At 41.4% G+C, this 288358-nt stretch overlaps 1 protein-coding gene and 2 long non-coding RNA genes across 4 annotated transcripts; 1 reads left to right on the top strand and 2 right to left on the bottom strand.

The window, feature by feature from the left end:
- Nucleotides 1–58020: 58020 nt before the first annotated feature.
- LOC133767049 (uncharacterized) lies at nt 58021–74845 on the bottom strand. Its single transcript, XR_009866798.1, has 3 exons — nt 74733–74845; nt 61320–61436; nt 58021–58239 (listed from the first exon to the last, which is right to left on the bottom strand). It is a non-coding gene; the product is annotated as an uncharacterized LOC133767049 (long non-coding RNA).
- Nucleotides 74846–87431: 12586 nt separating this feature from the next.
- On the bottom strand, nt 87432–96634 carry NABP1 (nucleic acid binding protein 1). The gene is made up of 6 exons (XM_062189383.1): nt 96086–96634; nt 95689–95827; nt 93069–93140; nt 90974–91049; nt 90537–90603; nt 87432–89151 (listed from the first exon to the last, which is right to left on the bottom strand). Exons 1-6 carry the CDS (start codon nt 96174–96176, stop codon nt 88982–88984), a joined length of 615 nt encoding a protein of 204 aa, XP_062045367.1. The 5' UTR covers nt 96177–96634; the 3' UTR covers nt 87432–88981.
- A 393-nt stretch (nt 96635–97027) lies between these two features.
- On the top strand, nt 97028–252467 carry LOC133767043 (uncharacterized). 2 transcript variants are annotated; one of them, XR_009866797.1, is made up of 3 exons: nt 97028–97140; nt 97787–97874; nt 252400–252467. It is a non-coding gene; the product is annotated as an uncharacterized LOC133767043 (long non-coding RNA). The 2 variants fall into 2 exon arrangements; XR_009866796.1 differs by lacking the exon at nt 252400–252467 and adding an exon at nt 98630–98895.
- The last annotated feature ends 35891 nt before the right edge of the window (nt 252468–288358 follow it).

Here is a 288358-nt window from a genome sequence, read left to right as displayed (position 1 = left end):
GTAGGAGGGTGGCTGTGAAGGCTGCGGGCCTTCAGAGGTGCTTCTGCACAAAAGAATCCCAGAGGCCCGGTTCAGGGGGCACCTGCGGGCCCTCCCCAGGTCCCACCCCTTTCTGCCTTGTGTGCTCTTCACTTCCAGCTCTGCAGCCCCACACATTTTGATCTTCACCCTGGTCTCCTGCTGGGTAACCTTCTTTCTAGGCACCGTCTTCCTCTTTGTACCTTCAATCCTTCTCATTTCCGGCCCCTTCTTCTTCGGCATAAGCAATGGGCAAGATGTTAAAAACCACACCTTGACGTCTCCATTTTTATTCTTCTTTTTCTCTGATCAAAAACAAAAATAGCTGTCTACCTTGTTTTTTTTTTTTTTTAATTTATTTGACAGGCAGAGTTAGACAGTGAGAGAGAGAGAGAGAGAGAGAGAGAAAGAAAGGTCTTCCTTCCATTGGTTCTCTCCCCAAATGGCCACCACGGCTGGTGCTGCGCCGATCTGAAGCCAGGAGGCAGGTGCTTCCTCCTGGTCTCCCATGTGGGTGCAGGGGCCCAAGCACCTGGGCCATCCTCCACTGCCTTCCCGGGGAACAGCAGAGAGCTGGACTGGAAGAGGAGCAGTCGGGACTAGAACCGGCGCCCATATGGGATGCCGGCACCACAGGTGGAGGATTAGCCAAGTGAGCCACAGCGCTGCCCCTGTCTACTTTGTTTCTCTCAGGACTTCCCAACTCCCTCCCCTCTACAAAAAAGTCTATAGAACTATAAAGTTTTCATCTGTGTATAAATCACCACACCAAAAAATACTACCTTAAACTAGAAGGTTTAATAAAATATAAATAACTGCTTTGAATTTGAGATTAAATTGTATTACTCTGAGAGAAGTATGCAAATTCCAAGGCACAACTCAAGAGAAAAGAAAAAAAAAATGAAAAAGGCCACTATTTTTTCAATTATCCCAAAGAAACTTATATCAAAGTCACTTTGATTTTAAAACTTCAAAGCCACACAGATTCCATTTCTAGAAGGGCCAAACAGCAGTATTGATAAAGCTATCCAGTTATTCTTTACAATAGATTAACCCTGGATTTTAGCCACCCCACCCCTTCTTAGCATGATGTCGGTTCACACTTGTCTTTTTTTTTTTTTTTTTTTAACTTTTATTTAATGAATATAAATTTCCAGTGTACAGCTTATGGATTACAATGGCTTCCCCCCCCCCCAATAACTTCCCTCCCACCCGCAACCTTCCCCCTCCCGCTCCCTCTCCCCTTCCATTTGCATCAAGATTCATTTTCAATTCTCTTTATATACAGAAGATCAATTTAGTATAAAGATATCAACAGTTTGCACCCACATAGAAACACAAAGTGAAACATACTGTTTGAGTACTAGTTATAGCATTAAATCACAATGTACAGCACATTAAGGACAGAGATCCCACATGAGGAGCAAGTGCACAGTGGCTCCTGTTGTTGACCCAACAAATTGACACTCTAGTTTATGGCGCCAGTAACCATCCTAGGCTGTCGTCATGAGTTGCCAAGGCTATGGAAGCCTTCCAAGTTCACCGACTCTGATCATATTTAGACAAGGTCATAAAAGACAGAGTGAGGATAGTAACCAATGATCCTAAGAGTGGCATTTACCAGGTTTGAACAATTATACAGCATTAAGTGGGGAAGAGGACCATCAGTACACACAGGTTGGGAGTAGAGCCATTGGTGGTAGAGTAGAGGTTATGATTACAAAGGAATGAGGCCCAAGTGCACTAGACAGGGCCTAGAACAAAGGACAGAGTCATTATTAGAGGAGCTAAGAAAGGTGCTGTCTAAGCTACAATTAAGTTTTCTGATTGAGAGGCAAATAGAACCTGATAGAAGGGGCTTGATAATAATCTGGTGGGCTTTAGGCCTTGTAAATTCAGAGGCCCAGACCTATCTATCTCTTCACATGGGGTATATCCTAAGGGAGGTGTGAACCTCCTAGGGGAAGGCACTCTGTTGACTTTCATTGCTTGGCTGGCCTGGGAGGAGAGCTGGCCAGGTAAAGGCAGGGGGCATCTCTAACAAGAAATTTACAGTTCTGCCTGCAATGTTGCTGACCCTACTTGACCATCCCCTCAGCTGCAGTGGTCACTTTGGAAGTTGGGCTGAGTGAAGGGCTTTTCAGCTTAGAGCCAATAAGATCTGTGGCTCTGACCTGGGCATCCTTCGACTCCAGGGCAGGTCCATTTCCAGTGATCCAACTCTTGGCAGAGCTGCCAGGGCTCTTCACAAGCTGACTTCTGCTGAAGCCCAGGCTTACCTCATGGAAAGCCACTGCAGTGGACTGGCCTGTTGGGTCTCCTTGAGGGCAGATCACTGTACAGATCAGCCATTAATAGGCCTGCCACCCATTGCTTCTGATGCCGAGCTTTCTTTTCCTCCTGGTTTGTGTTAAAGCAGACCAGAGGATGCAAGTCAAGGGAGTGCCCGTTTCCCATCTCTAATCTTCGGTGGCCTGAACTACAAGTCTATAGTCACAGGCATGTTCTGTAGTAGTTTTTCTAAGGTAGACAATGCCCATGAGGAAAATTATATTCTCACTTTAAAACTTTCTTTCCCTTTGGTCTGAACGGGAGGTTTTTTCTACTTACTGTATACTTCGCTGATGGCGAAGTGAATCTAGCTATGAGATTATTATTTGAGTTCTTATTTTGGCTATGCTATTGCAGAAAAATGTTAGCCATCTCTCTTATAAGGTCTAAAGATTAAATTGTGCATCCTACAGATTCCTTCATAATAGAATTAGTTTCCTACCTTGAAGAGAATAGAGAAATGAAAGAACAAGTTGGGCTTAGAATAGAGAAATGAGGGAGCAAGTCCTAGATCACTTGCTGACAATAGCAATATCACATGAATACTTAGCAAACCGTTTCAACCATTAGATAACAACTTAAGAAAACATTTACCAGAAGGTCCAATGCCTTCTATAAATTTTAAGAATCATGTATTTGAAAACACCTCTTAAATATCTAACATGGTGTAGTTTGTTTAGCCAGTAAACTTAAGCACAACCATCTAAAATGTTTTTAGTTTCTTTCTACCAACAAGTCTAAAACATATGATACACAGATTCAGGTCCCACAAATTAAAATGTATCTTTGATTGATTTTAGCAGCTTAAATTTATGGACAATCTTATCTATAAGCCATTTAAAATAAAACTCTTAATAAAATTTCCCCATGTGGACATACAATATGTACACACATATAATATAGCATAATAGACCAATACATCAATTTTAATAATAGCTTTTAAAATCTTTAACTCTTTTTGTAGATTGCCAATTGATTTGAATTGCTTTTTCTTTTTAGTAACCTCAGTTAACCATACTTTCTCTCAGTTGGTACTGTTAATACATTATTGGCTTCATCTGTTTACAGAGCCATCCCAAAGTACTGAATACAATAAAAGTGGCTGGAAAAAGTCCATAGGAACCTATAGGAGGACAGCTAAACACAGAACCAACAACGCTTTAGTTTTATGAGCAGCAGATATTCAAATTTTTGAAAAAAGCACATATTTAAATAGCCCATAGCTCTTAATAAAAATTCAGCTGTTTTTGAACAATTAGAATTTAACAGACATCAAGAGAACATAATAGATTACTTTAACACATTGCTTTAACAGAGCATCAGAGTTTAATTCTATGTCAAAGAGAAATTGAGCTTCCTGTGATCTTTTGCTGTGAGGTTTCCTTCCTTTACCTTCTTTCATATTGGTGACCATGTTTCTGTGTTTCTGTGTGTAACACATCTTTAAGCATCTTTTGCAGGGCAGGATGAGTGGCAACAAATTCTTTCAGTTTCTGTTTGCTATGAAAAGTCTTAATTTCACCTTCATTCACAAATGAGAGCTTTGCAGGATATAATATTCTGGGCTGGCAGTTTTTCTCTCTTAGTACCTGGGCTATGTCTCGCCATTCCCTTCTAGCTTGTAGGGTTTCTGATGAGAAGTCTGCTGTGAGTCTAATTGGAGATCCTCTAAGAGTGATCCGACGTTTCTCTCTTGCACCTTTTAGGATCTTTTCTTTATGTTTCACTGTGGTGAGTTTGATTACAACATGTCGTGGTGAGGATCTCTTTTGGTCATGTTTATTAGGGGTTCTATAAGCTTCCTGTACTAAGATGCCTCTGTCCTTCTCCAAACCTGGGAAATTTTCTGCTAGTATCTCACTGAAAATGCCTTCTAATCCTTTCTCCCTCTCCATGCCTTCAGGAACTCCTAGAACCCGAATGTTGGGTTTTTTAATAGTATCCTGTAAATTCCTGACAATATTTTTTAGATTTCTAATTTCTTCTTCTTTTCTTTGGTTTGCCTGTTTCCTTTCCTGTTCTCTGTCTTCTAAGTCTGATATTCTCTCTTCTGCTTCGCCCATTCTGTTTTTAAGGCTCTCTAATGTGTTTGTCATTTGATCTATTGAACTCTTCATTTCATTATGATTTCTAGTCACTATCAGAGTTTCTTGTTCCACTAGTTGTTTCATTTCATTTTGATTCCTCCTTAATATTTCACTTTCACGAGAGAGATTTTCTATCTTGTCCATGAAGGATTTCTGTAGTTCAAGAATTTGTTTTTGAGAACTTCTTAATGTTCTTATCAATTCTTTGAGATCCGCTTCTTGCATTTCTTCGATCTCATCATCTTCATAATCTTGAATTGGGGTGTCTTTTTCATTTGGGGGCGTCATAGTTTCTTCCTTGTTCTTGTTAGCTTGGTTTTTGCGTTTGTTGTTTGGCATGTTGGAGATATTTGGTTTCTTCACTGTGGTGTTTTTTCTTGTTACACTATGGCTCTATATTAAGTGGGCTGTCTGCTTTCAATGGAGCCTTAGAGGCTTGAGATGGGTGTGGACTGAGAGCTGTGTTTGGTTCCTCAGGGTTGAGGGTGTGTCAAAGATGACACTCCCAGGTTAGGTGTGGTAAATCTCTCTTTCTTTTTTTGATTTAAAATGGAAGTAATTCCGCACAGCTGAACGTAATTGGAGGTAGTTAGCAGGCAAATGATATACCCACAGGAGCCAGAGATCGGAAGCTCTTTCCCAAGGTCCACACAGGGAATCTCTGCTGCCCTCAGTGTGGGCTCCAATTCTCCTGCAGTCTCCCACTGGGTTGCCAAGTTAGATGCTAATCTCCTGTTATTTCACCCCTCCCCACAGAGTCAGGTTTTTCTGCTAGGCTCAGGGCTGGTGCAGACCTGAGGTCGCCCTGCTTATGACGTATGTCCAAAATGGCGCCTGCTCTGTCTTGCTCGCCTGTGAGAGGTGAGCGGAGAGAGAGAAACTTGTGTCCGTATCAGTCACTTTTTTTATTTTTTTTTTCTCTCTCTTCTAGTTAGCCTGGTGAACTTTTCCCCACGGAGTTTCAAGCCTCGTTCCCTCTAGCCTCCTCTTTCCGCTTGCCTGCTGGTATCTCGGGCTATGGAGGTTCGGCTCACCTCGCGTTCCAGCGCTGGTGCGTTGAGTCTGCCGCTGGTGTCCCGAACTTGGGTTCCCACGCTCTCCACGCAGGTCCACTGTGAATCACTAGTTCCGGAAGAGTTTCCTCTGCTGTTTCATCCCCTACTCTTCCTTGACACTACAGTATCTCCACTTATATTAAACTTTCTCTCCCCCCGGACTAAGTGTGCTTCCTGCCTATTCCGCCATCTTGCTCCACTTTCCGGTTCACACTTGTCATCACTAGTCAATTCCTTTGCTCTTGGACTTTATATGCTAATAAAAATTGAAAAGGACCGCACCACCCTGAATATAACACTCTGGAAGCAGACTTGATCTAGTTGTTTTTTTGTATGTGTTTCGGGGTGTTTTTCTGTTGTTGTTGTTCTAACTTAGATCAAGGTAACTATGTTTTGCACTTCGATTATTGCATTTGGTTCAACATGGAGAACATATTTCAGAGATAGAATGGAAAGAATTCCTGTACTTAAACTTTTATTTATAACTTCCTGTGCCTTTCTCCTTCTACCGTGACACATAAACTGAGGTTTATCCCACAGAGAAACTGTTCTAGCATGTGACTGCTGTTGTTTGTGATGTTGTTCACTTCACCCCGTTTGCCATCATTCGGGTAGCATATATCTTTTCTCTGTGGCACAATAAACAATTGGTTCCTATGGCCGCTACAGCCAGCGCGCTGCGATGATCCAAAGCCAGGAGCCAGGCACTTCTTCCTGGTCTCCCATGCGGGTGCAAGGGCCCAAGCACTTGGGCCATCCTCCACTGCACTCCCAGGCCACAGCAGAGAGCTGGACTGGAAGAGGAGCAACTGGGACTAGAACCTGGCGCCCATATGGCATGCCGGCACCGCAGGTAGAGGATTAACCAAGTGAGCCATGGCGCCGGCCAGCAATTGGCATAACATCCCACACTCACTCTTGTTTACATACATTGAATTTAATCTCCAACAATCTCCAAGCTGTGTGTCAGCTCTTCTTCCTTTGCATGTATCCTTCAGAGCGACTCACCCACATCCGTGGGTTCTGGTCTCACCTACTCTGTAGTGCCTGCTCTTCTGCACATCTCCAGCCAGCTCCAGGACTCTCGCACACAAGTCCCACCACAACCTCCAACTCAAGATATCCAAAATCCAATACACTGTATCCCTTCTCAGATGGGACTCCTTTACAACCGAACAATGTTAAATAGTTAAGCATCAAACCTGAGAGAAGTCTTTAATCTCTCCCTGTCTCTCTGACTTCCCATCTCACCTCTCAGAAGAAGCCTTTCATTTGTATTCCAGGAGCCACTAAGGTCACACCCTTTCCACTTCACACATGAATGGAATTTCAGGGCCAGGTGTTTCCACTCCACTCCAGCCGAAACGTGTGAAGATGTGGAAAGGATGCTTTCGTTGAATCACTCAAGAACCTCCCATGGCTCCCTATTGTTGACAGCGTCAGGGCATCAGTTCTGCTGCTTTTAGAGATTCTCCATAAGCCTGATATGCTGTGGCTGTGCTCCAACCACTCCCAACTCAGCACAATGTAAACAGCATGACAAGGCTCTCGCCACACTGCCCCTCCTCCCATCAACCTATCAGATTTGCTGCTAAGCCCTGTACATCTTCTTTCTTTCAGACTCAGAAAATGTCTTCTCGATTTATCCCAGATCCTGACTACGACCTTTCTCTGAATGACTACTAACCAATTTGTCGGCTTTTGCAAACAAATGCTCAAAGCATATCAAATCCTCTTGAGTGTTGGATTACACCAGAGACGGTACTCCACTCGTAGCATTCATGGCAACCCTGCCACCAGTCTTCTCTACCTGAAGAATGGGTTAATTTTCCCAGATTGTCTTTACAAGAGGATGCACACTGAGCACCCTCTGGCATTAAATTGTCCACAGAGAGGCCGGCGCTGTGGGTACTAGGCTAAGCCTCCACCTGCAGCACCAGTATCCCTTGTGGGCACCAGTTCGTGTCCCAGCTGCTCCTCTTCCGATCCAGCTCTCTGATAATGTTCCTGGGAAAGCAGTAGAAGATGGCCCAAGTCCTTGGGTCCCTGCACCTGCATGGGAGACCCAGATGAAGCTCCTGAATCCTGGCTTTGGATCAGCCCAGCTATGGCTATTGCAGCCATTTGGGGAGTGAACCAGTAGATGGAAGACCTTTCTCTCTGTCTCTCCCTCTCTCTGTCTATAACTCTACCTCTCAAATATATAAATAAAATCTTAACAAAAAAAAAAAGATTTTAAAAATTGTCCACAGACTATAGTATATATTCTAGCTCTTCGAACTCTACAACCATTGACACACCAATTCCTATTCAAGATAAAATCTCTGTTTTTGCATTCATGGCCCTCCCTAATCCTATTATATTGGCTTTCCAAGCTGATTTTTTATCCATCCTCAGTGTCCTCTATCTTTATTTTTATCATTCCACTCTACTCAGGGTTCGTATGATTTCCTTTTAGATGAGTTAAATACAAAATTCAAATCATTAGAGTTTAACAAAATAAGCCAAATGAAATCTGAAGGAAGGAAATAATAAAAATAAAAGCAAATATAATCAGATTAGTAAACAGAATCATATTAAAATTATAAATTAAATCCAAGAGCTGGCTCTTCAGGTAAAAAAATAAAATAAATCCAATGAAAAAATTGAAGCCACATATAAGTGAATATAAGGAGGAGAATATGAAAACAGGTAAGGAAGTTTTGCAACCATTTCTAAAGAATTTTTTAACTTTTTACCAGTTCTTTTCAACCAATTCCAGAATTAACCCCTAAAGTGCCCATTGTATGTAATAAATAAACTTCTGTGCCTCTGAAGTGGTAGTAGTTAGGTAACATCTTGGGAGAACTGAAATGGAGTCACTCAAATCTTTTTTGGGAGCCTAATTCATTGAGATTTAATGAAATTCTATTTTGTAAAAAATATAAATTACTGGAAATCACTGCAGAGGAAATATATTTAGAAGTAATCATAAAAGAAATTTGAGTAACTTCCAAAAGAACAGCCTCCAAAAATGATCCAAAGCAGCTAGCTTTATGGATGAATTCTTTCAAATCTTCATGTCATAAAAGCTTTAGGAAATAGGAAATACTCTAACATAGCGAACATATTTTAAGAAGTTAAACACTGCCCCATGCCAAAATCTTATAAAGAGAGACAAATGTTAAAACTATAGCCTTATCTCATTTGTAAATACAAGTGTAAATACAGTAATCCTAAAAAAAAAAAATCTAGCTAACTAAATTCTATAATATATTGCAAAGAAAGTCCAACAAGCCAAGTAGAGCTTTTCCTAGAAATGCAAATTGGAGTTATTATTCAGAAAACAAACCATATATTATTTCAATAGATACTACTGGAAAGAATGAAAACTCAAATAATTTTTTGATCTTTATTTATTTTGTTTTTCTTGAAAGGCAGAGTGATGGAGAGAGAGAGAGAGAGAGAGAGAGAGAGAAAATCTTCCATTCACTGCCTCACTTTCTAAATGCCAGCAACTGCCAAGACTGGGTCAGGCTGAAGCCAGGAGTCTGGAATTCCATCCGGGTTTCTCACATGGGTGGCAAGGGCCCAAACACTTGAGTTCTCATCCACTACTTCCCAAGATGCTCTAACAGGAAGTTGGATCAGAAGCAGAGCAGCTGGGACTCAAGCTGACACTCCCATATGGAATGCAGACTTAGAAACAATGGTCTAACCTACTGTGCCACAATGCCCTCCCAGAAATAATTTGAATCTATGCTTTAAACTAGGAAGAGAATATTTCTACAGTATGATAAATAAGACCTAGCTGAAGCCAATAGCCAGTGCCATAGTGAGTGTGAAATACGTGAGACAATAATGTCTGAAATATGAATAAGAGGGAGACACAATATGTTACTGTTAACATTCAGCATAGTTCTGGAAGGTCTTGCCATTAATTTAAAATTTTTAAATCAAAAGAACAAGTAAACTTTTAGGGTATAGGAAACAAAATCCTCACCACTTGCATGTGATAATATTATATATCTTTAAAAAACAGACTCTTGAAAATCTCATAATTAGTAAAGCAAAACATATGGGGTCAGACAGAAAGGGGCACGTTTCAAAATGGCAGCAGAAATTAGTAAACACCACCGGAAAACATTCTGCTCCCGAAGTCACAACATTTCTAAAATGCCTAAACTTAATTTTATTGAATGACATCTGAACTTACATCAATAAAATGGCAGAAATTTATATTTTTTTAAGTTTTGAAAATAAAAAGCATATCATGCCCTTCTCTGATAAGAGCTGATATTAAAGAGATGCCATTTTTCCCATTAATGCATAGATTAATTTCAAATTCAAATACTAATGAAAATTTTTCAACTTCATCTGCATGAAATAAAATATTGAAACTGGCTTTAAAAATAGTAAAGAAAAGAGTAATGAATGAGCATTTGGCCTACTAGACATAAAAACTTTTATGAAACTATAATAATTTGTCTGATGTGGTAATAGCACAGGACTTGACAGATTAATGGGACAGGCTAGATAACCCTGAAATGGAACTAAAAATATATAAAAACTTAATGAAGAATGATAAATGACAACTCACAGACCATAAAAATGCTGGAAGCAACATTGGTGAATATAAAACTGATTTAAAAGCAGAGAATATATCACTAAGATAAAGATACAGAGATTTGCCTGTGTGATTTTTTTAAATTGTACGTCACTGAAGTAAAGCTTACCTAATGTAACATCAATAATATTTTAAAAGTAAACACAATTCTTTATCAGAAAACACCATTAAAATATTCAGAAGCAAACTGCAGCCTTGGAAAAATATTTGCAACATATATAACAAGTTAATAACCCTACTGGTGTTTACATATCAATAGGAATAAGAACACACCATGTATTCATTTTCTATTGCTGCTGTAACAAATTATCTCAAATTTAGAGGCTTAAAACTGTATACATTTGTTTTCTTACATCTTTGAAGGTCAGGAGTCCAAAATCAGTCTCGCTGAGCTCAAGTCAAGGGGCTGGCAGAGCAAGCTCATTCTGGAACCTCGGAGAAGAGCCCTCACTCTGCCTCTCCCCGTTCTAGAGGGCGCTGCCCTTCCTGGCCTGTGGTCCTTCCTCCAGCTCCACAGCCAGCAGTGCAGTCTCTTCAGATCTCTGCCTCTGGCCTCTGGCTTTGAAATCACATCTCCCACTCTGACTCCAACCCTCCTGGCTCCCCCCTCTATTGTAATCCAGATTTGGCTCGTACCTCAATGTCTTCAATGTACTCATGGCTGCGATGTCTCTTTCCCCATATAAGGTGAAATCTTCACATATTTGGGGATCACGGTATGAATATCTTTCAGACACCATTATTCAGTCTGCTACACATCAATGAAAAATAAAACGCAAAATAAAAAACAAATCAATAGCCCCTAAACCTATGAAATACATATTAAATATCACTAGGATCTTAACAACTGGAAAATAAAATAGATACTTCTTTTACCTAACAAGTTAACAAAGATGTTTCTACATTGTAAGTTTCCAGACCACTCTAGAGAATAATTAGGTAATATGGGTCAGAAACATTAGGAAGCTTTTGTTATTTAATCCTTTTATTTTCTTGAGATTTTTTTTTTCTAACAAAATTATCTAGAAAGATTTGAGACATGTAACATGGCTATGCTTCACGGTTTCTTTAAAGAGTAATAAATTAGGCACTACAGCCAACAATGAGGCATTGGTTAAATAAAATTTGATAAAGCTATATGATCAAATTGTATGCAACTTTTAAGACTGAGCTTCAAATATTCAAATATTTTTAATAACATTGGCTTTATTTTCACAATATATTGTTGAGGATTAACGATAAACATGATACAAACCTGCATGCATTATAAAATATTATAATTAAAATGGATGATATATCCATGCAAATAGGAAGTTAATAATGGTTAACACAGTCATGGGATTATAATTACATTTATTTTCTGCATTATACATTTTATATTTTCTAAAGTTTTAGTAACAGATTTTATTTCTATTATAATCATTTTTAAAAGGTAATTGAACAATTTCAAAGTGAGAGATGACAGATGTTGGCCACTGAGCTTTAGAATTCTAAAGAGGATGGAAAATAGAGTACTACATGCCCCCAAATGGCAGCTCCCACATCAGTCGGAGAGCAACCACACACATTATTCCTTTTAGAAGCAAAGCCAGCCAGCACCACGTGCAAATCAGCGTCTCTCAGTTACGCACCGTTGCTAGGAGAGGAGCAACTCAGAGCAAGTTCGAGCACAGAACCCAATACCCCAAGGAGAAACAGACTTTCCTCCCTGCATTTGGACCTAGAAAAGATTATGGGCATATTACAGAGCCCTCCAGAGTCAGAGCGAAGAATTAAACAATATGAGCTGTAATTAAATTCTAACAGAGGAAGAGAAACTAATTGGAACATTGAAAACTACACAAAACTCATCAGACACAGTGCTGTTCACGGTGCAACTTTTTCCCACTGTCAGACAAACTGAAAATTTTGACACAGGCACCTAGGATGATTATACTGGGTCAGCGTTGTGGTGTAGGCTCTAAAGCTGCCACCTGCAGAGCTAGCATCCCATAGGAGCGCTGATTCGAGTCCCAGCTGCTCCACTTCCAATCCAGCCTCTACTAATGCTCCTGGGAAAGCAGCAGAGGATGGCCCAAGTCCTTGGGCCCCTGCACCGATGTGAGAGACCTGAATGAAGCTCTTGCTCCTGGCTTTGGTCTCTTTTTTTTTCTCTCTCTCACTCTATAATTCTGCCTTTCAAATAAATTAAATAAAGAAGTCTTTAGACAAAAAAGAATATACCCATTTTGAATGTCAATTAGGGCTGCCTGTTGCTACTTAGCTAACAGAAATTTCACTTCAGGATTGAATTTGGTGCAGCACTTAAGTCACTGCTTGGAATGCCCATATTCCACATCACAGTGTCTAGTTCAAGTCCCAGCCACTGTGCTGCAGATTCAGCTTTCTGGGAATCAGCAAATGATGGTCCAAGTACTTTCTCTCTCCCACCCACGTAGGAGACCTGGATATAGTTCCAGGCTCCAGGTTTCAGCCTAGCCCAGCCCTGGCTGCTGCAAGCATTTGGAAAGTGAACCAGCAGATTAGCTTCCTGCTAACGCACTTGGAACCCACTTAGGCCCATGCTATCCATGTAGGAGACCCAGATGGAATTTCTGGCTCCTGTCTTTGGCCTGGCTCAGACCCAACTGTTGCAGCCATTTGAGGAGTGAACCAATAGATAGAAGATCTCTCTCACTCTCTTTCTCTCTCTCTCCTCTCTTTTTTCTGCTTTTCCTTTTCTCTATTAAAAAAAATTTTTTTAATTTTAAGAAAAAAGAGTTTTATGGTAACAGGAATTTTGTGTGTGTGTGCGTGTGTGTGTGCCCTGTTTTGTTCATTGCATCTGTCTGTTGCCTAAAACAATGTCTGGTGTCTACCTGATACCCAATAGATAACTGTCAGGTTATAGTTGGGTTTATAGAATTATAATCAACCTTCCATATCAGCAGATCTGTATCCATGGATTAAACCAAACATGGATCAAAAATATTCAAAAACTCCATCTGCACCAAACATATACAGATTATTTTCTTCTCATTATTTCCTACACAATGCAGCACAAGTATTTACATGGCTTTAAATTGTGTTGGGTAATGAAAGTATTTTAGAGATGATTTAAAGTATATGGGTACATTACATAGGTTATATGAAAACATTTCACTGCTTTTTAAAAAGATTTATTTATTTATTTGAAAGTCAGAGTTACAGAGAGAGAGAGAGAGACATATTCTATCCACTGGTTCATTCACCAAGTGACCAAGCCAGGAGCTTCATCCAGGTCTCCCACATGGGTGGAGGGACCCAAGCACTTGGGCCATCTTCTTCTGTTTTTCCCAGGCCATTATCAGGGAGCTAGATCAGAAATGCAGCAGCTGGGACATGAACTGGTGACCATATGTGATGCCAGTTTTGCGGGTGGGCTTTACCCACTATATCACAATGCCAGCCCCTGCTTCATCATTTTACATAGGGGATTTGATCATCTACAGATTTTGGTATCCAATGGCAGGTTCTGGAACCAATTCCTCTCTAACACCAAAAGATTTCTGTAATACAAATCTTTTTAGTGTATCTTTGGCTTATTGCTTCTATAGGATTTGAACTCATCACCAATGGGATCTAGCCTTGGAGGAACAATGAGCACATCTTGTGCACTGGAGGTGATACTGCATTAAGGAAAATATCTCAGAACCTGGAAAGGAACTTGAACCTCTTCATAGTCAGGCCTCTTCTCGTGAGAAAACCAATATCTGAGTCTAAAGTGAGTCATCCAAGAACACACCTCTGTAGTAGGGTGGAAGCCACTACCTCCCACTGAAGGCTCTGCTCTTGCCTTTTCCCACACCTACTGCAAGCATCAGATGCCAGATGGGAGACTTGACAGGTGACAGCACATTCTGTTGGGCCTTTTCTATGGTTCCTTCCTCTTTCGTCTCATGTAGCATGGCCACTCACCACATTACCCCACACTCTCAACACCCAGCACCGGACATTTTCATACTGCTAACTCTAAAACCTGACTGGTGACGTTATTTCTCTCAAGACTAATGGCAAGGATCATTTTTCAAACCAGTTCCCAAGTGATTTTGAAGTCAGCCCTAGAAATGTCCTTTTTGAAGACTCTGAATATCGAAAACCCAGTAGACTTCTTGCTCCTTGTAATTGTGTTGTTCATCCTTGAAGTCTCTGCATTTGACATTTTGCCATTGTCGGCTCATTAAATAAATTACTTATTAAAATAAAAGAGCATCCTGCAGTAAGTGCCTGGCCTGCTGACATGGAGCTGAGGAATGATGCCAATAGGTTTTCAGCGTTGTCTGATTATACCAAGTCAGCGTGGCTGGAGCAGCCAGCCCCAAAGCAGCCCCACTGTGGGGTGGGGGCACAAGAAATTGAGGGCACAGGGTCCATGGCAAGGCCATCCCTGCTTACAGCGAAGGGAGACACTCTTACAAGTTCAGGGCTAAATTCATTCCATTATGTCATTCCAGGCCACTTACGGTTCTTGGTGAAAATCTGTAATTTGCAAATTACCTTTGTTATAGTTAAGGAAAAGACCTAAGCAGATAAATCTCTGGGGTCTCTCACAGATGGGAGTTGGCAGCAATCCACCAGAGACAGGGACATGAAAAAAACTCAAGGCAAAAGAAGGACCTGGCTCACCTCTCCTTTCACTGCAGAAATGTTTCTGTTCAGAAACTAAAATTCAAGCAGCAAACCTGGGATGTCCACCCTCCCTATTTTCACCTGTTCCTCTGGAATGTGAAACAGCAAATGTAGATTTCTATGAAAATTGGAGCAGATAAGGTCTTTGCTGAGCTGGGAATGTGATCAATATTTTTGTGGACTGCTGAGCCTCACTAATTGGATACTTAAATGAAACTTGAGATTTCTCCTTGGAACTTCTAATACCTTTAACCCTTACCACATGTACGGCCAATTTTTGTGGTTTGGTTTGTTTGTTTGTTTGTTTTTTAACAGAAGAATGTGTGATCCTAGAGCATCTATTCTTTTTATCTTCGAACAGGAGATCTCATAGCAAATTGATGATGGCTCCAAATAGAGATTGGACTGTTGCTTTTCCCTGCTGCCTTCAGAACAGCTAATAAAGAGAATTTCTTTCCAATGTTCGCTCAAATGGAAATTGACATTAATTGAACATTAAGTACTAAGGAAACGCCCACCTGATCTTTCTCACGTCTCTGCCACGTCCTTGTGCTACTGTTCCCTCTGTTAACAGACTAGGCGGAAAGATGTCCCCTCCTATTGTACCTAAACAAATCAGTGTACAGGGAAGTGATTTATCATTCATGAAAAGCAATCAGATTGCTTGGAGCTGACAGCTGTTCCCAAAATGCAGCTGAGAAACAGACCTTTGGCAAAGTGTAAAATTTGGAATGAAATCATATTACTCTAGTTCAACTGGCAATAAAAGAGGCTGACAGTGAGCTTAATAAACAAAATACCATGCATCCCAAAATGTATTTGCCAGCCTACATTTATGAACAAAAATGCTCATTTTCCTCATTTTTTTTCTTTAAGTTAGTTTCAGTCAAACTAGATACCTAGCAAAAGTAAAATACTCTTTTTAGGATTTTGTTTTTAAGATTTAGGAAAATTTTTGGTTAAGACTTTTTTTCCATACAATTCATTATAGGAAATGGACCGGGGTGGGAAATGATGAAGTACGTACAAAGGTTAAGGAGGGACACACCTTTTACTAGAAAAGGAAGAATTCCATTATATTCTGGCCTCCAAGCCACAATTCATTTCATTTGCCATATCAAGAACGTTTTCCCATATCTCTCTGCTTGTCTATATTCCAATAGATCCTCATCTCACTTCCAAAATGCTCCATTCTGAAATGATTTTCACGCTCGGGTCCTCTGTGCCCTCACCTGCCCTTGAGCTCCTCTAACCCCTTCTCAGCAACCCCCTCTGCTCTCTCCCTCCTCACGTCCCCTCTGCCACTCTGCCACTTTCCTTCCCTATCCTGCTCACCATTCAATCACATGGAACTGCTTGCCCTAGATCCAAAGCAAAACATGGTTTCCTAAGCCTCCTCGTCTCTTTAAACACTGATTCCTGGAATCGGCACTGAGGCGCCCTGGCCTGAAGCGCCAACATCCCATACACCAGTTCTAGTCCCGGCTGCTCCTCTTCCAGTCCAGCTCTCTGCTATGGCCTGGGAAAGCAGTAGAAGATGGCCCATAGTCCTTGGGCCCCTGCGCTCGCGTGGGAGACCTGGAAGAAGCTCCCGGCTCCTGGCTTCAGATCCGCGCAGTTCCACCCGTTGCGGCCATCTGGGGAGTGAACCATCGGACGGAGGACCTCTCTCTCTCTCTCTGCCTCTCCTCTCTCTGTGTAACTCCGACTTTCAAATAAATAAATAAATCTTTTTTTAAAAAATACACTGATTCCTTGGCAATGAAATTTCCTTCACCACTTCATCACAGCCAGTCATACTCTGTCTTTAAGCCCCAGTCCAAGTGTGTGTCTCTTCATGTCCCTAACATTTAGTGAGCTTCCATGGGGATTCCTGTCCTGAACTAGTGGCTTGGGTAGAGATAGGAAGAGGACATGACATACATCACAAAGACGTCCATCTTGGTCCTACAGACCTAAACACCTCATGTGGAGTTACTGTGTTCCACGACTATCTCACTAGCCTCATCTCCCTTATCTCCTTCAGCTTCAGCTACACCAGCTTTCTCGCCTCCTTCAACCCACCATGACCCTTCCAGCTTCAGGACGTCTAAGATTCCATTGCCTCTTATCATGCACTCATCCCTGATCAGCTAACTCCTGCTCGGCTTCACTTCCCAGCCTCACATCCAGCTCTCCGGGGCACCTTCTTCAAGTCCTTTGACAAGTTGCAATTCTCTTAGTAAGCATCTGTTCAGCTTTATATAAGCCCTACTCAAAACACTAATGAAAGTTCAACTTTGTCGCTGGTTATTGGCTTCTTCGTTTAATGTCTGCTTCTTCTACAGCATTTTTTTTTTTTTTTTGACAGGCAGAGTGGACAGTGAGAGAGAGAGACAGAGAGAAAGGTTTTCCTTTTGCCGTTGGTTCACCCTCCAATGGCCGCCGCGGTAGGCGCACCGCGCTGATCCGATGGCAGGAGCCAGGTGCTTCTCCTGGTCTCCCATGGGGTGCAGGGCCCAAGCACTTGGGCCATCCTCCACTGCACTCCCTGGCCACAGCAGAGAGCTGGCCTGGAAGAGGGGCAACCGGGACAGGATCGGTGCCCCGACCGGGACTAGAACCCGGTGTGCCGGCGCCGCAAGGCAGAGGATTAGCCTAGTGAGCCGTGGCGCCGGCCCTCTTCTACAGGATTCTAAGTTGCACGGCCTTCCTATCAGTTTACCAGCAACTCTTCAGGACCTCTAGTGGACGCTGTCCATGCTAACATTCAGTAAATACTTACGGAATAAATAACAATGAAAAAGTGATTAAGTGATTTAAAAAAACTAGTCCAACTGACAACAAGGCCCTTGATTACAACAGAACGCATGATGGAAGCAGCTGTATATTTCAGGACCCCTGAGGAGGACCTGACTTAACAGAAGGCTACTGATGACTTTTGTGGGAACAATTTCTTCTGACCATCAGACAGTAAAGTCAGATTAAAGTTGGCCAAGGCACGCGATGGGAGGCAAACAGTGGACGCACGTGAGAATGCTCCAGAAGTTTAGCTGTTGGGTGGCTAGAGGGAAGGTCTAGACCACAGAAGATCGCTTTTTGTATGAAAGACTAAGCAATATGTAAGTGCTTTTGGAGAACAGTTACAGAGATGAAGAGATTAGAACATTGTGTGGGCCTACACTGTGGAACAACAACAACAACAACAAAAAAACAGAAATTATACAGGAAGACTTTTATTACAAAGGAGAAAGCGATGTTAAAATGTGTTGAGATGCAACATTCATTCAACAAATATTTGTTAAACACATACAATAAAACTGACACTTCCCAAGTTCTTAGGTTACACTGGTAAATAAAGACTTCTATCTACTGGCATCTATATTCCAGAAAATAAAAACATATGTAAGATATAAGCAAATTATAGAGTATATTGGAAAATTATGTTTGCTATGGGATTCAGAGGAAAGACTGTGTGTGTTGAAGGATTAGTTTAGATTTTGATTAGGGTAGGTCGTATTGAAGAGATGACAATTAAGCAAAGACAAGAATAGGAGGAGTGAATTAACCATGTAGATATCCAGGAAAAGGATGATCCAGGTAAACACAACGGCTGGTTCAGAGACTGAGATAGGATGGTGCCTGCACTTATAATAAAGATTAGAAATGGATGGTGCTGCAGGCTAATGGTTCCTAATTTTTTTTTGTGAAGCAAAAGTAGAAATTATCTGCTTGCAGAAGAGCTGAGGCTGGGTTGGAAAAAATACTGAAAGTTTGTCATTAGCTGCCATTGAGAATAGAAGAGGAAATCAATATGAGATGTGTTAAAGGACTTCTGGGAAGAAGAGAGTTTTGGAATCCAAGTATTTGTACCAGCAATATTCCCTTTCCATGATAAAAGAGTAAAGAAGGCACTGAAGAGAACCTATACAGAGAGAGGACAAAGCCCCAAGAAGTTGATTCCTGTGATGGACCAGGAATAAAGGAAATGGTGAGAAATAGAACAGATGCACCCAGTAAAAGGTAGAAAAATTTCTCATTTCCAATACCTCTCCCAAAGAGCTAGCTACTCCCTCTGGTACTTCATAATGGGTTCTACTACATAAATTACCATATTAATTACATAACACTCAATTATGCTCATGTGTAATATATTATTTTTCTTTTAAGCTCCTCCACAGCTTTGTCCAATGCCTGATCAAGAGTAGGCAGTGGGAGTGCATTTGTTCACTTAAATAATAAATTAAATAGCATGCCATTCATGTTTTGATACTTTTTATAATTTTTCATCTTTCCACATGTATGCTGTATCTCCTCTACCATATGCTGGTGAAGAGCAGGAATCACTCCCAATTTTAGGTTTCCCTAGGAGCATTCCCTGGAAACAGAAGAAACTCAACAGTTTTTGTTATTATTGTTGAAGGAAAAAAATGATTAAGACAGCAAAGCAAGGTCAATTTCTAGAGTTCTCTCTCCCAGAAGCAATCATAAACTTGGGGTTGAGTAGTTGTAAAATTTTGAATCTAGAGAAGAAAAAAAATGGTGTAATCAGAAAACCTTCAGTGACAAGTGTTGAAAAAGACGGTCCTGAAGATAAATGGCTCCTTGTGTCTCCAACATCAGAAAGCACTTCTAGAAAATTATTTCTCAGCACCATCTCCGGGGTTAAGAAGGGCACTTTAAAAACCATCACAGCTTCATGGAGATGTCCTTCAGGTTAATGCATCTCCAACTGTGGTGTGCGCATCCTGGAGAGGGTAGGGGGTTGTTGTTCACTTTGTTAGCTAGTCTTGGACTTCACAAGGTGAACTTCAGACATATTGCATTATAGTTACCAACTTCTTGTTGAAATGATTAAAAAATATAGAACAAGTTCTCAGGGCAATTGAGTTTTTTCGCTCATCTTACCACCAGCCAGAAAGTGCTCTGTGAAGACAATGCTTTGTACTCCCAGGGCCAAGTATATCCTGTTCAGTAAATACATAAATTGTTCTCTAGATACCACACAATTTTATGTGAGCATAGGCTGCACAAAACAAATACAAAGCAATTCATTTGCCCTTTAAATAAATGTTACTTCTATTTATGTGTGTCCTCCCAAAAGCTTTATTTAAAATATTCTCTTTGTTGACCCAATATAGATACAAGTCTAGATTCACAAATTCAGCTCATTGGAAAATAATAGCTAGATTTCATGCTTCAGCATTAAGACGGCCAAGTTACTAGTAGGCCTTACTCTCTGTCACCCATCGATTTTCTAATTCTGAGTTCATGGTCTTATAGTCTATGTGTCTTCTATGTAAATTTAAATTGCAACCCATTGTAGGCGTGGTATAAATTATAAAGCAAAATATAATTAGAGAAGTTGAGTCTCCAAGGAGGGGAGGAAAGAGAAGAGGCACAGTTCTCTTCCTTCTTCACACATGTGTGCTGTGTGCTCCTAGACCCATCCTAGCTACCCTTCAAAACACTCCACGCCAAGCCCCAGGAGAAAAGCATTCAGCTCCTTCTAAAGTGATTTTATCTGCTCAGAAAAAAAAATCGGCTTTAAAAAGGAGAAAGAAGGAGAGGTTGATTTGCAATGCTTCTTCTATGCAATTCTCCACCAAAAGCCAAGGGTGAAGCGAAAAAGATACCCAGGGACAACATCTTAGAAACCTATAATTAATTTAACATGTTTATTCTCAAACTCCTGCTTTCCCTCTAAAACATTTACATCATTAAAATTCAATATTCAGGAATATATGTGGATTTTATCTAAACTAAATTAAATTTAGATGAGTTTGCATTTATGTTTCTTTAATCCACTTAGGTATTTATTATTTGATCATCAGAACATTAGCTAATGATTCCCAAGGATTGGTCTGTACAAGCAGGCTGTTTATGAAACTCATGAAGTTTTTTTTTTTTTTTTTACTATCTTGATTATTTGAATGTTAGTCATTTTAATCAAATTATCTTACTCAATTGCCAAATGAGCCATTTTTATGGAAAGAGCTGAAATGTACTTAAAGGAAACCACAATAAACTTAAAAATAATTCTCATTGGTCTTAATATGGAAACAATTTAAAGTCGATTTGGTACTGGTTTATATATTTTTCAATCAGCAGGTTAAACTAAATTATTTAACAACAAATACCCAGAAAGTTTTCCCTCTGTGCGGTTGCCCGGGTTAAGCAATGGAGGCGCACAGTCCCAGAAATCTCCCATCCAATTTCTGAAAGGCCACTTCCTTCATGCTTTGTTTCTCTCAAAAGCCCACAGCATATATTTCAAGGATTTTCATTGCCAACTACCTGCCCTTATTCTTAAAATACACTTCTTTGTGACATCCTCTTTTCCTCAACTATCTTTCAGGTCTACCTGGAGGGGTTTACTTCCAGGAATCCACCTTCTTGGACAAGCACAGCATAACCCTAACAACTCCCCCAAGAGTTGAGCAAAAGCCTGAGTTGTTTGACAAGTGCCTGTGTGTGTTCAATGTAATTTGAGTTGCAATCGTTGGCTCCAGTTCTCTGCTCTCCACACAGCACAAAATACAGAAAGACAGGAAGAAAGTACACCCATTTAACTTGGCCTTCTCTAAGCAATTCCACCTGAATTATTTCAAATTGGATTGCTACTTTAGCATAGATTTGCACATTTTTATTGGGCCCAGAAGTGCACAGTTTTAACTGCTTCTGAACTTCCTTTATTCATCATCAAGGAAAAGGTAAAATGAAATTAGGTTTTGACACAGATGAACTTATTTGGCTTTTTATTACATCATAATCTTAAACAGTTGCAAATGAAACTCCAAATTAGGAATTAAATCTCAGATATGAAGCCTAACCCCGATTTACACACACCATGTGCGATGTGCCACAGTTTAAATCTCACGCAGCCTGTTCTGCCCTCGGCCTGCCCTGGCAGGCTCTGCTCAGTCATGTCAAAGCCCCACAAAAGTCCAGGGAAGGAGCCCCACCCTCTATTCCTCAGCATATTCATGACAAAGGCCAGCAGACCTTCCATGGGGTGTGGTCAAAGAGATGTGCAGAGTCTCCAAGGATACCAGTGGAGAAACCATATGAGACTGGAAGGGGAAAAAATTTTTTTTCCTCTTTCTCTGATCCAACACATAGGTTCCACTAAGGCTTGCACTTAGTGAATGCTTAATAAATGTTGAATTAGAAAAATAAGCCGGGCCAGCGCTCATATGGGCCAAGGACCCAGCTGCTCCACTTCTGATCCAGCTCTCTGCTGTGGCCTGGGAAAGTAGTAGAGGATGGCCCAAGTCCCTGGGCCCCTGTACTCTCCTGGGAGACCAGGAAGGAGCTCCTGACTCCTGGCTTCAGATTGGCATGGCTCTGGCCATTGCAGCCTTTTGGGGAGTGAACCAAAGGATGGAAGATGGATCTCTCTCTCCGCCTTTACCTCTCTCTCTCTCTTCCTCTGCCTTTGAAATAAATAAATCAATCATTTAAAAAAAAAAAAAAGAAAAGAAAAATAAGCAAACAAGTAAAAATAGAACCACCCTTAGAGCCAGGTAAGAGCGATCCCAACTGTAGAAGATGTCCCTCTAAGATGGAACCCACTCTGACCTCATTCTTCCCCTTGGGCTAAGGAGACATGGAACCCACACCTATCCCCCACCCTGACCATGCTCTGGAGTACAGGGCCTTAGAATTCCCTGCCCAGTGATCCTGAGCCACTTCCAGCATCTGTGCCATCCTCCTCCCAGGTATCCCATCCCAAGGGCCAACTAAAGTGGTGCACAGACTTGTAGGATTTGCCAAGGGCAGCTCTTAGGGAGGAGTAGGGGGATGGTCATGGACACAGCTTGGACCTGAGAATCCTTCTGCCTGTATGTGAGGCCACAGAACCAGAAGTAAGGAAATGATAGGAAGGAGCTGAGCCTAGGTGTGGACTCGCCCAGAACAACCATATTCTCAAAATTCTGAGGACTTTGAGAATTCTAAATTTGAGAATAGCTTCTGGCTCATTTTAGGGGTGTGTTTGTCAAGAGAGAAATATAGAACAGCCTTTATTAACAGTTTGTAAGCCTGTTTTTTAAATTTTTAAATGCTTTGACAATATAGTAGGTAGGCCTTCATTTGTATTCTTGCCCCAAACTCCACAAATGTTAGAGGCAGGTTTGTACACAAATAGGTGGGAAGAAGAGTGGAGAAGAGAGAGAGAAAGTAACAATTGGCTACTTGCCAACAAGGATCAGGTACAATGATATATTGTAATCAGTGTCAAGCAAAATGCTGGAATATATCATATGTTTAATAGAAATTTGTTAAGTACTCAAATAATGTCAACTAACTAAGAAAGAGAAAATCAGGCCAACTTTGCTGCAGACATAGCTATGATCAAACTAGGGTTCAAAAAACTTCCCAGTGTGACCCGCCCACTTCTTTAGGTACCTGCACCCCAATTCAAGGTTGAAAATGAAAATTGGTGACTAATGCATTGCATGTCTGCGCTGACCCTGCTGACAGGTCAACCAACGGTGATCTGATCCCCAGAAAACACCTGCCCCTTAGGCTCCAGGCAGAACAAGTGATCAATATAGAAGTAGGAAAGCCGGTGTCAGGACTTCTGAAATTGTGTCCACTTGAGATGAAAATCTTGAATTTAGCAAGTTCAAGGATGCTGAGGAGAAATGGTTCAGAGGTGCTTGAAAGTTCTTCAAACTGAAAATCAGCTGGGGCCATCTGAACATATTTAGTAACATTGCTAATTTGGGCTTATTTTCTTAAATTTACATAAAAATGCTATATATGTACACCAGCATAACTGAACAGAAGCCTTGTAATCCCCTTCCTTCCCCAACTCCTGCAGTCCATCTCTATTTATCTACATGGTGCTGCTCAACCCTGGAGTTTAAAAATACCAAAGCCTGGACCTCACTTGGTAGAAATTCTGATTACACAGGTTTGGATAAGCCTAGGAATCAGTATTTCTTAAAATTGTTCCAGGAGCTTCTAATGTGCCATGTCGGGTTGGAATTACTGAGCCCAATGGAGGAGACCTATCTGGTTATTAACCTGACAACAGCATTCCCTACAAGCAGGCAAAAGCCAAAGCAGGGAAAGAGTGAAGTTTCTCTGAGGAGGTGACCTAAAAAGTCACGCCCACAGGGATGGCTGCTGTGACACCACAGAGTTTTGGTTTTTATGTTTACCTCTTGCTCTCACCTTTGAAATTTATTCTGTTTTTGAGCAATTTGAAAAAATTTCTGATTTCTATGTTCTAAAATAGTAACTATCCCTCATATTTAGACTCATCTGATTGTTTCCTGATTCTCAATTCTTTGAGCCATATTTACAACAAGACTATTACATATTAAATAATACCATTATTCTAGGCAGGTTTCAAATTTCAATGAGCATTAGCATCTCCAAGGTTTATGATAAAATTCATATTCTGAGCTCTCTCTCAGAGCTCCCATTCAGTAAGTCTGCAAAGGGGTTAGGGTTTTGCTTAATTTTTTAATATGTATTTGTTTAAAACACAGAGTAACTGAGGCAGGTGAGGGGAAACAGAGAGAGAGAGAGAGAGGTATTCCATCCATTAGTTCACTCCCCAAATGGTTGCACCAGCCAGGCATAGGCTTGGCCAAAACCAGGAGCCAAGAACTCCATCCTGGCCTCCCACATGGGTAGCAGGGTGGAAGTACTTGGGCCATCTTCTGCTGCTTTCCCAGGTGCACTAGCAAGAAGCTGGGTGAGAAGTGCAGCCAGAACTCAGACTGACACTCAGATATGGGATGCCAGCATCACAAGTGATGGCTTAACCCACTGCATTCCAATGCCAGTAGTAGGGTTTTGTACTTCTAACAAGTTTTTCCAAACAATTCTGCTATTAGTAATTAGCAGACAGTCCTTTGGGGAAATACTCTTCTCAAGGCATCCAGATCTCTGGAAAATCATCAGACATGGAGGATTTCTTATACTGCATTTTGGCGTGCTGTAAAACAATGACATAGCCATTCCCATTCTATCAGTCATAGGAAATTGCTTAAAAATAATTTGATTTGATTTGCTCTTGACAATGTTATTGAGGCTCAGGAAGTAAATATAGTAAAGTAGTACTGTTTCAGAGCCTTTGGTGTATTCAAATACACTCATGAAATGCTAGCAAACTGATCAACATTTTATGAAGTCTTTGAGCTGATTACTTATCCCATTACCATTTGTAATACCGGGTACACAATACAGCATGTTGCCCATTAATGAATGGTAATCACTCATATCATCCCAAAAATAAATACAGGATACTGAGTGTTTTGAGTAACTCAGCTTTCATAGGAATCTTGGCAATCATACAGAATTTTACCTATCGTTTCCTTATCTTTTGAGGCTGTTCCTCAATTATGGGAGGTAATAAAATCAGTAAAGCACCATTTGATCTTACAAGCCATGTGGTTTGCTACCCAACTTCTTGATTATTTTAAATTATAGCTAATTAATTGTCTTATATTTTCTTTCTTCTTATATTTCTTCCTGGGTATCCGAGTAAGCAGCTACACTTCATGCTTGATTTTATTTACTCTATATAACAATCCTACAGAGTAGGTAATATTTTCCCAACTTTTGTCCATATTGTAGGTATAGAGAGTAAGATTTAAGAGGCTTCTTTTCTCAAGGTCACCCAAATAGTAGACGCTGAGTTGAATGAGGATAGCGCTTGAGTGTTCTGAATATCCATCCAATTCTCTTTCCATTGCATTACACGGCCAGTCTTCTGGCGCTGCTAGTTCAGCTGTACCTAGACATCCAGGTACTCTCTAATTATCTCTTTCTCTGTCCCAGTTGACCGCTCAATCTCCTCTCACAGCTGAAATTTGTTCTAGCCAAGTGTTCACACCTGACCATTTCTATAAACCGCAGAAATGAACGCTGCCATTTCCCTGTTCTCTAGACTACATTTTCCTTTCTGATCTGCCAAGGAGTGGTATTTTCCTGGTCATCTTCTTTGTCTGTTATATTCACTCTCTCCAAGTATTAGTTGGCCACAGCTGTGTGCTTGGCCCCATATTAGCTGCTATTATGGTCACACAACAAAATGAGTGAAGGCCAAGCTCACATTGGCTACAGCAAATAACCAGGAGAGGAAGCAGATGTGGGCAGGAAGAGTCAAGCCAAGGGTAACTCAAATAAACGTGTGTTTTAACAAGGGCCGGGTGCAGAATGGATGCGTGGGATGCGGGAGTAGGGGATTCTGCTGTCCTGATCTTCAAAGCCTGCTGTTCCCCTGCTCCATTCCTGGGTGGAATCATGCACATTCTAGGTGGTTACTGAGTGTGCTGCTGAGCTGGACACCGGCTCTGGCTTCTTGAGGCTCGCCCTCTCTGGCTCACACTTAGAATCAGTCTTCTGCTGGCTTCACCAGTGATTTCTCATCTCCTCCATCACATGTGTTCATTCACCATCATTAGACTTCATTACATATTCAATTGTCAAAGTGCATCTGTAGCAAGAACTTGACATTTGCGGGTAATTAAAATTTCAGCCAATAGAAACTACTCAATGAATAGTTATTATGCATTCATAATACATATAGAAATCACTACGGCCGGGGATAAGGGAACCCCGATGACAAGACACATACGGCACCTGTGCTTTTGGAGCTAGCATTCTACTCTCTCGGAATTCCGGCTATAATTTACAGAGACTCTTTCACGTTAATCACTTAATCCATTTCTCATCAGGGCATAATATGAAGTAATACAGTCTAGTGAAGTGGAAATTTACTTTCTAATTTCCAGATTCCAAACAGCCTATATTAAATGGTCTTTGGGGAGACCTGAGGACTGATATTTCTAAACTCCCTGAAACAACAAATCGAATATGCCCCTGGGGTTGAGAGCCAGCTCTGTTCTAGAGTTTCCTAGTGCTCCCAGATCCCAAGAATCCTACAAGTGTATTATTAACCTGGGATCCAGATCCACTGTATTAGACTGGAAGGTCTAAGAATATGTATTTTTAATAAACATTCCAGTAATAAATCTGGAAAATACTTATCTTTGTCAAAAATTAAGTGAAAGTTATCAATTGAAACGTCAGTCTATCATAAATTCTGATTTTAAGTTATATTAGTCTTCCAGTATTAATTTTCCAGAATTTACCTTTATAATAAATCTCATGCTGTTGTTTTATGAAATGTAAGGATGGAGTAGAATTAAAATAAAATATGGCCCTATATGTTGTTGGCCTTTAAAGAGCCAAATAAACACTGGAGTTTATCCTAGGAACATTCACACAATTACAAATTAGTTTCTTAAACTATGAAACAAATTAAGCATTGTTGAATGTAATTCCATGTTTGGATTCAGGATGTCTGATTTTTTGTTCAAAAACTAACCTAAAAATTTCTTGTTAGATGAAATTTAGTCATGACTTAAAATATTTGAAGAAAAACTGTCATCCAGAAAATTAAGGTCAACCAAAAACAGATGGCATACAAAAAATAGAGTGTTGAGTCCATGGTATGCCAAGTGAAAAAACAAGACAGCCCTCCTGAAATGTAGATGTCTCATCTGGAAATGTATATATATTTTTTGCTAATAACCCAGATCTTTTAAATAGTACCTAGCCCTTCATGTGTCTTTCTAAAACTTCTGTTTTTAAAAAATAAAGTTCCAGGAAGACTGGCTGGAGAAGGAAATATATTTTCATGTAGAGCATCTGCTAAGTCTGCTCAAGGCCTATTAAATAGACTGCATTTCCATTTGCATGCATTAGAAAGAAAACACTCTTTTGCTCTCTCACAATTGTGTTTTGGAGAACACAATTGTGTTTTCAGCCTAGTGCTACTTTTGAAGAAAAACCTCCCGATTATGATCCATAAGGGGAAAAATATGTTCTTGAGACTCAGATGACTAACACACCTGGACGACCAGCAAGGGTTGGGAGGGTAAATGACACTGGCAAGAAAACCAAATGGTCTCGGTGAAGACAAAAGTAACAGATGCTTTCCTAGGAAGCAAATGGTTGCTGTCATAGAGCTTTTACATCACTCACTTCCACCACATCCGTCTATCAGATATAATGAGCGTCCCAGAATTTTTTCATTTAAAAATGGAGACAGCCTCTTTCTAAGGCACTGAAATGGGAGAGGCATGAATAAAGATGAAGAAATGGGCATTTTCATTTTGATTGGAGCTAAGTAGTTTTAAAAATGATAATGCAATCGAAAATGTATTTAATAAAAAATTAGGCTGTGAATAATAATCAGGTATTGTAATTCTGACATGAAATCATTTTCTGGAATATCTTGGTTTTTCAGTAGCATATGAGTTCTAAACAGAACTAGAAAACGTGTTGATCTTTTTCTAATCTGAAGGACATTTTTTCTTCTTTAACAAAAATAAAGGCGAAACCATGTCTGAAAGTAAAATCTACAGAAAACATAGCAGATAACTTTAAAGCTGAATGTTTTGCGAAGCACTTCATAAATTTAAATTCATTAATCATTACTAAATTCCTTAGTCAAATACAGCAAAAATGCTAGTAAAGGAAGTCATATCTTTGTCCTGCTTTCTCAGTAGCTTTTCCTGTACTGGGATCTTTAACAAAGAACGGTCTATTTCCCAATTTTTCAAGTTCCAAGGGAGAATTTGGTCTTTTCCTGACTAATGACACCATTTGTTCCAAACATCTGATTTTCAAGTTACAGAATAAATGATTCACAGTATGGATTTATTCCAACAGAACTTTTTCTCAAACCATATTTGCTGACATCTCACTGAAACCTAATGATGTGGAAGGTTAATCATGTCACATTATTAAATAAAGTAACAACTTATCAGAAACCTACCTCATATCAAAATATGTAAATATATACCTATAGGTGTGCTGTCAATATACCTAAAAGGAATTACAGTTGATTCACATAGTTTTCCTTTTCACTCATCTGTATTTCCAAATTTTTCCACAATGCCAAATGGCTCCCTATTTTAACTTTTATACCTTCCTACCAATGCACACCCAGGGAAGCAGCAGTGGTAGATCAAGAACTTGAGTCTCTACCATCCATGTGGAAGAGCCAGACTGAGTTTGTAGGTCCTGGCTTTGGCTTGGCCCTGCCCTGGCCATAGTGGGCATTTGGGGAGTGGGAGTAGATATATCTCTGTGTGTTCCCATCTCTCTGCCTTTCAAATAACATAAATAAATAATTTTTTTAAAAGCAAAAAAAAATGATAGCCAAAACTATCACACCTCATTACATTTGAATAAATCTTTAATGAACCGAAAATGGCAAGACCATTTGTTGGAGTTGGAGTTAGACTTCTCATTGAAATTTGCAAGACCTGATTAAGTCTTTCACCCTCTCCTCACTTAACCCAGGCTCCCTTGTCTCACACACGTTCAGAACTGCCCAGTGTCCTTCCAGATGTGCACTGCCACCAGGGGGCAGTGGTGAGCACCTGAGGCTCATCATCTTTCCCACAGGGGCAAACCCAAACCACATCCCACCCTACAGTCACTGAGAAGCAAAGGGGGCCCACATTCACAAATAACAGCCATCAAACTACCTCGGGAGAGGTTTCTCAAGGGGAATAAAACCATAATGCCATAAAATGTTAAGATTTTGTTCTTCCTTTATGGTTGAGCCACTGCCCACCCTTTCTTATCCCCTTGGATGTCTTCATTGTCTCTTGTGCCTTCCGGAACTGCTGGTTCCTTACCTCAACTGTGATGCTGTCTCTGGTTTTTTCTATTCTCTCCCCTCTTTCACAATGACAATTTCTTTTTCCTCTCTCAAAATAAATATGCATGCTCACTCCCCCTTTGTCTTCTTCTTTGCAAACATACAAGGAACTGCCCTCCCAAAGTTAGGCAGCTAAAGTTTGGAGCTAAATGTTTTCCTCTGTTCCCTAGCATCACTTCACAGTCAAGCTAAGCTCGGTCCCTCTGAAACTGGCCAGAATCCCACTACCGAAAGTAACCTTCAGCACTTCCTATGACTTTCCCCAAAGGAAATGCATGCAGCAAAGCACACAGACTGAACAGTGTTGAGGGAGGAATGCCAAGAATAGAGCAGAGGTTGGTGTCAACCAATTCTCACGCAGGGTCTGAGTTCTAAAGCCACCTTCGATTGTGTCTGAGTCTATTTGACAGAGCTAAAAATATTAATATATTCACCATCTTTCTTGTCTGCCAATTTCAGGAGATGGCTCAGTTGCTACGCACTTCCGGGCCTTTCCTGATGTTGATGTAGGGTTCTTGGTGAAGAGGAAAGAGACAAGAGGGCATGGAGGAGAAGAGCCGGGAATGGGATAGATCTGGAAAGCTGGAGGAGGGAGCCCAGGGAGGGCAGAGGAGCTTGTAAAGTTGGGGAAGGGTGGAGTTTTGATTGACAGTCTGTGAAAGAGAGTAGAGTGTTATGGGGCAGAGCAGGCAGCACTGTGGCCACATAGATAAGGAGAGCACTTCAAGCCAGGCAGCCTGTTTCCCTCTGCCATCTCTTCAAAAGACTGCTGTAAAGCACATGGAAATTTTAAAGGCATTTTATAATCTGTTTGGGTTGTTTGCAAATGGGAAAGAAGCAGGAAGACCTGAATCTATTCAGGCTTGGGTACGTGTGACATTGTCAAGGTTAGTGAGGAGTGTGACAAGTGAGAGTGAGCACCAGATGAAAGATACACAATAAACTAGCCGTGTCAGTATAGTCAGATGGAAGATCAGGGGTCTTCAAACATCGCACGGGAAGTGGTATTACAAAAATTATGCATGGATTTTAAACTTCTTTGCACCAAAATAAATTTATCTCTTAATTCAAATTCTACACAAATATTTTAAAGTACCCTAATTTAGTCCTTTAGTGCCCAAATCTTCAAAAGTATTCCTTTTGGGGGCGACATACCCCTCTTCTTGCTAGACACTTGCTGCTGCCAATTTTTCCCCACTAACAAGAAATGTTGTATGGAGTCACACTTATCTATTTAAAAACCAGAAAACCATAGAACCGTGAAAAATCTGCACAAAAATCCCACACCCATGACGAAACAAACAGAAATGTGTGCGCTGCTATATCTAGGTCCTTCCAGAAGCTGTCAGTGTTCATTATAAAATATTAAGTGACTGAATAAATATTAGCACAGGCTCTTTTTTTTAAATTCCAGAAGAGTCAGAGATGGAAGGGGCAGCAGGGACTCTGTTTCACTGATGAGAATGATTCATTCTGTCCCAAGTGAACGCCTACGGAATCAAGTTTATTATACTACTCTGTATCATATGGTTTGGAGAAAAAAAAAATCTGTGAATAGACCACAAATCTGAATTCAAAAAATTGTTGTTGAGTGTTAAAATTTAATTATAAAAATTTAAAATAAGTTTTAAATAAAATAAAATTTAAAATAAATTCATTATGAAATTAAGGAATTAGGGGAGTGCATAAACCTAAAAGGAATAGTACAATTTCAAAGGTAATTACTATGAATCTTCTGGTTTATTTTTTTTGAAGGTTTATTTATTTATTGAAAGGTCTTGTTACAGAGAGATGAGAGACAGAGGGGGAGAGAGAGAGAGAGAGATCTGCCATCCACTGGTTTACTCCCCAAATGGCTGCAATGGCTGGCGCTGGGCCAGGCCAAAGCCAGGAGCCAGGAAATTCATTCAGGTTCCCCATTTGGGTGGCAGGGGCCCAAGCACCTGGGCCATCTTTGCTAGCTTCAAAGATGCATTAGCAAGGAGTCAGATCGAAAATAGAGCAGCCAGGATATGAACAGGTGCCTATATGCATCACCAGTAGTGACTTAACCCCCTGCACCACAAAGTTGGCCCCTACTTAATTTTTTTAAAGATTTATTTGTTTATTTATTTGAAAGACAGAGTGGCAGAGAGAGAAAGAGATCTTCCATCCACTGGTTCATAACAGCCAGGGCTGGATCAGGCCAAAGCCAGAAGTCAGGACTCCATCCAGGTTTCCCACATAGGTGGAGGAGCCCAAGTCCTTGGGCCATCTTCCACTACATTCCCAGGTGCATTCGCTGGGAGCTGGATTAGAAGTGAAGCACCTAGGACTTGAACCTGCACTTCAATATAGGATGATGACTGTGCAGGCAGCAGCTTACCCTCCTGGACTACAACAGCAGCCTCTTGGCTTATCTTACCATGATCATCACCATTATCAGAAGCACTAGAGGCGTGGTCTGACTCAGCTCCCTTTTTGCAGTGTCATAAATCAGTAGTAACCCTCAGCGTGAACAGGACAGGTCTCACACACATGTGGCTGAAGTTTGCCTTCTTCTCACTCATTAAGCTCATCCGCTACCAATTTTTAACTTCACAAATCCAGAACTTTCAGTACCACTTGCCAAGGGAACTCATATGGACACCAATCTGCCCAGCAGTTCTGCTGTGGGATGTGTCTGCATAACACGCTCTGTGCACAGGAAAGCTTGAGTCCTCCAAGCTGAAGGTCTTCTGAATCATTAGGAAGATGGCTACAGGCTGACTTCTTCTTGAAGAACTTCTTGGAAAGCTTCACGGGGCCGCTCACGTCCAGCAGGCGAGCCAAGAGAAAGCCAACACGCGCAGAGTTCAACACGGTCATCGTCACCACAGCTCCCCAGATTCCTGCCGTTACGTCAGCCTTAACGCGTCCAACAGTCATCTCCTTCCATCGTTCCCTATAATTTAGAGTGCTCAACTAATCCTACCAAATAAAGAAATATGGGCAGGCCATGTCTTCGTTCCCTGGAAAAAGAAGAACATTTTTTATGAAGTAGGTCTGTCTACTTTCATTCCACTTAGCAAAGGTGGAATAAGTCATGGTTGTATTTTTCTCTCTTTTTTTTTTCTTTCTTTGGATTTTTTTCTTTTTTGGATTTTTTTCTCTTTTTTTCCTTTCTTTTCATGTGCCCTTTGAAAAACAAAGATAAAATTGAGCTTCCTGAAAGCTTTATTTACTCAGCCACACACTTTCCAGATCCTTCACCATGAAAACAAATGTACTGGGTAAGAGACAGGGGTTGGAATAGAACAACAGAAAAGATAAAACTGGGCCAAAGTGAAACTAGAACCTAGCTGATGAACAGTCAAATGAGCAGTCCTAGATGAAGTATATCAGGGACCCAAAGGAGGTGCTTAGAAAGGAAAAGAAGTTCAAGGTCTCTGACAATGCACCTAGGAAAGCAGAGAAAGATGGCACATGTGCCTGGGTCCCTGCCACCCATGTGGGTGACCCAGATGGGGCCTGGCTTCAGCCTGGCCCAGACCTGGGTATTGCAACCACTTAGGGGGTGAAACAGCAGATGGAAGATCTCTTTCTCTCTGTCTCTCCCTACCACTCAACCTTTCAAATAAGTGAAATAAATCTTTACAAAAGAGAGAGGGAAAGGGACCAGTATTGCAGCAGCAGATGCTGCCTGCATCCCATATGGGTACCAGTTCATGTCCCAGCTGCTCCACTTCCCATCCAGCTCTCTGCTAATGCACCTGGGAGACCTGGAAAAACCTCCTGCCTCCTAGCTTTAGTCTGGCCCTGTCCTGGCATTTGCAGCTATCTAGGGAGTGAACCAACAGATGGAAGACCATTCTCTGTCTCTTCCTCTCCCTATAACTCTTTCAAAATAAAATATCTTAGGGGGCCGGCGCTGTGGCATAGGGGGTAAAGCCGCCGCCTGCAGTGTCAGCATCCCATATGCCTGCCAGTTCAAGTCCCAATTGCTATAATTATGATCCAGCTCTCTGCTATGGCCTAGGATGGTAGCAGTAGATGGCCCAAGTTCTTGGGCCCCTGCACCCATGTGGGAGACCCGGAAGAAGCTCCTGGCTCCTGGCTTTGGACCGGTACAGCTCTGGCCATGCAGCCAATTGGGAAGTGAACCAGCAGATGGAAGACCTCTCTCTCTCTTTCTCTCTCTCTCTCTTTCTCTGCCTATCCTTTTTCCTCTGTGGAACTCTTTCTAATAAATAAATCTTTAAAAAAAAAATGAAAAGGAGTTCAAAGCCACACAAATTTCAAATACACAGAGATACGCAAGGTCCAGGCAAGAATGAGCTAGCCTATTCAGTTGTCTTCTTGTCTTACCAGGAAGCCGAGAATTATACACTGGCATATACAAATAAATATCTCAGTATGGTCTCCTTTCCTGGGTGTGCAGGATGTGTGGTGGTAGTAGCTGGGGGAAACTGCTGTAGGCCCGGGGGGTGGGTGACCTGAACTGAGAACTGGAGCAAGAAACTTCACCCTCATGATTATAATTCATGAAGTCAAAGCACTGCAAAGGAAGCAGTGTGCGGAGTGGCGATCTGAGTACGGGAAAGCAAAACAAAAATGCTAACGATTATGGAACCGAAAAGATCTCCTGTATGCAACAGTACCAAGGGGGTACAAGAATTATTTATTGTGTCTGCAATTTCCTGAAAGCAAGCAATCCTGCTAGGGTGGAAAGGCCTCAGTTCTGAGACACTTAACCATTTTCTGCTGCCTTTCATTGATTTTTGGCCATCTATGTCCTGCTCTCCCAGCAAGCAAGGGGAACTTTCTTCCACACAGTGGACGACGTGCAGGGGTTGCTTCACACTGTGCCCCTGCTGCTCCTTATTCAGGAACTCTTAAACCAGTTCTTCCCTCCCAGGCACAAGCTTCCCGGGGTTTTAATATCTTCACTTTTTCCATAACTTTTGAAAACCCATTATTACCAAATGTATCAAAAAGTCTATATTTCCACTGGAATGATAGGCAGGACGCTTCCCCAGAAACATTTTTGACTGTTTGTCCTCCCAACTATCTGTGTGTATGACCATCTACAGAGCTGCATCCAATCACCTTGAACCTAAACTCACACGATCACTATCAGGCCCTGCAGTAACTATTTACTGCTGATGGGCATTCTAGTAAGGGGTTGTGAAGCCATGATCTGGCTTGTAATGTTTTAACTAAATAAAGTCATCAATGGTTAATGCACTGGCAATAACATCTGTGTGACGTTTCTATATTTCATGACTTACTTTTATAATACTTACGTCATTTTGCCCATACAACTTGCTAAGGGAGTAGAGCACAAATTCATGTGACCTATTTACAGGTGAGGAAGCTGAGACACTGAAAGGTTAGGAGACTTACTCAGGATCAACAAGTTTTAAATGTCAGAGCAGGGACTCAGCCCAGCCCGGTCGCATGACTTCCATTCAAATATTCATCCCCCCACTACATCATCATGGTGGCCTTTGCCTGTCTTGAGCCCGTATTCGAATTAAAGAGTCTTACTAAAGGGCACTCAGCATTTTGCTGGCATAACTGAGCAGCTGAATGTCACAGTTGGTGCTTTCAGTCTGGAGTCTTTTTAATTGTTTCACGACTGCCTGGTCTTCACATCTCCTAAGTGCGTTACACATACAATAAATGTCGGAGACAGTGACTGGTCATTGTCATTTCACTTCTTAGTGAGGAGATGGAGAATCCACAAGTGGCCTGTGCATACTCAATTCAGAGGTCAGCTTAAAAAAAGGAGTGGCAGGGAAGATAAGCAGTTAGCTGTTAGAGTCATTCGTTTTAGGCAAGGATGCTCCTTGAGCAATTACCCTTTCTTCTTTGGAACTGATAAAGAAATGGATGACTCTGATGACGTAACTATCAGGACAGAAGAAGGTCTCTCTTTACGGGAACCAGAGATGCTGTTATATTGGAGAGTCTACAAATAAACAACCTACCCTAGGAGTCCAAAACAGGCCCCTAGGATGAAGCTCTTGTGCATTTACTTAAAAAAAATGATTTGGAGGGAAGAAGGGGTGGCAGTGGGTTAAGCCACCACCTGAAATGTCCACATCCCATATGGGCACCAGCTCGAGTCTCAATAGCTCCACTTCTGATCCAGCTCCCTGCTAATGCACTTGGGAAAACAGCCAAAAATGGCCCAAGCTCTTAGGCCTCAGAATCCCCATGGAAGACCTCAATGGAGTCCCAGGCTCCTGGCCCAGCCCCAGCTGTTGCAGCCATCTGGGTAGTGAACCAGCAGATAAAAGATCTGTGTGTCTGTTTCTCCTTCTCTCTATAATTCGGCCTTTCAAATAAATAAATCTTACTGAAAAAAATACTTTGGTCCACCTTCTGAGAAAGACAGATAAGATGCTTTATTTATAATAAATGTGGGCACTCAGGGGCCAACATTGTGGCACAGCAGGATAAGCTACTGCTTGCAACACTGGCATCCCATATCAGAGAGCCCATTTGAGTCCTGGCTACTCCATTCCTGATGCAGCTTCGTAATAATGTACCAGGGAAGTCAACAGACAATGGCCCAAGTACCTGGGCCCCTGCCACCCATGTGGGAGGCCAGGATATAGCTCCTGGCTCCTGGCTTTGGCCTGGCCCATCCAGGGCTGTTGCAGCCATTTTAGGAATGAACCCCTGAATAGAAGATCTTGTTCTCACTGTCTGTGTGAGTCTCTCTCTGCCTTTCAAATAAATAAATTATTTTTTTTAAAAAAATGGGCAGTCAAGGGTCATGTTCACTCCACCTTCTTCCAGTGCAAAATAAAATGGACTATTTTGTCCACACACAGAACAGTCGCCCACTACCTCCTCCCACTGTCATGGATGTCCTCACTCCTCCAGAACTTCGTTCCTCCAGTCCAGATGAGTTTCAGTTTTGTAAAGGAAATGAAAGCTTTTTTTCAATGTTAAAAGAAGCCATGACTCCTACCTATCAATAATTGTAGTTTTTGTTTTTATTAAACAAGAAAATACAAAATAACAGGCTGCTGTGAATTCAATACTATGTTTTAAAGGAAAATGTGTGTTTAGTTCACAGTGATGATACCAATATACTTTTGGGGGGAAATAAATGTGTATGCATGCACATATTTAGGTTTCATCTACATTTGGATTCACCCCACCCTCCCAGCCAGACCGCCTCCCTCCCTTTTCTCACAATTGGAAACAACCAATGCGACATTTGTGCATCAGATTATGGCAGTGTCTCAGGGGTCCCCACAGGCCACCTCCCCTTGGTACTGAGGCTGCCTTTAGGACATGCAGAGGCAGACCACAGGGCATCTGCCTGGTACAGATTCATTCATGTCCTGCTCGAGCACCTCCTCTCTCCACCTCCTCTCCCAGCACTGTGCTAGACCTCCGTTAGCGTAATTCCTGGGGACTTCCCTGCCCACCCACTCCTCATGTCTGCAATCGCACTTGTCAGAACTCCATTCCTTCCCTATAAAGCTGAAGTCTCTCAGCTTCAAATTTCGCCAAGATAATACTGTAAGGTGTTAGTTGTTTCTCAACTCTAGCTACATAATAAAATCATCTAGGGAATTTTTTTTTTAAAACTATGGTGTCTGAGTCCCACCTTAAGTCAACTCAATTAGATTCTGTAGGGAAAAGGAAATTTCCACACACGATTATTGTTTTAAAAGTTTCAGGAGCTTCCTCTAGGTCTCCCATGTGGGTGCAGGGGCCCAAGGACTTGAGCCATCTTCTACTGCTTTCCCAGGCCATAGCAGAGAGCTGGATCGAAGTGGAGCAGCCGGGACTAGAACCGGCGACCATATGGGATGCCGGTGCTTCAGGCCAAAGCGTTAACCCGCTGCGCCACAGAGCTGGCCCCAAAGGATTCACTTTCAATGCAATTCATTCACTTAGTGGCAATCGGTGCTGGTTGTTGCAGGGGGTCCTCTCTTTCCACAGGGCTCCTTGAGTATCCTCATGGTTGGTGGATGGATTCACCAGGGCTGTTAATCATTGGAAGATCCAGTGACCTAAGAGAACAGGCAGAAGCTACAGGGCTTTGTATGACCTGGTTTCAGAAAGTCTGTGCCATCACCAGGCAGTACTCCACTGACCACATAGATCAGTCCTGATTCAAAAACTGAAGGAACTAAAACAGTTCTTAAATAGAACATGTAGGGGGCCAGCGCTGTGGCTCCCTTGGCTAATCCTCCACCTGCGGCGCTGGCATCCCATATGGGCATCGGGTTCTAGTCCCGGTTGCTCCTCTTCCAGTCCAGCTCTCTGCTGTGGCCCAGGAAGGCAGTGGACGATGGCCCAAGTGCTTGGGCCCTGCACCCACATGGGAGACCAGGAGGAAGCACCTGGCTCTGGGCTTCAGATCGGCATAGCTCCAGCCGTAGCGGCCATTTGGGGGGTGACCCAACAGAAGGAAGACCTTTCTCTCTGTCTCTCTCTCTCTCACTGTCTAACTCTATCTGTCAAATAAAATTATATATATATATATATATATATATATATATATATGACATGTAGGTCCTTGACAATATCTTAGTGGCTAGCTGCCCCCCTCCTATTTTCACAAACCATCCTCTGAACACTCCCATCACCATTCCTCTCATCAAAACTTGACTTTCCAGGGCCAGTGCTGTGGCATGGTAGGTTAAGCATCCACCTGTGATGCCGGCATCCCATATGGGTGCCAGTTCGAGTCTCGGCTGCTTCACTTCCAAACCAGCTCTCTGCTGTGGCCTGGGAAAGCAGCAGAGGATGGCCCAAGTGCTTGGGCCCCTGTATCCATGTGGGAGACTGGGAAGAAGCTCCTGGCTCCTGGCTTTGGATCGGCACAGCTCCTACAGTTACGAGATTTGGGGGAGTGAAAGAGTGGATGGAAGACTTCTCTCTCAGTCTCCCCTCCCTCTCCCTTTTTTCTAAAACTGCCAGTTTTGAGCCTCACACCATCCAATGACATCACACATTAGCAGCCCCCAAATTTCTGTGGATGACAGTTCCTGACTCTCAGGCATGTTCTCCAATACTGCTCCTACCCTAATTGCCAGAGCTCTGGGCACTTGAGTAGAACATTATTTCCACACCCTGACTTCTCAACTCCTTGAACTTCTCATCTCCATTGATCAGGCCAACCATTCCCCACACCCTCTAATCCCAGGCTCATTGCCCTGGACCACATCATCAACAATTAATGCAACCCATCTTGTTACTTTCATGCTTCTTCACTCTGACCTTCACCTTCAATCTCTTCTGCCCACTCTCCCCACTATCCAATTCCCAGTAATATTTCAGACTCACTAGGACCACCAATCCATTGATTTACTACCATCCCATCATGCCTCCCACCATATGTTATCATTCCCTTACTTATGAAGATTAAATTCCATTGCTGACCTTAACAGTTACACATACACACACACACACACGATTATTTTGCCTCTCTTCAGTTAAAATCCAAGCTGGAGAAAGAAAATTCACAATCATACTAAATGGTCTCGTTTTCAGTTTATGAATTGATCTTCATGCAGGCTATAAATGCTACCACACTTATTTCCCAAGGCTATTCACTTTCCCATTGTCATGGAGATTTTCACACTTTCACTCTTAGAGAACTTCCCAAACTCCCTCCCTGTCTTTTTTTCTTTTTTTTAGAAAAGATTTCATTTGGCCGGTGCCGTGGCTCACTAGGCTAATCCTCTGCCTATGGTGCCGGCACCCTAGGTTCTAGTCCCGGTTGGGGCACTGGATTCTGTCCCAGTTGCCCCTCTTCCAGGCCAGCTCTCTGCTGTGGCCCGGGAGTGCAGTGGAGGATGGCCCAAGTCCTTGGGCCCTGCACTGGCATGAGAGACCAGGAGGAAGCAACTGGCTCCTGGCTTTGGATCGGCGCAGCATGTCAGCCATAGCAACCACTTGGGGGGTGAACCAGTGGAAAAAGGAAGACCTTTCTCTTTGTCTCTCTCTCTCACTGTCTAACCCAGTCTGTCAAAAAAAAATTTTATTTGTTTATTTGAGAGGTAGAGTACAGACAGAGAGAGGGAAAGACAGAGAGAGGCCTTCCATCCGGTGGTTCACTCCCCAAATGGCCACAGCATCCAGAGCTGGGCTGATCGGAAGTCAGGAGCTTCTTCTGGGTCTCCCATGTAGGTGCAGGGGCTCAGACACTTGGGCCATCTTCTGCTGCTTTCCCAGGCTATAGCAGAGAGCTGGATCAGAAGAGGAGCAGCCAGGACATGAACTGACGCCCATAGGGGATGCCAGCGCCGCAGGCGGAGGTTAACTTACTATGCCACAATGCTGGGCTCCCTGCCTTCATACTTCTACTTCACTGGGAAAATTAAAGCAATTTGAAGAGAACTTCCACAGACTTCCCCCCACACCGTGTTTTCCCACCTCTCAGCATCTACATCCACGTACTCTGCCTTCACACGTTTTACTATCCACGATCCTACCCAAAGCCAATCCTTCCTTTCTGAACACAAATTCAGTGACCTGCTATATTGCCCTAACTTCAGACAGCAGCAACCCTTACACTACCAATAACACTTTTAAATTTTCCAGCTTAATAAAATAAATATGTATTTGCACTAAGTAACGTATTAGCACATATAACATGTTCTTATGCTTCTTTGCTGAATTAGCTCTGAACTGAAGGTGTATTCTCTGCCTCCAAACCTTCTGCATTGTGGTTTAGGCTCTCTGCTTTCTTAGGGCTCTTAACTTTCTCTTCGCTACCATTAGCAACACTAGCAGACGATTTTCTCTAATAGCCCCTTTTACTCAAAGAAACAAAGTTTTGATCACTTCAGGAGAGCTGGTTGCATGATAATCAGCAGGGAACAACACAGCCAAGCTTAAATTCAGAGGCTGCTACTGGCCCCTCCATACTTCTGACTCATCCTCACTCAGCAGTATTGCAAAACTTGCCATCAAAATTCACTCCTCAGCAAAACTGCAAATCGCTCTATATGTTGCTGGAAAATAGTAAAAACTACATGAGTACAAGCCTCAAATTTCAGTAATCTGCTGTAATTGCACTCAGTCACTACAACAGACATCACAAAATGAGGGAAAGGAATCAGATGAAGATGAAAAAATGTATGGAAATCCAACCAGCAAGGCGTTCAGTACTTAGAGTGAGAATTTTTTTCTGCTTTGGGCAACCCTCTACTCTTCCAGGTGGTGGCACTAGGAAAGTAGCAAAAACAGTGATGAAACCTGCCAAAGTAAAATGTTTAGACGTTTCAACTCTGATGCTTACAGAGTGCGTCAGAATTCACACAAATTCACTTATGAGGGAGCCAGCAGGATGATAAGCTCACCCTCCAAGGAGCATTTGGAGAACTGAGTATTTATAGAAATTGAGACAAGAAGGGTGGAGTAAGATTGCTAGGTTAGAAACAAACTTGTTGAGAATCTATAGTGCAATAGAACCATAGCCTTTGAGTTTGAATTTCCACTAGAAAGAACTCATTGGCACCTCTGTCTTAACATGTAACTCACAGAATCTAGGCTAGAATCAACAGCAAATAATATGTAAACAAAAGAATATTACCCACCCCACCAACACCGAATTAAGTAATCTTTGAGTGGACCTGTTAGACAATGTTGCAGTAGTACACAGGACACATTGCCATCTCTTTGCATTATTTCCATTTTTATCTGTTCTTTTTTTGTTTGTTTGTTTACGTATTTATTCATTTGTGGTTTTTTTACTTTTTGGTTTTTGGTTTTTTTTACAAAACTAAAGTAGAAGAGTGTCCTCTTTGAGAACTACCTTTGGAGAAATAGACTATTGTGGTTTTTAAAGACTTCTTTATTTATTTTGAAAGTCAAAGTTGGAGAGAGAGGGGGAGAGACAGACAGAGAGAGAGAGAAAGGGAGGGAGAGAGAGAGGGAGATCTTGCAACTGTTGGTTCTCTCTCCAGATAGCCACAACAAGCAGGAGTCAGTCAGGAGCAGCAGCTTCATCCAGGTCTCCCACGTGGTGGCAGGGGCCCACACACTTGGGCCATCTTCCACAGCTCATTTTATTTAGTAATAGGGTATTTTGCTCAAATACTATATCCCTTCTGTAAAACAAGTACATAACTAATGACTGGATGAATCCTCTATTTCAATCTGATTTGTAAATTCTCTGTACTCAAAGAATACCTCATCTGTCTTTTAGAAATGGAAAGCATCTTATTGGGGAGCCTTGGAATAAAATGGTGTTCAGAAAGGCAAAGCAATTTTCCCTAGGTCACATTGTAAGTCTGAAATGGAGATCAAGTGAAACCTGAAAAAGAAGAAAAGTATATGGACCTATAACAGCTGTAGTAATTCCAAATTCCTGTGGTTGACTTATCAGTTACCATAACCCTCAAATAAGGGTGATAAGCCACACTATCTGCTTTATAGCCATGAGCTAAAGATGAAGGCTGTGCGGGACTTTTTGACCCTTTGTAGGGTAGGAAGAAAGAACAGTATGTCTTCTTTATCCATCACAAGGATCCTGGCAGACCTTCCTATAACAAAAGCAAGATGAACAAGAGAAAAAGCCTAACAAATTAATTTAATGTAAGTTTTAGGTGACACCAGATCCTTCAGAAATGAAGACCTAAACACCCAGGGGAAACTGTTTTTCTGTTCTGGTTTAATGAGGACTGGACTGTTGGATGCCAGTGTGATTAGACAAAAGGAGGCATGATCTAACAGTGAAACAACGGGGCCAATTTAGCGAGGCCGGCTTGGTCACATTCTTCTTGGCCTCTTCATTCTTTCCTCTGGGTATAGAGCGAGATACCTGTCATGTGAGCGTTTGTCAGGGGAAGAGGGAGGCAGGAGGTCAGAAGCCACTGCCTTCTGCTTCTGCAGTTTTCTGAATTTCCTTCAACTTAACACTCAGTATGCCAAGGTGCCATACTTGTAGAGTGCTATGATTTGGGCCCCAACAGGAAGGAAGGAAGAGGAAAAAGCTGTTTAAATAGGCTTTTCTGAAATCATTTCATCCTTTATCATTTCATTTTCTGCTTTTCTGATTTTTATGCCAAGTTTATTTTTCCCAAAGAGAAATCTATCTCCTTGAGAAAGAGAAGCACTGTGGTTTAGAAAGTAAGGCTGTATTGTTAAAATAATACAGTTTTAGAAAAGATAGTGTATATCATGAAACTAAAAAAGTGAAAAGGGAATTTGACTACTGAATTATGTCCAAAAGCAGATTACAATGCAAGCTTTTTCTCTGCTTTTTAATTCTCCTTATCTACAAATTGAATTTCAAATACAGGATGGGCTGGTCCTGTTGAGAGAGTTTTGTTGCTTAAAATCTTATGTCAGTCACAGTAATTATGTTTGGGCAATAGTATTCTTTCATTATGAATTTGTGGCATACTGATTTTCCTCTTATCACAGTACCTAGAATTATTCACTTAAAACCCAGGATTTGGCATCAGAAGATGAGGCTCAATGACTTTTCAAAAGTGGCTTGGTTTTGCAATCCCTCAAGTTTCTCAGAACAATAGGCTTCACACATTTTTAAATTAATTCAAATTTACATTAATTTGAGATGTATGTGTAAGCCACGTGGCACTTTTATATTTATGGAGATAGAGAAAAGCTGTCAGAAAAAAATAGAATAAGCCAAACTAGAATGTCAAAACTCTGAAAATTTTAGGAGTAGTTGTAATATCAAGAAAACACCATTTCAGTTCTATTTCAAGTTTTAACCCCACAGTATCCTATAATTACATTAAATCGTATGGGTAGACTTCATGCTTACTACCCAACCTGGACTATTCAAAATAATTATTTCTGAAAATACTCTGAATAAGAATTCAAAGTACTGAATAAAAAATCTTGTTAAATGGAAGCTTGATGACTCCTATTCAGTTATTTCTTCCTCAAGGTTAATAAATATTCACCTCCTAAAATAAATGAGTAAAAATACTGAGCAGATATTTCAATAAAATATAGATAGCTTAATCTAACTAAAACAGTATTTCCTGATACTTTTCTGAGCACATTCAAATGGTCTTATATTCTCCTTTACTTTGACTAAATGTAAACTGAACAAGAGAAATATCACTGATTTGACACAGCTGAGTGACTGGTTAGAGTTCTTGGTGGCACTGACCCTACGCTATCATGTGAAAAATTGTAACCCTCAAAGGACAAGGATCCTTAGGATTGAGAAGCCAACCCAGAAGTGGTCCAAGTGGTTCCTAGAGTCCTTGGTCTCTGAGTAGATAGACAACAAGTAGGTTGGAATTACTTCCTGCCATTCTGCAGGCAGAATACCTGATCTCTGGAAAAACTCCTTTGTTACTAACCAACTTTTAATTGTATTTTCCTCTAATGTGGGAAAACTTCAGCAGCTCCATTCCCCTAGAATGAGCAAAGTTTCTAAATGTTCTCAAAAATATGACAAGTGGACAACGATCCTGTTCTTCTCGGCCTCTGAATGAAATCTGTGTGTATGGCTATGACTGGCAGAAAGAGGGAGATGAAATTCCCTACGGTCCTGAAATTAAGAAATGTGTTTTGTTAAGTGAAAGTCATAGGTTCAAAAATGTCCTTTGGCCATTGAATCATGTCTATGTTTCAGCTGACCTTTATTTCCCCCTTAGACCTCCTAAAAGTCACTAGAAATTTATATCTTCAGCAATGTGTATCATTTTAAAAATAAAATCCCTTGCCAGAAGTGAGATACAAAGTCACTGAGGCCACATTTGACCTACTCTAGTGAATTAATAGACTGAAATGACTGTAAGGTGCCACTGTCCTCGGCGTTCTTGAATTTCCTACATCAGGTGGGTGGATACACTGATTTATACGTGAAAGTTGGTGGAAATTAGCAGTGATTTTGGTTCAGGACATGAAAGATGTTAGCTAAATGCTGCCTTTGAAGGTTTTGTTTGTCTACCAGCTTCACAAAGAAATGATAGGATAGAAAGGGCAACGAAAAATGGGCTCTGTTAGATAAAGTAAAAAAAAGCCCTAAACTAGAAATGTCAAAGATAATCTTAGCCAAGGAGACATTCAAAAGCCAGGTGCCACTTCATCACCTTTCACCTTACTGTCAGCAGATACAGGTGCTTTCAAATGGAATTACACAAAAATTTATTTATGTGATTCTAAAAGGATGAAATATCACTATCTTGAGAGTTAATGCAATTTCCCAAAGTATGTATACATAACCTTAGGGATTTTAGATTAGAATATGATATGTGCATTTTATTTCTAAGCAAAGCTAAAGAAATGTTGTGCTTCATGATGAAACCGAGCAAATATGCTAGAACATGATATGCCCTAAAGACGTCATTTATAATGAAAACAGAAATATTTTGAGAATATATACAAGATATATTTTGGAGAAATAGAAGAAATAAATTCACAATCATGTCAATTGTGAAGTTAGAAATTGAATGTACTAACTTATAAATGGCCTGTTCATTGTAAGTTCCAGAAGTCCTGGGTTTCCTTAGTATGCTCAGTCTCTTTGTCACTACTTTTTATTGTTATTTTAGTGAATAGAAACATCTGATATGTAAAAGAATTGATATAGTAATGAGTATACTCTGTTAGAACAGTATTAGAAGCACATGTTCAAGATATAAAATAATAAATAAAATAAAATAATAATAAATAATAAAATAAATCACTTAGAACGTGTTTAAATTACTCAAGTTCTAGCTTTGAAAAAATGTAATCACATCAAGGAATACATACTTTATGAGGAAAGGGGGGCAAAGTTGTAAGTAGCCATTTTTCCAGCCTCATCCTCCCAGGCTTACTAGAACTATGCTCCGTTATTCCCTGAGAAGGGCTGCTGTTCTCCTTTTCATAGCTTATATGTAGCAAGGTCAAGCTCAAACCCACCAGACTTTTTTCTTTGTAAGTAGCAAATCCCCTGTAACCAAGGCAACTGATCTTGACTCAAGTTACCTATTATACATTGGCATATTATCCAAGATTATATTTGCAGCCATACTGGATGTCTTTGATAACTTGAGAGCTCCAGACAATATTGAGAATCTTGGGAAAAGCTTTTCTAAATAGGAGGGGATACTTGTATTCTATTTCAGAACAATTTAAATTTATCATACAGTTGGAAAGATAATACAAAGAGTTTCAGTATACCCTTAACCCATCACTACTAACTTACATTATCATAGTGCATTTGCCAAAGTTAAAATGCAAATTAGTACATTATTACCCAACCTCAAGATTTGTTTGAATTTTACTATTTTTACATTAATATCCTCCTTGTGTTCCAGGATCCAGTCCAGGGTACATTTCATTTGCTTATCATGTCTCTATTATCTCCTCTGGTCTATAACAATACCCCATAACTTCCTTATTTCTCATGACCTTGGCAGTTTCAAAGAGTACCAGTGAGGTATCCTGTATAATATCACCTGACCTTGGCCAGTATTATTTTTCTCAAAATTAGATCGGGGCTATAAGATTTTGGAAAAAAACAGCAGAAAGATAAAGTGTCCTTCTACTTCACCTTATCAGATGATATCCGATATCCAATATCCACAAACCATTTCTATCCATATAATCATTTTGCTAACATTAAATGCCAGATTTCTCCACTATAAAGTCATTACTTCCTACTTCCCATAGTCTGCTATACTAAATCACTAAGCCAAGCCTACTCTCAAGACAGAGAGAGTTCTAGCTCCTTGAGTACATATATGAGTATACACTAAGTGGAATTCATTTGTTTTTTTTTCCCTCAAAGAAACCTTTTATTTAAGGAATACAAACTTCATGCACTTCCATAGTACAATTTTAGGAATATAGTGATTTTTTTCTCACCATACCCGCTCTCCTCCTCCTCCCTCTCCTATTCCCAGCTCCATTCTCCACTAAGACCTATTTTTGATTAATTTTATACACAGAACATCATCTATACCAAGTAAAAGTTGAACAAGCTACACAAAAAAAATACCAAAAAACAAAAATAAACAAGCAACTGTTCCTCAACAGTCAAGACAAGGGCTGTTCAAAATCATTGCATCTTGAAGTTAATTTCACTTCTTTTTTTTTTTTTAACTTAATTAATTTTAAAGAAGCACCCAAGAATGATACATTTTTTGGGAGCACTTAGACATAGTTATAATACAACTCTCTGAGGACAGAGGTCCTACATGGGAAGTTAGTGTACAGTGACTCCTGTTGTTAATTTAACAATTAACACTCTTATGTATGATGTCAGTGATCACCCAAGGCTCTTGACATGAGCTGCCTAGGCTATAGAAGCCTTTTGAATCCACAAACTCTGTCAGTATTTAGACAAGGCCATAAACAAAGTGGAAGTTCTCTCCTCCCTTCAGTGTACCTCCTTTGATGACCACTTCTTCCCACTGGGGTCTTATCCACTGAGGTCCTTCATGTAGGACGTTTTTTGCCATGGTGTCTTGGCTTCTCATGCCTGAAATGCTCTTATGGGCTTTTTAGCCAGACCAGAATGCCTTAAAGGCTGATTCTGAGGTCAAAGAGCTATTTAAAGTGATTGTCATTCTGTGAGTCTGCAGTGTGGACTGCTTCCCATGTTGGAGCATTCACTCCTTTTTAATTCTATCTATTCTTATTACCAGATCCATAATCATATCCTTCTTATCACTTTAACACTTAAGGTGGTATTTTTATCACACAGCTTTATCACACAAGTTTTTAAACTGTACTCTTAGGGCTGGTGCTGCAGCACAGGGGGTTAACGCCCTGGCCTGAAGCACCGGCATCCCATATGGGTGCTGGTTCGAGACCTGGCTGTTCTACTTCCAGTCCAGCTCTCTGCTATGGCCTGGGAAAGCAGTAGAAGATGGTCCATATCCTTGGGCCCCTGCACCCACATGGGAGACCCAGAAGAAGCTACTGGCTCCTGGCTTTGGATAGGAGCAGCTCCAGCCATTGTGGCCAATTGGGGAGTGAACCAGCAGATAGAAGATCTCTCTCTCTCTCTCTCTCTCTCTCTGTAACTCTGACTTTCAAATAAAATAAATAAATATTTTTTTAAAAAACTGTACCCTTAGAAGTAAGTCCATAAGAATATCTGCAGAACTATACAGCTTTACAGTTACAAACTTCATACACTTCATAATTACAACTTTAGGAACATGGTGATTCTTCCCACCATGCCCACCCTCCCACCCATACTCTCAACCTCTCTTCCTCACTCTCTTATTCCCACTCTTATTTTTTATTGAGATCTATTTCAATTGACTTTATACAAATATGTTTAACTCTATGCTAAGTAGAGTTCAACAAATATATATATATATATATATATATATATATATATATACACACATACACAAAATCTGTTCCTCAACAGTCAAGACAAGGGCTATTCAAGTCATTGCTTCTTAAAGTATAAATTCACTACTACAGATTGCCTTTTAGGTGTTCTATTAGTTATCACAGGTCAAGGGGAACATGGTATTTGTCCCTTTGAGACTGGCTTATTTCACTAAGTATGATGTTTTCTGTATCATCCATATTTTTGTAAATGACTGGATTTCATTTTTTTAAATGGAATTCATCTATAAGAAAGATTTTGGCCCTGCCTGTTTACTTACTGTTTATTCAATAATTTATGTCCATCTGTATATATCCATGTATATTTATTTTATACTTTGGGTTCTATTACCATACTATTTATTTTGTTATTCAAATTCTTCCAGCTCTTTTGGGCTGGATATGACCCCTTTATTCCTTTCCTCTTAAGTTTTGGGTCTCTTTAAACTATACAATTTATTCCATTATGAATATCATCTAGTCTCTTGGCTTTAAAATAGTATCTTCATGCTAGTGACTCCCAAATTTATAGCCCAGATTTCTCCCTGGAACTCTTTCTAGTTAAGAAATGGACAAATGACTTAAACAGGCATTTTTCAAGAGAGGAAATCCAAATGCCCAACTGATACATTAAAAAAAAAAGTGCTCAGGATCACCACCCATCAGGTAAATCCAAATCAAAACCACATGAGGATTCACCTCACCCCCATTAGAATGGCTCTCATACAGAAGTCAACAAACAACAAATGATAGTGAGGATGTGAGGGAAAAGTACCCTAATCCACTATTGTGGGAATATATACTTCCACAACCACTGTGGAAGACAGCTTGGGAGATCTCTCAGAAATCTGTGTATAGACCTTCCATACAACCCAGCCATCCCACTCCTGGGAATTTACCCAAGAAAAAATGAAATAGGCACATGAAAGAGTTATTTGTACCCCCATGTTTATTGCGGCTTATTCAAAATAGCTAAGATATGAAATAAACCCAAATGTCCATCAACTAAAGACTGGATAAAGAAATTATGGGATATGTGCACCATGGAATATTACACAGCAACAAACAAAATGAAATCCTGTCATTTACAACAAAATGGATGCAACTGGAAAACATTATACTTAGTGAAATAAACCAGTCCCAAAAGGACAAATACCATATGTTCTCCTTCATCTCTGGTAAGTAATAGAGCACCTAAAATCTATAGACGTGAAATTGATACTTTGAGATATGATAACTTTGAACAGCCCTTGTCTTAACTTCGAGGAACAGGTTTTTTTAATTCATACTTTGAACTCTTAGTATAATTATTCTTATGTGTAAAAAATTAATTGAAAATAGATCTTAGTAAAAAATAAGAATGGGAAGAGGAAGAAGCATGGAAGAGCATGTGGGAGGGCGGGTAGGTGGGAAAAATCACTCTGTCCCTAAAGTTGTATTTATGAAAGACATGAAGTTTGTATATCTTAAGTAAAAGGTTTGTGGAGAAAATTAAAAATAATAAAAATAAATGAATAAATGAATACAAGAAACCAAAATAAAAGGCCATGATAGCTGTGAAAGTTTGAAGTATGAATATTGACTGACTGTGATAAGTAGTGTCAATTTTTGCGGCCTGATAGTGTTTATGTTTTTAACTCCTATCTTTAGGGAATATCATTGATATTTAAAGATGAAATTATATGATGGAGCTGACACTGTGGTGTAGCAGGTAAAGCCACCACCTGTGGTGCCAGTATCCCATATGAGCACCGGTTCAAGACTTGGCTGCTCCACTTCTGATCCAGCTCTCTGTTATGGCCTGGGAGAGCAGTAGAAGATGGCCCAGGTCCTTGGGCCCCTGCACCCAATTGGGAAGATGCAGAGGAAGCCCCTGGCTTCGGATGGGCACAACTCTGCCATTGCTACCAACTGGGAGTGAACCAGCAGATGGAAGACCTCTCTCTCTGTCTCTCTCTCTCCTTTGTGTAACTCTGACTTTCAAATAAATAAATAAATCTTTTTTAAAAAAGGAAATTACATGATATATGATATTTCCTTCAAAACAAACAAGGGAGAAAAGTCATAGATGATGTGGGATTGCCTAGGGATCATTAGTGGATTTGGATATTGAGTACATGTTGGCTCATGAGATGATTCTGACTACTTTATGACTATCCAAAATTTTCATAACAAAATGGAAATTTTGTTTTATAAGTAAATAAAGCCCAAAGAGGAGACAGTATAGCCTGATTTAATTTTAAGAGTACAAATTTATGAGTCATCTGCCTAAATTCAAATTTTAGCTCTGTGGAGCAGATACCTTAGCAGACTCATTCTTAGTCTTCTAATCTGTAAATTAGAGAAAATAAAAACACTCAGCTCGGCTGGCGCCGTGGCTTAACAGGCTAATCCTCTGCCTTGCAGCACCGGCACACCGGGTTCTAGTCCCGGTTGGGGTGCCAGATTCTATCCCGGTTGCCCCTCTTCCAGGCCAACTCTCTGCTATGGCCAGAGAAGGCAGTGGAGGATGGCCCAAGTCCTTGGGCCCTGCACCCGCATGGGAGACCAGAAGAAGCACCTGGCTCCTGGCTTCGGACCAGCACGATGAGCCGGCCGCAGCGGCCATTGGAGGGTGAACCAACGGCGAAAAGGAAGACCTTTCTCTCTGTCTCTCTCTCTCACTATCCACTCTGCCTGTCAAAAAAATAAAATAAAATAAAATAAAATAAAATAAAATAAAATCACTCAGCTCATTGGCCTGTCATAAAGATGACTCTGCGATAAGCCCCCAAAGTAGGCAAACATAATGCCAATGACCGATTTCAGAAAATCCTGAGAGTATCAGTTCTGAATTTTCCCCATATTGTTTATCAAAATCTCAGCACAGGACATAACATTTTTAAAACTTCACCTGGAGATTTTGGTATGCTTGCTCCAGGGGCTCATGTTCCTGCAGAACCTGACTCAAGCAGTTTTATGGGGAAGGCCCCCGTGGCAAGCAGCCAAAAAGTCAGCAGCAGCTTGCTATGTGAGTGAGCCAGCTTGCACTGAATCATTCATCCCAGTTAAACCTTCACATGGTGCTGCCCAGGGAGTGAGTGACTCAGTCTCACGAGGGACTCTGGACCAGTATCATCCAGCCAAACCACCTTCCTGATGCACAAAAGTACTAAGTGTTGTGGGAGATAATACATGTGCATTGTTATTTAAAGCCACAAGAGTGTAGGGTAATTTGTGACACAACAATAGATACTAATACACACATAAAATATGTGAACATTAAAATTCATTGGAAAATGTGAGTTAAGCTTTAAATGCTATTCTGGTTGCATTGCATAATTCTCAGGAAAATCTTTTGGAATGAACTTCAAAGAAGTCCCTCTAGAAAATCAGAATTGGTCAGGGTTAATCTGTGGGCCAATTAGCACAGCACATTAAGTGTTGGCCCCCAAATCTTGCTTTCTTAGGATATATCATTCACTTGTTTGAAAACATAGTATATTTTTGAAAAATAAATATTTGATAAAAACATATCTAATGTAAAACACAAGATGGAATATAGATTGGCAGCAACAAACTGTTCCTTGTGACATATATATACATATATTTTTGGTTTGTGGTCAATTTTTTTTTTTCTCAAGTGATCCTGATATTTTTGTTGGAACCATCTGGCAATACTATTTCCAAACAGGCATTGAAAGTTCCAGTATGGAACATTGCATGGAGCTATGCAAATAAGGTCAGGGATAGTTAGAGCTATAAAAGATAATTGATGAAAACTTCAGTTGAACAGAAGGTCTTTCATTTGCTAAGTCCTATGCTAGCTGCTTGAAACAGAAAACTCAGTTAAGTGTAGATTTTAAGAAAACTGGAAGAGTCTGAGAAATCTTTTCAAGTATTAAAAGGTCGATACAAGGGACTGATCGATTCAAGACGCATAAGAAGACCACCGTGAAAATCATGGACCACAAGAGCTAGGTGGACCAGAGAAGCAGACAAAGGTCAAACAGGACTGATAAGACTTTCCAACTCAGAAGAGACTGTGGGTTCAGTTCACAGCATCACTCTTGCACTTTCTCTAATATAATTACAGCACTGAATGCTAAGTCAACTCAACTTCAATTAATGCTCATTCCATGGGGGTCACTTCTATCATTCCCAGTGCTTTTGATGACTCTATAAAGTGCACTTGCATAATATTATATGGGAAAATATGTAAGGATATATTTCAAGATGTTCATGGAAAGTTGTATTAAAAGATCAGTTTGTTTTGGTGCAAAAAATTTTTGAAATCCATGCATAGGTTTTACATAACACAGGTTTTCCACAAACTGTTTTGATCCTTGAGTGACACTATAGTTAAATTTTTAAACTTTTACAATTTGAAAAAGAGAGGACTATTTAATAGATGCACATAACCTAAACTTATGCAGTCCCCCTCTAGAGAGATACCCTGAGGAAAACCTTGAACATGTGCCTAAGAATACATAAAGCATACCCTTTGCTCTCTTCCTTGTAACAGGCAATATTAGTAATGTTAATGAGAGTTTATTTCATTGCTCTTCATGGCAGCTTTTGCCTACTTGTTTTGTTTAGTTTTCAAATTATCTTTAGATCCAATTTGCCTAGCTCTAGGTGGGGAATCCATTGGTATTTTAATAGTCTAGCTTTAAACATATGTATTACCTTGAGAGAACTGACATTTCTATGAGGTTAAGCTATTTTATCCTCAAACACATAGTATCTTTCCACTTGCTTATATTTGCTATTCTTTTTTGTTTTTATGGGTTTTTTTTCTCATAGAGTTTAGAGAGTCATCATCCCTTTCTCATTCTCAGACCATTGGTGTGGGAAAAGTTGAGCCTAATCTGATTGCTTGGGAAGAATGAGCACATGACCTGTATCCAGTCAAACAGAGTAACAGTGCTGGACTCGAGAATGGACACACATCCGCATCTTGACCAGCGAGCATCACTGTAAGAACTGCTTCTGGTTCCACAGGAGCATCTCTCGATGCTCTCTCTGCTGGCACTGCAAAGGTGGTAGAATATCAACCTTCAGCTGCTTGGAAAGAGCATAAATACATAGCCAACAACTAGAGAAACACAAGTCAACTGCTAGAGGGCATCAGATTCTTGGCAATTTTTGCAAACCAGGATCTAGCTCTGCCTGTTAATATGCCAAGATCAATATATTTACTTTCTCTGTTTAAGCCATTTCAAGGTGAATTTTTATTATTTATAACTGAAAGAGCCAGTATGACTGTTATTATTTTGGAATTCCATGTACAGCATGATTCCACTGTCATAGAGTCATTCCTGTCATCTACCTCAGGAACTTTCATCTCGCTTCAGAGTTAAGCTCTTTTTTTTTTTTTTTTAGGATTTATTTATTTGAAAGGCAGAGTTACAGAGAGAGAGAGAGGAGAGATTGAGGGAGAGAGAGATCTTCCATCCATTGATTCACTCTCCAAATGGCTGCAATGGCCAGGGCTAGGCCAGGCCAAAGCTAGGAGGCAGGAGCTTCTTCTGGGTCTCCCATGTGGGTGTAGGGGCCCAAGCACTTGGGCCATTCTCCGCTGCCTTCCCAAGCCATTAGCAGGGAGATGAATAGAAAGTGGAGCAGCTGGGACTCCAACCAGCACCCATACGGGATGCTGACGCTACAGGCAGAGGCATAACTTTCTATGCCACAGCTCCGGCCTCCCAGAGTAAAAGTCTTGAGATAGAAAAGGGACACATGGGAAAGGTTCAAGCCCTATTCTAACAGAGAGACCTCAGATTAGCAACCTACCCACATCATTCCAGAGTTTTCTGAAAATTCTTTTGCTTCTGCAGCTGGACAAGTGGGTCTGTGCTTAGGGCTATGCCATTAAAATTAGAGTAAGGATTTTTAGCTCGGAAAGAAATAGCCTCTTGAGATCTGTTTCTTTCCTCCCACTAGATGCTGCTCCATAGTGTAAGACTCTTGAGTGCAGCAGTCCTGACATGTCTGCCTTTTTTCTGAATACGAAGATCAGCCTCCTTGTTATTGCTTTACAAAGCAGAGATACACTTTGTAACAGATTAAACACATACAAAGGACAAAAGACAGGAAGCGGGAACCACTGTTTCTAAGCAGTTTTAAATATGTGCAACCAAAAGCTACAAGATCTCTTTAATATACCTGTCCTCAGTTCACATATTCTGCTGCTTAGTGCTGGAATCATAAAATGCAAAGATCCCGCAATACAACAAACGCAGCAAATGTGCAGAACACCATGTCACAGCAGGGGCCTCAGCGTATCACAGCATGTGGCTCTGCCTCTCAGTGATGGGAAAAGCCTGTCGCAGTCTGACTTTCCAGCTGATGCTGCAGCCTTCTTCCATCCTGGATAAGCAATTTCTGTTCTTTGATTTTCCTTGTTGATTTCAGACATGGTTAATACAAATCTGGCTCCATCTAGCCATCTGAAGTTTCTGGAGAAATGACATTTCCATCCTTGGAAATCTAAAATAAATTTGTAAATGTTCCTATCACGTTCTTATCACGTTATATATTCCTGCTATAATATGTGTATTGGCAAGTAATCGCCTTGTTTCTCTTCATCCATTCTAGAATGAAAGTTATATTTATATAACATGTACTCCACAAAATGTATCAGAATCTTAAGAAACTTTAATCACTGCTTCTATACATTTGTTTTATCTTTAATCTGTAAGCATTTATTAAGTACTCAACTTCTTGAATTCTACACTAGAATTCATTTTTTTCTCTCCACCCCCCACTTCATTTCTTTCTCTTTGTCATTTCCTTCCTTCCTTCTGCTTGTGAAATTTCCTTTGCCAAGCCCTGGATTAATTTTCTGTGTGAATGTACATATGTCTTGTGTTGATGCAATTAAATCAATCTGTTACAGTCACATTGACTTGGCCGTAGTTTTTGTTTACTGGGGAGTTTAGGATATCTCCATATACCTGCAGGAATGGTGGAGAAGATAAGCCAGGGTCCATTGCAACAGGCAAAGCAGAATTTCCTGAGAAAGAATTCATCCTAAGGGAAGAGTCAAGATGTAGCTATAGAGTTGGGAACCGTGAGTCCTAGATGAAAGGTAGGCAATGAAAGAGTGAAAAAATGCTGAAATTTTCAGAAGTTAGTGGGTCTGAACAGTTAGCATTGAAGCTACAAGTCTTAGCAGCATTGGAAGATGGCACCCTCCACCATGCCCATCTGACTGCTCTGGCCTGGACTTGGCTCAGACCCAGCTGACCCTTCTGACTCCCTGGCAGAAAAGTACTTGGTTACCAAAAGCCATCAAAAAGAAAAACTGACCATCACTGGACAGACATCCATGGACACTCACAGACGCATTTCCGTTTTGAGCCCCAGTGGCAACAGCAACCATCACAACATCCAGGGGGCAGAGGGAACTATCACCCAGTACTCAACATTAGAAGCTAGGAGGGATCAGATGGTGCCTGTCTTCCTAATTATTATTAACCCAGCATCTAGCACTGTACCAAACACAGAGGAGGCATACATTAAATATTTATTAGATGAATGAACTAGAAAATATCTACAGTACTGTTTCAACTGTAGGAATCAACTCCAAAGACTGTCTTTAAAAATGTATGAAGGCGATGTTTGTGAACACTTGTGAAATCAAGGTGACTGAGAACAGTCTCAAAGAGGCAGAACCAGCATTTGACTGTAAGTAGAATCCTAATCAAGTACATCAGGCTCACATTTGGGAGAAAAACCACATGACTAGAAGATGACGAGCCAAAGAAACAGGAGAAAAAAACAGAATGCTTGAGGAAGAAAATGTTGACAAATAACTGTGCAAGTGTTGCCCAGGGGAGAAGAAATTTTGATTCAACACTAACATGTTGAGTTTCTTGGCAACAGCATCCCTAGAGTATTTCAATGTATCCTCAGACAATTACTTGAATTAAATTACTCCTAAAGTTTGGGGTTCCTTGTTCACCAAACTTCTGCCAATCCAGGCATGCTTAACTCTAAAATGTGATGCCTTGGTCTATAGGAGACAAGCATCTGGGAGTTTCGGTAAAGCCAAGCTGCCCAAAGGGATGGCCCTCTCTCCGCACGCTGGTAACTGGGATTTCTGAATTTCTAATCTGCAGTGCTGAGAGCTATCTCTGCTCTGATGGTGGTGGCACTCCCAGGGTGAATGCCATGAGCTATGTAAATGGAGCATTGTCTAGCTAATCTTCCAGAACTGTCTTCTCTGCCCTGCCCTCTGCCTTTGCCAGCATCACCAAAGAAGAAAAATGGTCGACTTGAAAACCAGTGGTTTGAAGGAATACAAGAAAGACCCTGGAGTCTCCCAGAAATGTATGGAGAATTTTTTTTTTTAATTCTGGATTTTTCTACTGAGCAAATAGAAGCAGAAAAAAGAAACGACTTTGTGTCTGTCACTGTGACTCTATTTTATTTGGGGCCAGTGTTTTCCAGAGACATCATATTTATCACAAATATGATGCCATCCAAAGTCACCTACTAATTGTTTCTGTGTGTCCCAAGTCATCAGTCACCTCCAACTTACCTGGCTCATCTTGCTCATTGGTTGTCTTTGTGCCTATGAAGTATTTCACATTGTAGACTCCCAGCTCTTCCTGGCAACTTCTTCCTCATCAAGAACAATGGTATGGCACTATTCTGCCTCGCTCCCTGCCTCTCCAGCCCTTCACTATTTCTTTCTTTTTTTTTTTTTTTTTAATTTTTGACAGGCAGAGTGGACAGTGAGAGAGAGAGACTGAGAGAAAGGTCTTCCTTTTGCCGTTGGTTCACCCTCCAATGGCCGCCGCAGTAGGCGCACTGCGGCCGGCGCACCACGCTGATCCAATGGCAGGAGCCAGGTGCTTCTCCTGGTCTCCCATGGGGTGCAGGGCCCAAGAACTTGGGCCATCCTCCACTGCACTCCCTGGCCACAGCAGAGAGCTGGCCTGGAAGAGGGGCAACCGGGACAGGATCGGTGCCCCGACCAGGACTAGAACCGGGTGTGCCGGCGCCGCAAGGCGGAGGATTAGCCTATTGAGCCACGGCGCCGGCCAACCCTTCACTATTTCTAATTCCTCCTCCCAAGGCTAACTCAAGTTTCAGTATTCAGATCTGTCCCTGTCTTTCCTCCCAGCAAGTCCTGACCCATTCTGATTACTCCAAACACACTCCACCAATATTCACTTACTGGTGAATATTCCTGACTGGTGTTCTGAATGTTAGATCCATGTTCACAGCAGGACTACTGAACATTTAAGTATTGGTGACCTACCATCACTTCCAACAAGGTGCAGCAAAACATTTGCACTTCCTACTGCAAGGAACAAGATATACAAACTGAACTAGCCTAAACATAGATGCAAATTAATGAGTCATGTCCAGAGATAGAGTGAATTTCAGAATTCTGGCTTCTTTTTCTCTCTCCCTCAGCTCCACTCTCTTCTAGGAGTTGCATGAAACTCTAGGCAGGGTTTTGTGCTGTCTTCGTTGGTTCATGCTGCTGAACAAAATACTTTAGAATAGATAATATATAAACGAAAAATTTATGTCTTACAGTTCTGGAAGCTGGGCCGTAACTGAGATGCTGCAAGTTCAATTTTCTGGTGAATACTTTCTGCTTCCAAGATGGTGCATCTTGCTGCATTTTCACATATGGGAAGAAGCAAAAAGGAAAAGCTGGTTCACTGGAGTCTGTGTGTAAGGGCAATATTCTCATTAATGAAGACAGAGCCCTCATGATCTGATGATATTCTGAAAGTCCCACTTCTTTGTTTTTTAAGGACTTACTTATTTGTTGGAAAGTCAGAGTTACAGAAAGCAGAGGCAGAGAGAAAGAGAAAAGAGGAAGAGAGAGAGATTGAAAGAGAGACTTCTATCCGCTGGTTCACCCCCCAAATGGCCGCAACAATCGGAGTTCAGCTGATCCGAAGCCAGGAGCCAGGAGCTTCTTCCCGGTCTCCCATGTGGGTGCAGGGGCCCAAGTGCTTGGGCCATGCTCTGCTGCTTCCCCAGGTGCATTAGCAGGGAGTTGAATCAGAAGTGGATCAGCTGGGAGTCTAACCAGAGCCTATAAGAAAGGCCAGCACTGCAGGTGGTGGCTTTACTCACTAGGCTACAACACCAGACCCAAAGTCCCACTTCTTAATACTATTGCATTGAGAAGTAAGTTTCCAAATGGACTATGGAGAGACACAAATACTCAAATCAGAACACATGGAAACATATGATTACAGTAGTTCCAGGGCTCAAATGCATATACATATGGCAGAAGAAGACAGCCTCTCTCCCCCAGTCACGGAAGAGTCCTTACAGGCTTTATTCTGACTGATTGGAATCAGCACCTACCTCCGGGTCATCTCTGCAGTCAGAGAAATGCTATGAGCTCTTGCTTTAGGGCATGGCCACAAGCTCATTCTTGAGTCAGCTGCTTAGGCAATTCACATGGAGAACTGATGAGCTTGATTAGCCAGGTTAGGACAAGGAAAGCCTTTGTTTGGAACAAAAGGTGTAGTCAATACCATCAACAGCATGGCTGCTCCATAGTGGGAGAGCATAAAATGGATGTGGAACCTAGAGAAGAGGAAGAAGTCTGTCAAGGGTATTCACAAAGATCCTGGACAATACATATTATGAAAAAGCTATGCATGGATTTCTTTTTTTTTTTTTTTTGCACCAGAATAAACCTATCTTTTCATTCCATTTTTCCATAAAGTTTTTGAAGTCACTTTATCTATATTGCAGACAGCTAGTTTACTTCAAATGCATTTGAACCAGCTTCAATGATATAGTTCAAAAGTATATTCTTTGTCTCTAACTTCCAACAGTATACCAAACATAATTTAATCATTTAATGATGATTTGAGGTCATCAAGATATACACTTATTACTGTAACAATTATAATACAGTGACTGACCCCAGGAGTTACTGAGCTGTGCATGGTTGTGGCCCATTAAATAAATGCCTCCAGAACACTATGCATTTTAACAAATTGTTCTACTTTTTATGACTTTTCTTTCTCTTCCCTTTCTCTAAATTGCCAGTTCTAATCTACAGTGGAATTGGGAACCAGATAATGAACCTTTTAAAACTGCATATAAATTAAAAGTAAAAATGAAATTGCCTGAGAGAAAATATGCCAAAATGTGAACTATGCTTGCCTCTGGTTATGGGCATTAACTTTTTTTTTCCTTCCTCATTATTTTTTTTTCCTATAATGATTAAGAGTAACTTTTATGAGCACACACACACACACACACACAACTGAACAAAGTAAATAGGAGTTGAGTGATGCCTTTCAGCTATTGATTCTTGCAGTGTGAGACAGCTTCCCTAGCAGACTGGAAAACTTGTTGTTGGATTCTTGGTTGCCTGGAATGCAGTGAGTGAGGGAGCGTGCACGGTCAAGGAGAAGAGTTTATGGAAAAGTCATTGTGAGTAGTAGCCATCTATCTGTCATGAGGCCTTACCAACAGGCAGAGACTGGCCCTGAGTGTCACAGACAGGCTAGCTGTCTCGCCTGTGCCGCAGGGCTGGACAGCACAGGAGGATGACTCAACCCTTTGGAAGCTCAGAAGGAACAATGTCATGTGAGACAACGAAAAGGGGCCTGCTACTCCCAAGGAATTTCTCTTCCTACATAGAAATTAAAATAGGGATCCAAATTATAATCAGAAGGCTGAATGCAGAGAGCAAAAAGTTAGAATAAACTATGAAGTAGCATAAGCAGCCTGGGGCATCACCCAGAACACCCTGGACCATATCTGCCAATCACACCAGCCCCAGAGACTCATGCCCCTCCAAACAGTACTTGTGGGGAACTGCCAAACTTTGCCTCCATGACTTTCTATTTTCTTGATTTCCTTACCAGACAACCCCCTTTCTAACAAGCCATTTCTTCTTTGGATATGTTAGTACAATCACAAGCGTGGGTGAAAGTTATTGCTGTTAATGTTATTTTTCATACTTTCCTTTCTAAGTACAGCTGTGGGAGAGCTGTTTTTTGTGCCTGGACCACCTCCTGGTTACCTCCCTCTCCACGGATGATACTCAACTTCTAAGAGAACTGAAAGCCAACTAGAAAAGGATTCAGATCAGTGTAAAATCCAAACTCATCTTTCTTGCAGTTTGTTTTTCGTTTTTTGAATGAATTGTATGCTCTTCTCTCAGTTACTGCTCAAGTGTTGGGGAGGCCCAGGCTCATTCACTCCTCCTTCTCAATGTCTCTCCCATTTTTACTTCCATTCTATTTCCACTGCCCCAATTCTTCATCTCAACCTAAATTTCTACAGTTCCCCAGTAACTGATTCCCTTGCCTTTAGTCTCTTCCTGTTGACTGTCAGCTGCCTAGTGCCGCCTTCATAGTCTTCTAGAAACTCCCTCCTTCGAAACATTCACGGGCTCTTCATTGCAGAGAAGTAAGTGCAAATGCCTTAGACCACGGCTCAGAGCTTTCTCTCTGGTATTGACAGTACCTTCCGTTGCCTCTAGGCATGAGCCCTCTGTTTCAGCCTTCCTGTGCTCACTATGCACAAATGAAAAAAAAAAAAAATGCAAATAATACTTGTGCTTTGCAATGCTAACATACAGGGAAGAAATTAATATAGACAGTGATGAAGACTTCCATTTCCACAATTCATTCAGCTTTTCTATTTTAAAAGATTTATGCATTTATTTGGAAGTCAGAGTTACAGAGAGAGAGGAAGGGAGAGACAGAGAGAGAGAGAGAGATCTTCCAGCTGCTGTTCACTTCTCAAATGGCCAGAATGGGCTGGTCCAAAGCCAGGAGCCAGAAGCATCTTCCAGGCCTCCCACATCAATGCAGGGGCCCAAGCACTCAGGCCATCTTCTGCTGCTTCCCCAGGTGCATTAGCAGGGAGCTGGATCTAAAGTGCAGTAGCCGGGACTCGAACTGGTGCCCATCTGAGATTCCGGCACTGCAGATGGCAGCTTTACTTGCTATGCCACAGCGCCATTCCCAACTCATTTGGCTTTAAATTTTTTTTTTCTTAAGGGTGGGCATTTGGCACAATGGTTAAGACACAGCTTGGGATCCTTGCATCCCATATCCAAGTGCCTGGGTTTGAGTCCTGGCTCCACTTCCGATTCCAGCTTCATGATAATGTGCACCCTAGGAGGCAGCAGATGACGCCTCAACTAGTTGAGTCCCTGCCACTCACGTGAGAGACCCAGATTGAGTGACAGGCTCCTGACTTCAGTGTGGCCTAGTGCTAGGTGTTCTGGGTATTTGAGGAGTGAACCAACAAATGGGCGCCCTCCCTCTCTCTCTGTCTTTAAAATAAATAAATACATTTCCTCCCTTTACTTTCACAAGCACATACATTCATAGAACTATGGTTGGTTACCAGGTAACCTACAGGTGATAGTGGCTTCAGTCATGTTTTTGAAGGAAACCTAAACCTGTCCAGTACAGACCCTTATTCAATGACAGCATGAAACAGGGTATTGATTTAACTATTGTGACTTGGGCCTATGGTGGTACAGAAACATTCTGGGACATAAATATTTAACTTGACAGAGACCCTGCCTATTCCTCATACAGGATGTGGCCTTGAAGAACATGACATAATTGGCCACCCTTTAATAAAGACCTGATACAAAGTAATTTGTGTAATAAAATATATTGACTCACCCAATTCAAATGTCCAGACAAGTTACTTCCAAGTGTTCATACATGGTCACCGGGAAGTTCTCTGTATTTTAGCACTGGCTTTCTCCATACTTCGTTGTCTAGTAGATTCTTTCTATTCTGGAACAAAGATGGTCAAGAGCAGCTCTGAGCTTAGCAACACCAGCCAAAGGTCACTTTCCCAATCAGTCAATAACATCCGAGGGTGGGTTCTCAGTGACCCAGATCATCACACTGCCTTTACCGACCCAGTCGCTGTGCAGGGGAAGTGAGGGCTATGATCTTTTGATTTCCTACACTTGCTCTGTACTCCTGCTTCCTTCTGAGGTCAGAGGATACAGACAATCCCACTGAACTACACAGACTGGGAATGAGGGAAAAGAGGTTCTCCAAAGGAAAAAAGCAGACAGTGGGAGAATGTATGCAAGACAGGTCGATGCTAGGGTCAACTTTTACATGTGTGCACATCCGTATCACCTTTAACTATAGCACATTCATGAGTGAATCCCACAACTTTATATTCCAAATTCAAGATGAACTTTGACAATATGCATCAATATTTTAATATATGTACACTTAACCCAGGAAGTTCTAGGAATAATAATAACAGCTATGCTATTAAGTACTTTACTATGTAGTAAATACTGGCCTAAACAATTCCAACATATTACTTCATTTCAGACAGAACAACTTTGGGATACAAATGATATTTCCATCTTTGAGCTTAAGAAATTGAGTTTAGAGAGGTTACATGACTTAACACAAAGTTGCACACAAATAATAGGCAAAACCAGAAATCAGCTCCAAACTCTGAACCACTCCCTGCTGGGCCAGGGAGTGCAGTGGAGGATGGCCCAATTCCTTGGGCCCTGCACCCCATGGGAGACCAGGAGAAGCACCTGGCTCCTGCCATCGGATCAGCGCGGTGCGCCGGCCACAGCGCGCCTACCACGGCGGCCATTGGAGAGTGAACCAACGGCAAAGGAAGACCTTTCTCTCTGTCTCTCTCTCTCACTGTTCACTCTGCCTGTCAAAAAATAAAAAATAATAATAATAAAAAAAGAAAAAGAAAGAAAGAAAATTACAGGTGAGAAAACATGTACAACCCAGGATGTTATTTATAAGTATTTGTCCATAAGAACTCAAGTGTGAAATAAAGTATCAATAAATTATGTCAACCTACACATATCCCCTCATTATCAGTAAGTACACACTAAGTTCCTACTTTATAAAACAATAAAAGATTAATGACTTTTTTGTAAGGCTGTGAAATTACAAGTTTGTTCAAACCAGCTGCATAAGCTACAAAAGCATCCACAGTCAAGGTTAATCAAACAAATAGGGCCTTGTGCATTGCTTCAAATCTATCAGGATGTCAGTTTATCATTTAGGAAAAAAAATTGAATACTTAATCTGTACAACCACTCAAAATAAATCTATCTATATTAGCTGTCTGCAAACAGGCAAAAGGGAGATGTAGGCTAAATTATTTAACCTTGATGCTATTCAACACTGGAACATTCCATCAGATGGGGAAATGAGAGGCTGGAGAGCCCAGAGGGCCACCCCCTAATACTGAGATGCTCCTGTTAGCAGTCAGAAACCTGCACTCTGCTCAGTCTCCAATCCAGGGCGAAAGAGGGAACAGACCACTAGTGAGAACAGCTGGGAAAGCAGACATAATGGCCCAGACTCCTGCCATAATGCCTGGAAGAGGTAGAAGAGGGGGAACTCAACATGTGCATGTCACTAGTTCATTGCTGTTGCTTCATTTAAAAGATGGATATTAAAATAAAAAAGGCCAAGTTCTTACTGGACCCCAAGTGCTGTTATTTCGTTCTTTTTTTTTTTTTAACTGCTTGTAATACATAGAAAGATCAGCTCATTTATAGTCATGTTCTTTTTCATCATGCCTCCATTTCTCATTATTTTCAGGAATGAATCCTCTGCAAATATAGCCCCAAAACACTCCTGAAAAGTACATGAAGGAGCAGCTCATTTGCACAAGACTAATGATTTAGTCCTATGCACTTTTAATTTGCATAATCCCTCTTCCTTTCCCCCTTCATAATGGTCTTTGATTTTTTTTTTTTCCTCCAAATGACATGGGTTGGGAGAAAGAATTAAGCAAGCATCAAAGTTCTGGTTCCTGTGTTCTCAGCTATTACATTAATCTAAGATTTTCTCTCCCATTTATTAAAAATCAGTGACTCGCCCAACTTTACACATAAATCCATATCAAAGTTAATTAGAATCTCAGTGGTCTGTTTGTCTTTTCCTTTATTAATTCCTGGAAGCTCCAAGCAAGGCTCAGAGTGTGATGGTGGAGGAAAGTAAACAGGAAGTCAGGAGACATGACCCGCCCGCGATTAACCAGCATGGCAAGTTTCAAAACTGCATCCAGGCTCCCTGGGCGTGAGGAAGCACCAGGCCTTTAGGCAGCCCAGCCAATGGTCAGGTCGGCCTGCTGCAGAACTGGAGGAACTCCATCCTGACCCAACCTGCCAGAGGTTAGGATGGCGATAAGAAGTCAGTAGCACAAAACAGGGCCCTGCCTGCTGACTTCTTTTTGTATTTTCCTCCTTCCATAATCAGGAAAAGCAGTCAATTATTCTTGTAAATTGACTCACTCTCCTTCTTTCTTGAATACTTTTTTTAAAAATGTATTATACTACTTTGCAAATCTTCTACTGGAAGCAGAAAAAGAAAGTACAGGAAATAAGTTGTGCAGAAAGTATCAGGCAGCAACACATTTTCATTCTGGGTTTTCAAAAAGGGTATCTGGACACAAAATGTGCACAAGTCGAAGGGGGAATTGGATCTAATACACTTCTCAGTGAGAAACTGTCAGCAATCGTTCCAGCGCCCAGGATTTTATTGCATATTGATTTTGCTTTAGGAGGTTTGTGTGGAAATTACATACAACAAACTTGGAAAACTGATTCTCTCCCTAAGCTGCTCTTGAAAAGTATCAGGGAATAGCCCAATGTATTTTCTTATTTTGAAGCATAGGTTGTATCAGAAACATTCTAAAGTCTAAAGAAAACGCTATGGGAAAGTCAAGAGACCCACAAGCTTCTGTCACACAACAAGAGGCTTAAATCACTGACAGGTAAAACAAATTGGAATGTTAGGGAATAATAAATTTATTTTACAATAATGCACCTGAAACTACTTTTCATAAAGTCACATAATTCCAGGCTGTGTGTAAGGAAATCATTTGAAGCCCAGAAAAACTTAAAACCAAAAAAGTGAAGGAGCGGCAAATGGCGGAATAGGCAGGGAGCACACTTAGTCCGGGGGGAGAGAAAGTTTAATATAAGTGGAGATACTGCAGGGTCAAGGAAGAGTAGGGGATGAAACAGCAGAGGAAACTCTTCCGGAACTAGTGATTCACAGTGGACCTGCGTGGAGAGCGTGGGAGCCCAAGTTCGGGACACCAGCGGCAGACTCAACGCACCAGCGCTGGAATGCAAGGTGAGCCGAACCTCCATAGCCCGAGATACCAGCGAGCAAGCGGAAAGAGGAGGCTAGAGGGAACGAGGCTTGAAACTCCGTGGGGAAAAGTTCACCAGGCTAACTAGAAGAGAGAGAAAAAAAATAAAAAAAGTGACTAATAAGGACACAAGTTTCTCTCTCTCCGCTCACCTCTCAAAGGCGAGCAAGACAGAGCAGGCGCCATTTTGGACATACGTCATAAGCAGGGCAACCTCAGGTCTGCACCAGCCCTGAGCCTAGCAGAAAAACCTGACTCTGGGGGGAGGGGTGAAATAACAGGAGATTAGCATCTAACTTGGCAACCCAGTGGGAGACTGCAGGAGAATTGGAACCCACACCGAGGGCAGCAGAGATTCCCTGTGTGGTCCTTGGGAAAGAGCTTCCGATCTCTGGCTCCTGTGGGTATATCATTTGCCTGCTAACTACCTCCAATTACGTTCAGCTGTGCAGAATTACTTCCCTTTTAAATCAAAAAAAAGAAAGAGAGATTTACCACACCTAACCTGGGAGTGTCATCTTTGACACACCCTCAACCCTGAGGAACCAAACACAGCTCTCAGTCCACACTCATCTCAAGCCTCTAAGGCTCCACTGAAAGAAGACAGTCCACTTAATATAGAGCCATAGTGTAACAAGAAAAAACACCACAGTGAAGAAACCAAATATCTCCAACATGCCAAACAACAAATGCAAAAACCAAGCTAACAAGAACAAGGAAGAAACTATGACGCCCCCAAATGAAAAAGACACCCCAATTCAAGATTATGAAGATGATGAGATCGAAGAAATGCAAGAAGCGGATCTCAAAAAATTGATAAGAACATTAAGAAGTTCTCAAAAACAAATTCTTGAACTACAGAAATCCTTCATGGACAAGATAGAAAATCTCTCTCGTGAAAGTGAAATATTAAGGAAGAATCAAAATGAAATGAAACAACTAGTGGAACAAGAAACTCTGATAGTGACTAGAAATCATAATGAAATGAAGAGTTCAATAGATCAAATGACAAACACATTAGAGAGCCTTAAAAACAGAATGGGCGAAGCAGAAGAGAGAATATCAGACTTAGAAGACAGAGAACAGGAAAGGAAACAGGCAAACCAAAGAAAAGAAGAAGAAATTAGAAATCTAAAAAATATTGTCGGGAATCTACAGGATACTATTAAAAAACCCAACATTCGGGTTCTAGGAGTTCCTGAAGGCATGGAGAGGGAGAAAGGATTAGAAGGCATTTTCAGTGAGATACTAGCAGAAAATTTCCCAGGTTTGGTGAAGGACAGAGGCATCTTAGTACAGGAAGCTTATAGAACCCCTAATAAACATGACCAAAAGAGATCCTCACCACGACATGTTGTAATCAAACTCACCACAGTGAAACATAAAGAAAAGATCCTAAAATGTGCAAGAGAGAAACGTCAGATCACTCTTAGAGGATCTCCAATTAGACTCACAGCAGACTTCTCATCAGAAACCCTACAAGCTAGAAGGGAATGGCGAGACATAGCCCAGGTACTAAGAGAGAAAAACTGCCAGCCCAGAATACTATATCCTGCAAAGCTCTCATTTGTGAATGAAGGTGAAATTAAGACTTTTCATAGCAAACAGAAACTGAAAGAATTTGTTGCCACTCATCCTGCCCTGCAAAAGATGCTTAAAGATGTGTTACACACAGAAACACAGAAACATGGTCACCAATATGAAAGAAGGTAAAGGAAGGAAACCTCACAGCAAAAGATCACAGGAAGCTCAATTTCTCTTTGACATAGAATTAAACTCTGATGCTCTGTTAAAGCAATGTGTTAAAGTAATCTATTATGTTCTCTTGATGTCTGTTAAATTCTAATTGTTCAAAAACAGCTGAATTTTTATTAAGAGCTATGGGTTATTTAAATATGTGCTTTTTTCAAAAATTTGAATAATCACCTTATAACAATGATCAAATTTGGTTTATGTTATGTCATGATTTTAAGAAATCTTATTTCAACCAGATATTTTGGATTTTGAGCCTTCTTGGCATTCTTGACAGGCATTCAAAAAATCAAAGTTTCAAACAATCTGGCCTCTAAAATTTCCAGTAAATCCTGGACTTTGGTTTTTCCAGTTTGGGCCCAACTGAAAAAATCGAAGGACCTATGTCTCTCATCTTATAGAGACACCAACTAATCAGTCTACTTGGAGTATATTAGAAGGACTGTCAAGATGTGATGTGGTACCAGACTTTAAGTTTCTATAATGGAAAATGCTATTAATACAAATGTTTGAGAATTAAAAAGTCTAATGATCTTGTGTTACTAGACATGATAGTTATCTTAATGAGAAAGCCCCAGAGGCTTAAAGGGTTAAATACTTGTAAAATCCTACAGGTGCTTTCAAAAATACTGTGAAGTAAGCAAGTGCCTCTTGTTGGTTGATGAGTTTATAATTTTAAACATGGCGACTTAAAGTCTTTTGTCATCCACAGTTATATATGATGTGCTGCTCATAAAACTAAAGCGTTGTTGGTTCTGTGTTTAGCTGTCCTCCTATAGGTTCCTATGGACTTTTTCCAGCCACTTCTATTGTATTCAGTACTTTGGGATGGCTCTGTAAACAGATGAAGCCAATAATGTATTAACAGTACCAACTGAGAGAAAGTATGGTTAACTGAGGTTACTAAAAAGAAAAAGCAATTCAAATCAATTGGCAATCTACAAAAAGAGTTAAAGATTTTAAAAGCTATTATTAAAATTGCTATATTGGTCTATCATGCTATATTATATGTGTGTACATATTGTATGTCCACATGGGGAAATTTTATTAAGAGTTTTATTTTAAATGGCTTATAGATAAGATTGTCCATAAATTTAAGCTGCTAAAATCAATCAAAGATACATTTTAATTTGTGGGACCTGAATCTGTGTATCATATGTTTTAGACTTGTTGGTAGAAAGAAACTAAAAACATTTTAGATGGTTGTGCTTAAGTTTACTGGCTAAACAAACTACACCATGTTAGATATTTAAGAGGTGTTTTCAAATACATGATTCTTAAAATTTATAGAAGGCATTGGACCTTCTGGTAAATGTTTTCTTAAGTTGTTATCTAATGGTTGAAACGGTTTGCTAAGTATTCATGTGATATTGCTATTGTCAGCAAGCGATCTAGGACTTGCTCCCTCATTTCTCTATTCTAAGCCCAACTTGTTCTTTCATTTCTCTATTCTCTTCAAGGTAGGAAACTAATTCTATTATGAAGGAATCTGTAGGATGCACAATTTAATCTTTAGACCTTATAAAAGAGATGGCTAACATTTTTCTGCAATAGCATAGCCAAAATAAGAACTCAAATAATAATCTCATAGCTAGATTCACTTCGCCATCAGCGAAGTATACAGTAAGTAGAAAAAACCTCCCTTTCAGACCAAAGGGAAAGAAAGTTTTAAAGTGAGAATATAATTTTCCTCATGGGCATTGTCTACCTTAGAAAAACTACTACAGAACATGCCTGTGACTATAGACTTGTAGTTCAGGCCACCGAAGATTAGAGATGGGACACGGGCACTCCCTTGACTTGCATCCTCTGGTCTGCTTTAACACAAACCAGGAGGAAAAGAAAGCTAGGCATCAGAAGCAATGGGTGGCAGGCCTATTAATGGCTGATCTGTACAGTGATCTGCCCTCAAGGAGACCCAACAGGCCAGTCCACTGCAGTGGCTTTCCATGAGGTAAGCCTGGGCTTCAGCAGAAGTCAGCTTGTGAAGAGCCCTGGCAGCTCTGCCAAGAGTTGGATCACTGGAAATGGACCTGCCCTGGAGTCGAAGGATGCCCAGGTCAGAGCCACAGATCTTATTGGCTCTAAGCTGAAAAGCCCTTCACTCAGCCCAACTTCCAAAGTGACCACTGCAGCTGAGGGGATGGTCAAGTAGGGTCAGCAACATTGCAGGCAGAACTGTCAATTTCTTGTTAGAGATGCCCCCTGCCTTTACCTGGCCAGCTCTCCTCCCAGGCCAGCCAAGTAATGAAAGTCAACAGAGTGCCTTCCCCTAGGAGGTTCACACCTCCCTTAGGATATACCCCATGTGAAGAGATAGATAGGTCTGGGCCTCTGAATTTACAAGGCCTAAAGTCCACCAGATTATTATCAAGCCCCTTCTGTCAGATTCTATTTGCCTCTCAATCAGAAAACTTAATTGTAGCTTAGACAGCACCTTTCTTAGCTCCTCTAATAATGACTCTGTCCTTTGTTCTAGGCCCTGTCTAGTGCACTTGGGCCTCATTCCTTTGTAATCATAACCTCTACTCTACCACCAATGGCTCTACTCCCAACCTGTGTGTACTGATGGTCCTCTTCCCCACTTAATGCTGTATAATTGTTCAAACCTGGTAAATGCCACTCTTAGGATCATCGGTTACTATCCTCACTCTGTCTTTTATGACCTTGTCTAAATATGATCAGAGTCGGCAAACTTGGAAGGCTTCCATAGCCTTGGCAACTCATGACGACAGCCTAGGGTGGTTACTGGCGCCATAAACTAGAGTGTCAATTTGTTGGGTCAACAACAGGAGCCACTGTGCACTTGCTCCTCATGTGGGATCTCTGTCCTTAATGTGCTGTACATTGTGATTTAATGCTATAACTAGTACTCAAACAGTATGTTTCACTTTGTGTTTCTATGTGGGTGCAAACAGTTGAAATCTTTATACTAAATTGATCTTCTGTATATAAAGAGAATAGAAAATGAATCTTGATGTAAATGGAAGGGGAGAGGGAGTGGGAGAGGGGAGGGTTGCGGGTGGGAGGGAAGTTATGGGAGGGGGAAGCCATTGTAATCCATAAGCTCTACACTGGAAATTTATATTCATTAAATAAAAGTTAAAAAAAAAAAGTGTTCACTTTAACCTACACTGGAGAGCATTCCAACTGCCTGTAAATTGTTTTCCCAACTCAGGAAAGGCAGGAGCCCCTCACAATCCGAGGGTCGCAGCTTCTCCTGTGCTTGGGCACCTCTGCCTCCTGTGACCCTTGAGCTCAGCGGCAGCCCTGCCACTTCCACAGGACCAGGAGTGGACACTCCCCAGTTAGCAACCGCCTGGATCCCCAGGTGGGTCTGGCGTGCAGATGGGTGGACGGTCTCCTCTCCTTCGGCCAAAGCAGTGTTTGACCCTGTGCTACAAGAATCATAGAGCAAGGCCGCACGCTCTCGTGTTCCACAGCGCGGTGCGTCAGCACTTTCCCTACCTCCACAGTGCTGTCCTTCCGCAGGATCCAGTCGGCAGAGAGGCTAAGGAGAGAACTGTTGCTGCCTGGTACTCAACCGTTCTTGCCCTGATCATGAAAGCTTTGTTCTGGGTCAGGTTCCAGTTCCATTCCTGTCCGTACGATTCTCACCCTTTCCCATCGCTTTCCTCTTGCCCTCAAATCATTTGAATTGGGCCACATGCTTGTGAACCCCAGCCAAGAGCCCAGTTGGACTTCTCTACCCGGGGGCTCTTCTGTCTTCAGTTAACAAAAAACACAGACAAGCTTGAAGCCCCAGAGGTGTTGATAATTCCAAAGAGGGCTCCAGAAAAAGCAGGGTAAAGGCCACAGGCAGAGTCAAAAGCACATTCACGCCTCCTAAGCAGTAGGCTCAGGATTGCTTTGCATTAATGGGTGTTGTATGCCTTTTCATAGAGGGCTAAAATGTAGGGAGGGGTCGGGGTGTGCACAGATGGCTCAAATGATAAACTGCTTGTAGTCACGTATGGCAGTAAGGTCAGACTTAGGCTTCTCAGTACTCATAGCCAAGCTCACTTCCTTGTGGCAGGTCTTTTTCGTTGCTACCCATACCCATTACTGTTTATTCCCTTTGAGATATTGACAAGGGATGTTTTCCAAACCCTTGACCCTTTCTTCCCCCAGATGCTACATTTAAGCTTCATTTTCACTTTTCAGTGTTCTTCCTGTCCTATCCTGCTCCTTAGGGAGTTACTTTAGCTTTGTATGAAACAAAATAGTAAATGCAACACTCATCCACCACGCTCAAAGGAAGCACGTGTTTGATTTCCTATTTATAAAAACGAATCATACAGAAGAGACACGTTGTGCAAGGATAGGGTCTAAAGTCACCATATGAAATAAAATCTTTTATCACCTAGATTATCAAAGCTTCCCTTACACTAAAATGGAATTCATAGTTCTACCTATACAATCCATTACTTATATAGGATTCCACTTAATATGAGACATAAAATAAAATTCTGAAATTTTATTTTCCTATGAAAAGAGAAAAATTTATATTCTTCACTGTGTTCTAGATAAGCTGGTTGCTTTGCGTTATTAAAACCAAAACCAGGTCTTTAATGGCTAGCATTGCACAGAGCAGCAAGGTGTTGCACTGGGAGAACCATGTGAGGACCCATATGACCCAAGGGAGCCCCATTTGGTGTCAGAGTAGATACACTATTAAAATGAGTATTGCTGGTGGGTGTTTAGCATAAGGGTTAAGACAACAGTTAGGATGCCCACATTCCATCATAGAATACCCTGTGGTTAAGGCCAGCATTGTGGTGCAGCAGGTTAGGCTATTACTTGCAGTGCCGGCATCCTATTTGGAGTGCTGGTTTGAGTCCAGGATACTCCACTTCTGATCCAGATTCCTGCTAAGTAAGGTTCTTAGGAAGGCAGTAAGAAGGATGTCCCAAGAACTTTGGTCCCTGCCCACCCACATGGAGAGCCAGGTGGAGTTCTTGGCTCTTGGCTTTGGTTTAACCCAGACTTAAGTTGTTGTAGATATTTGGGCATTTAGGAAGGGCATCAGTAGATGGATTTCTCTCTCTCTCTCTCTTTCTCTCTCTCTGTCTCTCTGACTCTTTATCCATCTCTTTCTGTGTCTCTGACTCTTTCTCTCTGTTGTTCTGCCTTTCAAATAAACAAATCTTTAAGCAACAACAATAGTATTCTTGGGGTCAATACCTGACTCCAGATTGCTGCTAATGCAGACCCTGGGAAGCAGAGCTCAAGTGATTGGGCTCCCGCTCCCAAGCAGAAGATCTGGCTTGAGCTACAGTCTCTTTGTTGCAGGCACTGGCAGAGTAAACAAGCAGTTGTGGGCTCTCTGTCTCTCTCTTTCTGCTTCTCAAAATAAATAATTTTTAAAATTTCAATGAGTACTTTTGTCCCTTCTCTCTCCTATATTGTTTCATTAGTTTTTGAGCTAGCTTGTTTGCTAAGTCAAGCACTTTGGGTGACTCACCATACATGAAACATGTATGAAACCCAGCTTCACTGTAGAGGGGAAACATCTATGGAGCTGATTAGCTACTGATGTTCACTTACTCACGTATTTAACCTAACTGTGAAGTCTCCCTCCCTTTGCCAGAGATTGTATCCTCCCATTGCCCCTGATGCCACACAGCTCAATGTCCACACTCACACATGCATGTCTGCCTGCTCGTGGCACACACACTTGCTACCTGCGCAGATACTACCACCATCTCGGGGGTAGGAAATGAAATCCTGTCCTCCAAAAACCTCCATGCGAGGTTCAATCAACTTCCTTCCACTAGTTAGCAAACTCCTTGGCGTGACCGCCACCTCATCCTGGACCATAGCCAAGATGGCTCCTACTCCCTGCCACACCTGTGGGTGCCTACTCAGGACCCAGTGCCCAGTTGCTGCTGAACTCCTCAGTGTGGGGCATGAGCGCGGCCAGGCCAGGCCAGGCCCGGCCCGGGGGCTCCGCATGCGCAGCTGCTCCAGGGTGCCCCCGCCCGAGCTGCGCGGAACGAAGCCACGCGGAGCCAAGTAAGATGGCGCCCAGAGGAAGTAAGATGGGCGGAATCCAAAGTTGTTTACCACTAAAGCTAATTGGCTGCGCAACAACAAGGGAGGTAACAAAACTAGTAACAAGTGTATAGACATAGGGCTAGTCCTATAGAAATCCCCCCATAAGGTGATTTTTTAAGTGATTGGTTGGTCCTTAGCCCTGCCCCAATGACTCTGCAGTTTTGTGTTATAAAAGGTATTATTATACAAAAGGTGACTGAGTCCTTGCTAGACTTGGCTCCCCGCTGCGTCTGATTGTCTCCTGGACCAGGAGGGACCAGGAGGCTGGGGAACGGGCGAGCGGCACACTTACCTTTCCTCGGACCCAGTCCATCCTTGTACGGGTGGACTAAGACCCAACACTCAGGGCTCCTCAGGGTCCTGCAGGGCACTCCACTGCCCTCCCTTGGCCAGTATTATTGCAATCATCACCTTTCTAACTCCAAGACTGCTGGCAGCACCTCTATCATCAGTCTTTGCTGAGGAAGCCGGTGCCACTGTTGTCTTCCTTTCCTAAAAACACCAGGAACAGGGGAAATGGAGGACACAGTGAGGTCCTGGTCAGCTTTCTCCTTCAGGAGGCAAAGGCTGAGTTACAGTTGTGCCTGCTCCAGGCTTGGTGATGCAGAGATCATTAACACAAAACAGAAACAACAAGCATGTTCATAATGCTTAGGATAGCTTAGCCACTGTTGCCAGTGCTTGGCACACTTAAACTTATATAAGGCAATTATTTTGCCAGCCCTATTCAATGTTAAGAGCACATGTCTACCTGGATGGCTTCCTAGTCCCAATCCCAAATGTCTCCATGCAAGGAAAATCCCTTCCTTTCCCATCCCCAGCCAGAGTTATAGTCCCATATTCCCAGTCAGGTGTATTCAGGGGGCATGAGGTATGTTCTTAGCCCCGCCTGATTCTGAGCAGACCTAGATGATTAGGGAAAAGCTTTGGCTTACTTGGGGATAATAATGTGTCCATTCATATTTTTAACTTTTCAAATTATGAAAATGAATAAACAGAGTATAATGGACTCTTTTATTTCAATCTTTCATCTTCAACAATTATCATCTTAAAAACATCTTGCTTCTTCTACCCCCAACAAAATTATCTTGAAGCAAATCACGGACATCCTATTATTTCATCTTAAAATACTTCAGTATGGGGACCAGTTATCAATGTATTATACCCCAGCCCCCAAACAATCCACATTTCTTTCCTCCAATGTGTGATACCGGAGCTGGACCCTATGACCAGATTTTTTTTGCCAACTGGGAAGACGTTAAACTTGGTCAGTAGAGGGCACCAGAGGGACTTGGTGGAAACGTGACTTTTCTGGCTCTGCTGTATTCTCCGCTTGTTCCTATAGTGAAAAATGGTACAACTTGTGGACACCAGTACAGCTGGTAACTCACGTGCCCAATGGTCCAGTAACTCGCACAGGTGCCCAGCACATGTCTTCCACGGGAAGCTGCCAACATCACCACTCTGCCCTCCCCTCGCAGTCCATACGACCTCAGTGAACTCCTTCACTATCCAATAGCCACAAATGCAACTTCCCTGAGATCTGGCTCTCAACCTTGGGTGGAGGAAGGGCCACTCTAGATTTTATCCTTCCTTAACTGAACTTCCTGTGAGACCCAGAGGTCATAGCTGCTCCTTACCTCTCCCATTCCTCTGTGCTTCAGAATTTACTCCCTCAGTCCTCCATTCTTTGATACTAATAATTCTTTATGTTAAGCTTTCCCTCTTTAAATTATTATATGGTTTCTGGCTCATGATTTGACCCCAACTGATCCAGAGTTTCAATTGACCATTTGACATGAGTCTATTTTCTTTGCTTTGTTAGTGTATCAGTTAGCTTGTGTGTGTGTGTGTGTGACTTCCCTAAAGCTTGCAATGTACATTTACAACTAATTCAGGTCCACTTCCATGTGGATATCTTACAATAACAAAATAATTCTAATTCCTCCTTCCTATCCCTTGTGCCAATGCCTTTATTCATTTCCTATATATACACACATATATAAGCTGATATGTAGAAAGCATGAATAATCAAATATCTTCTTGGTATTATAATTTTGAAGAAATAGCTGTTAGATAAAGAGTAATAAAAATAAAAGCTTTTGTCTTACCTTCACTGTTCCTGCTTCAATACTTTTCCACTCTGTACATATATTCAAGTTTCAGATCTATATCATTTTCCTTGCCTCTAAATGTTTATTGAAAGGCAGGTCTTCTGACAACACATTCTCTTTATGTTTGCCTGAGAAAGTTCATGTCTTTCCTTCACTTTTTGAAGGATTATTTTCCTGGGTATCTTTCTAGGTTAGAGGATTTTTCTCTTAACACATTCTCCTCTTGTTTGCATGGATACTGAGAATTTGGATTTGTGTTATCTATGATCCTCTATATAAAGTTGTTTATTCCTCTAACTTCTTTCAGAGTCTGTCTTTCTCTTTCATTTTCTGTAGCTTGAATGTGCTGTTTTCGGGTGTAGCTTTTTCTGGCATTTATCCTACTTTGTCTTCTGTGAGTTTTCTGGAATGTGATTTGGTGTTGGATAATAGTTGGGGAAATTTCCAGTCATTGTTTCATTTACTCTGCCTGTGCCTTCTTCTTTCTTCTCCTTGTTGTATTACCATTGCACATATTTTTACCTCGTGTCCATGTCCCACACTTCCTGGTTGTTCTGTCCTTTTCCACCACCCCCACCTGCACTGGCTCTGGTCTTTTTTCCTCTTTGCTTTTCAATTTTGTAGATTTCTATTGAGATATTCTCATACTCGGAGATTCCTTCCTCAGCAGTGTGTTCAATCTACAAATTAGCCCTTCTAAGGTATTCTTCATTTCTGTTACGGTGTTTTTATCTCCCACATTTATTTTTTATTCCTTCTCAGAATTTCCATCTCTCCACTTACATTGCCCATCTGTTTTCATGCTGTCTACTTTATTTGTTAGAGTCCCTTGCATATTAATCACAGTTATGTTAAATTTTCAGTCTGGTAAATCCAACATCCTTGCTGTATCTGAGTTTGGTTCTGATGCCTGCTATGTATCTTCAAGATGTGGGGGTATTTGCCTTTTAGTGTTCCTTGTCATTTTTGTTATTGTTGTTATAGCTGGTCATGATGTACTAGGTATAAAGAACTGCTATAAATGGTCTTTTGTGATGTGGTGATAAGGTCCTGAAGGAGAGGAAATATTCTGTATTCTTACATCTTGGTTTTCTTGCAAGCCTCTGCCTCTGGGCTGTGAACTTCACAAGTGCTTCTCAGTTCTCCTTATGCCTCTTAAGTGCGTCAGGATGATTGAAATGGGCTGGAGTTGTGTACTTCCCTTTCTTAAGGTCAGGTAAGCTCTGACAGTAGATAAAATTCTGGTTAAGTTGTTTGTCCTGGAGGCAGACCTTACTCAGAGAATGTTCCGGTACATTTCAAAATGGCCATTTTCCTTTTCCCTCTGCCAGAAGCAGGAGAGAGTTTTTCTTAGTCATTCACTGTGAGAATATGATGCAGTACCTGGAGACAAAACTCACAAAAGTGCAGGGGACCCCTGATGACCAGGATACCCAGGAGCTGTTCTCTCGGACTTTCCCCTCTGAACCTCAAGGTCTTTGTCAGTCAGAAATCAGGTTTCCTTTCCTGGCACTGGTTCCAATAGAGGTTTCCATTCCTGGATTTCTGCTCTGACAGTTGTAATTCTCTGTGTTTGCCTCTCTCTCTCCAGTCTCAGGGTCGTGTGTCTGCCTTGTAACCTCCCTGCTCTTAGAGATCTAAGATTTTTTTTTCAGTTTGTTCAGCTTTTTACTTGTTAAAATGGAGTGTTAGAATACCAGTGTTAGCACTTCCTGTTGATGTGCAGAAGATGCGTCATATCTGGCTATCTATTATAGTGGTCTCTCAGAATCTGTGGGGGATTGGTTTCAGACCTTCCACGGACAGCAAAATCTGTAGATGCTAGAGTCCCATATATAAAATGGCATAGTATTTTCATCTAACCTTTGTACATTTCCCATATACTTTGGATCATTCTAGGTTACTTATAATACTTATCACAAAGTACATGCTATGCAAATAGTTGTTGCACTGTATCATCAAGGATAATGACAATGGCCGCTGCCGTGGCTCACTAGGCTAATCCTCCGCATTTCGGCACCGGTACACCGGGTTCTAGTCCCGATCGGGGGCCGGATTCTGTCCCGGTTGCTCCTCTTCCAGTCCAGCTCTCTGTTGTGGCCCGGGAAGGCAGTGGAGGATGGCCAAGTGCTTGGGCCCTGCACCCCATGGGAGACCAGGATAAGCACCTGGCTCCCAGCTGCGGATCAGCGCCGCGGCCACTGGAAGGTGAACCAACGGTAAAGAAAGACCTCTCTCTCTGTCTTTCTCTCTCTCACTGTCCACTCTGCCTGTCAAAAAAAAAAAGGGGGGGGGGGGGTAATGACAAGAAAATGTCTTCCTGTGTTCAGTACAAATGTGGTTTTCTTCTAGTATTTTTGACCCATAGTTGGTTGAGTCTATGGGTGCAGAACCTTCAGATACAGAAGGCCAGTTGTACTTTGTGATTGATAAGGGGAATCCTGAGTTGTCAACTAGATCCATCCACTTCAACTTTTCCAGACTGATCTGCGAAGACGCTAGTGATCATTCCCTAGATTAATTATTTCATCAGAGGTAACAAAATGATTATGTTACAAAACTCCCATTCCATATTTTTATTACCAGGTAGTCCTTCTTAAAAAGAATTCCATATCAACTATGAGGTTACCCTAAGGTATGGATTCTATAGAAAATGCAGTATAATTGTTTCACACTTCTTATTTACCTACTTTCAGAATAATGAGTTTCCTAACATACTGTTAAATTTGTGTGCATTTGGGTGCAATTTTTACATGAGTTTCAATTTATTGTAACTATTTTGATATACCAAGTTTCCCATCTTTAGCAGAAAAGAAAAACAACTTTAAATTGACTCCTAAGGCCTTTTGAAATGACCCCAGTATTCTTTATTTATTTATAGATTTACTTTTTATTTATCTGAAAGGCAGAGTTACACACACACAGAGGGAGATAGAGAAAGAGAGAATCTTCCATCCACTGGTTCACTACCCAGCTGGCTGCAACAGTTGTGTCAATCTGAAACCAGGAGCCTGGAGCCTCATCTGGGTCTACCAGGTGGGTGCAGGGGCCCAAGCACTTGGGCCATCTTCTACTGCTTTTCTAAGCCATTAGCAGGGAGCTGGATTGGAAGAGGAGCAGCCGAGACACAAACCAGCACCCATATGGGATGCCAGCGTCACTGGCAGAGGCCTTAACCCACTACACCAGTATGCTGCAATATCCCCTTCCTCCCTAGTATTCTGATAGCTTCCTTTCTTTCAGGTCCAACAAAGAGTTTCCATCTCATATTGTACACTTCTTACAATTTCTCCAAGGAGGTCTTATTCATTTTAATAGAAAATGACATTTAGAGGTTAAAATCTGGTTTCTAGAGTTACTCCTTACTACTCTCCAAAGAACTGGTCAGGAGGGGCCAGCACTGTGGCATAGCGGGTAAAGCCACCACCTGCAGTGCTGGTGCGGATCCCGCTCTCTGCTATGGCCTAGGAAAGCAGTAGAAGATGGCCCAAGTCCTTGGGCCCCTGCACCCACGTGGGAGACCTGGAAGAAGCTCCTGGCTCCTGGCTTCGGATTGGCGCAGCTCCGACCATGGAGGCCAACTGGGGAGTGAACCAGCGGATGGAAGACTCCCTGCCCCCCCACCCTTCTCTTTCTGTATAACTCTGACTTTCAAATAAAATAAGTAAATCTTTTTTATTTTTAAAGATTTATTTAGTTGAAAGTCAGAGTTACACAGAGAGAGGAGAGGCAGAGAGAGAAGAAAGACAGAGATCTTTCATTGGCTGGTTCACTCCCCAATTGGCCGCCACGGTCAGAGCTGTGCCAATCAGAAGCCAGGAGCCAGGAGCTTCTTCCAGGTCTTCCACATGGGTGCAGGGGGCCCAAGGACTTGGGCCATCTTCTACTGCTTTCCCAGGTCATAGCAGAGAGCTGGATAGTAAGTGGAGCAGCCAGGCCTCAAACCAGTGCCCATAGGGGATGCCCGTTCTTCAGGCCAGGTTGTTAACCCACTGCACTAGAGTGCCAGCCCCCAAAAATAAGTAAATCTTAAAAAAAAAAAAAAAAAGTGGTCAGGAAAATGAGCTTTTTGAAAAAACAAAATATATTATAATTTCATACTGACATTTCCAATTAAAATCTAATGTAATTTACAATTTTATTTAGCATCTTTGATTCTATATTTGTCTTTCCTTGATTACTAATGTCATTAACAAAATCACATTTTATTTATCCTGCAGAATAGATATAATATACTCAGAATATTATTATTAGCAATATTAATATTTCTTAATTCATTCTTACATTGAGGCACAGCTACTAGGAATTAAGACAAATGAATTCGCTTTTAAAATACTTGAAATCATTATTTTTTGTATGGTTAAGACAACAGCAATTAGTTTTATTTGTTTTGCTTTTGTTGTGTAAACATTCTTATCTTGGTTTTGTGTGTCTTTTGTGTGTGAAACATTTGCATGGTTTAAAGTTGTATCTACAAAAAAAGGCATATTCATTCAAGAAAGCCTAGCTTCTATCCATGTCCCTTCCTTATAAGAAATCATTGATTCATTTTTAAAATAAAAGATACATATAATATTTTCCTTTATTAAATAAATGGTAACATACTACATGTACTAGTCTGTATTTCATTTTTTTTCACTAACCAAAGTATCTTGAAGATCACTTCATACATATGGAGATCTTTCCTCCCACCCCTTTGCATAGCATTAATAGTCCACTGGATTAGTTTATTCAACTATTCAAGAGTTTATTCAACTATTCCTGAATTGGTGGACATCTGAGTTCCTTCTAGTCTTTATTATAGGCAATATCTCATAATTTTGCCATCTGTAGTATTGCATCAGATTTTGCTATATATGGCACACTACATCATTGTATGACATTGGTGTCATAAAGCACCAATCATTAGCTCAAGATTCTGTAGGTCAGCAATTTTGGCCAGATTCGGCTGTGTCCTTCTGCCCTTGTGTCACATGACTGAAGGCAGCTGGCGTTGGGTAGTTCCAGATAGCCTCACTCAGGTCTGGCGGCTGGCAGACTGTCAGCCCAGGCTTTTCCAGATTTCTCTCCCCTAGGAGGCACTTATTCAGAAAGTCTCGGGGTTTGAAGCACAGCAAAAGAGACCGTGCCCTAGGCACCAGCGCTTTTCAATCTTCTGTGGTCATTAAGTTTGCTATTGTTTTGGACAAAGCAGGTCACAGGGACAAGTTCAGTGTCAATGTGGAAAAGGGAGATTACCCTAAGACATGACAAGGGAGGTGGAGTCCATTAGTCATTTGCAATCATCTACCATGCAGACAGGTACCCAGAAGTGGAAATGTTGGGTCACAAGGTAAATTCAAGTATAAAATGGCCAAATCCAGGGATTCTAGCTTTGCATCCCCTCAGGCTATGAATAAAGGTGCTTGTTTTCTCATCATGTCACTAAAGATTATGCTTTCACTCTCATATTATTCCCAATCAAAGAGGGAAAAAAATGGTACAGTTCAGTGACATTTTAATCTACATCCATTATCAGTAGGTTGAGCATCTTTTTATGTTTCAGGGCTACTTGATTTTTTTTCTGTGAATTCTCCATATCTCTTGTCCATTTATCCACACAATGTTTGGCCTCTACTTTTATAATTTCTTTACATGCTAAGAATGAGTCTTTTGTCAGTGATTAAATTATACATTTTTCAGTTTGTCGTTTGTCTTTATTATGTAAATATAGTCACATGTATCTATCTTTCCTTCAATGCTTTTGAAATTTCAAGACATGCTTAGAAAAATTTTCGTTCTCAAGTATTTGTGCTATTTGTGTGACAGTTAGGGAGAGTACTAGTTAGTCCAATTCCCAACAATCGTATTTTTCTACTGATCTGAGATACCCCACTTTGTTGTAGACTGAATTTTATTAATCAGGTCTGTACACTATTGACATTTAAAGCATTACTAATCCCAGGTGAAAATGTGACTTAATGGGCCGGCGTTGTGGCTCAATAGGCTAATCCTCCACCTTGCGGCGCCGGCACACCGGGTTCTAGTCCCGGTCGGGGCACCGGATTCTGTCCCGGTTGCCCCTCTTCCAGGCCAGCTCTCTGCTGTGGCCCAGGAGTGCAGTGGAGGATGGCCCAAGTTCTTGGGCCCTGCACCTGCATGGGAGACCAGGAGAAGCACCTGGCTCCTGCCATCCGATCAGCGTGGTGCGCCGGTCACAGTGTGCCAGTGGCAGCAGCCATTGGAGGGTGAACCAATGGCAAAGGAAGACCTTTCTCTCTGTCTCTCTCTCTCTCACTGTCCACTCTGCCTGTCAAAAAAAAAGAAAAAAGAGACTTAATTTCTGCATTTTTGTTTTCCATCTTCCCTGTCTATAGCTGAAGCTATGCTTCATTTTATAACTAACTCCAATCCTGTCTCCTCTATGAAACACTGTCCAGTGTGTTGAAAGTGTAAGTTTTTGTATGCGGAATTTTTTCATCTCCTGGTTGTGTGATCTCGGGCAAATTTCTCACTCCTTTCAGTGAGGATAACGAAAACTTCCCTCACAAGGTCACTCTGGAGATGAGCTAACACTGGTAACTCACTGGCATAGTACTTGGCAGTGAGCTAATACAGGTATCTCACTAGCATAGTACTTGGCATATCATTAATGCCCACTGAATTGTAGAGAGCTCATTAAATGGATGGAGAGAAGCCTTAAATACAAAGTGATGAGAAGAGACACATGTAGCCAGAGAATGTGAAGCTCAAGGCAGAAGCAGCCCTGTTGGCTGCAGTGTTGAGTGCAGACATGCGCGCACGTGCACACACGCTGGGCAAGAGCACACAGCCGTACTGTGTTAGTCTGTCATCCGAGGATGTTCCCTTGTAGACTAAGAGAATGATGGGGTGTTTGCTTGGCAAGCCACTTAAACAAACATGGTAACCCTGAAAAGCACAAAATCCTAAGGAAAAATGCATTTCTGGTCAGTTCATGCCCAAGAAAAGTAGAGTTTGAGAATCAAAAACTTAAAAAGCTGAGTGCCTGACCTGAAATCACTAAAGTTTCAGTGAACCCCTTCCTCTCCTGTCTCTCCGTTCCTGTCACACCCTGCCACAGGCTTTCAACCTTACCTACACCTGCAGAAGGCAGACTGACATGCTCTGATAGCCAACTCCTCTAGCCATAGTCCTGGGACTGCAAGTCCTCCTACCCAGCTGCATATCTAACACTTTCTACCCCAACAGTCTGGAATGCTAGGTGTAAATCTTGAGGGAAACAAATGGGGCAGGGTTACAGCTAAGCTGAAACAAGGAGACAGAAGTGTGTTAGAATGAGGGAGGGGCTTGTTTAACTGTACTCTGGCAAGGTTGGAGTTACGAAACTTGAAATCTAGAGATGATCTTAGCATTGATGAAATTTTCCCCTTTCATTAAGTTAAGAACAATTTTTAAAATATCAGCATGATGGTCATTTGGGCCACATGACCTGGGAAGGCACATAAGTGAAATTGCTGAAGTGATGGCCAAGTTCTGTATCTTGTTAGGTATTTGTTAAATTTCATGGATGTACATCTAAGATTTGTGCATTTATTTTAGGTAAACTTTACACTTAATAATGAAACACAAAATGAAAGTTTAAAAACTGCAAAACATGAAATGTAATGAATAGTCATATTATTTAGGGAAAATGCATTCATGTCGAGTTTACTTGAAATGTATTAAAAATGGATTGCGTGGGATAGAGAGATGTGGTAAGACAAGCATAGTGAGATGTTAGTAGCAAAACCTAAATGGTGAGTATAAAAATGTTCACACTTTTTTATGAAAATTTTCATAAAATGTTGAGAAAAGTTACTCAGTTCTTTAGTTATCAAGCAAATCCCTCCACACTTCTGGGTGCACAGCAATCCTGAGGTCTGTCATGGGGAATACAGAACTCCAAGATATCCTCTACCTTCCACTCAGTCACTGACCTTTCTGGCACAAAATGTGACCTACCCTCTTCCTCTATATGTTCATAACCAAGCCTATGAGAAAAGAGCACAGGATGAATATTCAGCACGTGGGCAGATCTGTGTAATGAAGACTCAACCCTACAGGCTGTCAGGCTAAGTTATCAGCCGAAATGACTTTCTGTGCCCAGAGAAGACCCTAAAACTTGGTTTAGTTTTTTTAAAAAAACGTGGTAATTCATATAAATAGTTCACATTTAAAAGATTTTTCCACTAATAGCATGACCAATATTTGTCTTGTTTCCACTGGCCACAGGGAAAGGGCTCAAACTGTTGAGCCCTAGATATGTTTTGTACACACTGGTTCGCATAATCCCATTAGTCTTTTTTATGAGTCTCATGGTCATGGTACCAATAAATAGTAGATCCAGGACTCAAACCAAGATCTTCTCTGCTCAAATCTATGTTCTTTTCATCAAAACACACCCTGACATTTAAAATAGGTCATGTTCTGCAAAGCTTACATAACTACAAGAACAGCAACAGTCATTTGATCAAGAGCTTATAAAATACCACTGGGTAATGGAATAAAATTTTTAAGGGCAGCTTTGTGTTATACTTCAATTGTTTTCACTATAACATCACTCATCAAAAGGTATTTTTAGCAGTTCACACTTCCCACTAGTAATATTGACATATGTAAGAATACACAACAAGGCATATTTTCTGTAGCTTTAGGGGTGGCAGTTCGGTTTAATGTGATAAAAGGAAAAATATTTTTGATGTCAGAGTATTGGTTGTTTATAAACTGGAATTAAACCCAACTGTCCTTAACAATCATCAAACCTCCCCCCCACCAGGTCAACCCAAGCCAGATTGCTAAACTACACAAACATACTAATCCCCCAGTAGATGGGGCTACGTGGGCTAATTACCATTTCAGTCCAGCAACTTGTCACAGATCTTGGTTTCCTAGTAAAACTACAAATATCTGAAGGCAAGTTCTACATGGCAATCAACTAATGCCTTGCATATTACTGGTGGAAGATAATGTAACTGCTTCTTGGTACACATACAAGACTGAGATCTGTAACCAGGATTAACAGTGGTTTCTACCGGGATCATTCTTCCAACTCCACTACTTTTCAATTTTGGCAGCCCTCCTCTAGTCCTTCTCATAAGGAATTGAGTGACAGTAAAGTGGAAGACACTGCAAATGTGTATTTGCTGAAATAAAATCTATTTTAAATTTTTAACAAAAACTTAGGGCAGAAAAGCTTTTTACTTTGATCTACATAGGCTCAGATGAAGCCATGTGACTCCCACTACAGAGATCTGAGATGTTAGCACTACAGTAATTTGAATAACTCTATTTGAACTTAATTCAGAATTTGCCATGCTCACATCTAGAGGCCTTACTCAACTTACTCTGCTCAAGACTACGTGCTTCACCCACCAATTCTATCCTGTGGAGGTACATCCTTCCTAAGTACAACTTTTTCCTGGTACACTCACTCATATGGTAGCCTCACAAAGCTAAATAGAGACCTCTTATGCTAACTTCAAAACTAAGTTATCTGTTAAAGGGAGACTTGATGGGCAGGAGACAGGGATTTCAGGGCGTTTCCAGGGCAGCTCTCCAAGGTCACAGTGTCAACTTGTACTTCTAACAATTTCCTGAGAAGTGTCATATAGATGGTTTGTTTTACTCAACATAGTGAATTCCATGTATTTATTCTGTAGCCAATATATAGACCAAGAATGTGGATTATCCTTATATATGCAGAACTGAATTTTGGTGAAGGCATGTAGTATTGATGGACTCTAAGAAGACCTGGGTTCCATTATTTTCAGTAATGAATCACACACCATTTTCATGACTGGCAGAGCTATAAGATTATGACCTACCATTCTTCTGAAGTTTAAATGTCTACTGGCCAGAATTGTTAAGATCTGCACTTTTCTTTACAACACACCAGCCATCTCATCATGGTAAAAAGCTTAGTAACATCTTCGGGTCTAATGTTAATGTGGGAAAAGTGCTAAGTAAATGGCTTGTCAGATGTCTGGATTTGATTTTCTCCTGTTCTTAAGTCTGTGATTTGTGTTTTGACAAACATCAATAGACCCTGTCAGTTCAGAAGTCTAGAGTAACCTGGTTACAGTATTCGAATCCAAACTCTGCTCCATTCTCAGTAAAGCAAACAGGGGCACCTGGAGAGAATTTTAAACATAATCTGGAAAGTAAAATGCTTTCCTGGCTTCTCCCTCTGGGTAACACACCATTCATGCTAATGCTGTTTTCCAAAGGTCACAATTAGATTTCCTCAGAACCATACCTGTGAAACACAGGACTGCTTGATCACCCCAACATGTGATCAGTTTGGAAACTCAACACACAGGTTCTCACAATGGTCAAGCACCTCTGCCTCTAACCCCTTTACCTCCCATGTCTAGTAGACGACTGACCATCTCTTTCCACTAGAAATGTTCAGACTATCAGGGCATAAACTAAAGAAAAACACACACACACACTAGTAATGGGACACGTAATTCCAAGAATGAGTTAAACTTGGGAAAGTGTTCCGTGTTTATACTACTTCACATCATTTAGTTCAGTTTCTAGAACTCTTCCCAAAGCATTAGATAAAACTACCTTGAGTCACGTGCAGCATCAAATGGCTTGGAGCAAACATTCATTATGTTAATGACACCAGGAAAGGGAAGTAACTCAGTAATGAAGCTGAAATGTCTGGCCCACACAACATGTAAACTAACAACTGACACTGTGTCTTCAGAATGATGGAAAAATCTCTCAATCTGTGCCTCAGAGAAAATTGTTTAAGGGTCAGTTAACCACCTTCCCATACTTTCAAAGTTCTCATATCAACTATAATTTTTCACTAACCTCATTTCTGTTTTAGTATAATTCCCTTGGCAATACTCAACCCAACAATTATTCACTTTAAATGTTAAATGGTAAAAATATGAGTGACACTCAGTGCTATATACATTCAGGATTAAATGGTCTTCAAATATTAAAAAACAACAACAACAACAAAAAAAACAAAACACTTAACTAAACCTGGTACACTACAGGAAAACCTGAATGTTGAAAAGCCTGCGGGAAGTATACTACAGCCTTCACTGTTACCTATCATTTGAAACATTATACATGTCACAGCTGAGTATCATTATAATAGCAACTCCCCCCAGAACCTGCCCAGACAAGGGTTAGCTGGTTTGGTCACACTTCAACCCACTGCAGACCCATTCTGTAGAAATGATACAGGGGCCCAATCCTAGTAGACTGTATTTCTATACTAAATGGTCTTTGTATTCAGTTGGTGGTGTTGAAACGTAGTTCAAAGATGACAGCCAAAGGCACCAGGAAAGAGGAAGGTGGAAAATTTTCTTCCTCTTAATCTCTTGATGAGTGTTGTCCAAACAGATGGTTAAGGCAAACAGTCATTATGGATTATAACTCACTTTGCTTTGGTTTTGAAGATTTTCCTTAAGAAAAAAGAAATTTGTTAATAAATAATAACACAGAACAAGGTTAAATTATTGAGGCAAATGTTAATGCAATCCCAACATGAAAGGGTGACAATACTTCTCTCACTTCTGCATTTTTTTTCCTCCTTATAGGTGATTAGACAACAAATGTTTGATGAATTATTGTATGCTAGAAACCATTCTTACTTGGAAATTTTAACTCCTACTGCTGACTTATTTTCATAGTTTTGGAATCTAAGACTCAGTGAGAAAGATCTCAAGCAGGACAGGATCAAAAGCCCAACAATCTGTGATATTATGCTCATTTTCCAAAACTCCAAAATTATTTTAGGATCACCTTTAATACTATATTCTCCCGGGGACGGCATTGTGGCACAGTGGGTTAACACCTTGGCCTGAATCGCTGGCATCCCCTTATGGGCACTAGTTTGAGTCTCTGCTGCTCCACTTCTTATCCAGCTCTCTGTTGTGGCCTGGGAAGGCAGAAGATGGCCCAAGTCCTTGGGCCCCTGCACCTGTGTGGGAAACCCAAAAGCTCCTGGCTTCAGATTGGAACAGTTCTGGCCATTGCAGCCAATTGGGTAGTGAACCAGTGGATGGAAGACCTCTCTCCCTCTCTGCCTCTCCTCTTTGTGTAACTCTGACTTTGAAGTAAATAATCTTTGAAAAAAAATACTACATTCTCCTACAAACAAAAGTATTGCTTGTATCTCCATTTAGTTTTTTAAGTTATATACTAAAGAAACCAAAAAAAAAAAAAAAAAAAAAAAAAAAGAAAGTTATATACTAGGGCCAGCATTGTGGTATAGCAGATTAAGCCACTGCCTGCAATGCTGGTATTCCACACGGGCACTGGTTTGAGTGCCAGCTGCTCCACTTCTGATGCAGCTCCCCGCTAACCACCTGGAAAAGGCAGTAGAAGATGGGCCAAGTGTCTGGGTCCCTGTCACCCTTGTAGGAGACCGAGATGAAGCTCCTGGCTCCTAGCTTCTAACTGGCTCAGCCATGGCTGCTGCAGCCATCTCAGGGGAGTGACCCAGTGGTTGGAAGATCTCTCTCTCACTCTTCCTTGCTCCCTCTTTCTCTATCAAACAAATAAATCTTTAAAAAAATAAAGTTATATACTAACTGGTCGTTTAATTCTCAACATCTATACTCAAGAAACATATTCTATCCCAACCTCAAATAACTTTTAAAATTCATCTTGAAATGTGCAAAAAACTTAAGTCACAAACTCAAAATAATTAAATTATGATATATAAAACCAGATTATGAAACTAGTCTAGACCATAAACTTAAGACTATTCAATATTTTGTCTACCCCGTAACATTTTCCAGCGTCCAATACATAGTAAATATTGAAATATTTGTAGATACTCTGAATTTGAGCAAATAATTGTCACAAATTTTCATAATTCAGACACAATAGAAATTTCAGGAAACAAGTCTGATTAAAAATTATGAGTTCAGGTAGAAGCAATAAAGCAACATGCAGTTAAGTAGTCACCAGGTTGATGTCATTACAACTTTTTGCACTGAGATATAGTGGCTCTTCATTCAAAGACAGGGCAAAATTAGGTAGGTCTGTTAACAATAATGCAGTTTTTATTCAAGAGATAATATTCAAGATGAATTTAATTCTAACAAAGGAAAAAATTTACCAGTTATCCACTCTTACAAAAAGTAAAAAGTGGAAATGGGTACCATTTATAGCACATAAATAAACTCCTTCTTTACATTTCTGAATAAAGCTGTAATTGCTTCTTTGAGAATCATTAACTTCTAATAAGGCTATGTGAATTGTGGTTAGAAACTCTGACCACACACATACACACATACCCACACACACACACACCCCTCTCAAATAAAGTGCCTAGATACTCTGCTGTGGCTCGGTATCTCTTCAGTGTCTAGGATCTGTAACTTAAGACTGTATGTCACCACATGAATTCAACTTGAGTAACTTTTACTGTGATGGTCACAACAATTATTTTTAAAATAATTAGATCAACATTTGTTATGACTTTGTAACTCCTTCAAATTATACTTTTAATATTTAACATGGTAGTTTCAAAATATAAATATTCAAGGATTCGGTTTTAAATTTCCCTTCAAGTTTGGTAACAAATGTTAAGAGCACTACCCTAATTTAAGGAAATGTAGCTTTCTTCTAAAAATTACTTGTTACTGTACAGATCACATCCTACCCCACAATTCTGATAAAGAATATGATTTTTTGGTAAAACAAGAATTTAGGATGATTCAATCCTTGGAAACATTTTAGAACTAGTCACTCAATGAAGAAGCCAATTATTCCTGGAGTCACAAATATTCAAAACACTGCATTAACCAGGTTTGTGTGGGGTTTTGTCTTTTTGATGTGGCTTTTTTTTTTTTTTTTGGTAGTTATTGCTTTAGTTGGCAATTATCTGAATGTGAGACAAAATAATATCTTCCACTAAGCCTTATGTTAATATTACAAAATTTATACAGATGATAGACTCATAGAGGCTATAAAGCTGATGTCTTAAGTAACTCACCCATGAAATGGGTGCAGGTTTTTTAGAGGATAGCTAACGTTTTTGTTCTAAAAATAAATGCCCCTACTTTTCAGAATGTTCCCATTCTTCAACAGAAGACTTGAGCAACTTAACAGGTTTTGCTATAAAAACAAATCACTCTTCTTAACAAACTGAAAATGGAAAAAGAAACCAAAAAAGTACACAGTTTTCACAGTTAACAATAAATAAAAGTGCAGTAAGTGTTCAAGTAGAACATGTAGCTTAAGAACTACATGCGAGTATTTGGCATAGGTCATCTTTTAAAGGCTCTCCGAGGGTCCCTGCCATTACTTATTGTGGTCATGACTGTTTGGTTATTGGCTGTTCCTGGCAGATGTGGATTTATAGGTCCCCGGCCATTGCTTCTACCAGCATATGAAAACTGGTATCCCCGTGACTCAGGGCCAGGTTGAATACCATTTCCTAAAAAAAGAAAAGAAGAAGAAAATTCATCTCTGTTTTCATGGTCCATATAAGGTTATGTACATGTATTTGAAGTTATAAGACACTATTGATGCTCATAAATAATATTAGGGAAAATAAACACGTTAGCTTTCTACTATCAAAAAATGTGGGGTCTAGGTTTTTCCAAATAGTATATATAATACTGCAATGCATTTACTTGATGCTATACTGTAGAGACAGGGAGAAAAAGTCAACTCAGGCAACAAAATAAAAAACAGAGTAGAAAAAAAGCATATTATGCACTGTCTACACTGTTTGGATCAAAGAAGAAGAAATGTTAAAATAGTACAGTATTTGGCTTAGATATGATTAAATATTTCAAAAAAGACAGTGTGATTTTTTTTTTTTTTTTTTTTTTTACAGATAATGTAATTCTAATCAAAGCAAATACAGCAAAGTGTCCCATAATATGACTGATGATGACTGGTTGTGCTAGACATACTATGAGGTCAAATAAAACACAGGTCACCTTAACTAACCCCAGTCACAAAGATTCTTCCCCAGTTACTTAAGAATAAGGCCTTGGGAAAAACTCCAATAACCGAAAGGACCATTAACATCAAATTCCAGGAGTTATCTTTTAGGGGCCAGTGCTGTGGCATAGCAGGTTAAGCTGCTGCCTACAGTGCCAGCATCCCATCTGGGCATCAGTTTAAGATCTAGCTGGTCCACTTCTAATCTAACTTCCTGTTAATGTGCCTGGGAAAGCAGCAGATGATGGCTCAAGTGCTTGGGCCCTTGAACTCATGTGGGAGACCCAGAAGAAGCTCCTGGCTCCAGCCTGGCCCAACCCTGGCCATCTGGGGAGTGAGCCAGTGGATGGAAGATCTCTCTCTCCTTCTTTCTTTCTCTGTAATGCTGCCTTTCAAATAAATAAATAAAGCTTTTAAAAAAATAATCTTTTAAACAGGCAGCCACTATGTGAAAAATTGTGGTATTAATTAATTCTACATCACTATGACTAAAGATAAAAGACTTTCAGTTAATCAAAATAAGCAATAATTCTGTATGCATCTACTATAATCAGCCATTCGATTACAAATTTTATAAGAATCAACAGAAAAATAACATGCACATTCTAATAGAAATGAAAATTTAAGATTTCTTATTAATGTTCACCCTATTTCCTCCATAACTGCTCCAAAAACTAAATATGGAAGGTGCACAATAATTTGGCTTAAGAGGGTATCTGGTGTCTGTAAAATCAATTATTTGACTATTTCCTCTAAGCTAGTAGTTCACATCCAGTGCCAATTTATGCTTAAGGACATTTCTTTCCTTTAAACCTTTCATAACTCCCTCAATACACACTTGATCACAAATATGCCAAAAAAAATTCTTACCCACTGGTCCAAATGTACCTGTACCCATATTACTATTCATGGAATTATTCTTCTGTTCACTGTGTGCCTAAAAAGAGTTTTCAATATTACCAAATGAAGATAAAAAGAACATATTTATATTACAATATTATATCCATGCTAAGTTCTTTTAACCACAAATTTTTTTAAAAATTTGCTCAAGTGTATCCAGCGCTAACTTTCCATAGCTCCTGTTACATTCTATTGTATTCCCTGATATTCCCCACTTCAGAAAGTACTAAATAGAACTAGTATATGATGCTATATATATACACAAAACCATAAAATATGTATAATAAAAAATAAAAGATTCTTTTAAAATTTTCTTCATTATACTCCAAATATCACAGGGTTAGCCTAATGATGGGATTATAATACACAATCAAAGTTAGCCTGCACTATATATTTGGATTAATTACCCCTTTGTTCTGCTGTCCTCGATAATCTGGATTGGGTTCACTGAAATTTGGCACTTCTGAGTAAACCATACAAAACCTGAAAATAAAAGACAGGTTAAGTTACTTCTGAAATTAATTAACCTTTCTTTAAGTGACACCCTTAACTACAGGAATAAAGAATTTAAGTGTCAAATGAATTAACTTAATAGCAATGTCCTAACTATTCATTTATAACAAAAACTTCCTGAATTATCGCACCCCAGAAAAACTTCAAATATCTGACTGTCTACAACACACAAAACATTCTATTTTGTGTTTCAATTCTTCTTTTGTACTCCAAAACATAAATCATGTCAAAGCTGAAGGACACAGAAACACGTCAACAAAGACGAAGGACACATCTCTGTCCCGCTTTTCCACACAGGCTGGTTCCAGTGAACCATGTTTAGGGTCCGGGGTGGTTTCTGCGGCAGTGGTGATGGAGTTGCACTGACCCATTCACACACTGTCATCCAGGCCCTCTTTTGATCAATCACTGTGAATCTGCAAAGATAATCATTCAAGGTTATGAGCGGATGCTAGACAAGAAAGACAACTGGCTATCAAGCCACCAGTTTTCCCAGTGCTTCCTGTAAGTTTACTGCATGGTGCATACTAACATTACGCACAAGCATTGTCTTAGTTCCTCTCCTCATTAAAAAGGAAAAAGTACTAGATCTGGTTTGTAATTCCTAGACTGACCCTGACAAAGAGCAGTGATCTCCAGTGGTTCTCCACTGTGCTGACCTCTATCACAAATGCCTCTGAATGCAGAAACATATGAACTGGATCCTCAGTTCTGGGTACACTGGTGCAAGAACTTTTCTAACACTTCTCTAAACACAAACAGCAGCGAATCCTAATTTTCCTCCTAGTGAAAGCAAGGTGCTACATCTGTAGTCTGAACTTTAAGAGCTGGTAACCTGTTTTTTTATTAAAATGAGTTCTTCAAACTAAAGCTATCTCATGAACTCAGTGTGAGGTTTTTGTTGTTTTGGTGCCACTGTGGCTTCTTTCTTTAAATATCCTCCAATTTGGCCGGCGCCGCAGCTCAATAGGCTAATTCTCCGCCTTGTGGCGCCAGCACACCGGGTTCTAGTCCTGGTCAGGGTGCCGGATTCTGTCCCGTTGCCCCTCTTCCAGGCCAGCTCTCTGCTATGGCCTGGGAGTGCAGTGGAGGATGGCCCAAGTGCTTGGGCCCTGCACTCCATGGGAGACCAGGATAAGCACCTGGCTCCTGGCTTCGGATTAGCGTGGTGCTGCCAGCCACAGCGTGCCGGCTGCGGCGGCCATTGGAGGGTGAACCGACGGCAAAAGGAAGACCTTTCTCTCTGTCTCTCTTTCTCTCTCACTGTCCACTCTGCCTGTCAAAAATTAAAAAAAATTTTTAAAAAATCCATAAATATCCTCCAATTTGATAAGCAGTAAATAGACATCTGAACGTTACCAAATAGAATGAACTGATCTTCTGGCTCACGGCCTATACCATACTTTGTAATACAACCCAAATGTCTAGGCTAGCATGGAGGCTGAATTACCTTTACACCCTTAGAGAGGATGCTTCCTCCAGGTCAGGGTGGAGATCATTACCAGGGTAGTAGTGTACGGAAGCTCGCATTGCGGCTGCCTGCACCGTACCTAGACTGTGGATAAATAGAGGACCTCAGTTTTCATTGCTGCAAGTCCTTTCAACCAGAGTATAAATTCACCCATAAACAGAAAAAAAAATGTAAACGTAGAGCCTGAAACTCAAATCTCACTTATCTGGCAAACCTCTAAGAGAGAACCTACTTCCAATGACACCTGAAAGGTACATGTTTCCAAATTCTACACAAAGGGCCACACTGGAGCTGGTCCCAACTGCAGCTTCTTACTGCTCTTTGCCAGGAGAAATTAACTTTCCCAGCCACAGGACAGCATATGCATGCACTACAAACTTGTCAAAGAAAGTATACACCTTAAAAAAAAAGGGGAAATAAAAAAGCCAAGGAAGCATTTATAGTTTATACCTACCAATTAATCTGTAGACAGTATTTGCAATTTATTCAACTATACAAAATTGCATTTTAATACTTACTCCCCAATTTTTTGAAGTTCACCGCCCCTTCCAGTATAGAGTGTTAGACATCCTTTCCACATGGATGCATACCTACAGAAGAAAATAAATTAGGTTTTTAGAATTATGTATATTTTTATCTATTTAAATCAAGTAAATCTTCACACTATTTTTGGGAGAGGGGTGAAGTGGATATCAAGCCCTCTGTTTACCACAGTAAATAAAATATAATATATCTAACTTTGATTAACTTGCTACTTACTAAAGAATACAAAGAAAATTCTACAGCCAAACAGTGACACAATTATCTGAACTATAATTAGCCCTAGAAAATAACAAAAAAATCTTTTGCACGTAACAAGCAATTGTTATTCCCTAGATAATCTCAACTTTATAGTCAATTATCAAAAGAAAAGCTTTTAATTACTAGGAATTTAAACAGGAATTATTTTTAAGTCTCAAAAACCAGAATCAATGCTATAATGTTTACTTTTATACTCATTCACATGACAAGGTAAAATACTGACTAACAGTTTTAGGTACAAGGTTGCCAAGCTATTGAAGACTTAGCAGAACCTAATCAAGCTGCTTTAAAAACAAACAAAAACAAAAAGCAAAAAAAAAAAAAAACCACCACTCACACACACACAAAAACTAAAGTCAAAAATCTTTCACACAGCTGTTTTCAAAATTTGCATCTTTCACATCTGCTTTCAAAATTTATAAATTTCCATAGCAACCTGGCAGAAAAACAAGTGTTTACTCATAACAATTCTGAATGCAGATGACATCGTTGAATAATTCTATATACGAAACTAAGAAAAATGTAATCAATATCATAAAATCAGTCCAAGGTTTGTTTTTCCAGGTTCCTTGTACAACTCCTATGGTAACTTCATGACTTTACAAATGACTTTATTAACTAAAGAGTTGAACCAAATAAAGTGAAGTTCGTCTTAAAAGATATGTACTAAAATGAAGTTTGCTAGTTTCACATTATAAAGCTCTTTTCCTTTTAATGAGTTATTTTTTAAAGGCTCCATTCATAGTTCTTAAGTTATACAAAGTGATTGAGACAATGCATTAACACTTCACCTTACTAAAGTAAAAATGTGCATTTTGATTTAAAAAATTCGTTAATTTAACTTTGGTTTGTTTAAGGAATGAGCATGCTGAAATCAAGTTTGCAGAGTTTCCTAATAAGCATGTCATTATTCAAGCTAAGCATTGTCCTAGGTATGCCCTACTTCAACAGCCACTCTTAGGATTCACAAGAACTTGAGGACCTTACAATGCACCAGACTCCAAGCAGTGTTAATTTAGTATTTAAGGTCTAATTATTTCCATTGTACACAAGCAGCCGTAGTATGGAGATGTAGTAACTTCTCAATGTCAAAACTACTTTAGTTTTGAATTTCCCTTTGAGTTGTATTCTTTGGTAATTGTGCTCCTTAAAATTTGATAAATACTATGGTACCAAATTTAATTTTTGGCAAGTTTTTTGATGAAAATATCCATGACTGTCATTATATGTAAATTTGAAACAGATGCTGTTTTCAGTATATAAAAACGTTTAATCACTAGATGAAAGATATCTGGAGGGTTGGGAAACTTCCAAGTTATGCTAATCTTCACCACACCCTCCCAGATAGGGACTTTTCTGTTTAGGTTGAAAAGACATAATTAGTGTCTTGAGTCAGAGGATGAGAATAAAATGTCAAAGGGCTGACTCTCACTTCCTGCTTTGCTGATACTCTACCTCACTTCCTGCAGATGTTGTAAGGCCTTTAAGATACCATCCACACTCAGGCCTCCGAGCCTCTCAGCTTCTACTTACTAGATCTCCACCAACTTCTCCTGAAGTGACTGATGACTCAAAACTACTTCAATTCTATGGGTCCCCAACACCTCCAAATTCTACTTTCTAGTTCTAGTTCCTCTCTTGGCCTTTTATCTTCCTAAGATACAGATCCGGTGAATTTCTGAAAGCAATCTTTAAAAAATAAAGGGGAGGGGGGAAGTGATACAGTTGTTAAAGCCACCCATGTGCAGGCTGAGACTTCTGAAAGAAGGTATCACAGATGTCTTCCTGCCAAACATCGTCCTGGTGGCACTCTGGTTTCTGTACAACCCTGCCTTTACATTGGAAGACACAAGAAATGGTTTTTGACACCGAGCCTCCAAGACATTGCAAAATTCCCGTGTTCTGTTGTTGCAAGTACAAATGTGACACATAGAAAACGGTAAATCCCACAGGTCCATTTTCTACTTGTGTCCACATTGTCTCAATAAGAAAGTGAAACATGGGCAGGAAAAATGGAGGGGCGGGGACAACTGTACCGGCTTAAATAACTTATAAAAAAGCTAAAGCACAGACTGTTAACAGTCTACTAGAAAAGGCTCAATGACTCCCAGGAGAGTTCTTTAAAATATAACCATCCCATAGACTCGGGGGTGGCGTGGGGGGCCGCTGTGGCCTGCAACTGCCTGCCTGGGACTGCCAAGGCGTGCCGCAGCCCACGCAGTCCACGGTAACTCCCAAGGGGCTCCCAACTCCTCAGCACTGCGGAGACCCAGGAGCCGGCCGACCCCGACGGCGCTGCCTGCTGCTCGTGCCCACCCCACCTGGACGCACACCTACCCTCTGGTCAACCGAATTATATCCCCTGGCTGTATGAGACCTCCGATCTCATCCCACACGGAAATAGTGATGCTGCCCGTTTTATCTGCTACTTTGCACGATCTCACTTCATGGCCGTCTTTGGTTTTGGTCACGCGTCCTGTGAGGATTTAAAAATCGAAAAGGGGGAGGGGGGGGAGGAGTGTGTTAGCGAACGAGGTCGTCCAGAAGGGGCTCCCTCACTCCTCCTCCGCTGCTGTAACGCAGGACGCCGGGCTCCGGCCGCAGGTAGGACCCGGGCCCGGGAGGAGGCCACCGGGGCCACGTGGGTGGGGGAGGGGAGGCGAGGGCGCCGCGGGGGAGGGGAGCCCGGCGCTCCCGGCCCCGGGGCGCCCCGAGGGCGGTGGACCCCACTTACCTATCTCCAGCACAATAAAGACGACATTTAAGTTTTTCAGTCCGGGCTTAATATCTTTTATAAAAAGAGGCGGGTCGTTGACCCCATTCATATTGAGGCAGGTGCGGCTACGGCTGCGGAGACACCCGCAGGCAGGGCGGGGACGCGGCTTCCCACCCTCCCCGGGACAGGGGCGACCTTGGGCGGGGGTGGCGAGGAGGGGCAGAAAGCGGTTATTCGGGGACCGGGGGGACCAGCCCGCACGGCACTCAGCCTAAAAAAAAAAAGAGAAAACGGGAAAAAAAAAAAAAAAAGCGCTCACAAGTTCGAAAGAAAAAAAAAAAAAAAGACGAACCACTCCGCCCACCAACCCCACTCCCAACCCCGCGACAGGAAGGCAAGCGTGCGAACTGCCCCTATCTTTGGATAAAAGAAAAAAAGGCAGCGAGGGACACCTCTGCCCTGAGTCCCACTCCCACACGGGCGCGCGCCCAGTCTGTCCCAGGCTCCGGGCAGGGACGGACTGTGACAGCGAAGCCGGAGCGCAGGACTGAGACACCGCGCAGCCAGCGTCCCACACAGCAACTGCGGAACGCGCCCGCGCGCCGGCGGCTCCCCCCGGGCCGCCCCGCCCCTTATGACGTCAAACAGCGCCGCCACGCCCGCCCGCCGCGGGGGAGGGGAAACTAAGGGGCGAGAACAGGCCCCGGACGCCGACGCGGCTTCCGTCGCTCCTCCCCCAGGGGCCGTCAGCGCGGGCCCCGCCCCCTCGGCCCTCCAATCCGCTCTCGGCCCCGCCCCGCCCCGCCCGCTCTGCTCCCGCCCCCGCCGCCGCGGCGTCACGTCAGGTCTGCCCTGTCTCGGCTTCCCGGGGTGGCGTTCTGCTGCGGGCTCGCGAAGTTCAGGGACTGCTTGCTTTGTAATTCCGCGGGCGGTGCTCGGGCTCTCGCCCCTGACCTTTAGTCCCGCGGTCACGGGGAAGGGTTGGGTGTAGGGAGCGGTGGCTAGGAGGGCTGTGCAGCCGAGTTGTGGCAAAGGGTGGCTGGTCCCGGAGCAACGGGAAACTGGCTCGAATGGTGAGGAGGGGGTCTGTGGTTACAAGGCTGCGATTGTGGAACCAGAGGGAGCTTGGAAATCAGTCCAGCCGTCTGGTGCTAAGCCTGTTTTAGTTGCGATCCTGAAGGGTGAGGTACTTTGCCGAGGGGCACCCAGCAACTTGAGAGCAGGCCGACTGCAACGCAAACCGAGCCAGTCACTCAAACGCTGGAGGTTAAAATCCTTAGCGACGTGTGCTGTACCCCTTGCTCTCGGATGACACTCCCGCACTCTGCTCTTTGGAAACCCTGAAACATACCCTGGGGTGGGAGTAAAGAGAAAGTGAATGAGGCTTGCTTTGTGCCACGTACACACGTGCTTAGGGACGATTCCGTGTTCAAACTAGTCAGTGGTTACGTGACCTTTAGGAGAAATGGTGAGGCTTCCTAGCCATGATTTCATCATCCGAAAAATGAGATGACGAACATTGCTTTACAGAGGATTAAGTGGGATCGTAAACTGTCCGACTAGTGTCCAGCAAATAGTAGATGCTCGATAATTTTCCCTCGCCAATTTTTTGTTATTGAAAAAAAAAAAAGGCATTAGTACAGTAACAGCTTAAACTGTGATGGTTTAATCTTGTAACTACTTTACGTAGTGACTGCTCATTTTAATCCTCATTTACAGCTGCTGTAACTTGACCGCAGAGCTAGAGAATGGCCAAACTGGGCATTTAATCCAAGCAGTCTTCATCCAAGAGCTCTCCATCCTGCAGGTAATTTTTAGACGTACATAGTGGTAGCAGCAGGATGTATTGTAGGACTTCTAAAAAATTGTCTATTTAACTATTTGTGATGGTACGAAACTGTTAGGGAAGCCTCAAGAAGCCTTAAGCCCCTCCCTCTTCTGAATATTTTCACGTCCACTTCTACTCCCCAAACATCTACAAACACTACAGGCTAGCCCTACCAAAAGGGTTTCAAAAATATTCACATTACCAGGAGTTGAGACATTCTTAAGGAAGCAGAAACTTCCATTTCATAAACAAGTAAGTCCCAGAGTGCCAAAGACACTGACGTCATACTGGAAAGTGGTGTAAAATAACATTATTATCTTGAATTCAACATCAAATAAAATAAATGATGCAACCCGACAGGATCAGAACCAGCATCCAGCCTCAGGGCTTGTCTGATAGGGCTTGACGCTTCAATTCGATTATCCTCAAGCTGTATCTTTTTCAAAGTTATGTCTTTTAACCCACAGAAAACATTCTCATTGAAGGGATATTTAAATAAGTCCCCTTGTTAAGATTTGATAAGATTTTTAAAAGATTAATAGACAGGATACCAATTAAGACTGTGGAACAGAGTAGTGACAAAGAGGCTGGGAAAACAAAGTTAGCCACTCCCTGAACTGATTACAGAGGCATTTTATAAAAAGGAACTAGGCGCTTAGGAAAGCAAGCCCCAGGAAAGCAGAAGTTGGCCCTCAGAGAAGTAGCCCCTGCCTTCCCTTCCTCCCTCCCCACAGGACGAACTCAGCCCGTCATCTGCTTCCCCCCTAATTCAGCAGTTCTCAGAGAGGAAATGGCAGCCACGTGCTTTCTCATCACCCTCAGCTGAAGACAGCCTTGAAAAGCAAGATGCTCTGGGCAGGACGGGAACTCTTCAGCCCAGGCTAGTTGGTTCCAGCTACCCCCAAAAACATTCTCCAAAGGTAGCAGTTAAAAAAAGAAAAAGACATGTCAGGAACTATTGCTATGCAGATGGTCTTTCCTGATATGACCATTCAGTGAAATAAAGCAATCTGTCACTCAGCCTACTCAGTGAGGTCATCGTAGTGATGTTGCTGATTCTCCATAGTGAATTCACAAGACTACTTCACGTTCTTCCTTCTAAGGCTGTTAATCTTTGGGTCTTTTCACAGCCAAAGCATAGCCTGTTTGGAAACGATAGACTCTTCTACTTTATGCCCAGGTGTTGCCTAGGGCTTTGGGTACATCAGTTAAGTCTCCACTTGAAACACCCACATGGCATATCAGAATGCCAGGTTCGACTCCTGGTTCCACTCTCTTCCAGCTTCCTGCTAATGAGCACCAGCAGGTGGTGGCTCAAGTTTTTGGGTTCCTGCCATCTACACTGGAGTTCTGGTTTGATTTCCACATGCTGCATTCCTGTCTTTGACCTGGCCGAGCTCTGGCTTTTAGAGGTATTTGAGGAGTGACCCAAGAAATGGCTCATTCTCTCTCTCCATCTCCTGTTCCCTCTTGCTCTCTCCCTTTAAAATAAAATGAAAATAAATATATAAAATTAAAGATGTTGCTTAGTGACATCTAGTATTGTACAGAAGGGTCCCCATTAGAATCCAGTACCTGTAAGGGTCTGGATACTGAGGTTCTCATTAATATAGGTTTTATTGTAAATTTTGCTCAGCAACCAGGACCCATGCTCACTTCCAAGTGGGATTATGAAGATCATTTTTAACTTGTCCATGTGTTTAAAACTATTACAACAACTAATATAAAAAACAGCTCAAGAACTACTATTTGATACACTTCAGCCTGCATGGTGAAACTCACAATAAATAAATTAATAAGAACCACAGTGCTCTCACATTATGGAGATAATCCACTTTGTAACATAATTGACCAGGTTTTTTCTTAAAAACATTTAACTAAAAGATTCAGAAGTAATGTGTAGTAATGATTGCAACAATAGCCACACAAATCATAAGGATGAATGCCAGTACATGGAACATTTGCTGTGTGTCGGGCATTTTACACTTGTAAGCACTTTTCACATATTAATATATTACTTAATAATTAATGTGTGTGAAGTGATGATTCTCATTTTACAGTAAGTTATGGAACTGGGATTTAAAACCAAATGTCATGTGATAATTCTCTTTCAGAACAATTTATATGCCCTAAAAAGTGGATTACTTTGGTTCTAAGTGAGTAATAGAATTTTTGAAAGGCTCTGTAATCAGTCACATGTTGTCTGATGGTACAGTGCAGTGGTATCTGCTTATGAGGAATAACTTGAAGTTTCTTTGTGAAGAAATGCATCCCTGGGTGAGTTTATCCAGCTCAGTTGTATTTTTGGTTTTTTTTTTTTAACGATACGTGAACAACTTTGGCTTCTTCATCTTAAAAAGCTACTTCCAAGTATATTAGACCTCTACCAACCTGGATTGTTTATTCAGATGAAAAATATCCAGAATATTATTGGCAACTGAATTAATTGAAGGCTGATTTTCTTAAAAATATATGTATTTATTTATTGGTGGCAGATTTATTATTGGAGCATATGTCATGGTCCTCAAATGTAAAGAGATGTAGAAAATGCTACAAATTACATGTACAAAGAAAGCATGAAAGGGGCTGGCATTGTGACATAGTGGGTTAAGCCGCTGCCTGCAGTCCTGGCATCAGATATGGGCACCGATTTGAGTCCTAGCTGCTCCAGTTAAGATCCAGCTGCCTGCTAATGCGCTTGGTAAAGCAGCAGAAAAGATGGTCCAAGTCCTTGGGTCCCTGCACCCATTTGGGAGACTTGGAAGAAGCTCCTTCCGCTGGCTTCAGCCACCCCGACATCCCTCCCCCCTGAAGCTTTTGCAGCCATTTGAGGAGTGAACCAATGGATGGAAGATCTCTCTCTCTCTCTCTCTCTCTCTCTCTCTCTCTCTCTCTTTCAAATAAATAAATAAAAACCTTTAAAAATTTTTAGAAAGCACGAGAAGACTTCTGTAGGATCAAAAATCTTTCTCATTTTGTTTATCTAATGCTTCAAAATGTTCTCACTACTGTTTGCTGGTGTTTCTCAATATCCTATATAAAAATCAATAAATAAATCTAAAAGGATCCCAGCTCTCCCAAGTTCAGAGCCCTGTTTCCTAACCAGCCCTGTAAGAAGTATATGATAGTTTTCCCTAACATCATGTCTGACACATTGGAGTAGAGGACTTGATGACTATACAATTTTGTTGTTGTTTTTTTAAGATTTCTTTATTTATTTGAAAGGCAGAGATACAGACAGAAAAGGAGAGAGAGAAAACTTTCATCTGCTGGTTCACTCCTCAAATGACCACAATGGCCAGGGCTGGGTCAGGCCGAAGCCAGGAGCCAGGAGCCAGGAGCTTCTTCCAGGTCTCCTACATGGGTGCAGGGGCCCAAGCACTTGGGTCATCTTCTGCTGCTTTCCCAGGCGCATTAGCAGGGAGCTGGATTGGAAGTGGAGCAGCTGGAACCTGAACCAGCACCCACATGGGATGCCAGCACTGCAGGCCGAGGCTTAACCTTCAGTGCCACAATTCCGTTTTATTATCATGATTTCTCTGTAATAAATAGAGATCCCTTTTCTTATTTTGGAACAGTTTCAAGTTTATATACATATACATACACATATATGCCAGTAAGAAACACTACATACTTCCATACAAACCTCAAATTAAGAGCATTTCCCTGATATACATGGAGTATCCCCATTGCAGAGCTGCTTACAGATAATGTCCTCTAACTCCTTCAGTTTGTGTGAAAAAGATACAAGGCCAGAGATGTGAACAGGGTTACTACCTACAGCCCCACATGAATTACCTATTCTGGATGATGACCACCAGACTGCTAATAGCACAGACAACCAGACCAAAACCATCGAATCAGAACTGCAAAGATGGGGCTCAGGCAGAAACATACTTTTAATCCCCTGGATAAATACACTGTGCAACCAAATTTAAGAATTACACCAGGTTAAGAGTTTATTTTTCCAGAATATTTTTCTTTGTTTTTCACATAAATAGCTGGAGCAATGTTGCCCTACCACTGGTTAGGGAACTCCTGCATTGATAAATTTCTGGGAACGAAATTACTGAGCACATATTTAAAACTTTAAATATATATTATCAAATTAGATTTTAGGAATTTTGGAGAGACTTATACTCCCGTTTGTCCTTTGTGTATGCATTAAACATAAATGCGTTCATTTATTCCGATATTTATCGAACTACTGTATGTGTAAGCACTGAGTCTGCATCGGCAACACATAATACAAAACTCCCTGACTTTAGGGAGCTTACATTCTAAGAGGCTAAACTGACAATACAAGAAGTAAATAACAGTCATCCAGTGTAGCACTGCAGTGAAAAAGCAAGAGAGGGGATAGGGACTACGGAGGGCTGAACAGAGTGGGCAGACAAGGTGATACCTGAATAAAGTCACAAAAAAGAGGAGGAATAGCCAGTTAATTGTCTGGGGCTAGGCACTCCAGTCAGGGGAGGACATCACAAAGGCCCAAAGCCTTTCTGGCTTTTTCCAGAAACAGCAAGAAGGCTGCTCTGGCTGAAGCAGTGGACAGAGAGTCTATGTGATGAGGGCGAAGGGGCATGGTGTCTGTGAACACTGCAGACTGACTTTCCCTCCCAGAGGAAGATCTATTGGCATGTATGAGCAAACACCTGACGTGCTAACCTGACTTAACAGGGCTGCTCTGACTGTTGGGAAGAGAGCGACAGGAGCAAAAGTGGAAGCAGGAAAAGCAGTTAGAGGGTCACTGCGATGTCTGGTGGCTTGCACCAGAGTGGTAGCGGTGACAGTGGAAAATGTGATCAGTGTCGGCAGCTATGCGGAAGATAACAGCTGGCGCTTTCACAGTCCTGCTAGAAGTGCACTGTAGCAGAAGGAGCCGAGTCAAGTATGACTTCCAGAGTTTTGGTCTGAGCAACTGGAAAGATGGAGTTGTCATTAACAGAAATGGGGAAGACGACAAGTGGAGTGGGTTTGAAGAATGTGGATAGGTTAGGAGGACCATTTTAGATCTCAGAAGACAGTGAGATGGGAAGAACTCAGTCAGGAGAGTGCCATATTGAATGTCAGGTGAATTGCAGGTTTTGGGGAAGGGAAGGTGAACACTGCAAAATGCAGCAAATAGATGAAAAGAGATAGAAGAGAAGAATAATTATTGGGGTTAGCAAAAACCAGTGTCCTTGGTGTTATGTCACAGCAGGGTAAGAGCAGGTACTTGGGACATCCACATCCCATCCAGGTACCTATTGGAGTCCTGGTTACTCTGCACTTCTACTACAGCTTTCAGCTAATGCACCTGGGAAGGAGGTAGATGATGGCTTAGGCACATGAGTCTCTGCCACTCACATGAGAAATCCAGGTGGGGTTCCAGGCTCCAGGCTTTAGCCTGGGCCAACCCTGGCTATTGCAGTCATTTGAAGAGTAAGCCAAGAAATGGAAGATCCGTCTCTGTCTCCCTTTCCCTCTCCTTTTCCATCACTTTGCCTTTCAACAAAAATAAATAAATCTTTTCTTAAAAAGATGAAGGACCTGGGTGACCTTGACAAGAGCAATCATGGTGAAGCTGGTGAGGTCCGAAAGCCTGAACGAGTTCAAGAGAGAACAGAAGTCCAGCAATTGGAAATGTCACAGGACACATTTACTCACGGAGCTCCCACTATAGGAGGCTTGCTGCAGAGGAGAGTGGAGAAATGGGGTAATGGCTTCAGGCAAAATGTACAACACGGGTTTTTTTTAAGATGTGAAAAATAACATCATGACTGTGGGCTGAAGGGTGTAATTCAGTAGTGATGGGGGTTGAGGGAGAGCAGGGAGGACACAGCCTTGTCCTTGAATAGGTGAGAGGGTATGGGGCCCATGGACAGACACATCTTCTGGGACAGGAGAGTGGTTGACATGGTGAGGGGGAGTGTGTGGAAGTTATGATTCTTACTATTCTGAGTGAAAAAAGCAAGATCATCAGCAAGAGGACGGGGAGGACACACTGGAAGTCTAAAGTGTGACAAGACACTATGAAATAGCCCGGGGGGAACGTGGGAGTGAATGAGCTCAGGAAATGCATGACAGTTTTAGAAGCGGACTAAAGCCTCACTGGAAGGCAGTTAACAGCCAATTTAAAGTTATACCAATGCACATGGTTTTATATTTTTCATCATACACATTCATCTGTGATGGTTAGGCATAGACTGGGCCAGGAGCAGGATTTAACCAGTATTAGAGTTTTGACAAATGCTAGTAACACTGTTTTTGGAAATTTATGTTATGCAAATCTTTCTCCAGTTTGTGATTTGCCCTTTATGTTTATCTGTATTTTTTAAGTATAGACACTGTATTTTTATATGATCAATTTTTTTATTTTTTCCTATGGTTTCTTCAATTGCTTTTTTGTTGAAGCTGTCTTTCCTCATTAAGGGATGATAAAAACTTTATACCTTTTTCAATTTCTTTTAACAGTAACAAGTGACTAATTCTTTTTTTTTATTTTTTTAAAAGACTTTTATTTATTTATTTGAAAGTCAGAGTTACACATTGAGAGGAAAGGCAGAGAGAGAGAGAGAGAGAGGTCTTCCATCTGCTGGTTCGCTCCCCAGTTGGCCGCAACGGCCGAAGCTGTGCCCATCCAAAGCCAGGAGCCAGGAGCTTCTTCTGGTCTTCCACATGGGTGCAGGGGCCCAAGGACTTGGGCCATCTTCTACTGCTTTCCCAGGCCATAGCAGAGAGCTGGATCAGAAGTGGAGCAGCCGGGACTCCACCAGTGCCCTTATGGGATGCCAGTGCTTCAGGCAAGGGCGTTAACCCACTATGCCACAGCACTTGCCCCCAATTTATTTATTTGTTTGTTTATTTTTGAGAGGAATAGAGTGATCTTTCATCTACTGGTTCACTTCCCAAATGCCCACAAAGCTGGGGCTGGGCCAGGCTGAAGCCAGGAGCCAGGAACCCAACTGAGGGGATCCTAGTGCTTGAACCTCTGCTTGCCAGGGTGTGTGTTAGCAAGTAGCTGGAGTAGGAAGTAGAGTCAGGAATCAAACTCAGGCACTCTGAAATAAATGTAGGCATACCAAGCAGTGTTTTAATCATGACACTTTTCTCAGTTTTTCATGGTTGAATTTTTAACTTTTTATCTGTTTTATGTTGTAATGAAAAGCTCATCGAAAGTTATTTTGTTTTCCTAACATTTACTATAAAAACATTTCTTTAGCCTTCAATTTGTAATTTCATTTAAATATATTATCTTTTTGTCCTTTTTCTACTAAGATAACTCTGATTCCAAATTACCACTTCTCTAGGTCACTGATTTATCTTTCGATTCTCTGTAAATAATATGACTTAATTATTGCATATTTTTTAAGATTTATTTATTTGAAAGGCAGAGTTACACAGAGAGGGGAAGAGACAGACAGACAGAAAGAGAGAGATCTTCTGTCTGCTGGTTCATTCCCCAAATGGCCATAAGGTCTGAACCAGGTCAAAGCCAGGAGCCTGGAACTCTATCCCAGGCTCTCACATGGGTGGCAGGGACCCAAGCACTTGGGCTTCCCTTCCACTCCCTTCCCAAGCACATTGACAGGAAGCTGGATCAGCAGTGTAGGATCTGGAACTTAAACCAGCACTCCAGTATGAGGATATGAAATGCTGGCATTCTAAATAGTAGTTTAACAGCTGTACCACAACTCTTGCCCCACCCTCTGCCCTCACTTTTATAAATATTCTTTGTTATTTCTTACTTTATTTTCTGAGAAAGTTGTTTTTTTTTCATGATTTAAAACCCTCTTTGGGTTTGTTTGAGATTGAAAGCAGCCTAATCATTAATATGGGACATACCATTTTTTTTTATATAATATTCTCAGGTTCTCTTATCAGGAAACATGCTATTATCCCCTATTTTGGCCTTTTAAATTTTACTGGATTGATTACTCACTTATGTTTTTACATACTTAAAACCTCTTTCAATTGTAGTTTTTCTTTTATTTTTTATTTTGCTACAGTGATTCCTCAAGTAAGTTCCCCAGAAGGAAAAACAGAAGGTACCTTCGATACTTTACATATCCAAAAAGTGTACGGTTTTTCTCACACCTTTTGGGCATGCATTTCTTAGACTGTGTCCCTTTTCTCTTAATATTTATCATTAAGTCGATGGATAGAACATTCTGTGACACAGTGAGTATAGAAGGAAAAAATTTAAAAACCTGAATGTCAGAAAAGGGAGCTCTGTTAAACAAGTTACTGTATCACTAGTAGTTTATATCATTATTTTTAATAAGATAGATGCATGTGTAGTGATAAGGACCCAAGTCCATGTGAAAAAAAGGAAGCTATGTAACATTATCTGTACTTTTATTAGATTTTTGTAAAATATAAGCCCATATAGATATTTGTTGACATATCTATTTTCATACTATATGAGTCAGTTCCCAAACTTCATATAAAAATTGAATTAAAAGATATGTTTATTTTGATGCAAAATATTTGAAACCCACAAATACTTTTTTTTAAAGCCAAGGAATTTTTTTAAGATTTATTTATTTGTTTGAAAACTAGAATTACAGAGAGACAGACAGACAGAAAGAAACCTCCTAGTCACTGGTTCACTGCCCAGATGGCTACAATGACTGGGGAATGGACAGGCTGAAGACAGGAGCTAGGAACTCCATCTGGGTCTCCCAGGTGGGCGTCAAGGGCCCAAGTGCTTGGGCCATCTTCTGTTGCTTTTCCAGGTGCAGAGAGCTGGATCAGAAACAGAACAGCCAGGACTGGCAGTGACACTCATGTAGAATGCCAGCATCAGGCAGCAGCTTAACCCACTGTGCCACAATGTTGGCCCCATGCCTAATTTTTTTTTGATAGCACACGTTTTCCACGAGCTTTTTGAAAACTCCTCATGTATCTGGAAGAATATGTACCAAATATTAACAAATCCCAATGGGGATAAATGTTAAGATGTGAAAGAAAATCTCACTTTTTATAGTATATATTCTAAATTTTTTGAAGTTTTAAAATTATATCAGTGTTGATTAACAAGTGTAGTCTTTTTTGTAGCCAATATATACATTTATTTCACCTTCTTCTATGCCTTTATTTCACTTGACACTATTGATTACATTTCCTATGAACAACACTAGGTAAATTGGCTTTCCTAAGTATTCCCATAACACACTATACTTATTCAATTATAGGAATTTTTACTTTAATTTATAATTGTATCTGTACTAAAAGTCAGGTACTTTCCCTATTTAATCATTTTATTCTGGACCTTACAAAGTGCATATTCAATAGCTCTTTCTTGAAAGTCTTGTTTGTGATTTGAAAGGGATTATGTATTGTTAGTTGTCTGGATAGTGAAAGAGACAGTGGGCATAAGGTGGAAGAGGGAAGTGAGATAGGCGGGGCGGAAAGCCCTGAGCATGAGCTGTGTCCATTGGTGAAGAAAAACCACCAAGGGAAAGGTTCTTTTAATGGTTGTCTATGGAGGGGGAAGGGAACAAGGCGGAGACCTGTGTGAGAAACTGTGGAGAGCAGTAAGGTAACTGGCCTTCTCCACTTAGGGGAATTCCACATTTAGAAAGGAAAATTTTGCGTAAATGTCTTTCTCTTTAGCAGTGACCCTTGTTGGGAGAATAAATAGGAGCAGCACATGGAACTTCTCAAGAGGAAGGTTAGAGAGCAAACATCATTGCAAAAACAAGAGAAAAACAAAGTCTTGCTTATCAGAGTAAAGGCTGAGCTTCCAAAAAAGAAAGAAAGAAACATCAAAAGTATACATACATACAAAAAGGTTAAAGTAAGATGCAAGCCCCTTTCTTCTTCATGTTATAGTCTGGAGGTGAGCAGTTCAGGTTCATGAGGAATCTCAATTCCATGCAGTCATTCGAGCCACATTCCTTCCCCCAAGGGTGATGTCTTCATCCTCATGGTCAAAGTTGTGTTGTGGTCACATTCATTGTTCTAACCCATGGAAAGAGAAAAGAGGAAGTCCAAGGCAAGAAGCTTATCTTTTTTTTTTTTTAACTTTTATTTAATGAATATAAATTTCCAGTGTACAGCTTATGGATTACAATGGTTTCCCCCTCCCATAACTTCCCTCCCACCCACAACCCTCCCCTCTCCCACTCCCTCTCACCTTCCATTTGCATCAAGATTCATTTTCAATTCTCTTTATATACAGAAGATCAATTTAGTATAAAGATTTCAACAGTTTGCACCCACATAGAAACACAAAGTGAAACATACTGTTTGAGTACTAGTTATAGCATTAAATCACAATGTACAGCACATTAAGGACAGAGATCCCACATGAGGAGCAAGTGCACAGTGACTCCTGTTGTTGACCCAACAAATTGACACTCTAGTTTATGGCGCCAGTAACCATCCTAGGCAAGAAGCTTATCTTTTAAAGCGGAGATGCCACCTTGCGGCGCCGACACACCGGGTTCTAGTCCTGGTCAGGGCACCGGATTCTGTCCCAGTTGCCCCTCTTCCAGGCCAGCTCTCTGCTATGGCCCGGGAGTGCAGTGGAGGATGGCCCAAGTGCTTGGGCCCTGCACCCCATGGGAGACCAGGAGAAGCACCTGGCTCCTACCTTGGGATCAGCACGGTGTGTCGGCCGCAGTGCACTGGCCGCGATGGCCATTGGAGGGTGAACCAAGGGCAAAGGAAGACCTTTCTCTCTGTCTCTCTCTCACTGTCCACTCTGCCTGTCAAAAATAAAAATAAAAAAATAATAAAATAAAAATAAAGTGGAGATGACCCTTAAATTACACATAACTTCAATTTATGTCCCATTAGCTGAAACAGCCACATAGTCACGTCTAACTAGGAAAGAGGCTAGAGATGTAGTCTGTAGCTGAGTAGTCGTGTATCTGATGTAATCTTGATTTCTGAAGAGAAAAAAAAAAAAAAAGCATGGATTTGGAGGAGAAACTAGAAGTCTTTGCCACGTTAAGATACCAAATACTGTTTTTGTGTTTATAACATAACTAGTAAAAGTTTACTTGAAACTATAATGGCAACTAAATACTCATCTAAGACTACTAATGTGGGTACAGTGCCAAAACCAAGGATGGTGAGGAAATTTAAAGCTTAACATATTCAATTTATAGGATTTTTCCTTTATTATGACATAATAATATACTTCCTATTTTTATGTTAACATCTTTAATGAGATTGTGATGATGATAAATAGCATTTAAAAAGTACATTTTTCAAAATAAACTAGAATATCAGCAGCACTCATGAGTATACCCATTCTCCAATTTATGTGGGTAGGTTTAAGGTTGAGGTTTAACCAATTCTTGAAGTCATTGTGAGCCAGTGTTCCAGATGGCAGTCACACCCCGAGGTTCAGCTCAGAGGCCAGCAGTTAGAACCATCCTTGCCTCTACTGCTACATCAGCACTGAAGGTGGTAATTCACCCCCAGGAGAGGTTTCCTAAACTCTTGCTACCCACCCAAAACATCTCCTTCTCCTTAGCTGGTTAGATCCCACCACCTCTGGATTCCTATAGTATTCTTTACATGGTCTCACCATAGCAGTCATCATATTACATTGTTTTACATTTTGTCTTAAGTTTTTAGTAGCTTTTTTTTCATTCTCTATACTAAAATATTTCATATACATCTTTATTACCATAAATATCAAGGATTCATTTTTATGCTTTAGTCGTAAACCAGATTCACTGAAACTTTTTGCTATTTTTAGTTATATATTATCTTATTATTTATACTTACATGTTCATTCAGTTGCACAATAATTTATGTATAACATACTTGACAAGCATCCTTAACATAACTGTTCATGCATTTCTTTGTAATAATGATACAGTTGCTTCTCGAGGGGCTGTACCTAGTAGGGACAAATCTGGAAATCTGGACCATTGTTGATGTGTTGTATTAAACATTAATGTTTCTCTTCTACTTGAACATGAGCACTTCAAGAATAAATGCATTGTATTCACTGGAGGCATTGACTCTTTTTCAGTATGAAAATATCTTCATTAGTCTCCTAGGGCTGCCATAACAAAATGCTAGAGATTGGGTGACTTAAACAACACAACTTATTTCCTCATAGTTCTAAAGGCTAGAAATCCAAGATTCATGCATCAGTAGGTTTGTTTATTTGAACCTTTCTGCTTTGCTTACTTATGGGTGCTTTCCCTCTGTGTTCTCACATGTCTTTTCTCTATGGATCCTGGTGTCTCTCTGTGTGCTCAAGGGAATGCACAAATCACACTGAACTAGAGCACACCCTAACAGCATCACTTAACTTAATCACCTCTTTATAGGTGATTACCTTTAAATCACCTCTCCAAATACGGTCACATTCTGAAGTATTACAGGTTAGGGCTTCCACAGTCCATTCGTTCATTCGTTCGTTCCTTCCTTCTTTCCTTCTTCTTCCCTCCATCCCTCCTTCCTTTCTCTTCTCTTCTTTTCTTTTTCTTTATTTCTCTCTTTCTCTCTCTTTCTTTCTTTCCTTCCTTCCTTCCTTCTTCCTTTTTTCTCCTTCTCTTTCTTTCCCTCCCTCCCTCCCTTTTTCCCTCCCTCCCTTCCTCCCTTCCTTCCTTCCTTCCTTCCTTCCATTTGAAAGGTAGAGTTCTCCCATCTACTGGTACACTCCCCAGATGTCTGAAATGGCCAGACGAAAGCCAGGAGACAGGAGCTTCCTTTGGGTCTCAATGTGGGTGCAGGTGCCCAAGCACTTGGGCCATCTTGCGCTGCTTTCCCAGGTGCATTAGTGAGGAGTAGGAAGTGGAGCAGCCAGGAATTGAACCGACACCCATATAGGATGCTGGCACTGCAGTGGGTGGTTTAACCCACTATGCCACCACACTGGCACCAGGGCTTTCACAATTCTAACCCATAGTAACATCTTTTTTTATTTTTGCTAATTATACAAATAGTCTGTTTTTTTACAAGCAAATTTACAGAAATGTATAAGTAGAAAGTTAAGACCTCCTATCATCTCTCCCCTCATGATAATAGTTCCCAACATTTTCAGTGTTTGTTGAGTGATTATGTGAGCAATGAAATGATCTGCCTATTATAATTGAAAAAGAGATACTGTAAGACCAGGCAACATTTTTAAAGTCATAAAACTGTGAGAGGAGTACCATAATTCAGTTCTGTCAACTTTGCTATTTTTTAAAAAGATGTATTTATTTGAAAGGCAGAGTCATAGAGAGGGAGAGAAAGAGAAAGAAAGATCTTCCATCCATTTGGTCACTCCCCAAATGGCTGCCTGCAACCAAGAGCCAGGAGCTTCTTCTGGGTTTCCAAATGGGTTCAGGGGCCCAAGCGCTTGGGCTGTCTTCTGCTGCATTCTCAGGTGCATTAGCAGCAAGCTGAATCAGAAGTGGAACAGCCAGGACTTGAACCAACGCCCATTATAGGAGGCCAGCACTGCAGGTGGCAACTTTACCCTCTATGCCACAGCTCCCATCCCATGCCAATTTTTCATTCAATGTTTCTTCTACTATCTTATGTTACCTCTTTCTTATGTTTATCATAATTATTGAATATTTGTGTCTCTCATTTTTGCTAAGGGGGCTAAGCTGAAGATTTTATATTTCTCTTTATAGTCAATAAACCTAATTAAGTTGCTTTTTACTTACATTTTCCCTTGTCTTAGGCTCTTTCTGCCACAAGAAACAAATATTCACTCAGATTAATTTTCATGTATTGCTGCATAAAAACGTTGTCAAAGATTCTGTGGCCCATTATCTGAGAGTACCTTTTGATGGTTTTGTCTGTGTGTATTCATGTGGTTCAAGTCATCTGATGGCTTTTCTGGGGCTGAAGGATATAAGAAGGTCTCATTCACATGTCTGCTGGTCTCTCTTGTCTTCCATACGGTGTCCTGTCCCCTGAACAACTACACTGGGCTTCCTTGCATGGTGGTCCCAAGAGGGTGAGTAATGGAAGCTTCAAGGCCTCTTAAAGCTACATTCTAGAACTAGCATAAAGTCAGTTTTATCAGTTTTCTAGGTAAAAGCCAGTCACAAGTCCAACCTGAATTTAAGGATATGAGGAGACAACCTCTTCCTTTTGATGGGAGAATGCCAACATCACGTTGCAAAGAGGTGTGGACACAGGTGTGACTTCTTGGGAATCATTACTATAATCCCTTTTTCCCAGTTGACATGTCCAATAGGATCACATTTTACCTGCCAGCCTTACTTTCATGACTTCCTTTAAACAAAGTGAAAACAATATAATGCCATCTTTGTACTATGTAACTCTGCCATCTGGTTTCAGAAAATCAGAAAATTAATCTTTATATTAGTTAGCATTATGGCCAACTTTAAGCGGGAGAAGACCCCAGACATCTAGGCTTAAAGTAAACAGAAGTTTGTTTCTGGCTCATGTCAAAGGCCAGAGGTAGGTTCTCAGAGACTGGAATTGGTCTCCACATATCAAGCCCCTTCTACCTTGTTCTTGCATTGACTGTACCTTCATTTTAATGGTTTAAGATGGCTGCAAAAAAAATAAAATCCAAGCATTTTATCTCATTCCATACAACAGGAAGGAAAATGAAGAGGGAAAATAGAACCCATTCCAGTATTAAAGAGGCTTCCTAGAATGTACGTACCTAGCTTCCACTTATTTCTCATTAGTTTGCATGTAGTCACACTGCTGTGCCTATCAAAGTTGGGAAGTATACTTTTTATTTCTGGTGGCCATATGCCCAGCTAAAAATCAAAGGTTCTATTACAGCAAGAGGCATGGGCTGAGACATGAAAAAGGTGAGGGAACAAATCATGTAACATACCTGAGAGAAAAAGCCCATGCAAAGGGAACTGAATGGACAAAGGTCTTGAAGCAAGAATATTCTAGGAATGTTTAACAGAAAGGCATCCAGCATAACTAGAGTAGTGAGAGGAGGAGTGGTATTAAATGAAGATGAAGAAATGGCCAGAGATGGAAACCTAAGGGCTAGGTAATCTGTGAATATAGAGTGACAGGATACAGAGCAAAATCAGGAAAGGAGAAAGACATACAGGACAAAGTCTGGGGGAAACCAGTTGCAAGCTTCCAAGAGTCTTTTCCTAGTGGAATCACACAGAAGGCGCCTTATTTCTCCCCCAACAATTTGAAAATAACCGACACAAAATGCAGCCTGCCAGGAAAACACATTCCAACTCAGTGTCCAAGGTTTTTATTGAGGGCTAGTCATATAGACACCTTCTTCTTGGCACGTACCAAAGTCCCTGGCTGCTAGAAGGCAAGCAGGTGTTTAGCATAAATCATTTTGTTTGTACAGTTCAGATACAGTGGGCCACTCATCATTTAGGGCATAGCCAGAACCTTTAGTTCCCAGGATGCCAGTCAATGGGCAACCTTGCAAGCAGATCTTACTAAGAACAGCAGCCTTGGGCCTGCTGTTAGCTCTTTACTACATAAAAGTGTCCAGAGAGGGATGTATGGAGCAAAGTGCAGTAGGGGACAGGCAACTAAACAGAGACTAAGCAGATGTGAAATCCCTTCATGCGCACCTGTGAAGCCATGTTCCATTCACATTAACCTACTCACAAATACCGTCAGATGCAAAGTATGATTTTTTTCTTGTCTAACTATGATTCTGTGGTTCATTCTGCCTAGGATTCCTAGTCTTTTCATCCTCAAAACAAATGAAGATGGCCGGCGCCGCGGCTCAATAGGCTAATCCTCCGCCTGTGGCGCCAGCACACCGGGTTCTAGTCCCGGTTGGGGCACTGGATTCTGTCCCGGTTGCTCCTCTTCCAGTGCAGCTCTCTGCTACGGCCCGGGAAGGCAGTGGAGGATGGCCCAAGTGCTTGGGCCCTGCACCCCATGGGAGACCAGGAGAAGCACCTGGCTCCTGGCTTTGGATCAGTGTGGTGTGCCGGCTGCGGCGGCCATTGGAGGGTGAACCAACAGCAAAGGAAGACCTTTCTCTCTGTCTCTCTCTCTCTCTCACTGTCCACTCTGCCTGTCAAAAAAAAAAAAAAAATGAAGAGCTTCAGTACCCAGCTCAAGTGTCATTTCCATTCTTTGTGAAAATTTCTTTTTTTTCCCCCCTCCCAGAAATCTTTTATTTAAGGAATACAACCTTCATGCATTTCATAAATACAACTTTAGGAATACAGTGATTCTTCCCACTATACCTGCCTCCCACCTACACTCCCAACCCTCTTCTTCCTCCTTTTCCTATTCCATTCTTATTTTAATAAGGTCTATTTTAATTAACTTTATACACATTAACTCTATACCAAGTAAAGAGCTCAAAAAATTGTATGGAGAAAAACTGTTCCTCAACAATCAAGACAAGGACTGTTCAAAGTCATTGCAGCTCAAGGTGTTAATTTCACTTCTGTATGTTACCTTTTTTGTGCTCTATTAGCTGTCACAGATCAGGGAGAATATATGGTATTTGTCCTTTGGGGACTGGCTTATTTCACTAAGTATGGTGTTTGCCAGATTCATTGGTTTTGTTGCAAATGACAGGATTACATTTTTTTTTTTACCACTGTATAGTATTCTGTGGTGTACATATCCCATAATTTCTTTTTTTTTTGTTTTTTTTTTAAAGATTTTATTTATTCATTTGAGAGGTAGAGTTACAGACAGTGAGAGGGAGAGACAAAGATAAAGGTCTTCCTTCTGCTGGCTTACTACCCAAATGGCCGCAACAGCCAGAGCTGCACTGATCCGAAGCCAGGAACCAGGAGCCTCCTCCTCCTGCCATGTGGGTGCAGGGGCTCAAGGACTTGAGCTATCTTCCATTGCTTTCCCAGGCCATAGCAGAGAGCTGGATTGGAAGAGCAGCAGCTGGGACTCGAACTGGCACCCACATGGGATGCCGGTGCTGCAGGCAGAGGATTAACCTATTGAGCCATGGTGCCGGCCCCTCCCATAATTTATTTATCCAGTCTTCAGCTGATGGGCATTTGGGCAGTAAACATAGGGGTACAGATAACTATTTATTTATTCTGGCTATTCATCCTTTATCAGTTGCATAATGTGCAAATAATTGTTCCCATTCTATTGGTTTCCTCTTCAGTTTGCTGAGTGTTTCTTTCACAGTGCAGAAGTTTCTATGTTTGATATAATCCCATTTGTCAATTTTGATTTTGATTGCCTGTGCCTCTGGGGTCTTTTCCAAGAATTGTTTCCTTATGCCAATGTGTAGTAGGGTTTCCCCAGTGTTCTCTAATAATTTGATGGTGTTGGGTCATAGGTTTAGGTCTTTGATCCATTTTGAGTGGATTTTTTTTCCCTTAGATTTTATTTATTTCTTTGAGAGGTAGAGTTACAGACAGTGAGAGGGAGAGAGAGAGAGAAAGATCTTCCCAAATGAGCGCAATGGGGGCCAGCACTGTGGCGCAGCAGGTTAATTCTCTGGCCTGAAGCACCAGCATCCCATGTGGGCGCCAATTCTAGTCCTGGCTGTTCCTCTTCCAATCCAGCTCTCTCCTATGGCCTGGGAAAGCAATAGAAGATGGCCCAAGTCCTTGGGCCGCTGCACCCATTTGGGTGACTTGGAAGAAGCTCCTGGCTCCTGGCTTTGGATTGGCGCAGCTCTGGCCATTGCGGCCAGTTGGGGAGTGAACCAGAGGATGGAAGATGTCTCTCTCTCTCTGCTTCTCCTCTCTTTGTGTAACTCTGACTTTCAAATAAATAAATAAATCTTGAAAAAAAAAAATGGCACAATGGCCAGAGCTGTGCTGATCTGAAGCCAGGAGCCAGGAGCTTCTTTCGGGTCTCCCACATGGGTGCAGAACCCCAAGCACTTGGGCCATCTTCCACTTCTTTCCCAGGCCACAACAGAGAGCTGGATCAGAAGAGGAGCAGCCAGGACTAGAACCAGTGCCCACATGAGGTGCTGGAGCCACAGGTGGAGATATATATATATATATATATATATATATATAATATTATATATAATATATTCATAATATATTAATATAATAATATAATATATATATATAAAATCATGTCATCTGCATGAGGGATAGTTTGACTTCCTCCTTCCCAATTTTAATCCTTTTGATTTCTTTTTCTTGCCTCATTGCTCTAACTAAAACTTCCAGGACTATACTGAATAACAGTGGTTAGAGTGGGCATCCTTGTCTGGTTCCAGATCTCAGTGGGAATGGTGAAGCTTTCTGATCACCGCCCCCCCCCCCCCCATTCTTGTCTAGCCTCTTAAGGATGAGTCCTTCCTTTTGCTGTCCTCTCTGAGATCCTGGTACATATTTCTGTAGTGGCACTGATAAAACATATTTGCAATGTCCTATTTTATGCATCTATTCCTAAACAAATTATGTTCCCAGAACATAGTATAGTGCTTCACAAATGACAGGCAGAGTGGACAGTGAGAGAGAGAGACAGAGAGAAAGGTCTTCCTTTGCCGTTGGTTCACCCTCCAATGGCCGCCGCGGCCTGTGCACTGCAGCCGGTGCATCGCGCTGATCCGAAGCCAGGAGCCAGGTGCTTCTCCTGGTCTCCCATGCGGGTGCAGGGCCCAAGGACTTCGGCCATCCTCCACTGCACTCCCGAGCCACAGCAGAGAGCTGGCCTGGAAGAGGGGCAACGGGACAGAATCCAGCACCCCGACCACGACTAGAACCCAGTGTGCCGGCACCACAGGCGGAGGATTAGCCTATTGAGTCTCAGCGCTGGCCTACAAATGGTAATTCTCTAATAAATATGTATTGAATGAATGAATGAACCAAGAACCAATGCAGATGATATCAGGAGTCAAGGACAAGTCTCAACCAGGATATCCAGTGCTCAGTGCTCAGTTCTCACGCTTGAAATGATATCTCTTAGTTATTGAGATACTTACTGTTTTCCAAAATTATGCTGCATTTGTAGTATGCCATTTCTTTGAAGATATTATTGCTTTACACATGTTAACTAGTAACGTTGGGATTGATTGTAATAATTTCCCTAGTGAACAAGGAGTTTTTTTAAATGATGGCAGAACTTAAATATTCTCCAACTATAGAAGTCTGATGCTAAGTAGACTCAATTCTGCAATATCAAGTATATTTATACAAGTAAGTAAACATAACAAATATCTATCCTGCTATGAAAGAAAATACTTACTACTACTAGTGCCTCATATATGTCTATTTTTTAATTAAACTCTTCAAAGGGGAATAATCTTAAGAAGAATTGTTTTCACAATCCACTAGCTATAGCACTGAAAATGAGTTCCCTAAGCAATTTTATAATAAAACCAATTCAGAAAAGCTTAGACACAGTCATAGCAAACATCCAATAAAATCCGAATTTATTACTCTTCCTATGAGATCTGTTTTGAGAAGGTAGGTACCCTTTAAAATTTTGTCATGTATTTTATAGGTTTCCTTTACTTCTGTGAGAGTTGTCAAAATGGAGGCTTTTGGTTAAATTCTTTGATAACAGGTTATGGTTGTGGTGATTCTGGTTGTTAACATGCAGGAGGTTACAAGGAATATACAGAATGGATTTACATAAACTAAGGATAGTTTTCTTTTAATTGCATCCTCTAAAATTGAAGCTCATTAGAATTAATTTTGCATGTCCAAGATCAGTCATGTGAGAGAGGGGTTTGCAAGTATATGTTGATGAGGTTGAGATGTTGTCCAGTTCTCTTGCATGGGTAGAAAGGAGGATGTTGTTAGAGAAGGAAACTAGTATTTTTGACCATTTTCTTTGTGTCAGACATTTAGCATAAATTCTCTTTTAATCACTGCAAAATTCCCCTAAAGTAGGATTCATTATTATCATTCCACTAATGGTAAAATGCAGCGCGGAGAGGGAGGCTCCAGGCCACACAACTATCGCTAAGCAGAACTGAAATTCCAACCATGTTTCTCCGTGTCTCTACAATTAAACATAAGAGACCATGGTATCACATTGCAAGATACAAATAGGTCTAATTAAATGTTAGCTTTCCTGGATTTCATCCCTGAAATAGAATCAATTGCTTGGAAATTAAATTAAAAAAACAGAAAGACTTGAACAGGGGTTAGAAATTATGGCTCCAAACCTGTTTGCCCTGTTAAGCTAAGGTTGCTTTGCAGCTGCAGGAGCAGAGCTGAGTCGTTGTGACACAGACCACGTGGTTCACAGAGCCCAAAATATTTACCATCTGACACTACAAAAAAGTGTGTGCCAGCTACTGCAATGGAACCTTTGCTGCCCAGTACCCAGTGCTATCCCAGGAGCAGCTACTCAATGTCTGGCAGTCCCTCGGAAGCCTGACGTCATCTAGCTGGAAGGAGATCTGCTGTCTGCCCCATCCTGGAAGCAATATTTTTAAAAATGAATCAATTTGCCTTCCCCTAACCTAGTATCTGCCAGTGAATCTCATCCCAAATTCCATTCCCTAATTTCCTTGAAAACTAAAAACTTGTATGAATAAAAACAGAGATAATATAGTTGCTGTAACCAAATGATAAATCATTTGACATTCTGGATTCAGAAATCACAACATCATGAATTTAATTGGTGTGAATCTCTTATATAGGTCTGATCACATCTGAGTGACCTGATCAAGCCAATGTTCTAAATGTTTCAAAAATGAAAAAAAAAAAATTAAGACTAGCAGTCACATTGATCCAAAAAGATAGATAAATGACCAATGTTCACTTGAGAAATTAAATGATCAGCTTGTCAGTCTACAACATGTTTTCAGTATCTTTCATGGATTAAATGAGTTTAAAGAATAATGAAAATGATTTTTATGCCTTTTATGTTCTTACTTGTTTTCATACCATGATGGCAAAATAAAATAGAAAACTAAGACTCTGTGCTAAAATTTTTTAACAAAACAAGAAACTGGGGAAAAAAAGATAGCTAGTTCAACTTGATTAGGTTGGCTCCATGAGCCAATCATTTATTTTCCAAAGTAACATGGAAGAAACAATTCCGGATGAAGTACAAGAAATTAAAGAAACAAAATTATAAATAATTTAATTATACAGAGGGGCAAAACTAAAAGAATATAACGTTTCAAATACAAAGAATTCATCTTTATTTGAAGATATGGAAAAATTAGTGACTACAGACACCCTTAATTTTAGTCTTTTTTTAAAAAAAAAATTTAGAGTACTTTTAGATTAATGGAAATATTGCAAAGATAATACAGACTTACCAACATACCATTCATTCAGTTCCTCCTGTTAGCATCTTACATTAGTATGGAACATTATTATTATTTTTTTTAATATTTTTTTTGACAGGCAGAGTGGATAGTGAGAGAGAGAGAAACAGAGAGAAAGGTCTTCCTTTTTGCTGTTGGTTCACCCTCCAATGGCTGCTGTGGCCGGCGCATCTCACTGATCTGAAGCCGGGAGCCAGGTGCTTCTCCTGGTCTTCCATGCGGGTGCAGGGCCCAAGGACTTGGGCCATCTTCCACTGCACTCCCTGGCCATAGCAGAGAGCTGGCCTGGAAGAGGGGCAACCGGGATAGATCCGGCACCCCAACCGGGACTAGAACCCGGTGTGCTGGCACCGCAAGGTGGAGGATTAGCCTGTTAAGCCACGGCGCCAGCAGTATGAAACATTTATTATAAGTAATGAATTAATATATGATATTATTAATTAAAGTCCATATTTTAACCATATTTTCTTAGCTGTAACCTCCTGTCTTTTGTAGCTTGGCCTTGGCTGCCCATCCTCGAGCCAGTTAAGTATTGGCAAGGAAAATGGGACTGTTGTGATTGGTTTAACAAACCTGGAGCAGCCCTGACAATTCAGTCATTTGGCAGCAATCCTTGTGAGTGGCATCAGATGGATGTTGACAGGTCAATCACCGATTTCACCAGAGTGAACACAATTTTCTAATGAAAGATCTGCTAAGAGATAATATAAAAATACTGATTAAACAATACAACTTATCTTTATTATTCACTAATAGGATGCCCACAGAATCAGTTAATCATGAGTAGCCAGAGAAGTTCATGATACAGTAGTTGTTTAACATTTCTAAAATATATTTCTAAAACTCTTGAAATATCCAAGATGCAAAAGAATTAAAAAGCTTTCATGGGGCCGGTGCCATGGCGCATTAGGTTAATCCTCTGCCTGCAGTGCCAGCATCCCATATGGGCGCCGATTCTAGTCCTGGCTGCTCCTCTTCCAATCCAGCTCTCTGCTATGGCCTGGGAAAGCAGTGGAAGATGGCCCAACTCTTTGGGCCCCTGCACCCACATGGCAGACCAGGCAGAATCACCTGGATCCAGGCTTTGGATCGGCACAGCTCCGGCCGTTGCTGAATTTGGGGAGTGAACCAACGGATGGAAGACCTTTCTCTGTCTCTCCCTCTCACTGTCTGTAACTCTACCTCTCAAATAAATAAATAAATAAATAAAATCTTTTTTAAAAAAAGCTTTCATATGATTTATTGATTTTCTCTTCATTCCATTGATAGACATATTTCCTATGCATAAACTCATACCCTACAGATTCCTGCCTTTATTTCCTCTTTTTAAATTAAAAAAAAACCTCTCTTTTAGAGAGAAAAATGTGTTTACATAATTAAGAATTCAAAGGATACCAATGTGTATAGTGAGACTGCTTTCTCTGCCCAGTCACCCAGTTCCCCATTGCCTGCTAGCACTAAAGTTACCATCCTCTTGTCTACAGTTCCAGAGGTAATTTGTGCCTTTACAAGCAAATATGTTCACATGACCTTTCCCATCACCTTGGTTAACATTACTTTTGTACCTTGCTTTTTTCACAATTTTATCTTAGCAACTTTCCCATTGTGATGGAGGGCTTGTGCATTCTTTTTTTATGTCTTCATAATATCCCGTTAATGGATTTACTATATTTTATTGATCTTCTGTTGATGGATGTGAATTATGTCAAAGTATTTCCTATTGTAAACAATGTTGCACGGTATAAAGTGAGATGTATGTTATTTCATGCCTGAAGGAGAATATCTGTAGAACAAACTACTGTCCTTTCATCTTTCAACAACATTGCATTTCAATCCAAGAATAATTTTGTGCTGGAGAAGAGTGGTCACTAAGTGTACTAAAATAATTTTTATCTTTGTGTGCTTGATATAAAAGACTTTTTCATGTCACACACTGAAACCTCCTTCAATTTATATATCCCATAAAGTTAATACATGCCCAAACAGTTGCCTCACTAAGAACAATCTTTTTCTTACAGTTTTACTTATATTACCAGAACTAACATCTGGGGAAACACATGCAGTAATAATACCATTTGACTGCATGTGGAACAAGTTGAGAACAATACCAGGAAGTTGAGACATGCCAGGCAGTTGCCTGGCCTCGCTTGGCAACATAGCAACTTAGTCGCTGGTCTCAGATTCCTTTCCATCCAAATTGATGTCTCAGCAAAGTCACAAGGTTGGTGGCCCTTCTGCGGAAGCCCTTCCTGCTAGAGTTCTTAAAAAAATTATAAGTTCCAGTATATTTCAGCTGGCTCCCATTAGCGAGAGTCAGGAAAGCTAAATGCATTCTTTCCTAGTTACCAGTCCAGAACAGAGGCCAGTGTACTCTGTGCAAGTTCTAAATAGTTAGACCATTGAATGTGGATTATGCTGTCCCCTGGGACTTATCAGTGCATGCTCAATCAATGCCCTCAGGAGATATGTGTTGGGATCTGTATGATAAAATTACAGAGAATATATTCCTGAAGTTGTATTTATGAAAAGCATGAAGTTTTTATTCCTTAAATAAAAAGATGTCTGTGGAAAAATATAATAAAGCTGCTAGACTGCTAAACACACACACACACACAGAGAAATTACAGTGAAAATACTACCTAGCATTTATTGAGCATTCACTATGCGTCAAGCACTCTGCTAAAAGCTTTGCAAGTTGTTTCAGACTTACAACTAGCATCAATGGGAAGCTCAGCCCTTCACCTTTCGTTTTCCTCTGCCGAAGTAAACTCTGATGTCAGACTCATTTGTCCTAAGAGCTACTAACATGAAAATATCCCTGCAAGAGAGAACACAGTAAATTGAACCAGTCTTCACACACCATTTTGATTGATTTTTATCATATTCCTTATGGAATGAAATTTTCATGAGGAGAGGGAAGAAAGAGCCCTATAGATGTCTTGTAGAGTGGGTACGGAGTGCCATTGAGAAGGGGGCAGTAAAAGGCAAGGCTGATACGTGGTCAAGGCTTAGTTTGCCTCACAGCAGTGCCTGGAATACAACCACCGTCACTGTTCCTTTCCCAATTTCAAGTCTGCTTGTGACTAACTGGGAAAACAAAAGCCAGAATGGATTGTTTTGACTCTGTGATATATTGATATTCATTTGATGGTTCATTTAGTAGTACCGTGCTCAAACAGCAATCACTTCTGATCAATGCATGAGACAGTCTTTAAAGTTCTTTACGGGTATCTATGAAGGGTGTTTGGGATCATGTCTTTTAAAGTATAATTGACTCTAAGACCAGTGTCATACAGATTTAGCAGAATGTTTTTGAGATTGATTCTGGGTCTTTTAGCACAGAATTAGAGCGGTCTCTCAGAGACATTATTTGTCAAGGCCTAAAACCGTTCAGACTGTAGACCTCTCATGAACTGTTGGGAGGGGTGGACAAGTGGGGTGAAATGTCTGAAAAAGTGAGTCACAGCTAATTATACACAATTTAGCCAAGAGTTAAGCAAAAGGCAGTGCCCCCCCTCCCCCCGCCATGGCTTTGATATAAATCCAATTTGAACTATCCTGGACAGCAACTTGGTGTTTGTACCTTCTGAGCTCCCACAGGGTATTGCACTGTGCTTATCATGTGTAGCTCCGCTTCGCTGCTGAGTACATCTTGCAGAGTCCAGCTGGTGCTGAGGGAGAAGGGAATCCTGTGAGTGTCCCACTATAGCTACTAGAAGCACACAGTTGGGCTGCAGTTCCCATGGCCTCTCCATTGTTTCCAGAGAATTACCTAGGAACATGAATGGAAACAAGCTGTCTAGTCCAATGAGACCCCATTCTCTCAGGAAGCTTAGAGCCCTGTGAATTTCACAAGCTTTGCAGGCTCTTGGGAAATGCACTATGAGTTTCCAAACTAGCTCAGCCTTGATAAAATTCCCACGTAATTGCAAAAGTGAAAATAAAACCCAGAGCTGTTTTGTACCTTGCTATTTATGAATAAGAAAGGGAGTGAAAATCTCATGTAGGTAAGGTGGACTTGATAATCGCATGTAGGTAAGATGGACTTGATAATCGCATGGTCTCTTTGGCAGTTAGTAAAATGTACAGTTCCAAGATGGAAAGAATAAATATTGGTAATGAAAAGGGTTTCATTTTGTCCTGTACCTCAGTAATTTATGGAATGTTAGAGCGGGTGTGGATTTATAGACTACATACCTCACACCTTCATATTATGAGTTTGAGCCCATAGAGTTCGTCACTCACTGATGGGCACTCTGCATATATGGTAGAAAGAACGCTAGGCTTAGAATGAGAAAAGTTGACTTTCAGTCCTAACTGTGCCACATTCTGGTTGTGACTTTCAGATAAGCCATGAGTTTCAATTACTGTATTTATAAATTTGTGTCATTTATACTCCAAATGGGCTATAAATGTTGCTTTGTTGGGATAGGAACAATAAGCTGCCACTGTGAACTCAACACTGGCTGTTACAGAGCCAAACTAGTAAATTTCAGGCATAATATAGATGAGAAAGCCATCTTTAGAAATAAATTTTTTCATATAACATGGAAAAACTCAGCATGGATTATTATTTTAAAATATTTGCTAATTAATCCATAGTGTAAATGTAGATGTTGTTTTTAAAATATTAATGCAAAGTGTATTTTTCCTATACTTTTAATCCCTAAGGCTACCTTATTTAAATTAAAATAAGTATTGATTTGCAACCCTAGAAACAACTCTCTCATATGTATTTTACATTTGGGTGTTTAATAGTTTGATTAAAATCTCTCTTCATCACTAACCCATAACTCCATATTAGGAATTATTTCTATTTATACTCACCACATATTTGGTACTTATTTCTGGTACTTTCTGGATTTCTTGTACTTATTCTTGATATATAGGAAACACTCATTTTTAAAAAAATAAATTAACAAATTGTTACATAGAGCAGTGCCTACACAAGCAAAGCCCCAATGTAATATTGTTTTTTCTTTTTTTTTCAATTTTTAAAATTTTTTTGACAGAGTGGACAGTGAGAGAGAAAGACAGAGAGAAAGGTCTTCCTTTGCTGTTGGTTCACCCCCCAATGGCCGCTGTGCTGATCCAAAGCCAGGAGCCAGGTGCTTCTCCTGGTCTCCCATGCGGGTGCAGGGCCCAAGGACTTGGGCCATCCTCCACTGCACTCCCGGGCCACAGCAGAGAGCGGACAGGAAGAGGAGCAACCGGGACTAGAACCTGGTGTGCCGGCGCCGCAAGGCGGAGGATTAGCCTATTGAGCCGCGGCACCAGCCTTTAATGTTTTTTCTTTGAGAACAGAACGATGTAAGAGTGGAAGCTCCTCTCCAGGCCAGTTGGCTTAAATCTAGGAGATTCAGTATGGCCACCAACATGACCTCAAATCTCATGATAATGCCATTTCTGTGCAGAAAATCACAGCCTTCATGACAACTAGCAGGAGAGAATATAAAGGGACCAAAGGAGAACAGGTGCACACTTCTCACTCATTAGCATATTCCTCCCCCTCATATTTACTTTCCTCTTCCTGTGTATCTTCAGTCCCCAGATTGATAAATTGATTTGCTAGCCAGGCTTCCATTTCTCCATTCTTTGGCTACTGAATAAACCTTAGGCTCTTAATAATTTTTAAAACTTATAAATTTATGATGGAAGAGTTGTTAGTAAAAATAAGCCTTTCTGCTAAAAAATATGCTACATATCCATTGTACTGAAAAAAATTCCAAACAATAAAGAACAAGGTGAGAAATGTATAATTCCTCCTGAATGTATTTCTAAATATATTCTGCAAAAATACATCATATACATACAGATAATATCAGGCTAAATCTGATTTTGACACTTAACCAGATATTGGTACAATCTTTCAGTGTGTTTGAGAGCACTCAGAATTCCAAGCAAAATGAATTGGGTATAATATTTGGGAATCTGTTCTGATTGAAATGTGATGATAATTTGAAAATCTAGGGAAAACTGAGTGAATAAAATAAGAATGCTTGGCAAGATGCAAAGCGAAAAAGGCCAGAATGTAAACCAGGCATAGAACTAAGGTTATATAGTCTATGTAATCCACTCTGTCACACTACATATAAGTAACATTATTCTCATTTTTCAGATGCTTAAAGAATTTGAACTATGTACACAACATCACACAACCAGTAGGTATTAGGAATTAGATATGTGCCCCAGCCATGCATCTCCAAACCCTGATTTTTTTTTTTAATTTATATTTTATTTTGACTGGAGTTGTGTATCCAAGGAAGTCTATTTCATTCCTACACAAACTCCAGTTTTCCCTGGAATTATTGTCTTGATTGGTGTTGTTATTTACTTTGTTTTCTTTATATTTATTACTAATTCAAACTCTCCTTTAATTGTGCAGTTCTCTTTCAATATATTCACATGTGTGAGGTACTCTTAACAAATTAGTCTTGTCCTGCTAATCAGACTTGCTCTAATCTGCACGTGCTCTGTAGTGTTAGCTCCAGTTCTGTTTTTTGTTTGTTTATTTATTTATTTTTTTTACAGGCAGAGTGGACAGTGAGAGAGAAAGAGAGAAAGGTCTTCCTTTGCCGTTGGTTCATCCTCCAATGGCCACCGCGGCCGGTGCACTGCGGCCGGTGCACCGTGCTGCTCCGAAGGCAGGAGCCAGGTGCTTCTCCTGGTCTCCCATAGAGTGCAGGGCCCAAGCACTTGGGCCATCCTCCACTGCCTTCCCGGGCCATAGCAGAGAGCTGGTCTGGAAGAGGGGCAACCGGGACAGAATCCGGCGCCCCAACCAGGACTAGAACCCGGTGTGCCAGCACCGCAAGGAGGAGGATTAGCCTATTGAGCCGCAGTGCCGGCCATAGCTCCAGTTAATAGACTGAGGATTGGGACTCTTGCTGTGGCATAGAGGGTAGGTGCCGGCATCCCATCTGCTCCACTTCCAATCCAGCTCCCTGCTAATGTGCCTGGGAAAGCAGCAGCAGATGTTTCAAGTGCTTTGGTCCCTGCACCTGTGTGGGAGACCCGGAAGAAGCTCCTGGCTTCTGACTTTAGATTGGCCCAGCTCTGGCCGTTGTGACCATTTAGGGAGTGAATCAGCAGGTGGAAGCTCTCTCTCTGTCTCCCACTCTCTCTATCTCTGTAACTCTGCCTCTCAGATAAATAATCTTTGAGAGAGAGAGAGAGAGAGGGAGACTGAGAGTCCCCTCATTATTTCTAGGGATTCTCTTCACCTCTCCATGGTCTTGGATCCTGTTTCCTGATTCCTATGTCTTTGCCTTTCTTATTTTGTTCCTTTTTCTTAGTGAAGGATATAACTGAACAGCTTTCTGAGAAAGAATGCAAAGGAAGTAAAATTTTTGAAAACATATTTACACTTAATGTTTTCAGGGTGTAGAAGTCTATTTTCTCCTGAATTTTTAAAGCATCTTTTCCTTGTCTTCTAAATACAGGTGTTGCTATTGAGAAGACAGATGACACTCTGATTCTTGACTTTTGTTTTTATTTTAAAGTTTTATTTGTTTATTTGAAATTCAGAATTTCAGAGAGAGAGAGAGCGAGAGCGTGCTTCCATCCATTGGTTCACTTCCCAGTGGCTGCAACAATCAGGGCTTCACCAAGAACTTCTTCGGGGTTTCCTACATGGCTACAGGGGCCCAAGCGCTCAGGCCATCTTCTGCTGCTTTCCCAGGTGCAGTAGCAGGCAGTTGGATTGGAAGTGGAGTAGCTGGGACATGAACTGGTGCCTATATAGGATGCCAGTGTCACAGGCAGTGTCTTCAACTGCTACGCCACAACACCAGCCCCTGATTCTTTATTTTATTTTAGATTAAACCTATTTTTTCTGCAAATTCTTAGTCTCTTCAGTCTCTTTTGTTCTGAACTTCTTGTTTATTCTTCAGTACACATTTATTGAGTGCCTACTATGTGCCAAGCATTATTCTAGCTACTAGGAATATATCTTGAGAGTTTCATTATATTTTCAAGTAGGCTTCTGTTTTTATCCATTGTTCTGGGAAGTTAGTGGGCCTTTCATACCGGAAACTGATATCCTAAGATGCTAGTTTTTTCATGAATGTCTTTCTTTGATGATTTCCTACCCTCTGTTCTCTTTTTAGCAAAGCTATTATTAGATATTGGATCTTATATTAGTCTGTTTTTTATTGCTCTATCAAAATACCTGAGGCTAGGTACTTTATAAATAAAAAAAAGGTTTATTTCACTTGCATTTTAGAGGCAGAAAGTTCAAAATTGCATGGCGCTATGTGTACAGCCTCTGGTAGAGACCCATGGACCGTATCACAACATAGCAAAGAAGTGGAAAAGGAATGAGCCACATGGAAAGAGGCAAGTGCCTTGCAACGACCCACTGCTGTGAGAACAACCCAGGATCCCTAGAGGGCTAGCATGAATTCCTTCCAAGGATGCCACCCTCAGTGATCTAATCACTTTCTTCTAGTCCCTGCCTCTTAAACGCTCCACCAGCACTCACATCCGTACTGGGAGCCAAGCTTCCAGCACACAAACCTTCGGAGACAAACCACATCTAAGCCCTAGCTCACCTCCTAGACTGGCCCTCTGATTTTCCTATCTATTATTTTCTACCATCCTTGCAATAGTCTTTTTGCTCTTCTTCCTTGGAGAATGCCTTCAATTTACCGTTTAGCCCTTATAATGAAGTTTTCATTTCGAATGTATTTTTAATGTCTAGATTTCCCTTGAACTCATTAAAATATTCCTTTTCTTTTTTAAAAAAATATTTATTTATTTATTTGAAAAAGTTACACAGAGAGGAGAGGCAGAGGGAGAGAGAGAGAGAGGTCTTCCATCCACTGGTTCACTCCCCAACTGGCCGCAATGGCCAGAGCTGGGCCAAACCAAAGCCAGGAGTCAGGAGCTTCTTCCAGGTCTCCTACACAGTTGCAGGGGCCCAAAGATTTGGGCCATCTTCTATTGCTTTCCCAGGCCATAGGAGAGAGCTGGATTTTAAGTGGGGCAGCCAGGACTCGAACCAGCGCCCATATGGTATGCCAGCACTGCAGGTGGTGGCTTTACCCATTACACCACAGTGAAGGCCCCAAAATATTTCTTTTCTAAATAATCCTGTTACTGTTTCATATCTTCTGTTATCTCTCTAAAGACAAGATGGTGTTGTTTTGTTAAGTTTTCTACTGATAGAATGTTTCCTTCAAGTAGCTTTCTTCTGTTTGCCTTGGTCTCTGTGTTTCATTAATAGGCTTATTTTATTTTATTTTACTTTATTTTAAGAATGGGGCATTGAGCAGAGAACACTCTGTGTGCACAGGGGGATTCCCTGTAGAGTTTGTTTTAGGATGATGTGACCATAGGCCCACATGATGAAGTTCTTGGCTCCTGGCTTTGGCCTGGTTTGGGGAGTGAACCAGCAATGATCCTGGGCCAGCATCATTGTTTATTTTTTTCTTTTCTGCCCTTAAAATTGCCCAGAGTATTTCTAACTTTTTGCCAAGAAAATTCTGGGAGACAAGTAAATGAAGAAGATTAAGCAAGTCTCAATACACAGTTTATAAACGTACACTTATTCCTCATTTTTTTCTCTCTCTCTTTTAAAAATTCATTTATTTATTTGAAAGGCAGAGTTACAGAGGAGTAGAGGCAGAGAGAGAGAGAGAGAGAGAGAGGTCTTCCATCGCCTGGTTCACTCCTCAAATGGCCAACAATGGCTAGAGCTGGGCCTATCTGAAGCCAGGATCCAGGAGCTTCTTCTGGGTCTCCCACATGGGTGCAGGGACCCAAGCACTTGGGCCATCTTCTGCTTTCCCAGGCCAGAACAGAGAGCTGGATTGGAAATGGAGCAACCGGGACGGGAACCGGCACCCATATGGCGTACTGGCACTGCAAGTGGTGGCTTTATCTGGTATGTCACAGCGCCAGCCCCACTCCTCTGTTTTCAATATCATAGACCCATCCTTTTGTGGTAACCTCAAGCCAGTGCCCTCTGTTCCTGCACCAGAATGAGATGGGGAGAGGCAATCTCCCATCTGAAAAAGAGTAGAAGCGGGGAATCAAGGATCCATCAGCCTCTTACAAGGACTTCCCACCAAAAACTGTTTAAGAACCACCCTCATTTCTATTTCCTAAAGTACCCACTGTTTCAGTTTTTCTAGGGCTCTGTGTTATAAATTGGAGTGGTTATTCCAAGCTTAAAATTTAGCTTTTGTAGTTTCCTAGTTCAGTTACTACTTACCTGCTTACTTCCTGGCTTCAAAAATTATATTACTGTTGTCTACTCTTGCATCCCCTTTGTTCATTTTTTTTAATTTCACATTTTTTTTAAAAGGTTTATTTATTTATTTATTTGACAGGTAGAGTTATACAGAGAGAGAGAGAGAGAAAGAGAGAGAGAGAGAGCTGGGTCTGAAGGGGAGCAGCTGGGACTCGAACTGGTGCCCATATGGTGCCCTGCAGGCAGCATCTTTTACCTGCTATGCCATAGTGCTGGCCCCTCCCTTTGTTCTTGTAATATTTGTCTTATTAGACATCATTTTATGGGGATTCACCTTGCGGCACAGTGGATTAAGCCTCCGCCTGTGACTCTGGCATCCCTATGGGCACCAGTTTGAGTCCAGGCTGCTTCACATCCCATCCAGCTCCACTTCCCATCCAGCTCCCTGCTAATGTGCCCGAGAAAGCAGTGGAAGATGCCCCAAGAGCTTGGACCCCCGCATGAGACCTCGATGAAGTTCTTGGCTTCTGGCTTTGGCCTGGTTTGGGGAGTGAACCAGCAGATAGAAGCTCTCTTTCTCTCTCTTGCGCTCTCCATGTCTTCCTTCCTTCCTTCCTTCCTTCCTTCCTTCCTTCCTTCCTTCCTTTCTTTCTTTCTTCTCTGTCAAATAAATAAAATAAATCTTTAATGAAGGGAGGAGAGAACTTCCACTTTGCTCATGGCTTTGTCTAAATACTGATGGAGTTTTTGGTCACAAAAGGCTTCCATAGCCTTGGCAGCTCATGACAAGAGCCTTGAGTGATCACTGACGTCAAAATTAAGAGTATTAATTGTTAAATTAACAACAGAAGTCACTGTGCACTTACTCCCCATGTAGGACCTCAGTCCTTAATGAGTACTATGAGAATTAACTGCAAAACTTGTTCTCAAATAGTACTTTATATGTTGTGTGTGTGGGGGGGGTGCAATCTGTTGAAATCTTTACTTAGTATAGACTTGGTCTTCTGTATATGAAGTTAAACTAAAAATGAATCTTAATGTAGAATAGAATGGGAAAAAGAGTAGGAGGTGGGACAGGAGTCGGGGTGGGAGGATGGGTATGGAGGGAAGAACCATTATATTCCTAAAGTTGTACCTATGGAATTTCCATTCATTAAATAAAAGCTTTAAAAAAATAAAAATAAAATAAATCTTTAAAATAAATCACTTTGTGGGCCAGAGTTTGGCTTAACACTTAAGATACTGGCTGGGATACTCACATCCCATATCAGGATGCCTGGTTTCAATTCCAGACTCTGCTTCTGACTCCAGCTTCCTGCTGAAGCAGACCCTAGGAGACAACTGTGATGACTCAAGAAAGTGGGTTACTGCCACGCATGTGGAAGATCTGGATAGAGTTCCCAGCTCCAGGCTTTGATCTGGCCCAGCCCTGGGTGTTTTAGGCATTTGGAGAGTGAACCAGTAGATGAGATATCTGTGTATGTGTGTATTTCTCCCTCTCTGTCTCTGAAATTCTGGCTTTCAAACATATAATTAAAAAAACAAACAAACAGGAAACTCAGGAGTCAGTCTAACTCCTTCTTCCTTCTTCTTCCTTAGCCTCATATCTCCCCATCACCCAGTCCTGCCTTTGAATGTGTATTCCAAGAGTCCACATCTTTCCACCTCTACCATGAAGACTCTAGTTCAAACACACAGTACATCTCCCCTAGACTTGTACAGTTGTCTACTCTCTGATCTCCCTCTCACCCTTTCAGCCCCTTACTATCCATCCCCTGCACTGCAGTCAGAGCCACTCTTTCCAAATGGAAGTCAGATCACGTTCTATGCAATCTGCATGGTTTCCCATTTCTAAGCATGGCAGTCCTTAGCAAGGCCTGTAGGAGACTGCAGGGACTGGCCGGCCTCCTTCTTCAGCCTTATCTGGTGGTTCCCTCCCAGTCAGGCTGCCTTGCCTTCTCATTCTCTTGTACAGGATGCTCTTTCCCCGCAAGTGCCCTTCAGGCAGAACAGTTCCTTCCTACAGCAGCTCCCTGCAGCCTGACTGTCCCCTTCACTTGACCTTGGTTATTGCCTTCTGAATCCTGAGGTCTTGGTTCAAGGGTCATTTCCTCAGGGAAGTCTGGCAAGGTCAGTGTTCATTTTAGCATACATAAATTTGCCTAATTTCTTTACCACACTTATCTTATTAATTATGCCCTCATTTTTATGACTATTTGATTAATATCTAATTTTTCTCACTAGAATGTAAGTACAATGAAAGCAATGAGTATGTCTATTCTTTTTCACCCTGTATTCTTAGGACCTGGTTAATTGCTGATTGTTTCTTTTAGAGTTGACTTTGTAAGAAAAAATAATACCATGGTGGAAATCTCAAATTCAAAAGAATTTTATTATTTTTATTTTTATTTATTTATTTATTTATTTATTTATTTATTTTTTGACAGGCAGAGTGGATAGTGAGAGAGAGAGAGAGAGAGAGAGAGAGAGTGAGAGAGAAAGGTCTTCCTTTTTGACATTGGTTCACCCTCCAATGGCCACTGTGGCCGGCGCATCTCGCTGATCTGAAGCCAGGAGCCAGGTTCTTCTCCTGGTCTTCCATGTGGGTGCAGGGCCCAAGCACTTGGGCCATCCTCCACTGCCTTCCCGGGCCATAGCAGAGAGCTGGCCTGGAAGAGGGGCAACCAGGATAGAATCCGGTGCCCCGGCCGGGACTAGAACCCGGTGTGCCGGCGCCACAAGGCAGAGGATTGGCCTGTTAAGCCACGACGCCGGCCCAAAAGAATTTTAATATACTTACTGTATACAGTTTTTCTTTGAATGATTCAAGGTCATTGTTATTTTTAAATTGTTGTAATTTAGTAAATTTCTTAGTCTTTCGAGTGTGTGGGGATAGCCACCACTATGTTAAATAATTATAGGCTGACAGGAAAAAATAAGTTAATTTTGAAGTTTTCAATAGAGAATTTGAGGTTTTTTTTAAATGCTCAGCAGAAGAATAAGTAATTGGCTTAATTACCACCTTCAAAAATGGGAAGTATTTAATACAAACAACTCTAATTTTTATCATTGCCATTATTGGATACCTATCATCCATCTTTAGTAAGAAAGAACTTCAAATTTATTATCTCACTTAATCCTACAGCAGTCACCTGAGATATATAACTGGTAGTACTTGAGTTTACCCGTAAGCAATGGGTCTAAGTGGATGACAGGCAGTCTGGGTCCAGAGCCTTAGTGCTTAATGCTTTTAATGAGAAAGGTGATAGGCATTTCTTTTCAAGAAGCCAGATAGTTTCACCAAGGAAAAATGATCTCAAATTTGGAAAAACCTTTATTTGGACACAAAGAGCCATTGGGATGCATTAAACAATGAAATAGCTATTTTAAAATGAACTCACATGTCTGTTTTGATTAACTTTGAAACTAGAATGGAATGGTGTGTGGCCCAGAAGGGTCAGTCTTTAAAGGGAGGCCTTGGACTCGTTGATCTTTTGACGTCTTCTTCATCTCTCTAACTCTAAAAGGTTGTTTTGTCTCCAGCCTTTTCCCTGGTGAAAATATGCCAAAGGTAGTCAACTTTGTATTATTCCAGGGTAGCTTATCCAGGGCGAATCTTGCTTTATTGATGTTAGCAGTCTCTTTGCTTAATGACCTGCTGTGTTAATAACTTGGTACACTCTTTGTCCACAGTCAGCACCTACTCAGTTTAATTACTTGCTTTGTTGACATTGGGCTGTCCTCAGGGAGACACTTTGAAATCCAAAACTTAATGTCTTAGTCCTTGTGTGCTGCTATAACAGAACACCTGAGACTGGGTAATTTCTAAACAGATAATTATTGGCTTAGGATTCTGGAGGCTGGGAAGTCCAGGGACCAGCAGCTAGTGAGGTCCTTTTTGAATCTGCATTTTCCCATGGCATAAGGGCAAAGAGAGTGCAAAATAGGGGGCTGAACTCATCCTTTATAAGGATCTCACTCCTATGATGATGGCACTAATTCATTAAAGAGGGCAGAATCCTTATAGCCTAATCACCTTTCATTAGGTCCCTCTTCCCAACAATGCTGTTTTGGGGATTAAGTTTCTAACACATGAACGATGGTGAACACATTTATATTAGCTTTTTTATTACTATAATGAAATAGTTGAGGCAGCTAACTTTATAAAGAGATTTTGTCTTATGGTTTGAAGATTCACAGTTCAAGATCAGGCTGACCCTATTGGTTCAACCTCTGCTGGTGGCATTCTTCCTGGCAGTCTCAGGGTAGCACAAAGCATCACACAGTGAGCCAGAAAGCAGAGAGAGTGAGTAGGCCCAAACTCAGATTTTTACAACAACCCTCTTCTTAAAGGAATCAAGTTGACAAGAGAACTCCGGTCCTAGGACATGTTTCCAGTGACCTGTTGTGTCTCTAGGCCACACATCCTAGAAGTTCTATCACCTCCTAGCAGCACCACCCTGGAAACCAGACCTTTAACAAATGGACCTTTGTAGGACACCCAGTTAATACCCAAACACATTCAGATCACAGCACTTAATTACCTCCACTCTTAGTAGCACCCCCTTCCCCCATAATATGACATCATAAAGGATGTTAAATAAGAAGATAAAGGAGACTAATTTAAATAAGTTAGCATCATCATGAGGATTTTAGGAACTCAAGAAACATTTTTAAAAAGATGAAAGAAGACGTATGATTTAATGAGTCAGAAAGGCAAGAACCTACAAGAATAGTGTTAGGAGGACTAAATTATTATTTACAGTTATATTGATATTGGGGCCTGCACTGTGGTGTAGTAGGTTAAGCTGGTATCCCATATGGGTGTTGGTTCGAGTAATAGCTGCTGCACTTCCAATCCAGCTCCCTGCTGTTAGCTGGGAAAGCACTAGAGGGTGGCCCAAGTGCTTGGGCCCCTGCACCAAGAAGAAGCTCCTGAAAAAAGTTCCTGGCTCCTGGCTTCAGCCTGGCCCAGAACTGGCCATTATGGCCATTTGAGGAGTAGATGGAAGACCTCTCTGTCTCTCCCTCTCTCTGTAACTCTGCCTCTCAAATAAATAAATAAATCTTTAAAAAATTATATTGATATCTCAAAATATACTAAGGATACTTTGAATAAATAGATTATATATATATTTAAAGATTTATTTATTTATTTGAAAGGCAGAGTTACAGAGAGGCAAAGGCAGAGAGAAAGAAGGAGAGAGGGAGAGAGAGAGAGAGAGAGAGAGGGAGAGAGGGAGAGGTCTCCCATCACTGTTTCACTCCCTAGATGGCCACAATGGCCAGAGTTGTGTTGATCCAAAGCCAGGAGCCAGGAGCTTCTTCTGGGTCTCCCACGCAAGTGCAGGGACCCAAGGGCTTGTGCCATCTTCTACTGCTTTCCCGGGCCATAGCAGAGAGCTAGATTGGAAGTGGAGCAGCCAGGACTTGAACCAGCATATGGTATGCTAGCACTAGAGGAGGCGGCTTTACCTGCTATGCCAGTGTTGGCCTCAGGAAATATATTTTAAAACACAAAGAAAACTCAACTTTATGGGGCAAATAGTGTGTAATGGTGTGTATAGCAAGAAGCACCTCAGAATTGGGATCCCCATATCTCTTCCCTGGACTCTCCATGGAGATACTCCTGATTCAGCTCCTACTCCAGGAGCTACTCTTGATTGGCTAATCTCCATGCAAGGGCAAGTTCCATTGTCCTCACAATGTAATGTAATAGACTGCAGGATTTAGACTAATGACTCACACTTGCTTTGGGGGGAATACTTGTCCAAAGGCCTTAAAGTCTATATGCTCAGCCTCACCAAATCCCATATGTCTGCCTATTTTTTTTAAAGATTTTTTTTAAGATTTATTTATTTATTTCAAAGAGTTATAGAGAAACAGATGCAGACAGAGATTTTCCGTCTACTGGCATAGACCCCAGATAGCTGCAGTGGCCAGCCCTGGGCCAGGCCACAGCCAGGAGCCAGGAGTTTCACCCAGCTCTCCCAAATGGGTGTTAGGGGCCCAAACACCTGGGCCATCTTCTGTGCCTTTCCCAGGCCATTAGCATGGAATTGGATAGGAAGTGGGGCAGCCAGGACACAAACCAGTGCCCACATGGGATGCTGGCCTCTCAGGCAATGGCTTTACTCACTTTGCCACGTTGCCGTCCCCCTGCCTGTTGTGTCTTAGAAACCTTCCCTAGGTCCTCTAGAACCAGTAGAAGAAGGTGGGAAATAAAGACTGAATTGTAAATCTGTTTGAACTTGTGGCAAGCTCTCAGCAGCTGTAAAAATCTCACAGTAAGGAGTTTATCCGTACATACTTCTTGAAATTAATTTTACTAAACACAAAAAATCGTTAATGTATATAGTAATCAATACTTCAGGCTTATAAATGACAGAAACCTAAGTAACTGGCTTAAACCAAGAGAGAAATTCATGAATGCAGCTGGCTTCATCTGTAGCCAGATCCAAGAGCTCAAACAGTTGTAAAAGGGTAACAATTAATCCCATTTTCCCTCTCAGAATGATCAAGCATGAGGAGAACCTACACACCACCCTATCTTAGTCATGTCCCCTAAGGGGAGGAGGATGACCTGGGTCTGCAGATACATTTGTGCAGGGAGGGTTGGTGGGGTCGACACTCCACCAAGAGCTCAGCTCACCAAAACAGGAGTCATGGCTTGGGAGAGAGTTATCCAGCTGGAGGATGTGGGAAGGAACTGGCATGTGGGAATGGTTTAACTTTCCCAGTGCCCTTCGTTTTGTGTAATCAGATTATCCATCTTCCAGCCTGCCCTCCTACCCTGTGCTAATCAGTCTGCAATGGAGGGCAAGGTCCACAGATTCCAGCCATGCAAGTGACTGGTTGTAAATCAGATAAACTAAGGTGTAGAGTGTTAGAGAATTCTTTTGGGCAGCAATCCAGAGCCATGAGCTCAGTCAGCTTCTCAGTAACATAGCATTTCCTCCTCAATTACCTAACCCCTGCATTCTCTCTCTCTCTCTGAATTTGTTCTGAATTTAGATGAAATAAGTGTTACATTTTGGACCAGTGGTGTTACTGGAATACTTTCTTACTCTATCTTTCAATAATGATTTCCTCACTAGCTTCATTCTCAGACAGATTCTCCTCATTTTGGGGTAAAGATGGCAAAAGGAAATTTTGGGTCTACATTCAGCTTGAAGTGCACCGTTGTGATCTGTTATGACAACTCTAGCAAACAACACGGGGAAAGCTTTCATCAGTGCAACCTGGGGCAGGTGTCCGTCCTTGGCAGGAATGGAATGCTGCAGCTGGCCTTGTTTGGAAGACTTGACTCCTCCAGTTGCTGGAGAAAGTATCAGTCCTCCCTGAACCATAAGGGAGGGAGAATAGGGGAAGAAGAGACTATACTCCAGTGCAGTTTGAGCAGACAGGAACTGGCTTAGTCTCCATAGATTGCTAAGGACTTTGAAATGCTCTTTAAATTTTTTTTTTCCTTCACATTAGTGGATGTCAACCTTGGCTACATTTTTTAACTACCTGGTAGCACATTGCCCCAGATCAATTAAATCAGAGGCTCATGGGGGATGAGGACCTGGACATCAGCATTTTGACAGTTCTGATTGTTGCTAATGTACAGCCAATATTGTCGAACGTTACCTTATGTAGAACATTATTTCTTAGTTTGGGGACAATTGAAGATGACATTGGTATTGTCCTGGAACTAGCTTCAACTTATTATTCAAAGTAGGAAACCTAAGAGTGGAGGGGGTTTCTAGGAAAGATGAAGTAATTGTGACATCACTTTTGAATATTTCCATACTTCCACGTAAGGACAGAGAGAACAACTTAATGGAAAAGCCAAAATCCACGGATAACATACACAACCAAACTGGGTGCAAAATATACCAATAAGCTACAAAATAGAAGCAAACAGGTCTGGGACAAGTGTTGTGCCACAGCAAATTAAGCTGCCTCCTGAGATGCCTTCATCCCATATGGAAGTTCTAGGTCCTGGCTACTCTGCTTCCAGGCAAGCTTTGCAAATGTGAGGCAGCAGGTGGTGGCTCAAGTACTTGGGTCATTGCCACCCATATGGGATACTTGATTGGAATTCCTGGTTCCTGACTTTGGCCTGGCCCAGCCCTGGCTGTTATAGGCATTTGGGGAGTGAACCAGCAGATGGAAGGTCTCTTTCTTTCTCTCTTTGTCATTCTGCCTTTCAAATAAATAAATCCTTTAAAAAATAAAATAAAAGCAGGCAAGAGCAAACAGACAGAGCCCACGTGGTTGATGCAGAGGGAAGCAACTGGTTGTCCAAAGCATTTTAGACAAGGTGACCCACAAAGTAGTGAATTTGAGAACAGCAGCTCCCTCCCAGGACCATGCCCTGCCCAGCAGAGAAACTTCTAGAAGTAGAATCAGTGGAGCAGAGTAGACAATAAAAAACAAAGGAAAGAGAAGGTGACAGCAAAGTGGGGGAGGGGACCAGAGTCATGAATGTTCACAAACTAATCAACCCCAAATTATGAAAAATAAAACTAAACTTTTGAAGATTATTATCTCTGGCAGTAAAATTTCTGTAAAGTTCCACTTATACACTTCTTGTTATTTAATACTTTGTCCAATAACTTTATTGATATTGTATTTTAACCTGTAATATATGCATTACCAAAGATATCCATAGTTTAATTATAGTAAAAAAAATAAAATATGAGCGCATGAGTTACCTTATTGTATCCAAGAGGCAGTGCAAGTAGGACTCATGTGGAAATCAGAGAAATCAATTCCTATACATCTTGTGAACCCAAGCCAGGTCATCAGAAAGGAAAGTAGGCAGTTTCAAGAAAAGCAGAAGCTCCTGGCTCAATGCTTTCTGCTGCAGACTTAGTATCATCTACACACTGTGAAGCCAATAAATGGTTAACAACTGAATGGATGAATGAGTGTACAATGTCCAAAAAGTTTAAATCAGTTTGTTAAAAATCATTCTAAAAAATCAAGTAAACATCAGGGGAATGAAAAAAAATATTTAGAACTTGACCAGAATAACGCCATAATGCTGGACTACCTTGGCTGAATTAGAGGGGCCTGAATCGGTCACTCTAATGTCAGGTCCAGATCTTGTCTGCTGTTGACAACCATGTGAGAGACACTTTAGGAATACATGGAGTGTCTCAGCATTCTCTGCATGTGATTCTTGCCTTCTCCTTTCCTCAAAATAATAGGTCAGAATGCAGGTAAAGGAATCTGGTCCTTCCTATTTAGAAAATGAAAGAAAAATTTGAAAACTCCAGTACAACTATTGTCGGAAACTATGTATTGGTTAAGGCTTTGCCATTGGAATGAATCCATGTTTGACAGTGACCCAACCATTTCCTCTTTTTGTGTCCCCATAAACTGCAATTTTTCTGTCTGTAAAATGGGTCTGGTAATTGTACCCATCCTGTTGTGATAATAAAGTGAAATATTGAATATAGAGTGTTTGAACAATGACAAGAAAATGCTGCTAAACATAATAATCATTTACCAATAACACAATCTCAAGGGTGGATGGCAACACCCTAGTGTGAAGAAAAAAATTCCTTTGAAAACTACTAATATAATTAGCCTTAAGTTTCATTTTTACTAACATTACTTCATTCTTTGTATATAAGTCAGGTTAATATATCCCTTATTCATTTGAAAAATGAGGAGCACTCATTTGTGTAAGTCACATATGCATTTGTTGCTAATTAGAAAAAGGATTAGGCTTTTCTTTTTTATTTGCCTATTAAAGTTTCAGGGTATTCCTCAAATAAAGGGTGATGCTAACACTAAAGTCACCTGGTGGTGGGTGGAGGCCTGTCCAGACAGCTCCTCTTCCTCGTCAGAGCCTCGCCCTGGCAGAATATGGGCACACCTCTGAGGGTTTGGGCTGCAGCCCACAGGCAGGACCACAGATTGATCAGCTGATCACAGAAAAGCCCCAGGTTCATCTTAACACTCATGCTCTAAGCAGTCCAAGCCCTGTGTACTTGGTAAACAAGCCACCCTCAATTTTAGTCTTGGCGTCAGCAGGGTACAGCAGCCACCTGGTTTCCTGTGCATGGTTGCAAATGACTTGGTTTGACTGATTTCCCACGGAGGTGACTAAATCAACTGGTAGGCACTGTGTTTGTGCAGACAAAGACTCAGAACCTGTTTTGCTTGGTGCAATTTTAGTGTCTGCGATCTTTCCAGTCATTTTGGTCTGCAAGCTGTTGGCCTTGAGAATTATTTACATTTTAATTAGGACCGCTCAACTCCCTCCAAGAGAGGCAAGCAGCTTATTTACTTCCTACTGGCAGCCTTCAGAGGAAACAGCTTAGGCAGGCTTGCTGAGCCACTGAACCAAAATAAAGTCACTTGCAGAAGAGCAAAACCATGTCCTCATTCACCAGCTTTGCCTCGCCTCTGCTGGGGCTTCTCATGGGTCCAAAACAGAAATGAGTTGCTCTAAGTAGCAATCAAACCACTGCCTGGTTCTTTTTTCCTCTCCTTTTTCTCTGGATGAAGCAAACTTTCAAACATTTTATTTGCATGTATGTATAATATTTATTGAGCATCGCCACGGAGTGAGATTGTTTTGTTTCTTCTCAGATGTGTTTTATCCTTTTAATCATTTAACCTTTTTCTTGTTTGTGAAGAGATATTTTTAAATATGATTTAGCTTCATCCCTTCTCCAAAACAGACAGAAAGCAAATTTCCCTTGATGACCCAAGGCGGTCATTACAAATTAGTCACTGAACTGTGCTCTGATACCCACAAGGGCTACAGCCACAGGAGGGCATGTTTGCCCCGATATTAAATAATTCCCCAAAGCTACAATCTGAGTTCTTGTTTCTGCCTTTGTCTCTTCCTTCCCTGTTCAGCCACCTGTCTCTAAGGTTCTCCACTTCTAACTTGCTATTTAATCTGCCAGGAACTAGGAAATCAGATAAGCCTGGCTGTTTCCTAGAACTGGGAGGTTAGACAGGCCTGATTCCTAGAACCAAATGCCTGACAAAATGTTCTGTGAGCAAAGGGCCTAAACTTCAGTGCATTCTTGGCTGTCAGAATGTATTCGGCTGCAAATAATTGAAATTCTTCGTGCATCATGGATTACATCAAATGACTTATTGTCTTATAGAATGAGAAGGCTCAAGTAGGACAGAGTCCAGGTGCAGTACTTGAGGCTTTGTCCTGTGTTTGGGTGATCTGGCCAGCAGAGATGATATCAACTTCCAGTTTTTCTTTTAGGAGGAGGAAATCTTTTCCAGAGACTCCTCAGCCAACTTCCCCTACAGGGTCCAGATTGATCTCTCCTAACTCAACACTGACTAGGGGGATGGAATTCTCATGACTGGCTTTTACTAATTACCATCTACCCTGGATCAGATAGAATCTCTCTTGGGAAAAGGAAAGGACATTGGGAAAGAACCGACAGTATCTGCTAGAAAATGGATATATTTGTCTGCTTGTGATTTTTTTTTTAAAGATGTATTTATTTATTCAAAAGTCAGAGTTACACAGAGAGGAGAGGCAGAGAGAGAGAGAGAGCAAGAGAGAGAGAGCGGTCTTCCATCCGATGGTTCACTCCCCAGATGGCCGCAGTGGCCAGAGCTGAGCCAATCTGAAGCCAGAAGCCAGGAGCCTCTTTCCGGTCTCCCATGCAGGTGCAGGGGCTTAAGGACTTGGGCCATCTTCTACTACTTTCCCAGGCCATAGCAGAGAGCTGGATCAGAAGTAGAGCAGCCGGAACTAGAACTGGCGCCCATATGGGATGCTGGCGCTCCAGGCCAGGGCTTTAACCTGCAAGGCCACAGTGCCAGCCCCTGCTTGTGATTTTTTAAAATTATTATTCTTTAAAAATTTTTATTTATTTATTTATTTATTTTTGACGGGCAGAGTGGATAGTGAGAGAGAGACAGAGAGAAAGGTCTTCCTTTTTGCCGTTGGTTCACCCTCCAATGGCCGCTGTGGACGGCGCATCGCGCTGATCCGAAGCCAGGAGCCAGGTACTTCTCCTGGTCTCCCATGCAGGTGCAGGGCCCAAGGGCTTGGGCCATCCTCCACTGCCTTCCCGGGCCATAGCAGAGAGCTGGCCTGGAAGAGGGGCAACCGGGATAGAATCCGGCGCCCCGACCGGGACTAGAACCCGGTGTGCCAGCGCTGCAAGGCGGAGGATTAGCCTATTAAGCCACGGCGCCGGCCAATTTTTTGAAATTATTTTTTACAGATTTTAAACTGCAATTAGTTCAGATTTGTAGCAAATCACTTTTAGAAAAGTGAAGAGTTGCTTTAAGATAAAATCAAGCAGTAACCAGGGACATTTAAGTGGGAAACTAATTTTGTCAGGAACATGTAAATGGAGACTGAGTTTGGAGTTTCTTCTATGTGAACATAGCAGCAGTTGAATGACTCAACACAGAGTAAAAGGCTACAGAGTTCATTACAAGGAAATGTTCACAGGAAGGAGTGTTGAGAAGAAAGGAGGTAGAAGTGGCTGTGGCTTTCTATGAAGGCCAAGTGCCCTTCAAATGACAGCAAGCAAATGTACCAAGTGACAGGAATGTCCTAGGAGTCAGTATTTTCTTCTTGGTGTACATTAGGAGGAAGGAGATCTTAAGCCCTAAACTACTCTTAAGTGTGTGAACAGGCTTAGGAAAATCTCGCAAATTTGTTGTTTGCTTCTTTCTTTCCAATCTGGAAGACATCTCCCTATATGGAGAACTCAAATGAACATTTCTTAAATTAACATAAGAATATAAATGAAATGTTCTTCTGGATCCACTCATGAACCTTGTTCACTGTACAGAGTTCAAGCTTCCAAGGAGACATCACATCTCCTTCAAAGTAGTCCCTCACTCGCCTTCCCATCTCCAAATTGGATTTGTGCTCCTGTAGCACTCAGTCCATACATCCAAAGTTAAACTTAGCACACTGGTTTATGATCTTTGATTTTTGTTTCTTTTTACCCTTGAATTCCAGGTATCTTGACCGAGGACCAGGTTCTACTTATTTTTGTATCTGCCGAGTCCTGGTACTTCATTAAGGAATATCTGTCAGAATGATAGATGAGTAAATGGAAGGAAAAATGCCTGAGCAAAGCAAACAATCATTCTTCCTGCCCACTCCTGAAGTTAGCTGCACAATTAGGAATGAAACCAGGGATTCCAGGGCTGTTTTCCAATCCACAAATATACTCGGTCCATAAAGGTGGCTTTTATGTTCAGGATTTTATGTTTAAGTGAATGCTTTAAAACTATACTAGGGTAGGTGGAGTTGGGGGATCCTGGAGATAGAAAGATTCTGAAATCACAACATCAGTATGTGCAGGCTTTTACAGATTATCAGCACGACTTGAAAGGATTTAGAAGAAGCATGGATTCTCCTTACTCCTGTCCAGGATATCTTTATTACCAGCCATTTATGAGACTGAGCCCCAAACCTATCTCTTACCCTCATACCCTGAAATTCCAAAATGCAAAAAGGCCATATGCTGGGACTACGTGATAACATCAACTTCAAACCTCCATCATTCACTTTATCTTTGTAATTTCTCTGGCAACTCAGCATCTTCAAAGAGAAGAACAGTTTTGTTGTAAAGTTTCAGAGTCACTTCAGAATCAGTTGAGATCACACAATGCTGTTTTCTTGGTCTACAACAGGTAGAAAAATCTCACAAAGTTACAGTCAGAGCAGAGGACCCCCTCATTCTCAAAGATTATTATTCACAAATGTGCTACCTGTTGCTTAAAGTAACTAGAGGGGAGAAGGGCTTATTCTTTTCCAGTTCCCATTTAACCAGCTACCAGAACCATGCACCTGTTACTGCATTAATTTATTATGCAGTAGAGCACACTGCAGAATGTAACTCTTGCTCATTCCTGAAAGATTAGAGTGATCCATCATGCTGTATGAAGGGAATATTCCAGAAGGTAGACTGGCCCCGGGACTGATGAAAGCTTAATTTTGATTCACATTTCGGGACTTTTGTGAATCATCAGAACATCAAGCCATGACTGGAAATGTCAAGATGTTTCAAATGTCATAAACTATAGCAGATAATTTGGCTGAAAACACTTTGAAGAAAATTTCAGCAAATATAATTTGACCAAACATAAAATGTCTCTAGTTAGTCTAAAACGTAATTTAAAAATAATTTGGTCAGTAGAATAGTTGGTGTAAGTAATACATATATTAAGTGAGTAAATATAATCATTGATTATTTAATACCAGTAATTTTGGTGTACATATATCATAAGTCAGCTCTGTAGCTCTCTATATATTTTAAGTATTTTTTCTGATTGTTATATAATTGGTCCCTTTTTTGCCAATTACTTATGTTCTTTGCTTCTAACAATGTTATTAGGTTAGAAAAAAAGTATTGTGCAGCAATAGTGGGTACTTGGAACAACCTAACTAATCAACAAAATGGATTGTCCAAAACTGCTTAAATATCCATTAATAGGGTAATCTATTAAAACTGAGAATTTTCATATATTTTATTCCATGCCTTATTTTATTATCCAACTCTTTCATTAATTTTATCTTGGCATAAAAGCAATGTTACAAAAAATACAAAAAAAAAAGCAACATTACTCAGTATTTTAAAAACTAGAAAATACACATTTGCAAAAGGATAAAGGACACTCTATAGCACCTATCCAACTGAAACTTTGGGACTTTGTTATGTGCACACATGGATACACATGTATATACAAATGTACATGTGTGCCACAAGCACATACCTACAACCCCTGCAAGATAAAATCATGCCATAATAATTCTTCATAACCCCCAACATAACTATATATAAGAAGACCATAGGCTGTTAAATCTATTCTATTGATCACAAACAAATTAAGAATTATAACTATAAATAGTACAAAAAATCTGAGATATGGATAAAATGTTAAAATCATATAAAGGTTTAGACCCTATGATTAATACCGACTGCTACTATTTTAAAAATTCTGTTTCCATAAATTCAGAATTTTAACTAGATAGTTCTATTGGCCAGTTTTCTTTGGAACATTTTTTTTTTTTTTGGAACATATTCCTTAATTCCTGTTTGCTTGTGGCCAAATGCCTCCCGAGCAAATTATTGGGAAGATTCATGGTCAATTCAGTTTTAAGCTAGGTCATCCTTCCAATGTCACCCTACCTGAGATGTCTCTATCAGTCATTTCCAACCCATTTATTCTGAGGCTTGCAACATCTGGATGTCCAAATTAGTGACACACCATGGGCCTAGTTCCAAAAAATAACTTTAAGTGATTTTCACAAATAATTCCATAGAGCAAAATTAAAAATAAGGAAAGCTGAGGGAAGAATACACAGGAACTCTGTTTTATATTTGTAATTTTTTTGTAAGTCCAAAATTTTTCTAGAATAAAAAGTTTTTTTAAAATAGCCTAAATATAAACAGATTGGAGAGAAACATTTCCTCAAATTAAGAGAAAGCCCTGTTGTCATACCACTACATACTCATACTGATGAAGCCAAAAGAAGAATTAATACACAGAAGAGCTTACTCTAAGGTTTTAGATAATTAGTAGTGCCAAAATGAAAAAGAAACATGATTATTGGAAGGATCTCGTTGTCATCTGTAAAAACATAATGATTAAAGAGAAGAAGCAAAAGGTTTCCTGCACTTAGATGTAAGAAAAATTTTCTATGGGTTTTCCCAACGAAGATGAAGTGAGAGAGGGTTTGCCATATCACCCTAACCCTAAATAAATAACTCACCCTAACTCTAAATAAAACAGTGTCCATAGAAGCATTCTGGATGTAGGGTTCTAGATTGATAGGCAAGGAAGGCAAAGCACTTAGATTTTAATAATCACTCGAGACATATACTTTAAACAATTTTCTCTTTAAAAGAAAAGAAAACCCTAATTGTGGGGAGGACTAGGGTAGGGAAGGTTTCAGAAAATATTAGTCTACCTGCCTTGTCAGGAAGGATTACAAAATTAAATAGCAGAGAAGACAGGCAGAGGTGATATACAGGTCAAGATTTCACAGCTGTTAGCCAAAGCTGAAAAGCAAGATTCCAAGCAGATAAGTTTTAAAAAGAAATGGAGGCCAGCGCTGCGGCTCAATAGGCTAATCCTCCGCCTTGCGGCGCCGGCACACCGGGTTCTAGTCCGGTCGGGGCGCCGGATTCTGTCCCGGTTGCCCCTCTTCCAGGCCAGCTCTCTGCTGTGGCCAGGGAGTGCAGTGGAGGATGGCCCAAGTGCTTGGGCCCTGCACCCGCACAGGAGACCAGGAGAAGCAGATCAGCGCGGTGCGCCGGCCACAGCGCGCTGGCCGCAGCAGCCATTGGAGGGTGAACCAACGGAAAAAGGAAGACCTTTCTCTCTGTCTCTTTCACTGTCCACTCTGCCTGTCAAAAAAAAAAGAAAGAAAAAGAAATGGAGAAGCATGGTATTCCTTTAAAAATACATGTATATCGGGGCCAGTGTGGTGGCTCACTTGCCTAATCCTCTGCCTGCGGCGCAGGCATCCCATAAGGCACCGGGTTCTAGTCCCGGTTGCCCCTCTTCCAGTCCAGCTCTCTGCTGTGTCCCGGGAGTGCAGTGGAGAATGGCCCAAGTGCTTGGGCCCTGCACCCCATGGGAGACCAGGAGAAGCACCTGGTTCCTGGCTTCGGATCGGCACAGTGCCAGCCGTAGTGGCCATTTTGGGGGGTGAACCAATGGAAGGAAGACCTTTCTCTCTGTCTCTCTCACTGTCTAACTCTATCTGTCAAATAAATTTTAAAAAATACATGTATATCTCATGCTGGAAAACAGCACCTGCATTCTTTATTCATTGGCTCCTTTATTTTAGTCTGCTCAAAAATATAAAAGGAGGTCCAGCCTATCTCACATAAAATCAGAAATTAACATAAGTTGTGTCTTCTGTTTGCCTCTTCCTTGTATCTTTCTCCTCTCCCAATGTAAAAGAACATTACATTCAGGCTTAGAGAAAGGATGGAAACAATTGTGTATTACTGCGGGCCTAGCCTCAGCTAGATGAGGGATGCTTAGAATACAATCCTGAATGCACAGGGGCCCAGGAGGCTAACCTGAGCTCTAGCTGCAAAAGAGGAGAAGGTGCTTGGCCTGCTCTCCTGGGCCCAGTTCTGTTCTCAGGACCTTCCACTGGTGAGGGTGGAGAGAGCCTGTTCCTACTTCAGACTCACAATGTTCTGCCCTTTCCCTCCAAAAGATGTAATCCTCAGTTGGTGTTATTTACATATCCTCTAGTGGGAAGGAGGTTTAAGATCAGAATTGGCTCTAGATAAGGCTGCTAAAGGCCTGTCTTGGAGTTTATGGGAATTGGGTGTGAGGGACTATTGGTGAGGATCCAAGTTTCCTAGTACCAACACTGGACTGGAGCCCAGCCAACCTGGCACATGTCTCTAAGCCCAGCTCCTGTGCTTACCCTCTTGTCTTCTTTTCCTGTCTTCCCCAAATGCTGGGCATGCAGTATCCATTTTCACTGCAGCCTCTTCTCCAGCACCTACCCCGGGCCATGCTTAGGTCTCTTGCGTCCCAAGCACAGCAATAGAGCCTTCCCATCCTGGGTTGATTATCCTGCAGTCTCCGGAAACTTGGTCCTGGTGCTTTGAGAACACTTGGCGTGAGAGGAAAATCAGAAGTGACCTCAGGAACTCCTACAAGCTGTTTGTCATAGATCATGATGTCTGCTTCCCTTATGGACAGAAATTCAAGAGAGTTGACGTACCAAATGACGTATTCAAGATCATCCAATTCTTTATTGTCCAAGTCAGAACTAGAATCCAGCCCTGACAAATATCACACAATTGTTGTTACTGCATCCTTTAGGTCATGAGGAGACAGAAAGAAAACTGTGGTCTTTCCTGAAATGCCCATATTAACAGTAGTGTGAGAAAGGTATTGAGAGAGCTTTCCATTGAAACTATTTAAAGATATTTCAAAACCAAGAAAAGAAAAGCTCAAATTTTTGTTTTAAAAACTTTCCTTTGGGCCAGCGCCGCGGCTCAATAGGCTAATCCTCCACCTGCGGCGCTGGCATACCAGGTTCTAGTCCCAGTTGGAGCGCCAGATTCTGTCCTGGTTGCTTCTCTTCCAGTCCAGCTCTCTGCTGTGGCCTGGGAGTGCAGTGGAGGATGGCCCAGGTCTTTGGGCCCTGGACCCACATGGGAGACCAGGAGAAGCACCTGGCTCCTGGCTTCGGATCAGCACGGTGTGCCAGCCGCAGCGCGCTGGCCACAGTGGCCATTGGGGGTGAACCAACGGAAAAAGGAAGACCTTTCTCTCTATCTCTCTCTCTCACTGTCCACTCTGCCTGTCAAAAAAAAAAAAAAAACTTTGTTCATTATTTATAATATTAAATAGGGGCATATCCATATAGGGTAAAACATTTATAAATATTATTCACTAGTATTGTAAATGTCATTCCCTGTTGGTTATGTAATTTCATAGCAACCATCAAAAAGAAAAAGAAAAAGAGGTGAATATCACAAGGTTCTGTCTGCCTTCCTGGATGTAGGCAGTATTTTGATAATCATGGTCAATTGAAAGTATTCATCTACATTCATGAAATTGGTGAAGGTTTTTTTTTTTAAGCAAAAAAAAAAAAAAAAGCCTTTCTATTTAAAAACTAAATCACAACACATATGTATAGACATCAGTTCCTAAGAAGAGGTATTTTAAAATAGTGCATGAAATGGCATTCAAAATAAACCATTTTGTTACAGTTGCCTTCCTTGCCTGACAAACTACTCTGATACCCAGCAAATGATTCGATATTTCAGTCCAAGCTTGCAGATGTTTGGAACCTAAGTGTTGGTTTCTGCAGAGGACACATAGAGACTGCCCTGCTAGAGACTGCCATGGCGAGGGGAAGGTTAGATGAGGGCACAGCAGCAGTCACAGAGCTGCGGGGGGAGCAAGGTGAAGCGGCAGAAGGAATCAAGGCCCTACGGAGGCTGGAAAGAAGGAGGCGACACAAATGTGTGTGGGAAAAAAGTTATCCTAGAGTAAATTCAGGATTTAGTAAGGGCGGCTGTGGAGAGAGAGGCCTGAAACAGCCCTGCGGGAGGAGAAGGATTGCAAACAACCATTCCTGGGCACAAACCCTCAAAAAATGCCGAGTGTTTAAGAGAATGGTTTTTAAAAGAGTGTGCAAAATACTTCAATTTCATGCCCTCTAAACACACTCTCTACTTTCTGCTATGGTAAATTTGTCCGAGGACCCAGGTCCCAGCCATTTTTGGCAGACTTCTAAAATGAAACCTGAGGGGTAGGATTCCATCAGCCTGGGGAGCTTTGGCTTTGGTTCACAGACATCTTCCTCCTCATCCTCCCCCTCCCCCAGAGCCACATTGAATCTTTATGTATGCATGTATCCAAGGACTGAATTACTTCAGGCTTAATTTATTCACTCAACAAATATTTCATGATCATCTTTTGTGCTCCAGATATTGCTAGGCACTATTAATAGAAGGGTGAATGTAAGTCGTCAGGGAAATGCAAATCAAAGCCACCTCACACCTGGTAAGACAGCTATTATTGGAAAAAAAAAAAAAGACAAGTATCGGTGTATTGTCAGAATAAGAGGAATTGGAACACTGTACTCTCTTGGGGGGAATATGTAATGGTATGGTTTCACAAAAAGCAGTAGAGGTTTCTCAAAATTTTTATTTTTTTATTTTTTTTATTTTTGACAGGCAGAGTGGATAGTGAGAGAGAGAGACAGAGAGAAAGGTCTTCCTTTTTGCCGTTGGTTCACCCTCCAATGGCCGCTGCGGCTGGCGTATCTCGCTGATCCGAAGCCAGGAGCCAGGTGCTTCTCCTGATCTCCCATGGGGTGCAGGGCCTAAGCACTTGGGCCATCCTCCACTGCCTTCCCGGGCCATAGCAGAGAGCTGGCCTGGAAGAGGGGCAACCGGGATAGAATCCGGCACCCCAACCGGGACTAGAACCCGGTGTGCCGGCGCCGCAAGGCGGAGGATTAGCCTGTTAAGCCATGGCGCCGGCCTCAAAATTTTAAAATATAATTATTACCATATGATCCAGCAATTCCATTTCTGGATATATAGCCAAAAGAAATCAAGAATTCAAAGAGGTATCAGCTCTCCCATGTTCATCATAGCAGTATCCATAATAGCCAAGATATGGAAATAACCTAAATATCCATCAGTGGATGAATAGGAAAAGAAAATGTAACATATTTGGGCCTGTGCCGCGGCTCACTAGGCTAATCCTCCACCTGCAGCACCGGCACCCCGGGTTCTAGTCCCATTTGGGGCGCTGGCTGTGTCTCAGTTGCTCCTCTTCCAGTCCAGCTTTCTGCTGTGGCCTGGGAGTGCAGTGGAGGATGGCCCAGGTCCTTGGACACCTGCACCCACATAGGAGACCAGGAGGAAGTACCTGGCTCCTGGCTTCAGATCAGCGCAGCGTGCCGGCTGCAGCGGCCATTGGCAGGTGAACCAACGGAAAAAGGAAGACCTTTCTCTCTGTCTCTCTCTCTCACTGTCTAACCTGCCTGTCAAAAAAAAAGAAGAAGAAGAAGAAGAAGAAGAAGAAGAAGAGGAAGAGGAAGAGGAAGAAGAAGAAGAAGAAAAGAAAATGTAGCATATTTGAGTATATACAGTGGAGCATTATGCAGCCTTTACCAAGAAAGAAATCTGGCCATATGCTACAACAAAGATGCTCCTGGAGGACATTATGCCTGTCACAAAAAGATACTGCATGATTCCACTCATGAAGTATCTAAAATAATCAAATTCAGAAACTGAAAGGACAATGGTGGCTGCCAAGAGCTGGGAGAGAATAAAATGATGAGTTATTGTTCCGTGGATATAAAGTTTCAATTACACAAAATGAATGACTTGTAGAAATCAGCTGCATAACATAGAGCCTTATACTCAACAACATTTTACTGTACACTTAAACATTCATCAAGAAGGTAGATCTCATGATAAATGTTCTTAGCACAGAGGAGAAAAAATGGAAGTTAAACAAAAAAGAATGGTGAAAAGATCTTTGAAAAAAAATCAAGTGTATATCAGGGGGGTCAAGGGACATGAAACAAAAAGGTAGGTGGGGTCACAGAGCAGAACTAGACAACCAGGGTTAGACATTCTCTAGAAGTACTGCAGAAAGCAAATTAAGTCATCCAGATTAAATTCTCAGGCCTGTTCTTTCCTAAGTACTCCAAATTAGAATAGTGTGTACATTCTAATTTTTGTCAGTGTGCCAGTTTGATTGGCAAGAAAAACGGTATACTATTTTCTCCCTGGGGTCAGAAAAATATTACAGGTTCCTTGCCAATGTCCCTGCTCTCCCAGATCCTGCCTGGTCCCTGTGGGAGGTACCATCGTATATTTATTTGGCTGTTCTGGAGCAAGCTCAAAGGTTTTTCAAGAGCAACATCAAACAACCAAGTATAAAAAAATCAGAAAATTCTCGTAGGTTTATTTATTTATTTATTTATTTTGGTCTGAAGAAAGGACCCAGCTTTTGGTAAGGAAGAAATCAGTGATCAAAGCGATGATTTCTTCATTTAGGTAAAGACTATTCCATTTGACAAGGAGTGTCTTTGTTGCCTGAGATCAAGATAGCACAATACCCTACATAGGATCGTGCCCCAGCATGCCTATGAGCGCAGGAACACACACTGCCTCTTAGGAACCTCGTTGCCTCAGAGCCCGCTACGTGAAAGGAAGGCCAGTAGGCACAGGTATAACTCAGTGAATGAGCCATGCCCTTTCTGCAGATCATCTGAGCAGTGAGCCCACTGCTAAACAAAAACCTGAAATGCCTCTTCGGATTTGTTAGCCACTTTTCTCACCCACTAATAGAACATAAAGATGTGACTGGGTAATATGTAGCCCCTTCGGGATTGCAATCAGACAAGGCAGACAACAGCTACATAGAATAATAAAGGCCTTTATTTGTTGTGTTGCTTATAAAAACTTTTCTTGTAATATATAACATTTACCCATTTAAAAATATACAACTTAATGGTTTTTAGTAAATTTACAGTTGTATAAAATTTGCCAGTATGCATCCCCAAAAGGATCCCTTATATCCATTTATAGTCAATACCTGTTCTATCCCCCAACTCCAAAGCAATCATTCTGCTTTCTATCTCTTAAAGACGGGCCTGTCAGAGAAATTTCCCACAAGTGGATTCATGCAGTATGGCGTTTCCTTCTTTCAGTTAGCATACTGTTACTGAAGCCGTTGAACATCATAACATGGACCAGTACTTCTTTACATTTTATTGCTGGAGAATATATCACATTTTATTTCTTCATTCACCAAAGGTAGACATCTGGATTATTTCTAGGTTGGTGCTATTGTAAATAAACCTGCAATGAACGTTCCTATACGTGTCTTTGTATAAACATATGTTTTTATTTCTCTTGGTTAGATATCTAGGCGTAGAATTGCTAGTTCATCTGGTAAGTTTATGTTCAACTTTTTACAAACTGCTAAGCTATCTTCCAAACTGGCTGTAGCTCTTTACATTCCCTCTGGCAATTTACGTGGGACCTGTTGATACTGACCTGAGGTTCTTTGACTTTCTTGCAATAAAAATGCAACCCAGATAAGGTTTATTAGGGGCTTATGCTCAAGTACAGGGGAGGTACCCAGGCAGGAGGAGATTCCACCACATGGCTCAAATTAAAGGGGGTGGCAGGAGTTTATCAGGTTGGAAAGTGTAGTAGTTCCCTCTTGACACACAGCAGTTCAATTTGCAATGGGCCCTGTGTTTTGCCCAAGCATTGTTCCTTCTTTTACACATGGCTTACTCAAAATGGTAGCGTTGCTCACTGCCACCTCCCGAGGAAGGTCCTATATTGGTCATATTGGACTATTCTGGGCCTGTTGGGAAAGTCCCTAATAGGACAGTAAGGTGTCTTTTGCAATTAGGGTGTGAACACTCCTTGCTCCTGATTCTGTAGCTGAGTGGCCTGGCCTGCTGTTGGAGATGGATATCATTGGGTTGGGGGTGAAAACCTGCATGACAGGCTGGATTTTGTGAGTCTTGCTTCTGTCATATCCCACTGTTTCTTCATATGCACACTGACACTTGTTATTGTCTCACTCTCTCTCTTTTTTTCCACTTTAGACTTTTCAGTGGGTTTATTTGTTTTTAAGACTCAGGTTTTTCCTACCTCTCAAGTCCCAGAAACCAGCATGACCATGCACAAGATTTTCGTCATAACTGGCTAGGGCTTTTTAGGCTGTGGTAATTTCAGGAAGAGTGTGGTTGTGGAGGGTGGTCAGCTACATGCTTGTTATTATGTGAAGAGGGTAGAGCAAGGCCAGACATCTCCGCTGTCTGATCTTTATTGTCTAAGACTGGGAAACTACTTCTCTTAAGAACTAGACGTTTCCTTTCTATTAGTAATTATTTACAATTGCTCACGTAAGAATTAATGAACATTTATGATTACCTATAGTGGAGGGGGAAACTGTATTTCTCATATGCAACAGAAATAAGATGGAAACTAGCAAATATTTTTGACTGTTACAAACAAAATATCATGTTGAAAGATGGAGTAAAACAAAATCTCTGTTTAAAAAAGTTTAAAATCTAATCACTGCAATATATGGAAGTAAGGAAAGGAGATGGGATGGAGAGGGGGTGCCTTTGCCTCTCAGGTAAAAATTGCTGTGTCACAGACACCTGAGCATGTGTCTAAGAAATTAGTGTGTGTGTGTGTGTGTGTGTATAAATAGGTGGGAAATTCAGCACATGCTTGAACAAAATCAATGTGGAGGTTAATGACCATAACCTCAAAGTCAGGTTTATGCATTACCAATTCTGAGAATTTTGAAATGCATTCATAGTAGTGACCCTTTAAGAAATTTCTGAGTAGTTCCATTTATGACTCATTGCCTATGACCTCAGAGCTATTTCAGGGTTTGTCAACATCTTGCACAGTTCATTGGAGAGGGCTGGGAAGAGGCAAACCTGCTGAGATGGTTTTGTGAACATGGACCCAGAGGTTTGCCTTGTGCAGGTGGAAAGGGGGTTCAGCTGTCTTCTCTTGTAGAATAGCTTTGCTCACTATCCATGAGTTGTGGACCAGAAGAGGCTGGAACCCTCTAAAGAGCCAGTTATTCATATCTCTTCAAGTCTACATTAAGAGCAGTCTACCCAAGAACCAGACTTTCCCCTCATTGCCCACCCCAGAGCTGGCTGTTAAACATTTGCCAGCATACCACTGCAGTGAGCTGAACCAGCTCCCACAAGGCATTCTGGGTGATCGTCCTTTGAGTATAAGGACAAGCTCTGAGGGTTACTTTGGAAAGCAGCTACAGCAAGCACTATAAAATACTCCAAGGGTTTAAAAAAGTAGAAAACAAAGAATAGGTATACTTAGGCTTTTTCTTGCCAAAGGAATGATGGCAATAGTGTGCCTCAGATTGACATGATGGCTAACATTTACTATGGGGGGCAGTGGGGAGGCAGTGGGAATTAAGTTCACAATCTGGGAAGATGAATTCAATAGCTTTGTAAATAACTATGCCATGAGACAGAGGGTGGCCAGAGGCACAAAGTGCAAACCAGAGATTATTCAGCAGAGGGTAAGGCTGAGCACAAAGCACATTCAAGTGCAAGGCCTCTCAGAGCTGAGAAAGACTCACAGACTATGCTCATTTTTGAGGTTCCTAGTTCTGCTAACACCTGAAAAAATGCCAAACAGGACTGCAAAAATTGAAGTGTATTGGCCGGCACCGTGGCTCAGTAGGCTAATCCTCCGCCTTGCGGCGCCGGCACACTGGGTTCTAGTCCCGGTCGGGGCACCGATCCTGTCCCGGTTGCCCCTCTTCCAGGCCAGCTCTCTGCTGTGGCCAGGGAGTGCAGTGGAGGATGGCCCAAGTGCTTGGGCCCTGCACCCCATGGGAGACTAGGAGAAGCACCTGGCTCCTGCCATCGGATCGGCGCGGTGCGCCGGCCGCAGCGCGCCTACCGCGGCGGCCATTGGAGGGTGAACCAATGGCAAAAGGAAGACCTTTCTCTCTGTCTCCCTCTACTGTCCACTCTGCCTGTCCAAAAAAAAAAAAAATTGAAGTGTATTTTCAGTGTTTCCACTAAGCATGTTACTACTTTTAACATACAGACACATAAAATATAATGCTATACAACTGCACTAATTCATAAAAGCATTATAGAAGTTATTGAAATACTAACTCACTGTGTACAACAGGGGGTGTGGTTTAAATTAAAAATTTTCTGATGAAAGCTTTGAAAACTGTTAGCCAACTCAGTGACTGCTTGTTAAACCTCCCTGAGGGGTAAATCTGAATCGGAGGACCATGGTGACAGGCAAGTCCCTGCTCCAGAGCACGGATTATCTCAAGGACCCGCGACTCCCAAGCAAGCCCTGGTCTGCATGTATACAAACAGCTGCTTTTCCAGCAGAAACGGGACATTTTTAACTTTGTACAGGTGGAATACTGTAACAGCAGAAGCATATCATCTTAATATGACCAAACAATTTTAATTACATTTGATGGAAACATTTCCACAGCGTTCTCCTATAGGCTTTTCAAAATCGTATCACCTACTGTTGACAGCTCTGGAGTATTATGACCTGCTCCCATCATCCATCAGCGTAATTGACAAGACAGTTTTGCCCTTTTAAGGTTCTTCTGCTGCCCTCTCTGTGCTGGAGTCACTTCCTGCTGCGGTTGCACATCTGCCCCCGTGGCCTGGCTTCTTCCTGAGGGATAGTTACACCCAGGGCTGTTGCAGTTTGGGGAATCAGATAAGCAGTTTGTTTACATCTTATGTGAACAGTCTGTAAAGTAAGAGAAGGACCTGCAACATCTGACCCTATTAGGCCACCATAGTTCACCTTTTGCACAGACTTTGGAAGCTTGGGCTGTGTTTGGACTTCGTTGTAGCTGGAAATGCAGTTGTTAATATACTGTTAGGGGCTGAATTGTGTGTACCCCTCCACCAAAAATTTGTACATTGAAATCCTAGTCCCCACGACCTCAGAATGCGACTGAATTTGGAAATAAGGCGTTTAAAAAGATGACTAAGTTAAATGAGTCATGGGGGTGGGCCCTACTCCAGTATGACTAGTGTTCCTATAAAAAAAGAGACACCAAGGGGAGAGTACTTAAAGGCAAAGAGGAAAGAGGGCCTCAGAATGTAAGCAACTCTGCCCACAACTTGATCTTGGACTTCTAGACAAAACTGTAAGAAATAAGCCTCTGTTGCTAAGCCACCCAGTGTGTGTCACTTTGTTATGACAGCCCCAGCAAATGAATATAGTCAGCAAGCTGCATTGGTACTATATTTCCTGAATCATGCCTGGATTACATAATAGCAAGAGCTATCCTAAAGGCTCACCTCACCAAGTCCATATCTCAAGGCAACTCTTATTCAACTTGTTGGTGATTATTGGTAATATTAAGGTTTACCAGGTACTGGGCCATCAACTTATTGAGGAGAAAGGAAGAAATGATGGGACTGTACATGTGGACAGAAACATGAGCCTCATTGTACACCAGAATAATGAGGAACTGAAGCAAAAATGTTTCACCTAGTGGAAGAAGGGTTCTGAGCTATTCATTAAAAGCTAAGAAATCACTGTTGTTAACTCTTTCCTAAGTATGTCATTCCAGTTATCTGCTGAGACTTAAAAGGCTCATAATCTGAGAACTTTTATGCACAAAACATTTTTTAAAAGCACAAAATAAATCATCAGACTTTTGGACAAAAACCACCGTGAAAGATGGATAAGTATGTGAAATCCTGCTATGAATAATTTAAGAAAGGTATCAAAAACAAAGAAAAGGCTCAGAGAAAGACAATAAAAATTTTAACAGAAAATAGACTTAGAAATAAGAACCAAAGGGACCAGGAGAAAGAGTGAGAGGGAATGTAATCGTAGTTTTTGAAATTGTGAAAAAAAAGTCTTAGTAGTTAGGGGCCACTTCTCCAAACTCCAGAGTGCCAAGCCCACTGAAAGCTTTTGAAGTTTGAAAAATATTGCTTTAAGGTAAGTGGAAAACCATCAGCCTCGGCCTACGTGGTATAGACAACATTCTCCCTTCTCTCAATGGTTGGCTAGACAAAAAATCAAACAAAAAATAAAATAAAGATTTGAAGCAGGTTTTTATCAACATATTGCTGGTCAGGTAATAGTAATGGAAACTGTTGTTGATATTTAGGAAATTCCTGAGCACACAAGACTGAATCCAGAATCAGTAAACTCACTCACCTTTGATCCCACATCATCAAGAGAATTTCATTTTTATTTCTGGACTTCCCCTAAAATTTTCTTATTTTCTCAGAAGGGGTGGCCATTTCTAAATCACAAAGAGCAAAAATATGTTTTCTAAATGTTGAAGCAGATAAAACTCAAGCCAACTTAGAACTCTGTAAAGTCAGTTATCTCTTACTGAAACGAACTGTCCATGTTTCTCCATCTTGCCTGGGAGGTGTGCTCTGATAGAATCTGCCTGGCTCCAGGACTGTTATCCTTGGGCGCAGAGATGTCCTTTGTTGATGGACTCCAAAACCACCTGACAGGTCCAAACTTGACATGGTGGAGCCCCAGGACAACAGTCCAACACTATTACCACATTAGCTCCAGACTTGTGCACCTGCAGGCGAGAGCATGGGGCCTGGCAGAGATGCTATTAAGTCAGATTCCGATGAACCTGACAGACTGGAAAAGCAATCACAGATGAGCATAACTAAGCATTCATGGATTGATCACTTGACCTCACCTGATTTTACTTCTGTTGGTGACCAAACTAGCAAGAACTTTAGCCATGTAACTCACCTACCTATGAGTTCTAATTAAAGTTTGCTAAGAGCAGTATAATCAGCTTAGACAACTAACCTGTTAATGTTTTGTTGCTGTTAGTATTATTCCTGTTTATAATAATGATTCAGAGCATAAGTGACTCTGAGGGCTCTGTTTTTGTTTTCATCGGTGGGGTGGGAAGCCTCTGTTTGTAATACACCCTCCTTCTCCTCCGCCAGTGGTGCAAACGATGTGCAGAACATTATGCATGTATGCAGCAGGGATGGCTGATGTACACTGAAATATCTGTCCTTTCTCCTCAGGCCTCCTCTGGGCAGAGGAACTGGTGTGAGATTGGTCAGTAGGGCGGAAGTGCTCTCAACCACCATGAGGTAGTCTCTGCATGCTCGCTGGGCCACAGTGGGCAGCAAACCCAGACTTCACTTAGATTCATATGACTTTGTAGCTTTGAGTCTCTGACTTAAGATATAAGTGCTACAACAAAGCAATGGACTAGGAATTAAAGCTGGGCATTTAACTTTAGAATTCATTTAATTCAAAGCTTGAAAGATATACCTCATATCCCCTCACTGCCACACACAGTCCCAAATACCATCATTGTTTTGCTATCAGACAATTCATTATATACACCAGCTGTGGGGTGAAGATTACAGACAAACTATTCAGTCTTCAAGTCAAAAATACACAAAATCTGTGCATTTGGCAGAAGCCTAGAGGTCTACAAAGTACATATTTCTACACAGTATATAAGGCCTCTTGATAGCATTACCAACAAAGGGTCACACCCACTTTGTCTGAATACTACAAGACAACAGGTAGACTCATTTACACTGAGACTAACAAAGTGTCCATTCAGGGCCTCTTCCTGGCAAGGACATCTTCTGAGCCCTTGCTTAATTTTGTGTCTGTCATTAAATCTTTTTCTTAATGGGAATCTCCAAAGTGTATAAGCTCTGGTCCCTTCAAACCTTAAGTAGAGGCAATAGAAACATTCCAAAGAGCCATGCAAAATACTTCTTTTCATTGAAATAAAGCCTGCCTCCCTACAAGTATGCCTAAAATGTCAGAAACATGTTTTAAGCAGCGTGGTGATATTTCTGAGATGGAATGTAGTCATTGTGTGAGTATTTAAGATGGTTTTTTGAAAGTTCTATATTCAGATCTAAAGCCAATTGCTCTTTTTTGTCCGGGCTGATCCCCCTTTCTGAAAGCTGTCACTCCTTTTCTAATTATCTCCTACTTTGTTTTCAGATCTCATCTCACACCTCAAGAATGTCCTCCCTAAACTCCTTGGATCAGGTCAAATCTTCTTATACAAGTGTCACCCACTATACTTCTTCATGGCACATGGCATATTCTAATTTTATGTATATTTTCATGCTTATTTGATTCCTCTCTTAACTCCCCTACCAAACTGAAAGATATATGATGCCCACACATTACTTCCTTTTTATCACCTCTGCAGTCCCAAGCTCAGCACAGAGCATGGCACAAGTTTAGACACTCAATACATATTTGTAGACTGAATCAATACTGTGCTAAAGGGGTTAATAGGAACTAGTAAGAAAAGGCCTTCTGGCTTTAGGTTAAACACAAATTCAATAAGAACAGAAAACTCAATGTGATAAGTAATTATGTTTTAACTCATTATAAAGTAAATTTTCTGGTGCAATGATCCGAAAGCAGGAGCCAGGTGCTTCTCCTGGTCTCCCATGGGGTGCAGGGCCCAAGCACTTGGGCCATCCTCCACTGCACTCCCGGGCCACAGCAGAGAGCTGGCCTGGAAGAGGGGCAACCGGGATAGAATCCAGCGCCCCACATATTATTCTTTAGATAGAAGTCAAGAGGTAAATAAATCAAAACAGAGGCATCACAATTTCTCCTTTTTGATGTTTTCCCATCTTTCCTTTATTTCTTTTATATTTTGAGTAATGAAAGAGTGTCATTAACCCTGACCAGCAGTTACTAACTTCGTAGTTCCTATTTTCAAGCTTCTCTGTTTTTTTTCTGATGACTGATTTTCAAGAGTATCAGAAGAAACCCATCAAAGCAGGGAAAGAACCATGAGAGCCAGTAGATAGAAACAACTTTGGAACTTGTACAAGTCTAGAAGTTCTTGGTTCTTTCAGCCAGAGTGGAAAGACTGTAATAGTAAGAGCATCAGATGAATTAGGCATTGGCAATCTATAACCTACAGGCCAAATCTAGGTCATAGACTATGCTCAAACAGCTCAAAAAACTCAAAATTATTTGTATATTTTCAAAGAATTCTAAAAACAAAGAAAAAATATGCAACAGAAAGTTTCTGTGACTTACAAAGCCTAAAATATTTACTCTATGTCCCATTACAGAAAAAGTCTGCTGATCTCTGAAGCAATGTGGAGAAAGTTATTAATTCATTAGCAGAGGTAAATTAACACTCAAGGCTGTCTGGACGCACCATAACAATCTTAAAAGCAGTCTTCAAAAGGATCTTACTCTTTTCATTCAGCTGGCAATGACCCCAAATACTATTTATTTAAACAGAACAGTGCCCTAAAACATAAAATTCACATTGATAATTCAAAAAATTAAAAATTACCAGTCTTGAAAAGGATAGGAAAATATTATTTATCTATTCCTACACTTAAAAACTACACCAAAAGTTGGTGGCTTCAAATAGTAATCATTTCTTCCTTTGGTTTCTGTGAGTAGGAATTGTGGCAGGATACAATAGGGAATGCTTCTTTCTGTTTCACGCTGGAGGTTAAGCTAGAGAGCCTGAAGTCTGGAGGCTGGAATTATAAGAAGCCTCATTCATTTACTGTTTGACAGCCAGTGCTGGCTGTGGCCACCTTTTGTGAGGAAAGCATTCGTAGAGCACAAAAGGTTGCTTATTCTTGCACGTCTCCAAAAGAACCTGGAACCATGACTGACCCTTGACCAACCTTGGGAATGTGGCTCCTGGATGGCAGGGATTGATGATTTTGTTGCACTCACCTGGAGGGATGTGCTGTGCTGTACCAGCTTGTCAGGTTATTTTGCATAAATATTAAGATTAATGATGTGCACCTGGTTTCATTTGGGGGGTTCTTGAGTTTCAGTTGCTGCAGCTGGTTGCATAGCAAGGAATGCTCATGTGACCAGCACACCAAAGAGCCATGGGCACAGAGACTCCAACAGGCTCCCCTGGACAGAGACATTTCCCACATGTTTCTGCCATTCACTGCCAGAGAAAAAGCGTATCCTGAGTGGCCTCTGATGAGGAAGGACTCTGGAGCCTGTTTCCCTGCACTCTACCCAGTGCAAGTATTTGTCCTGGTGCTTTACTCTGTTTCCCAGGCTATAATAAGCTTGCGATGTGAATTTGACTTCCCTTGAATCTTGTGAGTCCTGGCCAATCACTGAACTTGGGGCAGTCTTGGGACTGTCTAAACACCATGAAAATACTGATAAGAAGAAAGCTGGATGTCTAAGTTACTAGTTGCTGTATAACAGATGATCCCAAATTTATCCTAACAGTGTTTCTTATCTCATCCCTTCTGGGATTCTGGGGTGGCATAGCTGGGATTTCTCACTCACAATCTATGTGTCAAGCTTGGTGGGGTCTGAAGGATCTGCATGTAAAGCCACAGCGAGGTGGTTGGCAGGGCGCTTCAGCTCCTTGCTACCTGGGTTCTCCATAGGACTGATCATGACATGATTCCCCCAAGAGGAAGTCAACTGAGAAGGACAGAGAGAACTTAGGACAGAAGGCATAGTTTTTTATAACCAATCCCTGAAGTGAAATACCATCACTTTTGCTATGGTAGAATGTGAGACAGGACTACAAGAAGGTATGCACACTGGGACGTTATATAGAATAGCTATATTAAAAGCAGACGAAGTAGATTTCAGAAGAAGGAATCCTATCAGGAGTAAAGAAGCATATTTCATAATTGTAAAGCAATCCATTCTTAATAACACTAAAAATCCTAAATGACAATGGAGTCTCATGCCTAATTCTAAGACTCAAATGAGGTTTTTTCATGTGTGTTTATTACAGGACATTTTCTGTGGTGGACATTTAGCATACTTCTGAGCCCACAACAGCATCTCATCATAGCTGCCCTCAGCAACATCAGGAGATGTGAAAAATCAACATTTTCTTTTTAATTTTAGGACATAACTATGGAGAGGCTCATAACGAGGAAAAGATCATTTGTAAGCAATTCTGCTTTACGTCAAAGTGCAATGGGAAAAAGTCACCTAGGTGTCAAGGAAAGCTATGGGGATTTCAAGAAATCAGTGCTCAGCAAGCCAAGCAGGAAACTGCAACCACAAACCAGAAACAAGGCCAAAGCAACAGCAGGTGACATATAGGTGATATCTATTTTTTTTTAATTTCTTAATTTATTTGAGACATAGAGACAGATACACACACACACACAGAGAGAGAGAGAGAGAGAGAGAGAGAGAGAGAGAGAGAGAGAAAGTGAGCTCCCATTTACTGGTTCACTCCACAAATACCAGCAACAGCTAGAGTTGGGCCAGGCCAAAGCTGGGAATGCAGTGTGGATGTTCCTTGTGGATGGCTGGACTCAAACTACTTTAGCTCTCACTGCTGTTTCTCAGAGTCTTCACTAGCAGGAAGCTGGAATCAGGAACCAGAGGTGGGAATCGAACCCAGACACTGTGATGTGGGATGCAGATATCTTAGCTGTGTGGTGATGTCTATTTTAAATGGCTGATAGTCCAAAAAAATTAAATCTTATGATGTCTGGCAAGTGGGGGAGAGAGCCCTAGAAAGTCTACCACATTGTGAGATTAAGATGGTATCCAAGTCAGAACAGGTATCAGTACTGGACATGTTGAGTAAATTGGTACTTAACAACATTTATTTCTTTATGGAAAACAATCAGGTTGAAATGAGAGGGCCTGTCAAAATAGACCAGTAATTTTAAAGGCATAGTTTTAATAAGGACTCCATAATGTGCACTTCTGTTTCAAGATTAAATTACCTGATCTCATCCTAGTTTCCAGAAGAAAGATCTGAAAAAGCATCAAAACAGTAAATTGTAGACTCTCAATGTTCTAGTTCCTATTTACTTTTCTAGATTTGTCTATCAGTTCTACCTACTAGTCCAAATTGAATAAGTACTATGTTTTCTTGGTTTTACTTGTATTTTCTCCTCATTTTGTAACACCCCTGAGATCAAAATGTTTTATGCCTTTCAATGGAATGAAATAAGGTGACCCTTTTTAAGTATGTCCTATTTTTTCTTCCCTCAGAGATTTGGCTGAAGTTATTTTCTTTCCTTCTCTTACGTTATTTGGAATCCAACCAATCTCTGCAAACCCCATTCAAATCCAAAATCTCCTAAAATTTTTCCTGATCAGTCATTTCAAAGGTTAATTTACTTTCTTCTGACCCACAGTGGCACCAAAATCTAGGTTTATATATTCTGTACTTCTGAGTATCATCATTGCATGCGTCCCATCTTATTTGTCTTTCCAGACCATAATAAACATCTGGAGGTCAACAATCATGTCTCTTAAGACTTTATAATCTCCATAGCAACTAGTACATATTTTCCTCATTCTGAGAATCCATAAATATTACTTGAGTGAATGAGATGAATGACTACCCCAGTTGTGCATAAAGATTACAGTTTATTTCAGAGGAAAGGGGATGATGCATCTGTACCAATATGAGATTATGTCAATGGTGTATCGATCATGAAAGAGGAAAAAAACAAGCTTCAGATCAGTAATATAATTTTTTTCGCTAAATTGACAACAAATTCCTTTTTAAAACATGGGATTTGAATATTTGTGTTTATCTAGAATGCCATTTGGAAGAATATTGCCCTAATGGTTAATATCAACTACCTCTGAAAAGTGGAATTTAGGTGATGAAACTATGAAAGTCCGTGGTAGAGTTTTGCATTTTGCTTGTTTACTTCACATGCATGTGTGAGCATGAATTTTTAAAAAAAATTTGAGTTGGTTTTGCAGTGAAAATGAAGAATAAAGAACTGGCTAGTCCCGGTCGGGGCACCGATCCTGTCCCGGTTGCCCCTCTTCCAGGCCAGCTCTCTGCTGTGGCCAGGGAGTGCAGTGGAGGATAGCCCAAGTGCTTGGGCCCTGCACCCCATGGGAGACCAGGAGAAGCACCTGGCTCCTGCCATCGGATCGGCGCGGTGCGCCGGCCGCAGCGCGCCACCGCGGCAGCCATTGGAGGGTGAACCAATGGCAAAAGGAAGACCTTTCTCTCTGTCTCTCTCTCACTGTCCACTCTGCCTGTCAAAAATAAAAAAATAAAATAAAATAAAAAAATAAAAAAAAATAAAGAACTGGCTATCTTTCAGGCATGTAGCTTTATGGTGAAAGAAAAAGAGAATCCCCCAAATTCACTATATAGAAGGATGTGAGATTTGACAAACAAGAAATAAGATTAATTCTGAAAACTGTAGAAGAAAACAAATATTATTCTGAACCCAGATATGACAGAATTCTTGGAAACTGTAAATGGGTTGACTTACTATCACAACAAAAGTAAGTGGAAAGTTTAGAGCAGTAAGCCACAGTGGAAAAGTTAGTTTATCTGAACAACCGCCACCATGAAAAAGTCCCTTTCTTATGACAAGTACAACTGAAGCAAGATTCCTATTCAAGAGACACCTCCAAACTGTATTTTTCTTGAGTGTGGCCTCTTTAGAGTCATATTGGTGGTAGAGAAAATTTCCATTTCTCAGTAATCCACCATTGATATGAATTAAACATACTGGATGAAGGGGCTATTTTTATCTTCACCATTTATAACAATAGTTAACTCTTCCTTTTCATCCTTCCTTCCTTTCTTTCAGTTCCCCCTTCCTCCCTCTTTCCTTTCCACTAACGACACCAAGAACCATGCTAAGTGTTTTACAGTTTTTTTATTCATGCCTCCCAACAACCCTATGATATAACTCCACTTCACAGATGATAAAACTGAGGCTTAGAGAAGTTAAGCAAATAGAGGAGCCAGGATTTCAACTCAAAATGTCTTTCAGCTGACACCAAATGCCTTGCTCTGCCTCTCCACAAATATGTCTGTCACATTATCATACTTTTTTTTTAAAGATTTATTTATTTATTTGAAAGTCAGAGTTACACTAAAGAGAAGGAGATGGAGAGAGGGAGAGAGGTCTTCCATCTGCTGGTTCACTCCCCAATTGGCTGCAATGACTGGAGCTGCGCCGATCTGAAGCCAGGAGCCAGGAACCAGGAGCCTCTTCTGGGTCTCCCACTTGGGTGCAGGGGCCCAAGTACTTGGACCATCTTCTCCTGCTTTCCCAGGCCATAGTAGAGAGCTGTATTGGAAGTGGAGCAGCCAGGACTCGAATCAGCACCCATATGGGATGCCATGCCACAGCACCGGCCCCAGTCATACTGTTAAATAAACAGATCACTAGCCTGAGGTTGTCTCTATTTTGAATTCCTAAATCACAAACTGTAACCCAACTCAGTACATAAACAAACTGAAACTTAATTTAGGAGTATAACAAACAGCTGAATTTCAGCCAATCACAGGCAGCCAATTCATCATACCATGTCCAAACAACCCACAGGCTCACTATAGCCACTCTAGTGATTTCCTGATTTTGTGTTTGGCCTAATGAATACTTGTTGCTCACACTGCAGGGCAGAGCTCTCTGAATCTCCTCTGCTTCTGATAGCTGCCTAATCCTGAATCAATCAGTGATCAGATAACCTTTGGTCAATTTCATTTGCCTGACTTTTAATGATAAATACCTTTGGTGGCTAGACAGTCCATGTGTATAATATTATTCCCTGTTTCACCTTCTTACCCCACTATTATGTAAAGGTTTGTCCTAATTTTCCAGATTTGTGCCAACATCACACAATAATCACTATCACACGACATCAGAGGTCAGTTTTTCCATTTACTCAGCTCGTTTCTTAAAAGAACATGAAGAATCTTCTGCTGGAAGACAAATGTTCCAAAATATTTCTTTTTTCTCTTACTAACTTGTTGTAGCTCCACTACTCCTTTCTATTTTCTCCTCTGTTTTCTATTTTGAGCTGTGCATATTTTCAGCTTTGTTCAATGTAGAGAGAAGTATGGCAGCCATGACAAATGCATGCAAGATAACAGCTCCTTTTCCACCAGTTTTGAACTCCAGAAACATTTGACAAATGACAGATTTTTATAATCTATTTGTCATCAAATCCTGAACCAGATCTGAACTCATTTGTTAACAAAACCTGCCATTAGCTGACTTGAAGCTATTTTTAATCTTAACTGATCACAATTAGTGTGAACACTCACACATTTGCTGCAGTATTATCAGTTGGTTTCATTACAGGCTGCTGCCCAAACCCCACAGATATATTTTGTATGATATAGCATATTTACTATATGGTCAACCCATGACCCAAAAAGTCATAAATGACAAAATACTTCTGGATGCCTGGGGCTTCAGATAAATTATTTCAAATTTTATATATATATATATAATTATTTCAAATTATATATATACATACATATATACATATATGTGTGTGTGTGTATAGTATATATATATGCATAGAAAGAGAGAGAGATTGAGAGAGCTATTTCCTTTCTTTTCCCCTTCTCGTTCTCTATTTTGCTGTTGATGATGATTAAGAATGTTTCTCCAAGGCTAATACTTTGATTAGGTGAATGTTTATGGCTGATTTGCACAACAATTTTGTGTGTGTAGAAAAGTCAAGTGTTGGCATAGAAGTGCAATCCTTTTTGAAATTTTACTCTCATACAATAACCATTGTAGATTATTCCTATTGTTATTGTTTCATTGTTCACTGACTATGAGTCCGAAACAGTTTCCCTCTAACGATTGACTTGTTTCTCCATCATACAGTGTCTAAATGTGGGAGACTTCTTTTCAGATCATGGGTTGTTCATTTCATTGGCTTTTTTGGACTGTATAAAGTAGTTTATAATCCTTAGTGGTAGCAGATTAACCATAATGTGATACAAAGTGAAGGTAATCCAGATGAGCCTTAAATTTCTGACTAATCTGGGTTTTCTAACTCTGAATATCCTTGGTATATTTACATGAACTCATAGGGTTTATTTTCCTGCTCATCCGTCACATGAGTTTCTGGCTTCCTGGCATGATTTCAAAGCCTTAGGTGTTGAACCAAAGCATCTGAACATCCATTAAATCTGGCATTTCAGAAATTTAAAAACCACCACAGAATTATTCATTCCATTAAATTTTCTGTGATAGGTGTGTGAGTCATGAAGCTTAACTCTAAGAGGCAAGCACGATCCCCAAATGAAGGGAAAGGAAAAGCACCCCTGACTTAAGACACTTGCTTGCTTTTCTGTGGTAAATCAGTTGCCATGACAGTAGACACACTCTGAGAAAATGTACCTCACTGCCTGAAATAGCCAAAGAGCTCTTTTCCCTTAGGAATCAGATTCTGCAAGGAATTACTAAGTCTTATTTATATGAGCATTAGTTCCCCAGTCAAGAACTAATGTTACATAGTAGGGTTGAAAACGTTCTATTGCTTAGCGTTTTTAAGCCTTTGCAGAGAACAAAGAAAAGAAATGGCTTTGTGTTTAACATATACGGATATGTGTGCCTGTTATTTTAAGAACCTTTCATTCGGTTCCAGTTCAGTTTTGATTTGAAGTCCACAGTTGAAAAGGACCTGCTAATCCTTAAAATATCTGTGCATGACATAAATTAATGCAGTTGTGCCCAAGCTACAGGGGACTGATGAGAACAAAGGTATCAAGTACAGGTTGACCTTGCCCAATCCAAAAATCTGAATTCTAAAATACTTCAACATCTCACACTTTCTAAGTACTGACATGATACCACCAGTGGAAAAAATCTCACACTTGACTTCATGTGAGGTCTTGTATAAAATTACCATTAGCCTATTTGCTTAAAATGACTATGAGACAGAAAGGAATTTTGTGTTGGGACCTGGGTCCCAGCTGCAGTTCCAAAATACCTAGAATCTGAAACACTGCTAGCCCCAGACATTTTGGATAAGGGATACTCAACCTGTATATTTCCACTTCAAAGTAAAATTTTTGTTCAGAAGTAAAACTGGAGACTTCACCCATATAGCTCCCTGAGTAATTGCTATGTAATAAATATAACTACTTTTCTCTGCATACCAAGCTATTCTGGATGATTCTCAGGCTCTTCCCTTAGTCTTTACAGAATGTTTTTTGTTTGTTTGTTTGTTTGTTTTGGCAAGCAATGGGGTTGAGATCCTGAAGTATAAGTGAGGAAGGCACTGGCTCCCTCAGAAGATGGGGTAGGGGTATGTGCTGGCAGGTCACCCATGGCTCTTGGAGTCACGCTTTCCCTGCCAGTCCAGGCTGCTGTGTGCTGTCACTCCCGAATGCTGCAGTTTCCCTCATCTGGCATTCCTGCACACAGAACTAGCCCTGCTGCCAAAAGCAATAAATAGCCTGTCAGACTTGATGTACATGGAGCTATTATCAAATGGGAACTGAAAGCCCAAGGATTTCATTTCCACGAGGCACTGGGGTGGTTTCAGAGAACAGAAATGCCAGATTGACCCTTCAGTGACGTCCTCCAGGGGTAACTGGAGAGTGCAGGGGGGAAGCCTTAAGAAAACCTCAGACAATACGCTGCAGTTGGAGCACTGTGACAAGAGAAAACATGGCCTAGGATTGTCTGCTTCTTGTCTCTCTGTTGAAACAGCTCTCTGCCTTCTTTATGTGCTAAGCACGTGTGGCAATAAGCAGGAACATCATTCACATTCTCTCAGCCTACAGAATTTGTTTGTGATCCTGCTTATACTTAACCTTTTCTGCAGTAAATGTAACTGTAGGAACACAGGGATCCATGAGCACTTGTTATCCATTATGCCAGCTCCAGGCTTGCTAAGCTTAAGAAGCCATTGAACACTGCAGGCTTGGCCTTGCCCTCAGGGAGCTTCGTTTCTGGGGGCCTGGGATCACCTAAGGAGCAAAGCTTTCATAAGCCAGTCACTTGTGTAATGCTGCTTTGAAGGTTTGGCATTTGCTGGAACAGATTAGGCATATGTGGGTCTGCGTTACATATTCAGGATCAAGTATCAAAATGAAATCCTATAACAGGCTTTGGCATAACTCCAAATTCGAATTATAGAGGATAAATGTTCTTAGCATAATACTGCAATTTTTTTAGGATAGGAATGCTATAAAACAAGATTCTGAAACAGTATCCAAAATAATGCTAAAACCACTGGTTGAAAAATGAAAACTTTTGAAAATTTGTAAGAAAAAAATACATAACCATTTCTTTGTATTCTTTGGATGCAATTTAGCCAAAGATACATGTTAAGCAGCCAGTCATTGCAGTCAAAGTGATCAGTTGCATCCCTTGCCTATTTATGTAGTGGTTATGTAAGGGTTGCAAGTAGGGACTGCATTTGGTCTGATGGTCCCACAGGGACTAATTTTGTCTGGGCCTCCAGCCTTGCCCCCATTTCTTAGGAATGGATGTGGCCCATCCTTTCACGTGGAGGACGATCTGCACCTCCATTGTCTCCAAGATGTCAGAGCCTCACCCTATGAACTAGGGCTTGGCCTGCTTCACTATCAGGAGATGTTTTTTTCTAGGTATCTTTTGAAGATCCAGACATAGTTTTTGCTCTCTGTTAAGAAATTGCTAATACACACCCTGATGTTTCCCACATATAAATGCTTTGTCCTGGACCAGCCTACACCCTACCAAGGAATGTTTCCCTAATTTATGAAATGAGATCCACTAAACAAACTATCCGGCTCTACTTTTAATGCTCCTGTAGGCGCAAGTTAAATGCTTTTGCTAATAGAGTTGTCAAGAAATTGTATTTGGGACCTGGGCTGAGGAACAAGCCTCAAGATTTACAACAGAAGCTCCAACAACCTCCAGGCCAAGAAAAATGAGGCCAAAAAGTTCAACATGCATTCAAAGGCCCACTGGTCTTTCAGTTCTTAAATGAAATTGACAAAGGCAAATAGATTTGGATAATCAGCTGGACACTGCTTTTGAATAATCACATCAGCCCCATTTAATTATTTATAATGAATACATGTAAATCCACATGAATCTGAAGCTAGCAAGGGAAATATGTCAAGTTAGCTGGAAAGTACTCAAGCTATGCAGTTTCTGAGGAATGCTGCTGGACCAGAGACAGCCAGCCATCAGAGGCCAGTGAGCAGGCCAGGCCTGCAGAGCCATCTGACCCAGGCAGAGTAATAAACAGACTTTCTGGGAAGTGACGAAGCTGGACCCCTTCAGCATAACCTCCTCAGAGCACAGTGGCCAGATCTGCATGAACAGTGCTTGCCAGTGGAGGATCTCAGAACAAAAAGATAATTTTGCTTGTAATCTCCATTGACTTATCTCAATGGCATTTCCTTCTGTTTGCACATCCCCATCCTACTAGCTTTCTTCCAGAAGTCGTGTTCTCTACTGTTATTCCAAATATTATCCTAAATCAGAATTCGTTATTACAATAAAAATATTTTTTTTTACTTTTAAAAAACCTAACTTTTTAAAAATCTAACAATAAATAACATCAGAGTTCCATACATGGGTATCTAGAATAGTGACCTGGAGTTGGCAATGTCCAAACACTGCCTAATTCTATGTCCTGTCACCTGGTGGGGCAGCGAGCACAGAGGCTTAAACATGAGCATCCACCGGTGTCCATTTTTGTGTATGCTCTTCTGGTTTTTCTCTATGCATATATATTTCCACATGCATGGAATCATTGTCTTTGCAGTAAAAAAATTGGAAGCAATTTAAAAGTTCAAAACTTAGAAAAACTTTCATCTATGCTATAGCCAACTGCTGTAATATTTTGCAGTTATTCCAATAATCTTCATAAATACCATGTAGCAATGTGGGAAAAGAATTGGAGTACACATTTAAGTGACAAAGCCAGGATACAAAATTATTTTTATGCTGTGATGCAATCTATGTAAAAAGCAATGTGCATGGTAAGTATGGGAGGCTCTGGAAGGATATGAAAAAACCTGAAATGGGTGATGTATTAGGGTAGTATGATATGGGTCCTTTCTTCATTATTTTTATTTTTTATTTTTTTTAACTTTTATTTAATGAATATAAATTTCCAAAATACAGCTTATGGAGTACAATGGCTCCCCGCCTCCATAACTTCCCTCCCACCCGCAACCCTCCCCTTTCCCACTCCCTCTCTCCTTCCATTCACATCAAGATTCATTTTCAATTCTTTTTATATACAGAATATCAGTTTAATATATATTAAGTAAAGATTTCAACAGTTTGCCCCCACATAGCAACACAAAGTGAGAAAATACTGTTGGAGTACTAGTTATAGCATTAAATAACAGTGTACAGCACATTAAAGACAGAGATCCTACATGAAATTAATTAGTTTTCTATGCAATTTCCAATTTAACACCAGGTTTTTTTTTTCATTTTCAATTATCTTTATATACAGAAGATCGATTCAGTATATACTATGTAAAGATTTCATCAGTTTGCACCCACACAGAAACACAAAGTGTAAAAATGCTGTTTTAGAACTAGTTATAGCATCACTTCACATTGGACAACACATTAAGGACAGATCCCACATGAGATGTAGTTACACAGTGACTCCTGTTGTTGACTTAACAATTTGACACTCTTGTTCATGGCGTCAGTAATCTCCCTAGGCTCTAGTCATGAGTTGCCAAGGCTATGGAAGCCTTTTGAGTTCACCGACTTCGATCTTATTCCGACAGGGTCATAGTCAAAGTGGAAGTTCTCTCCTCCCTTCAGAGAAAGGTACCTCCTTCTTTGATGGCCCCGTTCTTTCCACTGGGATCTCACTTGCAGAGATCTTTCATTTAGGTCTTCTTCTTCTTTTTTTTTTTTTTTTCCAGAGGGTCTTGGCTTTCCATGCCTAAAATACTCTCATGGGCTCTTCAGCCAGATCCGAATGCCTTAAGGGCTGATTCTGAGGCCACAGTGCTATTTAGGACATCTGCCATTCTATGAGTCTGCTGTGTATCCCGCTTCCCATGTTGGATCGTTCTCTCCCTTTTTGATTCTATCAGTTAGTATTAGCAGACACTAGTCTTGTTTGTGTGATCCCTTTGACTCTTAGACCTATCAGAGTCATCAATTGTGAACTGAAATTGATCAATTGGACTAGTGAGATGGGATTGTATTGGAATCCCCTGGCACGTTTCTAACTCCAGCATTTGGGGCAAGTCCGATTGAGCATGTCCCAAATTGTACATCTCCTCCCTCTCTTTTTCCCACTCTTATATTTAACAGGGATCACTTTTCAGTTAAAATTTAAACACCTAAGAATAATTGAGTGTTAATTACAGAGTTCAACCACTAGTACTAGAACAACAACAACAACAACAAACAAACAAAAAAATGGTGCAAGCATTTAGCATTTAGCCTAGTGGTCAACACATCTGTATCCCATATTGAGATGCCTTTGTTTGATACCTGACGGCAGCTTCCTGCAAAGCGAGCCCAGGACACAACAGTGATGGCTTAAGTAGTTGGGTTCATGCCATCCCATGTGGGAGACTGGGATTGATTTCCTACCTCCTAGCTTCAGCCCAGCCTGGTCCCAGCTATTGCAGACTGGACCAATGGATGGGAGGTAGCATTTTCATTTTCTCTCTCTCTCTTTTGCCTCTCAAATTTTGAAAACATTTTACATAATTTTGCTATGATGTATTTACACAAAATTAAGCACATTTTAAAAATACACATGCATACCACTTGTAATAGGCCTTGGATTTTAATATTATATGTTAGAAATAGAAGAAATGAAAGATTTTATGGACACTGTGTTAAGCCTAAGGGAATTTATTGGGATCCATCCCTGGAAAGTTCAGAGGTTGGGCCACCTTCAGGGTGAGCCATTGCAAAGATGTATGGGGTCCCTGGTGCTAAGGCTGCTCTTCTCTTGATTCTGCCTTCCTGCATGTGCCAACTTTGATCGCACTCTTTCCTTGTGGTAGGAAAATGACTGCTGCAGCTCCATATTAGTTAAAGCAAGAGTAAGGTCAACTCTTTGCCCAACCTTCCTCCTGATGGGACTAAGATGGGCCAATCACTGTGACACCAGCTTCAGATTAAATTCTGCCATCCCCACACCACCTGTCCACAAATAGTTTGCCTCCCCTTCCCGTGGGAGGATCATATTTCCCCACTCCACTGACATCAGATTTGTCTGTAACTTGCTCTGCCTATTGAAATACAAGATACCAATGTTCAATAACAAATTGATATAGTTCTTTAGCAGTCCCCTTGGCTTCACTACAACAATTTTGTTCCTTCTCTTAGGCAGCAGAGTTCAATTCCAGTGTATGGTTTGCCATGCTCCCTTCCCCCTCAGTGATAGTCCAGCCTGAGTTTAAGAATGAAGATGAAATTGGATAGAACCCTAGCCCACCCACAATGCACAGACAGCACCAGCTTTGCCTTTGTCACTGTGAGCTGCTGAGATTTGAGGGTTGTTTGCTAGTGTACCGTATAACCTAGTCTATCTTTTTTTTTTTAAGATTTATTTATTTACTCGAAAGTCAGAGTTACACAGAGAGAGGAGAGGCAGAGAGAGAGAGAGAGAGAGAGAGAGAGAGAGAGAGGTCTTCCATTTGATGGTTTACTCCCCAATTGGCCACAATAGCTGGAGCTGCACCCATCTGAAGCCAGGAGCTTCTTCTGGGTCTTCCACGCAGGTGCAGGGGCCCAAGCATTTGGGCCATCTTCTGCTGCTTTCCCAGGCCGTAGCAGAGAGCTGGATCAGAAGAGGAGCAGCCGGGACTAGAATCAGTGCCCATATGGGATGCCAACACTTCAGGCCAGGGCTTTAACCCACTGCACCACAGCGCTGGACCCTAACCTAGTCTATCTTGCCTGGAGCCCCTGGCAAGCCACTTTGTAGCTATGTGACATTAGAAAAGTTACTTCATTTCTCTGAACTTTAGTTTCCTTATTGGTAAAATAAGGGTAATATGTAAAATTCCTAGTACATAGTAAAAAAATAACATTTACTATTATTTGTTAATGCTAAGAATTATCATTTGCACACCCTTGGGGAATTTTCTTCTAATTTATCTTAGTGACTTCTTTTTTTTTTTATTTGACAGCTAGAGTTATAGACAATGAGAGAGAGAGAGAGAGAGAGAGATAAAGGTCTTCCTTCCATTGGTTCACCCCCCAAATGACCGCTACAGGTGGAACTGCGCCGATCCGAAGCCAGGAGACAGGTGCTTCCTCCTGGTCTCCCATGCGGGTGCAGGGCCCAAGCACTTGGGCCATCTTCCACTGCACTCCCGGGACACAGCAGAGAGCTGGACTGGAAGAGGAACAGCCGGGACTAGAACCCATATGGGATGCCGGTGTCACAGGAAGATTAACCAAGTGAGCCATGGCGCCGGCCCCCTTAGTGACTTCTAGGGCAGAAAAAGTGTGACTATCTGGAAGATAATTCTGTTTGACTAAGGCAAAATTATATATCCAAAGTTTACATATATATAAACTTTATATATATATAAATTAATTATATAATATATATACATACTCTGATGATATTTAAAAAAAAACAAAAACTTCTTCCTCAAGACATGTCTTTCTTCCTTGGAATGCCCCTTTTTTCAAGAAATAAAAAAATATTAACCCAAAATCTCAATGGAAAAAATTTTCCACATTCAGTACCAAAATGTGATATAGCTATTCAATAGTACAGCTGGCTTCACTGAAGTAATTTTGTTCCTTCTCTGAGTTATCTATTATTGAAGATAGGCAAGCAATAGATACTGAAATAGATTATTTTTCCATTCCATTGTGAAAACGCTTGTGTTTTCTGCACCCCTTCCCACAAAATGATATATTTTTTAGTGCGAGAGAAAGAGACAATATAGAAGGCTGGCAGTGGATGGATTATAGTCAGAGGAATACAATTTAAAAGTTAAAAGTCCACTTTCTCTTTCAGTAGTAGCTGTATTTATATGTAGATCTGAACTTAACTTGTTTTTGTAAATCAATAATTATTTTACACTATAGAACACATTCTGTATCTTGGACAGCAGTCACCGACATCTGATGTTTAGTGAGTTCTTTCAGATATTGTAGGATTCATCTTGTTTAGTGTTCTAGGATCTAGTATTTAAGACATGAAGCAGTTGTTTATCCCACTGTATGAAAAATATGCTCATAAAAAGTGTAAACTAAACCATGCTTTAAAGACACCAGAGTAGTAGTTCCTACACAGTGTTTTACACTAGAACTACCTTGAACTTTGCACATGCACACACATACACACACATTTCTGGGCCCTACCCAATGACCTAGGAATTAGAAATTCTGAAAATGGGACTCAAAATTTTTACATTTAAAAAAACTTCCATAGCCATGTAAATCTTGGTTTCTAAATACCATTCCCCACTAAAAGAAATTAGGACTACCTGGGTTAAATAGCTGATTATTGGGCTGGGTTAGGGAAAATATTAAATAAGCTAAGAATACTTTGTTGAACCGGAATGTAAAAAATTGCTCAAAGAATCATAGAGATCCTGTCCAAGGACACAGATGCTTGCTTGAAGGTACTGTTGCTGACCTCATATGGAAAAACTTTGAACACAAAAATAAAATGAAAACAGTAACAGATTATACCCCAGTAAATTAAATAAGACTCAATAATCTAGGGAGGCTGGGAGGGAGGGAGGCTCTTACAACAGAATGCCAACTAGTAAATGTAGAAGGAATGATAGATTTAGAGAATTAAAAGTTGGGCAAGAATCATCAGTAGACACTAAGGCTAAAGGGTGAGAGTTTGATGAGGGATAGATCTTTTAGTAGTCTCAAGGCATATACCCAAATATTACTTTATAATAACAGATGGAGAGTCTGGTGCTGTAGTGCAGTGGGTTAAAGCCCTGTTCTGCAGTGCCGGAATCCCATATGGGTGCTTTACTTCTAATTCAGCTCCTAGCTAATGCGCCTGGGAAAGAAGTGGAGGATGGTCCAAGTGCTTGACCCCTGCACCCATGTGGGAAACTCAGAATAAGTTCCTGGATCCAGTCCTCTGGGCTCAGTTTTTGTGGCCATTTGGGGAGTGAACCAGCAGATGGAAGACCTCTCTGTGTTTTTCTACCTCTCTCTGTAACTCTGTCTTTCATATAAATTTTTTTTAAAAAATAACAGATCAAAAATAGTAACTTTATGGTGAAAAAACCTGGCAGACACCACCTCTTCTGGTTTGAGTGGTAGCACCCAGTGATATATCCATGTGTCAACCCCAAGGACTTGCAAATGTTACCTTATATGGAAAAAAGATCTTTGCAGTTGTAGTTAAACTAAGGTTCTTACAATGTGATCATCTTGAGCTACTTGTGTGGACTCTACATCCAACGATAAGTGTCCTTGTGAAAGACAAAGGAGATGACAGGGACAGGGAGAAGGAGGGGACAGCATGTGACTATGGAGGCAGAGACTGGAGGGCTGCAGCCTGTAGGCATGAGAAAAGATTGTCTCCTATGCCCTCCAGAAGGCAACCCCTTGAATTTGCACTTCTGACTGCCAGACTGTGAGGGGGAAAAAGCCTGTTGTTTCAGGCTACCCATTTTGTAGCAATTTATTACTGCAGCCCTCATAAACTAACACATCACCCTTACGAAGGAGCCATTGTTCACATCATCAGTAAAGGGATTGACTTCCCCCAAGTGGCTTCTGAGGAGATGGACTCAGAAATTCACACCATTACTCACTGCTATTCCTGATAAAGCATTTCAAATCCAATTCCAAGGAAATATCAAACAAACCCAAATAAGGAGCCATTCTACAAAATAACTGGCCTGTGATCTTGTAAAATATTGAGGTTATAAAAACAGTGAAGGTTGAGAACCTGTTCTACATTAAAGAGACGTGACAGCAAAAAGAAAATACCATGTGTGCACTTCATTAGATCCCAGATTGTGAAAGACTGGTTACCAAGGGCAACTTTGAGATGATTAGGCAAACTTAAATACGGACTGTAGATAGTAATACTGTGTCAATCTTAAATTTGTTATTTTTGTAATCATACTGGATTATATAACAGAATGTTTTTGTTCTAGGAAATACACCCTGAATATTAAGGAGTAGGAGGACATCCTGTCTTCAGTTTACTTCCAAATGATTTAGAAAGAAACTATGTATGCATCTTTATAGAGTAAGAAAGAAAAGTACATCCAGCAAAAATTAACAAATGTTACATGAGATTTCTGTGTACTCTTATTATAATTTTTCAGTTATTTTAAAAATACTTTCAAATAAAATTTTGAAAGACAACAAATCTTATTAGATCATTATAATTTTTTTGAAATTTTTTATTTATTTATTTTAAGGAGAACAAATTTCATAGGTACAACTTTAGGAATATAGTTATTCATCCCACCATACCACCCTCCCACCCACACTCCCTCCCTTCTTCCTCCTCCCTCTCTCCTTCCCAGTCCCATTCTCCATTAAGATTCATTTTCAATTAACTTTGTACACAGAAGACCAACTCTATACTAAGTAAAGATTTCAACAATTTGCACACACACAAAAAAACTGTTTGAGAACTAGTTTTACAATTAACTCTCATAATATAGCAGATGTTCTGCATGGGAAGTTAGTGACCAGTGACTCCTGTTATTAATTTAACAATTAACACTCTAATGTATGATGTCAGTGACCACCACAGGCTGTTGACATGAAAACCTTTTGAGTCCACAAACTCTGTCAGTATTTAGATAGGGCCATAAGCAAAGTGGAAGTTCTCTCCTCCCTTTAGAGAAAAGTAAATCCTTTTTTAATGGCCACTTCTTTTTTTTTTTTAACTTTTATTTAATGAATATAAATTTCCAGTGTACAGCTTATGGATTACAATGGCTTCCCCCTCCCATAACTTCCCTCCCACCCGCAACCCTCCCCTCTACCACTCCCTCTCCCCTTCCATTTGCATCAAGATTCATTTTCAATTCTCTATATACAGAAGATCAATTTAGTATAAAGATTTCAACTGTTTGCACCCACATAGAAACACAAAGTGAAACATACTGTTTGAGTACTAGTTATAGCATTAAATCACAATGTACAGCACATTAAGGACAGAGATCCCACATGAGGAGCAAGTGCACAGTGGCTCCTGTTGTTGACCCAACAAATTGACACTCTAGTTTATGGCGCCAGTAACCATCCTAGGCTGTCGTCATGAGTTGCCAAGGCTATGGAAGCCTTCCAAGTTTGCCGACTCTGATCATATTTAGACAAGGTCATGAAAGACAGAGTGAGGATAGTAACCAATGATCCTAAGAGTGGCATTTACCAGGTTTGAACAATTATACAGCATTAAGTGGGGAAGAGGACCATCAGTACACACTGGTTGGGAGTAGAGCCATTGGTGGTAGAGTAGAGGTTATGATTACAAAGGAATGAGGCCCAAGTGCACTAGACAGGGTCTAGAACAAAGGACAGAGTCATTATTAGAGGAGCTAAGAAAGGTGCTGTCTAAGCTACAATTAAGTTTTCTGATTGAGAGGCAAATAGAACCTGACAGAAGGGGCTTGATAATAATCTGGTGGGCTTTAGGCCTTGTAAATTCAGAGGTCCAGACCTATCTATCTCTTCACATTCCCCTAATGGCCACTTCTTTCCACTAGAGCCTCGCTCACAGAGATCCTTCATGTAGAACATTTTTTTGCCACAGTGTCTTGCTTTTCCATGCCTGAAATGCTCTCACAGGCTTTTTCAGCCAGACCAGGAAGCTTTAAGGGCTGATTCTGAGGTCAGAGTGTTACTTAAAGTAATTGTCATTCTATGAGTCTGTTGTGTGGATCCCATGTTGGAACATTCTCTCCTTTCTAATTCTATCATTATTATTTCCAGACACATGATCCTATTTATATGATCACTTTAACAGTTAATATGATCACTTTAACAATAAGATGGAATTTTTATCACCCACCTCAATAGGATTTGGGGTCCTATGACAGGTTTTTAAGCTGTACCCTTAGAAGTAAGTCCGTAGGAATGTACACAGAACTGCAAAGCTTTAAAGTTACAAACTTCCTCCTCCCTCTCTTATTCCCACTCTTATTTTTTACTGAAATCCATCCTCAATTGACTTTATACATATGTGTGACGTACTCTATATTAAGTAAAGAGTTCAACAAATAGTATGAAGGAAAAAAAAAAACTCAAAAAACCATCAAAACTGTTCCTCAACAGTCAAGACAAGGGCAGCTCAAGTCATCCCTTCTCAGAGTGTCAGTTTCACTTCTACATATTTCATTTTAGGTGCTCTATTAGTTATCACAGATCAAGGAAAGCATATGGTGTTTGTCGCTTTGGGACTAGCTTATTTCTCTAAGTATGATGTTTTTTTCAGATTCATCCATTTAGTTGCAAATAACTGGATTTCATTTTTTACAGCTATGTAGTATTCCGTAGTGTACATATGCCATAATTTCTTTTTTTTCTTTTTCTTTTGTTTACTTAGTAAATACAAATTTCCAAAGTACAGTTTATGGATTACAATGGCTCCCCCCCCCCATAATTTCCCTCCCACTCACACCTCTCCTATCCCGCTCCCTCTCCCGTTCCATTCACATCAAGATTCATTTTGAATTATCTTTAATATAGAATATTGACTTAGTATATATTAAGTAAAGATTTCATCAGTTTGCACCAACACAGAACATAAAATGTAAAATACTGTTTGAGTACTAGTAATAGCATTAATTCACATTGAAAACACATTAAGGACAGAGATCCCACATAGGAGTAAGTACACAGTGACTCCTGTTGTTGACTTAACAATTTGACACTCTTGTTTATGGTGTCAGTAATCTCCCTAGGCTCTAGTCATGAGTTGCCAAGGCTATGGAAGCCTTTTGAGTTCACCGACTTCGATCTTATTCTGACAGGGTCATAGTCAAAGTGGAAGTTCTCTCCTCCCTTCAGAGAAAGGTACCTCCTTCTTTGATGGCCCCGTTCTTTCCACTGGGATCTCACTTGCAGAGATCTTTCATTTAGGTCTTCTTTTTTTTTTTCCAGAGGGTCTTGGCTTTCCATGCCTAAAATACTCTCATGGGCTCTTCAGCCAGATCCGAATGCCTTAAGGGCTGATTCTGAGGCCAGAGTGCTATTTAGGACATCTGCCATTCTATGAGTCTGCTGTGTATCCTGCTTCCCATGTTGGATCATTCTCTCCCTTTTTGATTCTATCAGTTAGTATTAGCAGACACTAGTCTTGTTTGTGTGATCCCTTTGACTCTTAGACCTATCAGAGTCATCAATTGTGAACTGAAATTGATCAGTTGGACTAGTGAGATGGCATTGGTACATGCCACCTTGATGGGATTGTATTGGAATCCCCTGGCACGTTTCTAACTCCAGCATTTGGGGCAAGTCCGATTAAACATGTCCCAAATTGTACATCTCCTCCCTCTCTTTTTCCCACTCTTAGATTTAACAGGGATCACTTTTCAGTTAAAATTTAAACACCTAAGAATAATTGAGTGTTAATTACAGAGTTCAACCACTAGTACTAGAACAACAACAACAAAAACAAACAAACAAAAAAATGGTGCAAGCATTTAGCATTTAGCCTAGTGGTCAACACATCTGTATCCCATATTGAGATGCCTTTGTTTGATACCTGACGGCAGCTTCCTGCAAAGCAAGCCCAGGACACAACAGTGATGGCTTAAGTAGTTGGGTTCATGCCATCCCATGTGGGAGACTGGGATTGATTTCCTACCTCCTAGCTTCAGCCCAGCCCGGCTGCTATATAGTATTCTATAGAGTACATGTCCCATAATTTCTTTTTTTTTCTTTTTTTTTTTATTAAACTTTTATTTAATGAATATAAATTTCCAAAGTACAGCTTATGGGTTACAATGGCTTCCCCCCTCCCATAACTTCCCTCCCGCCCGCAACCCTCCCCTTTCCCGCTCCCTTTCCCCTTCCATTCACATAAAGATTCATTTTCAATTCTCTTTATATACAGAAGATCAGTTTAGTACATATTAGGTAAAGATTTCAACAGTTTGCCCATCTAGCAACATAAAGTGAAAAAACTACCATTGGAGTACTAATTATAGCATTAAATAACAATGTACAGCACATTAAAGACAGAGATCCTACATAATATTTTTTAAAATTAATTAATTTTCTATGCCATTTCCAATTTAACACCAGGTTGTTTTTTTTTTCATTTCCAATTCTCTTTATATACAGAAGATCAATTCAGTATATAATTAGTAAAGACCTCATAATTTCTTTATCCAGTCTACTGTTGATGGGCATTTGGGTTGGTTCCAGGTCTTAGCTATTGTGAATTGAGCTGCAATAAACATTAATGTGCAGATGGCTTTTTTGTTTGCCAAATTAATTTCCTTTGGGTAAATTCCAAGGAGTGGTATGGCTGGGTTGAATGTTAGGGTTATATTCAGGTTTCTAAGGAATCTCCAGACTGACTTCCATAGTGTAAGCGCTTAACCAGTTTGCATTCCCACCAACAGTGGGTTAGTGTCCCTTTTTCCCTACATCCTCTCCAGCATCTGTTGTTGGTAGATTTCTGAATGTGAGCCATTCTCACCGGGGTGAGGTGAAACCTCATTGTGGTTTTGATTTGCATTTCCCTGATTGCTAGTGATCTTGAACATTTTTTCATGTGTCTGTTGGCCATTTGGATTTCCTCTTTCAAAAAATGTCTATTGAGGTCCTTGGCCCATCTCTTAAGTGGGCTGTTTGTTTTGATGTTGTGGAGTTTCTTGATTTCTTTGTAGATTCTGGTTATCAACCCTTTATCTGTTGCATAGTTTGCAAATACTTTTTCCCATTCTGTCAGTTGCCTCTTCACTTTCCTGTTTCTTTTGCAGTACAGAAACTTCTCAATTTGATGCAATCCCAAATGTTAATTTTGGCTTTGACTGCCTGTGCTTCTGGGGTCTTTTCCAGGAAGTCTTTGCCTGTACCTATATCTTGCAGGGTTTCTCCAATGCTCTCTAATAATTTGATGGTGTGTGGTCATAGATTTAAGTCTTTAATCCATGTTGAGTGAATTTTTGTGTAAGGTGAAAGGTAAGGGTCTTGCTTCATGATTCTGCACGTGGAAATCCAATTTTCCCAGCACCATTTATTGAATAGACTCTCCTTACTCCAGGGATTGGTTTTGGATCCTTGATCAAATATAAGTTGGCTGTAGATGTTTGGATTGATTTCTGGTGTTTCTATTCTGTTCCCTTGGTCTATCCATCTGTTTCTGTACCAGTACCATGCTGTTTTGATAACAACTGCCCTGTAGTATGTCCTGAAATCTGGTATTGTGATGCCTCCGGCTTTGTTTTTGTTGTACAAGATTGCTTTAGCTATTCGAGGTCTCCTGTGTCTCCATATGAATTTCAGCATCATTTTTTCCAGATCTGAGAAGAATGTCTTCAGTATTTTGATTGGTAATGCATTGAATGTATAAGTTGCTTTTGGGAGAATGGACATTTTGATGATATTGATTCTTCCAATCCATGAGCATGGAAGATTTTTCCATTTTTGGGTATCCTCTTCTATTTCTTTCTTTAAAGTTTTGTAATTTTCATCGTAGAGATCTTTAACGTCCTTGGTTAAGTTTATTCCAAGGTATTTGATTGCTTTTGTGGCTATTGTGCATGGGATTGATCTTAGAAGTTCTTACTCAGCCATGATATGCCATAATTTCTTTATCCAGTCTTACGTTGGTGGGCAGTTAAGTTGATTCTGTGTCTTAGCTATTGTGAATTGAGGTGCAATAAATATGGGGGTGCAGATAACTCAATTATTTACTGATTTCATTTCCCTTGTGTAAATTCCAAGAAGTGAGATGGCTGGGTTATATGGTAGGTCTATATGTAGATTTTTGAGGTATCTGCATACTGTCTTCCATAGTGGCTTTACTAGTTTATATTCTCACCAACGGTGGATTTTTCCACAATCCTGGCCAGTATTTTTTGTTTGTGGATTTCTATATGAAAGCCATTCTAATCGGCATGAGGTAAAACCTCATTGTGGTTTTGATTTGTATTTCCCTGACAGCTAGTGATCCTGAATATTTTTTCATGTGTCTTTTGGCCATTTGGATTCCCTCTTTTGAAAAATGTTTGTTTAAGCCCTTTACCCATCTCTTAACTGGAATTTTTGTTTTGTTCTCGTTGAGTTTCTTGATCTCTTTATATATTCTGGTTATTAATCCTTTATCAGTTATATACTTTGCAAATAATTTCTACCATTTTGTCAGTTGCCTCTGCACTTTCCTGAGTGTTTCTTTTGTAGCACAGAAACTTCTCAATTTGATGTAATCCCATTTGTTAATATTGGCTTTGACTGCCTGGGCCTCTGGGGTCTTTTCCAAGAACATTTGCCTTTGACAATGTCTTGCAGTTTCCCCAATGGTCTCTACTAATTTGATGGTGTTGGGTCCTAGATTTATGGGTTTATAATAAATTGCCTTTTTTGTGTGGAGGAATGTTCCTTCTATACCCAATTTGCTTAGAGTTTTCATAAAACTCTAAGTTTTCAACACCTATGAAAGGTTGTTGTATTTTATCAAATGCTTTCTCTGCATCTATTAAAATAATCATATGGTTTTTGTTCTTCAGATTGTTAATGTGATATATCACATTGATTGATTTGTGAATGTTGAACCATCCCTGCATATCAGGGACAAATCCCACTTGGTCTGGGTGGATGTTATCTCTGATGTGTTGTTGGATTTGATTGGCTAGAACTTTGTTGAGGATTTTTGTATCTGTGTTCATCAGGAAAATTGGTCTGTATTTCTCTTACTCTGTTGCATCTTTATCAGGTTTAGTAATTAAGGTGATGCTGGCTTCATAGAAAGAATTTGGGAGGATTCCCTCCCTTTCAATTGTTTTGAATAACTTGAGAAGAGGTGGAGTTAGTTCTTTAAATTTCTGGTAGAAATCAGTGGTGAAGCCGACTGGTCCTGGGATTTTCTTTGTTGGGAGGATCTTTATTACTGATTCAATTTTTGTCATGATTATGAGCCTGTTTTGGTTGTCTGTGTCTTCATTGCTCAATTTACATAGGTTGTATGTGTCCAGAAATCTATCAGTTTCTTCTAGGTTTCTCAGTTTGTTGGCATATACTCTTTGTAGTAATTTCTGGTGATTCTTTTATTTCTGTCGTATCTGTTGTTACATTTCCTTTTTCACCTCTAATTTTATTGATTTGAATCTTCTCTCTCCTTTTTTCATTAGTTGGGCCAATTTTGTGGCAATTTTGTTTTTCAAAAATCCAGATCTTTGTTTTGCTGATCTTTTGTATTTTTTTATTCAATTTTGTCACTTTCTTCTGTACTTTTAATTGTGTCTTTTCTCCTACCAGTTTTGGGTTTGGTTTGCTGTTGTTTTTCTAGATCCTTGAGATACATTGACAGCTCATTTATTTGATGCCTTTACAATTTCTTGATGTAGGCACCTATTACTATAAACTTTCCTCTTAACACTGCTTTTGCTATATTCCATCAGTTTTGATATGTCATTTTCATTTATTTCCAGAAATTTTTTTGATTTCTCATTTGATTTTTTCTGTGACCCACTGTTCATTCATGAGCATGTTGTTCAGTCTGCATGTGTTTGTAATGTTCTAGAGATTCCTGAGTTGCTGATTTCCAGCTTCATTCCATTATGGTCAGAGAAGATGATTTCGAATTTTTTAATTTGCTGAAACTTGGTTTTAGATCTAGTATGTGGTCAATCCTAGAGAAAATTCCATGCACTGCTGAGAAGAATGTAAATTCTTTAAGTGTAGGATGAAAAGTTCTGTAGATATCTGTTAGGTCCATTTGGTCTATAGTGTCAATTAAATATGCTGTTCCCTAGTTGATTTTCTGTCTGGTTGATCTGTCCATTGCTGAAAGAAGGTTATTGAAGTCCCATATTACTATTGCATTGGAGTTAATATCTCCCTTTAGATCTCTTAACATTTCTTTTAAATAGAGAGGTGCCCTATAATTTGGTGCATATATATTTATAATAGTGACATCTTCCTGTTGAATTGATACCTTAATCATTACATAGTGTCCTTCTTTGTCTCTTTTTACAGTTTTTGTGTTAAATTCCATTTTGTCTGTTGTTAGGATGGCTACACCAGCTCTTTTTTGGTTTCTGTTAGCATGGAATATCTTTTTCCATCCTTTTACTTTCATCTGCATGTATCTTTGTTGGTAAGATGTGTTTCTTGTAGGCAGCAAGAAATCCATTCCACTTTCTGTTCTTTTAACTGGAGATTTGAGGCCTTTTACATTCAAGGTAAATATTGATATTAACAAGTTTGCCCTGCCATTTTTTCAAAAAATATTTGTATTTTTACTTTGAATTTCTTTTGAATTTTTACTGGCAGATTTTCTTCTGAAAGAACATAGTGATGACCATGTTTCTGTGTTTTTGTGTGCAGCATATCCTTTAGCATCTTTTTAGGACTGGACGGCTGGTGACAAATTCTTTGAATTTCTGTTTGTTATGGAAGCTCTTTATTTCACCTTCATTCATAAATGAGAGCTTTGCAGGGTATAGTATTCTGGGTTGACAGGTTTTTTTCTTTTAAGACTTGAAATATTCTCTCCTAGCCTGTAGATTTTCTGATGAGATATCCACTGTGAGTCTAATAGGAAATCCTTGAAAGTAATTGAAAATGAATCTTGATGAAGAGGGGGATGGGAGAGGGAGTGGGAGATGGGATGGCTGCAGGTGAGAGGGAGGTTATGGGGGAAAAAGCCACAACAATGCAAAAGTTGTACTTTGTAAATTTATATTTATTAAATAAAAAAGAAAGTAATCTGGCATTTCTCTCATGTACATTTTAAAATATTTATGTTTTACTGTGGTGAGTTTGATTACAATGTGTCACGGTGAAGATCTTTTCTGTTCATGTCTATTAGGAGTTCTATGTGCTTCCTGTACTTGGATGTACCTTTCTGCAAATTAGGGTTGTTTTCTGTTATTATTTCACTAAAAAGTCCTTATAATCCTTTCTCTCTTTCCATGCCTTCAGGAACATTTAGAACCCATATGTTAGGTTGGTTGACAGCATCCTGTAGATCCCCAACAGTGTTTTTTATTTTTCTAATTTCCTCTTCTTGTTTTTGGTCTGACTGTATAGTTTCCTGTGCTTTGTCTTTTAAGACCAATATTCTTTCTTCTGCTTCACTGATTCTGTTAAGGCTTTCCACTTTGTTTTTTATTTGTTCTTTTGAATTCTTCATTTCATTTTGGTTTCTCTTTAAGATCCCAATTTCATGGGAGAAATTTTCTTTCATGTCATGTATGGATTTCAGTATCTCATGCATTTGTTTCTAATTACTTCTTTGTAATATTATGATCGATTTTTTGAATTCTATTTCTGGCATTTCTTCGATCTCATCATCTTCACAATCTAGAATTGAAATATTGTGTTCTTTTGGGGGCGTCATGTTGTCTTCCTTATTCTTTTTTCTTGAATTGGTGCATTTGTTGTTCAGCATTTTTGGAAATACTTGTTGATTTCTTCTTTTTTTTTTTCCCCCACTGTGGTGACTTTTATCTCTGTATAATGTCTCCAGATAAGTAGTGTCTGCTTTCAGTGAATATCTAGAGGCTTTTAGTGGGTGTGGCCATGAAGCTCTATTCAGTTCCCTAGGGTGAAGGGTGTGTCTAAGGTGACACACTCAGTTTTGGTGTGGTAAATCTCTCTCTCTCTCTCTCTCTCTCTCTCTCTCTCTCTCTCTTATCAGAAGAGAGGTTTATTCTGCTCAGCTTAGCTCCTCTCCTCAAAGGAGGCTAGTTCCTGAGTGCTAGCCCCAGTGTATAATGTTCATCCGCTCTGCCCCAAGGACCACACAGAGGATCTGTGTAGTCCTCAGTGTAAGCTCAGATTCTCCAGCAATGTCTCTCAACAGGTAAGTAGAAAACCCTGAGAGTGTGGAGTCTCCAACAGTGACTGCCCAATGTCCCAGTCACACCGTGAGTCATCCCACATAGCCTCAGTTTTTTCACAGTCCCGGCACACAAGCCTCCCACAGTCATGAGCACCCAGCCCCCTGTTAGTCCTCCTTATCAGAGTCAGGAGTCTCCACTCATCTGGTTGCAGACATGAGCTGGCACAGCTGTTATGTATGTCCAAAATGGCACCTGCTCTATCATCTTGTTACAGGATGCCAGTATAAGGTGATTAGGGAGAAACACGTCCCTTCTTTTTATTTCTTTTCTCCTCTAGTTTGGCAGGTACATTATCCCCCACAGGGCTGCCAGCCGTGTTCCCTCTAGGCTCTTCCTGAAGTTTTATCATCAGTAGCTTTGCGCTAAGTCTGGTCTCACTTCACTCTCCAATGCTGGTGCATAGGCTCTTAGGGCTGGGGTCCTGAGTTCTGGGCATCCACACCCTCCACATAGGTCCACTGTGTCCTTCTAACTTGTGTAGAGTTTCCTCTGCTATTTTGTCCCCAGCTCTTTCCTGAGACTGCACTCTCTCCACTTTTTAAAAACTATTTTCTCCTTTCTCTCTGTCTCTCTCTCTCACTAACCACTCTGCCTGTCAAAAAAAAAAAAAAATCATAAGGCTGGCGCCATGGCTCAACAGGCTAATCCTCCGCCTTGCGGTGCTGGCACACCGGGTTCTAGTCCCAGTCGGGGTGCCGGATTCTATCCTGGTTGCCCCTCTTCCAGGCCAGCTCTCTGCTATGGCCCGGTAAGGCAGTGGAGGATGGCCCAAGTCCTTGGGCCCTGCACCCCATGGGAGACCAGGAGAAGCACCTGGCTCCTGGCTTCAGATCAGCGCGATGCGCTGGCTGCAGTGGCCATTGGAGGGTGAACCAACGGCAAAAAGGAAGACCTTTCTCTCTCTCTCACTATCTACTCTGCCTGTCAAAAAAAATTAAAAAATTTAAAAAATAAACTATTTTCTCCTAGACTAGAGCAGTTAGCTCCCTCCCTATGCCACCAACTTGGAAGCTCCAGATCATTCAAATGTGTAACCAGGTATGAAAAACACTGCATGATAATTCCCCTGCTCAGGCAGCAGTTCTCAAGTGAGGGTGATTTTCTCTCCCGGAGGGCATTTGGAAATGTCTGAGGTTTTGATTATCAGTTCTGCATGTGACAAGGGGAATGGGGTCTGGGGAAATGCTACCAGCATCTGGTGTGTAGAGCCAGGGATGGACGCTACTAAACATAAAATGAATAGGATAGCTCCCTGTGGCAACTAGTTATAAATCCCAAAATGTTAACAGTATCATGAAACTTTATTTGAAGAAAGTATACACCTTCACCAATATAACCAGATTCAAACACTTATGAAAAATCACGATAAATTTGTGTAGCTCTAAATACTTATTATGGCAAATGTTTTTTTATATACTCAATATTTATGTTTAACAAAATTTGTATGTCAAAGAAGTTATATGGTACCTTTCACAGTATGGGGAGGCCAAAAATGCAAATGTGTATCCAAGAGAGGAGAGTAGATTTTTAAGAACGGATATCCAGCCTCTGCCAGAGTTACACTCTTGTGCGAGCCCCACATCTCACTTGCTGAGATGTGACTTCCAGCAAGGATTTTTTAACCTTCATTATGCTCTCACAATGCTTTCTCTGTAACATTTTGCTGATGATTGTTGAAGTTTGTATAACAAAAGATTCCCACTTTACAAATAAAAATGCATTTGTATTTTAAGATTTAGAAATCATATACAGAAATGCGTACAATCATGTCACACCAGGAAGCAGCAAGAGTAGTGAAAGAATGAGGAAGTATGGAAATCCATATTATTATTTTTTAATAGCACACAAGTAGCTTTCATAATATCAGACAACAAGTCCATTGAAAATATGATTTCAAGGCATTACATTAGCTCTTTGAAGAAGATAAATTGACTTTCCTCCAACTTATGACAGTACTCATAAAGCAATATAAACACATTACATTTCCAGGTTACCTGGAGTAATCCATATCACTTCTTTCTAAATCTAATGCAAAGGAGAGCTACACAAACATCACCACAACTAGTGAGTGATGAATCCCAGTGTGGGTCAGGTTTCTGCAGAACAGGTAACCTCCAAATCTCAGCGACTCAACAACAAACGCTCATTTCTCACTCATGGTTCTATACACTGGCTGAACTCTTCTTCAAGTTCAGGTCTGCCCTGTGTGTCTCTCACTGTGGGACCAGTGAGCAGATGGTTTCTACCTTATGATAGATCACAGAAGCTCAAGAACCTAAGCCAAACTCTGCAAGCACATTTAAAGCTTCACTCATGTCACATCTGCTAATAGTCCATTGGCTGAAGCATATCATGACCAACTTCAAAGGCATTGGGTCAGGGATGATACTGCAATGTCACATGCACAGTGCTATGGATGTGCAATCCTGCTACACTGAGAACAAGAATGCAATCCACTGTATACTCCATTATTAAAGGCGCTCTGCGGCCGGCACCGTGGCTTAACAGGGTAATCCTCTGCCTTGCGGCACTGGCACAGCAGGTTCTAGTCCCGGTTGGGGCGCTGGATTCTATCCCAGTTGCCCCTCTTCCAGGCCAGCTCTCTGCTATGGCCCGGGAAGGCAGTGGAGGATGGCCCAAGTCCTTGGGCCCTGCACCTGCATGGGAGACCTGGAGAAGCACTTGGCTCCTGGCTTCGGATCAGCAAGATGTGCCGGCCGCAGCAGCCATTGGAGGGTGAACCAATGGCAAAAAGGAAGACCTTTCTCTCTGTCTCTCTCACTATCCACTCTGCCTGTCAAAATAAATAATAATAAATTTAAAAAAAATTTTAAAAATAATTTAAAGGCGCTCTGCAAATTTTTTTTTAAAGATTTATTTATTTATTTGAAAGGCAGAGCTACAGAGAAGAGTTAGAGAGAAAGAGAGAGAAGTCTTCCATCCGCTACTTCACTCCCCAAATGGCTACCACAGCCGGAGCTGGGCCAATCTGAAGCCAGGATCCAGGAGCTTCTTCCAGATCTCTCACGCGGGTGTAGGGGCTCAAGGATTTGAGCCACCTTCCACTTCTTTCTCTGGACATAGCAGAGATCTGGATTGTAAATGGAGCAGCCAGACTTGAACTGGTGCCCATCTGGGATGCCGGCACTGCAGCCGGTTGGCTTTACCCATTGCAGGTGTTTTTAATAGAACCTTTCTGCTGCTATTTACATTCATTATGTTAAAGTCAGGTACTAAGCAATAAATACTACAGGCTTTGCTGGCCATACCATCTCATCTCTGTTACAGCTGCAATGTAGTAATGCAAAAACAGCCATAGACAGTAAATGGATGAGTTGCATTTCAAAAATTCATATGTGGGCACTAAATTATGAATTTAATGTTATTTTCATGTGTCACAGATGCTATTTTTCTTTTCATTTTTTCATTTATTTAAAAGTGTCAGAACTATTCTCAGTCATATGCCACTGGTTGACCAAGTTTGATCCACATGCCATAGTTTGACAACCCCCGAAGATGCCCATCAGCAAGCAAAGCACTTGACATTTACTGATCATAGAAGATGGTACAACACAATGAAAAGGCAGTGACCGAGGAGTTTACCATATAATTGAGGATGTACAATACATACATGTAAAAGCTATTTAAGAATCTTTGAGAAATAATATCTATAGTGGCACAAGGCCTAAGCCATAAATGATAGGAGGTATGGTACCAAGAAAAAGTTATTTAGGTATAGGAATTAGGATGGAGTTCCTTGAGAAAGTTAAGTTTTATAAAGGAGGACATGGGTTCAGTGAAAGATTACTCCATCTGACTTTTTTCATATTCAGATAAAAATGATTTCAGAAATAAGTGCACAACCTACTTTATTTTATGAATTTTCCCTTTTATAGAACATTTTAAAACTTCAGTTGCCAAAAGTTATGTATTCAGGCCAGCGCCACGACTCAATAGGCTAATCCTCAGCCTGTGGCGCCAGCACACCGGTTCTAGTCCCGGTCGGGGCGCCGGATTCTGTCCAGGTTGCCCCTCTTCCAGGCCAGCTCTCTGCTGTGGCCCAGGAGTGCAGTGGAGGATGGCCCAAGTGCTTGGACCCTGCACCCGCATGGGAGACCAGGAGAAGCACCTGGCTCCTGGCTTCGGATCAGCGTGGTGCGCCGGCCGCAGCATGGCAGCCATTGGAGGGTGAACCAACGGCAAAAGGAAGACCTTTCTCTTTGTCTCTCTCTCTCTCTCACTGTCCACTCTGCCTGTCAAAAAAAAAAAAAGTTATGTATTCAAGGCATATAATGTGATACTTTGATGTGCACATACATTGTAAAATGATTACAGCTGTCCCCAGATACAATTATCATTGTGTACCGAGGGGGTGAGGACAGTTAGGACCTACCGTCTCAGCAACCTTCAACTTAAAGAAAACACTGTTAAGATTACTAGTGTTGCAAAAGTAATAAATACAATGCAAAAATGTTGAAAATAGAAAATGAAACTCACTCTTTGTTCTACGACCCAGAGATATCCTCTGTTAGCAGCATGGTATATAATTCTGCACTTTTGTCTATACATACTTATGTATGTTTTATTGTTAATGAAAATAGTTCAGGGACTGGCACTGTGGCACACTGGGTTAAAGCCCCAGCCTGTAGTGCTGCCATCCCATATTGGCACCGGTTCAAGTCCTGACTGTTCCACTTCTGATCCAGCTATCTGCTGTGGCCTGAGAAAGCAATAAAAGATGGCCCAAGTCCTGAGGCCCCTGCACTCATGTGGGAGACCCAGAAGAAGCTCCTGGCTCCTGGCTCCTGGCTCCTGGCTCCTGGCTTTGGATCAGCTCAGCTCTTGCCCTGGCCATTGCAGTCATTTGGGGAGTGTGACAGCAGAATGGAAAACCTCTCTCTCTGGCTCTACTTCTCTCTGTAACTCTGTCTTTCAAATAAATTTTTAAAAAATAATTCATTATACCTAGTATTTTCATTGTGCTTTTTTGGGTTTAGCAATGTATCCTGAATATCATCCATGTCAACATGATGGATTTATCTAATTTTAACTATTTAAAATTTTTATTTATTAATTTGAAAGGCAGAGTGACACAAAGAGAGAGAAAGAGGTTTTCCATCCATTGGTTTGCTTCATAAATGCTTGCCACAGCCAAAGCTGGGCCAGGCTAAACCGAGGAAGCTAAAACTACATCTGAGTCGCTCACATGGTTGGCAGGGACCCAAATAGTTGCTGCCCCATGGGGTACATGAGCAGGAAGATGGTTTGGAAACAGAGGCAGGACTCAAACCCCAGAACTCTGATATGGGCTGTGGGTGTCCCAAGTTGCAGCATAACCACTGAGCCACAATGCCCACACACAGTGTCCTGTATCAAGGGAATACCATCATGTATTATATCTCTTAGTGACATACATTTATTTCCAGTTTTCCCCTATTGTATGTAATATTTTGCTAAACATCTTCATAACTCGTTATCCAAATTAACCATTAATTTCTAAGGGCAAATATCTAAGAGTAGAATTTCTGGATCAAAGCGTATGGCATTGTCTTCGAAAGATTTTTCTTGATATATATGATCTGGTATTAAATTCAAAGAGAACACTATTGGAGAGGTATTTGAAGAGGAGATTTGAGTTATTGTCCTCATATAACATGATAATACAATAAGATATGTGATTTATTTCTATATATAAACAGGGCAGGAAAGGGACAGAGAAGAGAGGAGAAAAAGGATGCAGGAGAAGAGGGGAAAAGAGATACAGTGCTACATTCTGCAATACTTAACATGAAAATCATCTACATCCAGTGAGATTGATACCCAGTTAAAGACCTTGTGATTTTGGGAAAATTACTCTTACTGGTTTGTAACTGAAATATGAAAACAAATCCCTTGAGTCAGAGCCTATCTAAATGTTGTGAACCGTTAAGTAGTCATTATATCAGACACGCACATATGCAGCTTGTATTGTTGGGGTTAAAATTTTTAGCTTAAATTTCTGTACTTTTTTTCTTTTATCAAAAAATAATTGTGGGCAATCGACCTCAGCAGGGATGGGGAGGGTGTTAAGATTCCCTATTGCTATTTAACAAATCACCCCAAAACTCAGTGGCTTACAATCACAATGTGTTCTTGCCTCTCCTAATACTGTGTGCCAGCTGCCCTCAGGTGGACAGTTTTAGCAGTGTCTCTCATAGCTGCAGACAGGTGTTGGCTGGGTTCAAAGTCTTCTGATGGCTCCACTGGGCTGAATTTCCAAGGTGTCTCCCTCATGCTGCTGGCAGCTGATGCTGGCTGTTGGCTGTGAGCTCTTGAGTGTGCCAGAGTGACCATGTGTGCTCTCTGCCTACAGCCTGTGTCCCTTACAGTATGGCAACTGTGTTTAAATAGTGATTGTCCCAAAAGTCCCAGATAGACGCTACAGGGCTTCTCAGGATCTAACCTCAGAGTCCCATACTATCTCTTCTAGTACATTCTTGTGGTCAGCAAACTATGCAGGCTATTCCAGAAGCAGGAAGAGAAGAATCAGACTCCATCTCCTGAAGGGAGAGTAGCAAGTGGCAAGTCGCACTGGAGGACAGCATGTAGGAATGGGACCTGTGAGTGGAGGGGAGAGACTTTGGGAGATATGCAAGGTGGGGAGTTGGCGAGAACTCTGATATTGTGGACTAAATTTTGTCATGTTTACATCTTACTCTGAGGAGAATCCTGACTAATTGTAGGGTTTGCAAAAGGGTCTTGAAAAGTGGAATGGGAAGAAGGGCAAGAGAAAAGAAACAATCACTGATCTAAGTAGATAAAAGTCTACTACATAATTAAGTTTATTTTATATTCCAATATTTCTTTTTAAGGTTTAAGCATATTTAATCACAGCCACTAAATTGTCATTGTTCCATATGTAGTTATGATTCACTAAGAAAATCATTCAAGTGAAATCTTTAAGAGAAATTAGAATAATTCTGATAGTATGAGTGATTATAAGTTAAATGGAATGGGATGGATAGATACACATATACACAAATACATTATGAGTTTTAAACAGAGGAGTCTGATTAAATGGGGTTTGTATTTTAGACCACTGTTCCCCTTACAGCTAACTCTATTGATAGAGAGCTCTAATCAACTATTAATATTCTGCACACAGTTAGGGGGAAATTTCTTTTTAGACCCCTGCAGCACAATCCTGCACAGCGCAGCAACTGATTTCCATCATGGAGCATGAGATTTGATTATTTCTCTTTCAGCATATGTACCTGTAACTGCTACTACTAGTCACAAAATGATCAGGTTTTTATTACAGCATTTGACTCTGTGACCCCAGAATCCATGACTGCATCAGAGAAGCGAAAGCTCCATTTTGAACAGAACTTACTTCTTGCTGTTTATGCCCTATATCTGCTATTGGTCCCATGAACTTGCCTCCTGCAGTTCTCCATGATGATGAGAAGGGAGGGCAGAGAACTTGGAAAGGGTGCAGGAATCACAAACTAGTTACAATCTTCACAAGAGGTTAATAGAAGCACTATATCACTCAACAGACTAACCATGTACCTTTGATTAAAATACGTATGTCAATTCAAGAAGCAGAAATAACTGAGGGGCAGGCGCTGTGGTGCAGTGGGTTGAAGACCTGGCCTGAAGTGCCGGCATCCCATATGGGCACCAGTTCAAGTACCGGCTGCTCCTCTTCCAATACAACTCTCTGCTGTGGCCTGAGAAAGCAGTGGAAGATGGCCCAAATCCTTGGGCCCCTGCACCCACGTGGGAGACCTGAAAGAATCTCCTGGCTCCTGGCTTTGGCTCGGCGCAGCTCCAGCTGTTGCGGCCATCTGGGGAGTGAACCAGCAGATGGAAAACCTCTCTCTCTGTCTCTACCTCTCTGTAACTCTGTCTTTCAAGTAAATAAAATAAATTAAAAAAAAAATAGCTGAAAGAATTTTGTTGCTGTTGTTGAGGTTGATATGTCTCTTTAAGTCTTCTTGTCTTTCGTGGTCATCTCTCCCACCACCTTGAGAAAAGGAGTGGAGTGACTTTTTGTTTTTTGACAGGCAGAGTGGACAGTGAGAGAGACAGAGAGAAAGGTCTTCCTTTTTTCCATTGGTTCACCCCGCAATGGCACACCGCGCTGATCCGAAGCCAGGAGCCAGGTGCTTCTCCTGGTCTCTCATGCGGGTGCAGGGCCCAAGCACTTGGGCCATCCTCCACTGCACTCCCGGGCCACAGCAGAGAGCTGGACTGGAAGAGGAGCAACCAGGACAGAATCTGGTGCCCCAACTGGGACTAGAACCTGGGGTGCCGATGCTGCAGGCGGAGGATTAGCCTATTGAGTTGCAGCGCAGGCCAGGAGTGACATTTTAAATAGCTGGGTAGTTGTCCTATAGAATTCTGGATTTCTCAGATTTTTTTCAACCTGCTTCCATCCTCTATGTTTCTGGAACCTAGAACTTAAATAGAAGGTTTGATTAAATCCAGACTATCATTTTTGGCAAGGATTCTTCACAGGTGATATGGTGTACTTTGTATTACATCAAAGCGGGAAGTAAATACTATCTATTTGCCTGCTTTAAACAAGGCTAGGATTGAACAGTAGATTCAAGTGGTGACTTGTTGGTCTCTGGTTGTAAATTATTGAATGACCCTCTGGCTCCCTCAGAGTATCCAGCTCCTCACTTACTTGTAGCATCCATTGATGTTTATTTCCTAAAGCAGTTGTTTCAGCAGTTGTTATAAAATGGTGGTTTTTCTATCATTCCTTCTACATTTATTAGCTAGATGACTTCTGTAATAAAATTTTCCATCATCAATGAAGGCTAATTTGTAACTTACAAATAGTTATCCCAGAAAAGGCAGATCAAAACTTTGTTCCTTCCATTAAATTATTGACTTACAGAGTACAGAACTGATAGAATGCCTCAGGGGTGATGAATAAATTGTGTTTGTTGCTTTGGCTTTCTCTTTGCAGTATCATTTTAAATTTGTGGATTTTTGCTTAATTAGTCTCAGTCAATTGCCAGTATTATGCTTTTTGGTGATCAAAGTGTCCAGCTCTGGCTAGTGGTCAACTTCCTTTTTAGCACAAGATGAACCAGGCTCAGTTTGTCATTTCCCACTCCACACACTGGACCCAGTTAATACAGAAGAGCATTCAGAGACCATGTTTGAATGCTACCATTCTCACTGCTACTGGGTTGTCATGCTTCTGGGTCTTTTAAAACATTTAAAAATTATTATGAATTCATATTTGTATTTCAAATTCAAATACATTCAAATATTTGACATCAAATTCAGGTTTTGATTTCAAATTTAATCAAAAGTAACCTAAGTTTTTATTTTTAATTTTATAGTTATCTCTCCTTTTTCTTACAGTGAAAAGTATGGTTCCTAACATATCATTATTGCTGGTTTCTTATTTTGATGTATAATATACATAATTCCAAGATAATATAAATATAATAACATGGTATGTTGAAGTATATAAATATCAGTGTCACTACCAAAACTGAATAAAAGCAAGTATTTCTTTGCATTTTCCTTAGATTATATTTCATCAATGATGTGTGATACATCCTGTATTCCAAGATACCCCCATAGACCTAAGTACAGGTAAAAGCTTTTCCCTGGAGGAAGAGAGAAGGGCTGGCTGGGACTATCATCCAGGTGGCTCCAGTGAGCTCATCTTTCCTCCTCACCAAGAGCTGAGAAGGAAGGAGGGCAAGGAAGGTGGTGAGTAGTGAATGGGCTGCATTAGCTTGTTGACTCCACAGAGCCAGGGAAGCTCCGAGCCCCACCCTCCAGGACTGCTGGGTGATGGTGGCAGCCCAGGTAATATGCCCAGAGACACGCTGAACAAAGACGGATGAAATATGAGACACGTGTTTATCTCTGCACAGTCTGTGCAGCAACTGCAAGCATGAGATAGCCAGAGCCTTCAACGCTGTGATGGAAACATTTCATAGCAGTTTGGCACTTAAAAAGAATAAATTGTATAAGTAAAAAGTGTATCCTCCCCTCCCTGTCCAAAACATTTCACTAGGCAGCATGTGACGCTAGCCTGACATTTTTGGGTGCATCACAGGACTTGTTGCTATTATTTATCTTGTTCTTATCATATTGGCATTTAAGCACCTTATCTCCATTCATGGCAGAAAAGATCCCATTTCTGTGGGCTGTGTTTTTCAGCCTGTGATTCTGAAACACTGATAAACTGCTCTTTTAATTTTGAACTGTACTCACATTTCTGCTGGGAGGCAACAAGGAGGAAAAACCAGGTGAGGCTTGCAGTCCCCAGGGAGGCAGCAGGTGGATGACGGTAATCAAGAAAAGTAAGGCAGGTTTTGGGTCATCCTTGGGTCGTGTACGTCTGTTGCTCACACTTTGAGACACCACAAACAGAACTTAGTTTCCTCCTTCTCACCTTTTCCTCTTCTTTTGCCCATACCAGCCCTTTTCAGGAGCAAAGAGGTGAAATAACTTGCTCAAGTCCAATTCTCTATCTTCCTATTAATTAATTAGGCCTGGACCCCAACACATGCTCCTTTCACCACATGTATCTGCTGCCTTTTGTAATCAGTCAGCATTAACTATAGGGAGGGATTTGGCGATGTTGTTCTTCTAACCCTTTTCTTACTCCTTTACATTGCAAAATATAAAGCAATAGTGTCAATTATTAATATGCATCCTAATGCTGGAAATACCACTCCTATGCCCTGTATTTATTTATTGATTTTCCTACAAACTTCATACAAACCATGCTTTTCATAAATACAACTCTAGGAATATAGTGATTCTTACCACCGTTTCTGCCCTCTCACCCACACTCCCATCCCTTTTCCTCCTCCCACTCCAATGCCCATTCTTATTTTTTACTAAAATCTATGTTCAATTAACTTTATACACACAAGATTAACTCTATACTAAGTAAAGTATGAAAAAATAATCTCTTCCTCAACAGTCGAGACAAGGGCTGTTCAAAGTTATTGCATCATGAAGTGTTAATTTCACTTCTGTGGATTACCTTTTAGGTGCTCTATTAATTATCACAGATCAGGGAGAACATATGATATTTGTCCTTTTAGGACTGGCTTATTTCACTAAGTATGGTGTTTGCCAGATTCATTGGTTTTGTTGCAAATGACAGGATTTCATTTTTTACCACTGTGTAATATTCCAAGGTGTGCATATCCCATAATTTATTTATCCATTCTTTTTAAAAAGATTTATTTATTTAAAAGTCAGAGTTATACAAAGAGAAGGAGAGGCAGAAGGAGAGAGGGGGGGAGGGGAAGAGGGAGAGGGAGAGAGCAAGAGAGGTCTTCCATCCACTGCTTCACTCCCCAGATGGCTGCAATGGATGGAGTTGCGCTTATCCGAAGCTAGGAGCCAGGAGCTTATTCTGGGTCTCCTCGTGGATGTAGGGGCCCAAGGACTTGGGTCATCTTCCACTGCTTTCCCAGGCCACAGCAGAGAGTTGATCAGAGTGGAGTAGCCAGGACTTGAACTGGTGCCCATATGGGATGCTGGCACTGCACAGAGGTGGCTTTACCTGCTATGCCACAGCACTAGGCCCTATTTATCCATTCTTTTTTTTTTTTTTTGACAGGCAGAGTGGACAGTGAGAGAGAGAGACATGGAGAAAGGTCTTCCTTTACTGTTGGTTCACCCTCCAATGGCTGCTGTGGGCATCGCGCTGCAGGCGGTGCACTGCGCTGATCCAAAGCCAGAAGCCAGGTGCTTCCTCCTGGTCTCCCATGCGGGTGCAGGGCCCAAGGACTTGGGCCATCCTCCACTGCACTCCCAGGCCACAGCAGAGAGCTGGCCTGGAAGAGGGGCAACCGGAACAGAATCCGGTGCCCCGAACGGGACTAGAACCCAGTGTGCCAGCGCTATAGACAGAGGATTAGCCTATTGAGCCATGGTGCCGGCCTATTTATCCATTCTTAAGCTGCTGGGCATTTGGGTTCATTCCATATCTTAGCTGTTGTGAATTAGCTGCAATAAACATGGGGCACAGATAACTCTTTCATATGCTGATTTCATTTTCCTTGGGTAAACTCCCAGGAGTGAGATGGTTGGGTCATAGTAGGTCTATATTCAGATTTCTTTTTCTTTTTTTTTTTCTTAATTTCTTTGAAAGACAGAGTCACAGAGAGAGGTAGAGCCAGAGAGAGAGAGGTCTTCCATTCCATTGGTTCACTCCCCAAATGACCACAATGGCCAGAGCTGAGCTGATCTGAAGCCAGGAACCAGGAGATTCTTCCAGGTCTCCCATGCGGGTGCTGGGGCCCAAGGACTTGGGGCATCCTCTACTGCCTTCCCAGGCCAAAGCAGAGAGCTGGATAGGAAGTGGAGCAGCCAGGACTCAAACTGGCACCCACGTGGGATGCTGGTGCTGCAGGCTGGGGCTTTAACCCACCACACCACAGCACTGTCCCCATATATTCAGATTTCTGAGGTATCTCCATAATATCTTCCACAGTGGCTATATTAGTTTACATTTCCACTGGCAGTGGATTAGGGTAACTATTCCTCCACATCATCGCCAACATTTGTTGTTTGTGGATTTCTGTATGAAAGCCATTCTAACCGGGTTGAGGTGAAACTTCATTGTGGTTTTGATTCACATTTCCCTGATTACAAGTGATCCTTTATCAGTTGCATAGTTTGCATATTTCTCCCATTCTGTCAATTACCTCTTCACTTTGCTAAGTGTTGTGTTGCAGTGCAGAAGCTTCTCAATTTGACATAATCCTATTTTCAATTTTGACTTTGATTGCCTGTGCCTCTGGGGTCTTTTCCAAGAACTGTTTACCTATGCCAGTGCCTTGCAGAGTTTCTCCAATGTTCTCTAATTATTTGATGGTATCAGGTCATAGATTTAGGTCTTTAATACATTTTGAGTGTATTTTTGTATAAGGTGTAAAGTAGGGAATCTCGCTTCCTACTTCTACATGTAGAGATCCAGTTTCCTAGCACCCATTGTTGAAGCAACTGTTCTTGCTCCAGGGATTGATTTTATCTCCTTGGTCAAATATAAGTTTGTTGTAGATGCATTGGTTGATTTATGGAGTTTCTAATCTGTTGCATTGATTTATCCATTTGTTTTTCTACCAGTACCCAGCTGTTTTGATTATAACTGCCCTGTAGTATGTCTTGAAATCTGGTATTGTGATGTCTTCAGCTTTGTTTTGGTTGTGTAAGATTTCCTGGCCTATTGGAGGTCTCCTGTGTTTCCATATGAATTTCAGAATCATGTTTCCTATATAAGAGAAGAATTTCCTTGGTATTTTGATTGGTATGTCATTGAATCTGCAAATTGTTTTTGGTGGAATGTATATTTTGATAATATAATTTCTTCTAATCAATGAACATGGAAGGTTTTTTCCATTTTTTGGTTTCTTTCTATTTCTTTCTTTAATATTCTGAAATTCTCCTTGTATAGATTTTTGATGTCCTTGATTAAATTTATTCCAAGGTATTTGATTTTTTTTTTTTTTTGCAGCTGTTGTGAATGGGATTGATTTTCTAAGTTTTTTCTCAGCCATGACATTGTCTGGGTGTACAAAGGCTATTGATTTTTGTGTGTTTATTTTATATCCTGCCACTTTACAAAACTCTTCTATGAGTTCCAATAGTCTCTTAGTGGAGTCTCTTGGGTCACCTATAAATAGTATCATGTGATCTGCATGTAGGTATAGTTTGACTTCCTCCTTCCCAATCAAAGGTATACTCCTTTAATTTCTTTTTCTTACCTAATGGTTCTGGCTAAAGCTTCCAGGACTATATTTAATAGCAATGGTGAGAGTGGGCATCCTTGTCTGGTTCCTGATCTCAGTGGGAGATCCCCACTGCTCCTCACTTAATAAGGTGCTGGCCATGAGTTTGTCATAAATTGCTTTGATTGTATTGAGGAATGTTCCTTCTATACCCAATTTGCTTAAAATTTTTATCATGCAAAGGTGTTGCATTTTATCAAGTGCTTTCTCTGCATCTATTGAGATAATTGTATGGATTTTGTTCTTCAGTTTGTTAATGTGATGTATCACATTGATTGATTTGAGAATGTTGAACCATCCCTATATACCAGGGATAAATCCCAATTGGTCCAGGTAATGATCTTTCTGATATGTTGTTAGATTCAATTGGCTAGTATTTTGTTGAGGATTTTTGTGTCTGTGTTCATCAGGGAAATTGGTCTGTACTTCTCTTTCTCTGATATATAATTTTCAGCTTTAGGAATTAAGGCAATGCTGGCTTCATAGAAGGACTTTGGGAGGATTCCCTCTTTTTCAGTTTTTTTTTGAAGAGCTTGAGAAGAATTGGAGTTAGTTCTTTAAATATCTGGTAGAATTCAGCAGTAAAGCCATCTGGTCCTGGGATTTTCTTTGTTGAGAGGGTCTTTATTACTGATTCAATTTCCATCTTGATTAGGAGTCTGTTTAGTTTTGCTGTGTCTTCCTGGCTCAGTTTAGGTAGAAATGTATCCATTTCTTCTAGGTTTCCCAGTTTGTTAGCATACAGCTCTTTGTAGTAATTTCTGATGGTTTTTTTTATTTCTGTGATGTCCATTGTTACATTTCCTCTTTATTCTTTAATTTTATTGATTTGTGTCCTCTGCTTCTTCTATTTGGTTATTTGGGCAAATGGTATGTCAATTTTTTTTATTATTCAAAAGAAAAATAGCTCTTCATTTCACTAATATTTTGTATTGTTTTTCTGGTTTCAATTTTGTTTATTTCATCTCTAATTTTAATTATTTCTTTTCACCTACTAGTTTTTGGTTTGGTTTGCTATTTTTTTCCCCTAGGTACTTTAGATGCACTGGTAGCTAAATTTTTTGTGCCTTTCCAATTTCCTGATGTAGATATGAATTGCTATAAACTTTCCTCTTTACACTGCTTTTGGTGTATCCCATAAGATTTGATGTGTTTTGCATTGTCATCTTAATTCATTTCCAGAATTTTTTTTATTCTTCTTTTGATTTCTTGAATGACCCACTGTTCATTCATGAGCATGTTGTTCAGTCTCTATGTGTTTACAAATGTTTTAGAGAATCTTGAGTTGTTTATTTCCAGCTTCATTCCATTGTGGTCAGAGAAGATACATGGTATGATTTTTATTTTTTTTTTGAATTTGCTGAGCCTTGCTTTATGGCCTAGCATGTGGTCTATCCTAGAGAAAGTTCCATGTATTGGTGAGAAGAATGTGTATTCCACAACTGTAGGGTGGAAAGTTCTATGGATATCCATTAGATCCATTTGTTCTATAGTTGTTGATTAAGTCTGTTGTTTCTTGCTGATTTTCTGTCTGGTTGATCTGTCCATTGCCAAAATTGGAGTATTGTCGTCCCCCATTACTATTGTATTGGAGTCTATATCTCCCTTTAGATCCATTAGCAATTCTTTTAAATAGCCAGGTGCCCTGTAATTAGGTACATATACATTTATAATAGTCATATCTTCATGTTGAATTGGTTCTTTAATCATTACATAGTGCCCTTCATTGTCTCTTTTTAGTTTTTGTGTTAAAGTCTATTTTGTCTGATTTAGCATGGCTACACCAGTTCTTTTTTGGTTTGTGTTAGCATGGAATATCTTTTTCTATCCTTTTACTTTCAGTTTGCATGAGTATTTATTGGTGAGATGTGTTTCTTGTAGGCAGCCTATAGATGGGTTTTGTTTTTTAATCCATTCAGCCAGTCTGTATCTTTTAACTGGAACGTTGAGGCCACTTACATTCAAAGTGACTACTGGTAAGTAATGACTTTGCCCTGCAATTTTTCCATAAATATTCCTATTATTTACTTTGGATTTCCTTTGTACTTTTACTGGGAGATTTTCTGCCTTCATCTTCTTTCACAGTGATGACCGTGTTTCTGTTTCTGTGTGTAGCCCTCCTTAAACATCTTTTGTAAGGCTGGGCAGGTGGTGACAAATTCTTTCAATTTCTGTTTGTCATGGAAGGTCTTCATTTTACCTTCATTCATAAATGAGAGCTTAGGGGCCGGCACCATGGCTCACTTGGTTAATCCTCTCCCATATGGGCACCAGGTTCTAGTCCCGCCTGCTCCTCTTCCAGTCCAGCTCTCTGCTGTGGCCCAGTAAGGCAGTGGAGGATGGCTCAAGGGCTTGGGCCCCTGCACCCGAATGGGAGGCCAGGAAGAAGCACCTGGCTCCTGGCTTTGGATTGGCATAGCTCCAGCCGTAGCAGCCATTTGGGGGTGGGGAGGATGTACCAATGGAAGGAAGACCTTTCTCTCTGTCTCTCTCTCTCTCTGTCTAACTATCTGTCAAATAAATTTTTAAAAAATTATAAAAAAATCAGAGCTTAGCAGGTTATAGTATTTTGGGTTGACCATTTTTTTTCTCTTAAGACTTGGAATATATCTAGCCTGTAGGTTTTCTGAAGAGAAGTAAGCTGTGAGTCTAATTGGAGATCCTCTAAAAGTAATCTGGCATTTCTCTCATGCACATTTTAGAATCTTTATGTTTTATTGTGGAGTGTTTGACTACAATCTGTCATGGTGAAGATCTTTTCTGCTTATGTCTATTAGGAGTTATATGTGCTTCCTGTACTTGGACATTCCTTTCTTTCTCCAAATTAGGAAAGTTTTCTGTAATTATTTAACTAAAAAGGCCTCTGATCCATTCTCTCTTTCCATGCCTTCAGGAACTCCTAAGACTGTACGTTGGGTCATTTGATAGTATCCCATAAATTTCCAATGCTATTTAGTTTTTTTATTTCTTCTTTTTTTGTCTGTAAAATTTCCAGAGATTTGTCTTGTAACTCATATGTTTTTTCTTCTGCCTCACCAAGTCTGTTCTTAAAGCTTTCCACCATATTTTTTATTTGCTCTATTGAATTCTTCATTTCCAATATTTTGTTTTTATTTCTCTTTAAAATCTCAATTTCATGGGAAAAAAATTTTTTTTTTAAATTTTTTTTTCACCCTCCAATGGCCGCTGTGGCTGGTGCATCTCGCCGATCCGAAGCCAGGAGCCAGGCACCTCTCCCGGTCTCCCATGCGGGTTCAGGGCCCAAGGACCCGGGCCATCCTCCACTGCCCCCCTGGGCCACAGCAGAGAGCTGGCCTGGAAGAGGGGCAACCGGGATAGAATCCAGCGCCCCAACCGGGACTAGAATCCGGTGTGCCGGCGCCGCAAGGTGAAGGATCAGCCCGCTAAGCCACGGCGCCGGCCAGGAAAAATTTTTCAATTCCATTTCTGGTGTTACTTCAGTCTCTTCATCTTCACATTCTAGTATTGAAGTGTTGTCTTCTTTTGGTGGTATCATGTTGTCCTCCTTATTCTTGTTTCTTGAATTGTTGCATTTATTATTAGGCATTTGTGGTGATACTTGGTTTTGTTTTCCCCTGTGATGGCTTTTAGCTTTGAACTATGTCTCTGTGGCTTAGTGGAGTGTCTACTCCTTCAGTGAATACCCAGAGGCTTGTGCCGGGTGTGGTCAGAGAACTCTGTTCAGTGTTCTAGGGTGATGGGAGTGTCTAAGGTGACTCTCAAATTGGGTGTGGTAAATCTCCATTTTTTTTTTTATCAGTGTGGAGGTTTGTTTAGCTCTGTTGGCATAGTCTCACACTCACCTCCTTTCCTCAAAGGAGACCAATGCCTTGTTGCTAGCCCCAGTAGGTACAGTTTTCATCCACAATGCCTCAAGAACAACACAAAGTATCTGTGTAGCCCTTGGTGTGAACATGGATCCTACAGCAATGACCCTCACCAGGGAATCAGGGAGCCTCAAGCATTTGTAGCTACCCACAGTGACTTCCCAAAGTCCCAGCCACACCCTGCACCCTCCCACACAGCCACAGTGTTTTTAAAGTCCCGGTTCACAAGGCTCCCACAGTCAAGAGCTCCCAGCTCCCTGTAAATTCTCCCAGCCATAGTCAGGCATCTCCTCTTGACTGGTTCCTGGGTGCACTAACATGAGCAGGTACAGCTGTTACGTATGTCCAAAATGGCACCTGCCCTCTCTTGGCTTGTTACAGGATGCCAGTGCAGGGTGGTTGGGGAGAGAGAAATGTGCCCCCTTTTTTCTCTCCTCTGGTTTGGCATGTACACTGTCCCCCACAGGGCTCTAAGCCAGATTCCTGCCAAGCTTTTCCTGCAGCTTTATCACCAGTGGCTTGGCTGCTTCAGTCTGGTTTAACCTCACTCCAAACCTGGTGCTGAGGCTCTCAGCTGCTGGGGTTCCTGAGTTGTGTGCATCCACACCTTCCACATAGGTCCACAACGTCCTTCTAGTTTGCATAGAGTTTCCTCTGTTGTTTTCTCCCTAGCTCTTCCCTGAGACTGCACTCTCTCCACTTTTTTTAAACTATCTTCTAGAGCAGTAAGCTCTCTCCCTATTTGGCCATCTTGACTCTCTCTATACCTTGTATTTAAATTCTGATCTACTAAGGTCTGATCTAACAGTTGGAACCTAGTGGTACTAATGAAGGAAGTACATGGTTTGCATTTCAAAAAACACTGGCTAGAACATGAAAGTCTCAAGTGTTATGCATACAGGAAGTAGCTAAAGGTTAGCTCTGAGATCCTGTCTCTACTCTCACAACGTTGGCAAAACCCAATGAGACTTAGAAAATTTGTGCATACATTGTATCATGGAACACTATTCAGTAAGAAAAAGTTCCTATTGTTACACACAATAGGAACAAATCTCAGAAGTATAAAGTTGAGTGAAAGAAGCCAGACAAAAAAGTGCATACTGATAGAAATTAGGGCAGTGGTTATTTGAGCAAGAGAGAGGGATTAATTGGCAAGGGGTTTGAGAGAACTTTCTGGATGATGAACATGTCTGTGTCTAGATTGACAAGGATGTGCACTACGGGAATGATTGCCTTTGTAAAGCTGATCTACTTTTACATTATTATCTATAAATTTCAGTGTATACAAATCAAACCTTAACAAGATTTCTATCTTGAATGTGTCTATTTTGGGTAATGATGTCATGAATTTTTTTTTAACAACTTAAAACAATTTATATCTCTTAAAAGTATGTAAAAGGCAATAAAAAGAGAGAACATTCAAGGTAGAAAATGATCTAACACCATGATGCACACACAGTAAGAACTCAATAAAAATGTTACTAATGACTAATGGCCACACAAGAGTAGTTCAGTGCAGGAGTTCTTTGTGAGCAGTGGTTCTTGGCTTGTAAGATGCCTCCTTTCAGTCCCACAATATAGTCAAATTCAGCACTGTACACGAGATTAGAATTTCCCAACCCTATAAAATATTTTTATTAATCCTCCATCCCATCAATCCAGTTATACAGACTTTTCATGAGAGTACAATAAATACAATCAATACCTTTTATTATTTCACCACCAGAAACTACTGTTGTACCCAGATTCAAAGGCTTAAGGCTGTGTGCAAGGCTGATCCAAACTTTAGAGGGTATTTTATAAGAAAAGTATACTGTTTTAATTGTGTATGAATAAGAAAAGCTATCCTTAAACCTTCAGCATTTCTTAGGTTGAAAAACCATTTATAAGGGCTATCCATTTGCTGTGTATATTCTCCAGCCAGATAAATAAGGGATGGGGAAAGTCAGCTACTCTTCCAAAGAAATACATTTCCTGAAACTATGTACTGGGAGAATTTCTATTTATTTCTATAATGAAAAGTATCCACTGCCAAGTGTCAGGCAAACTGGACAAATCACTCAGTAGAACTTCACTTTTTCAATTGTTCTATGTATCTAGTGGTGACTGACCTCCTGTGTGTGTGTTTTCCTTTTTTTTTTTTTTTTAACATTTTTACCCATCTTGAGGAGTATGACCAAAATTTAAAAAAAAATCAAATCCACAACCAACTCACCAAAGAGGCAAAAAATGTAAATCAAACTGCAAGCTTTTGGTTAAAAGAAGAAATTTACTGTTTGACTATGTATCCAAAATGCAAAGGTCTAAGTTTGGAACCATTCTTTTTTCAACAGAAACTCCCCAAACATTTTCAATTGCTTTGTCCCTAGAGAAGTCACATAGCAAGAAGAAATAAACAATAAACATTATAGGACAGCTATTACTGGAGAAATATGATTTTCTTTTTCAATTTACAGAAGATAAAATTTTTAAAGGGGAAAAATAGAAATGATGAAAAAGTAAGGGCAAATCAAAAACTGGGAAAAGTTTTAAATCCCTCAACCACATATAAAAATTTTCATTTTGTAATAAAAGAATTAGACCCTTCACAACTCAAACCTTATTTATTCAAGTGATCTTGAAGTGTGGAGTGCCAGCAGCACAAGTAGCACCTGCGAATTTGCTGGAAGCAAGGGTTTAGGTCCCACCCAGGCCTCTTCAGCCATGAATGCTGGAGGTGGGATCCAGGAATCAGTGTTTTAGCAAACCCTGAAGGTGATTCTGATGAAGGCTAAAGTCTGAGAGCCACAAATTTATTCCAAAAACATTTATTACATACTCAATGCCAGGCTCTGAGAAAGACACTGGGGATATAAAGATAAGGAATCCACATGATCCATAGTTTAATCAATCACAAAGAAAAAGTATAATCTGGCAGAATAGCTTTTTGAATACTGTAGGTCCCCTTCTTATCCAAAGGGACACATTCCAAGACCCCTAGTGGATTCCTGAAGCTATACAAGTACCTCCTCTTTTTCTCTATCATATACACCTCTGATAAAGTTTAATTAGTATGCATACTATGAGGTTAGTGATTAACAGCATCTCCAGTAATTTTTCTATATCTCAGTCCTAACCTATTCTTGAATTCCTTCAGCCATCCTTCACCTGCAGCAGATGGCTTGGTGTCCCTCATTTCAGAGAATCCCTGGCTGAAGTCTTCATCCAGGCTCAGTGCCTTCTGGCACAGCATGTTGTCATAGATAGGAACACATTTTCTGTTCATGTCTTCCACCCAAAAGCTCAATGCCTTTCCTATATTAACTAAGCACCTTGCATGCAGCGTGGCCATAACTTTTGCAGTTTAAAGTACAATAGCAAAGCTAGCATGAATTTCTTTTTCCTCCTTCACAATTCCATGGCTAAAAGATTCATTCTAATCGCAGGTCTTAGCAACCTGAGCACATGATGTTTTTTCTTTCCTTATTAATTTGAGAACTTTTACCTTTCTGCTGAAAGAAGACATTTTTATGGCTTATCTTTGGCATGTCTGAATTACCAGCATCAATACTCTTGCACTTTAGGGCCATTGTTAGCTAAAATAAGAGTTACTTGAATACAAGCACTGTAATACAACAGTCAATCCCATAACCAAGATGGCTGCTACATGACTAATGGCAATATAGCTTACACAGCTTGGATGTGTTATATAAAGGGGTGATTCACATCCTAGCCGGGACAGAGCAGGGTGACCACAATTTCATCATGCTACTCAGAAAGGCATGCAGTTTTAAACTTAAGAATTGTTTATTTCTGGAATTTTCCATTATTTTAAGACCACCATTGACTGTAGATAGCTGAAACCCTAGGTGGGACTACTGTATTGCTAATTATTGCTTTACCACAGGGTAAAGCAATCCATTACCAAATCACCCAAAACCTCCCTACTTCTCCTACAAGAATCCAGTATTCTTCTGCTATCTTGACAACACATTTTCTGGAATCTTTTCTAAGATTTTAGTATTTTTTCACCTCTCATCTTTGACTATATCCATTTCTGGAAAAAGAATGTAATTAAAATTGTCCTTACACAAAACTTTCAACTCCTGAGTGTAGGGGAAATTGACTTTTATTTATTCACCACCCATCTGGGAGCAGTTGGATCCAAAAAAATAACATTGCACCAGCTTAAGTTGCAAAGCTGGTTAGAACTATTTTGCTAAAATTCGCAATAGATGAATGTGTGAATGAATATAGAAGAGATCAGCATCTAATTTTCTAAAATCCCAGCAGATATACATACTGTTTCCAAGAAAATCAATAATATAGGAATTGGATCAAAGGTAGATCTATTGCAATAAGCTATCAAAGCATTTATGCATCTTCAAATAATATTAACTACTTTTATAGACAATCACAACTAAATGTGAGACCACTAAAAGCCTTTGTTCTTAATGAACCAAAAAGTTACCAGTGTCTTTGGTGACTGAGAAGGAATAACAGAAACATGAAAAATGAGTGAAAGTTTCACTTTTGTAGAAATGCATGCAAATAAGATTAAGATGGAAATGTAGAAATTCATGTCCCAGGAGACCAGGAGGAAGCACCTGGCTCCTAGCTTCAGATCGGCGCCGGCCATAGTGGCCATTTGGGGTGTGAACCAATGGAAGGAAGACCTTTCTCTCTGTCTCTCTCTCTCACTGTCTAACTCTGCCTATCAAAAAAAAAAAAAGGAAATTCATGTCCCAGGAAGGATGAAAATGGATGCTATGAGATTTCATCACACTAATCAGAGTAGCATTGCAATTTAAAATGTATAAATTGTTTGTTTCTAGAATATTCCATGTAATATTTTTGGACTGTGACTGGCAGCAGGTAACTGAAATCATGGAAGGTGAAACCACAGGGAAGAGGGGACTAATACTCATATATAGGGAAATAAAGGACTCTCCTGGTCCCAGCTGGATCACATAGTCCTGCCTGTGACACTGCATATGCTCTGGATATTGGGACAACGATGCTCAGTCAGAATCACTTGAGAGAATTTTTCAAAAACACAGAACTTACCCCTCCCCAGAGAAGGACTTAGGAAAATTATTTTTAAAAACATTCTCCATAATTCTGGTGTTTACCCTGAGTTAGTAATGACACTGCTATAGCTACAACTGTCTCAGGTGCTGGGGTTTTTACCTCCTCTCTCACATTGATTGCTGCAGGTGTGGCCTGTGGCCCACCAGCACTGACTCACCAGTAGGCGCTCTGCTAATGAGGCAATGGATTGTGCACACACGTAAAAAGCAGATCGCACATTGAACCACAGACCTACTGAGTCAGAACCTTTGGAGACAGGGCCCAGGAATACGATTTTTTACAAGTCTGCAGATGATTTTAAGCACACACCACAATTTGAAAGGTACTGACTTATGGATTTCCCCAGGGAACTACTTTTCAACTCTCCACTATAGGCCCACCAGGCACTCATCAGAGCCTGTTCCCCTACCTTCTTTTGTCTCTTGATGTGCATGCTGGGATGAGTATAAGCTCCGTACCCCAAAGATGTCCACATCCTAATTTCCAGAATCTGTGTGTTATTGTACATGGCAAAAAAGATGTTACAGGTAAGCTGAAGACTTGAGGTGCTGATTCTCCTGGATTAGGTGGGTAGACCCACTATAACTACAAATTTCCTTAGAGACAGCAGGCTCATGAAGCAAAAAGAGGAAACAGTGACAATACTGAGAAGACATGCTATGCTGCCAACTTTGAAGATAAGAGCAGAGCCACAACCAACAGAGACAAGAAACTAGAAAGGACAAGGAAACTAACTGTCCCCTGGGACCTCCCAAGGAACACAGGAGGTCTTCAAAAAGTTCATGGAAAATGCACATAAGGTAAAACCTATATGCACATACTTCAGCATTTTATTTTATTTTATTTTATTTTATTTTATTGCACCATAGTAAAGTTATCTATCAGTTCCACTTTCCCATGAACATTTTGAAGTCCCCTTGGATAGTCCTGTGACACCTTGGTTTCAGCACAGCTTAAACCCTTCTTGGGCTTCTGTCCCAAATTTGTGGTCATTTGTTATAACAGCAATAGGGAGATTACCCAATATGTAAAATATAGAGAGGGAAATCATTGAGGGGCAAACAATGCTATTTCTGGAGCAGCTTGCCTTTTTGGAGATTCTAACACACAAGAAATGGCACCTTTAGTGTTCCTTTGGGAGCTGTATTTATTTAACAATTTCCTTGACTCTAAGTCTTAATTTGACCTGTAGTTAGGGGAATGGTGGTGAAAATGTACAGAATGAACCTTCAAAAAAAGAAAGAAAAAAAAGGGCTGGTGCTGTGGCACAGTGGGTAAAGCTGCCACCTGCAGTGCCATCATCTCATACAGGCCTTGGTTCAAGTCCCAGCTATTCCACTTCTGATCCAGCTCCAGCAGATGGAAGACCTCGCTCTCTCTCTTTCTCTCTGCCTCTGCTCTCTGTAACTCTTTCAAATAAATAAATAAATCTTTAAAAAAGCACTCAGTTGCTTGACAGCAATAAGCTTTCCTTTTCAGATTAGGCTTCACCACATTGTCAGGAGATCCAGGAGGCCATCTACTGTGTAGAGCTACTGACATTATTTTCACAAGTGTCTACTCCGACATAGCTGACAAGACTAAAACATGTTCAATGCAGAAGGAGAGTCAGAAAAGTCATTCACAATGGGCATATTCTATGCTGTGTCAACAGTTACATAGTAAAGCCTATGACAGAACCACAACACTGAGACGAACGCCTTCAAAATGCCCTTAAATGATCAGTCTAGTTTGAATGATAAAAAAGGTGAACAGCTACCCTGTTCTGCACTCACTGTTGCCTATCAGTGGATGGCTGGTTCCTTTAAACCATGGTTGTCAGAGCAGAGTGTCTATCAGAATCACCTGACAGGCTTGTTAACACATACAGAGTGGGGCCCTACCCCGTCATCTGGAGTTCAGTCCAAGAATTCACCTGTCTAATGTGTTCCACAGTGCTTCTCTGTGCCTGCCTGGGCAGCACACTGTGCAAACTGCTGACCAGAGTGATGACTCTCAGCACTGGCTCTACATGAACATCACTTGGGCACTTGGACAAGGCCTGATGGCCCAGGCCATACCTAGGCAGTGAGCCCCAGGAATCGTTTTCAGACTCCCCAGGTGATCCCAGTAGGCAGTCAAAGGTGCAAACCAGGAGACCAAAACAACCACGAAGAAGGGAATCAAGTATTCGTAAGTGCCAGGGTACCAGCACACTGGCCATGAGATGCCCAACATCTTGTTTGTCCCTTGAGCCCTAGACTCTTCTCATGTAAATGCTTCTCTTGCTTGATAGTGTAAGTTTAAAAACAGTATCTGATCTTAAGGAATAAGAATCTGATGCCACAGCCTACTGCCAATCAAAAGATAATGACCTTTCTATCAAATATTTAATCTAGTGGAAAATGGTAACCTGTTGAAAACAATACATCGAAATACTGTATAATAATCTAGAACAACTTTGTATTAAATTGCAAGACTAACCCTTACTCTTTCTTTTTACAGAAGGACTAGAGGGAATTACAGTTTGTTAGATTATGTAAAAGTTTGGTGTTTCTCAAGTGCCCCCAATGCAGTATTATCTATTTTTCAAGCAGTTGATATCCTGTGCTTCATATACAAATATTTCTCCCTTCCTCCCACATACCCCACTTTGATTGCCATGAATATTCATTGGTTCCAAACCATGTCCAGTTACCCATTGGTTAGTCATCTCTCAATTCAGGTTTTGTTGTTTTAAATTCATAGTTTTCTGTGAATATCTACATGACCTGGAATTTGTAATCCTTACCAATATGTTTTTTTTGTTTGTTTGTTTGTTTTTGAAATTAACTGCAAGGCAATACTATTTAGTAACATAGTTTTTCTCCTGTTGCTTAATGCTAGAAAAGCTAGGAAAATAATTACATTTTAGGAGATGATTTTTCCTGTTGTATGTTCCCAATAGAGGCTATAATCTTTCATAAATTCTGATGCATGATCTGTTTACTCATTCTAACCCTAGATTTGATTGATCTACATCAGAAAGATACTTTCCTCAGATTTTAACATCTATCAAGAATATCATAAATCCCTTAAGCAAATATGTTTGTAACATATTGCAGAAAAATAGCTATTAGAGTTACATTTATTTCTTCCTGGTTACTTGATGTACAAATTCCTTAAACATTTACCTTCTTATATGAAGGAAAGTTGTAAATTCTTTCTGCCTTTATTTCCTGATGGGACTCGAGTTCTGGACATCCTCTCTTTGGTTTCAAGAGGTGATTATGAAGGAATGACTCTTACATCAAATCACCACTAACTGTGTTAGCCCATTTTATTAAAAGATCTTATGAGCCTGTGTGTCCTATCACAGAGTAGAATCTCCTCCAGAACACAGACTAGATTGTATTTCCAATACTACTTCTTAATTAAAGTAAGCCTATAGGACAAATTAAATGAGGGTGAATTACAAGATTCACTTCATCAAAGTCAAACAAATTAAAATATAAAAACGTGTCAAATTGATTACTTAACATCAAGTGAACTTACACACATGAACACAAATTTAACTGTTTTCAAACTGGATTAAGGAAAATCCCTGAATTTACTCCAACTGATATACACATATATCAAATGAAGTCATGCAATTTTTAATCTGGTTTTTGTTTTACTTTAACACGAGCTTCTTTTGGAAGTGTATATGTCTTTGGCGCTATTTGCCTGATGTTATAGTGACAGCCAGGAAAAACTCATGCATCTCAGGAAAAGCAAAAGCTGGTACCTCCACCTCGTGTGAGTCCACCCAGCTGCCTCTAACAAAATGCCATAAACAGGGAGGTGTAGAAGCACCAGACATCTATTTCTCATGGGACTGAAAGCTGCCAGCAGATCAGGTGGAGGGGCACAGGCAGCTCACTGAGTCTCTGGTACAAGGGTACTAATCCCCTTGATGAGAATCCCCCCTCCCTGATGATCTAATCATCTTCCAAAGACACCACCTCCTAATACTGTCATGTTGGGGGTTAGATTTCGACCTGTGAATTTGGTGGGACGTAAGCATTCAGAACACAGGCAGCTCCCAGGTGTGTGTAAACATACACAGGTCCACACCATAAACACCATGCTCTAACTGCATGTTTGCTATTGTAGTTGGACACGTTACTTTTACGTTAGTGTGAGCACATGAAGATCCCATGGAAAGACCACACTTGCAGACCATTTCAGTGTTCTTCCTTGATAGACACTGAAGCTATTTCAATTATTCCTTATTGTATACAACTTTGTAAGAAAGAACCATCTAGCATATATCCAATTATTACCTTAGAATAAATCCCCATGAATGGAATTAGTAGATACCAGAACATAAACATTTGGAATTTGCATATGTATTACTGGGTATCTCCAAAAGGGTTATGCCAGGTTTCACTGCTACTGTATATCAAAGTGTTTGTTTTCTTCCGTGTTATCAAAGTGTTTGTTTTCTTCCGTGTTCACCAGCAGCTTTTTTTAGATTAATTTACATACCATAAAACTTACTTAAGTAGCCACTTCAATGATTTTTAGTAAATTGCAGAGTTGTGCAGCCTTACATGATCCAGCTTTAGAATATTTTCAGCAGCTCCCAAAGTCCCCCATGCTCATTTGCAATCATTCCTCACCCCCACCCCCATACCAGGCAACTGCTCTTCAACTTGCTGCCTCCAGAGATAAGCCTGCTTGGGATATTTTATATAAACACAGTCATACAATAGGCATCTGTTGTGTGTGGCTTCTTTCTCTTAGCATGTTTTTGAAATTCATGCATATTATACCATGTGTCAGTACTTCTTTCTTTTCTGTTGCTAAACAGCATTTTTTATAACTACCCCCCAAAAAAACCCTCTCATTCAGAGAAGAGGACAGCATGAACTCTGAAGGCCCTGCTTAGGGTAGAGTAAGTGCCTTTCCCTGACCCCGTTCTACTTCTGGTAGGAAACTTCTCTGTCCTCTTGGGGGCAGCTGTGGGGGCTCAAGGATGATTTTAAGGTTCAAGCAGAGGCTTGTATTTGTTTGGCAACATTGATTTTTTTGCTTCTAATCCACATGCCAGGAACCCCACCCAGAAATCTTTTATAAACATCGTTACTCATCCTGATTTCCTTCCTTGCTTTCTCACCTTCATGTATCTCTCACAGGTGTACAATTTCATGCCAGCAGCCTTGAGGTCTTGTGGCTTGGGAGAGAAGATTCAGCCCTGAGTGTGGTCTTTGGCACAGGGCCTTCACTGACAGTCAGCCTTACTTCCTATTGTGCAAGTCCCAGGAGCAGCACTCCAAACTCTTTGATATTTCAAGTTTCTTCTCTCTGCATTTCTTTGTATTTCTGCTTGGGAATCATCCAAATGTTTATTCTTTTTTTCCTTCTAGTACATTCCCAATAGAAGCCAGTGTCAACCAAGCACATTGCAAACTTGTTTTCCAGTCTCCTCACCTAGAGCTACAGGCTCTGTAAAGTGCCTGATATGCCTTAAGGCTATCTCTGGTGTCAGTTTTAACACATATTGTGCCAGCATTACATGGGTTTCCATCTTTCCAAACTATTCAATTCTGATTCCACATATATCAGGTTTTTATTAGACAGCAGTACCTCATTTCCAATGCCGATATCTCTATTAGTTAAGATTATTCTAGCACTAAAATGAATAAAACCCAAAATCTCAGTAGCTGAGAAATATAGTGTTATTTTTCACTCACCTAACATGGGATAGGGGCAGTAGGAATTAGGGATATTCAGTACCACAATCCTTCAGAAACAGTCTGACAAATATTCTGCTGCTTTTCACAAATGCCTTCCCAGCTCACCCTGCACGGACACAGAGTCAGCAAATAAACGAGAGAAAGTTGAGTATGGTGTAAGAGGTGATTATGGGCCAGACCTACAAGTGCTGTGCATTAATCATTTCATCACTTCTGTTCGCTTTCCTTTGGAAAGAATTCATTCTCGTGTCCTTCCCTAACTGCAAGGGAGGTTGAGAAAGGTAGTTTATCTCTGTACCCAGAAGGAAAATCAAATATGAGGCTGCCATCATGTGAAACAGTTGGCTTTTGACTCAGCAATTTCAGTTCTAAAGATCTTCCAAGAGAATATTCTGAAATGCAAAGATGTTCGTTTTGAGGTCATTTAAAGTCACAGAATAATATGTATCTATAAAATACTAAAGAGAGAGCCCATTTATGCAATGAATATTAATAACAACAATTAAAATTATGTGTATTGAATGTTAAAATGATGTCGTTTTAAGACATAAATTTGCACACATAATATGTATATGTTTTTCAAAGAAAACAATGAAATTACTAGAAGGAAATATTCCAAAATGATAAAATCTAAAATCTGTGTGGTAGGATTATAGATGTGTCCATTTTTTCTTTTTATAATTCTTAATGTACAAATTGTTTATGATATGAAGCCATTATGAACAGAGTTAAAATAAACATCCTCCTAAAACATATTCATAACCATATATGTGTCTTTTAGTATTATAACCACCTCAAGTGTCAACATCTAATAATTCAGGAAAGTAACATAATAATAAAGTAGTGTATTTTTATGCTCAGTATAATAGAAGTCAATATTATCATTATAATATGCCAGAAAAATACTTTTAGGTGGATAAAGCTAATTCAGTTTCTTCATAGATGACAGAGTAAGAATGCAATTTTTACTTATGTTTCCCTACCTATATGGATTCTGGTTTTTGCTTTTTAATTTCATTTGCAAAATTTCACATCTATTTCTGAAAAGAATATCTTCTAATGGTCTCTCTTTCTCTCTCTCTTTCCCTCTCTCCCTCTCTCTGCAATACACAACCCACAACAGCAGCTGGCAGATGGTGTTTATCACTCATCAAGGTTTTTAGTAGAAGCTTATTTTGTGTATGTCCGCTTCCTTCTGTGCTGGGGGCAGACAGACACAAAAGACATCAAAACCGCCAACTTTATGACCATACTGTTGGTTTCTCAGGATATAGCATTCATGGGGGCCACATTTCATGAACAATTTCCATCAACACTTACCTGGTCAATTTCAGACTCTTGGTAATCAGATACTCCCTCATCTCAGGTACTCACCTGAAATGAAGCTATTATTCTTACCCATGTGCTGCAAGTCTGTCAATTGTCAGGGTTTTAGTCAAGGGCTGTTGATTTTCTGTTCACATTTGAGGGTTATTTTTATGTTAGAAGGAATAATACCATCTTTTTCAGCCACTGTGAAGATAGGACTGCTTGTCTGAATTTTTGATTCATTATCTGTGTTCCCATCCAAATGTGCTCCTATAAGAATCAGTCAATATATACAAAAGACTCTGCAAAAAGAAAGCAAAGGATAGTATACAGCATTGTATGTTCATGCTTTTTTTAATAGAGACAGTGCTTTGCACTTAAATTTTTTCTTCCATTTAGAAATGAATTCATAGCATTGCATCTCTTTACGCCCACTCTGGTGCTGTATGATTGTTTTCTATTATAAGTTTTATTTATGATTTTTTTCTATTTCAAAAGTAGGATGGCAAAACTTTAAAATCCATGTATATATTAAACACCTATGTGATTGTTTCCATTTACGAATGTATTTTTATCTGTTTTCTGACAGTGTCTAATGTACAGTTGCAACAATGAACAGCAAAAGTTGTGTGGAGCTACTAACACAATTCTGAAGTCTCATCTTTAATATTTTGCAAGGGATTATGCAGAAACTTATAATTATGTTTTACTTTGGATTTACCCCATCTTTACTTTATCTCACATTAAAATGTAATCAAAATCAGCCCGTTTCCATTCGGCTGCAAATCTCCTTCGTAAAGCACCTATTCAAAAGTCTCCCCAATTTTCATTTTCTCTGTCTTTTCTTATTATATTAAATCCTGATATCTGAAAATTAAACTATATAGTAGTATTACTATGTTCTTTTAAAATACAGATCATATCTTTTCTTCCTATATTTTTACATTGTATCTGTGTTTCTAAAATCCTTGACAGGTTGCAATTAGATTTCTAGTATGCCATTGTATTATAGTAAATACCGTTATTGTGGTACAAGTGATTCACTTTGTTTAGTGTACTGTGCAGTCTGCTAAGATGCCTCAGATACCAAATGTCATTCTCATTCTTTAATTATAATTTTTAATCTTTTCTAGTTTACCATTCTTTCAGTAGATTAATTATTTTTATTCTAAAATTCAGAAATTGTGTGGCTTTAATAATGTTTATTAATAAGAATTATAATATCTCATTGCTGTTTTTCCCCCTAGAACAGTGGAAGTAATTTTGTTCTTCCCAAACTCTTTGACCTGTAATATACTGGAGCCCTCTGTGGAAGCGCAACTCAGATTCATTTAGTAGTTGAGCACATTTATAAGAGAAGTGTCGTTTGCATTCTAATGAGTTAGTGGTCACTACGTTAAAAGTCATGCCATCAAAACCAGCTTCCTTTGTCTAAGGCTATATTGTTTACCTGCACACTGTAAGATGAGGCCGAATTCCCATATCATGGACAAAAGTTTGAAGCATGTCTATAACAGACACATCCCTAATAACATGATTGTGTATTCCCTGTGAGGGCAGGGGCAACATCTAGCATATGTATCATTGCAGTCCCTAGGATATAGCACAGTGCACTGATACATAGTAGGTGCTCATTAAACACATACAGACTTACTGAATGTGCCCATGGGGGACTCTCACTGAATATGGATTCAGTTTTTGTCCCTATTGCTGTGCATGCTTTAGCCTAGGTCCACTTAAATCTAAGCAAGGCAGGAAGGCGGAACAGTAATGTCGAGTGGGAGAGGATGACTACATCTGCACTAATTGCAATTCTGACTTTCCTAGTCACGTGATTTAGGCCAAGTCGTTTTTAGCTCTCCTAGCTCTGATGGTGTTGTCTGTGTACTAGCAGCCCTAATGCCCACCTCTCACGTATAAAATTAAAGCATTACTTGTAAAGTGCCGACTACTTAATCTGATTTGGGCATTTATTATTATTAGGTTTGGGCTGTGCACATGTATGAAGTCTCATACATCATTCAGTGATTGCCGCATAGCAACTTCTTGCCCAACTGATTCCAGCTAGTGACTCAGAGCTGCAATTTGAGTCCAGATCTGTGCAACGTATTCCTCATCTTTCTTGGCTCAGAGGGCCACCTAGAGCATATTTCTGTCATGGACCCATTAGTAATGTGAGAGGGCAAACCCCACTGAACAAGCACATGTTAAGCACCTGCCTGTGTCATGAACACTAATATGATATAGGCTGAAGCATGCCCCAAGGCCATCCCAAGCCAAAGGGGAAGTACTCATTATGTGGTGTCTTCAAACAACAATCCAATCTAACACACCTTCAATGATTTAGAGGGAGGTGAGAGCCAAAGTTGTTTTCTGCCATACCCTTGATGCTGAATCTCAGATGGAATTCGGCCACACATGTGGTTAAAGACGGCAGTCATGGAAACTGTAAGCCTGAATAAGTTCCAGAGCTCTGTCTTTCCAGGTTCTCTGGTGGCTCCTTGAGTAAAGAGTATAATAGTAGCAGAATTCACTTAGCTTTTAAATAGAAATAACCAAAATTTTCTGAATCTGAACCTACTGGTTTAGAGCCAGAAGTCAGGAGTGCCATAGTGAAGGCTGTCGGGCCCTGGGCACTATGACACTGCTGTACCTTGTTAATGCAAGAGCAGGAATGCCCGTACAATATTGTCAACAAAACCATGTTTCTTTATCATTACTACTTTTACCAATAAGGAAATCATTTCTTTTTTTAAAAAATTATTTATTTATTTGAATGTCAGAGTTACACAGAGAGAAGAGAAGCAGAGAGAGACAGAGGTCTTCCATCCGATGGTTCACTCCCCAGTTGGCCGCCATGGCCAGAGCTATGCCAATCCAAAGCTAGGAACCACGTTCCAGGTCTTCCACGCAGGTGCGGGGCCCAAGAACTTGGGCCATTTTCTACCGCTTTCCCAAGCCACAGCAGAGAGCCAGATTGGAAGTGGAGCAGCTGGGACCAGAACCGGCACCCATTTGGGATGCCAGTGCTTCATGCCAGGGTGTTAACCAGCTGCGCCGCAGTGCAGAGAGAGACAGAGAAAAAGGTCTTCCTTTTGCCGTTGGTTCACCCTCCAATGGCCGCCACGGCATCGCGCTGATCTGAAGCCAGGAGCCAGGTGCTTCTCCTGGTCTCCCATCCTCCACTGCACTCCCAGGCCATAGCAGAGAGCTGGACTGGAAGAGGGGCAACCGGGACAGAATCTGGCGCCCCGACCGGGACTAGAACCCGGTGTGCCGGCGCCACAGGTGGAAGATTAGCCTATTGAGCTGCGGCGCCGGCCAAAATCATTTCTAATACACATAAATATATTTCTAATTAGAAAGCTATTAGTGAAATTTCTGCTGTGGATCAAAGGTTAAGAAGAAAACTTGCTAAAGTATAACAGTGGCTTCTCTAGGACTGCACACCTCTGAGTTGTGTCTTTCCAATGCAGATGACCATTCCCATGGTTTATTCCCAAGCAGGGACTCCAGGTGCTAACTAACCACTGCTTGAGTGTGCACTGAGAATAAGCCACTGTCCACGGTCATGTATTTTAAAAGTAAATTACAGGGGCTGGCGCTGTGGCACAGTAGGTTAATCTTCCGCCTGCGGCGCTGGAATCCTATATGGACACCAGTTTCGAGACCTGGATGCTCCTCTTCCTATCCAGCTCTCTGCTATGGCCTGGGAAAGCAATAGAAGATGGCCCAGGTCCTTGGGCTGCTGTACCCACGTGGGAGACCAGGAAGAAGCTCCTGGCTCCTGGCTCTTGGCTTTGGATCAGCACAGCTCCAGCTTTTGTGGCCATTGGGGATTGAACCAATGGGAGGAAGACCTTTCTCTCTGTCTCTTCCTCTCACTGTCTGTTACTCTACCTCTCAAATAAATAAATAAAATCTTAAAAAAAAAAAGTAAATTACAAACAACACAATGCAAGGAGACATCCCAAAGAACATTTGTTGGTTGATGTCGATATCTGCCATTTTACCTTCAAAACTGAAAATTCCTGTTAGACTATGTCTGTGCTACTAAAAAAGAAAGAAATTAAATATGTAATAATCACTTGTTTGGTATAAGCATTATGAAAACATGGTATTGATCTTTCAGTTTGACTGAGTTCGATTTTGTTGTTGTTGTGTCATAAAACCAAGGGTGTAAAATTGGGCTAATAATGAATGAAGATAGCAATGAAAAATCTTATTACACATCACAATGATCACAATGACAGTCAGCCTTTATCCGGCTTTGACTTGAGAACAAAGCATTAAAAACACACTTACAACTCTTTATTTAGTCTTCTGACCAAACAGAGAGGAGAACAAATAATTCTGTCTCAAAGACCCATGTGTCAGGCCATGGGGTTGTTCCCTACGGGATATCTGGATAGAACTCATATGATTCTCCCCAGAATGTCCCTGCTGTCCCAAACCTCACATGCTTATAACTGTCCCTGCCTGTTCACGTCTCTTAAAACAGAGAAGGGAGATGACAGCTGTCTTTAAACATTTGAGTCATTGTCAAGCCAATGAGAGTGAAGAGTTAGTCTATATATTCCAGAGGACAGAACCAGGGCTCATCGAAGTTAAAAGGGCGTGGTTCTGCTCCGTGTAAGGAAAGCATCCTAATAATGACAGCAGCATGGGTTGCAATTGTTGCCTTCAGCAGAGGGGCGTCATGGTGGGCACTGTCTACAGCAACGTGAGAGAAGGGAAGTAAGTGACCTCCGTGGAACCTCTGCTGAAAGATTCTGCCAGACAGTGATTGCAAGCAAAGACTCAAATCTTAGGTTTTTTATCTTCCTCTTGCCCTGTTTCCTTTTCCTCATCCTCCTCACCCTTTTATTCCCATCTGAGTAAAACTTTTTTTTTTAAGATTTTATTTATTATTTATTTGAGAGGTAGAATTATAGAGAGAGAGAGGGAGAGACAGAGAAAGGTCTTCCATCCACTGGTTCACTCCCCAAATGGCCACAACAGCTGGAGCTGTGCTGATCTGAAGCCAGGAGCTTCTTCCGGATCTCCCTTGCAGGTGCAGAGGCCCAAGCACTTGCGCCATCTTTTACTGCTTTCCCAGGCCATAGTAGAGAGTTGGATTGGAAGAGGAGCAGCCGGGATTAGAACTAGCACACACACAAAAAAAAGAAAAAAAAAAAGCCTGGTGCTGCTGCTCACTAGGCTAATCCTCTGCCTGCGGCACTGCACCGGCACCCTGGGGTTCTAGTCCTGCTTGGGGCGCCAGATTCTGTCCTGGTTGCTCCTCTTCCAGTCCAGCTCTCTGCTGTGGTCCAGGAAGGCAGTGGAGGATGGCCCAAGTGCTTGGGCCCTGCACCTGCATGGGAGACCAGGAGGAAGCACCTGGCTCCTGGCTTCAGATCAGTGCAGCGCTGGCCGTAGATGCCATTTGGGGGGTGAACCAATGGAAGGAAGACCTTTCTCTCTCTCCCTCACTGTTTAACTCTGCCTGTCCAAAAAAAAAAAAAAAAAAAGAAAGAAAGAAAGAAAAAGAAAAAGAACTGGCACCCATATGGGAGGCTGGAGCCACAGGCAGAGGATTAACCTACTGTGCCACAGCACCGGCCCCCCAAGTAAAACTCTCTGGCCAAGCCAAGAACCTCTTCCATTGTTCAGTTTCAGACCCAACTCAAACCTGGGCAATGAGGTAACACTCACTGGCTCTCTATTAAGATGAATCTGGATTCCAAACAATTACCTTTCTGTTATTACATCAATTTCTTTAGAAGGATAATTCCAGTAAAGAGTTTTAGCACATTTTCTATTTCTGCCTCATCTTTAATCCCTTCACCAAAAATAAGGAGAAAATACGATTTAGCTAAAAATTATGATAAGTAGGTAGCTAGTGTTTCACATTCTTTGCTTGCTCTCTTTCCAAACACTAACTCATTTCCCTCATTTATGAAGTCATTTTCTCTTCCATATGCAAATTTTAATCTTGGAAACATAAAATGTTTTAGTTCAATGATTTTTATTTTAGTATATATTAACAATACCTCCATGGTCTCTCTTTAGTAAATTCCTTCCATTTGTTGCAATAAGTATACTTCACAAGTATAAGTCAGTGGTGGGACATAATGATATCCAGAACCAATAGATCCATTAAATTATTAGAACTTGGAGCTGGCATTGAGGCATAGGGGGTTAAGCCACCCACTGCAATGCTGGCATCCCATATGGATGGTAGTTTTTGTCCCAGCTACTCCACTTCCGATCCAGCTCCCTGTTAGTGTGCCTGAGAAAGCAGTGGAAAATCACCCAACTACTTGGGCCCCTGAACCCTCATGGAAGACCTGGCTAAAGTTCCTGGCTCCTCACTTTGGCCTGGCCCAGCCCTGTCTGTTGGGGCCATTTGGGAAGTAAATAAGCCAATGGAAGATTCTCTCTCTCTCTCTCTCTCTTACTCCCTGTAACTCTTTCAAATAAATAAATCTTTTTAAAAATTATTAGAACTGACCCATTTTGTAGTTTCTAAACCCATAAATTATCATTGTAGTTCTCTCAAATTACACATGTTTAAAGAATGGAATTGTGAGAGCTATTAATTTCCAGTAATAACCAATACTTGAGTCATCAAAAATACCATTGGTTTGTAGAAGCAAATGTCAAATAATAATCATGACATAATCCTCGATTTTGCTTAGTTATAAAGCACCAAAAAGTCTATATCCCCTCATCAAGGTGTGTACACACACACACACACACATATACTCACTCAACAAACACTAAGGCTAACTATGTACACAGCATGACAGCCCACTGTTAGTACATTTTTAATTCTGGGAATTCCTCTACAAGGATCTGATCCCGGCACTGGGTTCCTTGTTTTGTGCTGTCACTAAATAACAAGTGATTTCATGTAGACCACTGACCTCGAGTTAGAGATGGAGACATCACTCAGACCATCCTTCCTCCTCAGGCGGTAGGTAGGTGCCTTCTCTTTCTCTTGGGCAGTGATGGAAACTTCCTTCAAAGACCTGGGCTCCAAGACTGGGGGATTCTCCTGCAGACTTACTCAAGCCACAAATGCCCCAGATTTGTATTAAACATCAGTAGCTTCTGGGGATCGGAGGGAGGTGAGTATACCTTGGCTTCCCCATAGCTTCCTCAGCGGGAGTTAGTCTTGGGCCAAATTCTGCCAAATATTCAAACATTTGTTAGCAGGCAGACATGAAGACAGTTAAAGTAATCCGGTGAGAGAACATTCTCTCTATCCTCAGAAACACTAACAAGGACTTCACGTGAAAGGCTCTTTCCAAGGCAGATGCCATGATGTCTAACAGTGGACACAGGCAAGATTCTGATCAGGCAGCAGTGCTCTGTGAAGAGTGGGACCAACAACTCTACACCTCAGGGCTTCTCCAAAGGAACTGGGTGGCTGAGCTTGCCAGATTACCATAAATTCTCTTACAAAGGCTATGGTACTTAAGGGTCAGCACAAATGTTGGACATCACTCATTTCATTAGTGAAGAATTGTTTTTACATCCTCTTTGCTAACTGTCAAATCCTCACATGCAGATCTCCATAGCAATACTGAAAGAACTTGGTGATCCTGCCTGGAGTGTGTGTTCCTGACCAGGACACTTCAGATGGTAACTAACTCCTGCTAGGATAGCAAGTGAAAAATTAATTTTATTCATACACTATACTGCTTATTCAGAATTCTTTTTAAAGTAAAATTTTACAAAGATGTTAGAGTAGTGTAAGGCTGATTTTGGAATATCTGTGGCTTTTTATTTTTGTTGATGACTACCGGTTGGATAACATTGACAGTATTGTTGGCAAGGCTGGGTTGATAATGAGGCAAAATGGTGGAGTCAAGAGTCTCCCTCTATCTTGTGCCTTAAACTCAGAATCCAAAACTTAACAACAGAGACAGCATCTCTGCTGTTGCCTCTCTAGGTATTGGCCAGCACAGTCTTCCCATTTTTCCTGGCCAAGGATTTAGGAATAATTCTTATTGTAACCTCCTTAATCAACTACATATGTTCATATGGTCACTACAGTGAATTAAATGGTGGTCTCAAAAAAAAAAAAAAAGTTTCTATCCTAATCCTGAACTTGTAATTGCCATCATTTGCAGGGAAAGCATGCTTGCAAATGTAATTAAATGAAGGATCTGGGGCCGGCACAGTGGCGCAGTAGGTTAATCCTAAACCTGTGGTGCCAGAATCCCATATGGGTGCTGGTTCTGTTCCTGGCTGCTCCTCTTCTGAACCAGCTCTCTGCTGTGGCCTGGGAAGGCAGTAGAGGATGGCCCAAGTCCTTGGGCCCCTTCACCCATGTGGGAGACTGGGAAGAAGCACTTGGCTCCTGGCTACGGATCGGCGCAGCTCCAGCCATTGTGGCCATTTGGGAAGTGAGCCAATGGAGGGAAGACCTTGTTCTCTGTCTCTCCCTCTCACTGTCTATGACTCTACCTCTCAAATAAATAAATACATAAATCTTTTAAAATTAAATAAACAGATAAATAAAGGACCTCTGGATGAGAGCTTCTGGATTGTCCTAATAGTCCTAAATCCAATGAAGAGAAAGCCAGTGAGAGATTTGACACAGAGCATGGAGGAAGAGAAAGCCATGTGAACATAGGGGCAAAGACTAGAGTTACCGAGCTACAAGCCAAGGAACAGTAGTCTCTAGAAGTTGGAAGGGCAGAGAAAGGAGTCTCATCCAGGTTATTTGGAGGGAACGTGGCCCTGCTAACACCTTTATTTCTGACTTCAAGCCTCGAGCACTGTGAAAGAATGAATTCCTGCTGTTTTAAGCAACCAAGTGGGTGGTGATTTCTTATGTCAGGCGAAAAAGTTAATACAATCCCAAATTCTCTCAAGACTGTTTTTTAACGTTTGACTCCATTCTTTTACCTCTACCTCATGCCACTGACTTAATTTATGCCACCATTCTTTCCTATAAAGGCTGTGATTGGTAGAAAAAGAAGTTGGTAGATAGCAGCTGACTTTCTTCTGAATCTCTTGGGGGCTTGGTCGTATGTACTCTATCCTTTGTCTGCACTATCTGCCCAAACTAAGCGCTAGGGGAAATGCAAAAAATGGTGACATTTCTGATTATTAGCCAACTAACTTCTGTAACACACCTGGCAGTCAGTTTTATCATGTACCAGAAACACACATAGTTTAATTTTACCTGAGTTTGAGAAACTGCATATATGTCTCATCTATCCGTTGAAGAAGGAAAACAAATCATTTTCTTTTTGCCATATATTTCTGATACCACATCAGTCAGCATGTGGGACAGCACAGACTTCCCCGGAATCTAAACATTTCTCCCTTCTCCTGGGATTAAAGAATGGCTATAGCAGAGAAAGAACTCCATCGCTCAGTGGGATTAACTCAATTAAATCCCGAGCTGACTGTTTGGAAGGAAACTTCCACAAAAGCGTCAGGGCAAGGGCAGCGGTGACTCCAGCTGTGATTGATAAATAGATGCTGAGCACCTGGACAACTGCTGCTGGATTACTCTGAGCTTTAATGCCTGCAAACAACAACAAAAAAGTATCCCTCACTAAGGTGGGGGCCCATGGGCAAGTGTTCCAGCAACTGTACCACTCGGCTAAGTCTAGGGAACCAGTCTCATATGGCTATTGAGGTTATTGATTCCCAAGATTTGGCTCCAGGCAAACTACAGACTCCTAGGGACAGAAATCTGTTCCAGAGTGAATACTGTAGTATATTTTCCCACTGGCTCAGTGCAGTTTCAATAGTCCTTACCTATGATGTGGGAATTTAACAAATACCATATCAATGCATCACTAATTAATGACTACAGGCAGTAATGCCAAGAATGCACTCTTTAAACCTTCCCAAGCATTAGAACAAATTCTTCAGAATCTCAGCTGTTTACTCATTTTTAGATGCCAGCACTTCATCTCTTCTTTCTCAACATGATACATCTCCACCCAACACTGTAATAATAAAACCAAAAACATTGCAGCATATCAAACTTGGAGGGAGGTGGTGAAGAAAGCTGGGGGAGCTTTCCACTCAAAGCCTCTTCTGCTAACGTCTATCATAGCCTCTCATTATTCAAGAGGAGAAATCACAGTGAATGTTTCTGTCATAACACATGGAAGAAATAACAAACTAGATTATAAAAAGACAGTTTTATCGTATTTGTTTTGGGCTGGGTATAGAAAAAGGCCATAAAAGAGCATGCATATGTGCATAAACATAGATATATTTTTGGCAAAATAAAATTGTATTGTCATAGAAGTGTGACCATAAAGGAACAAGATACATTTCCTTGTCAGACTTGTGGAAATCATTTGTCATTCTGTACACGCATGTATTCTTCGATTGTGTCTCAAATTTAGCAGCACTTAAAGAGCTAGCCTCCCCAGTGCGTTAGAGTCCTTTCTCACTTCAGCACTCGCTCAGTTAGCTTCATGACTCTCATAAATGCTCCGAAGACTGAAGCTCCATGATTACAATGGACATGTAGGCAAATTAGGTAGACAGACGGCACTAGGACCTGACACATAGATGCTCCTCATTGAGTACAGAGCTGCCACTCTCCATTTGAGCCATCTAGGTCCAGTGGTACTAAAAAAATCTCTTGTCCATAGGACAAGTCCAAGTCTCCATCACCTGCATGCTGATACCTGCGTGTTTGACATCCATTTAACAACCATTCATGAACCAGTCACTTTATAGACATTATTGCTAATCCCTACAGCCACTCACAAGTGTGCCTGTTATTATCATCATTACCATTTTACAGATGAGGAAATAGACTCATAAAGGTTAAATGACTTGCCTAAAGGCCCACGAGTGATAAGTGGATGAACACAGATTAGAACTTCTGTCTAATTACCAATCTTCTGTCTCATTACCAAACCTTCTGACTCAAAGACAAGGTCTTTTAATGTTAAAATGTAAATGTAGACAGCACAGGATACTTAAGACTTTGGGTAATTATGCCAAGGAGCTAATAAGGAGAGCAATGGGATGCCCATGCCTGGTGAAAAGGAGGCTAGAGGAGGTTCCAACAAGCAGGAATTGAGTCGGGGGGCCCAGTGGGTACAGTGCTTCTGCTCACAATTCTGCCCCAGGGAAGTTTTTGAGCCCTCAAAGCCCAGTCTTGTTCTATCTCATTGACAAAGGCAAAAACTCACTTTCATTTGAGGGCTTCAAAGGTAGCAAGCACATTTGAATTACCCAACCCCTCATGAAAGTGTTGTTAGGAAAATGCCAAAGCTCACATGAGTGAAGTTTTTCTGGCAACCTGTGTTGGACCCGTTCTCTCCTTTCTTTCAACCGATGCATTATTCTTTGGTTTCTTATGAACTTGCTATGCTTGCTGGCTAGCTCTGTGCAATAGAAGCAACTTTCCTAGCTACTAGAGATAAAGCCAAGGTTCTAGTTTTCTGTCTGAGTTTAAGCTGCAGCATTTGGAGAAAGGCAATCCAAAGGTCTGTGAAGATATAATTGAAAGCTGAGTTTGGCTTTTGCCCTAAATTGCAGAGAAAGAGTTAGGGAGTACAGGCATTAGAATAAGTTTTGATCATCTTATTCTTCCTAAAACTTGAAGTGTCTTCAGTTAAATTTTCAACATCCTCACTGCTGCATGTTTTGTCCAACCCCATGTATGTCCATAATTTTGCAAAGATCACTGGGAGAAAATACCCACAGAATTAAAGAGGAGTGGACGTTAGCAGTTAAGATACCCACAACTCAGTATCTGGGTGTGAGCCCACCTCTGGCCCCAAACTCCATCTTCTTGCTAATGCAGATCCTGGAAGGCAGCAGTGATGGCTCAAGCAACTGGTCCCCTGCCATCCACAAACAATTGGTCCCCTGCCACCCACATGGGAGATCTGAATTCAGTTCTAGACTCCCAGGTTTGGGCCAGCCCAGCCCAGGCTATTGCAGACACTTGGGGAGGGGGCCACCATTTGGGAGATCTCAGTCTGTCCCTCTGTGTCTCTATGTGTGTGTCTCTGCCTCTGAAATAAATATCTGTAAAATGCATTGGAGGGGCCTGCACTGTGGTGCAGTGGGCTAACATGCCATATCAGAGTGCCATTTCTGCTCTGCTTCCAATTCAGCTCCCTGCTAATGCACCCGGGAAAGCAGTGGAGGATGGCCTGAGTACTTGGGCCCCTGCCACCTATGTAGGAGACCAGCATGGAGTTCCTAGATCCTGGCTTCAGCCTGACCCAGGCTTGGCTGTTGAGGCATTTGGAGAGTGAACCAGAAAATGGAAGATCTCTCTCTTCCTCTGTCTCTGTCTCTTCCATGTCTCTGTCACTCTGCCTTTCAAATAAGTAAGTGAATCAATAAATCTTTTTTTTTTAATTTTTTTTAATTTTTTTTATTTTTAACAGGCAGAGTGGACAGTGAGAGAGAGACAGAGAGAAAGGTCTTCCTTTGCCATTGGTTCACCCTCCAATGGCTGCCGCGGTAGCATACTGCGGCCGGCGCACCGCGCTGATCCGATGGCAGGAGCCAGGGGCTTTTTTCTTCTTTGGCTGTTATAAATAATGAGGCTATGGAATTAATGAATGTCATTTTTGTGGATATATGTTGTAATTTGTCTTTGGAATATGATAAACTTTTAGGTCTTAGGGTTTATGCTACTTAATTACGAATTGCCAAACGTTGGGGCTAGTGTTGTGGTGTGAAATGTAAAGTTGACGCATGCTATGCCAGCATTCCATATGGGTGCTGGTTTGTGTCCTGGCTGCTCCACTTTGAATTCAGCTTCATGATAATGGCCTGGGAAAAGCAGCAGGGGATGGTTCAAGTGTCCGGGCCCCTACCACCCATGTGAGAGACCCAGAAGAAACTCCTGGCTCTTGTTTTGGCTTGGCCCAGAGCTAGCTGTTGTAGTCATCTGGGGAGTGAACCGGTGAATAGAAGAGATCTGTCTCTAACTTTCAAAATAAATTAACAAATCTTTAAGTTTAGAAAACAGAAATTTTTTTAATGATGCATTTTAATGGGGTGCAGGGCCCAAGCACTTGGGCCATCCTCCACTGCACTCCCTGGCCACAGCAGAGAGCTGGCCTGGAAGAGGGGCAACTGGGACAGAATCTAGTGCCCCGACCGGGACTAGAACCCGGTGTGCCGGCGCCGCAAGGCGGAGGATTAGCCTAGTGAGCCGCAGTGCCAGCCCAATAAATCTTTTAAAAAAATTGCATACCAGAAACCAGTAAGGGACAGAATTTATAGGCAAGTTATATCAAAATGTAATAAAAGGAGCATTGTCGTAGTGTAGTGTGTTAAGGGGCTGTCTGCAGTCCAGCATCTCATATGGGCAATAGTTCAAGTCCCAGCTACTCCACTTCTAATCCAGCTCCCTGCTATTGTGCCTGGGAAAAGCATCAGAATATGGTTCAAGTCCTTGGGCCCCTGCACCCACGTGGGAGACCTGCAAGAAGCTCCTGCCTCTTGGTTTCAGATCAGCCCAGCTCTGGCCATTGTGGCCATTTGGAGAGTGAACCAGTGGCTGAAAGATCTCTATGTCTCTCCCTCTCTCTGTGTAACTCTGCATTTCAAATAAATAAAAATAAATATTCTTTAAAAATATAATGAAGACAAATTTGTCTAGAGGACTTTGGCTTTTCCTTGAAGTAAAATATTTGCCCCATACAGTGATTGCTTCACATTCATTGTGTGTTTTTAATGTTGACCAACCACCACCAACAAAAATACGAGAGGAGAAAGAGGAGGAGGAGGATGACAAGGAAAGATCAGAAGAGAGAAGGATTTGTTCCCAGTGCCCTCTTGTGGAGACAGTCCCAGAGCTGAGCCTGTGTTCACTGTCATCAGAAGGCAGTGTGATTCATGTACCAGACAGCACGGTTCCCTGTGTCTGACGTTACTTGGTGTGGCATGATGTAGTGGAAGGAGCCCTGAACTAAGAAATCCAAAACTAGATTTAAACTCAGCCTTTTGTACTAACCTTCAATGACCTTGAACAAATCATTGAAGTTAGGTGGTGCTGCAGTGTCTTAAGTACACTTAAATACACTTAAGACCATATATCTACATTAGAATCACCAGAGCTGTTAGCAGGTAGAATTCCAGGTTCCAGCCTTATCACTGCAATCAAATGGCAGGTAGAGATATGCCCCTGGGTTTTAGGTAATCTCCAAGGAAATTCTTAGGTAGTGTTCCAGCTTCAGTTGTTTAATCTGCACAATGATTTTTTAAAGATTATTTATTTTATTTGAAAGAGTTAGAGAGAGAGAGAGAGATATCTTCCATCTGCTGGTTCACTCCCCAAATGGCCACAACGGCTGGAGCTGGGCTGATTCAAAGCCAGGAGCCCATAAGTGATGCTAGCCCTACAGGCAGCGGCCTTACCTACTACACCACAGTGCTGGCCCCTGCACAATAATTTTCTTACATCAAGTGATCTATCAAGCTCCTCACAGCTTTAACACTTCATGATTTTATGAAACAAAAGGAATAATAAATTGTGGTATATCCATAAAATGGACTCAGGGACACAAAAGAGTGAATTATTGATCTATGCAACAATATGGGCAACTCTCAAAATATCTATGCAGGAATGAAAGAAAATTGACCAAAAAAGATGTTTCCATTTTTGTAAAATCCTAGAAAACACAAAGTAATCTGTATCAAAAGAAGGCAGATCAGTGGTTCTCTGGGGATGAAGACAAAATAGAAGGGAGGGCTTACCAAGGGCGCCATGAAGCTGTCAGGGTAAGGATAGTCACTGGTGAGGTGGTGGTTTCCCAGGTAAATGTATATGTCAAAAGTAATGACATTGCAGCTTTACATCCGTGCCATGAACTGTTTATCGCTTATCTCCATAAAGCTGCTGTTTAGAAAAGGAAGAAGGAAAGAGATACACTAGGAGCTTGGGGAAGGGTGCTGAGACCAGAAGATTTTTTTGTCTGCAGAAGATGACAGAGTTTGAGAACAGCAAGTGCGAGGGTCCTTGAACAGAGAGCAGAGGATGCTCTTCCAGCCCAGAGGCATCCGCAGGCATCCACTTGAAAAGCCAGAGAGGAATCCGGAAGCCATAAAAGCAAAGCCTGCACTGTGCTCTGCACAGAAGGCTCTGCCTACCGCCCACCCCAGCCATTGTTGATGCCACCCTGGATCCTCCCTACATCTGGTCTGCCGAAGGACCGGGTAGTGTCTGGATCCATCCACAAGCCCATGAGATTCTGCCAAGGCTGGCATGGGGGTTTTTGAGATGAAACATTAGGGATGGTAATGTCTTCAGGATTGCTATGCCAACCCAAAAGAGTCTCAAACTGGAGTTTTGTTAAGGACTAGGCTCTCCCAGGAGAACATTCCCAGATCCCCAGTGCCACCCAGACAGAGACCGGCATTACACTCTCTGCTCACACTTTCCCTTCTCTTCCCCTCCCGATCGACTTCCCTGCCCCCATCCCCATTGCTCCCACAGGAAATGCAAGGGAATTGCCCGAACCTTGAGCTCTGCTTTCTGCAGGCCTGAAAGAACTTTCCTGCAAGCTCTGGCAGAAAGTTAAATTGGATAAAGATCAAAGTTGATAAAAACTCCTGGTAAACCCACAGATGGTCCACTTTAAAGGCAATAGTCTCATTCACTTCTGATTAAAATGGAAATTGTCTGTAAAGAAACTCTTTAGAACAAAGTTGAATGATGGAACTAGATTAAGAGAGCAGTTCATTACCCTTAAGTGAAAAATGCACAAAGCTATCATTCAGAGGCAGTAATGGGGCGGTGATTATAAGGAGGTCAGTAAAGGGACAACCTAAATGTAACAGAAACTTTTTGGAAATCTTCAGGGCATTGAAAGTAGAACAAAGTATCCCCCCAAAATGTACTACGGGTATCTTCAGACTACCTGTATGGCCAGATGGGCATCATATTTTATACATAGGCCTAATTATATTAGAAACAGGTTCTGCACATGACCAGTTTGATTTCTCTGTTGTGGATAAGTCATTACTTCTTCTTCTTTTTTTTTAAGATTATTATTTACTTGAAAGGCAGAGTTACAGAAAGGCAGAGAGAGAGAGAGAGGTCTTCTATCCGCTGGTTCACTCCTCAAATGGCCACAACGGCCAGAGCTGGGCCGATCCAAAGCCAAGAGGCAGGAACCTCTTCCAAGTCTCCCACGCAGATGCAGGGGCCCAAAGACCTGGGCTATTTTCTGCTGCTTTCCCAGGCCATAGCAAAGAGCTGGATTGGAAGTGGAGTAGCTGAGACTAGAACCGATGCCATATGGGATGGTAGCACTGCAGGCGGCGGCTTCACCTGCTATGCCACAGTACCTGCCCCAGAAAGCATTTACTTCTAACCATTTCCTCATCTCCCAACGTTTATCTTAATTAGCAGGTACATAGTTTATCTGAACAACCGTGGGAGGACTTAGGCATTTGTATTATCCCTAGCCCCATTTCCCAACTCCAGAAACAATCAGCTTGGTAGAATCTTATCACCTCCATTTATTAAAGAATAGAAATTTGCTGCTAATGACACATAAATCAGTGGCAACCTTAATCAGACTCAAGATGATCATTACTCTTCTTACTCTTTCTCCCTTTGTTTTCATATTAACAGAACAGGCAGCTTCCTTGCCAGCAAGGACTTTCTCTAGAAAAGTCTAAATTGTAACATTCTAAATTCCAAATGCCTTAGCCACAGAATCTCCTGTAAATCTCAGTGAATCCTCTTGTTTGCTAAATACCATGAAGAGCTCAAAGATTAAAAGTTTGCGAATAAACTTTGGTCCAGCTCTCTGATTCTGTCTGAATTTGGGGGATGGGAAATGCTAATTTGGATTGTGTAGTATTTTCTCAATATATGCAGACACACAAGTAAGGAACAGTTGAACCTATATAATGATAAGGCTCTTGGTCAAAGGTAATCTTTATTTAACAAGTCACTCAAATCTCCACATTCTTATCCTGATTGCTACTGTCCTAGAATGATATTGATGAGGTCAAATACCATTGTAACTCTATATTCTTTTAATACTCACCACCAAGTTCCTGTAGGTATATTGAAAATTAAAAAGAAACACTTTGATTTCCATAGATGAAGAGGAATCCAGGCAGATTAATAATAGAACAAAGTATTATAATTTCTGCAGGCTGGCAGGTGTAATGAGTCATCAGCAGATAAACTGTAAGGGTGACAGTTCAGTGTGGCACATCAGATTGGAACACAATTAACCAGAAGTTTTCACCTGAGGAATGAAGCTTAGAGACACTCAACTCTAAAGTGGCCCCTAAGCATCAGGCGGTAATTATAAAATGGGATTTGTGGAGAGCTCTTTCAAATCACAGTGAAGAGCTCATTTCTGAAGTCATTTGTTAAGTTATCACCAACGACTATTGCCATTTCTACAATCGCTTTTGCAGAACCAAAAAAGAAACTAATTTTAACCACATCTTCTTTAACCTCTTGCCTTTCCTAGGAAAGAATTCCCTCCAGAGAATCTGAAAGTTGAATCTTGTAGTAATAAACACTTTAGAAAATAGAAGGCAAGGAGAATCTCGTCTGAGAAACTTTTCACAAACTACCTAGACATGTTGTTAAAAGCGAATGGAGGGCTGGTGCCATTATGCACTAGGTTAATCCTCTGCCTGTGGCGCCGACATCCCATATGGGCGCCGGTTCTAGTCCCAGCTGCTCCTCTTCCAGTCCAGCAATCTGCTGTGCCCTGGGAAGGTGGTAGAAGATGGTGCAACTCTTTGGAACCCTGCACCCACATGGAAGACCAGGAAGAAGCCCCTGGCTCCTGGCTTCGGATCAACGCAGCCCCGGCCATTGCAGTTAGTTGGGGAGTGAACCAATAGAAGGAAGACCTCTCTCTCCTTCTCCCTCTCACTGTCTGTAACTCTACCTCTCAAATAAATAAATTAAAATCTTAAAAACAAAAAAAGCAAATAGAAAGGAATGTCATACTGTCACAGCTGTGGCTGCCTGCTCTCAAAAGTAGAAACGTTGGAGGTGGCACTTGGCACAGTGGTTAAGATACTGCTTGGACTCTGGCCTCAGAATCAGCCCTTAAGGCATTTGGATCTGGCTCAAGAGCCCATGAGAGTATTTTAGGCATGGAAAGCAAAGACACCCTGGAAAAAAAAAAAGAAGAAGACCTAAATGAAAGATCTCTGCAAGTGAGATCCCAGTGGAAAGAACGGGGCCATCAAAGAAGGAGGTACCTTTCTCTGAAGGGAGGAGAGAACTTCCACTTTGACTATGACCCTGTTGGAATAAGATCGAAGTCAGTGAACTCAAAAGGCTTCCATAGCCTTGGCAACTCATGACTAGAGCCTAGGGAGATTACTGACACCATAAACAAGAGTGTCAAATTATTAAGTCAACAACAGGAGTCACTGTGTACTTACTTCTCATGTGGGATCTGTCCTTAATGTGTTGTCCAATGTGAAGTAACTGTAACTAGTAACTAGTACTGAAGTAACTGTAACTAGTACTGAAACAGTATTTTACACTTTGTGTTTTTGTGTGGGTGCAAAATGATGAAATCTTTACTTAATATATACTAAATCAATCTTCTGTATATAAAGATAATTGAAAATGAATCTTGATGTGAATGGAATGGGAGAGGGAGCGGGAGATGGAAGGGGTGCGAGTGGGAGGGAAATTATGGGGGGAGGGGAAAGCCATTGTAATCCATAAACTGTACTTTGGAAAATTATATTTACTAAATAAAAAAATATGAAAAAAAATAGAGAATTGAAAATGAAAAAAAAAAAAAAGATACTACTTGGAATGCCTGCATCCCATATCAAAGTGCCTGGTTCCAGTGCTGGCTACTTCACTTCCAATGCAGCTTCCTGTTAATACATTCCCCAGGCAGGCAGCAGGGGGATGGCTCAAGTACTTGGGTCCCTCCAACACACTTAGCAGACCCAGGCTGAGTTCCAGGCTCCTGGCTTTGGCCTAACACAGCCCTTGCTGGTGCAGGCATTTGGGGAATAAACTAGAAGATATAAGATCAGTCTAAAACTTTATTCAAGGTAGTATTGTGGTAGAAAAAAGTCTTTCTGTTAGCATTCCTGTTGATATCTGAGAAGCCAGTGCAGCTATTCACGGGTCTGGGAGTATTCACCCACTTGACCTCTAACCAGGGAGCACAAAATGGGGCTCAGCTCAGGGCTGGTTCATCATGCACCCCTAGGGACGCACTGGAAAAGGCAGCGCCCATTTGGGTGCCTGATGGTGCTGTCTCTGTAGCGAAGCTTCTTCATGACTCAGGGGCCCAGTGAGTACTGAAACTCACTCCAGTGCTTGGGAGTAAGCAATCCTGATGAATTCCCACACATGATTTTTGTTTTAATCACCTTAAAATTAAGACCTGCAGCAGCCCAGGAAAGGGCAGTGGGTAAGAAAAGAGACTCCTTGAGTTTGGGCCTCTGGCAGAGAGAAGCTGATGGTGCGCCAGGGGATAAGAAATCCCAGGACCCCGGAGCCTTGGACAGGGTTGTGAGTGTGCTGCCCCCGTGTGGGCAGAATGGCTCTCACCAGGGCTTTGCTTCTTAGGCTCCAGGCTGGCTACCGTGGTGACTGTTCTGGGATCTGTTGTGATAAAGAGTAAATACAGCTTCAATGCTCACACCCATAGAAAGCTGGCTTTGCCATATAACTTTGTACTTGGTAGCATTCTTGGGCTTCTTTGTTTCAAATTATTCATCCTTTTGTGCCCTGTCTTCCTTGAGTCCTGGCCACAGGACCATGATAAGCTTTTGGGGTAGTCAAATGTCAGCAGCATTTGCTCAATAAGTAGATAAGATAGTTCTCAAACATCTGTGAATGCAATCTGATAAGACAACAAATAGAAAGGAGAACAAAGTTCTGTGATCACATGAGAGAGCCAGGAGTGATTTTTTTTTTTTTTTCTTCCTGAGAAGGATCAAAGAAGACCTCACAGAAGAAGAGGCCTTTGGGACATGTTTTGAAATCCAGGAGGATGTCACAATGGGAGGGTACAGGAGAAGAGCACAGCAAACAGAAGGAGCGATGTACAGTGTAGCCCAGAGACCGCTCTCCTCTCAATGACCTGTAACACATGGGGCTAAATGGAGAGGAGACTGGGGGAGAAAAAGGGACCAGAGGCTGTACAGAGATGGTGAGCAAAACAGGCTGTGTTTTACAGATGCCTCAGCTCCACTCCATAGACAAGGGGAAGCCTCTGAAACCCCGTAGAGCAGATAAGATGTGATATTATAATTTGGTAGCACTGTGGAAGATGAAGTTTGTGGCACAGTGGGTTAAGCCGCTGCTTGTGATGCCAGCATCCCATATAGGCTCTCCCCTTAGGTCTGTGGTGATAGTATTTCTAGATTATATGTCATGAATTCCTCCAGAAATATCGAATTAGAAGTCTTCCATAGTACCCACCATCATGACTGTCGACAAGATGGAAGACTCTTCTTCCTATACAGTTTGCCATAGGCCCAGCAGAGTTTTTACTTGCAGCTTTTATTTTCAGGCTGTTATTCTGGTCTGTTGTAACCTTGAGTTAACAGCTGAAAATACCAGACAATAAGAGGAAGTAAAAGGAAAAGGCATTCCTTGTCACCATCAGCTCAGCCTGCCAGGCAATACAGCAACTAAACAGCTGCAGAAAGCTACACTCTAGCCTCTAGCTACGGCTCCTCACCTCGGTGTTAGGCTGGACCACTGAGGGGCTATTGACATTCCCTACAAGAATGGAGTTTAAAACTGTACAACTGACAAGACAAACAGTAAAGAAGAAACTGTGTCCTTTCCTCCTCTCACTTTATAGTCTTCTTCCTGAACAGGATCCTCTTAAAAAATCCAGCAAGAATTCTGGTCTTTGGGTCTTCACAGCTTCAGCCATATGATATGGTCTGTTCAAGAGAGTTTTGAATTTTATGTGTAATTGTAAGTGGAAAAACAGCTTAGAGGATTTTTTTTAAAGATTTTATTTACTTATTTGAGAGGTAGAGTTATAGACAGTGAGAGGGAGAGAAAGTGAGAGGATTTCCTTCCATTGGTTCTCTCCCCAGATGGCTGCAACCGCTGGAGCTGCACCGATCCAAAGCCAGGAGCCAGGTGCTTCTTCCCAGTCTCCCTTGCGGGTACAGGGGCCCAAGCACTTGGGCCATCTTCTACTGCTTTCCCAGGCCATAGCAGAGAGCTGAATTGGAAGAGGGGCAGGCGGGACTAGAACCAGCTCTCATATGGGATGCTGGCGCCACAGGCGGAGGATTAACTTACTGCACCACTGCACTGGACCCCCAGTTTAGGGTTTTAATTCATTAAATTGTTTCTTATTTGAGAATCAGAGAAACAAAGAGAAGGTTTTCACACTGGTTCACTCTCCAAATTCCTGCAAAAGCCAAGCCTGGGCTGGCCAGAGTGAGGAACCAGTAACTCAATCCAGGTCTCATGTGGGTGGCAGGAACCTTAATGGCTTGAGCCATCACCACTGCCTCCCAGGTCTGCACTAGCAAGAAGCTGGAGTCCGGAGCAAGAGTTTGAAATTGAATCCAGGTACTCTGCTATGGGATGTGAACGTCTAAACCACTAGACCAAACACACACCCCTTAACTCGTCAAATTTATTTCTGTGGGACTGGGTGCTTGGCACAGTGGGTAAGACATGGCTTGGGATTCCCGCATCCCATATTGGAGTGCTTGGGTTCAAGTGCTTATGATTCTAGCTTCCTGCTATTGCAGACCCTGGGAGACAGCAGTGGGTCATTCAAGTATGTGGATCCCTACCATCCATGTGGGAGACGTGGATTAAATTCCAGGCCCCTGGCTTCATCTTTGCCCAGTTCCAGTTGTTGGAGGACATTTACAGAGTGAACCAGCAGGTGGAAGATCTCTGTCAGTTTCTGTCTTACTGCCTTTCAAATTTAAAAATATATATTTCTCTAATTTTTAATTACCCTGCTTCCTTTTTTCTATTTGCTATCTTTACCCTGAGAAGATACCAGATATGAGATTCTATATAACAGAAGCTTTGGTTTGGATATTATCAAGATGAGAAAGAAATACCAAGGATTTATGTTTTCCTAAACCACCATCCACCTTAATACAATGGGAGCTTGATAAATGTTACATATAGATTCCCCCATATGTTCCTTACAAAGTTTTGCAAATGGCAAGTGACAAATAGCACAAATCCCATTTGCTTTTGGCTGAAAGAGCTAAGTCCACATCCCAACACATGTACTTTAGTCCCTGATGTCATCAGGAAACGTGGCCACCTGGCTCTGTGACCACAGTGCATCGAGCCATCCCGGGTTCTGCAGCAGGATTCCTCCCTGACCCACCACATCCCAGCCATCTCTGCACTCCATTCTCATCCTGTCTTTCTTAATTCTTGTTCAATTTCTATTCCAGATTCTTTATCTCCCCCCTTTATATATCAGCATTCTTTTGCAGAAACCAGAGCACTTTAAATAGAAAATGTAGCCTGGTGAAACAAAAAGAAATCTCAAAATTGCATCTCTTCCCCTCGTCTTTCTAGGTAGTAAGTATATTGTGACAAGACTGTTGGTTTACAAGGCAGGAGACATCGCCCTCTAATGGAGAGAGCGTTTCCAAGCACTTGACTGCCCAAATGTATCATCATTCAGCCTCTCCAGTCACTTTAGATTTTTTTTCCACTTCAAACTCAGTCCCAACTCTTTTTTTTTTTTAAGATTTATTTATTTATTTATTTATTTTAAAGTCAGAGTTACACAGAGAGGATAGAGAGAGAGAGAGAGAGAGAGAGAGAGAGAGGTATTCCATTTGCTTGTCACTCCCCAGTTGGCTGCAAGGGCCAGAGCTGCGTGGATCCAAACTTGGGAGCTAGGAGCTTCTTCCGGGTCTCCCACGTGGGTGCAGGGGCCTAAGGACTTGGGCCATCTTCTACTGCTTTCCCAGGCCACAGCAGAGAGCTGGATCGGAAGTGGAGCAGCCAGGTCTCAAACAGGCGCCCAAATGGGATGCCAGCCCTGCAGGCAGCGACTTTATCTGCTACACCACAACACTGGCCCCCTAATTCTATCTTACCTTAGAAACTAGTTCCTTATTTTGACTTCTCTATTTTTATTTTAAAGGTTTTTCTTTATCAAATCAATATATGTTATATATGTTAATTGCTTGATACTCAGAAAATAGATCAAGACAACTAGAACATCCTGTAACTCAGACTTCATCGATGTTAACATTTTGAACTTTATAATCTTTCCAGGCTTTTTCTCTGCACCCATGTACATAGGAGTATAATTTTGGATTGTTTTTTAAAAGGAGATTTATATATATATGTATTTCAAAAAAGGAAAATATGTACACAAGCATATATACATACATATATACATGTATATATACATATATAAATACGTACATATATAAATTTATACACAAGCATATATACATACATATATACATACATATATAAATATATACACAAGCATATATATACGTATATATGTATATATAAGCTTATATATACATATATACGTATATATATGTATATATTTTTCCTTTTTGACAACAAATCAGAAATATGTTTATGTCAATTAATATTCTTTAATAAAAATTCAAATGTTTAGATATTAAATTCTTATTGCAATCAATAAAGCAATCCAAAGATGAATAAGGTGCACTCTCCCACCTGAGGTGCCCACAGTTAATGTCCTGGTGTGTGACCATCCAGATCTTTCTCCATACTATACAACTCTCATACACATATACATTTTTTTACAAATTGGGGTCTTGCTCTGTGCATTATAATGAAGGTTACTTTCTTCACATAGTATGTCATGGACATGTCCCAGGTCAATACATCAAGATCTATTTCATTGTTTTAAAGAGCTGCATTAACATAGCATAATAATGGGATATTATAATTAATATATCCTATAATTAATATAGGATAATAATGAGTTGATCATTGTCTTATTGATGGACATTCAATTCTAAATTTTTGTTGTATGCACATGCTTTGTTTTCTATATTATAGATTATCATAGGTACTTGTAAAATTGTTGATCAAAGGAACAGGGCTTGCACATTTTAAATTGTTAAACATCTTGGAAGCTTTTGTTGAACTCCTTGCAAAGTGGTTGTAAGGGCTCACACTCCCATCAGAGTGCGGGCAAGCGTCTGCTCCTGCAGTCTGGTCAGTGGAGGCTCCTTTCCATTTTGTCAGTCTGATGGGTGAAAAGTGTTGTCTGATCCTTACTTTTGTTTGCATTGCCCCAACTATTAGTATAGGTATGCATTTTTTGTATATGAATATTCCTCTAGAATATGTCTTTTAAACTTTGGATTCTAACATATTAATATACCACTATTTAACCAATCTCCTATCAAACACATGAATTGCATCCAGTTTTTTCAAGTTATCAGAAGCATTGTTACTAAAATCCAGGTGCATCAATATGTGCCTTAATCTGTTTCTCAGACTAGGTTCCTAGGACTGGAATTGTGTTCGTGAGCATTGGTAAGCATAGTGACTAAGAGTATAGGTGCTGGAGTCAGACTGTTGACATTAAGTTCTAGAGTTATCTTTCTATGGTGTAACTTTAGGCAAATTGTTTACTCTTTCTTTGCCTCAGTTTCTTTATCTACAAAAAAGCAGTAATGGCAGTACCTAATTCTCAGGGTTGTTGAGAAATTGAACTTAGTACAGTTAAAGCTCTTATAATAACTTCTGGGGTTTAGCAAGTTCTGAGTGAACATTGGTTATTATGAACATCCTGAAGGCTTTCAGCACGTCAATAAGAGGATGTTCAAACTGGAGTTTCAACCCTGTGATTTGGAAACAAGAGACTCGGGAACCCACACAGCCTTCATAGCTATGCCACTAACACCCCACTTCCGGGGATTTTGTCTCTGGAAATAGTTTGACATATGCAAAACTGAAGAACACGGTTCCCTGTTGCAATAGATGTCCCACATCAAAGTTAGTTACCGGATCAAAATATTCAAAGGCTAGCAGTGTGTAAAAGCTAGTCCCCCTTTCTTGAATAACCCAGGCAAAGACTGAAAAGGGCTCAGAGTTTTGAAGGTGAGTGGGTCTGTGACAAGGATGTCTTTTGGCTGAGCTGGGTTGTGAGAACCCCCCAACAGGGAGAGGGGAATCACAGAGGCCCTCTTCTCAAGCTTAGGAACCAACTCCTCTGCCATGTTCCACCCTCTGGGAGGCCAGAAGACAGAACTAACTAAGAGGAATAGGAGAAGAAATGTGAAATATAGGTGGCCCATCAAGCACTGGTGGTGAATGGGAGAAGGGTAAGGATGGAGATTGTGGATGAAGACTGAAATTTACCTGATGGCTTAGGTTGTGGACTTCTAATTTTTTCATAGAGCCAGCATTTGTGACTTAGACCATTGGCCAATCCATTCCTCGAGAGTCAGTAGAAAAGTCAGGGGTTGCCAGTGTTCTCAGTCAGCAACAAGAGGAATGCTTCTACCACCATACAAATGTTCGAGAGGTGATGGGAGACACAAATACACAACCCATCATGCTTGGCCTGTGTGAAGGTTGCACATAATGAAACGCTGACTTCCAGACAAGTTGTCTGTACACTCCAAAAGGCAGGGTTCTCTGTCACTAAGAAACCTCATGATTGGAGCCAGTGTTGTGACGCAACAGATTAAGCTCCTGCTTATGACACCAACATCCCATATTTCAGTGCCAGTCAGTCCTGGCTACTTCACTTCCAATCCAGCTCCCTGCTAATGTGCCTGGAAAGGTGATGGCCCGAGTCCTTAGGCCCCTGCCACCCACATGTCAGACCAGGGCAGAATTCCTAGCTCCTGGGTTTGGCCTGGCCCTGACCTGACTGTTTTGGACATTTGATAGTGAAACAACAGGTGAAAAATCGATCTCTCAGTCTCTTTCTCTCTTGCTCGTTCTGTTTTTCAAATAAATTGATAAATAAATTAATCTTTAAAGAAGATGAAACTTCATGATCTATAATTTGGTTTCCCAAATAGACTGTAATTTTGTAAAGAGAGTGGACTTAGCAGCTGACACAGATGCTTTGCTTGGCAAGTATATTTCTAATAGTAAATAAATAAATTGGCATTTTAATGCATCAGCCAGTCTCTTATGAGACTAGCTGACATCAGTAAGCCCGCTAGAACAAAATCACTTCTCATGGCTATGACAAGTAGGTTCCCAAGCGGGCCCAGCTGAGGACCAGCCGCAGTCTCCAGTGCCCCGAGTGCCAGCGGCCTCCCAGGCTCTCCCAAAAGCCAGCTGGCTGCAAAGTCTGCCTCTCTTTAGCACCATTTAAACTGTAACAAGCAGAACAGCAGGCTTTGAGGTGTGAGGACATGAAATGGCCTCCAGGGACCAAGAAACTGAATGTTCACGGAATGAGAGACGCAACGTCTAATTGGGAAGCAGCTAATCGTAGAGCAGCTAATTGAGAGGGAGCATCTGAACAAGGAATAACTCCGACTCCATTCAGCACAGATGGGGTCTGGGCGTCGGCCTGGACTGCCCCTACCATCAAAAGCAGCAGGTGTATGGGGCTGCGCAAAGGTGCTGGCGATGGGGCGTGTGCACATTACCGTGACAGGCAACACAACATCGGGAAAACACTTAATCTCCTTGTTTATCCCCAGAAGGCCTAATAACCAGAGGGAGAGAGCGAGCTGCATTCTTCTTCATTTAGCAGCGAGCTGCTGCTAATGCCGAGCTCTCTCAGTTTATAGACCAAATACCTGCTCGCACTAAAACTGCCACATACTATAAACCTCACCGAGGAAGTGAATCCATCACATCCTTGCTCCCTTAAGAATAGTTTTTCCCTGGAGTACATAACCCATTACTGCATATCTTGTGTAAATCAAATGCAGACTCTATCTTCTACCGTAGAACAAATCGGTTTTGTAGAAAAATGCACAAATCATGACATTTTTGTTGTTCTTTAGCTTCAAGGCTTTTATTTTGCACTGGTTATTGTTCTGTTCTTGTTCTTGGTTTCCAGGTGGCAATTCTTAAGGCATCTCTGTGCCTGAATTTAGCCAGAGCTGGGAAGAGAGGTCTATTTCACCTTGGAATCCAGATTCAGAGTCCAAGATGGTATGAGAAGCTCTGGACCGTAGTGAGAAGTACATTGTGGGATTCAAAACTCCTTCTCTTTATCTCGCACCCTTTTCTGACTCTCCGGCACCCACTATCTCACACAGGCTCCTCCTGTGATCCTCCCAATCGGAGGGAAAATTTCTGCAATGTCACCAACACAGTCAGGCCCTAGACTCATTGTTCTGTGGGTTCTGGGATTCACTGCTTACCCGCGGTTCTTCCATCATGTTTTGGTACATAGTAAGCCTCATTGTCTACCTGGGGGAATAATCTACATTCAAGTGAAAGAATGGACTGAGTGTGTTTAAGGACAAATTTTTTAAAAGAATTCAAAGACTTATGCTAGTGCTGAATTTTAAGGAAATTAATATTTATTGAATGCCTACTAGGTAGCAGTGATAGGTAAGCACTTGAAATTTCATTTAATTCCCACACCCCTCATATCTTACTACAAGGTCAGCAGTTACTGTGTGTATCTGGGCTTGGACACAGCTGCTGGTAGAAGCTGAGCCATTTTTGTAAGAAATTTAGAAACACAAAGTAAGAATCACTGTAAGAAATGAGGATGTTGGGAGTTTCTTGAGTCAACTTCTTTCAGGTTATGTCTTCACAGTGCCCAACCAGGTTTCTTCTTTCATTTCTTTCGGCACAGTGGAGCAATACAACCAGGAAAATGACACTGTATGCAATTGAATCTGAAGATGCATAAGGACCCCAAGTTTCAGCAGATCTTTGGGACACTGCCAAGAATGTCACACAAAATAGACACCCTCTTATAAATGGATTTATGCCCAAATCATCCACTCTATTGCTGCACTAATATCCGCACAACTCTGCACAACCTGACTTACTCTTTCTCTAAAAGAGTTTGAGGAGAAGGAATTAACTTTCTGGTTGCTTAAATTGTAGATAAAGAAGACCTTGGAGTGCTTTACCTCACATGTACAGAAGCCCTGGTAGGCATAGTGCAGCCCTTTCTTGGGCCAAGTTTTGGGAGATGGACATCTTGAAATCAATTCCAATTTTCCATCCTGTTGAAAGACATGTTTCAAGAGACTTTGTGGGGCCAGTGCTGTAGCATAGTAGGTTAAACATCCACCTGTGGTGCCAGCATCCCATATGGGCACCAGTTTAAGTCCTGGCTGCTCTATTCCCAATTCAGCTCCCTGCTGATGGCCTGGGAAAGCAGTAGAAAATGTCCCAAGTTCTTGGACCTCTGGACCCTTGTGAGAAACCCAGAAGAAGCTCCTGGCTCCTAGCTTTGGATCTGCCCAGCTCTGGCCTGGCTGTTGCAGCCATTTGGGAAGTGAACCAGCAAATGGAAGACTTCTCTTTCACTCCCTCTCTCTGTCTATAACTATGTCTCTCAAGTAAATATGTAAATCGTGGAAGGAAGGAAGGGAGGAAAGAAAGGGAAAAAGAAAGAAACCTCATAAATTTCTTTCCATTGTGTTTAGGGTGCAACAGTATTAAGCAGGATTGACTGTAGAGTCAGATGGAGAGCTTGGGTACATGGCAAACATGGTTGAGTGGTTGAGGCTGGGCAATTGTAGCAGGAATCTCACTCAAGAGAAACCATTACCTCTACCTTTCATGATTCCAGCCTGAAAGCATAGCTGAGCCTTGCTCATTTCAGCTCAAGAAAGAGAACTCAATGAGCATAAGAAATCTTTTCAAATCTTTGTTCTCCAGGGAACTACTCAAAGCCTGCATACAGTAATATGCAGTCCCTGAGTAATTAGTTAGCCATATTAATGACATCAAAAATGTATGGTTGAGTGAATTTATGATAATCCCCAAAGTAACTGATTAAACACAAAGTGATATCAGATTTTAAGTCTAGGTCCTAAGGACGGCTTGCTTCGATCTGTTAGCTCTGATGGAAATTGGGCAATGCAGGCTTTCCTCCTTGGAATCTGATCTGCTGCTTCTTGTTCTTACACAGAATTCCAAAGGCTCGTTGGACCCTATATCAAATTCTGCTTAAATATTACCATGTGCACACCCTTTCTTTTTTAATACTAAATTTGATTCCCATTTACACCTTTTTTTCCTCCTTCTTCACTTAACCTTTAAGACCTGGAATCCAAGGAACACATATTTTTATGGATAAATTCTTCCTGAATTTCTTCTCAAATGCCTATCTTTGTCTATTTTACACACATTCAGATGGCCCCCCGCTCATCAGAGCTTCAGATGTTCACCTTGGAAAAGCACATAAACTTCACGGACACAACCTTCTGATGTACAGTCGGGAAACCAAGGCCCAGCCTGCCGGACTGACACAAACTAGGAACGGGAGCAGCCTGGACCTTAACATTTGGTCACTCATAGGCATGACCCGTCCTCAACAACTGATTCAAACTTACACTTTTATAGATCTTAACTCAAGATTTGAAAACTCTGAGGATTCTTCCTGATGCCTTAATTTGAAGATAAAGCTGTTGTGCCATTTGAAACACTTTATTTCAATTGTCTTCTAGATCGGTGCTTTTATTTGTGGAATATGACTATTTAATGTGCCACTGTAAAGTCGGACTTCCTTTTCTAAGGTATGCACTTACTGTCATATTTTGCTGAGTCTTTTTGGTGTACATTAAGATTTCCTTCCCTTGGGCAAGCGTTGTCTAGGTTAGAGTCCCAGCGTTGCTTTGATCCAGCTTCCTGCTAATGCATCTGGGAGGTAGCAGGTGATGATTTCGGTGCTTAGGCTCCTGCCTCCACCTGAGAGGCCCAGATGGAGGGCCTGACTCCTGCTTCAGCCTGGCCTGGCCCCAGCAATTAGGGAATTAACAGGCAGATAGAAGATCGCTCTCTCTCTTTCTCTCTCTCTCTGTCCCCCCCTGTCTCCTCTCTCAACCTAGTGCCTTTCATATACAAAAATAAACATTTTTTAAAGATTTATTTATTTATTTGAAAGTCAGAGTTGTACAGAGAGGAGAGGCAGACAGAGAGGTTTTCTATCTACCGATTCACTCCCCAATTGGCCACACCAGCCGGAGCCGTGCCGATCTGGAGTCAGGAGCTTCTTCCAGGTCTCCTACACAGTTGCAGGGGCCCAAGGATTTTGGGCCATCTTCTGCTTTCCCAGGCCATAGCAGAGAGCTGGATCGGAAGCGGAGCAGCCGGGCCTCGAACCAGCGCCCATGTGGGATGCCGGCACTACAGGTGGCAGCTTTACCCTCTATGCCAGTGCTGGCCCTGGAAATAAATATTTTTTAAAGGTCCCTTTCTCTAATGTCCTCCTCTCTTTACCCATCAAACACATTTGTGGATTCACATTTTACCTACATTTGCCTTTTCCATACATCACTTAGACCAGGTCAGTCACATTTGCCTTAATTTCATATCCATTCTCTCCATCTCCATATAGTTTTGCAAAGGCACCCCCTGTCTTTGAGGCTCCTTCTGCATCAACTCTAAATGACCACATCTTTCCTTGGACACTAATGTGCCACAGGAGTGCACCAAGGATGAGATCCATGAACCTTATTCCTACACTTGATCTTAGCCAAAAGGCCAAGAAGTGAAGAGCCTTATTCCTAACTACACGGTGATGGTGCTCACCAGCACTCCCAGGCAGCTCGCCAGGGCTCCAGCCATGTTCTCAGCTCTCTGCAGAGGCTACCTCACCTCCTACTTTACCATAACCTCCCTGCCCAAGTGCTGCTGTCGCTTTCACTTCTCCAGGCAGACATTTGAGGCAAAGCTGACACAAGGATTGTGGGGTGCTTGAGCAACGTGGCCAGTGTGACTCAGCCAGGAAGTAACTGAGGCAAGATTTGAACGTGGGCAAGCGGCGGCTTAGCAGCACATTCTAACCACTGTACACATGCCTCTCTCCTTGTAGAGGGACAGGAAAAAGGTGAGCTGCTTCAGCCATCAGCTCCAATAAGTAACCATGCATTCACCAAGAGAGAAATTCACTGAGAGAAAATGTTCTGGTCTGAGCGTTTCTGACCGTAAGCATTCAAAAGCATCTTCAGTTCTATCCAAGATGTCTATGCTATGAATAGCAATGGATTGGGTCATACATTTAAAACTTAAACCATTTTCTCTCTCTTAGAGAGGGAGAGGGGAGTTTTCTGAAACCCATGGGCATTTTCTTGGTGGGTTAAGGGAATCTTTCTTTGTGCAAATGGGCTTTCCAGCCCTAAGTCTACTGGAAGCTTTATAGTCTAAATCTTGCCCCAATGTTACTGCTTCACTCATTCTAGGCCCCACACAGTTGTGTTTTTTTTTTTTTTTTAAGAAAATCTTCCTTCTAAGTGAGTTGTGAAAATGGAACTCACAAAATGATGACAGAAATACTGCTTTTAATACTTTCCCAGAAGGCTTTACGGCAACAAAATAGAATGCATGAGAGAGAGAAAATGTCTAGTTGGTGTGACAGAAGTGGAAAGGAAACAGGAGATCCATTCCTGGAGACAACCAGAAAGGTGCACTTACGATCATAATTTATTCCCATAATCTCTTTTGCTGAAGATATTAAGAGAGTACTTAAATAGTTTCAATAGAAATTATATGATACAACAAATGTTAATTCTAGTGACTTGTTATTAAATAAACAGGGAATTACTAAGAACTGTTAAGAGGGAAATTTAAAGAACATTTTCTTCATGGGATTTCAATCAAGGGAAAGTGACATCCCAGATGTGCAAAGCCTAGGAAACTATACTCCCCATGCACTATTTCTGAAATTATTAAGGATGTATTTTAACAAAACATAAAAGCAAATCCAATTAAGAAGAAAACCTGAGATCTAACAAACAGGGAAAACAGCCTAGCGGTGCAATACGAAGAAAATCCCCAGTGACAGATGAAGAACAAACCCATAAAGAGTCCACACTGCACCTTTCAATAAATAGTGTGGCCAGGGGGCCACATCCTAGTGCAGTGACAAATGAGGCCTATTTTCTTCTAACAATCAAAATAAGAAAATGCATCTAGAATCTTCAAAAAATAAAATGTTTACCAAAAAAAAATCCCATACAGTTGCAAATAAACCAAACATTGCCTTGTGTTGAACACCTTAGAGGAAAGAATCCACTTGATCTTGATGAGTGTCCTCACAAGGTCACGGTTCATAGAGAATTACAGCCTTTCTCTAGGACAATAGAGCAATCTCATTGCTCAGCTTTGTAGTAAGTATTTTTTAATTTAACTACATCACAACTGCTCTTTTTTTACAGTTGTAAGACAGAACATAAATCACAAACCTTGACAACATAAAAATAAGCATTTAACCAGTTAAAGAGTAATTTATGGGGATGTGAGGTGCCAGAAAGAATAGGGAGATAATTTCTTCATCTTACCTAATAAGAGAAGGGATAGTCTTAAGAAGCAGAGATCTAAGTGTATTATTTAGTTACGAAGGAAGCAAGCATAGGGGAACCTCCCATTAACAAATATTGCCACAGACATAGCATGTGACATCATATCTGTCATTTACTCCAGATTCATACTGTCCTAAGGAAAAATTGTTCTGTCCTTCCTCGGAGCACAATCTTGTCTCTAGGTCAGCACTCTTCTGATTTCAAGAAGTTTCTCCTGTTTACCCAAATGGTTCATATTTAGAAATCACTCTTAATCCCTCATTGCTGTGACTAACACATGTACTGGGTCAGGAAACACAGAGAGTCTTCAAAGAATAATGATATTCCCTTGCCATTAAAACCCTGCCATTTGATGGGGCCGGCGCCGTGGCTCACTTGGTTAATCCTCCGCCTGCGGCGCTGGCATCCCATATGGGCACCGGGTTCTAGTCCCAGTTGCTCCTCTTCCAGTCCAGCTCTCTGCTGTGGCCTGGGAAGGCAGTGAAGGATGGCCTAAGTCTGTGGGCTCTGCACCCACATGGGAGACCAGGAGGAAGCACTTGGCTTTGGATCGGCGCAGCTCCGGCCATAGCGGCCATTTGGGGGGTGAACCAATGGAAGGAAGACCTTTCTCTCTGTCTCTCTCACTTTCTATAACTCTGTCAAATAAATAAATTTTAAAAAAACCCTGCCATTTGGCAAATCTCCACCCACACTCAAGCATACTGTTGCCCTACTCCAAGCCACCCTTCAACATCCCATTCTGACTGGCACCTGATACTCCCAAGGGCAAGAGATGGTCCAACATAATGGAAGGATCACAGATCAATGTAGTTAAACTGGATTCATGTCCTGTCTCTTTTAAGTTACTTCTTGAGACTTCAGGCAAATTACAGAATCTAGTCCAAGTTTAGTTTCCCATCAAAAAATAAAGGCATACATCTCACAAGTTTGTGTTGTTGAGCAGCTGAGATAACATACAAGGCATTTAGTAGAATTTCTGGCACATGACAGGTCAAGAAATGTTAGAGCTTCCTTCCCTTCAACAGACTGAGTTTACTGTGTTGATGATGGGTTCTTAATATGTTTGATCCTTTTTTCCCCCATTTAAATTTCTATAGTTGTCAGTAGAACTTTTGGAAATGTTCTTTCATGTCTAAATGTCCCCAGTTGCATGACCAGTACACTAAATAAAGGAGCTCCATCCTAGGTCAGCTTCTCTTGGGCTACATCAGAAATTGGGTTGCTACTGCCACCTGGTGGCTACAAAAGAATTTGAGCAGGATTTCTTAGAAGCTTGCTGTATGCCAAGACTTCAATGGCTAGGGGATGCGCCCATACCCACACTGTTTAAGGGAGCCTGGAGAAGGCAGGGAGCCTCTATTTTCTAAGCAATGATGTCTGGAATGGTGGATACATACTGATTGTTTTCTATTCTTCAGATTCAAATGAAGGTCAAAATATAAAATTAGCAAAGGTTGACTTTGGGGGTCTGAGATTCTTTCCTGGTCCTCCTCCCCACACTTTCTTTGGCTTCCCTAGTCCTCAGGACATGTAGGACTGCTCCTTGTCCTCCCTCAGATCAAAAAATGTTCAGAAAAAAATAAATCTGGTAAAGTAATTCACTCCAGGGCATAATTAATTGAGACGAAAGTAACTCATTGGGAGCCCGTTCCACTGAGGTGATTCTAGTGTCCTGAGTTCCTGTAAGCAAACCCAAATCCATCCATGTAGAGACAGTCATGTTCTAGAAAAACTCAGTTTAAGGTTTATCAGTCAGGAGCTGCCACCTAACGCCTATGAAGGACTTTGCACTGGGAGGAGGTGCCTGCTCCGCTTTAACCCACTGACTCATTGGCTTGCTTTGCTCCATCCTCATTCCACCTTTTGCTTTCTAGATGGAGTCTGGTGCTGCTAGATTCAGAAATCGCTTTCTGCTCAAATCAATTCTTTATCATTTCAGTGTGCCAGCTTCTGTTTTAGCAGGAAAAAGGCTTAAGGTGACTTCTCTCCCTGTAATGCCTGCACTTTTATTCTCTTTTTAAATAGAGGAATTATGTACACATGATACAAATTATGGGTTTCTCCCCTACCCCACCTGCCCAGATAAATATATGCACACAACTAGTCCTTTGTACTGGTTAAAAGAGGCAAATACTAGGGGGGCTGCATTGTGGTACAGTGGGTTAAGCCATCGTCTCTGATGCCAGCATCTTATATGAGCTCTGGGTTCAAGTCCTGGCTGCTGCACTTCTGATCCAGCTCCCCGCTAATGTGCCTGTGAAAGCAGTAGAAGGTGGCCCAAATACTTGAGTCTCTGCCACCCACATGGGAGATCCAGATGGAGTTCCAGGCTCCTGGTCTTGGACTGGCCCAACCCTGGCCATTGCAGCCATTTGGGGAGTGAACCAGTACATCAGTACATGGAAGATTCTCTCTCTCTCTCTCTCTAACTCTGCCTTTCAAATAAGATAAACCTCTAAAATAAATAAATAAGGCTAATACTATACCGGCTAGTCTGCATCTGATATATCCTGAATAGTATGTCATAGTATGTGCACTTTCACAGGAATGTAAACTTGATCTTCCCTGGGTAGAAAACCATCGATCTCTGTAGAAGTGAAGCCATCTTCATGCAGAGGCAAAGGAGGATTCAGGCAGTAGGTCTCAAACTTCAGCAAGAATGGGAGTCCCCTGGGGAGCTTTGCAAAAGTAGTTGGAGCCCCATTTCTGATTCAGCCAGTCTGGGTGGGACTAGAAATGACATATTAAATGAGGACCTAGGGGTCCTAATGTGGCCTCTGGCATTGTGTTTTAAGGATCCCTGGTTAGAAGTACAGGTTCCCAGCTCCGGTTGCACAGGAGAGTCACCTGGGGAGCTTCTACGGAGATTACAATTCTGATGAGTTTTACCTGGATTCCCCAGGAAAATGCGACCTGGGACCGGGACCAAGCATGCTGCAATTCTCAGTCTCGACTGCAAGAGGAGTCATTTAGGAAGCATTAAAAACGCTGATGCCAGCCTGGATCACACCCTTGGAGATAATGATGGTAGTGGTCTGGGGTGTGGCTAGAGTTTCAAGAGCTTCTAGAGCTCCACAGCGGTCTCAAATATGCAGCCCAGGTGAACTCCTGGCTTCAGAACAGGCCTGTTAGTAGTTCCAGGGTCGCGTCCGATGGGGCTGACAGATTGCGCTGAGTGTGTTAGTCTCTGGGGCTGCTACTCTGAAAGACAAGGGAGAGCAGAAGCAACGATGGCCTGGTGTCCTTTGCTACTCTTCTTTGGCGACAAGCACTTTGTTGAATCAAACTCTCGTCTTCTCTCACTAGTGTGGAAGGATGATGACTCTCCAGCCTCAATCAGCAAGGCCAATCAGATGTGGAGAGATGATCAAACCCTGTTTCCACTTAAAACCAGATTGGGGCTGCTTGCTTGCATGGCTGGCACGGTGACACCCCATCTGAGAAATCTAGGCCTTCCCTGGGGTGTTCCATCCAAAAGTAACTAGATCTTCATCCACCATGGCTAGTCAGAAGAACTTCTCTGCATTCCACTGGGCATTCATAATTTGACCATGTTTGATTAAGCAGCGGAAGATGGCCTGAGTGCTTGGGCCTCTGCCGTAAGAAGCTCCTGGCTCCTGCTTCAGATCGTCCCAGTCTAGGCCTCTGCAGCCATTGAGGGAGTGAACCAGCAGATGGAAGCCCCCTCTCTCTCTGTCTCTCCCTGTCTCTCTCTTTCAACTCTGCCTTTCAAATAAATAAACCTTTTGAGAGAGATAGAGAAGCGGTTTCTACATATAGCTCCATTAGATACTTCCTATAAAAGCCAGCTTAGAGCTATAAAGAGAGCCACTTTTGTATTTCCAACTTCTAAAACAAGTTGATGGTTTTTTCTTTTTTTTAAGCCATCCTTTCTAATGACCTCTTTGGATGGGAAACAGATTACTTTTTTGTTTTTAGCTTGATCGGGCACAAGAACAAGAACTGTTAACATTTCGCTGGATGTGCGTTTTGGCAACATACCAGCTTAGGCTGTTTAATTTACAGCAATATGGCTGCAGGCAAGTCAGCCTAATGAGGGAGACTAAAGATTTAGAGTTAAATATTAAATTTATCTTAGTCTTTATTTCTTGCTGTTCCAACCAATAAAAAAAAGGGGGCCTCTGGGATATTCTAGTGTGAAAATATCTAGCTTATGGTGCCTTCCGTACTGCCAGAAAGACATTTAACTCTAAATTACACACAGAGCAGCCGCAGTATTTGTTTCCTCTTTATTTTATTTTGCTGGTGCAAGCCCTGCTGGTTGGAAACACAGCATAATAGCAGTGCACATCTGAAGTGGCCTGGCCTAGGTTTCCCTTTATGGGATAACAGCCACCTTTCTCTTTCAGGATTCACTGCCAGCCAGGCATGAGGTCAGCAAACCAGCAAAGCTGCAGAGGAAGGCACTAGAATGACGGCTTTTTTGATTCCGGAATTTTGCTGCTTAAATCCTAATTCATCGTGCACGTCTCGGCGCTATCATCAAAAAAGGTACATGGGGTGTTCGCTTCCTTCTTTCCCACTCCGCCTCTCACACGCCACAAGCCAAACCCTGCCCTGAACACTTCGGGTGTAATATTCTCTTCTTTAACCCCATCCTGTTTAACTGCCCACCTGCTCTGGTCCCCGGTGACCCCTCCAGCCCTGCTGAAAACTTCTTCCTTGACTTTTGAACAATCCTCTCTCTCTCGTCATTACTTCCTGTTCCTACATATGCCCCTTGTAAGTGGCCATTCATACGGTTCTGGCCTTGGCTCCTCTCCCAGGACACTGCTCCATTATTTGAGTTTCAACGCTCGCCTGTGCGCAATGACTAATCTTTCCCGAGCCTCAGTCCAAATCCTACAGCCTTACAAACGCAACCAAACTGATTGGATCACTTTCCCCCATAAAAATCAATTGCTTCTGCAGCAGAAATAGTTGCCAGGTCCAACCTCTCTACTTCCACTTTATATTTCTTGGAGGGATCTTCTAAAAGCTCATGGAAATTGCACATTATGAAAAAAAACTGTATGAGTTTAAAGACTGCACCAAAATCAACTTTTCATTCTATTTTCCATGAACTTTTTGAAATAGTCTCATCATATACTCCTCATTTGGGCGAGTTCTTTAATTTCTTACCCAGTTCTCCTTAATGCCTGGAGTTCCCTCATTTGTTTGTTTTTTTTGTTTGTTTTGGTTTTTTTTTTTTTTTTTTTTTGACAGGCAGAGTGGACAGTGAGAGAGAGACAGAGAGAAAGGTCTTCCTTTTGCCGTTGGTTCACCCTCCAATGGCCGCCACGGTAGGCGCGCTGCGGCCAGTGCACCGCGCTGATCCGATGGCAGGAGCCAGGTGCTTCTCCTGGTCTCCCATGGGGTGCAGGGCCCAAGCACTTGGGCCATCCTCCACTGCCTTCCCGGGCCAGAGCAGAGAGCTGGCCTGGAAGAGGGGCAACCGGGACAGAATCCGGCGCCCCGACCGGGACTAGAACCCGGTGTGTGGGCGCCACAAGGCGGAGGATTAGCCTAGTGAGCCGCGGCGCCGGCCTCATTTGTTTGTTTTCCACAATGCTTTTAACATCTCTGGTTTTAATCCATGTTCAGGTCCTTTAACTTACCACTGCCTACAGAATAAAGCATTGGAGAACTTTCACAACAAGGCACAAATTTACTAACAGCAGGGGTCAAACCTCACAGTCTAGCATCTTTTCCCACATTCTCCCGTGCTCTCATTGTGCCAACCTCCTCCCATCACCTAAAACCCCATTCCATGTTTCCAGTCAATAAAACAGTTGCTCGGTATCTATAATCTCACAACCTCTGTGCTGCTGCCACAAATAGAAAGGCAGCATTTTCCTCAGTCATTCTTAATCCTGGATCCAGTATGTGATCTTTATTTCCTTTCATTCTTTTTCCATGATTTTAATTATTTTGATGCATTTTTAATCTACCTTTATAATCTGACTCAAATCTCTTGGTAATAAAGTAAAACATGAGTAAATAAACCTATTGAATGTGTTGGACAACATAGGATTTGGTGCCCCAGTGCTCTTGCACACATTGTCCCCATTACCTAATATATCCTTTACTCAGAGATAATCTCTATTCCTGGTTCTTTCCCCTTTTTTTAAAAAAAAAATTTATTTAATAAATATAAATTTCAAAAGTACAACTTTTGGATTCTAGCAGCTTTTCCCCCCATAACCTCCCTTCCACCTGCAAGCATCCCATCTCCCACTCCCTCTCCCATCCCATTCTTCATCAAGATTCATTTTCAGTTATCTCTATATATAGAAGATCAACTTAGTATATACTAAGTAAAGATTTCAGCAGTTTGCACACACACACAGATACACAAAGTATAAAGTACTGTTTGAGTACTAGTTTTACCCTTAATTCTCATAGTACAACACATTAAGAACAGAGATCCTACATGGGGAGTAGATGCACAGTGACTCCCGTTGTCTATTTAACAATTGACACTCTTGTTTATGATGTCAGTAATCACCCGAGGCTCTTGTCATGAGTTGCCAAAGCTACGGAAGCCTCTTGAGTTCACAAACTCCGACATTATTTAGGCAAGGCCATAATCAAAGTGGAAGTTCTCCCTTCAGAGAAAGGCACCTTTGGTTCTTTCCCTTTTACCCATTCCCCACTTAGCTGGGAGGATCCTGCGTGGAGGAGAGGAGCTAAGCCAAGGGTTACAGCCGAGGAGAGCTATCCCAGCTGACAGCTACCTACGGAACACTGATCAGCCATCAGGTCCTGTGGTCGGTAGAGTAAAAGCTTCCTCTCCCCAAACACTCTCATTGAATCTTCCAGGCAGATTTTTCCTTGTATCCTCATTTTGTAGATGAATTAAGACTTAAATCAGTGAAGTGATTTCCACTTTCATCCCAATACCGACACTTAAAGCCAGGCCTGTACTGCCTCCCACTTACAGCAGGTAACAAAGCAGCGGGATACAAAATGACCTATGTGCCATGAAAACCACCACGTGAACCACCATAAGAAATGCCACAAAGGTTGCAGTGGCGACTGTGTGCAGAGTCCCCATCCTATCCTGACCGTTGAATTGTCAGCATGTTGTCTGTCAAGAGTGTGCCTGCACCCACCCCAGGACAGATGTCCCACTCTTGTCCCTGTGGCACTTTTCTTGCTTCTCTTCTCTAGCAGATTCAACCACCCAGGACAAGAGGTTATGGTTTGTTACATCTTTCAACCTCCAATTGTTAGCTGAGTTCCTGCCACACACAAAGTATCTAAAAGGCATTTGATGAATAGATGAATGAATGAATTAGTGGTCCCAATTTTAGATTGCGTAAGCCATTCAATACCTGTAGCAACTACTCTGCTCTGCCTTTGTCATGAAGAGAGAGCCACAGAGAACACATAAATGAATAAGCATGGATGTGTTCCAATGGCACTTTGTTTATGGACAATAGAATCTGAATTTCATATAAGTTTTTCATGTCATGACACATTCTTTGTTTTATTTTTCCCACCTATGGGATAATACAAAAGCCATTTTTAGAGTGGACTGTGCCAAAACAGGAGGTGGCCAGATTTGGTACAAGGATTGTGGTTTGCCAGCCCCTGCTCTGAACTTTTCGTATCACCCACCACAGTTCTCAGCCATCTGACCTGTAAAGCCAGCCATGGAGATGAGGGTGTGGAACACAGCCTACCACCAAGACTGTTGCACCTGCCAGTGCTTCAGGACGGTTCTGTGGGATCCTTAACTGCAGTGTTACAGGTACAACACTCCATGGTGCAAGGCAATCTGGTCAGTCTCCCAGAAATAGATTTCAAATACATATCTTTCTATTCATTAACAAAGCTACCAGTGAATCTCTTAGGGAGAGAACTTAGAAGGCTTGTGAATAGGGTTGCTATTTAAAATTGAGGGCAATGGGCAGCCTGTAGGCGCTTATATGGGAAATATTCGTACGGATCTGCTCAGGAAGGCTGCAAGATCCATCAAAGTGCCTGCATCCAAATGCACTAGGTGTGCCAGATAGCTTTTGATCTGTTACAAATAAAGGAATTTAAAATTCCCAAACAAAGCAAAACTCCAGAGGATAGTGTCAAGGTAATGGGATTATAGCACTGAAAACAGGTCAATGGAAAGACACCTGCTTTTTAAATCTACACAAATAGCTCAGAAGTGCTGGGCTGCTGCTTCTCTTAACCTAGAAGTGTTTCTGGAGTTTGGTAGAAGGCCACTCTCTACATAAAATTTGTCTTTTTCTGTTGAAAACAGGCATTAGCTGCTTCTTGAGTATCTCTCAGAGGTCACTAGGGGGATTTGCCAGACTTCAAAGCAGGAGAAAAGAAAAAGCTTTGCAATAACATGCTCTGGCATCTGTATAAATATGTCAGCTACCCCTAGATCCCATGTTTATTTCACCCTCACTAGGGTCCTGAGAAGTGCATGACAGTGCATGCTGCCATTTTAAGAGAGTTTAGTAGATGGTGTATCAGCAACAGCTAACTGCCACTAGCTGCGTCTTGGGACAAGTCGTTGATGCTTCGTCTCACAGGGACTCATTGGGAACATGATGTGGCTGGAACAGATTGTGATGTTTTTTTACTGCCGTATGGTTCTGGTATCCTAATGTATCCTCCTGCACTTTGCTCACCTGAATTTCAACAGCTCTTAACAGCATTTGGGTATGATTAAAAAAAAAGGTGCTTATGCAGTGTTCTGGCCAAGATGATTAACTGGGATATGATCGCTAGAAAACCAATCTGACATATTTAAATTATAAGAATCTACAAAAAAAGACCAAAAAGATATGATAACATATGAGAACTAATAGGATGCTCAGAGTGATTGGTCTAGGGACTATGTATTAGATAACATATGCATAATATAGAATCAAACATTACTCAGCATATAATAATGATTTTGGGGTTTCTGTAAGAGAACGCCTTGTTCTTAGGAAATACCAACTGAAGTGTTTAGGTATAAAATGCCATAGTATCTGCAATTTATTTTTAAATGGTTCAGAGGAAAAGAAGCATGGAGGGGTGGGCCATGGGAGGAGAAAGATAAAGCAAATGTGGTAAAATGTCAACAGCTGGTGAATCCAGAAGAAAGGTGTAAAAGTTATTGTACAGCTCTGTCTGACTTCTGTGGGTTTGAAATTTTCCAAAATTAAGAGTTAGAACAAAAACATATGCCAGTCTTTCTATCAGAAGAAAAGCAAGTGAAGGGTGAGCCGGGGCTGGGGAAGAGCACTGTTTTCTTTGAGGGAGGTTGAGATACTGGACACATATGGAAAAGCAAATGATATCATGGAGCCTGGACTAGGTTGATGAGGTGCCAGGCAGTTTCTCCGAGGTCTCACTCATGTGGAAATGGAGACTAGAGAAGAAGGTTAGGGCTTGAAGACACCTAAAAAGGAAGAGAAGCCACATTTCTAGAGCTGACCAAAGTAATTCCCATAAGCAAATAATTCAAGACCCAGGAAAATACTAGTAGGATCATCTTAAAGCTGCAGGTGGCATCCGTCATGGACCACTTTGTAGACTTGGGTGGTAGTTCCAAGTGCAGATAGAAAATCTGGACAGATTGGATCAGGAAAGTCCAGGAAGGCCACTGAGGCATGCGTGAGCATTGGTGAGTTTATTCTGAAATGACCGAGTTCCCGAGAAGTGGGATTTGAGCGACCTGAGGATTGTGGGTGCCTCGGACATGAAAAGAAGGCAAGAAGCGAGTTAGGACAAGATAACTAATGAAGTCCAGGACTAGTCAGATGTTGGCCCAATTGGAGCCCCTACCAAATAGTACCATACACTTCAGACCAGTGAAGTCCTAGGACAGGACTGATTTGAACAATGCATGCTTTTGGAAGACCCAACAGTCCTTGACATATATGTCACTCTGGGGCTTTCATAGCAAAATATGGTAGAAAAAGTCAGAATTTAAAAACATAGAGCAGTAGCACTCACCCATTAATGAGCACTGGAGTCACTTGGAGGGCTTGTTAAACCCCAGATTCCTGGGCCTCACCTAGGAGTGTCTGATTTAATAAGTAAATACTTATTTAACAAATTCACAAATGGTGCTATTCTCCTGGGAGGGACGATGCTTGAGAACTGAGATAGAGGAGAGGAAATGGGAGGAGGTGCTCATACAGCAAACTGTGCGAGACAGGCCAGCATTTTCCTATCCGTCTTCAAGCACAGGGTTTTTAAGTGTTAAACATTTGGCTGAATCTTCATAAAAGGAGTAGGCAGGCAGGCATTGGTTAAGGCATTAAGGTTAGGATGCCCACATTCCATGCTGGAGGACATAGGTTCAAGTCCCAGCTCTGCTCCTGATTCCAGCTTCCTGCTTCCTACTAATACGCACCCTGAGAGGCAGCAGGTGGTGCCTCAAGTCGTTGGGTTCTTGCTGCCCTTGTAAGAGACCTTGATTGGCTTCTTGTCTTTGAACCAGTGCAGTCCCAGGGGATGTGAACATTTGGGGAGTAAATCAGTGGGTGGGGAGTTTTCTCTCTCAATTTCTATCTTTCTCTCACTCTCTCTAAAATTAGAAAAGAAAAAAAAGGAAAAGGAGTAGGGAAACAATGGAGCAACAGTAGAGGATGTTCCCTTGTTGCAGAAGAAGAGAGAAACATTACCCAAGAGGTAGAATTGAAAAGTGCAGGAAAACAGAACTTTGAGGAACAGCCAGCTAAAGTCTTAGTCCTCAGCAGACTCCAAAAGGCATGGAATGCAGTTCAATTCACAGAAGGAAATTCTGCAGGAGAAGCCTGCAAACTACCCTTCAGAGATGGGATTTGTAGGCTCAAATTATGCCTGCCTCCCATAGCCAAGGCAGCCAATCCCCTACAGCAATATGGCCTGTTTCCTAAGGATTTCCCCAACACCTGGACCAGGTAAATAACAGCTGCATAGCAGGTGGGCCAACCAGCACCTCCCTGGCCTGTAATACTATTTTCAGCATAATAAGAGCTGCAATGAATTCAATGCTTACCAAGGGCCAGGCCCAATGCCAAGTGCTTTATGAACACTGCCTCATGTAATGTTCATCATCACCCCATGAACTGCATTATTACATTTATCTTACAGATGAGAAATCTGACACTTGAATGGGTTGGGTATCTTGCCCAAGGTCACAAAACAAGAAGGAATTTAATAATAAAGACTCTAAATTGTTCTTCCTGGGGAGAGGAAGTCCCATCCAGGAAACAGGAAGGTTGGGGCATAAACCAGAAGAATAGAGAAGGAACAAGGAAGAGGAAAACAGCAAAGCCGACTGCAGAAGGCGATCTTTGGTATTCACAAAAACCTTCTGAAGCCATCTCATGAGAAAACCTTACATGCACAGTGAACCTATTTTCACTTGTGTCTTCTGAGTAAGAAATCCCTCATCATGGGGCAGGCATTGTGACACACCAGGTTAAACCACCACTTAGGATGCACGCCATATCAGAGTGCCTGGGATCAAGTCCTGCCTCTGCTTCGCAGCCAGCTTCCCGCTAGTGCACATCCTGGGAGGCAGCGGATGGTGGCTCTGCTGCTTGTCTCCCTGCCACCCGTGTGAGAGACCCATAGGGAGTTCAGGGCCCTTGGCTTTGGCCTGGCCCAGCCCTGGCTGCTGTAGGCATTTGGGAAGTGAATCAGTGGATGGAAGATCTTTTATCTCTCTCTGTCCTGCTGTGACTCTGCCTTCCAGATAAATAAAACATAGAAGTTTAATTTATAGAAAAGAAATCTCTCATCACGTCAGACAAATAAAGCAGAATTTCTGTCTCTCCTGTTCTCCTAACACCTGTTGACTAACCAACAAAACTGAATGTTCAGGTCAAGTCTGTTTTGACTACACAATGCCAATAACTGTACTCCCAGCTCTTCAGTGCTGGTGACCCCATGAAGGCAAGAACATGGAGCATGGGTAGAAGTGACGGAGGGGCTCACTGGTGTGTTTTGGCTGGGAAAGGCAGGCAGGCATCACAAACAGGAATAAAAGCCTGCAGCATGGGCTTAAAGAGCTTTGATCTGTTTGCAAAACTGGGAAAAACTGCTCCACGGGAACCAAAGCCAAATCCAATATCGAAAAGGACCATTTACTAGAGAGCAACTTCCCTCCTGGGCACATATTTGCATGAAGTATAAAAATTGTTGAACATCTGAGGAAGAAAAGAGCTGGAAATCTTATGACTTAAAGTAAGAGTCACACTAATGCCCCAAGCCAAGTGTAAAACAGAAACAGTGACTTCGGCCTCAACAGCCACCCCACTTATGCCACTGTGAGGGCTTCCTTATTCTTTACTTTTCTGCATTATTTGATCCTTTTGAGAAAAAATTAAAATATATTTATATGAAAACTCTGGAAATAAAATTTAGTTCTTTCAGTAAATAAAAGCAAGTACTTTTCCAGTCAAGTTTTACTTTTTGGATGACAAAAAATTAAAGTAGAAATGCATCCCAACTTTTTACATTTCAGTGGTAATACTTTGTCTTGAATTCTTTTACCTTCTAAATTGTTGGTTTTTTTTTCCCCCCTCAGGATATGGTAGTTTCTGGTAAATAATGAGAAAGTATGGCATCATTATAAAAGAGTAGCAAAGGCTGATGCCGTGGCTCAATAGGCTAATCCTCCGCCTGTGGCACCCACACACCGGGTTCTAGTCCCGGTCGGGGCGCTGGATTCTGTCCCGGTTGCCCCTCTTCCAGGCCAGCTCTCTGCTGTGGCCCGGGAGTGCAGTGGAGGATGGCCCAAGTCCTTGGGCCCTGCACCCCATGGGAGACCAGGAGAAGCACCTGGCTCCTGCCTTTGGATCAGCGCAGTGCGCCAGCCGTGGCGGCCATTGGAGGGTGAACCAACGGCAAAAAGGAAGACCTTTCTCTCTGTCTCTTTCTCTCTCACTGTCCACTCTGCCTGTCCAAAAAAAAAAAAAAAAAAAAAAGAGTAGCAAAACACTAGGAATGAACTCCTAGGAAGGGCACCTTTTAATTCTCAAAAAATAGCATGAAAAGATGCTTCATCTATTATGCTAAGTTTTCTAATCAGGGATGCCATGCCATCTCAAGAGAAGTCATAAGAAACTCCTGGCCACTGGAGTCCAATGAAAAGCAATAGTAATCAACTCAAAATGAAAAGAAGCAAGTTTGATATTTTATGTTCTATTTCAGTACCCTCTGCTATATTTAGTTTCATGGTTAAGACCTATGTGATGAGTCTATAGTTTTATTTGCGATCATTTCTCTTTAGTCTATTAGTTAAGCACATACCATATGAGAATTAGAAGCAGGTGGTAGGCTCCAAATTGCAGTAAAAATGTCATCAAGTCCATGAGAAAAGCAAGCAGAAAGAGAGTGCCATGGGGGGAAAAGGGACCTGAAGAGGTATTAAGAAGGAGCACAAGCCATTAGAGAGATATTGTTGCTTTTTACGTATTTCCTCTTCAGTTACAGGACAAAAATAGGCAGTAGGCAGACTGAGCTGCACAGGCTTTCTCAAGCCACTAGTTAACCCTTGACATTCATTTCTCTTCCAACTCATTCAGTAAGATACCACTTGGAGATTACTGCTGGAATTTCCCTAACTGGGCAGGGACTTCCATCCCTCAAGGGAGCCCGGTCCTGCTGCCTGTCACTTCCTGCTCCCAAGAAGTGATGGATCTGAGTGTGAGCTCAGAGACAGTAGGTCATACCCAGCCCTTGTAAGCAACCCAGCTTCTTCCACTTCCTTCCCGGCCAGCCAGTGGGCCTCCGCCTGCTCGGTGAGGTGGGAAAGTGTAATCCAAGTGAGGACAGCAGAAGTACACACCGCTTGCTCATCAGCATTGGAGCTCCTCACCACATGGGAAGAAGCAATAGGTACTAAAAAAGGAGGACGGTGGAAAATTTAGTCTCGATTTGAGCCCAGCCTGCCAGATCTTTACAAAATCACATTCGTCTTGTGCTGCAAATGTTGGGACCCAGCCTGCTGTTCTGAGCCCACACCAGTGCATCCTCGGGATTATTTCCTGGCATCACTTCAACTTCTCACAGCTCAGGTTTGATGCACAATTTTTTTCAAACTGCATCCCCTTTTCTCTAATGCCTCTAACAAACACCTGCTGCTTCTCACTTACAGTGAATTTTCCGTGTATATAGTCACAGGGTCAGAGCTTAGCTCTTAGTCGCTTTCTCAGTCCTGCACTCTTGCTGTTATTGGGAAGCAGTTTCCAAATTGAGGATGAACCCCGAGGTCTCAGAGACATGTTAACTTTGCAGGTAAACCACTCCCAGCATCCCGTGGTGCTGGGTGGTGGCAGAGGAGGCCCTGGGGAAGGAGGAAGAATTTTAGATTTATGGGGATTTCACTGTGTGGTGGGAAGTTCTCAGTTATACTAAAAAACGTGTGAGGCATTAGGTGAATTCATTGTCCTAGCTAGCAAATGCCTACATAGAGCCAAAGTGTTTTTTTTTTTTAAGATTTATTTATTTATTTGAAAGTCAGAGTTACACAACAGAGAGAGAGAGAGGTCTTCCATCCGATGGTTCACTCCCAATTGGCTGCAACGGCCAGAGCTGCACTGATCCGAAGCCAGGAGCCAGGAGCTTCTTCCTGGTCTCCCAAGTGGGTACAGAGGCCCAAGGACTTGGGCCATCTTCTACTGCTATCCCAGGCCACAGCAGAGAGCTGGATTAGAAGTGGAGCAGCCGGGACTCGAACCAGCGCCCATATGGGATGCTGGCACTGCAGGAGGCAGCTTTACCCACTCCGCCACAGCACTGGCCCAGAGCCAAAGATTTTAACCCATGGTACAGAGTTGAAAACTGAGTGCTGACTCCTACAAGGCAGATAGAGAGACACTAATCGATAAAGCACAGAAAAACAAGGAAAAAATCATTCTTAGCTACATCCCTGTGGCAATGTCATACTCAGTGATAAAGGTAATTCACGAAGAGATTAAGTTAAAGGCAAAGCAATTGTGGAATGAGGCATATTGTGGCACTCACAAGTGTTGCATCCCCCAGTCCTTGCATAACCCAGAAAAATGACAGTCCTGTTTCTAAATCTGTATGCAAATTTTTCCTGCACGCAAGTATCTGCAAGCAAAATTGGTCTATTGAGTTAATCACTAAACAGGGCACTCCAGTGTGCACTAGCCTGACATCTAATCAGCAATACAGCTGCATTAAATACTGAAGACTTAAAGGATTTTGGCTTCTGAAGCAAGGGATTTTCTAGATAATCTTGCCTATAAGGTCCTTGACTTGTGCCGTCACATGCTGCCAACAGTGATCTGAAGGAAATTAGAGCGCAGTACTTCTGTATCTGTCATCCTCCTGCGTGAATGCTTGGGAGTTTTTCATTATAATTAGTATTTGCCAGTGAAAAAGCTCATTTCTCAATTTCGCCGTGGACGTGATGGGAACCAAACCACAAGGCTGTGCGTGCACGCCCTCCTCCACGATTAGCTCCAGCAACAAGCGAGGCAGCGCGTCGCACGCAGCACAGCCGCCCTTAGAACAACTCAAGGGCTCAGCTCAGAAACCTCCGAGGCCGGAGCTCAGGCCGAGATTTGCTCTCTGTTCTCCGAATGGAGGGAATTTAACAGAGCAGAAACCAAAATTTAAAATTATGCTGAAATTAAAATGCTTCTAGGTTATTGCAGTGTAGATTATGCAAAAAAGGAATCATTAGGATAGGGCAATCAGCTTCCATTAAATAAGCCTACAATAAGGAGCTGGGAATAAAAAAAAAAAGAAAGAAAAAGGCACAGTGAGATGTTGCTTTCGGTGCCCCCTGCCGGAATGCTGGTAATTCTGCTTGTTGGAATATTTAGCATAATTAGTCTTTAGCTGCCCATTTCAGTTTGCTCAAGATATAAATGTCAAGTCACAGCTATTAAGAACCATGTTCTTGAGAAACAGCTACTTAAAAGAATTGCCCAGGTAGCAAATGCACTGCTGGAAATCGCAAATGCCACTGAATACTTGTATTGTTGCCCTGGCTGGATGCACTCATTACTATAATTCTTTTATAGCATATAAACTCGGAGCGGGTTGATAGCCACAATAAAATTAATTTTTATGTTAATTAGCCTCCCGGCTCAAGCGAAAGCTGAAGCCGCAAACTGGCTCTGCCCTCCCTGCACATGGGTTATTGCCTTTCCAGAGGCTGCCTCTGTCCCCTTGGTCAGGGCTGCCTAGTCAGTGGCAGGGCTCCTCTGGCCCTCAGCTACCCTAAAGCAGCCATAGGATTTATTGTCCCAGCAGCTCAGATGAAAACAGAGGTTGCCTCCCCCAGGTAGCGTTGAGTATCACTGCGTAGAGTCAAGAGAAAACAGGGATTGGTGTCACCAGCTAAGCAAAGGGTCCTTGTGCCTCTTTTACATTTTTCACAGTCGCTTCCCTTGGAGAAGGAAACAATTCTTGGGAGGTCAGAGAGGCAAATGTCCTCCCCTCTAGAGAGGTGGCCCCAGCAGCTTTTATCTGAATTCAGAGTGAGGAGAGGCGACACGGAGGCCAGATGAAGAAGATGGTCTGGGGAAGGGGATCCCCACCCCAGGCAGTGATGAAGAAAGGTTCCCTAAAAGCAGGGAATGCAGCCCAGAGGGTGAGACAGTGGGACACAAAGTCTCACAGAAGCCTGCAGGTTCTTCCCCACTCCTCACTTTACAGGTGAGGGAACTGGGGTGAAGGGGGACCAATAGACCCAGCAGTGAGTTCGTGGCAAAATCAGTGTGATGTTATCAGGTCCCAGTTCATGAAACTAAGAGGGGATGAGGAGGCCAGTGTTGTGCTGAGGGGGGTTCTGCCACCTGCCGTGCCAGCGTCACATGTAAGAGTGCTGGATCATCCCACTGCTCTGCTATTGATCTAACTTCCCGCTAACGCATCTGGGAAAGCAGCAGAAGCTGGTCCAAGTGCTTGGGCCCCTGCAACCCACGTGGGAGACCTGGATGGAGTTTCAGGCTCCTAGCTTCAACCCGGCCCAGCCCTGCCTGATTGTTGCAGGCATTTGCATTTGGGGAATAAATCAGCAGATAGAAGAGATATTCTCTCTCTCTCTCTGTCTCTCTCTCTCTCTCTCTCTCTCTCCCCTTCTCCCTCTCCCTCCCTCCCTCCCCCCCCCTTTCTCTGTCACTCTACTTTTCAAATAAAATTAATATTTTTTTAAAAAGAAAGGAAGAAAGGGTGGGAAGAAAGAAAGGACAAGACCTGCTCTGACAAGGTTGGCAATCAAGTAAACATACCTCTTATTTTGGAAAAAAAAAAAATACTGTTTTTCACAATATGTAAATGCAAGCTGGAGAATAGTGTGCCAATGTGAGCATGAATAATGCAGCTCTATAAGTAGGGGTCATGGAAATACATGAACAGGAGGGCCAGGTCAGAAATCTGTCACATTTTTTAAAAAAAAAAAAAGCACAACCTTTGAGTTGTCTAATAATTTCTTTCAATGATTTGCAGGATTAGGTTCCACAACCCTTGTTTAACAGGCTGAGGATCTGCCCACGTTCAGGCCCAGAAGTGAAGGGTGATTGAGGATAGTGACTGAACGTAAAAGATGAGAACTTTCTAGAATGGCCAAGGGGAAGTGTGCTGCCCAAACTCTGTAAGTGGGACCCAGGGTCCTTGTCTGGTCACAAACCAATTAAGTTAAGTGCTACTGAAATTGCTTTTTATCATCAAGATGAGAAGCAATTCACACGTGAGATACGAGGCTTGACACATAAAAGCTTATTCCTGAGCCTGGGCCTGATACTTAATAGTCACACTCGGACTCATCAAACACTTTTGCGAGTTGGAAATGAGTTGTCAAAGCTTGGGAGAACTCTGGGGGATCACGGATTTTAGGACTGTGTAACAGCTCCTCAGTCACCATAAAATTGTTTGGAATCGCCAATAGCAGCTCTCTAACAGTTCCACTGACAACATCTCTGCTCCCATGAAGGAAGCTCAATCCCATCTGAATGGCTAGGCTGCTGGAAGAGGTGTTGGCCCATATCCCATGGTGAGGTCCAGTCTTAGCCAGGCAGAGAAACAATATCCTCTGCAACCTGGACCAATCAGCTGCCTGCTGTTTTCTCTACCATCTCTACCTGCTTTGGGGAACTTCTCCCCACACCCTCTGCCTTGTGGGGAGGATTCTAGTGGCCAGCCCCTTGGAGTACCATGGTGCCTCACTCCCCAGGCTGTCAGAATGGAGTTTCATTCATTTTTTCCAGGTGTTTGTTGAGCACATTGTCTTGTCACTGGAGGCCAAGCAGTGAGCAGGACAGGCTACTTCTCTGCTTCCCTGGAGCTTGTATTCTGCCAGAGAAAGTGGGCCGTGAGCACACAGAGCAAAAAGCAAATCGTATCATTTCTAATCATGAGTGTCAGGATGAAGATAAAGCAGGGCGGCACATGGAGACTGCCTGGGGGACTCAGAAGAAGTGGCCCTGGGGCTGTATGACAAGAAAGACCCCGGCCTGGAAAGCCATGGGAAGGAGCCTGAGACCTGTGATTAGCCTTGGCCCAGCCACAGGGACTGACCCAGAATGAGGTGTGTGGACCTGAGCCGGGGCCATCAGGGATGTGTCACTTGAGACCCTGGAGGGGCTATGTCGTTGGGTCATGGGTAGGTGCAGAAACCCATCTCACAGGCAGGAGAAAGGCCATCTGCGGTCAGAACGAAGCTGACGTGGAGGTGCGTCTCTCAGCTCTCCCTTTAAGAAAGGCCCTGCTCTCCATGTGCAGGCAGTGAGCTTGGCTGTGGTTAGTGTGCGCACACTCTGGCTACTGGCTTCACCAGGGCCCACCAGCCTTCAAACTGAAGTTGCTCTTCCCTGGCAGCCCCCAGCCCATGAGGGAGCAACACAGCGATAACCCAGGTCACATTCTTCTCCAGGGCCCGGGGTTCAAGGCCCCAGCCCAGGGTCGCTCAAGCTGTCTCAGCTCCTGGCACCCTTAGTGTCTCAGTAATTTCTCCCTGGCACCCCCTCAGCCTGGAGACATGTTACAGCTCCCTTTATTAAATAGTTAGAGCCAAACAAGTGAGCAGTAGTTTCTGACATATGTTAGCATGTTTCCCAGGCAAATTAAAAATATCCCACGGTGCCCCTGAGTGTTCACCCTGGCACCCTGAATGGTCCGGGTGCACAGCTCAGGAACCATGGTCATAGCGTTTCTCCCCGGGGCGGGACTCCTGCAGAGCTCCCCACGGGGCAGGTAGAGACCGTGTCGGATCTGCTGTGTAGACTGCTGGCTCCTGCTGCCCAAGCCTGCTTCCTGCCCTTCCCTCTCAGCCGTGTTCCTACCCAATACAGTGTGCTCTCCTCACTCCATCTGGGCGTCTGCTTCTGGAGAAACCAGCCTGCACAAACCTCCTGATTTTCAAACCAGGAAATGAAATCCTTTTTTGAAAAAACCCTCTGACTATTTGGAGTTGGGTTACTGTCACAGATTGCCAGAGGGGCCCTAACAGTATGCTATGATAAATCTAGAAAATAAGTAGAATTGAGAATCCAATTTTCATCATAATTAAGAAAAAAACAAAATAGTATGTGGCACTCCCTATGCCTTCTAAGTAAGCTCATTTTCTAGACAAAATGTAAACTCTGTGCTTATTTGACTATTGGGGTAGAATACAAGTTTTTAATTGAAGGGTAATTGAAAGTCTGGTTTCTCAAGACCTGGTAGTAAAACTGGTGGTAATGTAGACCTGATACCCTTAGCTCACCCCGGTAGGGTGCGCAATGTGTAAGGGAACTGAAATTGGAAACAATGAACAGGCAACATTCCTAACTCTAGGTAGGCTGCCCCACTGAAGCACAGTTCCCAGGCCATTTCAGCAGATACTCACCTGTGTCTGATAATAGAAATGACATCAGCGGGATAATTCATTCTAAGCAATGTCCTCAATTGTCACTGTACTACATCCATAGCTCTTCATTACACTCCAATACTTGATGAGCTCAGACACTTTGATTAAATCAACTGCCCTCTCCCTAAATAATTGGCTCCCTACGGTGAACTAACCTGAGCCTTCTCTAGTACTTTGTTGCCTTGTCATTAACGTTTTAGTCAGTGCCCACAGCCTTGCTCTCTCAATTTGTTGATGAATTTATTCTCATCAAGCAGGGTACTTCCTGCTCTGCAGAGTCTTTGCTTCTCATTCTACTCCCCAAAGCAGGCTCTCATCACCTCTTCTCAGAGAGCTGTAAAACCTTGCTTTCATCAGTCTCTTCCTTACACAGTACACAGTCCCTGACACCACAACCAGGCTTTTCCTTTCGAAACAATCTCATTTCCCTGTATAAAGTCTTTACAAATAGCCGGTGGGGTGGTGCACCTACCCTGATCCCTGCCGCCTTCTCTGTCTCCATGCCCAACAATTCACTGCCACGAACTCAGGGTTCTGACCACACAAGTCTCTTCCTCTTTTCTTTTTTTTTTTTTTTTTTTTTTTGGACAGGCAGAGTGGATAGTGAGAGAGAGAGAGACAGAGAGAAAGGTCTTCCTTTTTGTTGTTGGCTCACCCTTCAATGGCCGCTGCAGCCGGTGCATCGTGCTGATCCAAAGCCAGGAGTCAGGTGCTTCTCCTGGTCTCCCATGCGGGTGCAGGGCCCAAGCACTTGGGCCATCCTCCACTGCCTTCCCGGGCCATATCAGAGAGCTGGCCTGGAAGAGGGGCAACCGGGATAGAATCCGGCGCCCCAACCAGGACTAGAACTCGGTTCTGGCGGCGCCGCAGGGCAGAGGATTAGCCTGTTAAGCCACGGCGCCGGCCTTCTTCCTCTTTTCTAAACACTCCAGGCTTTCTTGCCTCCATCTGGCTCACCCATTCCTCTCTTCTTCACTTGGACTCAACCTTGGAGGCTTACTTCAAGTATCACCTCATCTTAATACCTCTTTCCAGGCAGCCCAGATCACATGACCTCAGCTGTGTGTCTCTCATTATTCGCATTTATGCTATTTCTACTCATTCTTTGTGAGTCTCTCTCCCTCCAAGCCCTCGAATAACTCTTGGAGAAGATCATGTGTTCTTCAACAGTGTACCACCATTTCCAGCTCAAAGCAGTGGCTCCATAACAGCTTGGAGCATTGAGTTAAATTAATTCATGTAAATGTCATGTCTGCTTCAGTAGTTGAAAGGGTCCATCTGTGGTATACTATGTTTAATTATTTTCTTCTTCTAGAATTCACCTGAATCTTCAGAAACATCTACCTATCTATTATATTTTCTTCTCTGAAATCATGTCATCAATCGGCAATTAACTTCTTGACAAAATATAAGAAGCTGGGGAGGAGGGAGGAGTTATTCTAGGTGTGTTGTGCCATTGACCCTGAAGGCAGTTGGTTCCATCAGTAAGATTAACAATGAGCAGACTGGACTTTTTTTTTTTTTAATGCGTAGAAATCCCAAGTGAATTTTATAACCCAGTCATTTGAGGGTGAAACCAAGCTTGAAAACACAATGAGACAAGAGTTATGTCTGTGCTCTATGCTGTCTGTCCCCTGGTTTCTCACTCCTATATTTAATACACAATTAAAAATCTACAAAACAGGGCATTTAATGAAAGCAAGCCCAAGTTAGCCCAGAAACAGTTCCAAAGAGAGAAATATTGCTTCCTGTTTACTGGAGAACTAAACCTGAGATAACACTTTTGCAGCATTTCTCCAAGTATGTATCATTGTGCCAGCAAAGGGATTTGTCACCAACCAGCCAGGCAAGAGAAAGGGGCCCCCACACATCCCAGAGAGACCTCACCTCCCTGACACTCCCTTTGTCATGCACATGGAAGCAGGCTGCAACGTCTAATGCTGGGAGTCCTGCTGTAAGCCAGTCCCAACTGCACTTCTGTTAGTGCTAAATGCTCTTTTAAAGTGAAAAGAGATACAGTAGACAAAGCTCCAGGGGACTCAGTCCTACATTTCCCTTCCCTTTGGAGCTTCCCGCAGGCAGCAGGGAGAGCCACTGTGCCATCATGGCCCTATTTAACGCTCCAGTCATTTTTCACCCTGTTCTAGAAGCAATGCTGGGCTCTGGCTCAGGTGTATCAGCAGGTGCCCGGGGACTTCACACCTGCCGTGAAGGAAGACACAAGCACAAGTTAATTAAGTCTATTGTTCAAGCAATTTGTTTCTCCCCCGAGGTGGACTCTGCTTGCCACTGCTTCAGCACAAGTTTATTTCAAGAGGTAAACTGCCTCCTACGCTCTCGGGTGAGGATTCCCTCTTAGGAATTCATTTTGTTTCTAAGACTCCCAGGTCACTGACAGAGTAACACTACTTTAAAACTGTATTGCTAATGGATGACAAGCTGGTTTTTTTTTTACAAAAGTAAGTGGTCCTTTTAGTTTTTTTTCCATACCCATATACTTCCTTAAAGTAACATCACCAAGGAGAAACTGGAATAAATCAAATGTTGAAAACTGAGTATTGTGTAGCATTCTTACTCAAAGTCAAGACTGAAAACTGCTTTAGAAAAGCTTTCATAGTCTCTCTGGCAGAGTGAAGCATGGAAAATGAATAGAAGGTTCGGTCCAGGAAGAAAAATGCAGGCAAGAGATAAGTGGGGAAAGGGGGTGGGAAGCTCAGGGCTTTGTTTCTGTACAAAGGGCTCAAAGGACACTTCCCACACTAATTGCTTCTATTTTCACTTGGTGCTTCCATTCACCTCTCTAACTGATGTTCTGGAGACTCAGCTTGTGCTTAGCCCTCTCTCATCCATCGCCACATCCTCGCTGCCTTGGATCACCTGTCCCCTCTCTCTCTTCCTTTCCTTAGACTCTGTATAGCTGTGGCACAGAGAAGGCCAGTTACAATCCATGTGCTGTCCTTCCATGTTGGAAAGATGTCCCAGGAGGCAGCTTGGCAGCCAGGGACGTTCTTTCCCAGCCTCCCTTGCTGTGACTGGGTTCTCCACAGCGGGATGTGGGAAGGAAGGGTGCACTCTACTTCCAGACCTCGCCTGTCACAGCTTCTAAGCAATCCCCAGGCTCCTGCTTTCTGCTTCGGATTTCTGGGTAGGGCCACTCATGGTGACATTGGCAGCTACCTGTTGAAGAGGACTTGCCCTTTTATCTTCCTTCCCCCACCACTGGACTTTTGTAAGCAAGAAATAGACTTCTTTTGTGTTATGCCATTGCTTGGGGTTCCTATTTAAACCACTGGATGTATCTAACCTAATACATGAGGGAAATGAAAGAAATCAAAGCCTACCACTACAGTGATTCATGCTGCAAATATGTATTGAGCACCTACTGTATACCAGGCCCTACACTAAGTGTGGGGGCTAGAAGATAAGCAGATGTAGCCCAGCCCTCACAGATCTTACATGGAAGTCCCTTAATTTTTAAAATTATCTTGTTTTCCTAAGAGCACTTGTTCTATTGAATTTCCCTTGACATTTCTGAGGTAGGGAAGCCATCTGTGCCTATTTTACCCATGAAGAAAGTACATGCCAGAGAGGATGTAGCATCTGGGTGAGCCAAGTTCCGATCTCCCTGATAAAGCATCCAGCACACCATGGTCTGTGGAGCCACCAAGAAAGGTAGAACTGGCTTCTTCATGAATCCTGTGAAGTTGACGACAGAACCCGATTTTCTAGCCAGTAACCACATTAGACTGCAGCTTCTCACTCAGTGAAACGTAGATGATTTGAAGCCCAAGAGTACAAATCAGTGGCCATCTCAAGATTTTTTTTTAATTATTTGACAGAATTAGACAGTGAGAGAGAAAGAGACAGAGAGAAAGGTTTTCTTTCCGTTGGTTCACCCCCCAAATGGCTGCTACGGCTGGAGCTATGCTGGTCCGCAGCCAGGAGCTAGGTGTTTCCTCCTGGTCTCCCATGCGGGTGCAGGGGCCCAAGCACTTGGGCCATCCTCCATTGCCTTCTCCGGCCACAGCAGAGAGCTGGACTGAAAGAGGAGCAACCGGGACTAGAACCCGGCGCCCATATGGGATGCTGGTGCTGCAGGCGGAGGATTAACCAAGCGAGCCACGGCACTGGCCCTCGTGATATTTTTTGAAGATGGGTAATACAGGGATCCAGGGGTTCTCCTTTACCCTGTCTCCATAATAATTATGAAATGATTCATTTCGGAAATTATCTAATCTCTTGTTTTTGCAATTCAAAAAAAAAATAGACTATAAAAAAGAAAGGAGGCTTAGCCAGCTCAGGGTGTTTGTGAATCCTGAAACCTGCAAATTTTGGAGAACCTTTTAAGGAAAAGAATACAAAACTATAAAAACAAAATTTGATACAGGGCCTAGAAAGAGCTCCATCAAATGAAAACTGTAAAACAAGCTCGTTGGTTTTATGCCAAGCTGGAGTCTTTTCAATCAGTTAACCATATGAAAGGAGGGTTAAGAATTTTCTAGATATAATCCCACTTTGATACATAGCTCGATTAATTATGAATAAGTTGTCTATAAACAGATGGAGCAATAATCCACCAAAACTGTGTTTTGGGGTTCCTATTTCCTGAACTATGTCTCATATTCTGTTTTGAATATCTATTCCTACCTGCTTAGGTAGGAGACAGCAATACATTTTTTTAAATGAGAACACAAATAAGAATATTAGAACATAATAATAATGGTAGAAGTCATGTCAGAAATTTAGGAAACTTATTTTAATCCTAGTAGAAGAAAAATTACTCTCTTTTGACCTATGGAAAGCCACTGTGTGCTCTTGTGCATGTAAATCAGTCAGAAATATGAGAAAATAAGTTCATTTGGATCTCTAGCCACTCTCCACAAATAAGACTTCATTAAAAACATGTGCCTTTTCCCATCTTCTGAGAATTAATGATCTTATGCTTCGTTTGGCTTGGGAAAACTCAGTTGCCAAATGAACATTGTCTATAGTGAACTGTCAGCTTCCAGCTCTTTAGATTACAGCCCAGGGAGCAATTAAGAGGATTGCATGGCTCATCTTCACCACCAGGGGGCCTTGGGAAGCCCAGCCCTGCAAGGCTTCACCAGCTAATGGCTCACCTTGAGATATACCCCAGAGGAAATCTGTAACCTGGTTAGAAAACAGTCACATTTTTGCAAGTGCTAAGGTAAATTGTATCTTCTTAAACCTCTACCTCCATCAGCTACAAATTTGAGTTGACATTAAAAAATTTTCTTCTAAAGTACCAAAAAATGCAGGGTTACTGAGATAGTTATTTTTTTGGTCATGACTTTCCGTTTAGTTCAGGAAAAGCTATCTATTTTTTTAAATTATAAGCTCTTGCCAAGCCTGAAAGTCTGAGACCATCTGTTTTTTCTGGTTAGTATGTAGGAAACCATTGTTAGGTCATCCCACACCTACCCTCACCCCAAGAACACCAAACCACATTTTCTCTCAGAATCAATATATGATGGACATGATAATCAATACACAGAAGTTTTCTTAAAAGACAGCCTACTTCCCTGGTCAGCATACTAAAAGAGCAGTACCCAGAATTTAAATAATTAAGCCTCAGCATATAAGAGATTTGTAGCCTATTAAATATCTGGGAAAAGACCATGTAAACTGTAAAGAAATTCTACTTCATGTCTGGAAGGTACAGAAAGAATTCCATGAATTTAACCACTGCTTTTCACACCACAAATAAAAAATTCCCCCAAATCAATCATAGACCTAAGTGTATGAGCTAAAACTATAAAATTCTTCAAAGAAAACATGAATGTCTGTGGCTTTGGCAATGATTCCTTAAATATGATACCAAAGCACAAATAACAAAAAAGATATTAATTGGACACAATAAAAGTAAAAATAAGTTATACTTCAAAAAATGCCACCAAGACATTGCAATAACACTGCATAAAATGGGAGAAAATATTTATGACTATATATTCAGTAATAAATTAGCATTCAGGATGTGTGAAGGATACCTGCAACTCAGCAATTTAAAAAAATCCAACTAAAAGTAATGGGTCAAGTATCTAATAAATATTTCTCCAAAGAAAATACACAAATGGTGAGAAATCATGTGAAAAGATGTTCAACATCATTAGTCATTAGGAAAAGGTAATTCATTTCATGCCCCCTAAGGATGGCTAAAATTAAAAAGACATAATTACAAGGGTTAGAGTGTATGTAAAAAACTGATCATGCATGCATTGTTCTTGGGATTGTAAGAAGATGCAGTCACTTTAGAAAACAGTTTGATTGTTCCTTACAAAATAAAGTATGGTTACCATATGACCCAACAGTTCCACTGTTAGGAATATACCCAAGAGAGATAAAAAGTTATATCCACACAAAAATTCATCTATGATTGCTTACAGCAGTACCAATCAAAATAGCTGAAGAGTAGGAGCAACTCGTATGACCATCAACTCAAAAGAGAATAAATAAAATGCAATATGCCATACAATGGAATATTACGTGGGAATAAAAAGGAATGAGTATGGGTTTATGCAGCAACTTGGATGAGCCCTAAACACATTATGCTCAGCAAAAGAATTCAGACACAAAAAGAACCCATATTATTCCATTTGTTTGAAATGTGCAGAATAGGCAAATCCACAGGGACAGAGCTGGATCAGTAGTTACCAAGGACAGAGGGGACAGGGAATATGGAGTGATTGCTGGCAGCAGGAGGTTTCTCTTAGGGGTGATGAAAACGTTCTGCAAATAGAGGGTGGTGATGGCTGCACTGCTTTGTGAGTATACTCAGAACCACTGACTTTCTCACTTCAAAAAGGTGAATTTTATGGGATGCAAACTATATCCCAAAACAGCTGTGATTCAAAAATAAAACCAAACAAAAAAGCATTTCTGCTCAGGGAAGAGTGTCCTTGTCACGTGTGCTCCCGGCAGAAGTAGTCAAGGAGATGGACACCATCACAGTGTGGTGCCATCAGCCAACAGTATCTTCTAAATAACCATCTTTGCTCTGAAACTGACTGCAATTTGGTTTCTTCTTTAGGCTTTCTCATGCAAAAGGCACTTTTTGTAATGGAAAGTGAACACTTCAGTTCCATTTCACTCATGCACATGATAAATATTTTTGAGCCTCCAATGTGCCATGCGCTGAAATGCACACACAGATAGAGCACTGGGTAAGACAGCCGTGGTGCCTGGGTTCATAGTTCTCAATGCCCAGTAGGAGGGACGTAAAGTAAAGAAAGAAACAGGCAGGTGGTATCTTGTTCATTACTCATTGTCTCAAAAGGACCTCTCTGCCTATCCAAACCCTTTCCTCATCTCACCTAACAGCTACTGTGGGTACATATTCTTTCTAGCTCTGTGTCGTTATAGGATGTATATATTCACATCTACATACACAAGTATAATCAGGTATAGATAGCTATATAACACTTCAATTCACGCTCCTTAGCCATTGATTCCATATCAGTGGATTCAACCAACTGCAGGTCAAAAAAAAGCATATCTGTACTGAATAAATATAGGTTTTGTTTCTTGTTCTTATTTCCTAAATAATGCATTTAACAACTATTTACATAGCATTTACATTGTATTAGGTATTATAAGTAATCTTAAAATGAGTTGAAATATATGAAAGGATATGCAGAGGTTATATGCAAATACTAAACCATTTTATATAAAGGGCTTGAGCAACTATGAATCTTCCATCCTCTGGTTCACTCCTCAAATGGCCACAATGGCTGGAGCTGGGCCAGGCTGAAACCAGAAGCCAGGAGCTTTTTCTGGATCTCCCACAAGCACTTGGGTCTTCTGCTGCTGCTTTTGCAGGTGCATAAGCAGGGAACTGGTTCAGAAGTGGAGCAGCTGAGACTCAAACTGGTGCCTATACGGGATGGTGGGGCCACAGGTGGTGGCTTTACCTGCTATGCCTCAGTGCCAGCCCCGTGATTATCATTCTTCTTATCTCCTGAAGAAATGTTTGATCAATGGTGATGAACCAAACAAGGATTGTATTAGATCTTGGGTCAGATGCTCTCCCCCGCAGGGAGGAAGGCTTCCATCTATCATTTCTGAAGGAAGGAGTCCGTTGGGAAACTGGCTCTGTCTCAGGCAAGGGGAAGCATGTGGGCAGGACCTTCTGCATCTCCCCAGTCTTGCTTTTTTACACCTGGACTTCAAGGACATAAACATATGTTTCAACAGTCTAGTTCATCTGAATCCTTGGAGGAACTTTTATAAAAAGAGGCTAAACCCAAACCTAGTAAGGAGCTTGAGCGTGCTTAGGGAACTTCTGAGTGTAGAACATAAAAGAGCTTAACAAAGGGACAGGCCCAGGTTTAACCACAGACATTCCCACTGAGGACTCCCAGCATTGCAAAAGGTAATCAAAGGCCAGGCTCCATGACCCCTCTTCCCAGGACAAGGGACTTGGAAGTCACAGCAGTAGCAGGGAAGCAGCGGGACATTCCAGTGGGGAAGGAAGGTTCAGGGTTACCTCTCCCCAAACAGAGGTTTGCACCCCACAGCCTATCCAGTGGCATAGAGGAGGGATGAGGGAGTCATTGGACCAGGGTTTCACATTCACAAAGTAGATTATTGGGTCTGGAGTCACAGAGACGCACTACAAGATTCAATATTTAAACTAAATCACATTTTTTGGAACCCTGAATTGCTGTTTCTTTTTTTCTTACATACTAAGAGCATTTTTTGAAATGTCATTAATGTAACACTTAAGATTCATTCTTTTTATTATAAAATTAGCATTTGCGTTTTTATTTCAGTATAGTGAGGCGATTTAGAACAAACCACTTAACCACTCTGACTTTCAGTTTCTTCATCTACAAAGATGAAAGCAATGAAATTGATCTCCGGAACGTGTTATGAGGATTAAATAAAGTCAAGTATTTAAGACATTGAGGCTGGCAGATAATTAAAGTTCTAATAAACGTTAGCTATTATTGGTAGTATTGGCATTTCTGAAGTAATAGTGACATCAATAGCTGAACCGTGGAATCTGGGTTCTATCAGGCTGAGCACCAGATCTCAAACCCTAGTGATTTCAATATGCCATGCCTGTCTGTTAGCAGACATTCTTCCTAAACATCTTTGTTGAGTTTTTGGCTAAAGACTTTAATAGCTTCTTCATTTATAAAAGTGAAGCCATTAATATTAGTGCCTCACAAATTTCAGTGTAATCTTTTTTCTAGGCATGAGATTAAATAGAGAATTATATAGATAATCAATAGTGGAAATTTTAAAATACTATTTGAATGTTTTTGGGTTACCATGCCAACTTGCAGTCACCCATTTACTGTATTCTTATTACTGGATGTAGAGAATTCAATAGTAAGCACAGACAAGCATACTTCCTGCACCTAGGAGCTTACACATGCAGAATATTCTGGATGAAACCCACAGGGCTGTAATATATGTAGGCAGGTGACCCATAAGATAAATTCTTTCCTGAGCTGTAAATCTTTTCTATTCCTTCATGAGTTAGCATCAGATGATTGGTAGCCCTAACTCTCCAGAGTATAAATCATTCCAATAGGCAACTTCCCATGTTGCAGAGATCACATGCTCAGGTTTGGCCAGGTGCCATCCATCACTGCCCTGCGGTGGGAAATTGATGAAATGATATTGTGGGTCACAGACTCCCAGTGTCAACAATCATTTAAGAGGTCATCAAGGCCACCTTCACTCTCAGTAAAGGAAGGCCCCCATTAATATGTCTCAGGAGTGTTCTTCTACCTGGAGAGAAATACCTTTACCTGCAAAAACACAGCCCTCTCATAAAAGGACCTTTCCTCCGATGGCATCACACTAATTACTCGGAATGACTTGCCCTTAGTGATCGTGGTGTCATAACATGATAAATTCCCTCAGGCCAACAGTCATCATTTCCCACACCCTGGTAGAGACCTCACTGGACTTCCTCGGTCAAGACCAGCAAAGAAATACAATGAGATTCATGACATCTGGAAGAGACAGCATGATTCCAGTCATCATTTACATGAGAATGAAGCAAAAGACCACTCAAAAAATAGAAAAAAATAATAAAAGCAATTAAATCCACAAGTTTAGCCTGCAGCCGATCCCAAAGATATTTAAAATAGGTCATATATATGTATCTATATGTCATATATAAAACTGTAAACTAGATTGAAACAAAGAGAATTTAGAAAATTTTAACTCTGATTTCCATTCAAATCAACAGGGAAAAGGTGTTGGGAAAATGTTCCATTAAAGCAAGTGGGAGATATTTGCTAGCATTACAGAATTCCGAAGCAAGCTCAACGCCGTAGCAGAGGGCCTAATTGCTCCTCAGCCCTTACCAGACGTCACTAAATTCTCCTTTGTCAAAAATGAAGAGTCTTAAGTGAGAAAATCTATAGGAGAAAGAAATCAAACTATTTAGTACTGAATGTTTTCATTTAAAAAGAAATTACTTCACGAAAATTAGTCTTAGGCCTGACATAGTGCCACAGCAGGTTAAACCGCCACTTGCAACACTGGCATCCCATAATGAAACGCCCGTTGGAGTCTCTGCTGCTCTGCTTCCCATCCAGCTTCCTACTGATGTGCCTGGAGAGGAAGCAGACAACGGCACAAGTAGTTAGCTCCCTGCCACCCACATGGGGGAGCATCAGTGGAGTTCCTGGCTCCTAGCTCCTGGCTCAGAATGGCTGATGCAGCCATCTGGGGAGTGAACCAGCAGATGGCAGATCTCTTTCTGTCTGTCTCTCTCTCTGTGTCACTCTGCCTTTCTAACAAATAAATCAATCTTTTTAAAAATAAATACATAAGTAAATAGGTAGTCTGTATCCTATCAGCACATATACACATCCTATCAGCCTTTAGTTTTTGTTACAGGAAAGCACTAAATTTTTATTATGTTGTTACGTTATGTTTTAATTCATTTACTCACAATCTCGGTAAGGTAATAATTATTAGGCCCAAGATAACAGTAAATGTACCTTCCCCAATGCAAGAAGCTGTTAACTTTTTTTTTTATTTCATAAATGTGAATTTACAAAGTGCAACTTTTGTATTGTTGTGGCTCCCCCCCCCAACCTCCCTCCCTCCCGTGGCCCTCCCCTCTCCCTCTCCCTCTCCCATCCCGCCCTTCATCGAGTTTCATTTTCAATTACCTTCATATACTGAAGATCAACTTAGTATATACTAAGCAAGGATTTCAACAGGCTGCACTCACACAACCGCACAAGGTATAGGGTACTGTTTGACTAGTAGTGTTTTTACGTTTCATAGTAAAACACATTAAGGACAGAGATCCTACATGGGGAGCATGTACCCAGTGACTCCCATTGTTGATTTAACAATTGGCACTCTTATTTATGACGTCAGCAGTCACCCGAGACTCTTGCTATGAGCTGTCTAGGCTATGGAAGTCCCTTGAGTTCACCCACTCTGAACTTGTTTAGTCAAGGCCGTGTCACAGTGGAGGTTCCTTCCTCCCTTCGGAGAAAGGCGCCTCTCTCCTTGATGGCCTGTTCCTTCTGCTGGGGTCTTGTTCACCAGGGTCTTTCATTTAGATTGTTTTTTGCCACCATGTCATGGCTTTCCATGCCTGTGAGACTCTCATGGACCTTTTAGCCAGATCCGAATGTCCCAAGGGTTGATTCTGAGGCAGGAGTGCTGTTTTGGGCGTTTGCCATTCTATGAGTCTGCTGTGTGTCCTGCTTCCCCCGCAGGATCATTCTCTCCCTTTTAATTCTATCCTTCATTATTTGCTTACACTGGTCTTATTTGTGAAATCTCTTCGACACATACCCTATCTTTTTGATCGGTTGTGTATTTATACTTATCACTTTACCAAGTGCGCTGGCATTGGTACCTGCCTCCTTGGTATGATTGAGTTGAAATCCCCTGGCACATTTCTAGCTCCACCATTGGAGGTAAGTCCGAGTGAGCATGTGCCAACCTATATATCTCCTCCCTCTCTTATTCCCACTCCTATGTTTAACAGAGATCACTTTTCTTTTAATTTTAAACACCTAAGAATGATTGTGCATTGATTACAGAGTTCAACCAGTGGTCTTATGTAGAACAAACAGAGCAACACCATCACCACCACCAACAACAAGAATACTAAAAGGAATAAAATAGTAAGTTGTTCCTCAACAGTCTAGACAAGGACTGGTCCTGTCATTGTCTCTCAAAGTGTCCATTTCACTTGAAGCTATTAACTTTTGCATTTGGTTTTGGTTTTCATTTTAACTTGCAATGTAGACATTTAAACACCAGAGGACAGTGTGTGAATGAAAACAAAGCTCAATTGCTATTCATTCTAACTCAATTCATTTACTTAGTGCATCAAACTAAATCTTAATTTTAAGTGCTTTTCCCCCAAAAGACATTTATGTCATTTCATGCTTCAGAAATGAAAAGTAGAGCTTGATAGAAATGTGAATCATGAGACCAGCTAATCAAGTTAATTTGAATCATAATGGAAATTAGAAAGATTAATTTCATAAGCAGTCATTAATAATGGAAGCTCTCATGTACGAATAATCAAAGCTTTAAGTATTATATGGTAATTAATTCATTACTATGGGTTACATATTTTAAAATAGCTCAAATCTTCCTTGCTTTGGTGTGCTTATTAATAGCAATCCTGAGGGGAAAAAACCTAAAAGTCTTCTTTCGAAAAGTTTTTCATATGTGTTTTAAACAGGCAAGAGAGAAAGTTGAGTTAAATTATGCAATTAGACTTGCTGTTGGTAACTCGTCTTCAACCAGGGAAGAAGTCAATTGTCAGCCCTTTGTGAAAGAATGGAAAATTGCGCTCTTGACGAAGCAATGGCCTGAGGTGGAGTATCAATTATTGAGCATCCCTAATCCAAAATCCAAAATCCTAATGCTCCAAAATCTAAAATTTGTTTGAGGGTCAAATAATGACAAAAGTGGAAAATTCTACACCTGACCTTATGTGATGAGTTGCAGTCAAAAATGCAAGTGTACTAAAAATCGTGCATGTAATTAACTTTCTGGCTGTTTGTATGAGGTATACATGAAACACAAGTGAATTTCATGTTTACATGTGGGGCCCATCTTTAAGCTAGCTCATGTATGTGCAAATATTTCAAAATCTGCAAAAAAATCCAAAATGCAAATGCTTCTGGTTCCAATAATTTTGGAATTACTCCATCGCTTATATATCATTTTATGGTCAAGCATGGAAACTAATATTTTGTATGTTTTATTTTGTTAACAAATATGTTTGATGTGTATTTGGAAAGTGGCCTTGTATGCTCTATCATTTAACACATTCATTTTAAAATGAGTTTACTAGTTATACTTCTCTTTTGAAATACCTCTGTGCTTTTCTTTTTTTTTTTTTTTTAACTTTTATTTAATGAATATAAATTTCCAGTATACAGCTTATGGATTACAATGGCTTCCCCTTCCCATAATTTCCCTCCCACCCGCAACCCTCCCCTTTCCCGCTCCCTCTCCCCTTCCATTCACATTAAGATTCATTTTCAATTCTCTTTATATACAGAAGATCAATTTAGTATAAAGATTTCAACAGTTTGCACCCACATAGAAACACAAAGTGAAACATACTGTTTGAGTACTAGTTATAGCATTAAATCAAAATGTACAGTACATTAAGGACAGAGATCCCACATCAGGAGCAAGTGCACAGTGGCTCCTGTTGTTGACCCAACAAATTGACACTCTAGTTTATGGCACCAGTAACCACCCTAGGCTGTCGTCATGAGTTGCCAAGGCTATGGAAGCCTTCCAAGTTCCCCGACTCTGATCATATTTAGACAAGGTCATAAAAGACAGGGTGAGGATAGTAACCAATGATCCTAAGAGTGGCATTTGTATAATTTACAATTATACAGCATTAAGTGGGGAAGAGGACCATCAGTACACACAGGTTGGGAGTAGAGCCATTGGTGGTAGAGTAGAGGTTATGATTACGAAGGAATGAGGCCCAAGTGCACTAGACAGGGTCTAGAACAAAGGACAGAGTCATTATTAGAGGAGCTAAGAAAGGTGCTGTCTAAGCTACAATTAAGTTTTCTGACTGAGAGGCAAATAGAACCTGATAGAAGGGGCTTGATAATATTCTGGTGGGCTTTAGGCCTTGTAAGTTAAGAGGCCCAGACCTATCTATCTCTTCACATGGGGTATATCCTAAGGGAGGTGTGAACCTCCTAGGGGAAGGCACTCTGTTGACTTTCATTACTTGGCTGGCCTGGGAGGAGAGCTGGCCAGGTAAAGGCAGGTGGCATCTCTAACAAGAAATTTACAGTTCTGCCTGCAATGTTGCTGACCCTACTTGGCCATCCCCTCAGATGCAGTGGTCCCTTTGGAAGTTGGGCTGAGTGAAGGGCTTTTCAGCTTAGAGCCAATAAGATCTGTGGCTCTGACCTGGGCATCCTTCGACTCCAGGGCAGGTCCATTTCCAGTGATCCAACTCTTGGCAGAGCTGCCAGGGCTCTTCACAAGCTGACTTCTGCTGAAGCCCAGACTTACCACATTGAAAGCCACTGCAGTGGACTGGCCTGTTGGGTCTCCTTGAGGGCAGATCACCGTACAGATCAGCTATTAATAGGCCTGCCACCCATTGCTTCTGATGCTGAGCTTTCTTTTCCTCCTGGTTTGTGTTAAAGCAGACCAGAGGATGCAAGTCAAGGGAGTGCCCGTGTCCCATCTCTAATCTTCGGTGGCCTGAACTACAAGTCTATAGTCACAGGCATGTTCTGTAGTAGTTTTTCTAAGGTAGACAATGCCCATGAGGAAAATTATATTCTCACTTTAAAACTTTCTTTCCCTTTGGTCTGAAAGGGAGGTTTTTTTTTTTTTTTTTTTTTTTTTTACTTACTGTATACTTCGCTGATGGCGATGTGAATCTAGCTATGAGATTATTATTTAAGTTCTTATTTTGGCTATGCTATTACAGAAAAATGTTAGCCATCTCTTATAAGGTCTAAAGATTAAATTGTGCGTCCTACAGATTCCTTCATAATAGAATTAGTTCCCTACCTTGAAGAGAATAGAGAAATGAAAGAACAAGTTGGGCTTAGAATAGAGAAATGAGGGAGCAAGTCCTAGATCACTTGCTGACAATAGCAATATTACATGAATACTTAGCAAACCGTTTCAACCCTTAGATAAGAACTTAATAAAACATTTACCAGAAGGTCCAATGCCTTCTATAAATTTTAAGAATCATGTATTTGAAAACATCTCTTAAATAACTAAGATGGTGTAGTTTGTTTAACCAGTAAACTTAAGCACAACCATATAAAATGTTTTTAGTTTCTTTCTACCAACAAGTTTGAAACATATGATACACAGATTCAGGTCACACAAATTAAAATGTATCTTTGATTGATTTTAGCAGCTTAAATTTATGGACAATCTTATCTAAAAGCCATTTAAAATAAAACTCTTAATAAAATTTCCCCATGTGGACATACAATATGTACGCACATATAACATAGCATAATAGACCAATATCAAAATCCAAAATATCTGGTTGAACTAAGATTCCTTAAAATCATGACATAACATAGACCAAATTTGATCATTGTTACAAGGTGATTATTCAAGTCTTTGAAAATAAGCACATAGTTAAATAACCCATAGCTCTTAATAAAAATTCAGCTGTTTTTGAACAATTAGAATTTAACAGACATCAAGAGAACATAATAGATTACTTTAACACATTGCTCTAACAGTGCATCAGAGTTTAATTCTATGTCAAAGAGAAATTGAGCTTCCTGTGATCTTTTGCTGTGAGGTTTCCTTCCTTTACCTTCTTTCATATTGGTGACCATGTTTCTGTGTTTCTGTGTGTAACACATCTTTAAGCATCTTTTGCAGGGCAGGATGAGTGGCAACAAATTCTTTCAGTTTCTGTTTGCTATGAAAAGTCTTAATTTCACCTTCATTCACAAATGAGAGCTTTGCAGGATATAATATTCTGGGCTGGCAGTTTTTCTCTCTTAGTACCTGGGCTATGTCTCGCCATTCCCTTCTAGCTTGTAGGGTTTCTGATGAGAAGTCTGCTGTGAGTCTAATTGGAGATCCTCTGAGAGTAATCTGACGATTCTCTCTTGCACCTTTTAGAATCTTTTCTTTATGTTTCACTGTGGTGAGTTTGATTACAATGTGTCGTGGTGAGGATCTCTTTTGGTCATGTTTATTAGGGGTTCTATAAGCTTCCTGTACTAAGATGCCTCTGTCCTCCAAACCTGGGAAATTTTCTGCTAGTATCTCACTGAAAATGCCTTCTAATCCTTTCTCCCTCTCCATGCCTTCAGGAACTCCTAGAACCCGAATGTTAGATTTTTTAATAGTATCCTGTAGATTCCCGACCATATTTTTTAGATTTCTAATTTCTTCTTCTTTTCTTTGGTTTGCCTGTTTCCTTTCCTGTACTCTGTCTTCTAAGTCTGATATTCTCTCTTCTGCTTCGCCCATTCTGTTTTTAAGGCTCTCTAATGTGTTTGTCATTTGATCTATTGAATTCTTCATTTCATTATGATTTCTCGTCACCATCACCATTTCTTGTTCCACTAGTTGTTTCATTTCATTTTGATTCCTCCTTAATATTTCACTTTCACGAGAGAGATTTTCTATCTTGTCCTTTAAGGATTTCTGTAGTTCAAGAATTTGTTTCTGAGAACTTCTTAATGTTCTTATCAATTGTTTGAGATCCGCTTCTTGCATTTCTTCCATCTCATCATCTTCATAATCTTGAATTGGGGTGTCTTTTTCATTTGGGGGCGTCATAGTGTCTTCCTTGTTCTTGTTAGCTTGGTTTTTGCGTTTGTTGTTTGGCATGTTGGAGATATTTGGTTTCTTCACTGTGGTGTTTTTTTTTCCTTGTTACACTATGACTCTAGATTAAGTGGACTGTCTGCTTTTGGTGGAGCCTTAGAGGCTTGAGATGGGTGTGGACTGAGAGCTGTGTTTGGTTCCTCAGGGTTGAGGGTGTGTCAAGATGACACTCCTAGGTTAGGTGTGGTAAATGTCTCTTTCTTTTGTTGATTCAAAAGGGAAGTAATTCTGCACAGCTGAATGTAATTGGAGGTAGTTAGCAGGCAAATGATATACCCACAGGAGCCAGAGATTGGAAGCTCTTTCCCAAGGACCACACAGGGAATCTCCGCTGCCCTCGGTGTGGGCTCCAATTCTCCTGCAGTCTCCCACTGGGTTGCCAAGTTAGATGCTAATCTCCAGTTATTTCACCCCTCCCCCCAGAGTCAGGTTTTTCTGCTAGGCTCAGGGCTGGTGCAGACCTGAGGTCGCCCTGCTTATGACGTATGTCCAAAATGGCGCCTGCTCTTTGTCTTGCTCGCCCTTGAGGGGTGAGCGGAGAGAGAGAAACTTGTGTCCGTTTCGGTCACTTTTTTTTTTTTCCCTCTCTCTCTTCTAGTTAGCCTGTTGAACTTTTCCTCACGGAGTTTCAAGCCTCGTTCCCTCTAGCCTCCTCTTTCCGCTTGCCCGCTGGTGTCTCGGGCTATGGAGGTTCGGCTCACCTCGCGTTCCAGCGCTGGTGCGTTGAGTCTGCCGCTGGTGTCCCGAACTTGGGCTCCCACGCTCTCCACGCAGGTCCACTGTGAATCATTAGTTCCAGAAGAGTTTCCTCTGCTGTTTCTTCCCCTACTCTTCCTTGACCCTGCAGTATCTCCACTTTTATTAACCTGTGTCTTGCTGAAGAATATCAATGTGCTCCCTTCCTATTCCGCCATCTTGGATCCTCCCCTCTGTGCTTTTCTTAAATTCAAATTCATATGCAAAAACACTTGCAATTATGAGTCATCAATGCAAAAATCAAGACACAACAGACTTAGAGCACACTTTCTTTTTTTTGAAAGCTTTTATTTAATAAATATAAATTTCATAAGTATAACTTTTGGAATATAGCAGGTCTTCTCCCCATACACACCCTCCCACCCCCCACTCCCATCCCACCTCCTACTCCCTCTCCCATCTCATTCTTTATTACGATTCATTTTTAATTATCTTTATTTACAGAAGATCAACTCTATACTAAGTAAAGATTTCAACAGTTTCACCCACACAGACACACAAAGTATAAAGTACAGTTTGAAGACAAGTTTTACTGTTAATTCTCATAGTACAACTCATTAAGGACAGAGGTCCTACGTGGGGAGCAAGTGCACAGTGACTCCCGTTGTTGATTTAATAATTGACACTTTTTTTTTTTTTTTTGACAGGCAGAGTGGACAGTGAGAGAGAGAGAGACAGAGAGAAAGGTCTTCCTTTACCGTTGGTTCACCTGCCATTGGCCGCTGCGGTCGGTGCGCTGGGGCCGGCGCACTGCACTGATCCGAAGGCAGGAGCCAGGTGCTTCTCCTGGTCTCCCATGCAGGTGCAGGACCCAAGGACCTGGGCCATCCTCCACTGCCTTCCCGGGCCACAGCAGAGAGCTGGCCTGGAAGAGGGGCAACCGGGACAGAATCCGGCGCCTCGACCGGGACTAGAACCCGGTGTGCCAGCGCCGCAAGGCGGAGGATTCGCCTAGTGAGCTGCGGCGCCGGCCCTAATTGACACTCTTATTCATGATGTCAGTGATTACCCGAGGTTCTTGTCATGAGCTGCCAAGGCTATGGAAGCCTTTTGAGTCTACAAACTCCGACATTATTTAGACAGGGCCATAATCAAAGTGGAAGTTCTCTCCTCCCTTCAGAGAAAAAGTACCTCCTTCTTGGATGGCCCGATCTTTCCACTGGGATCTCACTTGCAGAGATCTTTCATGTAGACCATTTTTTGCCACAGTGTTTTGGATTTCTATGACTGAAGTGCTCTCAAGGACTTTTTAGCCAGATTCAAATGCCTTAATGGCTGATTCTGAGGCCAGAGAGAGCACACTTTCAATCATTACCTGTCCTTTTCTTAAGGAATATTTTAGTATTGTCATTAAAGAACTTTGAAAATTAGTGTGCCAGATGTCTTCAAACAGCTCCTAGAAATGTGTTTATGGAACAACTCTGGGTGAATTTCAAATGTTTTGCATCAGAAAAGCTTATCTTTTCATTCAGTTTCCACAAACGTTTTGAAATACCCTCATGTAGTTTCTTAGAATACAATGCATTCCTATCATATGTTAAAAGTATTATAAATATTAATCTTTTTTTAAAGATCTATTTACTTATTTGAAAGGCAGAGCTACAGAGAGAGAGAGGAAGAGACAGAGAAATATCCTCCATCCACTGGCTCACTCCCCAAATGTCTGCAATGGCCGGCGCTGGGACAATCCGCAGCCAGGAGCCAGGAGCTTCCTGTGGGTTTCCCATGTCTGTGCAGGGGCCCAAGTACATGGACTATCCTCCACTGATCTCCCAGGCACATTAGCAGGGAGCTGAATTGGAAGTGGAGTAGCCAGGACTCAAACCAGTGCCCATATAGGATGCCAGCACTGCAGACAGAGGCTTAACCTGCTACACCACTGTGCTGGCTCCATAAATCTTCTTACAAATTGATCTGACTTTGTTGACTATAGTTTCCTCTTACATTTTGCTAATTTTTCTAGGTGATCTTGGTTTGCCTTGGTCTTGATGATATCTTAAATACAGCATTTAGCTTCTGCATTGCTAACTTTTCATTCCTTCAGCCATCAAATATTACTGCCCCCACATTCTAGCCATGTTTTCTCGTACTGGCGATAGCATGGCAAATAAGATGGACTAGATGTTGCAAATGAGTTCCAGGCAGAGACTTTGCAAAAACTCTGTGTTTCTCTAAGAATTAAAAAGAAGGCTATTCTAGCTGGTCCACTCGAGTGAAAGGAGAAGAAAGTGATGGATGCTGTCAGGTGGCATAGGGGCTCGGCAGGCCAGCTAAGGGGCTTGGAATTTACTCCAACTGAAATGGGAAACCACTAAGGTTTTTAAGCAGGAAACTATATCATTAGAGGCACCGTCTACTTCACAGCAGTGCTCTCAACCACCCTCCCCCTGGTCACAGAGCTCATCTCTGACACATATTACATGGGGCATTCATGCTGATGATGAACAAGAAGCCAAGCCCTCGTTGTCACCTCTTGTTTTTCTCTTGTTTCTAATTCTTGGTATGTAAAGGAGAGGAGAAACAGCATCCAGGAGCAAGGAATGCTATGCCTAAAGTGAAGTAGCCTGTATCACATGCTTAGCCTCTCCCTCCCACACCTCCCAAAATGCCAAGTTGTCTTTCCACTCTTATGCCCATTATTCTCATTACTTAAAGCCAATTTGTCAAGCTTCATGTTCCAGGCTCTTTTCTTTGAAAGGTGTGAGCAAAGCTCTTACCCTAACGGGTCCCGTGTTGGTCACAAGGAGCAACACTTTCCTGTGGCAGGAATTACAGAAGCACAACTTGCTAAACCTCAACTCCATGCAACTCAGCACCAGAATTTTATCTTTTTCCTTGAGAAAAAGAAGTTTTACTTCAAAGAAAAAAATTGACTACCATTCCAAATAATCAGTCATAATCCTCCCTTAAAGTTCAAG

Source organism: Lepus europaeus, chromosome 1, assembly GCF_033115175.1.
Source record: "Lepus europaeus isolate LE1 chromosome 1, mLepTim1.pri, whole genome shotgun sequence".
Lineage (NCBI taxonomy): Eukaryota > Metazoa > Chordata > Mammalia > Lagomorpha > Leporidae > Lepus > Lepus europaeus.
This window is presented reverse-complemented; position numbering and strand designations above follow the sequence as displayed.

What these genes read in the sequence shown, in the direction of transcription:
- NABP1 (XM_062189383.1), bottom strand. Translation starts at nt 96,176, where the DNA reads ATGAATGGGGTCAACGACCCGCCTCTTTTTATAAAAGATATTAAGCCC. An exon ending in GAACTTCAAAAAATTGGGGA is followed by an intron (nt 91,050 to 93,068) that starts GTAAGTATTAAA and finishes TTTTATTTTCAG; the next exon opens with GTTTTGTATGGTTTACTCAG. An exon ending in GAGGACAGCAGAACAAAGGG is followed by an intron (nt 90,604 to 90,973) that starts GTAATTAATCCA and finishes AACTCTTTTTAG; the next exon opens with GCACACAGTGAACAGAAGAA.